At 43.6% G+C, this 288358-nt stretch overlaps 1 protein-coding gene, 1 long non-coding RNA gene and 2 other non-coding genes across 10 annotated transcripts; 3 read left to right on the top strand and 1 right to left on the bottom strand.

The window, feature by feature from the left end:
- Nucleotides 1–88060: 88060 nt before the first annotated feature.
- On the bottom strand, nt 88061–126225 carry GLRX5 (glutaredoxin 5). The gene is made up of 2 exons (XM_078660116.1): nt 125817–126225; nt 88061–90130 (listed from the first exon to the last, which is right to left on the bottom strand). Exons 1-2 carry the CDS (start codon nt 126097–126099, stop codon nt 89952–89954), a joined length of 462 nt encoding a protein of 153 aa, XP_078516242.1. The 5' UTR covers nt 126100–126225; the 3' UTR covers nt 88061–89951.
- Nucleotides 126226–146253: 20028 nt separating this feature from the next.
- LOC144781337 (uncharacterized) lies at nt 146254–249818 on the top strand. Of its 7 annotated transcripts, none has more exons than XR_013600952.1 (8): nt 146254–146401; nt 194806–194939; nt 232196–232341; nt 234549–234624; nt 235690–235742; nt 245667–245722; nt 245818–248258; nt 248850–249818. It is a non-coding gene; the product is annotated as an uncharacterized LOC144781337 (long non-coding RNA). The 7 variants fall into 7 exon arrangements; XR_013600955.1 differs by lacking the exons at nt 146254–146401; nt 194806–194939 and adding an exon at nt 219579–219835 and having other exon boundaries at nt 232196–233733; nt 234166–234624; nt 245818–245921; nt 248169–248258; XR_013600953.1 differs by lacking the exons at nt 146254–146401; nt 194806–194939 and adding an exon at nt 219582–219835 and having other exon boundaries at nt 245818–245921; nt 248169–248258.
- LOC144783547 (small Cajal body-specific RNA 13) lies at nt 245415–245593 on the top strand. The gene has a single exon (XR_013601504.1).
- Nucleotides 248394–248668, top strand: LOC144783546 (small Cajal body-specific RNA 13). The gene has a single exon (XR_013601503.1).
- Nucleotides 249819–288358: the final 38540 nt, after the last annotated feature.

The raw sequence follows: 288358 nt of genomic DNA, 5'->3' as shown, positions 1-288358 counted from the left end.
AGTACAGAAAAGTTTGACCAGGAAATTACCAGGTTTAAGGTGAAATCAAGTGAAAGGCCTAATTTTACTTGTGTGTGTTGTCGACGAACTCATTATAAGCATCAAACTAGATTAGTTGATTTATACGTAAAAAGTGAAAAGATAAATAATTATGAGTGGAAGGATTTTGCAACTTATTTGTGGGTGGAGAATTCTTTTGATTTGAGTTCTGATCAGCGTATTTGTAAATATTGTTATAATAAATTAAATCCAAATAGAATGCCTGCTAGAGCTGTTCATAATAATCTTGAGTTGGTAGACATTCCTCCTGAATTGATGGATTTAAATAAATATGAGTCTATTTTGATTCAATGTGTCCATCCTTTTCAGGCAATTGTTCGCATGGAGCCTAAGATAGGGAAATTGCCTCCTTCAGATTTACAGAGAGGATTAAAGGGGAGAGTTGTTTATTTGCCTCTAGATTTCAAGAAAAATATTGATACAATTGGTGTAGAGAAAGTGGAAGAGGAACCTCTGGTTATTCTAGTTAATGGGGTTCCGACAAAGAGTAAGAAAATCTGGCAAGATTTAGTGGATGTTAGGAAAGTCAAAAAGGCAACGTTGTATTTGGTCAAAAACAATGAGTACTACAAACATGTATGTGTTGGACCAGAGGAAACAGCTGCAGGTGAAGACAGTGATTGTTCAGCTGGCCAAATTGAAAAAGTTGATGTGTCTAGAAGTGAAGAAATATATGAACATTATACTGTTCATCCTTTGCATTCCAAAGAAGTAATGGGGAATGCAATTGACTTGTTTCAAATGAAAGCAGCAAAAGGAAGTCCCATTAGTGTATGGGAAGAAAGTTTGGAAGCTCGTTGTTTTCCACATTTATTTCCAACAGGTCGAGGTGGACGATATGACGATCGACCACTTCAAATTCGAACTTTAAGATTATATGCTGAAGATCCAAGGTTTCGTCAATGCATTCCATATTTGTTTCATCTACTGTATGAAAGTGACTTGTCTGGGCTTTCTTATGCAGTAAACCATATACTGAAAAGTGGCCTGTCCAGAGTACACAGATGAGGTAAGGCTTGTCCAAGGGTCAGAGGAGGTCAGTCCTCTCCACTGCACTCATGGACACAGGCCTCACCTCCTTTGCACCCCTGGACAGGCCTCGCCTCATCTGCACAATCTGCTTACTAATCTGAGGAAACACAGGTAACATGATTGTGAAATGTGCTAATATATTTTTTTTAATCATGCAGATACTATCTAAACCTTGTCAATAATGTAAAACCAATTTGTGTGCCTGAAATCTTTTTTTAAATAACATTTACAAAACAGAGCATAGGTCATATGTATAAGCAATTGATTACACTACTGAAACCTCACTCATTTAGAAAATACAATTCCTTTATGCACTAACATTTCTTTACCAAGGATTATTAACAATGTATTAGTCTCTATTATATTCTCTTCCTGACTTACTCTATTTTTCCACCTGCCCCCTTCTAACACCCTCTCTCTGACGTATTCCTTTTTACATCCTGACTTTGTGTTACACTCTGTTACACTCTTTCTTTGACTTACATTCTCTTACACCCTGTCTCTAATTTATTCCCTCTCTCTCTTTTTTACAGCAATATGTAAGTCATACTTTCTCTTACATCCTCTTCCTGATTTACTAGTGTTTATATCGTTTGCTTATTGTTATTGCTTTGTTGTTTGGTAATAGTGGTCTATAATGTGTTATTTTTTTCTTTACCACAGATTGAAATCAAGATTTCAATAGTAAGGAAATAGGCCCTCAAGGCAAAGGAGAAGAAAAGATGCCAAGCGGAAAAAATCAAAAACAGCAACGGAATTACAGTACTCCTCTACAACAAATACTTCAAAAAACAGGAAAAAAGCTCCTGGTAAGACAACTAAGTCTTTCTTACGGAACATATGTAGATAAAAAAAAATGTTGGTCAGAATGTGGATAAAGAGAAGGAGAGAGCAAATTTGAAAAGGAAGGAGAGGCCCCCCAAAAATGTTACTACTGGAGCAGGAGAGAATAATATGTATAGGAATAGAAGGCAGAATCAATTTTGGCACTGGCAGCAGGTTATGGTAGGCATGATTAGCTACCAGCCTTTTAAATACAGCACACATTCACCGCCCTATGAATAAAATTGGGTAAGGGACTGGTGTGTGTGTTTTTATGCACTCAGTTAGTATTATCTGTATGTGGGTTTGTCACTAGCAGAAATTTCTGCAATTCACTATTTGTCACTTTATATGTTGTTTGTTTTGGACACTACTTTCCTTTCTCCTTATTTTTCTTTGAGAAGCAAGTGATCACCGATGATGAGACAGGGGCCTGTCTGGAAATTGTATACCAGTTACCCCGATGGTGGTGTTTCCGTGAGGGGTCACTTGCTTCTCGCACATTTTTTGGCTCTATGATGAGCGGTGTCCAATGTTGGGAGTGGACGAGTGCGTGACTAAGTACATTTTGGTGCACCCTGTTTTGGTGTTCTTGTGTGTTGCTTGGGAGAACAGGTTCTTAAATTAGGCGGAGAACAGTGCAGTGGTCTCCTTAGAAAGTGGATAAGAGACTAGTAGGGAGTTAGAGTTTCCTGGCACCCCCTTGCAGTCACTGATTCAGAAGTTCGCCATTGGATTGGGTCATATTTTGTATTGTAGAATCAATTTAGGGACATTCATAAATGAATGTTTCGCAATAGGGTGGTTTTAAATTTGTTAAAAAACATTAGGAAAGGTAAACAGAGAGCTGCTTTTTATAAGAAAAAGAAAAGTGTAGAGAAGATTGTTGATCAGGCTTTTGAAGTTAAGAAAAAATTATTTATTTTAATAATCAATAGAATTAGGACACTTAACAAGACAATTGATGTTTTCAAATCAAACAGTAGATGCAAAAGAGTAATTAATCGGACTCATTTTTGTAAAGTTTTTTCTGGAGAATGGATGCATAGTTCAAGTTGTGAGCCATTTTTTAATGAGGAGCGTTACTTCCAGGAGAATGATTTAGTGCATGCAGTTGACACCAGTGGTCGAGCATATGAGGTGAAAGACGGTTGTCCGATTGAAAAAGAGAAACTTGTGCCTAGAGAAGCAGAAGAGGTGTTAACTGATGAAGTTTTAGGGAGACGTACTAAGGGTCCAGTGTACACTTGGAAGTTTAGTAGTATTTGTAGTGTGCGACAGGATTCAATTGATTTGTTTCGTAATTTCTTACGTACATATAGTAAGAAAAGTCTAAAACAGAAAATGAAGATGTTGCAAGACTTAGATCCTTGCAGAGTGAGATAAAACACAGGTTTGCAAGGGCATTCACTGGCTTGTCTTTCTAGAAAAGTCTGTCAGAGTGTTTTTCATCATTTTAGGATGTTAGCAGTGCATCATAACAAAATGAGGAAATTAGTGAGAAGGTTGTATTATGCAAAAAGTCCAGCACTTAATCTTAAACAATTAAACAGTGCTCTTTTGCATGGAACTGAATTAGATGTGAAGAAGATTTGTGAAGAAATTGAGATTTGTTATTTTGGTGAAAAAAGGACAGTGTAGAAATTGACACAGAAATTCAAGGTAATGTGGAAGACAATGTACAGATTTCAAGTACAGAAAAGTTTGACCAGGAAATTACCAGGTTTAAGGTGAAATCAAGTGAAAGGCCTAATTTTACTTGTGTGTGTTGTCGACGAACTCATTATAAGCATCAAACTAGATTAGTTGATTTATACGTAAAAAGTGAAAAGATAAATAATTATGAGTGGAAGGATTTTGCAACTTATTTGTGGGTGGAGAATTCTTTTGATTTGAGTTCTGATCAGCGTATTTGTAAATATTGTTATAATAAATTAAATCCAAATAGAATGCCTGCTAGAGCTGTTCATAATAATCTTGAGTTGGTAGACATTCCTCCTGAATTGATGGATTTAAATAAATATGAGTCTTTTTTGATTCAATGTGTCCATCCTTTTCAGGCAATTGTTTGCATGGAGCCTAAGATAGGGAAATTGCCTCCTTCAGATTTACAGAGAGGATTAAAGGGGAGAGTTGTTTATTTGCCTCTAGATTTCAAGAAAAATATTGATACAATTGGTGTAGAGAAAGTGGAAGAGGAACCTCTGGTTATTCTAGTTAATGGGGTTCCGACAAAGAGTAAGAAAATCTGGCAAGATTTAGTGGATGTTAGAAAAGTCAAAAAGGCAACGTTGTATTTGGTCAAAAACAATGAGTACTACAAACATGTATGTGTTGGACCAGAGGAAACAGCTGCAGATGAAGACAGTGATTGTTCAGCTGGCCAAATTGAAAAACTTGATGTGTCTAGAAGTGAAGAAATATATGAACATTATACTGTTCATACTTTGCATTCCAAAGAAGTAATGGGGAATGCAATTGACTTGTTTCAAATGAAAGCAGCAAAAGGAAGTCCCATTAGTGTATGGGAAGAAAGTTTGGAAGCTCGTTGTTTTCCACATTTATTTCCAACAGGTCGAGGTGGACGATATGACGATCGACCACTTCAAATTCAAACTTTAAGATTATATGCTGAAGATCCAAGGTTTCGTCAATGCATTCCATATTTGTTTCATCTACTGTATGAAAGTGACTTGTCTGGGCTTTCTTATGCAGTAAACCATATACTGAAAAGTGGAGCACATCTGCAAAATGTTTCGGCGAGGGACTTTATGCAGAAAGTCAATCTGCAAGATAATATTTTGGAATCTCATCTAATCAATCTCATGGCATGTCAGCGTGGTACAAACAAGTATTGGTACCGTCGTCATGGGGAATTGAAATGTATGCTAAGAAACTTAGGAACTCCTACATGGTTCCTCACTCTTAGCTGTGCTGAGTATGCATGGGACGACTTACTTCAATTTCTACGAGAGGCAAATGCAAATATACAAAATATATAGAATTCAAAACTCCTGGAGAACTGTGTTCTTTGGATCCAGTGAATGTATGCAGATATTTCAATCATAGATTTGAAGCTATGATGTCTTTTATTACCAACAAAAAAAATCCTCCCCTTGGAGAGGTTTTGGATTTCTTTTGGAGAAAGGAGTATCAAGCGAGAGGTGCTCCTCACATACATATGTTGTTGTGGATTAAAGATGCACCCAAATTTGGAACAGATTCGGATGAGACAGTGATGAGCTTCATTGAAGAGTATTCAACATGTGCTGTTCCGAAAACTACCGAAGAAAACAGTTTAAGGCAACAAGTTTTACGCTTTCAATCCCATCATTGTGGAAAGTACTGTCGTCAAAAATTCAGAAACAAGGACAAGTTCTACACAAAATGTCGTTTCGGTTTTCCACGACTAGTGATTTCTAAAGGAAGAGTAAATAATTTAATGTCTTCTCTGCGACATACTGTGACGAGGAAATCTCCAAAAAATACATACAATTTAAAAAGAAACGAAGAGTCCAAGTACATCAACGACTACAACCCAGTGATTTTGTCCATGTGGAATGCTAACATGGATATTCAGTTCGTTGCTGACAACTCTATTGCTGTGGCTTGATATGTGACGTCTTACATCACAAAAAAAGAAAAGACAGAACTGAAGGAAATGTGGGAGGACATTTCACATGAAAAGAGTATAAGTAAAAAATTATACAGTTTCAGTCTGAAGATGTTGTTGCATCGCGAAATTGGAGCATATGAATGTTCTGATCGGTTATCATCAGCAAGTCTCTACGCCAAGTCTAGAACAATTATTTGGGCAAGTCTAGGTCTTGCTACAACACGAAACCGAGTTTTGAAATCTGTACAAGAAATTGAGTATTTGGCGGAGAAAGAACCAAACAGTACAGATATTTTGAAGACAAACATGTTGGATACATACTATCCAAATAGAAGTAGTCATCTTGAGAACAGTTGTTTGTATGAAGTTCCGCAAAACTATATTTATAAGAGGAACATCAGAGAAGATATCAATAATGGAATATATGCTGTCATTGGGTGTGAAGGATGTCTAGTGAAGCAGAGAAAAGGCCAATTGATTAATCATCGAAAATTGAGTTGCAAAAATCCAGAGAAAAGGGAATTTTACTATTTAGCTCTTTTGCAACTCTTTAAGCCATGGCGTACAGAAGAGGAACTACTTGGAGATTTTCTCTGTTACGAAGATTCTTTTAATGCAAGGAAGGATACCATAGAATGTCCTGTTTTTCCAAATTATCTGCAAATGTTGAACGAAGAAATAGAGCAAGAAGCCACAATTGCTGTAGAGATTGCTAGAGACAGTTCTCAAGACAGTCAGAGATCTACTTCATTGAGTCAGGATCCACTTGGAGGACCAATTATCCAAAATGAATCTGCCACTGCCATGGATGAGGTGGAAAGAGCTATGGAACAAGCTCAAGATGATGTAGTTAACTTAGAAGATTTGGTGAAACAACTAAACCTTGAGCAGAAACAGATATATGACGAAGTCACAGAACAGATAGAACATGGATTCAGTCATGAGAAAAAAGAGTGCTCATGTACATCATTTAAGCCTGTCCGACTGAACGTGAGTGGAGAAGCGGGAACTGGAAAAAGTTTTCTGATTAAAGCAATTGCAACTTATCTGCAGAAAAGGACTGAATCACCGCTGTCTTGTGTTGTTACCGTTCCAACTGGGCTGGCAGCTCATAACATTAAAGGGATTACTTTACATCGTTTACTGATGCTACCAGTCTAGCATGATAACAAATTGCAATACCACAAGCTATCTGGAGATGCGTGTTCCGAAGTTTGCAGAGTCCTGAAGAAAATGAAACTTCTTATCATTGATGAAGTAAGCATGGTCTCAAATCTAATGCTTGCTTTTGTGCATTTGAGAATGCAAGAAATTCTTTGAACAGAGTATGATGTGTTATTTGGAGGGAAACACATTATTGTTTTTGGAGATCTACTGCAGTTGACTCCAGTGAAAGGACAACCAGTGTTTAAAATGGTCACGCATGAAGATACCAGGAAGTGCCTATGAAGCATTGGAAACGTTAATATATGGTTAAATTTCAAATATGCAGAACTACTTCAAAATATGCGACAGGCAAAGGATGAAGATTATAAAAATATTCTACAAGATGTAAGAATCGGAAAAGTAAGTGAGCATGGGAAAGAAGCTTTACATGCACGATTAATTTCAAATTTGTATCCAAATGAAAACATTCTTCTAGAGAATATTTTTAAGAACATTAACGAGAACAAATCTGGGATATGTTTGATGCCAACTCTGAAAGAATGCTCCATCTTCAACAACAAAATTTTAAAGTTAGAAAATGAAGAGATAGTGAAACTGGAAGCTATAGATAAAATAGAGCATATGGGAGCAACAATTATTTTGTCTGAAAATTTGAAATCAAAATTGGATTCATTAGAGAAGACTATATCTAAAACTGCTGGTTTTGAAAAAACTCTGAATGTGTGTTTAAATTGTCGTATCATTTTGAGAAGGAATTTAAATGTTGAAAGAGGTCTGGTAAATGGAGCAATGGGTCATGTTGTTGATTTTGTGAATTACAAAAATAGAGATGGAATTGAAATTTTAAAAATTAAATTTGATGGCATTGACGAAATAGAACAAATTTGTCGTTGTTCAGCTAGATTTTTGCTTGTGAAAGACTTATATGTTCGCCGAAAACAGTTTCCTGTTTGTCAGGGGGCGGAGCTAGCAGCCGAGGTAAATGGCCGCTTAGTCCCAGGGCTCCGTCGGCGCCACTCTCTCTATCCTGAATTATCCTGCACTAACCTTGCCCTCTCACCACCCCCTGCACCCCTCTGGATAGCGGAACACGTTGGGACCCGGAGGACCCGTCCTGAGAGAGATCCTGCCTGCCCTGACGGTGCCGGCGGGCCGGATCACTGGAGCGCCGGGAGGGCCTGTAGACCGCGACCTCCGGTAGCGCAGGTGCCGCGCTGCGTGAAGGGACGTGCGGCCACGGCCGGGCAGACAAGTCGGCGATTGTCGGTTCTCCTGAAGGGGGCGGAGCCAGGTCGGAGAAGGCGAAGCGGCGATAGCGGCTGGCGGCCGGCCGGTCTGCGGTGCCAGGCCGAGAAGTGACCTACAGTGAGCCTGTGAGGTAACGGTGGGGGAGTGCACGGGTGCGCCAGAGGTCTGTGGGAGAAGGAGGCACAAGGATCGCTTCCCCCGAGCAGAGCGCCTCGTCGGACAGCGGGTAGGGGGCGCAGACGGACTTGGGGACCCCCTTCCCTGCCTCTTAAGCGGAATACCGACTGGCTACCCGATTCGGGGACGGGCTACCTCTGGGGCCCGGGAAGCACGGACACACGAGATTGCTCGGCACCCCCACTCCCCACCCACAGGCGGACTGCTGCGGAGTCTCCCCACGTGGCCCAGGCCTATAAACATTGTTGGAGGACATCCTGAATTTTGTTGGGGACAGAAGTGCAGCTCTCTCATCCCATCTGAGGCACGGGTGGCGCCAAAACGCCTACCTGACGGCGGACCATCATAAAAGTGTGCCTGGTGCGGCGCTTCAGTGGCCGGGCGGCGGCACTTGCAGCTTTGTGGCTCCTGGGGCCCAGACACGCAGAAGCGCGAGTAACACAGTACATAGGAGACCATGGGGAAGGGAGACAGGACCCAGAGTAAGCTCCCATTCTCACAAAGACGATTGCCGGTGCAGAGTCCTCAGACACACCAGGAGGAAGAGCAGACGGCGAAAGAACCGCAAGAAGAGAATTCGGAGATAAAGTCGATGCTCAGGTCAATGGAACTTAACATCCAAACGAATATAACGGCGCTGGGGGCCAAGATGGACGCCATGTCATATAGAATGGACCGTATGGCGGAAAGACTCGACAAACACTCGGAAAGACAAGACATGGCGGAACGGCGCATTACGGAGGTGGAGGAGGCACAATCAGAATTGGACACAGCGAGACGCCGGGCGGAGACGCTGATCAGAACACTGCAAGACAAAACGGAGGACTTGGAAGCACGGTCCCGTCGCTGTAACCTCCGCATTCTTGGCCTGCCGGAGACAACCCAGACCGGGAAAATGGAACTATTCGTCGAAAACCTGCTCACCAAACTGCTGGGGGACAATGTGTTCTCGACGATGTTTGTAGTCGAACGCGCGCATCGTTCGCTGGGCCCGAGGCCTAACCCGGGTCTCCCTCCTCGACCGCTGATAGCGAAGTTGTTGAATTACAGGGACAGGGACACGGCGCTTCGGCTGGCTCGGTCCAAGGGCGACCTGAACTTCGAGGGATCAGCGATCTCCATTTTTCCAGACTTCACGGCTCGAGTGCAGGAGGCGCGCAAACACTTTGCGCCACACAAGAAACGGCTCAGAGACATGGGTCTCGATTACGCAATGTTGTACCCGGCCAAGCTGCGGGTCAACAGGAGGGGGCATTCGCATATCTTCACGGATCCCGCTGAGCTGCAAAAAGCCATGAAGAAGTGGGCCAGAGACAAGCCGGAAGACCAGGCGGAAGGTCAGGAAGAGGCTGAGCAGCACCACGCAAGCGATCAGGAGTGACTCTGTGAGAAGGGCCTGGGGGGACGATGGTCTCCAACTCTTCACTCAGGGACTTGGCAGTTCGAGAGACCTGGTGCCGGAGAAGATCCCCGCAGATGCGGTGTTACAGATAAGAGGGGATGGGGATTTGGCACGGGCTTTGTCTACTCTTTGCTTTGGTCTACACCCACAATAGTTGTTTTGTCCTATGGTAGAATTGATAATGGGTGGTCTAAGGGGGCTGCATTTGGGGTGGCAGGAGTGGGAGGGTGATATTCCTGGCAGTGCTGGGGTAAATGGCCATTCAGTTGCATAGGTTGGTGTGATGATGCATTTCTGGTGGTGCACGACGGAGGGTGGGGGCTCTGGGCGCCAGAGCAGTGACTTGCCAATTGGGACTGAATTGGCTAGCTACCTTTGCCCACGTGCTTTTTGCTAATGGGACATCCGGACTTGTGGTTGGGGAGGGGTGGGTGGGATGGGGACCTGCATGGCCGATTTGGGGTGGGTCAGCTGTGGGTGGGGGGTGGATTGTTGGGGTGTGTTCTTGAATTTGAGTTATCTTTACGGTTGATTGATAATGTGCTTTGCCGAGTTATATGGAAATCTCCTATTGTAAACGCTACTGTTGCTGCCTCGCCGAACCGATTACTAGCATGTGCTCCCAAAGTTCACCTGTGCCTATCACATTATGACCTTACCACTCAGCATGGCAGACAGGAATGAGACAGTTGCTCACGCGTCTTTGAAGAGACCGGAGCCGGCTCAATTGAGGGTCCTGACTTGGAATGTGAGGGGCTTAAATGACTTCAGGAAGCTACGTAAGGTACTTAGCTATTTGCGTAGACATCATATAGACCTTGCCCTCTTACAGGAAACCCACCTGCCATTGACCAGCAAAATGCTTACACACAGAGGTTTGGCAGCCTGCAGTATAGCGTCAGGCTTCACCACGCACTCAAGGGGGACGCTCACTTGGGTTAATCCCGGCTCCAAACTCTCATTAACGCCCTTGGAGATCGACGCTGAGGGTAGATATGTACTCTGCAGATGCAAGGGTAGGGGGCTCGATTTCATGGTGGTGAATGTGTATGGCCCTAACTTTGACTCCCCGGAATTTTACTCGACACTAGCCCAGAGGTGCAAGATGTATGAATGTTCTGGAATGCTCTGGGGTGGAGATTTCAATCTGGTCCTAGACCCGACCTTGGACAGATCAGCGGGACCTCACAGGAGCCTGTCGGGTGCAGCCACAGTGCTTCAGACTGAAATGGTGCGCTTGGGTTTAATAGACGTTTGGCGCAGCAGACACCAATCCAGAGGTGGGTACACGCACTATTCCGCCTATCACGAGATTCACACAAGAATAGATTATTGGCTCACAACACAGCTCGTATCAAATAGGGTGAGGGATTGCCGTATTCTGCCACGCACGCTGTCTGATCATTCGCCTCTCCTCCTGATCCTTGAGTTGCCAGCGCTCAGGCTACCCCCTTTCACGTGGCAATTTCCCCCGTACTCCTTACTTGACGAGGTGTTCAGGGGCGAACTCGCAGACGAGATTGAAAAATTTTTTGACACCAACGAGGGCTCTGTGGAAAGCTTCCAAACATTGTGGGAGACGTTCAAGGTGTATGTGCGCGGGGTGGCGATGGCCAAACACTCCAGTGTTCTTAAGTCTATCAGACAGAGGCTTCAATACCTAGAAACACAGCTGTCAGAGCTTGAGAAGCAGCAACAGGCTGACCCTGGGGGGGGTACACTAGATCGGATTAAACAACTTGTGTCAGAATATAATACGGAAGCGGACAGGGAGGTCCAGCACATGGGTAAATATGCCACAGCACGTACTTACGGTGAGGGAGAGAGGCCTGGCTCCTTACTGGCTAATCTAGTTCGCAGCGAACGACGCCCGCTCATAGTCGGGGAATTGGTTTCCAGCACGGGAGAGGTCCTCACAGACGACGAGCAGATACTCGAAGAGTTTCGACACTACTACTCCACTCTTTACGAATCCGAGTCTTCAGGGATGGAAGGGGCGATCGATGACTATTTAGGCTTTATCAAAATGCCACAGCTGTCAAATGCGCAGAGAGAATTCCTGATGATGCCTATTCAGAACGAAAAAATAGTGGAAGCCCTAGATAGCATGAGATCTGGAAGCGCCCCGGGGGCAGATGGGCTGACTGTTGGTTTCTACAAGGCCTTCAAAGACCAGTTGATACCACTCCTCTCGACACTGTTTGACGACATATGCCTGGAAGGTAGTATGCCCCCATCCATGCGGGAGGCTCTCATTGTCACTCTCCTGAAACCAGGGAAACCCTCGAATGAACGGGGATCATACAGGCCCCTTTCATTGATAAATGTCGATGCGAAACTATATGCAAAGGTGCTGGCGACGCGTCTCGCTCTCCTGGCCCCGGAACTGGTTGCGCCAGAACAGGCCGGCTTCATTCCCACTAGGAATCTCACATATAACATACGTACGGTGCTAGGGACAATGCAGCATGTGAAGCCTGAGAATAAGGCGTTGGCAGTATTTTTAGACATGGAGAAGGCGTTCGATTCTGTCGAGTGGCCCTTCATGTCGAGAGTGCTGCGGAAGCTAGGCTTGGGTGAACCCTTCTTACAAATGATAGGTGCATTGTACTATAAACCGTCGGCCAGAATTCGACTGGGCAACAGAGTAACAGATGCGTTTGCAATCCGCAGAGGCACCAGACAGGGCTGCCCCCTCTCTCCATTGCTGTATGCGCTAGTAGCGGAACCTCTGGCGTGTGCTCTGCGAGAATACCATAGCCACGAGGGCATCAGCTTCCCTACTTACAAAATCTGCATCTCCACGTATGCAGACGACACCCTATTGTACATCAGAGACCCGGAACTCAATCTTTCCTCGGTACTAAGGGAAGTGGTACAGTTTGGAGCGTTGTCGGGACTAAAAGTGAATTGGAAGAAATCAGTGGCTTTCCCGCTGACCCCAGTGACGAGCAGGTTCCCGATGGATTATCCACTACAGTGGTCGGAGGACCCGGTTCGATACTTGGGTATACAATTGCATCCTGACCCGGACATTCTGGTCAGGGAAAATTATGGAGTGGCATGTTCTAGATTGTCTGATGATGTGGACAGATGGTGCAAGCTACCGTTGTCCCTGTCGGGCCGCATAGCCCTGATAAAAATGATAGTCCTTCCGCGGTTTCTATTCTTATTTAATAACATCCCGGTGACCCTCTCGAAGGTATTCTTCAAGACGCTGACACAGGTTCTCACGCGGTTGGCGTGGGGGGGCAAGCAACCGAGAGTGCAGTGGCAGGTGCTTATGCTCCCGTATGAACAAGGAGGTTTGGGGGCCCCAGACCTAGAAAGATACTATAGAGTCGCCCAGGCAGCACATTTGCATACTTGGACGCACGGGGATCGCAATATCCCGCACGTGATTCTGGAGACCCTTTTCACTGACCCCCTCCCTCCGCCGGCTACAGTGTTTGCACCGGCTTCGCGCCGGATAGGCGCGTTGGATTCCATCACTGCGACAAACCACGCCTGGCACTCACTGGCCAGGGGACATGGACATGACACGCTGTACTCCCCGCTTGTCCCGATAGACTGGGCAATTTGGCTCTCGCCACTGAGAGAGAAGGGGGTCATACGCGCGCTTCGTCAATTAGGCCTATTCAAGTTGGGAGATCTGTTCAAGGACGGGACGGCAATTACCTGGACGCAGTTGGTCCCTCCCCAGACGCCAGCCTCGATGCTGCAACGTTTCCACTTTCACAGGGTGCGTGCGGCGTTGCAGGCCCTGCTGGGCTCGGCCATGCAGGAGCCCCCTGAACTGCCAGAATTGACATATGTTATTAAAACCCAGTCCTCCAGCCATCTCATCTCCCGAATGTATAGGGCGGGCCAACTCGGCGGGGTACGACCTTCCTCTAAAGCCCGATCGGCATGGCAGCGAGACCTGCAAGCGGAAATAAGCGACTCAATGTGGGAGTACTGCTGTCACAACACTAAAAAAGTGTCACTTAATGCTCGGCATAGACTCATCCACTTCAAATTTTTGCAAAGGGTGTATTACACTCCTGAACGTCTGCATAGATATGGCCTCCGACAGTCATCGGAATGCGAGCGCTGTCATGCCCTGGTGGCGGACTTCATGCACCTGGCGTGGTCCTGCCCGGGCATCAACAAATTTTGGGCAGACGTTTTTGAGGAGCTAGGTCGCATACTGGAGACTGAGCTCCCAGTTGATCCTGCGTTGGCTTTGCTGGGATATTCCAGAATTCTCCCGCCGGCGATGCGTCGCCTGGCGGATATGGGGCTAATTGTGGCCCGACGTGCAGTGGCACGTTGCTGGATGCGGGGACCACTCCCGACAAAAGGAGGTTGGTCCAGAGACATGCTGTACGGTTGCACCCAGACACAGCTCTATAGCGAGCTCCTGCCCCCTGTCAGTAGACCGAAAAATTTCTGGGACTTATATCTGACTTATGTTACCAATGCCAATACCGCGGAACCAGTGCGGGAGGAGACGGAGGAGAGGCAGGAAGGGGAAGAGAGCGCTGAGGATTAGGGGTACAACACGGTCGGATTGAGTGAATTGTGAGGGCCTGAGTGGGATGGGTGGTAAGTCCCCGAGGGCTTTAAGGGTACTAGTGGCCACACGACATTCGAGAACACTTACAAATAGACCATATGCAGGGCGGGGTGAACAGGTAGGGGTTGGAAACAGTGGAGTGGGGCGGGTGGTAGGGGTGGTGTTCAATGGGTGGCCGGGGAGGTGAGGCGCTACGGCAATGGGTGTGAGGTTGAGGCAAGCACAGGGGTGGTTGAAGGGGGAGGGGTGGGGTTGTGGGGGGTGTTTGTAGGAGTGGTTATAGGACTGGGTATCGTTCGCGGACAGGCACACTACACTACAACCCCTGTCCACATAGTGAGGTTGAGAGCGCAAGTTCTGAGGAAAGAGGTGACGGGGCTGGAAGGCTACGATACCTTTGGAGCGTTGGTTAAGTAGTGTCACAGCAAGACTGCTGCTACCGAACTTTGAGATAAAGATGTACTGCTTGATTAACTGGTCCAATGTGTTAGGTATTGATGTGCACTTACATTGCTGCCGGCCACAGGGTTGTAGGCGTAGAGCTGTGTGTGTGTACTGAAGGCGAATAAAAGTTTATAACCCAAAAAAAAAAAAAAAAAAAAAAACAGTTTCCTGTTTGTTTGGCATATGCGGTGACAATTCATAAATCTCAAGGTTTAAGTGTAGATAGTGCTTTGGTGAATATTGGAAATTCTGTGTTTAAAGAGGGTATGGCATATGTGGCATTATCACGAGTCAGAACTTTATCAGGATTGTACATGATTGAGTGTGATGAAACAAAGATTTGTGCAGATCTAGATTGTGTTAAAGAATACAATAGGTTAAGAAGAGAGTATGCTCCACATTTGCCTCAATATCCTCTGTTTGAAAAACGTGTGGTAGGCTGAATAAGAAGAAATGAGAATAATTGCAGTGAGGTAGTAGCAAAAAGACAAAAAGTAGATGAAACTGTAATTGTAAGCAGAAAGAACAAGGATTCTTTTGAAGATGTTGTTGGATTTCAGTTTGAAAACAGTTCTGGTGTCAACTGCTATGCTAATGTAGTGGTTAATGTTGTTTTTTTTCTTCAAACTTTACAAGAACAGATTGTTGAAAATCGGGATCAAAGATTCTGTTGTTTATTGAATTCTGTGTTTGAGAAATGTAGCAGTGATAGAGCAAAAATAGAAAGTGTTTCAGAAATTCGAAATCTTTTAGACATATGTTCTGGTCAAAAACAATTTTCACAGAATATTCAGCAAGATTGTCAGGAATTTTTAATGTATATGTTTGATGTATTGGAAGATGAAGGTGTAGGTATAAAAAATCGTTTTAGCCTTTCTTATCAATGGCAGCATGACTGCGACAACTGTAGTTTATCAAGTAGTACTACAATAGACACCGAAAGATTTATATATTTGACTTTACCAGACTGCAAATCAGTACCTTTTAATAATCTAGTTAAAGCAGCTGATCACAATATGGTATGTACCCAATGTAAGTCTGCAATGCCGTCCACATTATTTATACAAAATTATGGTCAGTATGTCATTTTAATGTTCCAACGATGTAGACCTGATGGAGGTGAGGCCTGTGTTCAATACTGTAGTGGGAGAGAGGCCTTTCCTGGGGAATATAGGTGGTGAGGCCTGTGTCTAAGAGTGCAGTGGACTAGACTTCATGAAGGCTATCCCCCACTGCACTCTTAGACACAGGCCTCACCTCCTTTGTACCCCTGGACAGACCTCTCTTCCACTACACTCTTCAATACAGGCCTCACCTCCTCTGCACCCCTGGACAATCCTCACCTCATCTGCAACCCTGAATAGACCTTAACTCATCTGCATCCTTAGACAGGCCTCAGCTTATTTACACCCCTGGACACGCGTCACCTCATCTGCACCCAGTTACCATCAAATATACCCAATACATTGAGGCCTGTCCAGAGAACACAGATGAGGTAAGGCTTGTCCAAGGTTCAGAGGAGGTCAGTCCTCTGCACTGCACTCATGGACACTGAATGCTTGTACATTGGGCCTGTGCTCTGTGTCTAAAATGTTATTTAAAAAACGATTTTGGGGCAAATCAATGACTTTTACATTTTTGAGAAGGAATAAATAGTGTCTGCATGATTAAATAAATATATTTGAACCTTTCACAATGATGTCACCTGTGTTATGTCAGATTAGGAAGTAGATTGTGCAGATGAGGTGAGGCATGTCCAGAGGTACAGAGGAGGTGAGGCCTGTGTTCAAGACTGTAGTGGGAGAGAGGCCTTTCCTGGGAAGCATAGGTGGTGAGGCCTGTGTCTAAGAGTGCAGTGGACTAGACTTCATGAAGCCTATCCCCCACTGCACTCTAAGACACAGGCCTCACCTCCTTTGTACCCCTAGACAGACCTCTCTTCCACTACACTCTTCAATACAGACCTCACCTCCTCTGCACCCCTAGACAATCCTCACCTCATCTGCAACCCTGAATAGACCTCAACTCATCTGCATCCTTAGACAGGCCTCAGCTTATCTACACCCCTGGACACGCCTCATCTCATCTGCACCCAGTTACCATCACTTATACCCAATACATTGAGGCCTGTCCAGAGTACACAGATGAGGTAAGGCTTGTCCAAGGGTCAGAGGAGGTCAGTCCTCTCCACTGCACTCATGGACACAGGCCTCACCTCCTTTGCACCCCTGGACAGGCCTCACCTCATCTGCACAATCTGCATACTAATCTGAGGAAACACAGGTAACATGATTGTGAAAAGTGCTAATATATTTTTTTAATCATGCAGATACTATCTAATCCTTGTCAATAATGTAAAACCAATGCATGTGCCTGAAATCTTTTTTCAAATAACATTTACAAAACAGAGCATAGGTCATATGTATAAGCATTTGATTACACTACTGAAACCTCACTCATTTAGAAAATACAATTCCTTTATGCACTAACATTTCTTTACCAAGGATTATTAACAATGTATTAGTCTCTATTATATTCTCTTCCTGACTTACTCTATTTTTCCACCTGTCCCCTTCTAACACCCTCTCTCTGATGTATCCCTTTTTACATCCTGACTCTGTGTTACACTCTGTTACACTCTTTCTTTGACTTACATTCTCTTACACCCTGTCTCTAATTTATTCCCTCTCTCTCTTTTTTACAGCAATTTGTAAGTCATACTTTCTCTTACATCCTCTTTCTGATTTACTAGTGTTTATATCGTTTGCTTATTGTCATTGCTTTGTTGTTTGGTAATAGTGGTCTATAATGTGTTATTTTTTTCTTTACCACAGATTGAAATCAAGATTTCAATAGTAAGGACATATGCCCTCAAGGCAGAGGAGAAGAAAAGATGCCAAGCGGAAAAAATCAAAAACAGCAACGGAATTACAGTACTCCTCTACAACAAATACTTCAAAAAACAGGAAAAAAGCTCCTGGTAAGACAACTAAGTCTTTCTTACGGAACATATGTAGATAAAAAAAGAATGTTGGTCAGAATGTGGATAAAGAGAAGGAGAGAGCAAATTTGAAAAGGAAGGAGAGGCCCCCCAAAAATGTTACTACTGGAGCAGGAGAGAATAATATGTATAGGAATAGAAGGCAGAATCAATTTAGGGACATTCATAAATGAATGTTTCGCAATAGGGTGGTTTTACATTTGTTAAAAAACATTAGGAAAGGTAAACAGAGAGCTGCTTTTTATAAGAAAAAGAAAAGTGTAGAGAAGATTGTTGATCAGGCTTTTGAAGTTAAGAAAAAATTATTTATTTTAATAATCAATAGGGAATTAGGACACTTAACAAGACAATTGATGTTTTCAAATCAAACAGTAGATGCAAAAGAGTAATTAATCGGACTAATTTTTGTAAAGTTTTTTCTGGAGAATGGATGCATAGTTCAAGTTGTGAGCCATTTTTTAATGAGGAGAGTTACTTCCAGGAGAATGATTTAGTGCATGCAGTTGACACCAGTGGTCGAGCATATGAGGTGAAAGACGGTTGTCCGATTGAAAAAGAGAAACTTGTGCCTAGAGAAGCAGAAGAGGTGTTAACTGATGAAGTTTTAGGGAGACGTACTAAGGGTCCAGTGTACACTTGGAAGTGTAGTAGTATTTGTTGTGTGCGACAGGATTCAATCGATTTGTTTCGTAATTTCTTACGTACATATAGTAAGAAAAGTCTAAAACAGAAAGTGAAGATGTTGCAAGACTTAGATCCTTGCAGAGTGAGAGAAAACACAGGTTTGCAAGGGCATTCACTGGCTTGTCTTTCTAGAAAAGTCTGTCAGAGTGTTTTTCATCATTTTAGGATGTTAGCAGTGCATCATGACAAAATGAGGAAATTAGTGAGAAGGTTGTATTATGCAAAAAGTCCAGCACTTAAGCTTAAACAATTGAACAGTGCTCTTTTGCATGGAACTGAATTAGATGTGAAAAAGATTTGTGAAGAAATTGAGATTTGTTATTTTGGTGAAAAAGAGGACAGTGTAGAAATTGACACAGAAATTCAAGGTAAGGTGGAAGACAATGTACAGATTTCAAGTACAGAAAAGTAATTTTACTTGTGTGTGTTGTCGACGAACTCATTATAAGCATCAAACTAGATTAGTTGATTTATACGTAAAAAGTGAAAAGATAAATAATTATGAGTGGAAGGATTTTGCAACTTATTTGTGGGTGGAGAATTATTTTGATTTGAGTTCTGATCAGCGTATTTGTAAATATTGTTATATTAAATTAAATCAAAACAGAATGCCTGCTAGAGCTGGTCTTAATAATCTTGAGTTGGTAGACATTCCTCCTGAATTGATGGATTTAAATACATATGAGTCTATTTTGATTCAATGTGTCCATCCTTTTCAGGCAATTGTTCGCATGGAGCCTAAGATAAGGAAATTGCCTCCTTCAGATTTACAGAGAGGATTAAAGGGGAGAGTTGTTTATTTGCCTCTAGATTTCAAGAAAAATATTGATACAATTGGTGTAGAGAAAGTGGAAGAGGAACCTCTGGTTATTCTAGTTAATGGGGTTCCGACAAAGAGTAAGAAAATCTGGCAAGATTTAGTGGATGTTAGGAAAGTCAAAAAGGCAACGTTGTATTTGGTCAAAAACAATGAGTACTACAAACATGTATGTGTTGGAGCAGAGGAAACAGCTGCAGATGAAGACAGTGATTGTTCAGCTGGCCAAATTGAAAAAGTTGATGTGTCTAGAAGTGAAGAAATATATGAACATTATACTGTTCTTCCTTTGCATTCCAAAGAAGTAATGGGGAATGCAATTGACTTGTTTCAAATGAATTTACAACAAGGGGTGGTTTCTGAATCGTTGTTTCAAATGAAAGCAGCAAAAGGAAGTCCCATTAGTGTATGGCAAGAAAGTTTGGAAGCTCGTTGTTTTCCACATTTATTTCCAACAGGTCGAGGTGGACGATATGACGATCGACCACTTCAAATTCGAACTTTAAGATTATATGCTGAAGATCCAAGGTTTCGTCAATGCATTCCATATTTGTTTCATCTACTGTATGAAAGTGACTTGTCTGGGCTTTCTTATGCAGTAAACCATATACTGAAAAGTGGAGCACATCTGCAAAATGTTTCGGCGAGGGACTTTATGGAGAAAGTCAATCTGCAAGATAATATTTTGGAATCTCATCTAATCAATCTCATGGCATGTCAGCGTGGTACAAACGAATATTGGTACCGTCGTCATGGGGAATTGAAATGTATGCTAAGAAACTTAGGAACTCCTACATGGTTCCTCACTCTTAGCTGTGCTGAGTATGCATGGGACGACTTACTTCAATTTCTACGAGAGGCAAATGCAAATATACAAAATATAGAATTCAAAACTCCTGGAGAACTGTATTCTTTGGATCCAGTGAATGTATGCAGATATTTCAATCATAGATTTGAAGCTATGATGTCTTTTATTACCAACAAAAAAAACCTCCCCTTGGAGAGGTTTTGGATTTCTTTTGGGGAAAGGAGTATCAAGCGAGAGGTGCTCCTCACATACATATGTTGTTGTGGATTAAAGATGCACCCAAATTTGGAACAGATTCGGATGAGACAGTGATGAGCTTCATTGAAGAGTATTCAACATGTGCTGCTCCGAAAACTACCGAAGAAAACAGTTTAAGGCAACAAGTTTTACGCTTTCAATCCCATCGTTGTGGAAAGTACTGTCGTCGAAAATTCAGAAACAAGGACAAGTTCTACACAAAATGTCGTTTCGGTTTTCCACGACTAGTGATTTCTAAAGGAAGAGTAAATAATTTAATGTCTTCTCTGTGACATACTATGACGAGGAAATCTCCAAAAAATACATACAATTTAAAAAGAAACGAAGAGTCCAAGTACATCAACGACTACAACCCAGTGATTTTGTCCATGTGGAATGCTAACATGGATATTCAGTTCGTTGCTCACAACTCTATTGCTGTGGCTCGATATGTGATGTCTTACATCACAAAAAAAGAAAAGACAGAACTGAAGGAAATGTGGGAGGACATTTCACATGAAAAGAGTATAAGTAAAAAATTATACAGTTTCAGTCTGAAGATGTTGTCGCATCGAGAAATTGGAGCATATGAATGTTCTGATCGGTTATCATCAGCAAGTCTCTACGCCAAGTCTAGAACAAATATTTGGGCAAGTCTAGGTCTTGCTACAACACGAAACCGAGTTTTGAAATCTGTACAAGAATTTGAGTATTTGGCGGAGAAAGAACCAAACAGTACAGATATTTTGAAGACAAACATGTTGGATACATACTATCCAAATAGAAGTAGTCATCTTGAGAACAGTTGTTTGTATGAAGTTCTGCAAAACTATATTTATAAGAGGAACATCAGAGAAGATATCAATAATGGAATATATGCTGTCATTGGGTGTGAAGGATGTCTAGTGAAGCAGAGAAAAGGCCATTTGATTAATCATCGAAAATTGAGTTGCGAAAATACAGAGAAAAGGGAATTTTACTATTTAGCTCTTTTGCAACTCTTTAAGCCATGGCGTACAGAAGAGGAACTACTTGGAGATTTTCTCTGTTACGAAGATTCTTTTAATGCAAGGAAGGATACCATAGAATGTCCTGTTTTTCCAAATTATCTGCAAATGTTGAACGAAGAAATAGAGCAAGAAGCCACAATTGCTGTAGAGATTGCTAGAGACAGTTCTCAAGACAGTCAGAGTTCTACTTCATTGAGTCAGGATCCACTTGGAGGACCAATTATCCAAAATGAAGCTGCCACTGCCATGGATGAGGTGGAAAGAGCTATGGAACAAGTTCAAGATGATGTAGTTAACTTAGAAGATTTGGTGAAACAACTAAACCTTGAGCAGAAACAGATATATGACGAAGTCACAGTACAGATGGAACATGGATTCAGTCATGAGAAAAAAGAGTGCTCATGTACATCATTTAAGCCTGTCCGACTGTACGTGAGTGGAGAAGCGGCAACTGGAAAAAGTTTTCTGATTAAAGCAATTGCAACTTATCTGCAGAAAAGGACTGAATCACCGCTGTCTTGTGTTGTTACCGCTCCAACTGGGCTGGCAGCTCATAACATTAAAGGGATTACTTTACATTGTTTACTGATGCTACCAGTCGAGCATGATAACAAATTGCAATACCACAAGCTATCTGGAGATGCGTGTTCCGAAGTTTCCAGAGTCCTGAAGAAAATGAAACTTCTTATCATTGATGAAGTAAGCATGGTCTTAAATCTAATGCTTGCTTTTGTGCATTTGAGAATGCAAGAAATTCTTAGAACAGAGTATGATGTGTTATTTGGAGGGAAACACATTATTGTTTTTGGAGATCTACTGCAGTTGACTCCAGTGAAAGGACAACCAGTGTTTAAAATGGTCACGCATGAAGATACCAGGAAGTGCCTAGGAAGCATTGGAAACGTTAATATATGGTTAAATTTCAAATATGCAGAACTACTTCAAAATATGCGACAGGTAAAGGATGAAGATTATAAAAATATTCTACAAGATGTAAGAATCGGAAAAGTAAGTGAGCATGGGAAAGAAGCTTTACATGCACAAATAATTTCAAATTTGTATCCAAATGAAAACATTCTTCCAGAGAATATTTTTAAGAAAATTAACGAGAACAAACCTGGGATATGTTTGATGCCAACTCTGAAAGAATGTTCCATCTTCAACAACAAAATGTTAAAGTTAGAAAATGAAGAGATAGTGAAACTGGAAGCTATAGATAAAATAGAGCATATGGGAGCAACAATTATTTTGTCTGAAAATTTGAAATCAAAATTGGATTCATTAGAGAAGACTATATCTAAAACTGCTGGTTTTGAAAAAACTCTGAATGTGTGTTTAAATTGTCGTATCATTTTGAGAAGGAATTTAAATGTTGAAAGAGGTCTGGTAAATGGAGCAATAGGTCATGTTGTTGATTTTGTGAATTACAAAAATAGAGATGGAATTGAAATTTTAAAAATTAAATTTGATGGCATTGACGAAATAGAACAAATTTGTCGTTGTTCAGCTAGATTTTTGCTTGTGAAAGACTTATATGTTTCCTGTTTGTTTGGCATATGCGGTGACAATTCATAAATCTCAAGGTTTAAGTGTAGATAGTGCTTTGGTGAATATTGGAAATTCTGTGTTTAAAGAGGGTATGGCATATGTGGCATTATCACGAGTCAGAACTTTATCAGGATTGTACTTGATTGAGTGTGATGAAACAAAGATATGTGCAGATCTAGATTGTGTTAAAGAATACAATAGGTTAAGAAGAGAGTATGCTCCACATTTGCATCAATATCCTCTGTTTGAAAAACGTGTGGTAGGCCGAAAAAGAAGAAATGAGAATAATTGCAGTGAGGTAGTAACAAAAAGTAGATGAAACTGTAATTGTAAGCAGAAAGGAAAAGGATTCTTTTGAAGATGTTGTTGGATTTCAGTTTGAAAACAGTTCTGGTGTCAACTGCTACGCTAATGTAGTGGTTAATGTTTTTTTTTTTCTTCAAACTTTACAAGAACAGATTGTTGAACATCGGGATCAAAGATTCTGTTGTTTATTGAATTCTGTGTTTGAGAAATGTAGCAGTGATAGAGCAAAAATAGAAAGTGTTTCAGAAATTTGAAATCTTTTAGACATATGTTCTGGTCAAAAACAATTTTCACAGAATATTCAGCAAGATTGTCAGGAATTTTTAATGTATATGTTTGATGTATAGGAAGATGAAGGTGTAGATATAAAAAATCTTTTTAGCCTTTCTTATCAATGGCAGCATGACTGCGACAACTGTAGTTTATCAAGTAGTACTACAATAGACACCGAAAGATTTATATATTTGACTTTACCAGACTGCAAATCAGTGCCTTTTAATAATCTAGTTAAAGCAGCTGATCACAATATGGTATGTACCCAATGTAAGTCTGCAATGCTGTCCACATTATTTATACAAAATGATGGTCAGTATGTCATTTTAATGTTCCAACGATGTAGACCTGATGGAAGTAAATTGACAACTTCTATTAAAAATGTTGTGGCTTCTCAGTTATCAATTTCAGGAAGAACTTTTGCAACTGTAGCTATTATTTATCATGACGGTCCTTCAACAACATCAGGGCATTATACAATTTATTTAAAATGTCAAAGAGGTTGGACTAACTGCAATGATACTCATTTGACTTTCAAACAACGTTTACCTTTTGACTTAAAAAATTCATACCTAGTGTTTTTACAACCAAAATTTAAGTAAAGGTAATTGGCCTATGAAGACAGGAGCAGTTAATAAAAGTTAGTCTGCTGTTTAAAATTATATTGTGAGTAAAAGTGTTCAAGATAATATAAAAATTGTAGTTGTCATATAGGTACTGAAAATGGATCTCATAGTAAGTGATATCAGTATTATAGGAAATGTTGAATATCAGTGAGGCAGAGATGGAAATATGAATTTTTAAATATTGTGAAAATGATGTAGGAGCTTTTCTTTCAGAACGTTGGGAAAACGGTAATTTCAGAGTTTATTTTCATTAATTTAAAACATACTAATACATCTGACACTATTTGACCTTATGGAAAAGTGAAGGAATAAGGAAAGAGTCATGACTGAACACAAGAAGGAAAAGAAAACATTGAGAAATATTTCACATGTCCTTGGAGCTTTTCCTATAGAAAGTCGATGAAATGGAAGTTTTACAGAACAGCAGAGTATTTTCCAAAGAAAATGACCTTCATGATGTACTATTTGGCTTAAAAGAAAAGTACGTGAATCAAAGATTAGTGTACATATGTGATTTGTAAGTTTATATGGGTTTTTTCAAACACAATCTTTTAGATTGTGGGGTTTTTTCCCGCTGTCATATGATGAGTAGTTTGAACTCACTATTTTTAGTGAAATTCAATATATTCTGACAACAGCAAAAATAAACTATGTAACATGTTGTACAAGTTATTCTATAGTTTGTATTGTGTAATTTAAATTGTATTCCCATTGTCTCACACTCACTTTCTTTTTTCCACCCTCTTTCAGCTCTCTTTACTCACTCACACTGTCTTTCTCTCACTCTGTTTCACCCCCGTTCCTTTACTCCACTTCTTTCACAACTACTCATTCCCATTTCAACTGTCTGCATCCCCTCTCTCCCTTGCACCATTTTTCAGCTTTCAGTCTCTCTGCTTTACTTCCCTTTTCCGTCTTTTGCTCTTTTAGTAATTCCTCTTTACTCACTCACCTCTTTTGTCGTAGTCTGTAACTATTTCTCACCCACTCTCCCTGACTTATCTTTCTTTGCTCCTTTCCTTTGTACTCTTCTCTCTGTTTTTCGTTCACTACCTCTATGTCCTCAATTCCTCACTCTCCTTGTGTTATGCTCACTTGTGTTTATCTACCTTCTATCATTTATCTTACAACAACTTCACTGCTCCTCTCTCATCGTTCTTCATCCCCTTTACTTTTACTCCGGTTCCATTACTACCTCTCATTTCCTATTTTTCAGTGTCCTTCTCTTTAGTTTCATCACCGAATCACATTCTCTCTGTTCCACTGCTTTAGTCCTCTTCCCCTCTCTTTCCTTCTTTTGCTCCCTTAGTCATTTTCCTTTCCTCACTCATTGTATTCCACTTCACTCAGTCCTTCCCTTAGTCCCTCTGTCTACTAACTTCCTCACTCCTTTTCCCTCAATCCTTCTATATTATCATCTCTCCCTTCATCCCTTCACTCTATGACTCCCCTTCACTCACTCTCAGTCATCTTCCATTCCTTATTCTTGTAAATGCATCCTCAATCAGACTCCTTTCCCTCTCAGTCATTCCCTTTTTACTTACTCTCTCTTCTTCTCTTCCTCTCTGTCACTGAATGTATCTGCCTTACTCTTAGTAATTTGCTCTCCTTCTATTTCTTTTTCCCTCTTTTTGTCCTTCTACATTACTTTATTTCCCTTTCTGTGTCCTTCACTCTTACTTTATTTCTTAGTATACTTTTATGATTTTTAACCTCTTAACTTGTCTCTTCTATTTTAAAATATATATTTTACTAATTATAACTTATTTTTTTCTCTCTTTCACAGATACAAAGTGTAGTAAAAACATGTAATTAAATATACATTAATTATATGGTAAGTGTGACTAAAAAAATGTAGTTTGTCATCACCCTTTGTTTTAACCTCACTACTATTCTCTCACCCTACCTCACTCCTGTTTCCTTACTCTGCTTCCCTCACTTATTCTTATCCTCCATGTTTACTCCTCTTTCCCTTACTCTCCTACGGCATTCAACTTCTTTCAGTCCCCCTGCTTTACTTCCCTTACCCTCTGTTCCCTTCCGTCGCTCCCTCACTCATTCCCTTACTCATTTACTTCACTCCTCTCACTCCTTCTCTCAGTCCGTCTGTCCTCACAGTTCCTCACTTCCGTTCCCTCACTCTGTCTCTCTTACCGTCGCTGTCTCTGTCCCCTAACTCTGTCACTACTCTTTCGTCATGCTCGCTCCCTACAACTCACCCACACTCCCTTACTTACCTTCCTTTGCTGCTTCACTCAGACCTTTACTCCTTCCTTTACTCTCTCTGTCCTTTCTCTCTGTCACTCCCCATGTCTTACCCTTATTCACTTTTATCCACCCTCTTTCACCCCTCTTTACTTACACTCACTGCTCTTTTCTCACCCTCCCTCACCGTTGTTCATTTACTCCAGTTCCGTCACAACCCCTCATTCCCCATCCTTTACTGTCCTTCCTTTTACTTTCAACACCCACTCACATTCTCCCAGTTCCTCTGTTTTAGTCTTCTTTCTCTCTCTTTCCTTTTTTCGCTCCCTTATTCATTTTCCTTTTCTTACTTACACCCTATTACACCTTCTCTATGTCTTACTATCTAATACACAGTCCCTCTGTGTTGCTCCCTCTAGCTCTCTTTCTCTTAACATCACTCTCTCTGTGTCTTTCCCTCATGCTCACTCCTTTATTTTTTTTTATTTTTTTTTTGGGTGCGCTCCCCGGTACGCGTACCGGGGAGCGTACCGATACGCGTACCCTGGAGAAAAAAGAATGACAGAGTTTCCCAAAAATGTAGCATTTTTTTATAAATTAGAGGTAGTTCTAAAAAGAACTGTTTTTTTTATTCTTTGTGTTGTTTTATATTTTTTTATTGTTTTTTTGAACATTTTTTACTTTTTTTGGCTTTTCTGAACAGTTTTATATTTTTTTTGTATTTTTTATGGGGAGAAACAAAAAACAGGGAATTGTAAATGGCTCAACTGGAGCAAAAAAAAAACAGGAAAAAATTAATGTTTCTTCGGGCACTTGTGGTGATCCCAAGCACGGGTGATAAGTGTAATGCTTTGCTCACCATAGCATATTGTCGCTCCACAAAATATACAAACGATTTTAAAATTGGAAAACTTGGTTTGAATAGTTGTGCTCATCTCCCTCGCTTCTGGACCCGATGGGGTGGGTTGATTACTTTGGGAGGTGCTGGCAGAAGATTGGGCAGGGTTTCTGGCAAGTTCCCTGACCTCTGCCCTAGCATAGTTATTAGGGTGCCGGCGTTGCATGTGCCGATTCATGGTGTTGTTGCCAAAAGAGTATTTTTTGTTAGGGTTCCCCCTTGAAAGTTGAAAACCACAGATTAAACAAGTCGCCTTTGGCGCATTAACTTTCTTCTTGTCCTTTGGGATGGAAAAAAACTGCCAGATAAAGTGCTCCTTAGGCTTATATGGGGTATAATCTTCTGGTAGGAACCCCCCCTCCTCTTGCTCCTCCTCGTCCTCCTCTTCTTGGTCTCCACCACTGTGGTGTTGGGGTGGTCCTTGTGGTGGTGGTGGTGGTGGTGGTGGTGGAGGTGGAGCAGATGTTCCTGCAGCTGCTGCTACTGTAGCCATTTTTCAGACAAATAGGTACAGAGAGGTCTTTCAACAGGTCTTCCTCACTCAAAGTACAAAGTGAGAATGAGGAAAATAGGTGGGGACTTTCATCATTTGGAAAACAAAACTGTCCAGAACCAATGAAAAGTGTTACTTTCAGGTCACATGACTCGGGCCTTCATCATTTGGAAACCAAAACTGATCTCAACCAATGATAAGTGTTATTTTCAGGTCACATGACCCGACGCGCTTACGCTACGCGCCCCGGGGCGCGCCCGGGGGCGCGTAGCGTAAGCGCGTCAGGACGTTGCGCGATCGTATACGTCCGGGCGCTTCCGGGTGCGTTTACGCCGTGCGTCATAAGACGCATCACGCGGCTACGGGAAACGTCACGATGTTGTTTTCGTTCGCGGCAATAGCGAAGCGAATAGTGGAGAAGTGTGGCTCACTGGTTAGAGGAGGCAGACCCTGAAGCAGAGGTCAGACCCGGGACCAGGGTTCAATTCCCGACGCGGTAGGGTCTTGAGCCCAATTATCCACGGACTCGACAATTCTCGCTTCGGTGCCTACTTGAATCACGGGTTCACACTCTGCAGCTCTGGGCATTAGCCTGCTTAATCTCCACTACGGCCCCCCTGCGGCGGGATGCCTGGCTTTCACCTTGGGGATGCCCAGTACGGGTATCTCACAGGGAAAAGCCAGGACGGGTTCCCAAGGCAAGCGCCGAGATGCCTACGGGTAATCGAGCGCTATATAAGAACTCATAATAATAATAATAGCGATAACGGGACGCTCAGCGGTACGCACCCCGGGGGGCGCCGTAACACTGCGCTCACCGGTGAGCGCATTGGTACGCGCCCCGGGAGCGCTCCGGGGCAAAAAAAAAATTTTATAAAAAAAATACTATTACATAATTATACAATATAAAATTCATTATAAAAAAATATTACATTTCATACCTATAGAGATTTGCTATTAAAAAAGCTTTGAAATTCACTGAAAAAAACATAGGTTTCACACCAGTTATAGTTAGGAATTAGCATTTAAAAAACCTATTAAATTCACTGAAAAAACCATAGGTTTCACACCAGTTATGAGTGATGTCACTGACCATGTCATGAGTGATGTAATATGTGACGTCATCAGCAGTGCATTGCACGCGCAAGTTATAGTGAGTCCAACTAACTATAAAGTGGGAATTTCAATGGTTTTATGCGAGTAAAATTTCCAGCTAACTATAACTGGTGTGAAACCTATGGTTTTTTCAGTGAATTTAATAGGTTTTTTAAATGCTAATTCCTAACTATAACTGGTGTGAAACCTATGGTTTTTTCAGTGAATATATATATATATATATATATATATAAATATATATATATATATATATATATATATCGATGCTCCAGCAACCCCTCTCCCAGCCGAGAGAGAGGTAGAAAAGCAGCACTCGCGGGGTGGGTTTCAGAGTTTCTTTATTTTCAGTGCAGACGCGTTTCGGGCGAAGCCCTTTGTCAATGTGTTTACAAAACGCTAGCAGGAAGACATTTTATGCAGCGCGTTATTACTGATGGAAACTGAAAATGGACTACCCGACTCAGAACTGCGGGCGCCATATTGGAATGTGCAAAGTAACGCAGTTACAGTGATCAGGGGGCAACGTAAAAACTTTTCTCAACATGATTCATTCAGTTATTAAGCTGTGGATCAGCATACAATTAGAATTCAGTTAATAATTATTGTGACAAAAACTATGAGCAAAAACAGGTACATTTTAGATATGCTAAATATTGCATGCAAATTCCATCCGTCCTTTTACTTATTTACTGTACACGGTTACTCATTTCGTCACAGGAAAGTGAATATAAGTGCCCACTCGATCAAACATTCCATTCTTATCTTGCCGTGGATCGGCTTAGGCGGTTCCTATTGCTAGAAACCGCAAATCATAACCCAGGGCACCCCCCAGGTCAAAACAGATTCCATCAGATTTGAGTGAGACAGCGGGCTGTTGACTGATGCAGTTTATTTGCCCAGATGGATGGCTAATTCCTCGCCACTGTTCAGACCGTTTGGAATTTTGGTCTGTAGATCAATGATATAACGAGACTCCAAACGTCTCAGCTTCAAAAGTCTGTTCCCACCCCTTTCATTTTCCGGAACTTGGTCCACCCCGAAGTATTGTAGCAAATCTCTGTTGCTCCGATGTTTAATGGCAAAGTGTTTGGCAACAGGAGAAGTCAGATCCTTGTTGGCTATCGCCCTCATATGTTCGAGGATTCTTAACTTCACGCTTTTTATAGTGCTCCCTATATACTTAAGGTTGCAGGGACATACTAGGCAATACACCACGTACGGTGTTTGACATGTAATGAAGGACCCTATGTTTTTCTTCCTTGTGACCCCAGGGATTTCATAACCCAAGACCCTTTTGCTATAAGCACAGGCCTTGCATTTGCCACAAGGATAGAATCCTTTCATTTCAGCCAAAGTATTCGTCCTAGCAACTGGAGTCTCTAGGTGGCTATGTACCAGTAAGTCCTTAATGGACTTCGTTTTTCTGAAAGTTACAAGTGGGTTATTAGGGATATCAACCCCAATTATGGGATCAGTCTTTAGGATGTGCCAGCTGTGGCGTAAGATTCCTTTGAGTTGGTTGGAATTGTTGCTATAAGATGTTATTAAGCGGAATTTGCCCTCATCAGTTTTGTTGGAGGTTATTTTATCTTTCAACAATTCAGCTCTGTCTGTCCCGGACACTCTTTTCAGAGTTTCGGTCAAGAGAGCCTGGTTGTAACCTCTTTGTTTGAACCTGGCCAAACTGTCTTTTGCTGCTTCCTGGAAGTCCTCCTCACGTGAGCAATTCCGTTTAAGACGTAAGAGCTCCCCGTACGGAATACTTCGTTTCAGGTTCGTCGGGTGTGCGCTCTCAGCGTGCAAGACGCTGTTGCCAGCAGTCGGCTTGCGGTATAGGGATGTTGTTACTTGGTTGTCAATGATAGTTACACAGAGGTCGAGGTAGCTCACTGCCACTGAGCTAACCTCGCCTGTGAATTTCAGATTGACATTGTTGGTGTTCAAATGTGAGATATATTCTCTGGCACTCTGTTCTGACCCCCTCCACACCAGGAAGAGGTCATCGATGTACCTGTGCCACTTAACCACATTGTTGGTCCAAGTAATGTTCCCCTCTGACCAGGCCACCTGCTCCTCCCACCAGCCTACAAATAAATTTGCATAGCTGGGGGCGAAGCAGGTTCCCATAGCGGTCCCGGAGATTTGCTTAAAGAGTTCACCCTGAAAAAGAAAAATGTTATTTAACAGGCAAAATTCTGTTAGCTCTAGCAACATAGTACTGTGTCCCGCATATTTCAGTGGTCTCTTTTTCATAAAATATTCCACTGCTTTCAAGCCTTGCGCATGATCAATACATGTATATAAACTCGTGATATCCATCACAATCAGGACATACAAGGGATCCCACACTAGGTCCTGTAGTTGTACAATGAACTCTTTTGTGTCCCTAATGTATGAAGATAATTGGAGCACTGATTGAAACAGGAAATGGTCAATAAACACCGAAAGATTCTCTGTAAGGCTGCCCATTGATGAAACTATTGGGCGGCCAGGCGGTGTTTTAAGATCCTTATGAACTTTGGGCAGATGGTAGAAAGTAGGGATTACAGGATGGCTAGATCGTAAGAAAAGATATTCCTCAGTGCTTAACATATCTTTATTGTGCCATTTCTGTATTAACTTGTCATATTCTTGGATGCTCTCCTGATATTTCCTCATAGTGGTGGGTTCATAATGTTCTTGATTCGAAAGTTGTCGTTTCGCTTCCCCCACATACATGTCCTTAGTCATTATTACTACATTCCCTCCTTTGTCGGAGGGCTTGTAGATCACAGAGGTGTCATCCTGAAGGCTTTTTAGGGCTTTCCTTTGTCCCATAGTTAGCGGGTTTGTGGCATTCTCTTTCATGTTCTTTTTGGACATGCGTAGTTTAATCAGATCTTTTATCACAGTCTCTGAGAAGATATCAATCGCATCTTGGGCCATTTGTGGTAGGAAATGCGAAATGGGTTTGAAAGGACTCTGTGGAGCTTCCTGATCTACGCCCACCTTCCTACTCCTTTGGGTCAGACTTGATTCATCAGAATTGCTCACTGTTGTTTCCGATCTTATCTCTTCCAAGATTTCTAAAGTTTCCAGATCACCCAGTTGGATGGTATCAGTCTCCAAAATTCTATTTTGTCGTCTTTCATGTGTTGTTGGCTTAGTTTTATAATATTTATGCAACTTTAGTTTCCTGGTGAATCTGAAGAGATCGATCCTTGTTTGAGTAAATTCCAGATCTTTTTGTGTGCAGAACGAGAGGCCCAATTGTAGCACGGTTTCTTCATCCTTGGTCAGTTGTTTAGGACTAAGGTTCACAATGGTTAAAGATTCAGAAGTGTCTAGCGGGTTCCCCCTTTCTTGGCTTTCCCGCGTGCCGGATTGTTGCCTCTGCCTCTTCCGCGTCCTCTTCCGGCCGCCCCTCCTTGTTTTTCTGCGTCTGGTTCCGGGGGCTTTACTTTCCCCCCCCTGAGCCAAGCATGACGGATTACATCGAATTCCTCGTGAAAAGGAGTTTTTGTTGGCCTGGATGGTCCTGCCACTCCTTCCTCATCAGATCCAGTGACTTCGGATTCTGAGGTTTCGATTCTCTCGGGGGGCTGTGCAGAGTTCTGCTTTTGTTTAAATAGATCTTTCCTTGGGCCATCAAATTTCTTGGCGAAAGTGATTACTCTCCCCATTGAGTAATCCCGTTCGTCCCTGACGAATTTTTCTTCCTTTCGCAATCTGATTTTAGTTTCATATCTAGTCAACCGTTTCTTCATTTCCACCATCATTTCTTGATGTTTTATATTTTCGGGTGATTTTTCCAATTCATCCTCGAGTAGTTTGATCTCATTAATGGCCTTCTCCCTGTCACTCCACGCGAATTTGACAAGTAATGTCAAGCTACCTTTGCAAAATTCCGCGGTATGTACGTGCCACTCCTCCAAAAGTTGGGGATCTGGATTTTCGTATGCTGGTATAGTATACACACGCAGACCCCGTGGGACCCTCCCCACCTTGATGTAGTTTTCAAGCGAGGTGGCCTCCCACCACTTCCGAGTCTCTCTCTCGAAAAGTCTCTCGAGCTTTATATACTTTTGAGCCAAAGGGTCTATGCTTTTAGCGCCAATGGCTACCATGGTGCGTGTTTGCCCGCCAGATTTTTTATTGAACATGCCAGCTGCTGCCTCCTCTCGCGCTGCATTACTAAACATCAGTTCCTAAATTTTTAGGGAGAACCGGTCCCGGTCTCCGTCTCAAACGTTTACTGAAGAGTCCTCTGAAACTCCACCCCTCACCAACGCCGCGGCGTTCCACAACACACTGTCCAATTCCAATTGTTATGGTGTGGGTACAGACTTACCCCAGACTGCCATATTCGCGGTCTCCTCTTGTTCAAATCCGATTACGCCGGTAGTTGTTTGAATACTTCCAGTGCCAGCCTAGTGTCCTCGGAAAAACGACCTCAAAGGTAGTCCTTGTGCCCAGGCGGTGCCTCCGTCAAAGTAAATGAATGCTCCGATTTCGCCGAAAAACGGGGCTCAGGCGGTGGGTGCCGCTGCACGGTCGACGCACCGTGTAATATCGATGCTCCAGCAACCCCTCTCCCAGCCGAGAGAGAGGTAGAAAAGCAGCACTCGCGGGGTGGGTTTCAGAGTTTCTTTATTTTCAGTGCAGACGCGTTTCAGGCGAAGCCCTTTGCAGTTACAGTGATCAGGGGGCAACGTAAAAACTTTTCTCAACCTGATCACTGTAACTGCGTTACTTTGCACATTCCAATATGGCGCCCGCAGTTCTGAGTCGGGTAGTCCATTTTCAGTTTCCATCAGTAATAACGCGTTGCATAAAATGTCTTCCTGCTAGCGTTTTGTAAACACATTGACAAAGGGCTTCGCCCGAAACGCGTCTGCACTGAAAATAAAGAAACTCTGAAACCCACCCCGCGAGTGCTGCTTTTCTACCTCTCTCTCGGCTGGGAGAGGGGTTGCTGGAGCATCGATATTACACGGTGCGTCGACCGTGCAGCGGCACCCACCGCCTGAGCCCCGTTTTTCGGCGAAATCGGAGCATTCATATATATATATATATATATATATATATATATATATATATATATATATATTATATAGTTAGGACCTAGTTTCCATAGGAAATCCCCAACATTCTATTGGGAATAACTTTGGCGCCGTTTGATGAATTTCTCAAAGAAGATGGCCCGCTCCGCTCCTTTTCTGAAAGTTTTGGGGGGATTCGTCAAGTGGGGACTGAGAAAAAAGGGGGGTCCCAAAACCTGTTTTGCCCATGTTATTTTCCATAGGACGATTAGACACCGCTACAGCCCGAACGGCTGAACGGAATTACTAGAAATTTGGCAAAATGGTAAAGTCTGATTCGCAGATCACGCTTTTGCTTAAATAGTGTAAATCCCTCCAGTAGTTCCTGAGAAAATTAAAAGGAAAAAAATGTATTTATCTGGGCGGAGCCTAACCACACATCTCATCGTGAGATCTGATTGGCTGTCAGCACTTCATCCAAGAAGTGTTGGCAGCCATCTTGGGACCAATATACATGATAGCACCTTATTAAAAAGCATTGCAGTTAATAGAAGGTTTTAGGACTTTAGTTACATTATAAACTATTTGTTGATGGTACCATACTCATTTTAGGAATCGTGGTGTGTTCTAAGGTGATTTTACCATGTGAAAAAGCCTTCTGCTGGGATATCATGAATCATGTTTGAAAGAAAACTATTATCTCATGCTTTTCCCACAGTGGTTTGGAAGGGGATCTATGAGCTAAACTGAAAGCATATTTTCTGTAAATTCACATTATTTTTCTCAGTCATGTGAGAATGAAGTCTGACATTCTCAGTAAAACATGTACATCCAACAAGGACAGAGACTGTCAGTTGATTCCTTTGTGTTCTACTGCAGCCTCCTAGAGTGTTCTAAAGAACAACTAGAGCGCTAACAGTCCTACTTATTACAAAGGTATGGCACACCTGAAGACATCTTGATTGGAATAAAGTGGTAACTCTTAAAACATTTAATTTAAAAAGGAACAAAATGAGGGGGTATATTTTACCATAGAAAGTATGATAAGTGCTGCAGAAAGAAAAATTAGGGCACATTTTGAGTGATTTCTCAAATCCTCTTCTATTTCATTAAAAAATTCTGACATGCAGTCTCCCAAGATGGCCACCAGAGACAAAAGAGCCCAAATGTAGCCCAAATATCACCCAGATGTAGCCCAAGTATAGCCCAATGACAGAATGTCCCAGAGTGTTCTAAAGAACAACTAGAGCGCTAACAGTCTTTCTTATGACAAAAGTATGGCACACCAGAAGCCATCTTGATTGGAATGAAGTGGTAAGTCTGAAAACATTTAATTTAAAAAGGAACAAAATGAGGGGGTTCATTTTGCCATAGAAATTATGATTAGTGCTTCAGAAAGAAAAATTAGGGAACATTTTGAGTGACTTCTCAAATCCTCTACCATACCAGCAGCAGACTTCCCTGGTGAGCAGTAGCTTTACTACAGTGATCTAATGAGCGACTAGAGTGCTAACATTCAGAATTTATGGCAAATGTGTGACACATCTGAATGCCTTCTTGATGGAACCAAAGTAAACAAGCATTGAAAATGCAATAGATCTCGCCCTCATTTAAGTTAAAGCCATTCTGTTTGTAATGAGGTGGCTTTTTAGCTTTGCTTTTATTAGTATTTTTCAAACTTTCATGTAAATAACATGCATATGTATGCATATATGTGTATGTATGCATGCATTTATATTTGTATTTATATAGATATGCAGATTATATATGTTTATATATCTATGTATACATATATATACACATACATATATATAAATGCATATGCATATATATGCATATATATATGTGTATATGTGTGCGTGTAGAGAGAGGTAGAGAGGTAGAGGTAGAGAGGTTGAGAGGTAGAGGTAGAGAGGTAGAGGTAGAGAGGTAGAGACTAGTAGAGAGAGAAGTAGAGAGAGGTAGAGAAGTAGAGAGTGAGTAATAGAGAGTAGAGAGTGAGTAGTAGAGAGTAGTAGGGAGCAGTAGAGAGAGTAGCAGAGAGTGAGTAGTAGAGAGTAGTAGAGTGAATAGTAGAGTGAGTAGTAGAGAGTAGTAGAGAGTACGTAGTAGAGTGAGTAGTAGAGAGCAGTAGGGAGTGAGTAGTAGAGAGTAGTAAAGAGTGAGTAGTAGGGAGTAGTAGAGAGTGAGTAGTAGAGAGTGAGTAGTAGAGAGTAGTAGAGAGTGAGTAGTAGAGTGTGAGTAGCAGAGAGAGAGAATAGTAGAGAGTAGTAGAGAGTGAGTAGTAGAGTGAGTAGTAGAGAGAGAGTAGTAGAGAGTGAGTAGTAGAGAGTAGTAGAGAGTGAGTAGTAGAGTGAGTAGTAGAGAGTAGTAAAGAGAGAGTAGTAGAGAGTGAGTAGTAGAGAGTAGTAGAGAGTGAGAAGTAGAGAGTGAGTAGTAGAGAGTGAGTAGTAAAGAGTGAGTAGTAGAGAGAGAGTAGTAGAGAGTGAGTAGTAGAGAGTAGAGAGTAGTAGAGAGTGAGTAGTAGAGAGTAGTAGATAGTGAGTAGTAGGGAGTGAGTAGTAGAGAGAGAGTCGTAGAGAGTAGTAGAGTAGTAGAGAATGAGTAGTAGAGAGTGAGTATTAGAGAGTAGTGGAGTAGTAGAGAGTGAGTAGTAGAGAGTAGTGGAGAATATTCCAAAGTTTGGCACAGCACCACTTGCACAACAAGTCCAATCAAATCATATCACTTAGAGTCCTTATTGAAGCGCTGAATCTTGGTGTATATTCAAATGCTTTTATTTTCCTTAAGTTTATGTACCACAGCCAGCCGACGTGTTTCGTTCTGTACAACAGAACTTCTTTAGCACGTTCTTATTTCCTACAAGTTATGTCGGTATCCTGTTGTCATATAACTAGATATTTCTTCCAAATGTTAGACGAGACGTAAGTACATTCTTATTCAAAGTGACTAGGTATCAATTTTACCCACACAATTCGGGCAGACTTGAGTAATTTATAGCATCCTCAAAGTCAGTCTTTCAAAAATTCCATAGTATAGGACATGATAATCCAAATCCAAATGTTTCTCAAGAAAAGTCATTTTCAATCGTTCGGAATATCGGCATTTGGGCAGATATGACCCACGGACACGGTTTATGACTTTTCTTGAGAAACATTTGGATTTGAATTATCATGTCCTATACTTTGGAATTTTTGAAAGACTGACTTTGAGGATACTATAAATTACTCAAGTCCATGGATGCTGCTGAGAACGCCCCCAGCAACACCCATTGCACACCCCTTTAACGCAGGACACTGTGCTAAAGGGACTGATATTAATCAGGCAGGATTACGCCACAAAAAGTGGCTTAGTCCTGCCTGATAAATATCACTCAGTCTTCTGCGCCACCGGAACGTCACAAAAAGTCCATCATTCATGACATGGTCAGTGACATCACTGATGACATCACTGATGACATCTCAAATGACATCACTGATGACATCATCCATGTGACAATCAAATACACCTCATCACACACTAGTATAATCTTTCATCACTCACTGTAAAATAGAAAGTGCCATATTTGAAACCATTGACACACCAATAGAAATTTCTAAACTCCCACTCAGTTATTCATAGAACTATACACACATCTAAACTATTACCTATAGATTCAGTGTTATATGCAGTGAATAATCAACAGAACACTATCAAATATACTTATACGCCTATTTCAACATTACACACCAGCACACATTGTATTCACTTAAAGACATACTTCTGACTTATGCAAACAATTGATTATACTTACATTTACTCACCTACACACTTATACAAACACCACTTCATCTATTTATATAGATAGTAACTCACACTTAGTGTGTTATAAAATCACTATTACAAGTATACAGTTATCCATATAGTGACTCATACAATCATTAAGTCTTAGACACACTTAATTAGATATAACTGTCACATACACTGCCTTTTTTCAAGTTTAATGGAGATGTACCATTGAGAGAAATATTTCATCACCACCACACCCATAAACATATACACTCACTGAAACAACTGTTATAACATGTAGTCTTAACCTCATATACCTACTGAATGAACTATTCGCACATTTTTGGCAATCACACACCCCCCACCAAACCACATAGACATTCATTTACCCATACAAATACTCAGTTAAGAAACCAATAACAAATATAGTATTTAACATAGCAATTAAGACAAAGCAATAAAGACTTTCACACAGTTTAGTAACCACACATTATATATAGTGAGACTCTACAAATTAGTCAAAGAAACAATCAATGACACTGTTACTAAATCCACCATCCACACATTTATATTTATATATCCACTCATTCTTCAATGCAAAGTAGTGTATTTATAATACATATTTAAATATCAAAGCAAACCACATTCACTGGGTGATGTCATCAGTGATGTCATCAGTGATGTCATTTGTGATGTCATCAGTGATGTCATCAGTGATGTCACTGACCATGTCATGAATGATGTAATATGTGACATCATCAGCAGTGGATTGCGGGCGCGCGAGTTATAGTGAGTACATGACTATAACGGGGGAAATTCAATGGTTTCGTATGAGTCAAAGGTCCAACTAACTATAATATATATATATTTATATATACGTGCGCGGACGTGCGCGGACCTTCGCGGGCGCAAGCTGTATGCTGATTGGCTGCTAATGACTGTCAACGCTCCAAAACAGAAATTGTTGGCAGCCATCTTGTGCCTCGGTAGACTAAGGCAAAAGAAAGCAGAAAAACAAATGTGTAGAACACAAAAAGGGGGCAGGGTAGAAATACCCTGACCCCCTAGGCCTGCTAAGCTGGTCCCACAAGGACCCCCAAGGTCAAATATATTTTTTTTTAAACCCGGTATGTTTTTTTAAAAATTACCCCCCAGGGGGACCAAATCGCGGGGGCATAGTGATAAAGAAGTGTGGGGGGTGCCCAATCCCCCCCACACTGCCCCGGGGACTGCCGCCCTCCGGGGCAAAGCAACATAGTCCCCTGGCGCATACTGGAGGCTCCTAGTGGGCTAGTTGGCCCCCAGGGACCTCCAGTATGCAAGGGGAATTAGTTCCCCCACTGCAAACGTGCCAGTGGGCTGCGTTGCAGAGAGGTGTAAAAAGGGGCATAGCCTCATTACACCTCTGTGCAATGCTCCTGGTGGGCTAGTTGGCCCCCAAGCACCTCCAGTATGCAAGGGGAATTAGTTCCCCCTCTGCAAACGTGCCAGTGGGCTGCGTTGCAGAGAGGTGTAAAAATGGGCATAGCCTCATTACACCTCTCTGCAATGCAGCCCCCTGGCGCATACTGGAGGATCCTGGTGGACTAGTTGGCCCCCAGGGACCCCCAGTATGCAAGGGGGATTAGTTCCCCCTCTGCAAACACGCCAGGGGGCTGCGTTGCAGAGAGGTGTAAAAAGGGGAGTGGCTTCATTACACCTCTCTGCAATGCAGTCCCCTGGCGCATACTGGAGATTCCTGGTGGGCTTTTAGGTCTTATATAGTTAGGAATTAGCATTAAAAAACCTTTGAAATTCACTGAAAAAACCATAGGTTTCAGGCATTATATAGTTAGGAATTAGCATTTAAAAAACCTTGCAAATTCACTGAAAAAACCATAGGTTTTAGGCCTTATATAGTTAGGAATTAGCATTTAAAAAACCTTTAAAATTCACTGAAAAAATATAAGTTTTAGGGGTGTTATAGTTAGCTGGACATTTCACTCATACAAAACCATTGAAATTGCTCCTATATAGTTAGTCGTACTAACTATATTTCGCGCACCCGCAATCCACTGCTGATGATGTCACATATTACATCATTTATGACATGGTCAGTGACATCACTGATGACATCTCAAATGACATCAATGATGTCATTTGAGATGTCCTCAACTTCTGCCCCCTCTGGTATTTTGAGGATCCTCAGATTATTCCGTCGGCTTTGCATTTCCAACCTCTCCACATCCATGGAGAGAGTACGGTTTTGTGCCTTAAGAGTGTCAATGTCTTTGGAATTCCCCATCGATGTCTCCGCAAGCGAAGTAACTTTGCTTTCCAACAGGTCAGTTCGAGTTGCTAATCCATCCAGTTTAGCCTCCAAAGCGACAAACCTATCGTGCAAACCCCTCTGATTACTCTCAGAAATCTCAAACTTATCGAGTAAGTCTCCCCTCAGGGACTGGAATAAGAGACCAAGTCTATCCCCCTCAATCTCAGCCACAACAGGCAAGTTTATGTTTTGTGAGACCGGGTTATGCATAACAGCGAAAGAGGCAGTAGAGGTAGTGGAAACAGTGGAGGAAGGAAGGGGCTGGGGAGGCAGTGCGGCTAGGGCTCCAGGGGGGGTTAGTGAGGTAGAGTAAGTCGCTGGACATAAAGAGTACTGGTCTACTGGTAGACCCAGATTTGGGCTCTCCGAGGTTATAGGAGCATTTGAAACCTGAACGTCTAATGATAGAGAGCTAGAAATAGGATTTTGCCCAAGATTTTGCCCGAGATCCGATTGTAATGTAGCCTCTACAGCCTCATCTTCGGGGGGTGGCTCAAGCACTGCATATCTGTTCTTCAGGAGTAAGGTGGGGGGACTTATCACGCTATCAGTTTGGTAAGAGCTCCCTGCTTCAGCTTCAACTTCAGCTTCTATGGCCTCTGCCAGTACCACCACCTCTTCCGACCCCTTCCCCTTCCCTCCTTTCTCTGCATCTTCAGTGCTTACAACTTTTACTCCAGGCATAGCTACTAATTGGCCTCCTATATCCTCCTTAGACCTTACTGCTTGCTCCATTATTTTAAAGTAGCTTTTAAGTGAGGGAGTATTTTTATACACCTGGGAGTGTTTAACTGCCCTAACTGTGACCTCCTTTCTCTCTCCCCCCTTCTTCTTCTTCTGCTTGCGGGGAGATAGGGGGGTTGGTCCTCCCTTCTCAGCTAGATCCCAGACTCCCTGCCTGGACCTAAGTTGGTATCTATTCCTTGTCTCTCAAACCTTCTCTTTGTTTCCACGGGGCTCGGATCGACAAGGATCAGCAATGAAAATACCTTGATTAAATTGCTCTCCCTCCCCTCCACTAATATCCTTTGTAACGCAGGTCGGTTTTTTAACAGCAACACTCTGACAGGATATAGTTAGAGCTGCCCTCGACGTATCTGCCTCCATGCAGACCACCCCACCTGGAACCTCCTTACCGCAGTCTTTTATGGCCCAAACTAGGAGGGGACACTGACACACCGGTCCTCTGGTACGTAGGATGAGTGCTCCCCTTGAGCGATGCCACCGGCTCTGGACACTTTTCCGGTTAACCAGACTCTCCACGGGGCGATGTCTGACGTCCTTGACTCCTGCAGCGGCTTCCCGCAGCCCACAGCTTGGATTGCTTGAGCCGTGACTCGGCACCTGCGTCTTCCACTTCCTGACAGCGCTCCGCTCGGGCTCGAGCATACCGCTCGGTCCTAATGCTCGCCGCTTGCCGCTCAGTTTTCCGAAACACCGAAAGGGAAGAAACAAGAGGGGAAGAGTTCAAAAGATCGAAAGTAGCAACGTGAGAAAAAGGGCTTCAAATCCTCACCGCTTAGTTTTGAGAGTAGGGTCTGGAAAAAAAAAGGGAAAAATCATCCGGTTTGATGTTAGTGGCGTTTCAGAGCACGGAGCTCCGCAGCAGCCGTCAGCCTGCCGCCGCCATGTTCCTCCCATCCCCTGTCCAAGTAGTAGTAGGATAGTTTAGAATTGTGTTGTGATTTACCACAACAAGGACTGTGGTCACTTCCCTGTCCAAGGAGTGACCACAGTCCTCGTTGTGGTAAGTCACAACACAATCCTAAACTTTCCTGTGCTCACCCTCTGGTAGCTTGGCACAGAGCAGGCGTGCTTACCTTAGAAGGCAATGTGTAAAGTATTTGTACAATAACTCATACAACAACACAGGAAGTACACCACAAAAAGACTTCACATCAAGTTAGACAAATACAGAATATGTATCTGAGCAAGGTAAGAACAAAACACTAAAAATCCAATCAATAGAAGTAGAGATATGAATTTTTTAAGATTAAATGCAAATAGAGTGCTTATAATTCATTAGTGGTCAAAATGTTACTTGGGTCTAGAGGGACCTCAACAAATCCAAAGTTCAGGCCAACCATGAGGGAGGGAAGGTCCGCTACAGAACCCACACAGGGAAAGCTGATAAAGTATCTTAGATGGAGAAAAGCATTAATGCTGAGGGTGCGATGCGCCGATCTTTTCGACACAGTTGGGTCACTGCATTGTTGTCGAGCTTCGTTGAAGTGAATGCAATGCATCATCATTGAGCGGGGCAGAGCGTTGGCATGGAACCACACAGGCTGTGGTACCTCTGTTGTCAGGCAGACTCTGCGTCAGCGTCAAAGGGCAATGCAGCAGAATTTCTCACTTCGTTGATGCAATACATCAGTTTTATTATTAAGACAGGAACAGAACCCACTTCTGAGGGGCAGAGCTTGGAGGGGGTACCTCAGGGTAGGACTCACAGAATGCAGATTCCTGCACCACCAGCAGAACTGTAGGAAATCTTTTGTTTCCCAGAGACTTCAGAGAACAGGGGGCAAGCCAGGAAGACCTTGGAGATCACTTGGAGGGAAAGCAGAGTCCAGATCTCTTTCAGCAGGGTAAGAGAGGAGCAGGTAGCAGGGCAACAAGCGGAAAAGCAGTCCTTCCAGAAAAGAAGTCCAGTTCAGTAATTTGAGCATCACAGCAGTTCTTTTGACAGAGGTTCAGTTCAAGATCGAGAAGTGTCTGCTTTAATGGGGTCAGAGACCCAGTACGTATACCCAAATATGCCTCTGAAGTGGGGCAAACTTCAAAGAGTGGGTTTGAAGTACACAAGTATCCCTTTCAAACCAGTCCTATCTGCCAGGCTATCTGTGGGGTGTAATCAGCCCTTTGTGTGGGATCAGTTCACTACCCTCTGAAGTGTGAGCCCCTTACTCCTTTCTACCCAGGAAGGGCCATCAGGATGCAGATGTATGTAGGTGGGTCCTGTTTTTTGTGGCTGTCTGGAGGGAATGCACTAAGGGGAACTGTCACCTATCCCAGGTGTATATTGGAGACAGGGTGTATGGCACACAGAGCAGTACCAATGTAGCAAAGGCAGTACACCGTCGAGACTGCACCTGACCCGTTGTTCCAAGTATTATCATTCAGTATGAATGTATATCAACGTGTGCACGTAATACAGACACCTGTTTCCAAGGTGCATAAACCAAAGGATGGTTATAAATGACAATGTAAGATGTAGTAATGCACCACAACAATAACCAAAAAAGAACAAGGTCGTAATTCTTGTCTTTGTTTTTTTTCTCTCTCTCTCTCTTTTTTATAAAGTTTCACATATATATAGTGAAGGCAGCCAACGCAATACATATATAGAACGGACTTCTTCAGGGCTGCAATACAATGGATATGAACAATGTATATAAGACATAGAGTTTGTGAACAACATAACGGAAAAAGAAGAATTGAAAAATACAACATCTAAAAACGACAAGTGACTCAGTGCTCAAAACATGACAAATTACACAGTGCTAATGATGGTAGCTATATGGTATATGTAAAAAATGTGAATGCATAAAATATCAAAAGTACATTTTCAAACACAGTTCCCTTTGGGCATAGCAAATGCCTAATGAGAGGGCATCTACTTTGTTACAAGGACGAACAGTGTTGCATAGCAACCACAGTACTGTGCTGAAAAATGGAAGAGAAGGAAACGAATGGAGGAACATACCCTATGACATTTAACAAAAGGTTCTTCTTTTTCTGTTATTTTGTTCACAAAGTGTGTGTCTTATCTATTGTGCATATCCATTGTATTGCAGCCCTGAAGAATTCCATTCTCGTTGGCTGCCTTCACTATATATGAGTGAAACTTTTTGAAAAAAAGAGAGAAAAAAGAAAATAAAGACAAGAATCACAAACTTGTTCTTTTTTGGTTATTGTTGGGGTGCATCTCTGTGTCTTACATAGGCACACAGAGCACTAAAAGGAAAGAAATGTTCCGTTTCTAAAAGGGACAGTCTGAATGTTATCTTATGAGAAAAGTAAGCCTCGCAACAAATGTAGCTGTTTGTCAGTATCAGGACATGTATAACTTAAAAGTCCATGTCCTACCTTTTACTTACACAGGACCTGGTCCTACGGTTTACCTAGGCCCTACCTTCGGGATCATTTACGTGTAATAAAAGGGGAGTTAAAGGCTTGGCAAGTAGTTTTAAATGCCAAGTCAAAGTGGCAATAAACTGCACACTTAGGCCCTGCAGTGGCAGGCCTGACACATGGGTATGGGGCTACTTATATGGGTGGCACAATCAGTGCTACAGGCCCATTAGTAGCAATTAATGAACAGACCCTGGGCACATGTAGTGCACTTTACTAGGGACGTATAAGTTAAATGAAATGTGCTAATTGGATATGAGCCAATGTTAATCAAAAAAGTATGTGCAGTTCCTGACAGTGGGCGGAGAGAGAATAGATCTCTTATGGTTTGCCCTCACACACCCAGAAGGGTGTCATGCTTCATCATTGTGTGAGTGGTGGATTAAAATAGGTTTAGTACTGCCCTAAGGGAACACATTTTATTTATGGGGTGTGCTAAAATAACTAAAATGTGTGAACCCTGTTTAGAATAACAATGATCCCACAGGGACTTGTGTGTAAGTGTGGTCGACATGTTTCTTGCCTACTGCCGATATTGGGTCACTCAGCAATTCTTCAGGACCAAAAGTCTATCAGAGTAAATACTCTAGAACTCTAACACTACTACAAGGCTAGTGCTAATTATTGTGAACGTCACCAGCCTTGTTCAAGCGATCCAGGGGAGACCCAGACAGTAGAGACCTGTAAAAATATCAAAAGTTAAAATCCAGAACTGGACTGGAAGACAGTAATGTCCACCCATAGTGCAGTGACTTTCATACTTAGTCAATTGAGATGGTTCAGGTGTATAGTGTAGTTCCTATAGTCCCAATAGGCTCTGCGCATTGGAATAATATCTTCAGTAGTGTAGACGTAGGACTGAGGATAACTAGGTCTCTACTGACTATATTAGACTTAAGTGTTTGCCAGCTAGCTCAGAGTTCACTAGAAACACTCTCGAATAAGCGAGGAGGAGTTTAACCTCCCTGGATAGACAAGAAGGGATTTAGTTTCTGACAACCATAAAACATGACAACTTTGCTCTCCCTGAATAAGAGTGTATCTCTAGAGTCGTGTGAAAACAAAAGACAGCTATTTCACTCAGTCAATAAGTGCATACTTTGTTTCACCAGATTGCAGAGAAAAAGAGAGACGGGCGTTTTCAATAAAAGGTGTTATTTATTGAGCAGTCTCTTTCCTCATACAAGAGAAATGAATTGCTACAATTGCAATACTTGTAGTAAAGTAAAGTTCATACAGTAAAAGCAGGAGTATGAAATAATACTGTAAAAGCATTGATATGGTTTCTTAGCCATATGATACTTTAAAATGGATAAAATAGATACATACATATATACATTGACTAATCGTACTCAACTGGTGCTTCTAACTACGCCTACCCCTGTGGATCTGACCTAAGCCTAATACGTGGGACGGAGTAAGTAAGTAGCAGTTTAAGTTAAGTTTGTTTTGCCAAGAATCTGACTCAAGAATTCTCTGTAAGGGTTTAGTCAGTTCAGTGCCTGGGTATCAGAAGGCAGGAGGGCTGGTATCTCTCTCTCAGGACTCGATATCCCAGTCACCCGCAAGGGTAGGCTGGAAACGCCGGAGGCTGGATTTCCCGGCAAGAGAAAAGACAGCGTCTTTCTCAGCGCGTCAAAAGGGAGGGGCAGCGTCCGTGGGCTCTCGCATCAGCTGGGCTCTTCGGAAGTAGATAGCTGCTCTGCTCCAGGATTACCACCGTGTGTTTGCTTAAGGCAGCATTGGTATATTTATACCTGAAAGGTGCCGGGTTTGACGTAAGGATGGACATAAGACGTCAATAAAGATGTCACTAAGAACTGGTCGTTCTTACAGTGCTTTACAGGAGTTCTTGGACGAAATCAAAACAAAGCAGCGGGGATTTCCCAGGTTGCTGGAGGCTTGGGTTTGTTTAAGAACTTGGTGTGCTTTCTAGGGGGCTGGAGGAATAGGCTTGCTTAATGTGACAGCATGCGCTATGACTGAATTATGAAAAGGGTTTATATACCGTTGTAGGGATATTATTGATTTATAACCGGACAAGGGCAAAGAATAGGAATATTGATTCAGGTACCTAGATAAACACACTACACCCACTCCACAAATTCATGTCCATAATTACTAAACTAAGCAATAGTAAACATAAGTAACGGTGCATGTGTATACCGATCCACCCCAAAATACATTATTTTGCATCTGAAATGGCATATGCGAAATACACAAAAAATGAGTATAGGTACTGTACGCTTTCAAGCAGTGTAATCATTCATTAAAAGGATGCACATATATATCAGCATGAATGATTTGCGAAAATTACACATGAAATGGCTCTTAATACAGAAAAGAAAAGTGTGAGACCATTCCATCACATATAAATACAGTTATTTGTAAATATGCTAGAGGCTGAGGTAATATATTGTCTCTAGACTTCCTAAAAATAGAAGCTCTGTTCTCTAAGAATAGTTCTACTTTAAGCAGAGGATGAGTGCCAAAAAAAGGTAAATATTTTTGGAATCGGGGAAAAAAACAATTTCGTTCTTCAGGGGAAGAAAGTCAAAACAGTTCCAAATATTTTCAGAAGCTTTTGTTTTTCAAAGCTGAAGGCCAAATTCAGAGTTCAGGGAACGCTGTGTGCTCGTATGCTTAAAGTTATTGTTTTTGTTCGAGGGAAAACATCATTTCAGACAGACTTTCAAAAAAGCAGTTTACCGCTTCAGGTGAAAGTTCGACCAAGTTGGAAAATGCCGCAACTGTGCAGTCGTGAGAATGATTGCTATCATCGATGACAGGATCAGCAGTGCTCACAGAAGGTCGTACCTGGTTGATGCTGCTCTCATCTTGTACTTCACTACCCTTTAATCGCAGTGGTGAAGTTTCCACGAATGCCGTCATCAGGATAGGTAACCGCTGGGGACAACACGATGCATGAGCCTTTACGGGACTTAGCAAAGTATCCGTATCCAATGGTACTTCTGATTGTAGTGTAAGACAGACGTCCAACACGCATTCTTCTCCGCACAGCATACATCTTAACACAGGTAAGATACAATTCTGCCAGATGGGTCTGAATGAAAGAAACCAGGTCATATTTAGATCTCTTAGCCGGGCTAATCCAAGGACTTTAGTTATGCGGTCCCGATAGCGTATAGCTAGGATAGTTTCTTCCATTGTTGCTGGAGTCTTGTCTGTGACATGGCTTGCCATAACGAAGCAGGAGTATCAAAAATAAAATGCCTGCTACGAGTCCCAACAGGAGTGGAAGGCCGCCAAAGAGTGAATGGACAAAATTAGGAAAGATGCCCAGGACTGCTTTGAAAGGTGTCAACAGTCCCGAAAAGATTGTCTTAAATACACTCGCGATACCATTCGTATCAGAAATGTTTAAGATTTCGTTTAGCATTTCTGCGAAGTGTAGGGGGCAATTTGTTGATAATAATGCATGTATCTCTGTTGTTGTCCTTGCAACTTGGAGATCACACGTTTCTTTCGATTACGTCAAGGGCACAGGCGTCTGTAGAAGAACAGACTTCATTCTGCTTAAAGTATCAATTCGAATAGAAGAGATTTTCAGACTGGGCCAAATTCTTCCCTCCCTGTCTGGAGTGTCGTTCGGATACAATACTTGCATACAACAAGTGACCATGGACGAAACGCTTACGAGATAAGCTTTCCCTGGCTCCAAGCCACAACATCTGTGGTCCACAATTAGAATGTAGCTCCCGTTCGAAAGCCATCTAAAGAATGGCTCTATTCGAGTTGCAGGTGTGCCAAGCTGGTGACATGAAAGGTTATTTAAAGTCCCCTCACAGGCCCCATGTAGATTTATACCCTGACACAGAAGTATACCACTTAGTGATTTTTCACAATTATCCCCACTAAGAAATACATTCTGTCCTTTTTCACTATAACATGTGTGTGTGTAAGGTAATTTCCATGATGACTTAATGTATCCTTTACCCAACCTTTCATACTGGCCTGCCTGTATATACTTTTGGCAGTATCTAAATTGGAAAGTTGTTATCGGAATAGTTATGATTCCGTGTATTATCCATTCAATGACAGGTCGTTCTGACATTGTCAATGGTAATCTCTCAAGTTTTTCAATGCTCAGAATTGTATACTCTGCTCCTTTTTGTGCCAAGCTGATTTGTATATCAGTAAGGTTGAAGATAGAGAACAGTGACGTGGTGTTGATTAAACGCCAAGGCACGTAGCCTGAACGCAGATTTTGTAACGTCCAACCAAGCTGTACAATAGAACGCAATTGGGACTGACCATGTTGTAACATTAGTAAGTCCTGCTCTATTATATCGATTGCAGATGATACAATACTGTCCAGTGAATATATTCTGGAAGACAGAGTCATTAACCCATTGTCCACAACAGAAAGCGATTTTTTCCAAATTAATACGGTCAATTTCCCGTATTTTCTCTGCTGTTTCAATTTGAGTTACTTTCCAAGCTTCGTTATAAGCTGCATATATAGCGGCCGCTATGAAACGTTTTTGACGCTGTTTGCGTGGTCCCATAATGAAATCACGCAAGTCAGCACCTTCTTTAAGTAAAGTTAAGTGTTGCTTAATTTCTGCCAGTGTGGATGTCTGTAGCCATTCGAGGCAGAGTTTTCCTACACTGTATGTTGTTACTATCCCTGGATGTTGTCTCTGGGAGTATCTAGGGTCTGGCCTGGTCCATTTGAACCCCTGTATTTTGTTCAGGAATCTATCTTGACAGTTATTTGTGTCTGTGGGCCAGATCAACCATTTTTTCCAATCAGGATGTGTTCTGTTTTGGTTTAAAATATGGGATACGTCTACCTCAACATCTGTAGTGCTATTACTGTCAGGTGTTGGCTTTGGAATAGACGGTTTGTTTAAGTCTTTAATTTTGGCTAGGCCAAGACAGGTTGTTTGTTGAATTGTGTCATTCAAAAATATAATTAGTTCTGGGATCATGCAGGCTCTGAATAATGATTCTATACCTTGGACTTGCCAGTCTCTGGTACCCCAGATCGTTTTCGTTTCAATTTTTTTATTCCAAAAATCAAAACCAAATGTGTTCATGTTTTCAAAACATGTTTCTGAATAGATTAATTTTGTATTTGTCAGCATGGTTTTCATTCCTGTCTTATTTAACAGTTTGAAATAAAATGTTTCTGCGTCACTTGAGTTAAACCCTGAGAAGTATGGGAATGTCTCATAGAATGTTTTTGAACCACCTTTTGGTGGTGTTGCACAATGTTCCCATTGATTGTAATTTAAAACATTTCTAGGTTGAGCAGATTTATGCAAATAATGGTTACCGTAGTGGTTGTAGCAGTACATCTGATCATAATTCGAGGAACCTTGTAAATAATCATGTTCTTTAAATTTTGCTGACATAACTAAGTCTGACATCATATCATTAATACTTTCAAAATCCCAATCATCAGAAATGTACTCGGTTTTACAAAGTCACTTAATGAAACCTTAAATTGATGAGGATACTTCAAGAGCTCGACCGGGCCATATATATCGTAATCTGTTTTGTCCCATGCTACCCCACCGGGTATCGGATTGGCTGTGAAGTTTACTGAAGAAAGTTCTCTTTTCTCGATGTGTGAAGACTTGTGTGGCTTTAGGACCAGGTTGATATTCTGGCTTGCTGTGTCCATGGTAACATATTTTCCTTCAATGAAGTGTCCCAAGCATAGCACCATGATGAGCCAAAGCAGGAGGAAAAGTACACCTACCACCACCCAAAATTCAATCCATGGGGAAATCAGATAGGTTTCTTGTAGTTGATGAAAGAGTTCTTTAGCTTTGTCTTTAAAAGTTTTTGTTTTTGGCTGTTCTTCAGGTTCGCTCGGATCCTCAGAAAAGTCATCGAAATTGATGAAGTAGCCTGATGCAGTTCTGTCAATTATTGGAATTGCTTCTGGATTTTTCTTTGTTTTATTAGCATAGTCTGTGGCTACATCGGTGTAGACAGGTGTTTCTTGACGAATTGTTGTAATTTGGGTTTCAAGAGGCATAAGTTCCATGGCTTTGTTGCATAGTCCTTGTTGATTCACTGTAGGTTTATCAAATGTGATTAGTCTCTCAGTTTGAACCTCTTGATTTGTAGCAAACTTTGGTGTTCTGCTATTTCTAGGGAGTCCACTTGGCCTACTACTTATTATTGGCCACATGATTGTGGTTTAACCAGGTCGATGGATACAACTCGGTTCTCCTTTTTACCAGGAAGGGGCGGTAGTACAACTGATCTTGTTCCGTTGACAGCTAAGACAGGTACTGCTTTTCTGTAAGAAGGCCCAAATTCCTTCTTCACCGCGATTTTCTCTCTGACCAGATCCCCAATCTTTGGAATCCAGACAGGCCTTGCTGGGACAGGTGGTTTCTCTTCAGTGGCTGTTGGCTGTTGTTTCAACTTTATGTTGCTCAGGTCTTTTCTTGTTTCATTTAAGTCGTGTAAAATACCCAAACGATCTTTGATATCAAAGCATTTTCCTTCTACCACTGAAGTTTGACTATCGAGATCCTGGATATGCATTCTAGTCCCGAACAATAGTTCGTACGGACTGAAACCTTTTAGAGAATTTCTTGGCAGATTGTTAAGACTACGTTGGACACTTATTAAATGTTTGACCCACCCAACACCCGAACCTAATACCTTAGCCGTTATAGATTGCTTTATGTCTCGTTTTTTTCTTTCCACAAGCCCGTTTCTCTCAGGATGGAAGGGACAAGAATACCGCAATGCTATGCCCATGCTGGTCATGGCCTCCTTATAAGCTCGAGAGCTAAAAGCAGGACCCTGGTCAGAGTGTAGCATGCCAATTGCGTCTATGCCGCTATAGACTCGCAAATCTTTTTATAACAGTTCAGACGTCAGCCGAGAGCTGGGGTCTACATTTTAAGTGAAACTAGTCTCTTAATTAATATTAATAGGGCGCATTTTTTCTGGGTATTTCTTATTGATATTCTTGTGATATCTAAAAAAAAGGGCATGGGTAATACTCCGGGCAGTTCGGCACTGCGATCTCTGTTGCAGTTTTGGCAGTAAAATGCAAATTTGTAGTTTTGCAGGCTCATTCCCGGCCACCAGTATATTGATTGTAATTCTCTCAGAGATTTCAAGATCCCTCGATGCCCTAGACCTTCCCCAATGTGTGCGTCTGCTATTAACAAGTTTCTCCTGTTCGTGTTTGGAATTACCCTATCCCCCACTCCAGGGATTTGAGCAAAAGGAACGGAGTTTGCATCGATTATGTATGTATAATTGAGTGGATAGTTGACGGGTAGCGCTGCACAGTCGCCTTTTGATGACGTTTTTACCGCCAGCATCGTTTCCCCGTCTATGTATCTTTCTGAACGCTTTTTTGTAGCTACGGAAGCCGGTTTAGTTGCTACCGCTGTGGCTGTCTCAGCCAATGAATTCCCTGTAACGTGAACGCCATCACGTTCATGACTCAGTGAATGTATCACGTGAGTCTTTTGTAGTTCTTTCTTTAAAAGAACTACTTGTTCCCAAAGCGATTTATGCTTTATTGTGGCACCTGTGTTATCTTTGTAACCGTTTTGAACCCATTTCTGCAAGTCGTTATTGTATAATTAAACGCAGTAATATGAATCGCACACTATTAGTGTCGGGAATTCGCGATCGGCATTATCTAGCGCCATTTTTAACGCTATTACTTCAGTTTGTTGTTCTGAATTATTTTCTACAGAGTGTGATATTGTTACCAGAGGTCTCAATTTACCTCCGCGCCACACGTATTTAACAATCTTGCATGTGGCGTTATAGGCTTGTTTTCCCCAAACCAAGGGTTGTGCATTTCCGTCTGTATATATTACACAGGCATACTGTCGTATGGGCAGAATGTCGATTGGCAGAGGATATTCTCTTTCATATTCTAGATTTTTTAATCTTTTCAAGTTTGGACCAAAATAGTATTTCACTTTGTCTGTAGCAAGAGAATTTTCCCATTGTATCCATTTTGGATTTAATGCCACGGTAGGTAAATCACATGGGCTTGTTAATGCCTCAAAGGCTGATTCTGCTGTTATAACAGTAATCTGTCTGCCATCAGCTTGGTCTCTTTCTTTTGCTACAGCTGTTTGAACCGCATGAACAATGTTTTCTTTAATACTGAATGTTTTTTCAGCTTCCGTGTACAAATGTGATTTGTATGCTATTGGTACCGTTTCTCCCTCATTAGAGGTTAGGTATGTGAATCCGCATCTTCCTGGGATGACCCGGATCACAAGGTTGCGTGTGTTATCGCGTGTTTGCAATTTTGTTTTAGCTAACATGTCTGTTTGCAATGATCTCAAAATCTCTGTGTGTTTTTGAGTCCAATTGATTGTTTTAAAATCTGGTTTTATTAATTCATAGAGAGGTTTAACCCTCTCTGCATAATTTAGAATGTAAGTTCTTCCGAAATTCAGGAAACCTAGAATTGATTGTAAGTTTTTCAGCGTTCTTGGTGCTTGATTACAGCACATTTCTCTAAGAAATTGTCTGCCAGGCTTTTACCTTCACTTGATAATTCATATCCTAAAAACAGGACAGTTAGATGGGCAATTCGTGACTTTTTAAAGTTGAATTTGTAACCCTCTGCTGCGAACCCAAGTATTATGGTGTTCACTCTTTTCAAGTGAGTGTCCAAGTCATCATCTGTTAGATAGATGTCATCAACATAAGATAATGCCTCATCATCATACATTTGTAGTAACTCTGTTACTCTCGCTGAGAATAATCCTGGGCTGTTCTTGAACCCCTGGGGGAGTCGACAGAATTTTTTCTGCGAGCCCATTATTGAGAAAGCGGTCAAATACCTGCTTTCAGGTGCTATGTTTTGACAAAAGAATCCATTAGAGATGTCTAATGTTGTTTTGTATTTTTTGCGCACGATGTTATTCATTAGTGCTGCACTATGTGAGTTTTGTACTGCAAAAGTTTTGCAACATGAGTTAAGGTGTCTGTACTCCAAAACTAGATGATACAAATCGTCTGGCTTGGAGACAGGAAACAAAGGATTGTTCATTTGTGAGGTGCATGTTTCAATCACCCCCTGGTATTCAAGTTGATCTAAGATCTCCCTGACCTGTTTTTTAGCTTCTTGCTTAATTGGGTACTGCCTTTGTGCAGTTGGTTGACTTTTTAACTGGATTTTGTGAGGAGAGTCCTCATCCCATCCAACATGGTTTTTATATAATGCAGGAGCTTGGGCTACTGCCCACTTTCTTGCAAGTGTATATTTTTTATGAATTGGAATGTGATTTGAGAAGGCAGGCATAATCATTTTTCCGCCATGAGGGCACTCCCTGAAAAACTCCGGTGGCCAATCTTTTTCAGCTAAAAGGATGTCATAGCCTTTGGAAAGGTTATCCCTAAATAGACCCCTTATTTTCCTAGTCTTATCTCCCTCTATACGTAATGTTATTTCGTATATTTTATGAGGTTTGCTAACTCTGGTATCTGCAGTTTCCACCTGAATGTATTCATTCGTGTCCACTGTCTCCAGATGATTCATCAGGATCTTGCGAGCTATGCTCACTTCTGCTGCGCTGTCTAGCATTGTCTGAGCCCACTCTCCGTTTTTCAGCTGTGTCCTCAGGATCCTCAGCATGTTTGATTATTTTTATACTGGCTACCTTCTTTTTTGGAAATTGTAATTTTTTTACTTTGATGAGCAGGTTCCTTGTCTTTGGACTTGACGTGCTCTTCCCTGTGTTCTGACCGTCCTCTTCTTTCCGATTTCTGCGAGGAAGTCTGAAAAGATCGAGAGGAACGTGTATCAATATCTTGATATCTATCAGGTTTCTTTAGATTATCCCTATTTCTAAGGTTGTATCTTTTCTCAGAGGGCTCCCTCTGGGGAGACTTGTGTCCTTGGTCCGGAGATCTTTCTCTCCGCCGAGGAGACCTACCTCTGGACTGGAATCTTTTTTCTTTGGGAGTGGATTGTTTATTTCCATCCCAGCTCTTTTTTGGAGTGTTTAAATTATTTTTAATAAATATTTTCTCAGGATTTTCAGTTAGTTCGGGTTTTACTGGTTTCCCACCCAAACTATCTCTTCCTAGCTCTTCATAGGATTTTTCTATGATTCTGGCAAGTTCAAATGGTTGTTCTGCTATATCTGTTTCTTTCAATTTCTGGCGGATCGCCACAGATGCTGCTTCTCCTTTTATGTGGGATAATAATAAAGCTGAAACCTGCTTGAAGTCTTTCAGTAATTTCATACCAAGAGTTAAAGCAGGTTCTGGACCGTATTCATTTTGAATTTGTCTTAGCACATCGGGTATTACCGCCATGGACGGAACACCATGTGTTTTTGTGTAAATGGAAGCAAAGACTGTGCCCCAAGTGTCACAGTCCTCCACATGTGGTGCGATCCCCATCGGAAGACAGATAGTCAGAATTCTGTGTTTCTCAACAGGGGTAGTATCTGGAAATACTGCCTCTATTTGAGTGATTTTTTGTGCTAACCAGAATGGAATTTGTTCCCGTTTCATGGGTACTTTACCCAGACATGACTGTATGTTCTGTGGTGTAATTTTATTTGTGTTCCCCTGATGAGGGGTGAGCTGTGGAATGTTAATAGCTGGTTGAACTGTTGAAGTCCGCATTACATATTGGACTAATTGTCTATGAATTTTAATCAGTTGTTTTAGCTGTGCTAAAAGTTCTGGTATTGACATTTTTTCGATGTCGGGATGTGGTGTGTAGCTGGCTAGAACCGGCCACGTTGCTCCTGGTCTACCTTGTGGACCGAGCCTGGTGATATGATTATTATGTTTCAGGGTGCCCTTAAACCAGAGCAGGTGCTCTTGGTATTTTAATGGTATTTCCACCTCCTCGAAAGGAGTGCAGTCATCCGGTGGTTCCTCTATTTTGTAATAGTGGAATTCATGTGTGACAGCGTTTGCTGCTGGAAAGTTTAGCCATGAATAGAATACCTCTGTCTGCCGATATTCATGTGCCTCAATTACGAATATGACTGTACCACCTCTCGATGGTAGTCCATTTTCTATAAGTTTAAGAGTTATAGTTTTTCTTATGTTGACCGGGATGAGTATTGCATCCGGGTCGGTCTGCAGGAGACTTGTGTCATCCGCTAGGAGTTGAGCTGCTATTCTAGCTGCCTCCCTTTCTTCTTCACTTTCTGACATTTTACTGGCAAAAAGGTTTATGTTTGCAGATCAAGTTTCAAGGAAACAAAGATTAGTTGCACAATATTTTGGAACACTGTATCCTTCAACTTTGAATAAACCAAAAACTATACATAGAAATCTCTTCCTACTAAGTTTCGGCGGATTTTAACCTTTGACCCACTCCAGACGTCTTTGGAGTATTTACGGGAGAAAGGGTCTGTGTGAAAAAGCACGAATGAGTTACTCTAACGTCTTGCGTTAGATTTATCGCCTTACCAAACGTTGGGCGCCATGTAGTGTAGTTCCTATAGTCCCAATAGGCTCTGCGCATTGGAATAATATCTTCAGTAGTGTAGACGTAGGACTGAGGTTAACTAGGTCTCTACTGACTATATTAGACTTAAGTGTTTGCCAGCTAGCTCAGAGTTCACTAGAAACTTTCTCGAATAAGCGAGGAGGAGTTTAACCTCCCTGGATAGACAAGAAGGGATTTAGTTTCTGACAACCATAAAACATGACAACTTTGCTCTCCCTGAATAAGAGTGTATCTCTAGGGTCGTGTGAAAACAAAAGACAGCTATTTCACTCAGTCAATAAGTGCGTACTTAGTTTCACCAGATTGCAGAGAAAAAGAGAGACGGGCGTTTTCAATAAAAGGTGTTATTTATTGAGCAGTCTCTTTCCTCATACAAAAGAAATGATTTGCTACAATTGCAATACTTGTAGTAAAGTAAAGTGCATACAGTAAAAGCAGGAGTATGAAATAATACTGTAAACGCATTGATATGGTTTCTTAGCCATATGATACTTTAAAATTGATAAAATAGATACATACATATATACATTGACTAATCGTACTTAACTGGTGCTTCTAACTACGCCTACCCCTGTGTACCTGACCTAAGCCTAATACGTGGGAAGGAGTAAGTAAGTAGCAGTTTAAGTTAAGTTTGTTTTGCCAAGAATCTGACTCAAGAATTCTCTGTAAGGGTTTAGTCAGTTCAGTACCTGGGTATTAGATGGCAGGAGGGCTGGTATCTCTCTCTCAGGACTCGATATCCCAGTCACTCGCAAGGGTAGGCTGGAAACGCCGGAGGCTGGTTTTCTCGGCAAGAGAAAAGACAGCGTCTTTCTCAGCGCGTCAAAAGGGAGGGGCAGCGTCCGTGGGCTCTCGCATCAGCTGGGCTCTTCGGAAGTAGATAGCTGCTCTGCTCCAGGATTACCACTGTGTGTTTGCTTAAGGCAGCGTTGGTATATTTATACCTGAAAGGTGCCGGGTTTGACATAAAGATGGACATAAGACGTCAATAAAGATGTCACTAAGAACTGGTCGTTCTTACAGTGCTTTACAGGAGTTCTTGGACGAAATCAAAACAAAGCAGAGGGGATTTCCCAGGTTGCTGGAGGCTTGGATTTGTTTAAGAACTCGGTGTGCTTTCTAGGGGGCTGGAGGAATAGGCTTGCTTAATGTGACAGCATGCGCTATGACTGAATTATGAAAAGGGTTTCTATGCCGTTGTAGGGATATTATTGATTTATAACCGGACAAGGGCAAAGAATAGGAATATTGCACTCAGTCTGTCAGACCTCTGAACAGGCTAGTAGCATTTAGAAACTACAAGCGTGCAACTTTACTTTAATTTTAATCGTCGCTTTTAAAACTGTTGTTTTTCACATTGATTGCACTCAGCATACCTGGCATACTCTTGCACTCATTTTCACCGTACTTAGACGGCCACAGCCGATCTCAGGGCTGATTGACCGAGCATTCAGGGACAACATCGGCGGCCATATTGAGTGAGGGGCTAGAGCGGTGAGAGCGCTCTAGTGGCCGGTACTTAAGGAGCCCAGGTACAACAAGCGCGAGATCCTAGCGCTACTGCACTCAGTCTGTCAGACCTCTGAACACGCTAGTAGCATTTAGAAACTACAAGCGTGCAACTTTACTTGAATTTTAATCGTCGCTTTTAAAACTGTTGTTTTTCACATTGATTGCACTCAGCATACCTGGCATACTCTTGCACTCATTTTCGCCGTACTTAGACGGCCACAGCCGATCTCAGGGCTGATTGACCGAGCATTCAGGGACAACATCGGCGGCCATATTGAGTGAGGGGCTAGAGCGGTGAGAGCGCTCTAGTGGCCGGTACTTAAGGAAACGTCCGCCCTCCGCGCTAGCGTTTGCGGACGCGCCTCATCAGCGCCGGAGTCACGCCTGAGTCAGCCCGTCTGCGCCCGTCCGCGCCTCGGACGTGTATTAGGGCCATGGCAGCACCTTGTGTTCCAGTGACCGACACAACACAGCTATTTCCCACAACCAATACCATAGCCCCCATTTATATTAAGTACACATCTACCTTTATGAAGGCATTACAACCGCCAAGATTACCCTCCTGCAGGACGCTTACACTGGGATGGGAGTCAGACACTTGTCAAAATTGTCAACTACACATCGATCCAGCAGGAATAAAAGCCACCTTGCTAAATCCCTCCAAAAAACTTGCGTTACCAAAATTAAAACCCTTTTTATTCTTTAGTCTTAACAGTCGCTCCCTACCGATGCACAAAACTGAAATATTCAATTTACTAATGGATGAAACACCGGACGCACTATTTTTAACAGAGACCTGGCTTAAGGAAAGCTCAGAGCCAGATATAGCCATGGCACTTCCAAACACATATGCCAATATAAGATGTGATCGCGATAAAAAACCTGGGGGTGGAATCGCCATTATCTTTAAAAAAACATACAGCTGCGAATTGATACCACTCAGTTGGGATGGCTGTGAAGCTGCAATTTTTAAACTCTCACTGGCCCCCAATTTTACTTTCTCAGGAGCCCTAATTTATCGAACCCCAGTGTCAGCGTCCAAATGGCTGACTAACCTTCTAGACCTCATTGGATCACTTGTTATGAAAACTGCGAATTTCACAATCCTGGGGGACATTAATTTACATCTTGAGGATGAGGACTGTTCTCTGGCAAAAAACCTGATTGGTGACCTAGCATCTCTAAACCTGATTCTTAGAAACTCAGGACCAACACATCATGCAGGCCACCTGTTAGATCCCATATTTTCTTCCCTTAACAACATCACTATATACCCTGCTCTGCCCCTGCCCTGGACAGACCATTACTTGGTTAAATTTACATTTCAAGGTGATATAACTAATAAAGATAACATGCATACACCTTTCGAGTACATAAGGAAATGGAAGCAATTAGACCCGGACAGTCTCAATGCTCTCCTAGAAGAACACAGTCCCTGCACCAAGTCTTCAGTTCAACAGCTTTCTTCTACAGTTCAGAAATGGCTCTTAGAAGATATTGACCTTATCTTACCTAAAACAAAGTTAAAACAAAACTCACATCGTTGCCCTGCCCCCTGGTTTAATGAAACCTTAAAACAAGAAAAAACCAGATGTAAGAATCTAGAGAGACAATGGAGAAGGACCTACTCTCCTGAAGATAAGGATAAATATAAAACACAGCTAACAAAATATCAAAAGATGTGTAGCACAGCCAGAGCAGATTTCGTCAATACTAAAATCACGAATGCCTTTGACCAATCTAGAACACTTTTTAAATTGGTGAAGGAGTTGGCGGGCTCCAACACGTCACAACCCCCACCGGAACTTAATAAAACACAATGTGACCTTTTGGCCACCTTCTTTATTAATAAAGTTGACCTAATTCATCAAGACATCAACCAAGATCCCAATAACTACTTTCCAGCCACTTCAGCCATAACTAATAATGCACTTTCCAAACCCATCAATGACATATATATGTCAGATTGCTCCACTTCATCAAATGCATCGATCGCTATTCTTGCAGAATGGCCTCTCTTGAACCCTGACATGGTTCAGAATTTGCTGAAGACAATTAAATCAGGCTCACCTAAAGATCCGCTGCCATGCACTGTTTTAAGGTTGCTCAGTGGCAATGTTTTTGAAACCATCACTGATCTTCTGAACTCATCGCTGACTGAAGCAACTGTACCCAGTGAATGGAAACACGCTATGATCCATCCTCTTTTAAAGAAAGCCGGAGCTGACCCTAATCTGCCATCCAATTTTCGCCCTATTTCATTGCCCCCCACCTTTGCCAAAATATTAGAAAAGCACGTCCACCGTTGCCTCAATGATTTTATCACCACTCACGACCTACTCCCTTCCCATCAGTCGGGATTCCGTTCAGGATTCTCCACCGAGACCACCCTGTTGGGCGTCACCGAAAACATCCGCCGTTTGGTTGATCAGGGCGAAACAGTAGCACTTGTGCTGCTTGACCTCAGCGTGGCGTTCGACACCGTGTCGCACGTGGTCCTCGCCCAGACACTTCATTCCATAGGCATCAGGGGTGCGGCTCTCAAATGGATAAAATCATTACTGAAAGACTGCACATTTCAAATTTTTTCACAAACCGCCTGTTCTGATATCATGTCATTCAAACATGGAGTACCACAGGGCTCTATTCTTAGCCCGTTACTCTTTAATGTTTACATGAGCCCCTTAGCAAAAATAGTGGAGGAAACAGGATTGCTTATGTTTTCGTATGCAGACGACTCCCAGCTGCTTTTCTCTCTTACATCAGCTGACCCGAACACTTCCTCCTCGCTACAGCTCGGACTCAGTAAAATCTCAGAATGGATGAACAAATTTTTTTTTAAATTGAACAGCGGTAAAACGGAACTAATTTTGCTGGGAAAGAACAAAGGGCTATGGGGCCCTCAACATTGGCCATCTGAAATGGGTACCCCCCCCCCCACCCCTGTTACACATGCTCGCAATTTGGGCGTCATCATTGATGACTCGCTCAATTTACACAAACAAGCAGTGAAAACTTCGGCTACCTGTTTCACCATACTTAAATGGCTAAAGAAGATCTGCTGGATGCTACCCGAAAACACCAAAAAGACTGTTGTCAATGCTCTAGTAACATCAAGGCTTGACTACGGAAATGTTCTGTATCTGGGGGCAAATAAGATCACAGCCCGTAGATTACAGACAATTCAGAACGCTGCAGCAAGATTATTATGCAAAATTCCCTTTGCGAAGCCCACTACAAAATACATAAGAAAGCTCCACTGGTTAAAGGTCGAGAACCAAGTTAAATTTAAATCTCTATGCTTCATGCACCGAATTTTCACCAATAACGCCCCCAAATACCTGCAAAACCTAGTGCGTCCCTATCGTCCCACTAGATCTCTTCGATCCTCTATGGCTAATCTTTTCGAAATTCCAAAGTTTAGATTGTCACGCATGGGTGGCAGGTCCTTTTCATTCCTTGGACCATCACTTTGGAATTCAATGCCGCTGACATTATGATCGGAGCTGAGCTATGTCAAGTTTAGGAAAGCCTTAAAGACCTGGCTATTTGACATCTAGCAGGCTATAGCCCACTATTATTGGATCTGTTGCGCCGGGAAACCCTTTGTTGGGTAGCTGTGCGCCCTATAAATGTAATAAATAAATAAATAAAATACCTAGATAAACACACTACAGGTGGACATACTGTGGGTGAGTATTCGATAAAAAGAGACCTCAATGTACATCACATGGAGTAGTGAAAATATCGATGGCACATCATTGCTGGTAAAAAGGGTTGCATGGCACTTGTGACAACGATATAGTGGGGACAACGTTATGGCCGATACCAAGTGTGCATCTGGCAATTCATGCACTAAAGTACAAGAGCAAAATGAGGCACCGGAGAGTGGGAAAGCATAGCACCAAGTTTATGTACAAACACTTCATTTCCATGTGTTCTGGTAAACGTTGCGTATTCAGAATTGATTTTAAATGCACTAAAGTACGAGCGCAAAATCACCTAAAATCAAGCCTCTGGTGCATCAGAAAGTGTAGCGGCATCTCTTAGTACAGGCAAAATGTGATAATACGATAATCACCCCATTTCCATGCGTTCCAATAAACGTGGCGTGATCATGGCATGTAGCAACTCACCCCCGGTAATGAAGTCTCCGAGGTACGGGGTTGCCTTGCGAGCACTACGTTGCTCACTCTAAAAACAATAGAAAACAATCCCAAAATCCAGCCGGGGCTTCTTTAGTCTTACCAGTAAGTTGTTGTGAGGTTCAGGCTCTGTAGTGCGGTAAAGAAGTTGATATTCACATAGATGGGGCACGCAACTAGTGTTGCTCCTACCCTGGCTCAGGCTCCCGTAGCTGGTCCTTCCGCTTAGGCGTATAAGTAGCTTACATCAATGCGCAATACCGTGAGCACTAGACCAGCATGGCGGACGGCCATATTGATAGTGAAATTCGCGGAATGCAAATTTATTGGGACAATGCAGTGAAAGACACTGGAGGCGTGAATTTAATGTGGCTAAGGTGTATGTGACCAACAATCATGGGCATTATTTCCTTCCGTATTAATCTACAAATTGCCAGGATGGCTGGGTAGTACATGATTCTTCACAAAATGGAAGAGGGTAGTTCAAGTGTATAATGCATGGGGCAGTAAACTTGCGCTGGGAGCTACAGTGTCTTATGTGTTGTAGGTTATGGCCAAGGAATTTTATTAAATATAGGGCAGTAGTGATATCAGTAGCAATATTATGTTCAGTGGACCTCAAGATAGACAGGACAGGGGGTTAAGTGTTGTTTAAAACCACCCACTGGATGTCATCATTGAGGCCCCTGGTATTGCTGGAAATTTTAAAAATTAATTTTTGCTCCTTTCTAAAAAGCGCTACTTTACTGATCACTGGGTGTGATTCCAAGATGGTCCAACAGATGTCGCTGGAAGTGTGGTTGGCCTCAGAGTAATTGAGCACATCTTCGTATTATTTCTCCTACACCTCATGTTGCTGCGGAGTTCGGAGATTCTAATCCTTACGAGACGAGTCGTCATGCCCACATACATCAGTTTTAATGGACATGTGATCAAGTATTCACAATTGTGGGTGTTGCAATTAGTGTGTGCCTTTTGAACCCAGGACATGTTGTCGGTTAAAGTAACAAATTTGCTGGCTTTTGTCAGGGGGTAGACTATACATTGGCCACATAGATAGTGACCCACAACTGGTGGTAGGTTCCAGAGTTGGTTAGTCTGCGGGGGTTCTTTCTTGGGTCTTGTCTTGATTAATAGGTTTTTTAGGTTATTTGTTCTTTTATAGGCGAATATGGGTGGTTCTACTGCCGAGTCGGCTATATTAAGAAGCTTCCAGTACTTGTTTATGATCTTCTTGATCATATTTGGTTCTGGAGTGTAGGTGGTGACAAAGGTTATTAGTCTTTTTAGGATATGCCCGTCTAGCCAGATGGGTAATTAGCTCAGAAGCCTGTGTGTTGAAATCTTCCACCTTGCTGCAGTTACGTCTGAGCCTTAAGTATTGCCCTTAGGGTAGATTATCTCATAATGCTTTGGGGTGAAAGCTACAAAAAAGTAGGGGACTGTGACTGTCAGTGGGTTTTTTGTAGGTCCTAGAAACTAACCCTGTGGTGGTGCAGCTAATAAGCAGATCCAGAAAGGGTATTTCTTGCTCTGATGCAGTGGCAGTAAAGCGAAGGTAGGGGTTCAAACTGGTGACCCATGTTACGAACAGTGGTATAACCTCCAAGTCTCCTTTCCAGAAGACTAGGACATCATTAATGTACCGACGCCAAAGGACGATGTGGTCCTTGTATATATTGATTGTCGTCAGGATGTGTTTCGCTTCAAAGTCCGACATGTAGAGACATGCCAGACTTGGAGCGAACATGCTCCCCATGGAAATCCCTTGGGTTTGCTGGTATATTTGTTCTTCAAATTGAAAAAGGTTTTCAGTCAGTGCGACATGTGCACACTCCATAATGAATGAGATGGGTGTAGGAGCTACCCATTCAGAAGAGTGTAGTATTTCCTCTACTACCTCTAGTGTGGCCAGTTGTGGAATGTTGGTGTAGTAGGCCTCCACATCTAGGGTTATTAAAGCGTCCAGATGGGGGCCCTCATTATTTTGAAGTTCTATGATATTCAGAACATCCCTTGTGTCTTGTAGAAACATAGGGGTTGCTTTCACTAGAGGTCTAAAGAAGTGGTCACAAAATTTCGACAAGGGTTCTAGAACTGACCCAATACCGGACACAATGGGCCTCCCAGGTGGTGGTATATATACTTGTGAATTTTTTGTCAGGGTGCAGAGGTAAGGGATACGGGGTTGTTATTCATAAGGAATTCTGACTCATTTTTTTATATCCATCCTTGCGTGATGGCTTCTGTCACCAGAGACCTTTGGTGGTGAGTCTTGCGGTCGGGTCTTCTCTCAGGGGAGTGTAGTACCTCGTGTAATTTAGCTGCCGAAGGCATTCCGTTCTGTAGTGCACATGATGACGATGCCACCCCCTATGTCTGCCTCCTTTATGGTAATAGATTTGTCATTAGCCAGATTTTTAATGGCTTCATTTTCCAGGCGCGAGGTATTGTAGAAAGCTTCCTTTATTTGCAGTTTTAAAATAAAAGTCCAGGGTCTGTGTTTTAGAAAGTGCCCCTTGGGCACCCACTTTGCATGCCCCCGGGGCACTTTGGTATTTCAGAAAGGGCCGCAGATGCTTGTGCGCCCCTTTCTGTAATACAGATAGCGCCGGTTGCAGCCTGCCCAGGGACGCACCGAGCATCTGCTTCAAAGCTGCTCTGTTTTTCACTTGAATGCGCTGCCCTCAGGGCAGCACCACTTCATAAATGCCCTGCAGGTAGCGCGTAATATGGCACACTTTCCCTGTTTGCACCTCCAACTACAAAGAGTGGGCGCAGAGGAGTATTGGGCCTAAAAGACCACCCAGCCTCCTGCTAAATCTTAAGGAAATGTTAAGATCATGGTGAGATACTTCCACACGTAATCAGAAATGTTCTGGTCATGTTTACTTTTAATTAATCTAATTTCATCTTAAAGTACACATTGAACCAATACTTAATGCAGACACAGGATGTTTTGGAAGTAAACACAGGTAGCATACTGAGTGCTTTGCGGTTCACCCTGGGCAGTAGCAGCTATACATTAAACGATTTTAAAAAAAGAGGCCTAGACTCTAAAAAAACGCACCTATCAAATTGTGGGGTATATTACAGATGAATGGTGCTTAGATCAAGGGAGAACAGCCTCCTGGGTTCCCATAAGTGGATAATATCCACAAACCTATTCACCAAATAGATCAGCACCCACTATTCATTGTTTTACCAAATATTGTTGCTTTCTAATCAGAGCAAAGTTAATAAATTGCAACTTGGAGTTTTGTGGCAATTTCCGGGTGTAGCAGCAATACATTACTGGAGCAGAGCTGAATGGCCATCACTAATGGGAAAAGGAGAAGGAGAACACTTTTCAAGTTTATATTTCTACCTACACAGAATATAATACTTTTCACCAGGAATACCTACCTGCAAGAGAGCTTGGTTAGTTAAGAGCTTACTGCTAACATCTGTGGACAATTGTAGTTTTGGTTCTGTCAGGGCCCACAAAACCTTTCATCCTTCTATGGTTCATAAAAAGAGGACTACTGAGTTGGGTACTGTTGGACGTGGCCCTTTCTGCAGTGTCATCCCCAACCTTTTTTGCTGAATTTGTTTTTATTAGCCTTAGACCCTTGCATATTAGCACTGCTAACGAGTGCCAAAGTGCTTCTACTCTCTCCTTAAGACATGGTAGAATTGGGTTACATCCAGTTGTCCTATTTAATATACTTGTAAGTACCTAGTAGAGTGGCACTACATTTCCCAGGGCCTGTAATTAAAATGCTGCTAGTGGGCCTGCAGCACTGATTGTGCCTCCCACTTAAGTAGCCCTTTAAACAAGTCTTAGGCCTGCCATTGCAGCTTGCATGTGCAATGTTAAACTGCTATTTCGATGTGACAAAATTAAAGTTTTGCCAGCCCCAAATCTTTGTTTTAATACATATGCCAGCCCAAGTGTAGGATCTAGACAGCCCAAAGTGCAGGGTGCAATATATTTAAAAAGTTGGACACGTAATTTTAAGTGTTACATGTCCTGGTAATGAAAAGCTCTTAGTTTGTCACGAATTAAATGCCTACCTCTCCCATAGGATAGCATTGGAGCTACCTGATTACATTTAATAAGCTGTAATTTCCAAATGGTAATAGGTTACCAGTTTCGTGTTTGGTATCTTTGGAATTGTAATGAAAAATCCTAACTTACGGTGAAGTGGTATTTTAAATTACAACTTATAAAATATCATAAAGTTGGCATTTTCTTGGCTTAGCCATTTAGGGCCTGCAGCCTTTCTCTGAGTCATATGACTGGCTGTATTTGACAGTTGTTCTTTATGCATTACTCTTTGACAGTCACACACAATAGGGAGCTTAGGTGTGCCAGGATGGGCCATCACTTGCAGGAAGGGGGCCGAAACTGGGCACAGTCCTACTTATGAAATGAAACAAAAAACATTTATATAGCGCAATAGCTACCCTGAGGCATCCCAGCACTGTAGACGGACGCAGACAGAAGGAGGGATCAGCGTTTCGAGGTATTAGTTAAAAAGTGATGTTTTTAGAAGTTTGCGGAAGGGTAGGAGATTGGGCTCCGTTTGCAAGAGGAGGGGGAGAGCATTCCAAAGCTTGGTAGAGTTGTAGGGAAAAGAGCGACCACCACATCTGGCTCTCTTTATTCTGGGCAGTCGGGCAAGGGAAGAGGATGCTGAATGGAGGAGCCTGTTGGGCTGGTGGGGGATCATCAAAGGCTGGCTGATTAGAGAGCCGGTCTTCCAAAAAGCCTTGTGCGCAATGCACATGGCCTTAAATTGGATTCTCTCCTTGACCGGAAGCCAGTGAAGACCCCTTAACCCTGGGGCTGCAGATTGTCGGTGTGGGAATCTGGAGGAGCGTGCCGGCTGGACAGTTTGGGATGATTTGAAGTTTGCCTATGGTGGCTTGCGGGGCCCCTAGATACAGGGCATTCCCATAATCCAAACAGGAGAGGACAAGAGCCTGCACCATGATTTTCTTTGCTTGGAATGGGAGGTGGGGGAGGATCTTACATAGCATCCTCAGCAGTCCGTAGCAGGTGGCAGAGAGTTTTGTCGCTTGGTGGTTAAAGTTGAAGGAGCAGTCCAGCCATATGCCAAGGATTTTGATCTGGTCTTTGGGTACTGGGGCGGGGCCAAGACATTTCGACCAAAGTTGCTTGGAGCTGAGAGAGGGGGAGTTTCTGAGAAGCATAAGCTCGGTTTGTCCCCATTGAGTTTTAGGCAAGAGAGTGCCATCCAATTGGCCACCTCCGTGAGACAGCTTTCAAGATTACTAGGTGTTTTTTTCAGGGTGGTTTAATGCCACCACAAGCTGAGTGTCATCAGCGTAGGTGATCATTTTTATGCCAAATGGAAAGACAATCACTGCTAAGGGCCTCATGTAAATATGAAATAGTGTGGGGGCTTCGGGAAGAGCCCTGGGTCACCCCACAACTGACACTTGAATAGGCGTTGTCCTCCCTCCACTCAAAGGGCTGCATATCCCCTGTGGTTAGTCTTGGGCCAAGACAGGGAAGGCAGGATGTCTGGGGACTTCAAAGTGAATTCTAGAAGCTTCTCCCCACTTCAAAGGCACAACTGGGTATAATAACTGGACCTTGGACACCAGATATGTAGTACACTTCTGGACCTGGGGATACTCTGCCAAAAAGAAGGACTGCCACTCTGCTGGATTGCTACTCTAAAGGACTGCTGCCTTGCTGTGCTAACCTGCTGCCCTCTTGCCAGACCTGCAGCTCTGAACCCAGGACCCCAGAGTGACTCCAAGGGCTAGTTAACTGGATGCTGATCGGAAGCCTCAGGGACATAACAGGTTTACAACATGCTTGAACCCAGCACATGTACTCTGCAATCTGTGAGTCCGTCCCAGTCCTAGACCCTTGGAAGTGGGCCTGAAGGTGCTCTGACAAGCCCAACTGTGGTCCCCACTGGAACCCATAAGAAGTGACGCAGAGGTCCGCTAAGCCTTGCCACACAGCTGGCAGCCTCATTGGAATCAAAGTCGATCAACGCAAAACCCTACACAGCCTCACCGCCTAGCTGCCTGCTCCATTGGAAGTAATGCCTAGCCGTACAGCTTCCTTGGAACTGAAGCCAGATGACACCAAGCCTCATGAAGCAATGCCGTGCACACCATGCATCAGGATTTAAGGTACTTTGTTCAGAAGGCCTAACTTAGTACTTGTAGCTGCGCGAGTGCTCCATCACAGTGACCTGAACTTGTGACTTTGCCATGGTCCGGCAAGGCATTTTTGCTTTTTGGTGCTATTTTTTACTAAAATCTTTAATATTGCATATCTCCCATTCTACTGATTGGATTTTTTTTATCGTTTTGTTGTTATTTTATTTCTAGAAAAAAAAGTTATATTTTTCCAACTCGGTGCAGGATCCTTTTTGAGAGGTGTTTTCCCTTTCTTACTGTTTGAAATGTTGAACAAATACTTTACACATTGCCTCTAAGTTAAGGCTGACTGCTCTATGTCCAGCTGCAACAGGGTTGCCCATAGGTTCATTTAGGGTTGACCTGTGTGTCACCCTAACAAGTATTGTGGTTCCTGCTAGAGTAGGGTTTAACTTCCCTCCACCATTAACCCGATTTATAACAGGTAATAACACGTCTTTTATTTCATATGCTAAGAAACTACAAATCTCCGGCAGCAATACTGTATAAAACTGACGCATTATTAAACTTCATTGCTTGATATACATTAGTGTGTATAATACTGTATGTTCTTTGTACAGTGCATACGCTGCCAAAAAGCTGCTCAGAGGGGCTGATAGCCATTATGTGCACCAACTCCCAATGGTGGGCACTTATACAAAATATAAGTGCTCAATTAAACGCTGACTCCACTCCCTCCTTATTTGGCAAGATAACTACCCCCAAACTTCATAAATATGCGCCGAATGAGACTGAATAGATAGTTTCTGATTGCACCTATGTGTAACTAGAAAACAATTAACATTCGCTAATACTTCATGATTCCTAAACTGGATGATACCTGTATCACTTACTATTCATCAGTTGTGCCTTAAATGCACAATTCATACACAAATAAAACATGTTGTGATTTCACATTAGCATCGTTTATGTTCCTTTACAAATTAATTCAAGTTTAAAAGACTGCAATTAGTCTCCAAAGTATTTGACAAAACAATCAAATTCCTAAAAAGTTCAAAGTTCAATTTCCTACACAAACGTGACTTCAAGAATTCTCCTCTATAAATATGTATGTCTGATTAGCAACTCTTTAATATTTTTACTGCAAGGGCTTATAGGCATTCCTGTGCCTTTCATTACATAGTAAGTGCAGGCACTTTGAATGTGTGTCTCCAAAACGGTGGCTGGCTTTCTTTACATGCAATGCTAGTAGGTCTGTTGTTAATAAGATAAACATGAAATACAGACAAATGCTGATTGAATGCGTTGGCAAAATAAATCCAGATCTTCTGGCTTTGCCAGTGCTTGTTTTTGTAAATGCAGCCTTTTTAAGTTTAAACTCAAAATGTTGATGAGATGGTTGAAATTTTACAAAACGCCTACATGTCACAATAGAGTAGTATTCCCCGATAGAAATAAATCGAGTGAGTGGAATTGCCAAGTCTCTGGTAGACGATCATTACTTTGAAATTCTGAGGATTTGGATGACATGAATTCTACTCAAAATGTTGGGACTCAAATGAGAAAGAATTATGGCTACGAGGAGCGCCGTGCAGCCAGCCTCTTTGCTTATTTGCCTAACTATTACAATCCAGATACACTCTGTAGTTAAGCAAGAGAGAAAAATATGCCGGTGTCGATCAATGGTTAAGTAGCAACTAAATTAAACAAAATTGCCAAATATCAATTAAATGAAACAAATATCTTGGAATTTAAATTAATTGCTATGAGAATGTGTAACTGCTGCATACTATTTAAACCGATGGAATAAAGCCAACTCTGTTCACTGTATATTACATCTAATTTCCTCTTATATGTTCTCAACAGTCCCGCACTGAAAATGAGTGCAGAACTAATCTTTATAATCCATCACGCCACTTCAGAAAAGCAGTGCTTAACCACTTGATACTACACATGACAACAAGCTAGACTCTAAAAATAGTCTCTTAAACCTAAACATAAAGCATAGAGGATGCCAAGCCAAGAGATCCAGTTGCAGGGAGTCAGATATTTTGATCTTGATCTAAAATCCCAACTGTGTCTCTGTGCTTTGTGACCTTGCCAGTCAGTGCCACAGAGTGTGTGCTTTGCCCCCAAACCTGTGCAGAAAAATTAACTTCCAAAAATGTATCCTGTGTTGCCCGAGAGCTAACTACATAAAAACGTTTGCCTGGTGGATCCATTCCAGAGACATGAATGAAACAAAACTGTATAGTGTTAATGACTGTCTGCCTGGAAGACAATGGAGCTTGCGATGGGAGCAGAATGCCTGAAGGAGCCAATAGCTGCCACTTAGAAGGGGTGAGTGATCTGGTAGGGAGAAAGAAACAGATGACAAAAACATAACTGCCCCAAAAGCTCTTCCTTCAAGTAGTGTCAGTAATTACTAACCTTCTACTCTTGATCCAGAGAGATTGGTGCACTCTTCCACACTTCACCCCACAATTACTGACCACAAACAGTATCTATCCTATGTGAGATAAATGGTGGAAGCGTGGCAATGAGAGTACAGTAAGAAAGAAAACAGACTCAGGATATCATTTCCTGTCTTCTTGCTCTGATGGCATAGACAGCTGTAGACTGGAATGAATATCAAAAGGAAAATAAAGAAGCTTTTAGTAATCTGTCATAAACATCCTGCATCTAACGTCGACAGTGATACAATTAGAATACATCTATGTAACAAACTTTCTGTGCCCTTTTATAAAGCCCCTTTTCACAAAACTGAAATACAACATGTAAGTGGCTAATTAAAAGCTGACTCCACTCGCCCCTTATTTGGTAAGATAATTACCAATAACTTCATTCTTCATATATATCTATACTACTATTATAAAGGAAGAACTTTGCACCTTTGAGGCGGGTAAACTCGGGAACCACAGCGCCAATCCACACACCCGATACACCGTTGGAGTCGTCAGGGTGTTTAGATGGTTATAGGCTATATACATTTTTAAAAAACGTTATTTAAAAAATTAACATAACAAAAAAATAGTCCCTTCGAAGTAGCGCCGGCCACGACCTGCGTGCTGACGTCAGGAGCGCAGGGAGGAGCGGCGTCCAGGAACGCGAGGAGGAGCGGCGGACATGGCGCGGGGGAGGAGCGGTGACGACCGGCGGGAGGAGCGGTAAGTGGCAAGGAGCGGCGGATCGGTGAAATGAGGAGCGCGGGGGAAGGAGCTGCGGCAAGGCTCCGGGCAGGCGCAGGTCGGTGCAGGCGGGGGATGGAGCGGGCGGGGGCCTGGGCTGCTTGACAATGTCGGGGCGTGTGGGGGGCCGGGCTGCTGCACAATGTGCGGTGAAATGAGAGCGCGGGGGAGGAGCAGCGGCTGAGGTAAGGCTCCGGCCAGGCGGGGGTCGGGGCAGGCGGGGGCCCGGGCTGCTTGACAATGTCGGGGCGGGCGGGGGGCCGGGCTGCTGCACAATGTCGGGGCGGGCGGGGAAGCCTGATTGCTCCCGGACAAGGTCGGGACGGGCTGCTAGTATATATATATATATATATATATATATATATATGTACGCTAACTGAGCCTGAATAGCTGGTTTCTAATTTCACCTGGATGTAACTTAAAAGTAATTAACATTTGTTAATACTTCATGATTCATAAACTGGATGACACCTGTGCCAATTAATCAATATAAATCTTTATTCGGGAAGTAAAAACACTATAAAAGAATAAAGATCAAAAACAATATCAAATTCATAGTTAATAAATACAAACAGTATAATTAATTACTCATAAAACTATGTACATTAAAACAGTTAATTAGGTTGGGTGCTCCTAGACACCCAGACAGCTCATAAAAAAGTGAGACACCTGTATCAGCTACTAAGCATAAGTTGTACTTAAAATGCACGATATTTAGACAAAGGATAATCATCAAGAGTTGGCAATACAAATGATTTAAAGTCTGAAAGACTGTAATTAGTCCTCCAAGTATTTTCTTTATTTCTCTTGATCCTACAGCAAGTGCTGAGTGTCAATCTTTCCTGAAACATCCAAGTCTGCCAGCTCTTAGCCACATCCATGCTCCGGAAGGCTCCCGGCCGTCATGAGTAATAATAATAATAATAATCCACATTTGTAAAGCGCACATTCACCCGTAAGGGTCTCTAGGCGCCGTCGGGAAGATTAAGCAAGCTATTGCCCAGAGTCACATGGTGCTGGGCTAACCTGCCGCCGGAGCCAGGGATCGAACCCTGATCCCCAGATTCCAGCGTCAGTCGCCCTGGCCACGGCGCCACACCTCTCCCAGTAGACGTGTGCTCATGACGGCCGGGAGCCATCCGAACGTTGCCGCTCTGCCCACGCGCGGTTAATTCCCTGCCTGGGCAGAGTTCGGACAGCTCCCAGCACCATGAGCACACGCATACTGTGACTTATGACGATCGGGAGCCATCCTGGGTACCCGAGCACCACGCCCAGCCCCACCCCTCCTCGCACCGCGGCGGAATTTGCCACGTGGCGAATGGGTTAAGAAGGGTTCCAAGAAAGCACTGTAGAAGCTGCCCAAGAAGAACGGGAAGAAGCACAAGAAGAACAGGAAGGACAGTGATGCCATCTATATTTACAAAGTGATGAAGCAAGTGTAGCTGGACACAGGAATTTCCTCCAAGGACGTGGGCATCATGAACTCCTTCGTGAATTTAGCAGTACAGTCAAATGCCAAAGCAGTTAAAATTTCAATTTCCTAAACAAAATTGAATTCCAGAATTCTGCTCTGTAAATGTGTATACCTTTTTAGGAACTCTTTAACCTTTCCACTCCCAGGGCTTGCAGGCATTCCTGCCTATTCCTATTAATAAATATGTATGGGTGATAGGGGCAGTGACGGAAGACATTGTTCCTTCAACACAAATCACACAGGGCAAGGGTCCTTGCGGCAACAACATAGCAACTTGATTGGTTAGCAAGGTTGCCATGAAACACAAGAAAAATTATACCCAAATTATACCCAGCAGTCAAAGGTGGCCATTGCAGTCTCCAAACATATTGAGAGTTTTGGCACTCCTAGGAACTGTAGTGCAGTGCAGCCTCCATGAGTGTGAACCTTTTAGTCATGACACTCAAACACACCACGAGCCACGTCACCTTTGGAAGATATTCTGCCCAGGCAGGTCCGCAGAATAGCATCTCCATGTTCTCCCAAAGCCCAATAGTAAACCCTGTCTCCTGACAAGTAGACATTCCAAACTGGGGTCTTATCAACTAAAACCATTCATTACCAAAGTGTCCGGCAGGGTGGAAAACTGATTGTAGCACAGTAACAGAGGAAGTTTCCTCATTTCAAGACCTGGATTTCAAAAGGAATTCCAGGCTTTTGCAGGTGGAAGAAGTATACGAGAATCTTGAACGGGGACTGACATGGTCTGCAGTAAACTGGAAAAGTGTGCTGAAGAAGGTGGTGGTGATTCTGTGAGGGGAATCCTCCAATCACAGGTTAGTGATCAATATAAGACCACACCTCACCAGCAACTACCTAGAATATCCCTAGAGTTGGATAGACCATCAAAAAGAAGATTTTGCCTCACTGCTGGGGAAGGGAGATTGAAAGCATGCCCTGAGGTACTGTAGGAAAGACCAATGGTGACCTTCATCAAAAAGCTCTTGGGACGTAATCATTTTTTGATCACTCAATCACTTCATCATCCTGGCTTATCCAGTTGGATAAACCTTTGACTAATGTTATCCATTAGGCATACCAGACCCCTGAATAACCGTTGTCAGCCTTAAATCACACCCAGGACATAGTCTCTCACAGAAGGTGGGCAAGGTGATAGACTGCCCGATATGGAAGGCCGTGACAACCTTGGGCAGGAAAGATGGCTTAGTACGCAACACAACCTTGTCCGGATGGACAGAAAGAAAAGGGGGTTGTACATGAAAGCGCCTGGAGCTCACTCACTCTCCTGGCAGAGGTGATGGCAACCAGGAAAGCAGTCTTCAAAGTAAGAAGACGGAGAGGACAGTTGTGAAGTGGCTCAAAGGGAGCGCACATCAGAAATGTAAGAACCAGGTTCAAGTCCCACTGAGGCATCACAAACGGAACAGGAGGGAACATGTGTGTGATGCCCTTTAGAAAACGAGTTACAATAGGGGACTTGAACAAAGAAGGTTGATCAGGCAGCCTTAGGAAGGCTGAAAGGGCAGAAAGGTAGCCCTTGATAGTGCCCAGAGCAGAGCCCTGCTGGGCAAGAGAAAGAAGGAAGAGAAGAACCTCAGAAAGAGGGGCAGCAAGAGGATCCACAGCCTTTGCTGTGCACCATGCCACAAATTTGTTCCACCTGCAGGCGTATACCGACTTTGTGGAGGGACGCCTGGCTACCAGAATGACATTACAGACTTCAGGAGGCAAGTCAAATGGCCTCAACTGTCACCGCTCAATCTCCAAGCTTGGAGGTGGAGACTGGACAGGTTCGGTGGAGGACCGTCCCCTGCTGCTGCGACAGAAGGTCCTCCTGAAGAGGCAGACGAACCGGGGGATCGACTGACATACTGAGTAGCTCTGGATACCAGCACCTTCGTGCCCAGTCCGGAGCCACAAGGATAACCTGGGCCCGGTCGCGCTTGATCTTCTTCAGCACTCCGGGCAGAAGTGGTATAAGCGGAAAGGCGTACAATAGACCGCAACTCCACTCGCGACGAAAAGCGCCTCCGAGCGAGTGCCGCCTTGGAAATTCCAACGCGCAGAACTGATGACATTGCGCGTTCACTTCGGTGGCGAATAGATCTAACCAAGGCTCTCCCCACTGCTGAAAGAGGCCTTGCGCCACGTCCAAGTTCAGACGCCATTTGTGATCCATCATGCACCGACGGCTGAGTTTGTCCGCCCTGGCATTCAGAGAACCTGCCAGGTGTTGAACCATCAGGGTCACGCCCTGATGTTCCAGCCACTGCCAGAGGCGCAGAGCCTCCTGGCAAAGGGTCCACGACCCCCCCGCCCTGTTTGTTGCAGTACCACATGGCGGTGGTGTTGTCCGTGAACACCTGCACTACACTCCCCCGAACAGAGGGGAGGAATGCCTTCAGTGCTAGACGAATCGCCCGCAGCTCCAAAAGGTTGATATGGAGCCGGGACTCCGCCGGAGACCAGAGGCCTCTGATCTCCGCCTCTCCCATGTGGCCTCCCCAGCCCTGGAGGAACGCGTCAGTCACAACTACGTGCTCCGGTTGGGGAAGGGAGAGGGATCTGCCGCTGACCCAATCGCGGTCCGTGAGCCACCACTGCAGCTGTCTCGCAGTGCCCTCCGAGATCAGGACATGGTCGGATAGGTTGCCCTGATGCTGGGCCCATTGAAACTTCAGGTCCCACTGCAGAGCCCGCATCTGCCACCTGGCGTGATGCACCAGAAGGATGCAGGAGGCCATCAGCCCCAGAGTCAACCTGACCGAAACTCGGGACAAGGGCCAAAAGAGTGGAATCATAGCCTGAACGTCCCGAACCCGCTGCTCGGGAGGATAAACCCGAAACTGCGCCGAGTCGAGAACCGCTCCGATGAAGAGGAGCTTCTGAGAAAGGCACAGGTGCGACTTTGGCACATTGATGGAAAACCCCAGCAAGTGCAGGAGGTTTGCCATCGTCTGGAGGTGGTTGACGACTGTTTGGGGCGAGCCCGCCTTCAACAACCAGTCGTCGAGGTAGGGGAAGACTGAAACCCCTAACCTGCGCAGATGAGCTGCGACCACCGCCATCCCCTTCGTTAACACCCGTGGGGCGCTGGTAAGGCCGAAGGGGAGGACGGTAAACTGAAAGTGCTCGTGGCCTACTGTGAACCGCAGGTAACCCCGGTGGGCCTGCAGGACAGGGATGTGGAAATAAGCATCCTGCAAGTCCAACGCTACCATCCAGTCTCCTGGGTCCAGGGCAGCTAAGACCTGAGCCAGTGTCAGCATTTTGAACTTCTCCTTCCGGAGGAAGCCGTTGACGTTCCGGAGATCCAAGATAGGGCATAGGCCCCCTTTGCCCTTCTTGGGTACCAGAAAGTAGTGGGAGTAGCAACCACACCCTACTTCTGGCCCAGGAACGCGCTCGATGGCCCCCTTGGAAAAGAGGGCCGTAACTTCCTCCTGCAGAAGTCGCAAATGATCCCCCGATACACGGTGGTTCTGCGGTGGCATGGCTGGAGGGGTCACCTCGAAGGGCAGGGAGTAGCCCCTTCGGACGATTTGCAGCACCCACCTTTCAGACGTGACAGTGCGCCAGTGGAGGAGGTGATGGCGAACCCTGCTCCCCACTGGCGACACATGGGCCTGAAAGCACGGACTAGGAGGGTTTTGAGGCGGATGCTGCGTGGGAAGGTGTGGACTGTCCTCGGCGTTGTCCCCAACCGCCGCCACGGCGGTTTCCACGGCCGCCACCGCGTTGGGTATTACCCTGCGGCGCGTGGCTAGCAGCACGTGTGGGTACACCCCTTCCTTGGCCACGAAAGGGGCGAAAAGCAGCAGTTTGCTGACGCGGGGCCGAGAGCCCCAAGGACTTGGCCGTAGCCTTGGAGTCCTTAAAACGCTCAAGCGCATGGTCTGCCTTGTCGCCAAAAAGGCGACGGCCATCAAAAGGCATGTCCATGAGTGTATTCTGGACATCAGCCGAGAAGTTGGCGGACCTCAACCAGGCGTGGCGACGAATCGCCACCGTCGTTGCCATCGCTCTACCTAGTGAGTCGGTGGTATCCAGTCCACACCGGATAGAATAACATTCCGCATCTCGGCCCTCCACAAGGGCTTGGCCGAGTTTAGCCCGTACCTCCAACGGGCATTCTGGCAGCACATCCGCGACCGTATCCCACAGGGAGTGGGTGTAGCGGCCCAAGAGGCATGCGGTGTTGGAAGAACGCAGTCCCAGACTTAGGGAGGAGAATACCTTCTTGCCGTATTGCTCAAACCTCTTGGATTCCCAGTCAGGCGGAGCCGACGGGAATGTGGACTGGGAATTTGAGGCCTGGATCACCAGGCTCTCAGGGGTGAGTTGGGTGGACAGGAAACAAGGGTCGCCCGGGGCCGGGCGGTGGCGTCTGGCCACGTTCCTATCTACAGGCGAACCTGTAGCGGGCCTGGACCAAGTGCCCACAAGAACGTCAGTCAAGGCCTCATTAAACGGCAGCAGAGGCTCAGCCGAGCTGGACTGCGGTTTAAGGACCTCAGCGAGGAGGTTAGTCCTCACGGCCGCGACGGGGAGTTCAAGGCCCAAGGCCTTGGCCGCCCGCATCAGCACCACACTGTAGGTAGCCCCCTCCTCCGTAGCCACGGTAGGAGGGGAGACAAAACCAGTGACAGGCGAAGTGTCCAGATCACTGGCATCCCCAAGTCCACCTGTCCAGTCCTCCTGGGACTGACACTCCCGTGTCAGAGGGTCCACAGACCCCTCCCAATACTCCTCATCACCCATCTCCTGGTATTCAGGGGGATCAAATGATGGGGCCGGTTCATGGAAAGTGAACTCTCCGAACGGCGTCGAAAGCGGCACCGTTCCGGCGCCGGAACCGGATTGAGGGAGGCATCGGGTACGGCGCCGCCCGAGGACGGCGCCGGGGGTGACACCTGAGGGACCGGCGCCGGGGAGATCGTTAAGCCACCGGCGACGACCCGGATCCGGATCCAGTGGGGGCCTGCGGCGCCGGGCCCGAAGGCGATGACGTCTCTTCGACTTCTTGAGCTTACCTGACGACTTCGACCCTGAGGAGTGATGTCGACTCCCGGAGCTCAGATGGCTCCGCTCCCATGACTGGTCCCTCGACCTCTGTCCGGACCGGGACCTTTCCTGGCGCGGGGCCGACTGCCGGAGTTCGAGTCACTTGCGGGACCGCTCCCGCCTAGCTTTCGAAGTCAGGGCCCAGCAGTCGGAACAGGTCTTGTCGTCGTGGTCGACGCCGAGACAGTGAAGACACCGACGGTGAGGGTTGGTGACCGACATCAGTCGGTCGCAGGCCTCACAGGGTTTAAAACCTGACATCCCTATAGGCACCGTCCGGAGTCGAAGACTCAAAAAGAAACTATCAAAAAGGATCAAAAAGGTTTAGTCAAAAAATACTAAGGTACCACTTTTTCCGGATCTGCGCTGCTGGCGCGGAAAAAAGAAGAACTGACGTCAGCATGCGGAGGCGGCGTCTAAGTAATCCGACGACATCATCACGGCGCCCATGACGCCGACGACGGATGCGGAGCCGCAGACAACGCCTACCGACGCGCAAGGGTACTGCTACGCAAACAAAATTCCGGATCCAGTCAGACGCCTGGGGATATTCTAAGATAAGGAATCTATCACTAACGTGTCTCTTTCAGATACTTCTCATAGCCCCCTTCACTCAGCAGTAACTACGCCCAAATGAACATGGCTACAGCAAGTTCATCTTTAGAAGTGTGAAATTACACATCAAAGCATTAGAAATTAATATTTGGAAGAGGCAAGATGGCGTCCGCGGGGTGGACGCGAGTGTGAGTGGCTTCTGAGTAGCTCACCTTTCTCGTTGATCTAACAGTGGCGACAGGACAGCATAATAGCAACGACGAATGACAAACTTCTTATGGCTTTTTGAACTTTTCGTAAAGCCATTTCCAAAAATCATGCAGGACTCTGTACTCCGGTAAAAACCCCGCTGAGAGAGTCGCGCTGAGTAGAGGCAAACAGCAGTGAACAGCAACAGCGGCAGTAAGCGGTGCTTAATTGTGGCACACCTGAGCTGGATCTGTGTTCGTGCTACAGTGCTCGCGGCAGGCTCCGGAGACACACTATGAGAGGAATTATTTCCAGTGGTCAGCGGGTGAGGCAGATGCCACAGAACTGACTGCTCCTGGATTTGTTCTCCCTTTTCTTTTTGGAGATTATACTGGCACTGCAATACAAACAATGAGGACAGGATAAGATTCCGGTGAGTGCGTGGGGCTGCCAAACTGCAAAAGAGATACTACGCTGTTCGCTGCAAGGTGCACTGTTTGCTTAAAGACTGGTGTAAGAAAGAGCGATCGCAGGCGACGATTCTTTACTCTCTCTCTGTATTCCCTCACTTTGAGAGAATAGGACGTATTTAGAACCGTGAGTCTGTGAGCAATTACCTGGGTGTAGGGGAGCGGCGTAAAATATTGGCAGTTGTGTGGTGTGCAGTAATTGAGCATGCCGCCAAAAACGGCTTGTGGTGGCAAGACAAGGGGCAATGTGGAAGCGCCAGCAGGTACCCGGGCAGCGCTCGCTGGGTAAGGCCCAAAGGGTCACATAGGGGAAATGCAGCAGGAGATCATTATACAAGGGAAGGGCTCTACCCAAGGGCCCCCTCAGGTCCAATTGATTTTTCAAGTGGCAGTTGGCAAGAAATTGGAGAAGTGGAGAAGTGTGGCTCAATGGTTAGAGCGGCAGACCCTGATGCAGAGGTCTGGTCCGGGACCAGGGTTCAATTCCCCGCCTCGGCGGGTCTTGGGCTCAAAAATTCCATGGACCTGATAATTCTCGCCTCGGTGCCTATTACAATCATGGAGTCCCACTCTGCAACTCTGGGCAATAGCTTGCTTAATCTCCACAACGGCCCCCACAACGCTAAGGATGCCTGGCCTCCACCTTGGGGGTGCCTAGGAGTGGACACCTCACAGGGAAAGCCAGGATGGGTTCCACAGCGGTATTCGTACAAGCGCCTTGAGACTCTTGTGGGTGAGTAGTGCGCTATACAAGTATCAATTTACATTTACATTACATTTACAAATTAGCAGTATCATCATCAGCTCTCCTGAAAACGCCCCCAGCTTCTGCAGTTGAAAGCGGCGGTGCTGGCGGAGTCAGTTGCCGTGACTTCTGGAGAAATCCATTTGGTGTCCGAAGCTATTGAGCAGGTTCAGATTAATGCTACAGTTTCTAGCGAACCCTCTTTAACAGAGGGAGACGTTGCAATAACTGATGAAGGGAACGAAGCAACTAGTAGCAAGGAAAGTGAATTTTATTCTATGTCTGAACCCTCAGATGTGTTGGAAGGCGAAGATGACAATATTAAATTACAGGGTGATGGGTCTCCTAGCAGATCCCCCATAAATATGGGCAATGTCTTAGAGAAAATTCCTCAGGGCTGGAACAATGGAAACTCTTACAGTACGGAAGGCGGCCAAGACGAGGGGGGGGGGGTGCTATTGAAATAGTGGAGGCACCGGAATGGGACCTCTCCATAGGAGAAATGACGCCTGAGGAACTGGATCTTTTTGATGAGGCAACTGGGGGCTTGCCGGAGGAAATACAAGGCCAAATATCACTTGAAGCAATTTATAAATGCATTTCTCACCACAGGAAGGAAACACGGGCAGGGAAATCTAAGACACACACCGCCTGCAGGAAGTTAGAGAATACTGTAAGAAGACTTGCAAAAATGTGTAACGACTTCACTGAGCGAATGGCTGAGGCTGAGACCCGTATTACATTATTAGAAGACCAGATGGTAGTACAAAAGGACCTAGTCGTAGATATGAAGGCTAACAAAGAGGATGTGCATAATAAGCTGGTCGACATGGAAAATAGACTGCGTCGTAATAATTTTCGTGTACTGGGCGTACCGGAAGGACTGGAGGGGCAAGATGTCCGGCAATTTGTTATTGAAGTGTTTGAGGAAGCGCTCCCTGAAAATGAAAATTGACTCCGGAAATACAACGTGAGCACAGATTCCCCTTTCGGCAACGGGTGGCAAGAAATGGGACAGTCGGCGCAGCAACCACAAACAATTTTGATTTCTTTAAATAACTTCCGCGTCAGGCAGGCAATATACGATCTGGCGCGACCTATGAAGAACTGGGAAAGGGACAATTCTTTGTTAGACCGGATTATTGCCACTCTACAGTGGAAAAAAAGATGGCAGATGCGCCAATTGATAAATCCATTCCAAGCAAACGCGTACAAGTGTTTCTATTACAGCCAGCTACTTTAAAGGTTGTTAATAATGGCCAGGCTCGCTTTTTTACCTCTGAGGTTATTACTAGAGAATATTTACAATCTTTGGGGTGACTAAGAATGACGCTTAGAATATATATGTTTGACATTACTGGAGTTGTAAAATGGGATGGAAGATGGAATATATTATGGTGTGATAGTGTGACAGTTAATCTGCATATATAATGATATTTCGGGAAGGGTGAGCACCATGTGGGCTATTCACCGAGCATCACAAGGGCGATTGGCCCCAAGGCCTCAATCATGGGGGAGGGTCACGGGAGGTGGGGGCTCTTTGGGGTAGGTGGTGGGGAAGTGTAGGGGGTCACTTGGGAGTAAGCGGAAGGGGGTGGCAGGTAAAGGGGGAAAACTCAGTTCATAGCATGTGTTGGTATGAAGCAACTTATGTAGACAGATTCATGTCAGTGAGATATGACGGCACTAATGACAGATAGGAGGTGTGATAGGTGGCTGCGAATATGCACATTTAATGTATGTGCACTAAATAACGTTCTTAAAAGGAAGCGTGTTGCTGCTGATTTAAAGTTAATAAATCCAGATATTTTGTGTTTGCAAGAGACATGTTCCTTGGTCTAATAGGAGGATACTATCTGAGTTGGGGTATACGGTAATTACAGCATTCAGACAGTCTATCATGAACAGGGGAGTGGCGATTTTAGCACAACGTGGAATCTCTGGTACGGGGAAGGAGAAGGTTGACAATCTGGGGAGGTGGGCCATTACGGAGTGCGTTTATAGGGGATACGAAGTTAGTTTTTTGCACAGTATACGGCTCTAATCTGGATGAGGCCGAGACCATGGAATTTTTGAATGTTGAATTGGCACTATGGGGAACCCCATTGATACGGTCTGGGGATATCAATATACATGGGGAAGGCCAGATGTGGGCCCCGAACATGTGACGTATAGTAGGCGTAAACCTAAAGTATATAGGGCCCTACAACTATGGCAGAATCATGGGCTTGTAGATGGGTGGGCTGTTGTGAATCAGGGGGATCCAGGGTATACGTTTTATTCATACCCATATAATAAATTTGTTCGACTAGACTGTGTTTGCCCCGGCCACTTACGGTCGGTGCAAGGATGGCCACGAATTACGTCAGATCATGGATCAGTGTTAGTAGATCTTACTGGCCTCAGCCTTGCAAGGGAATATAGATCTTTTACTTTTAACAAGAAGTTACTATGGGATGTTGATTACATTAGCCATATTAAGACCTGGGATAAATTATTTCTTGAGAGTAACAGAGGCACGGCTACTCAACCTATGGTCAGGGATGCACTGAAAGCTGGGTTGAGGGGGGAAACATTTGGCTATGGGTGGGCTAAGTAAAGGCAACAGAAGGAGCTAATGCTGCATCTATTAGAAGAGCTAAAGGTAGCAGAGCGGGAACTCATACAAGTGGTTAAAGACCATGCAGATCCCAAGGAAGCACAAACTAAGACAGCATGCTGTAAGGCTAGGATTAATGGGATATGGTGTCAGGAAATAGCGGCTCAATTTGAAATGTATAAATAGGAAAGGTATGAATATGGGGAAACAACTGGTCGCTGCTTAGCTAAAAGGCTGCGGGGTAGGCAAGCTGTCCAGAGAATTGCAATATTAGAAGATGGGAAAGGGGGCACAGCAGAAACTATGGAAGGGATATTGGGGGTGCTCCACTCTTATTACAAAGAGCTCTATACCCAAGACATAGTGCACCAGGCCAATATAGCGCAGTTTTTGCAGACATTAGAATTGATTGGACTCAGGCAAGAAGAACGAGAGGAGTTGGAAACCCCAATAACAATGTTAGAACTGGAGGAGGCATTGGGTTTACTATCTTTGGGGAAAGCGGCAGGACCAGATAAACTCCCGTTGTAGATATACAAGACACTCTTTTCTATTATAAAAGACGACATGTTGGCTACATTTTTAGAGGCTCAGGTGGGGAATCCACCCGCCTCTTGGGATGATGCCAAAATTGTGGTCTTCAAAAAAAAAAAGATAAATCTGAGAGGCTCCCTGGGTCGTACAGACCCATATCTTTAATAAATGCAGACGGCAAGCTCTATTCAAAAATTCTAGCAAATAGAATGCCTCAAGTTATATCTCGGTTAGTCTCCAGGTATCAATCATATACATAGGGTGATTGCAACTATAGATGCCAGTGTACAGCAAAGCAAATGGGCATAATTCTATTAGACGCCGAAAAAGCGTTTGATCGCGTATCATGGCCGTTTCTCTGGGCCGTTATGCGCAAGATGGGGTTTGGACCCCGCTATATAACATCTATACAAACTATGTATAAAAGAACACGGGCTAAAATATGCACTATGGGCAGAGAGTCCTCCTTTGTAAATATCACCTGGGGTTCAAGGCAGGGGTGTCCGTGCTCACCACTACTTTTTGCTATTTACATTAATCCACTGTTAATACTGCTGGAGACAACCAATGAAATACTGACACTTGGGCAATATCAAGTGCGTGTCCTTGCTTACACTGACGATATAGTGGTAGTGACGTCTGACCCAGAGCAAGCGGTAAGAGAAATCGAGTACCTAACTCAGAGATATAGTGAAGTTGCCGGGTATAGGTTGAATGTATCTAAAACCCAGATTGTTTGTACTGAAGGACTTTGTCCCGGAGAAGCACGGGTCACGCAAGAAGATAGATATTTGGGCATAACAATTAGGATGTCCCTTCAAGAGGTTGTGGATGTAAATTGGGCAGATATAGTATCTTCGGCACGGCGACAATTGGAGCAAGTTGAGTGCTTGCATTTGTCAATGGTAGGGAGATGCAATGTGCTTAAAATGTGTATACTCCCTAAGGCAATGTACTATTTTAGGACTGTCCCACTTGAGTTCACACACCTTCAACTGTTACAGCTGCAATCCCTTGCTGATAGGTTTATTCGGGGTCAGAAGAATCCTCATCGGGCTTCGAAGTATATGACGTTACCATTAGAGCGTGGGGGATGGGCAGTACCGAATTTTACTTTTTATTATTTAGTGTGCCCCCTGCAAAACATGCAGTATCTTGTGACCAGAGCGGAAGTACAACATGCAGAAGCGCCAAATATTTACCAATTGCTTATGGGGACTCAGGTCAGTGAGGCTTTAAAGTTCTCTGAACCTAGTTACTTTAAGAGGACGCGGTTTAAAATCTTTAGTATAGCATATAAAGCCTGGAAGAAAATCGGGAAATTGGTAACGATTGGTCGTATAAATTACTATACACCTTTAAACGGTATAGAATTATTCCCTGCTGTATTCTGGGATGCAAGGATGGGTAGATGGCATGACAAGGGTATTCGGCATTTAGGAGATCAGTATAGCGGTGGGATAATAGTCTCTTTTACATAATTAGTTGAGCAGTATAATTTATTTAAGCAGGACTTCTTTACATTTTTACAAATTCGTGACTACATAAATAAACATTGTAAACACCTAGCAGTAACATTCAATATGTTAATAGAGGCGGTGAAGAAAAGAGCTGGGATCGGGACGTTATATGGAATATTGACAGACTTTATGTGATGATATTGAGAGACATGAGAGACATGATGCCATGTGGAGTGGAAGATTTGTGACTACGGGGAAATATGTGCAACAATCAATTGACACCGCAGCTAAAGTTAGAATGACAGCTAATTTGCGCACTCAACATTATAAAACTTTGTATAATTTATACCACACCCCTGTTAAAATGAAGAAGTGGGGGGACCACATGATGGGAAATGATTATAGATGTCAGATGGAGAATGCTGATATTGTACATATTTGTTTTGATTGTATAGGGTTAAATCAGTTTCTAGAGGATATATCGCAGTTTGTGACTCATATTACTGGGGTCAATGTGTCTAGCTCTAGAGAGGTGATGTTAACGGGAGTGGGTGAAGGTATTCAGCCTGCTCAGGCATGTTATCCATTCAGATATCTTATCTTTATGGCAGCTGCAGTTGCTCGACTGTGCGTTGCTTCTGTGTGGCTTCAACCTGAAGCACTATCGTTTGAAATGTGGCGTGCAAAGTTTCATAATGTATTTATTTTGGAATATAGGTTGTATAGCATTAAATCTGTGAAGAAATAAATGGCTGCCACCAACTGTTACCAGAATCTTGCACTCGTCAAGCAGCACGCTGCAATGTGCGCATCCCTTACTTGTGTGGCTGTGTAGAAGCAGGTTGATACATGCGTCATTGGCCATCATTTTCTTTCTTCTATAATCCAATAAGAAATGAAAAGGTTGAAACAACAACTTCGAGGAAAGGAAGTGTGTGTGTGTGTGGGGGGGTGGGGGGGGGGGGGGGGGGGTCGAGCAAAATTAACAGCAGCACAGGACAACATGGGAGAGGCTTCTTTCTGTGTGCCCTTGAACTGTTCCGAGAGGTTGGGTGGCACGCTGTAGGCGTGAAGTGGTGCCTGCAAACAGGTACAAGAAACTCGTCCTGGCTCTGATCACCATATTCATTAGGTATTTCCAGGCGTTTTTCTCGCAATCTATATTTTTCCTGGGATTGTCTGTGGGCCAGCCAACTTCAAACGAGTTGGGAAGAATGGAAAACTGAACATGAGTATTTAGTTTAAGGCTTTTCTCACCGATTCGGTTTGTTCATAGGTGAATGAGTGATGCGTGATATGTAGGGGTGTGAGGATGAAGGGCAGAAATTCAATAAATAGGTGGGGTTAAAGAAGAAGGATGAGAGGAGGAATGGATGGATAAACAAAGAAGCAGGAATATGAGCTAGGGAGGTAGATATTTAAACGGGCGGGGGGCGGGTGTGTTACGATGAATGGACAGAAGAAAGAAGGATTAGTCAAAAACATCTTTGAGTTTTGGGTTTTTGAATTAATTCTCACATGCAGATCTGTCTTTATGTGACTGACATTTGACGTGTCCAAAACATATTGGTCTAGGATAATAAATATGTTCTTTCCATGTTCACATAAAGCGTTGCACAAAGGTTCAGACATGGAGGGGGGTGGGGGAGACAGACTCTTTACTGCCGGGAGACTACTACCTGCACATTCGACAACAGGTCCTTGCAGGTACATGATTAACCTGTATGTATTTAAAGAACTGCCATTGTGGAAGGTCAAATTCACCAGTCAAGTCTACAAATGACTTGAGGCTGCTTGACCCAGCTAGATCTCAAAAACGTCAATATTCCTAAAGTATCCCACTTTTCAAACTCGTTTATTTGGGTGGAGTAAAAAGGAGTCCCTTAATAGCCTTTTTGAAGGCTAGGGCGTTCCCGCACCCAATTCAATAAGAGACCACATTCCAAACCTTCACCACAGTTCACATTTGGTCCAGCACAAAACCCCTCCTCTGTATAAAATCACAGACTTCCTCTCTGAAGCGGATGGGCGTTGCAACGCTCAGTCAGTAACTACCACCAGCTGGGAAGCCCAGTAGTATTTATGTACATCCAGCAGTGCAATCAATCGTTTCAAACTGAAGGCTTGATACGAAATCATCGGGGGGGGGGGGGGGGCAAGGGTGTGTGTGTGTGGGAGGGGGGGTGGAGGAGTGATAATTTTATAGGCGGTCCTTCCCATGAGTGAGATTGTGAGTTCTCCAGCAAGACGCATCCTCAAATACATTTTTTGAAGACTTTTGATAGCTTTAATTCCAGAAAACTCTCTCCATCAGGGGTTACACAAATATCCAGATATTGAAAGGCTTCCATGTCCATTTTAAAGGGGGAGAGCCAATTGAGAGGAAACATTATTGATTTGGCCCAGTTTATTCAGAGGCCAGAGTAAACTGCTGTACGCACTTACTAGGTCTAGGATGCTGCTGATTGATGCCACAGGATCTGCCAGTTACAGGAGTGAATCATAAGCATATGTAATGAACCAACATCCTCCCCGTTATGATTCCATATCAACCAACTTACCAACGCATCCCACCTGATCAATCATGCCAAAAGATTTATGACTAGACCAGGGCGAGGAGGAGTTGGGACGGGGGGCATACATGTTTGGTTAACTTTTGCCCAGTACAAATAGCCCTGGCATCACACCCTTCACCCTGGGGAGAGTATAAAGCAATGATACCTATGATATAAATGCGGATCCAAAGACTTTTATTTTTTACAATGATGAGCAGAACTGAATCAAATGTGTTTTTTGGAGTCCAACTATAGAAAAGCCAGCTTCGGTAAAGTTGTGGCACAGAACATGAATCTGTAGTGTCAAAGATTATTTCTTGTTGACCTACCCAGCATAAATACTGACTAGTCTGGCTAGATCACAGAGTGTACCACCGGATATAGCCGATTAGCTAGAGCTTTTGCAAGCATCGTAATCTCCCTATTTAAAAAGGATATGTGCCCGATTGATGTACATTCTTCAGGCTGTTTTCCAGATTCACATCTCGTCACTACAGGGCCCCGGTTCAGTAAGCTACCCTCCCTCCCTTCTACAACATTTTATGTATGTGTGTGCCCTCATTATAGAACGTTTGATCACATCGGCCGGGAGCCCATTAGGTCCCAAGGTTTACCCTCAATTCAGTTTTAGTGTCTGTTACTTCTTCGATCATCAAATTTTCATGAAGCAACTAAAGCTCCACTTCTAAAGGGTCCCAAAAGAAAGATACTGCACATGGCTAGTCTTATCTTGCATGTTCTGGACCCAGTTTCAGCCCTCCTCTCTGCTAACGAGCCATGCAAAAATATGTCCGCCTTATTGCTAGCCTTGTACTGTCAATGAGGTCTGTTTAAGTATTAAACTTTGGCTCCTCTCTCCACTAGTGTCCTGTATTCTTCTTTTCTAGTCTGTATCAGACATACAAACGACTGTCATTTCACTTAGATATCTTTTTTTCCAGGTCCCCTAGTTCTTCCTCTATTGATACAATCTCTCATTTTTACTTTTTTCACTTTAAGTGGTCACCCTGCCCACTACCAACTCCAGAACTGTCTTACATGACTCCCAACCAGACCTGGCCTACTGGACCCAATCCACATTTTCCTTAAAGTAATAGCCAGTTTCAGAGGTTCAGTAGTGTAGTCTTCACATTTCTAGTCTCCATTTAATTTACATACTTAACATTCTGGATTGAAAATTGGATATTAACGGGTAAGGGTCAAATATTCCCACTGCGAGATGGAAACGTCCTTGAGCCTTATGCACTGTATGGCTTGTGCAAAATAGATAACCCAGTCTTTAGAAGATATTATGAGCAGGTACCAACCGGGTGAGTTACCTCACTTATCAGTCAATTTAATATGCATAGCTATCCCCCGGCAAAGTGCTCTGCCTGCTACATTCGAACATTGCATTTCACCATCTTTTATCATGGTCCGTGGCATTATCACACTAAGCCTCTCTTTGGAACCTGGCTGAATCTTCAAATTGCTTGGTTCCAGAGTGTCTGCTGCTTATCAACGTGGTGCCTCGTTTCTTCCTGGCATTTCCAGAACAGTGAGCTCCTGACTTGCGTGGCAATCTCAACCTTTTACAAAAGTGACTGCTACTGGTCTGCGATTCTTAGCAGTTCAAGCTTGCCTGAAGACAATTGTCCTGAGGATAAGGCATCTATATTTCACCTGGCTTACACTCCAGCACCTCCCACCTCCAACTTACTGGAAAGTGCAGTAAACAGTAGCGGGTTGGTGGTTTCGGTGTTATACCGACCAACTGTATGAGTCAGGAAATCCAACCACCATCCTTCCCTTCCGCAAACCTTTGAGGTAAAAACGTCAGGTATTGTGCTAGTTCTTCTACAATATGGAATTATTCTAACATCAAACTACCACTATGCACAGGAGAGGAGGCACAAGAGGAAATTTCAATAACTGAAGGTAACTTTTAATACCTTTCAGTGCTTACATTCCACAGAGCTTATATGGTAAGCAGAGTGGTTTTCACAGACCAATTGATTACGCTAGCTTTAGCAGCCACAATTACTTGCAGCAAGGCCATTACAAAATGTGCTTTTCGAAAGATGCTTGTGGTCTTACTCAATAAGCTTAGAAAACAGAAGTTCACATTAAAGTAAGTACAAACCAAATAAGCTATAACTTCCACAGCAAAAAACAACGAATTTTGTTGAAGTCTATAAATCAAATTGAAATAAGAGTGAATTAAAGATGTATTTTATTATAGAATAGACCAATGTGGTTAGTCTCTATTTATACTTGGGGCTCTTAACAACAATACATTTATTTGACAAATCACCGAATATAAACCATCATCTTATCTACATTCATTGTGTCAAATGAATCAAGTGTTCAATAAGTTACTCACCCCACAATCACAAAACACCCCCACATATTCTCACAAAGACTGCTATGGAGCGCTGTCAGAGGTGCATTATATCGTAACGCATCCTATTTTGAGCTGTAGTATTTAATGTGAAAAGAATTACTTTGAAATTAAAGCGAAGGACGGTACACAATAACAGTGTCAGACGGGTTCAACTAGGCAAGTAAGATTTGCCACAAGTAGACTGCTGCAAGATTGTTTTCCTATTACAAGCGCAATTGAACAAAGACATATGTAATTGACGTCACACTTAAATACCACCCTCCTTCTTCTGGTAGAATGTTCTATGGTAGAACACCAAGATGTTAAATATAGACTGCTATTTAAGTGCAACATTATGGTAATGCAACTCAATTTGGATAATAAACCTCTCAGTGGCCAATCTGTCTCGGATTAAAATCTTAGGACAGTCACACGAGACTACGAAAGGTGCTACGATGCTGCACTTATGGAACACTGGGATCCAAAGGACAATAAAATGCTCTATTAGACGTATTAAGAGTGAACAACCAAACCACCAAGAAGCAGCTTTGTTTATAAAAAAAAAAGCCAGCAACATCAACAGATACAGATGTGAATGGACATCACATACAAGCATTTGGATCATGAACTAGGGTACTACATTTATTTTCTGTGGGTTCTTTTAAGAAGCAGAGACAAACGAGTGCAGTGAAGTTAGTGCTATATGTTACCTCAATTTTTTTCATTTGGGAAGGAAGGTAGACATATGGCGATCATAGGCATTCACTAGTCCATGGGTGTGTGATATACGTGTAGGACTGCCAGATCCGTGTCAGAACCAAAAAGTAAAGCCTTCCGTTCACATTTATTGTACTCAAGTGTATTCTATGGAAATGATTTTTAATGTCTGGCCCTCCTGTCTGTGCAACTTCACAGATGTGTCCCAGTCAGAGCGCTGCCCTTACTAGTTTGTACATTATTCAGGCACAACACAAAGCACAGTCCAACTGAGTCTATAATTCCAGTATTTGCTAGTGCCTATTCGAGATTCTTTCAGCTACAATGTCCTGATTAAAATGTAATTCTCTACTTAAAACATTTTAAAAAAACACACCTCATTGTGCACCATTATGTGAATGATTATGGACAAGTCCAGGTCACAGAGGATAGTCGATCTGCGGTGCTCATTCCAGTAACCACCTTTTCAGAGAATCTATTGGATCACGTGCTCTAAACGTCCTTAGAAATACTAAAGGCCAGATCATTGCAAAATGATGGTTACCAAAACAAAGAACAAAAAAATAGGATGCAGAGAAACAGAAATGCAATTAAAAATAAAACATTAGTTTAAATATCCAAGACTCTTTGGGACCCTACTAACCTAATCTGTGTTTTAGTGGAAGGGATAAACAGACCAGAAAGAAAAGTAGTAGTGACAAATAGTCTATCATGTTCAATGTGATAGGCAAAAATGCTGTTCATTAAAAAAAAAAAAATGAAAATAAGCCTTTGGTTAATTAGTGAAACATTATATTGTCAGGGTTTAACTAGACAGCTGTAGTCTACAAAGTAAAGCCAACAATGGAATTGTCCATTGATTACCCACTGCAAACTGCACATCTTAGTGTCTATTGAATACTTTCTTTTAAGTGGGTAAAACACTGGTAAGGCTTTGCTGGCAATAGGGTTCTTCAATAGGATTTATCACAAACTAAGTACAGTCCATGTTCTGAATCATCTGGTTTTCACTTTTCTTCTTGGCTCTGTTTCGCATCTTCAAGAACAGAGCGTAGTCCTAATTTCTTTAGTTCTTCCACCAGGTCTCCGTTCTGATGCATCTGGAGAAGTATGTCACAACCACCAACAAATTCACCATTCATATATACTTGAGGGATGGTGGGCCAATTAGAATAGTCTTTAATTCCTGCAGGAAAAGGAAACACCAGTTAGATAATATAACTTTCAATTCTAAGATGAAGCAAACATATTTTGCCTTCACTGATTAAATGTTAGTAGTCAAAGACAGGGGTTAACTTATTTTAAAATGATAGATTTAAACTCATGTACAAAAAGGTCTCTAGATTTCTTCACAGAGGCTGGATCCAGCACTTTACATAAAGACTAAAAATAAAATTATATTTGCGTGGCCACGAAGTAATAAGTCAACAAACTCACTCCAGCAATTGACATTTGGGAGAACAAAAAAATATTTTACACATCAACATGTATTTGTTAATAAAACTGAATTCCAAAACATTTAGCTGACAAGTAGTGAAATTTTAACCACCAGTTAAACGAATCGCCTCATCAACTATATAAAGGCGTTGCTAAAGGAAGATCACTACTGTAGCATTATGAATAAAACCTGCGGTTCCGAACACGTTTCGGAGCCCTTATAAAAGATTTCATTCTGGAATCTAGCACCAAAGTGGAATTTGGCAAAAAGAGGGAAATGACGAGGGAAATGACGAGGACTTACCAACTGTTGGCTCATTCCATTCCATTCCATTCCATTCCATATTTTACACACAGATTAACATGCAATTCACTACCAAACCTCAAAATTGTTTAAGGGAAACAAGTGATAAGAACGGAAGATGTTAAAGTAACTTGGCTTTACCACTCGTTATAAAAATCTTTGTTGTTCAAAAGGTGCACATTTCATAATAGCGAGTTCACTACACTCATGGAAAACGCAGAATTCATATCAATATCGACAGACTAGTCTGGTGTGTAGGTAACCCAGCAAGTCAATGTTCCATAACATATTCAGATCTCCACAGCGCTAATAACCACCAAGACCACATTTATGGAGCCTTCACCTCTATTAACCCAACATGAAAGATCACCAGATTACCTTGCAGCTGTACTGCAAAGGGACCAGTGGTATTACATCTCACCATTCATTTGGTTACCAAAAGCTTTATCCGGTAGGATGCTCTCACACATTATAAAAAAAATTGCCTGGACAATGTTATCACTGTCTCGAAAGAAGTCTTCTTGGAAACAACAAAAACAGCTGAATGCCTACTGTGCAATAAACATACGTTTAAGACCAGTTTAGTGCCATCTACTAATTGTTCAACACGTATTCAACCTCTTTGTGGGTGAAATCACTTTAATGTTATGCTTTAAGTTTCATACTGAACCATATTAAGTGCTGAATTTGTGGCATTCCGGCTACTTTATTGTGAACTTGCGTTCAGTGCTGATGATGCAAGAGTGAAGCTGCTACCAGAGTCCATAAAACAGCATACCTGCAATTCAATCATATCTAGGGTTTTGTCAATTAAAAATGTGTCTTCCTTAACTAAGTGCAACGAAAGCCCTGTTCACAGAAGTGAATTTAGTTCTACAACTTCACCTATGTCCCATTAAGAATAGATTTTTACTAACTTCAAAACTCGTCATTTTAGTATGAGGAAGTAAACCCTCTTCACGGTCTTCTTTTGAGCAGGAGAGGCGTCCTGATTAAAATAAACCTTTTGCTTGCAGGTGAAAATGTACAAAGTCCAAAACTTCACAACTCGAAGATGACACCTCAGTTGCAAAAATGCTAAGGTAACGTTAATGTTACAGGTAAAACTGGAAGAAAGGAATCAGACTGAACAGTGAACTAGTAACACATATGTATGTTGTCATGGGGTGATCAACCCTGTGGTAGAACATGCAGCTTAGGATAATCTAAATTTGCGAGTGGTGTATTTATGTTTTCAATGTAGTATTCAGTTATTTTCCCTTGCTAACACCAGCTGTGGGTTGCTAACTCTGAAACATCTTGTAAATCTTGGAGAGGAGGAGGCAGGTATGAATGGAGATAGTGGAAAAGAAAGGACATCTGCCAGGATGGACTGCTTTTTAGTTATTCCTTAACGGAGTAGGTGGTGTTAGGATTGATAAAGGACAAGACCGAGATCAGGGACAGCAATTAGGAACATAATATGGCCCATTCGATGACGCAGATCTCTTAATTAGTGAATTGTTTATCAATATTTTGGCAATGGGTTGTTAGTTACGCTAGCTTAATACTAGTATTTATTATGCAGTGACTTGACCAAAAGCAGTCTGAACCACACAATGCAATGATTTTTTTTTGCCTATTGAAAAAAGCAATGGCAAAGCCAATAAGCCTGGCTTTAATTTGCTACCGCATGCAAATATAGGCACCCCGAACGGCTATTTACATGAATTCCATGCACACAGTTGTTTACAGAAGAAAGCAAGAATCGCTGATGTTGCAAATAGAGGAAACAAGTAGCTTTCTGGCAAAATGCATATAGGAGCTTAATAGCGGATTGTGACCGTGTGATGGTTAGGTGGATTTTTCAGTTGCACCCAGCAGCAAACACCATGATGCCAGAGATAAATACTTCTCTGAACAGAGCTCAAGTCCACTCTATGTACAGTTTAAACAACGAAGACAAATATTTCCGGATAGGTGTGCTGTCAAGCGGGACTGCAACAGGTAAAATGACACTAGGGAGGGGGAATCACCGAGGACGCCAGAGGAAGTTGGCAGGAAAAGGCAATATAGATAAATTGCCTAAAATGATCACGTCATAGAAGATCTAAGTTACGTGGCTGACATCATGCCAAGCCCAAAATCCGCCATAGGAGGAAAAGGCAAAAAAGATATTTGCCTAAAATTATCACGTCATAGAAGATCTAAGTTCTGTGGCTGACATCATGCCAAGCCCAAACCCCGCCATAGGAAAAAAAGTGGTTTTCACACACAAAAAGGATCCTAAAATTCATGTCGGTATTTTAAATTTAAAAAACAATAATTGCTTTCATTTTATAGCGTTTCTTGCGTAAGAGAAAAGGTTTATATGGAAAAACATGGGCAACATTAGGAGCCACAAACAATTAAAGCTGAAAATAGAAGTTTGAAACTTAATAAAGAACTAAAATTACGTCACAATTATGCTTACTTTGATAAAGAACAGTCAGTAATTGCAGAACGCACAGCAGTTTACAATCAAAATAACCATTTTCGTCCAGCCTTGCAGTAGTTTTCTTCGATGCACAGGAAATCGCGATATCAGCTTTAAAGGAGGAACATCTGTGCAATACTTATCTCCTCTGCACAGACCAAGCCATTCCTAGAAAAAACTACGTTGCCAGTGTGCTGAACTAAACCTTCTGATGTCAAAAAGCAAGGATGAGTGTACTCGCCAACCCAGAAGTCATCCATTACAGGCTGTTCTTTCCTTTTTACATACATTGTTTACACAGAAAAAATGTTGGAGAAAAGAAACCGATATCGACACAGCAGCTCCCTTTACTCATGACCAATGTGACCAAGTTACAATAGTTTCATACGGACAAAGTTGGTGTGTTTTTATTTAGTAACGAACGTTTTAACTATGAGATTAGTGTTACCAATGTTAACTAAGATACAGTCTTACCAGTGCCGAGCGAAACAGAACTGGGCTCTAGCTCTCACACACACACAAACAAGCATTGGCATAGCCAATAGGGCTCGCCTTTGGGACCTTATAAGTGTTTAGCCATGCAACAGTTGATTATGTTGCACCAAGGATATTGTGCTGGATAACTAAACACTTATAAGGTCCCAAAGGCGAGACCTATTGGCTATGCCAATGCTTGTTCTGGGGATCCCATGATTCAAAGGTTCAGGTTCTTCACCTGGATGCTGATCTTAGCTGAGCATCTACCAAAATGATATATTACCTTCTACTGAAGACAGTATGACTTCCATTGTGAAAACCTGGGTGGACCAGTCTTTTTGTGAATTTCTTCTGTGTTGTTCAGATGTGGGAGAAGTTGAGTACTGAACCTCTTTCCCAAACAGGAGATTTGTTAAGTGAGAAAAATATTGGTGCACTGGTGGTGCTCAGAAAACCATTACCAGTGTGCTCAGGCCGAGACCACGATACCAAGAGTACGAACGTGGGGGCGTCTTTGTCTGTCGAGATTCCGGAAACTTTCATAGGAGGAGGATAAGGCATATAGATGCCACTGCCATCAGCTGTTTATGAAGGCATCATATTGGTATCCAGGTTCTTGTCCATGCCAATGTGGAAAGAAGGCCATGTATCGGTGATGGCACGACACATGTAATTTACTGTTTTTTGCTGTGTTCTTTTTCCAAAGTAGCCCATGATACGCCAAAAGTAAGAAATTCTCAGTAACTGGCAAAAGAAACAATCAGAAAGCAGGAATTCTATGGGACTTAAAAAAAAAAAACTACCATTAAACTTTCACATCAAGAAAAACTGCAGGTGCAGACCCAAAATGATCCCCCCAGCTATTGGGCACTACAGTCCAGGGGCAGAGAAGCAAATGGAAAAGCCATAATTCACAAATACTAAAAAAATAGTAAAAATAATAATAAAGCATCAGAAAATACGGCACCCAGATGTAAACCCCGTGAAGTACATATGAAAAATAAACTTTCAGCACATTCACACGTGTACCATCATGTGCCTTTAATTTTAGTAGTTGTTAAAAAGGTCCTCTGCTCTTTTGGGTTGCAGGCCAATTACACTAATATCCCAAGAAAAGAAACAAACCCTGAAAGCACAGAGAGAAATTCAAGTGCACTCTGACACAGATCTTGCCGGGTCTGGCCAAGTGCGGGGATCTGCGTACGGTTAAGGTCGTGGAAGGCCAGGCCCCACAGGCATAATCACAATCCCGGAAACTGATTCATACCAGACTCAAACCCTGATGCAGGGCCTCTGCACACAACTTATTCTTGTGCTCACCTTGTGTTGTAATAAAGGCTTTCAGTATGCCGTTTTTGTTGAATTTTACATGTAGAACAAATGGAAGCGTTCTGCTAACCAACTCTACACGCTGTCAGTCATGACTTAAAGGCCAATTCGTGCACATAGCAGAATCATTATAAAACAAGCGAGCAGCCAGGCAGTAATGTGTTCGAATAGCAGCAGCATGCATTGTAAAGACGCTGAACGAGCTACGGAAATGTGGAGTTCAAAGAACGCCGACCAAAGATTGGCTACAAGTAAAACTAAAACCGCAGTATGCAGTGGAACAAGCTGCGAGGCAAATAAGCCCAAGGAAATAAATAACGAGACAAAGAAAAAATAAAAACACAGAAGCACAAAGCGTTTTCCTTGTAGGATCGTGCAGGGGCACCATCTGTTTGAAAGTTAATTACAAACAGATGTCGCCAAAGCTCGCTCCCGCAAGGGAATTGCCAAACGTGCATGCGTTGCCATTGAAAGCAATGCAAAGCGTGCACGTTTGTGGGCGAAAAAGCGAATCGATTCCAAGAGGTCTCCTCCTATGCAGCGAGACCTAAAAACCTGTTTGGACTTAGGATGAAAGATCCTAATAAAAATGCGTGCCAACAACAAAACAAACAATAGCCCGCACAGATCATTATAAAAAGATTTAATTCACAACTCTGAAATGCTGCCTAAAAAACTATTAACTCGTGCTCAATGAACAAGGCCAAGAGTAGTTTTTCCAAAACACACACGTTTTAAATGTGAATAAAGCGCAGAGTCGAAAAACCACCACTTTCAGAGCAGAGTTAACAGGAAATAATGTAACCAGTTGTCATCTTCAGTATCAATTCAACTTTGGGATTGGGCCTTTTTACTACCATCACAACATTGGCACACTTTTAAAGAATGTGTGAAAGCAATCTAAGGCGGAACTTCAAAGTAACATGATAATACTTCCTTTGGGAGAAATAGTAACTTTTTTGTGAGGATTAACGGTGAGGGAAACCCACATTTCCACCTCATGGATATGCTTAGGATTTAATTTTGAGACTATAGAATTGTATCGGTTAAAATCGGTCAGCCTGCGGTTGGTCTTACCATAACCTTTTTTCCTCCACGTTTTGCTGAATCTATTGTTGGTCTTAAGACTCTGAGCACTTTACCACTGCTTATCAGTGTAAAGTGCATCTGTTTCTTCCCTAAACATGAGTGTAATTGGTGTATAACTGACTGCCATTTAGTTTACTTGCAAGTCCCTTGTAGGATGGTATACTATATACCCAGGGCCTGTGAATTTAATGCTACTTATGGGCCTGCAGCACCGATTGTGCCACCCGCAGAAGTAGCCTTTTAACCTATCCCAGGCCTGCCACTGCAGTGCTTGTGTGTGCAGATCACTGTCACTTCTTTTTTAGAAAAGACAGAATGAGCACCGGGTTATGTGCATATTATTATCATAAAACTGACAGTTGACCCATATTAAATGATTCACCTAATAGTGTTTCATGTAAAAAATATGAATTTTTATTAATTTGTTTTTTTTGGATGTGTAGTCAATACTCGTTCTTATTATACGGTTTTCAAAACTATGAGAAATTGTACATCTAGTTGGATTTAAACAATGAATTCATTAATATGGACATTCAACATGATAATATTTGTACAATTTTCTTTACATGAGCCTATCTATTTAACACCCAAAATGAGATACAGTCTACAAAAATAATAAATGGACATGATTATATACAGAACCAAAGATTTCCAGATCACTGTCACTTCGACATGATATTTAAAACTGCTTGACATGCCTTAAAAACTCTTCTTACATACAAGTAACCGCTAAAAAAGGCCCTAGGGCGCCATAAGGGCACGGTACTATGCAAGTAAAAGGTAAGACATGTACTTTATGTTTTACATGTCATGATAGTGACAAACAGCCAATTTCGTTTTTCACTGCCATGAGGCCTACTCCTCTCATAGGTTCGCATTGAGCATTCCTTAATACACTATTAAACTGTGTTTCATATATTTGGAATGATATTGATAAATTCTACTTACTGGTGAAGTTGTATTTAACATTACTATTTTAGAAATGCCACTTTTAGAACGTGGACATCTCTCTGCACCTACTGCTCTGTGTGCCTCAGCCTCTCTTCAATACACATCCGGAGAGAATGACACCTACGCTTTGTGCATTCCCTCTAGACAGCCACAACACGGGAAGGGTAGGTGTGTCTGAGTACCCATCTACACACAGCTTCATTCTGATGGCCTTGCCTGAGCAGGAAGGAAGGAAGGGGCTAACATTTCACTTGAATAGGTAGTGTCCTGTCCCTACACAAAGCACTGTTATACCCCCATAGATAGCCTGGAAGACATGACTGGGCTGAAAGGGGAACCTGTGTACTTCAGAGAGCTGCTTTGAAGAAGTCACCCCCCACATCAAAGGCACTTTTGGGTACAAGTACTGGGTCTCTGCACCCCCCCCTTAAAACCAGACATGTCTGAATCTTGAACTAAACCCCTGTCAGAAGGACTGCTGTGCTGCTTAACTGACTTATCATTGGACTGCAGACTTGGAAAGCCTGCTTTACTCTTGTGTTGTCATGCTGCTCTCCGACTCTGCTGGAGGAGAGCTGGACTCTGCTTTACACTGTAAGTGATCTCCAAGGGCTTGTTGGCCTGCCTCGTATTGCTTGAGACTCCAGGAAATCAAAGTCTCTACTCCTGCTCCTGTGCCTGGCTCAATGAAAGTGGTCCATATACTTGCTACACAGATTCAGACAAATCTCCTGTCTGGGTGTAACAGAACTGGTGCATCGACCCGGTTGCAGGAGTAAAATCTGTACATTGCTTGATGCCTCCGGACTCCGGTTCCCAACTTCAGAACTGGTGCATCACCTTCACTGCGTGGAGAAGATAGATGCATCTCGCTGTCTGCGACCAAGAAAGATACTTTGTTCACTGGGCCCTGCGTGGGTCCGATAGCTGTCCTGCGCTTCCACAAGGTCTGCCCAAACGTTGACTTTGTCCCGGTCCAGCGTGACCTAAAGAAACCTTTTTAGCACTGCTTAATTCCAAGTGCGTTACTGCATTTATTCTTTTAAAATTCAATATCTCAACATCTACACATTGGATTTTTGTTGTTTTGGTCTGGTTTTGTTTATAATATAATAACCTACTTTTATAAACCGGTGTGGAGTCTCTTTTGTGGTATATTCATTGTGTTACTGTGTGTGTGTTGCACAAACACATTGGCATAGATCAGTCAGGCTTATCTAAAGAGGCAAACTAAAAGAGGGTGAGCACAGGTTATGTTTTAGTGTGAATCTAGTTTACCCTGAATAAGATTGTGGCTTCTGCTTGGACTGGGTGCACACCTTTGCCAGCCAAAAACACGATTTTTAACAGTATCCAATTAGGCTCCTGTGTAACCGTAGTGCATGCCGCCACCAAGGTCCTGCCACTTCACAAGGGAATGCCAATTACAAATTGAGCTAGATTCAGCATTTCAAGTAGTGGGAATTCCACCAAGTTCCTGTCATTTTAGATAATGGGAAAGCGGCTAGGAAGTTGCCATTGAAAAGGTCTTCTGAATAGGGGTGGGAGGAAGGTTTCATTCCACCTCCGGATTAGGCACAATTTGGCAACTCTGCATTACTCTTGTAAGGTGGAGCTCCTGCCAAATTCTGCCAATCGCTGGATTTGTTCCCCTGCGAGGCTCCAGAAATGTGAGCAAGGTTTGGTGTCCACAAACACCATATTCTTATGCGGATGTCTCTGTCAGAGGGCTGCTTCACAAGTAGATCTGATGCTGCTCAAGTAGACTTTCTACTCAAGCAGCAGCCAAAGCAACTCGAATGAAAACAAAATCTGCAGCACACTTATATGAAAGTTCAAGCCAAAACGATGTCTCAATGGACATAAAGTTCAAATTTCATGGGCGAAGAAGTGGACCACCAGTGTTTCGGTTCCTCTTTTATTGTTCATAGAAAGCCAGCCGACACGTGTTTTGTCGCAGGAAAACACACTGTTTCCGCGACTCCTCAGGGCTGTAGGTAGTCGGTATGTAACCACAGGTCGCGGTGCCGGTGATAATTCCGACCCGGCTCCGCTCGAGACCGGGTATCAAAGTCAGTCAGAATGCGATTTCACAAATATCGACAGTAGTCTTCTCCAGCGGTCATGTGGAGATTCTTTATTGAATAAACTTGCTACATATAATGGTCATCGGAGCAAAAAATTCGAGAGTGTCTCTTGGTCCGCATATTAGAAGCACGGAAAGTGTAGAGACTTATACAGCAGTAAGTCCCCGTAGTGCGGTCACCGCACCCGGAACCAAAACGCGAACTCTAGCGAGTCGCCGCTGAATCAACCCCGCACTACGGGGACTTACTGCTGTATAAGTCTCTACACTTTCCGTGCTTCTAATACGCGGACCAAGAGACACTCTCGAATTTTTTGCTCCGATGACCATTAAATGTAGCAAGTTTATTCAATAAAGAATCTCCACATGACCGCTGGAGAAGAGTACTGTCGATATTTGTGAAATCGCATTCTGACTGACTATGATACCCGGTCTCGAGCAGAGCCGGGTCGGAATTATCACCGGCACCGCGACCTGTGGTTACATACCGACTACCTACAGCCCTGAGGAGTCGCGGAAACAGTGTGTTTTCTTGCGACGAAACACGTGTCGGCTGGCTTTCTATGAACAATAAAAGAGGAACCGAAACACTGGTGGTCCACTTCTTCGCCCATGAAATTTGAACTTTATGTCCATTGAGACATCGTTTTGGCTTGAACTTTCATATAAGTGTGCTGCAGATTTTGTTTTCATTGTATTTAATGTGTCCTCAAAACACATTTGGAGGGGTTACAGGGATTTGCCCCTTACCTGCATGCACCTTCTGCCTTACAGTATCTTCCTGTGCGTCAACCTGAGCAGTGCGCCCAGCATTTCCCTCACACCTGAAACCCTGTCCTTTGTCGTTATATAAAGCAACTCGAATGGCCGGGCACTTCTGGGCACCGCATGGTGCTGGTCGCACTACTGGCGCTAAATTGAGGCACAATATGCATCATTTTTGGCTGTCGGCAGAACTCCATGAAATGGCGCCAAGTTTTTTTGTAACTGCAGAATTCTGTGGAATGAAACTCCGCAGGCTCTACCCACCCTGAACAGAAGTGGCCTGTTAGCCTACCATACTTTATTCCAGATTTTAGGAAATGTCAGTGTTTCCTACTGACCCAGTCTCCCACCAAGTGGCAAGCAATCAGGATAAGTAATTCAATCCACGCAGACATAGATACAGGTACAGGTACAGTCTGCCACACACCCTGCAGCATGTCAGTACTGTACAGAGGACTTGCAGTAACCCCCTCCCCCTTTGGCCCTTCCCAGAGAAAGAAATGTTAGTGATAACCACAGGTTCCATGGTGGTGAAGGTGGACCTGAAGTCATGTGCACCAGTGCAGTGATCCACCAGAAAAGTGACAAGAGCATACCAGTGCATGCAACACCTGTGTGCCCCAATTCCTCAACCATTCTAAGAGAAGGACTAATTAAAATTACTTGAACACATCTTAATCTGGGAATTACATGAGTGGGATACACACCTCATGTGTCCCTATTACCTCAAGGTTTTTCAGAAATGTAATACTTGGTCGCACATCATATTTTCTGGGCATCCCTCTCACCGTCCAGATATCATAGACATTGTTTTAATGAGAAATATAAAACGAAATCTTCTGAATTCTTGACAAACTGATAGAGAGGCCTGGCAGGCTCCACAATGTGAGGTACCTGCTGCAAAAGTGAGCTAAAGGTATGGGCAGGTGGATTTTGAACAAGTGATCGAACACAAAGTGCCTCTGAAGCAGCATAGCCAAACCCTTGGATGATGAAGTGGCTAATTTCAAGAAAGATTACAAGTTATATGAACCTGGAAATGTAACCATCCACAATTAATCATGTCCAACAATTAACTGGTATGGAGTTCGGACAGTTCTCCAGGGCCATGGAACTGAACTGCAACTAGGAAGTGCAGGCAGCAAGTATGGTCTACTGCTCGTTGGACCATAGGAATCGGATGCTAATGCGAGCTCAGTGAATTGCCAAGTTCCTCATTTTTAGGCTTTTACTTTCTTAGCTAGGTCAAACTTTAAGGGTGGTGGTGGCTAGAACACTAGATAGAGCTAGTAGCACAGAGGTAAACACAATATAACTGTATTGTCCAGTGACTATTATTTCTTGTAGCAAAGAGTTAAGACCTGTCCTTAAGTTGAATTGTGTATTAATAATGCTATATAATCTTACATTTATTGGGCCAAATTTAAAAATAGAACAAGGTACATGAAACACCCTCAAGACTCCACACATTAATGTAGGGGTAGCAGCTTCATGTATGTGTCGCAGCTTAAGTGTATGGTCTGGCTTGCGTAGCAGGGCAGACCATTCAGTGTAATGTTCGGTCACTGAGTTGTTGTTCAAGAAGACAATAGTAGTTACAACAGTGTGTTTTTCAGGCAGAATATCCTTCAGCAAGCACAGACACACAAGTTGATCAGCGCCACAATAAAGGTTGACTCATCAGGCAAGTATCATCATGGATTAGAAGCAGCAGACACCACAAGGGAGAGAAAGCACGTAAAGACCTGTGCTCCTTGAGCGCAACACAAGAGAGAAAAGTCAGTCACAGAGGAGCGGAGAAGAGAAGTACCTTAGGAAGCACACGTTTTCATCAGAGTACCATCCCAAAGGCTATAGGGTTCTTACTAGGTCACCTGGCAGCTGGGTTGCACAATTATCCTCCCTTGAGGAGAATGTGATGTTTGGGAAAGCTCTGCTCAATCACGATCTAGAGGGTCAGTCTCCTTCTTGGTTAGCTTCAAAAAGGCAGATATTTTTCATACTAGCAAGTGAAGCACCAGGTCCTGCAATACTGGCTTTAAATAAAGGGGTTTTCATCAGACAAAGCATACCAAGCCTTTCTAATTCAAGTCTCAATAAGAACCGGTCTTTGCCTTCGGAGGAAGACAACTAAGAACCATGCCTTCCATTTGTTCTGGTACACAGACCTTTTTAAGTTAACAGCTGAACTTGCACACCTGGATGACTAGATAGGTTTTGTGTAGACACATTTGCAGTTGGGGTTCCTGCAAACTGGCCACTAAAATTCAAAGTTGCACTCACACATTTGTGAAGGAGAGATTCAACCAGTACCAAGTGCATGTCACTAAGTGTTAATTCTAGTCAGGTAGCAAAATGTGCAGTCACTGGTTTTCCTGGTTGTGCCTCACATTTTAGTATCCATCGGATATTTTATCCTTCCCTGAAAGCATCCAGCTATTTGGAGGCTGTTAACGAAGAAGCACTAATGTTTTCTGCTTCAGTTTAATCACTGTGATATGGAAATTTATTTTCAAATTAAACAAAATGGTAGAGACTTAACACTTTTTCACTGGAGCCAACAGTCTGATGGCGGACACAGCATTTTTTTTGCTGTCGACATCAAGTGAAAGATAAGCTCACTAAATGTCACTGAAAAGCACTGGCAGTGAAAAGAAGAGGGCTTACAGCAAACGTGATGAGTTACTTATTCCCTCCAAGCTGTACGTCATAAAGCATGCATGACCTTAAAAGCATGCAAGCACATGTACAGAAGCAGCAATGTCCTAGGAACCAAGCCAAGAATAAAATACTGAAAAACACTGGCAAAGACAACCGGCCTCGCTTTAAGACAGATTGGCTTTGCCAACGGTTTCACAATGTGTTACTGTATATACACTTCATATTTTGCACAACTAAAGCCTTTGAACTGGAATTCACTTTACTAAGTATTGGCAAATCCAAGAGGTGTTGGCTGAGCTATTTGGTATTTCAATGCCTGAATAGTACATTTGAGTTGCGTCACATTTAGGTGTCCAGCTGAGAAGGTTGATAATGGGGCACAATCGAGAGCTATGAAGCCGAGGCTGAATGCAGTGTGTGTCATGGGGCCATAACAGTGTTCAGATTACATGCTCATCCAATCTCTGGAATATCTGCAGTGTGCACATTGTGATGGTCACATATGTACCATTTACTAATTACTAATTACCTGTAACAGTGATAGATTAATACAAATGAGCAACAACTATCAGCAACTCACAGGCCTTCCCCACCACCCTTACTTAGCGGAGGCGGCAGAGAAGGTTCTTCTCTCACTGGCTGACCCATTCCATGACAAGGAAGCCAATGAGAGGAGGTAGCAGAATCTTACGGCAGTCCCCTCCTTCCCAGATCCTCCAGGAACCACAAAGGCCTTTCTGTTTCTCTCACCCAGCACTCTATGTCGCCGCCACATCCGGCAAGGCCTTGATTAATGTTGGATGCATCAACAGCACTGAAATGAAGAAGAGGGGGGGAGAAATCTAGCCGGATTGGTTACTCGGCCAGATTGGGAACCCATCTGGCCCCAGTGAAATATGCCGAAATTATCCTGGAGTAATATGCAGACAATAGGACACAATTCAGCAGCGGCCATGTTATCTGCTTTCTGTTGTGAGCCACAATGTGGCTTCCTTATTATAGATTCCAGGCAAGCCCAAAAACAACGGGCCAGGAGCCCTCCTTTTGTTTAAGTTTTTTTTTTCATTTTATTTATTAATTTAGTTGCAAAACAAACATAAGACACAGAGATGAATTTTCGTGCAAAGTCACAATACACAACATTCAGGTGCAGTCCAAAACAGGCAAAGGAGTACAATGAGGAGTTTTTTGGTGACATGAAGATCCAGGAGTGATAAAATAGCAGCACCAGAAAACCACAGGGTCACGTCCACCCCAAAGAGCGCGCGTAGATGAACAATAACCCAGAGGGACAGAAGGTCGCAGGGGAGTCAATGGGAAAGACAGTTAGGGGCCCGGCGCGGGCCAGCACTGGCGGACGCCGCTGACCAAGGGCCGGCGGGGAGCGCGGGAGAGGCCACGCTGCTGGGGAGGGAGCAGGGAAGAACGGGTAGGAGACTAGGGGCTAATCGGACAACAAGGCGGGAGTGACACAATCTCAGCACTGTGAACCCGGAGTCGGTACCCTCCCCCGCGGAACGCTCATTGAAAAACAACAACACGAAGGCACATGAAACTGGCAGAGGCGCTGGGGAGATAAGGTAATGGGGACAGTCACTGACCAACATAGTTGGCCGCCGCGGGCACAGGACTGGCAGGGAGCGTGGGAGAGGCAGCGCCGCTGGAGTGAGAGCGGGAGAGGAGATAGGCAACCAAGGGGCCCCATATGTCGACAGGGCGGGACCTGGCGGGCATCAAATCCCAAAATTCAGATAAAAGCGTCCGACAACGGGAGGCATCTTCCAGCCAACTCGCAACCTTAGGAGCTGGCCGCTGACCCCAACACATGGCCGCTCTCCGCCTGGCCAGCACCGAAAGCATCGCAATCAACCGGCGAGAGGCATCAGGGCAAAACCTAACAAAGCCGAGGAGACACAGGAGAGGATCAGGGCACACAGCCGCGCTGGTGATTTAAAAGATAGTGGATCAAACCGCCTGCCAGAACTCTAGAACCTTAGGGCAAAGCCATGCCAAATGAGCAAAATCCGCGGCTGGGGCGGTACATCGCATACAAGAGTCCTCAGGGATAAGCCCGAGCCGATGGAGATGCACGGGAGTGCGGTAAAACCGACGCAAGAACTTGAAGTGAATCAAGCAGAGCCGATAGTTCGGGGAGAGCTTTTTAGTTTGACTACAGCAATAAAGTTAGTTGGCTGCCGGGATATCAATACCAAGGTCCACACCCCATGCTTCGCACGCCCGGGTCGATGAGATGGGGGAGGATAACAGGGCAAAGGCGTATAGTTTGGTGACTAACTTGTGTGGCGACGCAGAAGTATATACAAAATCCAGGGCCAGGAAAGTAAGGGGGGGGGGGTTGTGGGAAGGCAGGGTGCAGATTTCCTTAGGTGGCCCGCAAGTGATAGAACAGGAGCATGTCCTGCAGCGATGGGGATTCCGGAAGTGAGTAAAAGGAATTCTCCGGATAGAGATCTGCTAAAGTCCTCGGGCCGAGCAGCGCCGCATGACGCGACATGCTAGAGGACTGAAGGGGCGGGAAATCCGGGTGATCTATAATGGGCATAGCATTGGTAGATAGGAAAGAAAGACCAGAAAGCCGGCGTAGGAAGGACCATGCCCAGTGCAGCGTCTCGACCATATCGACTTCCATCCAGGAGCGAACAGCGCAGTGGTCAGTGGCCAGGGGGAAGCGACGTCAGTGTCCACCGCTACGTGGGGCTGATAGGGGGTAGGGTGAAGCCAAAAATGCAAGAAGCTGGCCTGAGCGCACAGGACGTAAAGGTGCAAGTGAGGCGCACCCAAACCGCGGGCAGACATGGGCAAAGTCAGGATATCATAGGCAACCCTGGGTTGCCGCCCCGCCCACACCAGCGAGATGACCAGAGAGTGTAGCCTGCGAAAGAAATGAGAAGTTAGGGGGATAGGTATGTTGGAGAAGAGGTAGAGGAATTTAGGGAGGACCACCATCTTGGCTACAGCGATGCTACCGGCCAGGGACAGCAGCAGGCGGCCCCATAAAGGGATCTTAGATTCGTGCCAGTCCACCGGGCGCCCAAAGTTCGACCTCCAAAGTTCGTCCAAGTCTCTACTCAGCCAAATGCCCAAGTAGTGTGTGGAACCAGATGCCCACTCAAACGGGAAAACAGGCGCGAAGGGGAGGGTGGCATCCGTCAAAGGGAAGAGAACGGACTTACTCCAGTTTACCTGGATGCCCGAGAGCCCGCCAAATCGAATAACCTCCCGCACTAAGGGACTGAGGTTGTCCTGGGGATGACGGACATAAGTAATATCGTCCGCATACATGGAAACTAGGAGGGAGCGGGACGAAAAGCCAATGCCCCTGCGAGTGTGGTGCTGCCCAACCGAGCTGCCAGGGGCTCCATCGCGATAGCAAAAAGCATGGGCGATAACAGGCACCCCTGACGGGTACCTCAAGTAATGTTGATGGGGTCGGACACCTGGCCATTAATGCAAAGACGGGCGGGGGGGCTGGTATAAAGGAGCTTTATATTAAGCAAACAATGGGCGCTGAATCCCATACGCGGCAGGATATAAAAAAGGAAGGGCCACTCCAGTGTATCAAACGCCTTCGTGGTGTCAAGCAGGGCAGCCACCGCGTGAAGATTAGGATTAATTTGATGTGAGACGAAAAAAAGATAGTGCGGAGATTGTGGGAGGTAGCTCTACCCGGGATGAAACGAGATTGAGCGGGGAATGCAATGGTGGGCGTTAGTAAAAAGGAGACGAGAAGCAATCAATTTGGCAAAGATTTTGTTATCGATATTAATAAGGGAGAGGAGCCGGTAGGAGTCGCGGCGGTCGGCGGGCTTGTCGGGTTTAAGGAGCAGGGTTAGTGAAGCCTCACGAAGGGACAACGGAAAGATGCTTGTGTCAAAAGACTCATTGTACATAGCCGCCAAGTGCGGTTCCAAAACGGTGGCGAACGATTTATAAAACGAGGCAGGCAGGCCGTCAAGGCCCGGTGCCTTGTCACTGGGAAGGCTGCTGATGACTGCCAAAATTTCCTCCCTTGAGAAAGGCTCGTCAAGGAATTTACGATGGTGGTCTTCGAGCCAAACAAGGGCAATGGACTCGAAATATTGATCAAACTCCTCTGGGAACGGCGGGGCCAGCAGAGTAGAGCTGGGAGTAAAAAGCAAGGAAACAGGACTTAATTTCTTCTGGAGAGGTGGTTCGGCCCGGACCGCCATCACTGAGGGCTGTGATATAGGAAGATGCGCGCGGGGGTGCAGAAGGTTGGCAGGGGTGCGCCCAGGGCGGTCCCCCTCTCCAAAGCGACAGGCCCGACCCTCCCTGACAAAGAAGGACAGCTCATGGTCGGCCTCATCCGAAAAGTCAGAGTGTTTTTGATGCAGTAGCGCCAACGTCTCGGGGCTGGGGCACGCCGACTGGGTGGCATCCAAGCCCCAAATCTCCCCCTCCAGTTTAGCCAGGGTGGAGCGAATGGAGCGGAGAATGCCCGCCTGTTTGGAAATACATTCTGCCCGGAATAAAGTCTTGAAACCCTCCCATAGGGTGGAAGCAGAATCGATGGAACCCACGTTAAGCTCAAAATAGTTAGTAATTGCGGTCTGGATTTCATCACCGAACACAGAGTCCTTAAGGGCAATGGGAGAAAGACGCCAGGTGAAGGCCAGAGGCTGAGGCTGAGAATTAGGAGGCCGGATGAGGAGCTGGACTGGGGTGTGATCGGAAAGGGTGCAAGCCATGTCTTGGACCCCAGCGGCCCAGGACAAGATGTCCGGTGATGTGAGCCAAAGGTCGATTCTCGACCAACAACCCCTCGCACCGGTAACGCAAGTGCCTTCACGAGCGTCGGGCGGAAATGACGCCAAACATCATAAAGTGAGTTATCAGTTAGGATAGACGTGAGAGCAGTGGGGCGCGCGGGTGGGACGTGTAAGAGCCAGAGCGATCCAAGGTCGCAGAGAGGGTAACATTAAAATCCACGCCCCAGATGATGGCCGCGGGAACGCAGGAGGAGATAAAATGCCAGATGTGATGAAAGAACTCCGGATCGTCAGAGTTCGGCCCATAAACCGCGGCAATTGTAACAGGTTCAGCCAGTAGTAAACCATGTAAAACAACATACCTTCCCTCAGAGTCAACGAGGGCTCGGGAGGTCTGCCAAGGGAGGCCGCGACGGAGCAGAATGGAGACTCCCTTACCATAGGATGAGTAGGTGGAAGAGTGGGATCCCCCCAGTGGCGAGATTGAAGTCTGGAGACCGAGCCGGGAAGCAGGTGCGTCTCCTGTAAAAGGCAAATGTCTACCCTGTGGCGCTGTAGATGTGCATGCATCAGGCGAGCCTTACGATGATCATTCAGGCCACGGACATTCCATGTCCAACAAGTTAATTCAGCCATAGGGAGAGTGGTGGGAAGCAGCATTATGCAGAGCGGGATGTATGACGTTACAACGCATGCTTTTACCCCGCATGCTGTTACAACGCGGTTTTTACAACGCATACCATTACAACGCATAGCGCTTTGGGGTGCTGGATAGTGAATAGTTTATTTACTATTCCAACTCCAGTCCCCATGTACACTAGGGAAGGTGTTGGATAGTAAATTAAATCTATTCCCTATCCTAGAGCGCCCCCCAGCGCAATGCGTTGTAATGGTTTTCGTTGTAAAACCTGCGTTGTACTAGCACTGCGTGGTAAAAGTTGCGTTGTAAAGGATGTTTCCCTGCAGAGCGCACAGCAAGCGGCGCAGTCTTACACAGCACATATGTGATAGCGGGGAAAGTGAATAACAGCTGGGGGAGTGCATATAAGGGAGCGGCGCAGGGGAGTAGAAACCACCCTCGGGCGGTTTCCAGTGACCAAGTGGCATCAAAGGGCAGCATAGGCTACTAATGGGCCAGCATGAGTCGGAGGAAGTGACACAAGAGAAAAGGTCCTCAGCAATCAGCAAGCTGTCCAGCGGGGAGACGTGACCCATAAGACAGTAGGAGCACCTATGAGGAATCGAGTGGAGCTGCAAGGCGTAGCTGGGAGGCACCAACTAGAAAAGACAAAGAACAATAGCACCATTGAAGAGTCGGATCCATACCAAATACATGGCGATAGTGACCTGCAACGATGTTGCGCAGATAGCACAATACAACAATAGAACAAATTATGAATGCAAATAGACAATGGCAACGAAGTGGTGCAGCGAGCTTCGTATCGTGTCAGAAACCAAACCAGAAAGAACCCATCCACCAAACCCCTTCCCTCCCACACCACCCCCAACAACCTATACAAAAAGAAACCCAACCACCCCACACCCACACCAACCCCCCAATCAGGCTGAGGATACCACCCACACCACCCCGGGAACCCACAACTTAGAGGGGCAACACATTGCAAAAAAAAGGGAATCATCCCGTTGAGGGCATGGCAGGACTCAGCGAACACCCCTGCATAATAGCAGGGTGGCCAAGCAAGAATGGAATGGTGACATGAGCAGATCACGTGTGGGACAAAAAGACAACCAAACAGTGCCCACACTTTCAGTCATTATTACTCAATCGACCAGCTGCTTCATGTGGGGACTTCGGAGGAGAGGATCAGGATTCCTTATCAAGTCTTTTGGCAAAAGCAAGGGCCTCACGTGGGTCAGGAAAAACCAGTGTCTTGGAGCCCTGTCGGACCCGCAACTTCGCCGGGTAGGCCAGAGAGTATGAGACCTCATGCTTGTGAAGGATACCCTTGGCCGGCAAGAACTCTCTTCTGGCAGATTGAACAGACAGGGTGTAGTCTAGGTAGAAAGACAAGGTATTGCCCTGGTGCGTGATGGTACCCTTGTCTCGAGCAGCACGAAGAATGGCATTACGATCACAGAAGTTCAGAATCTTTGCCACAATAGGGCGGGGAGGCAGACCAGGGCGCGGGCCAAGGGAGCGGTGAGCACGTTCTACGACAAAGGAGGAAAGGACATCCCCGAAGATCTCCCCAAGGAGTTTTTCTATAAAGTCTTCCATCTTGGAGATATTGGTAGACTCGGGAAGGCCTGTGATGCGAAGGTTACTCTGACGGGAGGGGGCCTCCAAATCCTCATTCTTCTCACGGATTACAGCCAGGACTTTATCCAACTGGAGTATCCTCTGCCTTATTAAAGTCCCTCGTTTTCGGCTAAGGCCTTTACCGCTGCAGCAGGCCTTTAATCGCTGGTATAGCCTGCAATAAATGCAATAAAAAGTGAAAGTGAAAAAGTGCTATAGCCTTATAGCCCGCCGTAGCGGGCTATACTGGCTGTCAAAGGCCCGCTGCAGCGTTAATGGCCCGAGCCGAAGGTGAGGGACTTTAACAAAGCAGCAGGACTTTAATTGCCGGTATAGCCCTGCTACAAAGGGCTTTAAGGCTATTAGACCATTCTGCCACGAGTCGTCAGAAAGTTCTAACAAATAAAACAGAATCATTAATTACACTATGGCAACAATGTATTTGAGGAATGGGAGTCCGTGGGACAGGGTAAACACATGTTAAACATTTTTACTACTCACCAAGTGTGTTAAAACACTTGCCAAGTACAGTGCCACAGCTCACAATAATTGCCATGTGTATTTAGCAAGTGAAGGTATACGGGTGGTGTCAGACTCCGAAATCTAATGGGTAGTGTAAGCCTTCTTTTTGGAACCCTAATGAGTAAACGTGAGCATTAATTTCAGAAACCGAATGAGTAAAAGTGAGCCAGCAATTTGATTAGAATGTTTTGGTCATACGTTATTTTGCTCAAATTTTTGAGAATTCATTTGAAACTAATTAGGAAAGAGCAGTTGGAAACAGGCTACCGACAAAAGCCTGTAGTGGTGAGAGACAGACTGAGGTGATGAAGCTATGAGCCATTGCTGCGTTTTACAGATCTGCTAGTCAGCGTGGTATAGCGACTGTTGCAGCAAACTATGTGGTGATAAATAGTCTCACACTTGGTTTTAGTGGAAGAGTGAAAGAAAGATTAGAGTCAGATACTCCTGACAGGTACTAGGGTGTTGACAGAGCTTGGAGCTGGTTGACTTCTGAGTTCTGTGGCAACCAGGATCTCGACCTGTTGTAAAAGAATAGCAACAGGAGAGAACTGTCATTGTATCAATTATGCTGCTCTCCAAGGCTGGATGCAACTAGCACAGTAAATCAAATATTCAATCACTTATGCTCTTAAAATGGCAATTGGAAATGATTAACCAACTGCTCAAATTAACGACTTTGGTGATTTGTTATTAATTTGCATCTGCAGAGCACATACTCTCACATTAGGATGACACTGAATCGTGTTTGTATGGTCCAGGGCTTTCCAAAGGTTTCCACTGCAGACCAGAGTCAGATTTACCATGGAGGTAGCCACCAGTTGATTGACTATGGCCATTGGAACCAGAGAGTTGTACCATATTGCTTACCTATTTACTCTGTTAGAATAGCTGCCCAATGTTTGGTAAATATATGCATAGCTAGCAGCCAACAGTAAAATATGCTTTTAGATGCCCTAAGAGCAAATTAATTGCATAACTGGGCTGTATACCAGATATATTTAGAGTTCTGCCTTAAAGTGTACAGCTGTAAGATGCGAGTGTGCCATTTCTTGGTGGGCAATGATGTTATAAACATGGCCATACACTACTAAAAGGCATAACTTTGCTGTGTTGTATAGGATTATTGCCTACCTAAAGCATACAGTTGTGCTTATGCATGGGGTATCTGATCTGCAAAACATACTGCAAAAATCTTTTAAAAAATAAAAACCGCCACCACCTGCATAACATGTTTATACTGATATTTAGAAAGTAATTTGCAGAACACATACCTTTGGGTCAGTGCTCATCTTGCATCACTGGGAGCAGGCCAATAGCTAGAGTCTGTGAGCCAAGAAACTGAATGGGGTATAAAGGTTAGTAGGGAGAGCAATCTCCTCAATTTCTACCCAAATGCCCGTTCCATATGCACCATGCTTCAGGATTTACTGTCCCAAAAGAGAAAACCTTTATATAGGAGAGGTAAAGATTAGGCCTGGGCGGTAAATTCCGTTCCGCTCGCGGAATTTAAGTAATTTCGCGTTCCACCTAGAACGCGAAATTGCCCAAAATTCTGCATTCCGCGACTTCGCAAAATGTTTTGCTTGTTCGCGTTCTCAAATGCGTGTTCGCGAGAAATTTTCCCCAAGCACGCAAACAGCGATTGTGAACAGTAAAATAGCATCGCGAACAAGCAATACTGCGTTTTTGCGGAATTTCTGCACGTACGGAGATGTTTTACCGTTCCGTGGAGATTTGCGCAATGCGATTACGCAAATTCCGCCCATCCCTAGTTAAGATAAGACATCTGCTTGGCTGCTGGTAGATAACCAAATAAGAATATCTAAGATGATAATCAAAGGAGATGCTCCGTAGGAGCTCTTTGGCCTGGATATCAATCAGTGGAGTCAGTATAAATCCATCCAGAAAATGAATGCAAAATTTGAACTTTTCCAGTAATTTCACAAGATGAATATCTTTCTACTGACACTCGAATAGCCCCTAAAGACCATCAGTGGGGAAAAAATATAGACCCCGTAAACTCCATTAACCTACATCTCATCTATCATACACTTGGTGGCATATTACTTTTGTGGTACCATTAGGTTAAGTAACTGAACAAAAGTTGGGATAACAATATCTCCCTAGAAGAAATCAAATTTACATTAGAGAAATAGGGAGGAGCCAGCAATATTGCAGATTGTCTTTTCCCTACAAAAGAACCCATTTATGACCCTCCACATTCTAGACATCATCATCAGCCCTAAAGCAGGGTTCTCCAAAATCTGTCCTGGATGTCGAATCCATGCCACATTTTCAGCATATCCCCATTTAGATAAAAGTAGTTAACTTAAAAATCTGGCATGGATCCAACCTTTCAGGGCAGACATTGGAGAACCCTGCTCTAAAGTAATGAGTACAGGTCAACTTAAAGACCCAAAAAATGGATCAGTGACGTGAGAAACATCTACCTCCCCTAGCAGAGAAAGTAGCTTGTTCCTTCCAACACACCCCACTGATCCAAGAAGTTAAGAAACTTGCAAAGCGATATTCTATAAGACCATGACAGGAATTGTGAATAAGAAATACTAAAAGATAGCCAATTTCACATACCTGATGAGAAAGTCGCTGACTGTGACAGAACGATTCTGGTGCATAAATTCCTGACCTACATCATTACAAAACCAAAGACTGAGTGAACGAAATACAAAAACAGCGTGTTATCGGATTCAGAACCACTTTCACTAGAACTAAGACACTTTTAATAAATAAAATTCCTTAAAAGTATTTATAAATGGTAAAAACATCTGCCCAAACCCCTAAATAGCTTATACAAGGGGGTTGGTGGGGAGGCGAGGGGGGGGGGCTCGTCGTCCCAAATCGCATTCTATAATTTTGGGCAGTTAAACACAAACACTAAACAAAAGTAACTCTAGAGGGATGGCCTACATATATTGGTCTACAATAATACCCAAATTATCGGACTCATATCATCATTTATCAATACCTGCATGAAACGTATGTATCCATACACTTCTTTAAATGTTGCTACACATCAATGTTTTATTTACGAATGTTTCTATTGAATCAAATTACACAACCTTACATCCAAGACACTGTATACACACACACACACACACACACACACACACACCCCCCCCCCCCCAAACCCCCCTCCCCAAATTGCCAGAGCTCCTTCCGAACCTCGTAGGACCCATGAAGTGTGGCGTGAACGCCAGCAGAGCACACTGCAAAAAATCCAATAAAGAGTCCCAGACAGTAAACGCGCTCTCAGGAGACAAGTTAGACAGCAAACAATCAAGGTGGAAAAGTTGTTTAATTCTCGTGATCAAGCGTTTCACCACACAAGAGAGCGCGTTTACTGTCTGGGACTGTAAAAAAACAATACATTGATAGCCCAAAACATAATTCCTAGTTGGGTCTGCCATGCGAAAGTCCACTTTCTTTCCCAAATCGCTGATCCCGTAAAGGTCTTTTCTTTGAACCAGGCTCTTTGAGCCACGTGTAATTTGACTTTCGGGTTTTCCCCTGGTAATAGAGCCACAAGTTTGCTTATTAGTATCTCGCCCAAGAGGATATTCGATCCAGTAAGCAGACTATATATACACACACACGTACACAAGAGATCCGACTATAAGCAATTTGGCGACGCATTAGGAAATTATTTTAAGGTTTTCACCGAACTGCTGGCAGCGTGCACATTGAACGGAGATGGGGTACACGCCCACATGAACAGCCACTTTGTCAGGATTGTTTTTAGTGGAGCAGGCACAGTTCCTCACGTCTTGGGGCTACTTTTGCTTGTTTATTCTTCCCATTTGCATGAGTGTCTCATTTAGGACAAAAGAAGAACTACGTGGGAGCATGGGAAGAAAGGACACCAGATAAATGTGTGGAGGAGTGTGGCTCGATGGTTAGAGCGGCAGACCCTGATGCAGAGTTCTGGCCAGGGACCAGGGTTCGATTCCCGCCACGGCAGGGTCTCGGGCTCAATTTCCTCAGACCTGTTAATTCTTGCCTCGGTGCCTATTCTAATCACGGGCCCCACGCTGCAACTCTGGGCAATAGCTTGCTTAGCCTCCACACCGGCCCCAACAGCGCTAAGGATGCCTGGCTTCACCCTGGGGGTGACCAGGAGTGGACACTTCACAGGGAAAGCCAGGAGGGGTTCCACAGCGGTATGAGTATCAGCGCCAGGAAACCGCATAGGCGACACCGCAAAGTGACCGTCTGGTGACAGTGCGCTCTATAAGTACCATGACATTTACATATAGATAAATATAGGGTTTCCAACTGCGTCTCTTGTGTAACCATTGGTTTATTCCCAGAGTGATATACATGAGCACAAGGTATCTAGTTGCTATGTCTGTGCTATGTTACCTTTAAACAGGCACAGTGTGCATGCTTGGTGTCTATTGTTCTACAGAGACATTATACACCCCTCATCGCTGTAATATTCTATGTTAGAAGAGGTTTGTTTATATGTAAATTCATCTGTATGATGCTTAGGATAATGACCAATACTGACTTGGGGTTATCCATTTTACGATTCTTTTAAATAAGCATGCCACACTCCCTTGTATAATCCTGAAGGGCCAGAAATTGATAGGCCGAAATGGCTATACTATTACTCAAGAGGAGTCCACATCACGGACAAAAAAGGAAGATTGATGCAAGGAATACCAGCCTAATCATAATAGATTTTCAGTGACGGACCAAGCTAGGAATTAAAAAAAAAACTCTAGCCGACGCGTCAAGAATTTTCAATTCTATTAAGGACACTGAGGCTTCGAATTATGCTTCTCTCTCTTTACCAAATAATAGCAGCCAATAAACTTTAAACAGCATATCCCCGGAAGGACAAACCCCTCCATCGTATGCATCAATCACAAAGGACCCACAGGTATAAATGTTTCTTCACATCATACAACTTCCTCTTTCTTTGCGAAAACCTTTAAACACAGTCTTTAAACTTGACCATTAAACCTTGCCGATTCTTTCCTCAACCTAATCTCAACTTTAACCACAGGAACATCCTCTCTTGATCCAATTTGGATACCCTCTTGATTCCTCAAGCCGGTTTATCTCTGCTCTCCTGAAAAGAGTACATAGGTCGTAACATACCACTCACTGAATGTATTTCCAACAATATTACTGGCGGGAAGAAACCCAATATTATTATGCATAACTTTCTATAAAATCAACATTGTCAATATGAACAATTCAAACATCATATTATATAATGCAGTTTCTAGGGTGGGATAATCCTCGCCTCTGTGTCCTTAACAGAATTGAAAATTCTTGACACGTCAGCTAGAATTTTTTTTATTCTATGGCAGTCCATGGAGGCTTCGGATTATGCTAGTTTAAAGATGATCCACCACCGTAGATGCCACATCCACAATTGGCTTATGATAAAACGTTTTAAAAGTAGAATCCGAAGACCAATCCGCCGACGTCAATGTCTTCTAATCTAGAACCTGTAGAAAAAGCTTTGAAGCCATACCTCGTCTCACAAAATGGGCTCCAAAAGCCGAAGTATCAATACCTGCCAGACTGAACAACCAAGTGACCCATCTGGCTAAAGTTTCAGCAGTGACTGGGCGAAAAGGTCTCTGTAAGGAAATCAACAACTGTCCTGCAGCGTAATTTGTAAATTCTTTGGTACAATCTTCATAAAAATTCAAACATTGTACAACACACAGTTTGCTATGATGTGGAAATGCAGGATAAGAAACATTTCCACTTTTTTTTAGTTCTTTTCTAAATATTAAAATGATACCCCTGACAGAGTGAATACCCTACCTGCTAAATCCAATGCTCGCATATCATACACCAGTCTACATGAAATCAAACATTAAAAAAAGTGTCAGCTATGCCGGTAGCTGTATATCCACATCCCACAATTGTGAATATCGTGGTTTTGGAGGATTCACCAACCTGATGACTCACCACTTTGCACACCAGTGGATGTTCCTCCACCGGTTTTCCATCCATGTGAGGATGACCCACCGAAATTGCAGAGCGAAAAACTGTCCGATAGGCCAAACCTTTACTTGCCATGTCGGACAGGAAATTAAATATCTTATGGATTCCGGATCCCACAGGATCCCCCTGTCGTTCAGCACACCAACTAACCCACTTACGCCAAGCCGACTCATATCGGTTATGCGTAGCGGGGCCCAGGATTGAGAAAAGAAAAATATTGCGCCTCAAACTCCCGGCAATTGCCAGCATCTCCTAAAAGTCTCCATACCATGAGGGACAACTGCTCCTAAGGTACTAACGGAGGAGGTTGACCCAGAGGGTCCGTCAAAATCTGTGGGAACGATAGCAGGCGTATTGGAGGCGTACACGACAGGACCAGTGCTGCTGGGAACAACGCTTGTGCTCTCCAACACAGGAATATCAACATCACCTGATCCCTCTGCCTGCGGATCTGCGCCAAAACTCTCTGAATCATGACGAACTGTGGAAATGCACACAGCATACCCTTTGTCCATGATTGAAGGAATGCGTTCGAGTTGATCGCCAGAGGGTCAGGTCACCGACTGTAAAACAGAGGCAGTTGCGTATTCAGCCTGATGCAAACAGATCTATCGAACAAGGACCCCACTTTTCATTCAGTTGTTGGAATATTCTGGGGTGAAGTTGCCAATCGCTGGAATCTCGAAGGAAACGTGAGTTCCAATCCGCCACCACATTGGCGCTGCCTGGAATGTACTCCGCCGTCACCGAGATGTGGTGTAGGAGGCAATAATGCCAGAAATACTTTGCCATTTCCACTAAAAGCCGGGATCTCGTGCCACCCATATGGTGGATATATCTCACTGCCGAGACATTGTCCATCCGCAGGAGTATACAACAACTCGCCTTCTGGGCAGAAAGCGTCCTGATCGCAAATGAGCCCACCAACAGTTCCAGACAATTTATGTGGAGTTCCAATTCCTCCGCAGACTATCCGTCCCCAGTCTCCACACAGCTGCAACGGGCTCCCCCAGCCCCGTCTGCTGGCATCCGACTCGATCACGACTTCTGGGACTGACGTGAATATGGCCTTGCCATTCCATGCGTCCATGTGTTCCAACTACCAATTTCTGTTCTGGCTTCCGCATTTAACAAAATAAGTTCCGTGTAGCTCAGGCCTTTGCATAAACGCATCATTTTCAACTTCTGGAGTGCCCTATAATGAAGGGACCCGGGAAGATGGCCTAAATCGAGGAGGCTAGAAGGCCAACTAACCTGGCCATTGTCCGTAAGGATATCGTCTGAGAGGCAAGCGCTCTCTCTCAATTCCTTCTTGATCGCAATTCTTTTCTTCAGTGGAAGCAAGAAATGTGCCACTATCGAGTTCACGTGGAACCCTAAAAACTCTATCGACTGTGCTGGAGTCAGTATAGATTTGTTTGAATTGATGACAAACCCCAACTCCAGTGAGAGTTGAGTCGTACACACTAGATGTCGAAGGACTCTACTCCCACTCTGTGCCAGGATATATCACTCTCTCTCGAAAAATAGGTACCGCCAGATAGGCATCTTTTAAATTGAGATGCACCATCCAATCCTTTTTAATAAGCAAATCTTAAAGTAAATGTATGCCCTCCATCTTGAAATGGCTATACACTACCCAAGAGTTGAACTCACTGAGAGTTAACAATAGTCGAAAGCCTTGATACTTTTTTTGGAACTGGAAACACAGTGCTGATAAAACCGTGATTGTGAGGCTCTGTCTCTACAATTGCTCCTTTTTGCAACAGTCATGCCACTTCGTTGTCTATAAAAGACCTCTCTACATGAGAAAAATGTAGTGGATGTGGTCTGGAAGACTGTTTTGGAGTTGCATAAAAATCTATCGGAAAACCTAGTACTGTCTTAAGTACCCAAGGGTCGCGTGTCAGGTTCTCCCACTTGTGTATAAACCAGGCACTCCGACAACCCCCTCCACACACCCCCTTTTGACATCTCCACACTGAATCAGGTTTACCTGAATAGGAGGCGTCTCTATCATTATTCTGTCCTCGATAGCCTCCCTTCTGATGTCTGCCTCTACCACCTCTGTTTTTGGTGGGCTAGAAATAGAACTGCTGGGCTCCCCCACATCCTCTCTGGTCAAAGCCTCTGGAGGTCTGATTAAATACACAGCCAGTCGCTCGATCCCGGAAGCGTCCGGCCCTGGTACAAAGGCCAGTGCGGAAACACTTTTTGAAATTACTTTGAGACTTGTGCAGTGCCGAGAACGTAGCCACATATTTACCCAACTCCTTTACACATTTATCATCCAACAATAACCCGCTCGCCAGGGTTCCCGCTTCTGTCGTGGCCATGTCCGCAAGTTGCGGATCAATCCTCATTAGGAATGATAGTCTCCTCTCTGTTGATAGTGAGCAAATTTTGCATTGCCCAGAAAACTGAGTGCCCTCTGCGCCCATTCCAATATCTCTGTCGCGTCTAAAGGGGTGTTGGAATCTTTGGCTTGCACGGCTGCATCGAGGATTTTTGTGAGAGGTCCCGAGGCATCTAGTAATTTGACTTGGCACCCTCTCCATGCCCTGTCTACCCCCTTTTTTGGGTCATTGGAACACTTTCAGAAACTTGCCCATATTAGGTTCCAACTCTGGCGTGTCAGCCACTTTGCCCAATAAGTCTGATCTAGAGCATTCAGACTGCAACGTAGCATGAACCTCGCGCTCAAAGCTTTGCCGGAGATTCTCCTGTACATAGTGTGCAACCTCAACACATGGCACCTATTCAGTGGACTTCGAGTGTACGATATTTCTGGAGTCAAAGAGCAGTTTTTTATTAGTTGAGACACTACTTACATTATGCGTATTGCGCTTCCTTTTAGGCTCTTCTGTATCCTGCTCAGAATCGGACGTGTCCGTAGAAGACTCCTCTTCCTAACCCTGGAATCAAAAAGGGATGAATTTCCAGAAAGGAGGGAACCGCCATAACCATGGTCCCTAATTACATTGGACGCCACCTTTGAAAGGACTTCCGCTGAGCAGTGTAGAGAGGACTCACCCAGTGATGCCCTAAATTTGCACTTTCCATAATTTTGCAGGGGCTTTGTAAATGGCTATAGAGCCTTGATCAGCACCCTGTTCACAGAACCCTGGATGTGGGTATCCAGGGCTTCCACCTGTTGCTCCTCCATCTGGTGCTCAAAGGGCACGTCTTCAAATTCTGCATAATCATCGTAATCTGCCCACTGGTCAACCTCCTCAGCGTAATACGCCATTGTGTTAATGGAGGTGCGGAGGAGATACGGGGAGGGGGGTGGGACCCAGGGGTGTCACTGAGACCAACTGAATAACACCAGTTTATGATGATTAATATGCAACAAATTGCCCTAACTAGTCCGTTCTGAACTTCAACAAATCAGTCACTCACCCCATTACTTACTTGAGAAATTGCCCAAAGTAGGAAAAAATGCCAAATTCAGGTCTTATTTATTGTGGAGGGAGCCACCCCTTACTCTCCCCTGAGGCAGTGCCTTGGAACATTTATTCGCCCCGCCGGGCGTTCAAAAGGGATAGAGGATCTGGCAGGATGTATGCGTGGGGAACCGATCTGAATGAAAAACCCAAACCGGCTGCTCGCACATGTGCGAACCTCACGGCAACATAAATAGGACTGCTCTTCGAGCAGCTGTCCCGCTGCACACGCTAACAATGCCACAGTGAGCGCCGATAAATAAACACTAACGTGTATTAACACAAAAATATCACCATCAATAAATGCAATTACGGCTTAATCTAACGATAAATCACAGTTGGATTGCTAGTGTGTGTGGTGTGTGCAAACTGAGCGGTCCTGAGGCGGAAAGCTGGGACAGTGAGTGAAAACTGCTAATTTGTCTTTTAAAAAAATTGCTAAGCTGACGTTTTTAACTTACAATAGGAATTTTATGGAACATCACTTACCCAGTTTGTTATTTACTTTGGAGATTCTTTAGTCACCATTTCGCAATAGCGGGTTATTTTCCCTCATCTATGGGCACTAACCGGAGCTAAATCGGCCCACTTGGCCTTCATTCCCGCCCCTACCGCAGCCGAGTAGATGCTGCCTGGGGTCCCGCCATCTTGAGTGAGGAGCAGGAGCAGGGCGAGCAGACTAGTGCTAGGCCCCTCCCGCCCTCGCCAGTATAAAATAGTACCCCCTCCAAGGATGCGCAGCAGACGGGCGCGCCAAAGTCAAGCCCGTCTGCGCCCGTCCGCAACGGGCCGGGACCAGGAGCCATAACCCCTGCCCCATCACCCAGCGATACATCTAATAGACCAAGAATCTCAGTCACATATTCCAGCAGCGACCTAAAAAAACTCAACACTATAGCCGTAACAAATTCAGCGTCCTGTGCACAAGTAGGACCCTTAAACACTATGGGCCCCTTCTGCTGCCAGAATTGCAGATTGGATAGTAACCCCTGGTACTGCCCCACGCCAATAAACACCTCAAATCTGGACATCAACTGTGTTTATTTTAATGCGAGATCCCTATCCAAACACGCGATCGAAATATGGGACACCTTGAATGAAAACAAACCTGATCTAGCCTTCATTACCGAGACCTGGCTGGACAATCATAGTACCCCAGACATTGCGACAGCACTCCCCGCAGAGTACATAATACTGAAACTGAATAGAGTAAAAAAGAGAGGAGGGGGTAGCCATTCTAGTGAAAGAATCTCTCACCTGTAGGCAGGAGGCCATCACACAGGTCGGCAACCATGAAGCCATGGCATTTTCAGTGTCCATAAACACGAATATATTATTCGGCGGTGTGGTCATTTACAATCCACCGGGGAGCACGTCAGAGTTTAGCACCCAACTCCTTGCACAAATCATGCCGGTCTGTCTCAAAAACAAAAACGTTTTGATCCTAGGAGATTTTAACATACATTATGACAATAGCAACAATCCACTAGCCAAACACCTAGCAGACGACATGGAAATATTACAATTGACCCAGAAAATTGAACAACCGACACAGAGAGAAGGACATATGTTGGACCTTATGTTTTCCAACATAGGATCCATCCTCGTTAACGATATAAAACCACTGACATGGACAGATCATTATATGATGAGTTTACCATCAATCTGCCCGTCAAAAACACCAGACCACTGGCTCAGGCTGCGGCAAAAACCAGGAGCTGGAAGAAGTTCTCGGTAGAGAAATTCCAACAACATTTCGACCACACAAACACTGCAGGAACCTCTATCGACCATGAAATAGGCCAACTGCAGAACAACATCATGAATGCACTGGAACACTGCTCAGTGCTATGCTCCAACCACAAACCCAGACGAGCATTGTCAGAAAAATGGTACGGGCCTGAATTAAAGTTACAAAAGAGGAAATGCACAACACTCGAACATAAATAGAGACTAATGAAAACCCAAGATGCCCGAATTGTGTATAAAAGGGAACTCATGATTTACAATAAAGCCATCAGGAAAGCGAAAAAAGAATATTTTACACGTAGAATAACTGACAATAAAAATTCATCCAAAGAATTGTTTAAAATAGTTAAAGAACTTTGCAGCCCTACAAATCTCTTGTCTAACCTGACCCCATCACAAGAAGGATGTGATAAAATAAGCGACTTTTTTTGCGAGAAAATAGACAAAATCTATACCTCTTTCTCCAACAATGACCTGGAACACGCCGAGCAATATGGGCTCCCCACCCCGCAGGCAGGTTGTTCCAGTTTTGGCCCCTTCTCGGAGGAAGAAGTGAGTAAGGTCATGTTAGAAATCAAATCAGGCTCCCCGCTGGATCCCTGCCCGTATCACATTTTCTCGCAACTAATCCCGATAATTTGTCCAGCAGTGACACGTGTACTCAACCTCAACATAGCTGAATTCCCAACAATTTGGAAAAACGCAGTAGTCACCCCACTGATAAAAAAAGCTGGCGCAGACATTAACAACCCCGCCAACTATCGGCCCATATCGCAACTACCCTATTTATCGAAAGTTTCAGAAAAACTGGTAAATAGACAGCTCTCTAACTTCCTTGAAATTAACAACTTATTGGATGTCTCCCAGACGGGTTTTAGGGCAAATAACAGCACCGAGACAACACTCTTGGCCGTGCTGGACAATATCAGAACACAGGTGGATCGGGGGAAAACAGTCGCCCTGATAATATTAGACCTTTCAGCGGCGTTTGATACCGCACCACACAACCTGCTTCTAGGAACCCTTGCGGCAAAAGGAATTCGGGCAAAAGCATTAAGTTGGCTCGAATCCTTTTTGTCTAACAGAACACAATCCGTGCGTCTGGGCAACTTTTCATCTCCCCTCCGGAACATCAAATATGGGGTCCCACAGGGGGCCTCACTAAGTCCAACATTATTCAACGTATATGTATCATCTCTGGCAGACATAGGGAGAAAGTGGGGTATCGATATTTGCTCATATGCGGATGATACCCAACTAATGGTAACCCTAGACGGAGAAGAGGACCCGAAAAATAGGTTGCTAAACTGTCTCACTGAACTATCAAGCTGGATGTACAGTCATTGTCTAAAGCTTAATGCAGACAAGTCAGAAGTCCTCCTGTTCGGTGGATCACAACAGCTATGGGACAACAGCTGGTGGCCCGTTGCCCTGGGTACCCCTCCCAACCCAACACTGACAGCAAGGAACCTAGGAGTCCTCATTGATAACACCCTGTCCATGAAAAACCACGTGTCAACAATCTGCGGCAAGGGCTTTGCACTGTTAAAAATGCTCAGAAGAGTCTTTCCATGGATCCCCATTGAGTGCAGAAAGATTCTAGTCCAGTCACTGCTAATGAGCAGGCTGGACTATGGAAACTCCCTGTTTGTGGGCATGGCAAATTACCTGTTCACAAAATAACAATTAGTGCAGAATGCAGCAGCAAAGGCAATCTGCAACAGGAAAAAGTATGACCCAGCCAAGAGCTGCTTGAGAGACCTTCATTGGCTTCCAATGAGGCAAAGAGCCTCCTTTAAAATGCTATGCATAACACATAGGGTACTGTACAACACCGGCCCCCACATCCTAAAAAACAGGATTAAGTTTTATGCACCCACCAGGAATCTTCGCTCTCAATCAACAGCAAGAGCGACAACTACTAGAGTTAAAAGAGCCAGGATGGGAGGGCGGGTCTTCTCCCATCTGGCCGCAACCAGATGGAACGATCTGCCCATGGATCTTAGACTCACGGACTGCCACGTGACCTTCAGAAAAAAATTAAAAAACATTCTTTTCCCTAAACCCGACTAACTCTGTATGACTTATGTTCTAGCCCATCACTTACTGCAGAAATCATAGCGCCGTGATATCCTATCTAGGATGAATGATTGCGCTTTAGAAGTTAAAAAAACCAACAAAAAAAACAGTTAATGAAATATAAAAAAGGACCTAACTCGCTGCTGCTGCTGCAGCAAAGACAGAGGAAGTTGTATGACGTGAAGAGACATTTATACCTGTGGGTCCTATGTGATTGGAGGGGGTTGTCCTTCCAGGGTTATGCAGTTTAAAGTTTATTGGCTGCTGTTATTATTCAGTAAAGAGAGAGAAGCATAATCCGAAGCCTCCGGACTGCCATCGAATTGTTTTTTGGATATATATATTATAATACACATACATAGTGAGTCTTGGATTTAAGGTTGTGTAATTTGATTCAATACAAACATTCACAAATAAAGTTGATGTATAGCAACATTTAAGGAAGTGTTTGGATGGATTAATAAGTTTGATACAGGTGCTAATAAATGATGATATGATTGCGATAATTCAGGTATTATTGTAGACAAATATATGTACATCCATCCCTCTAGAGTTCCGTTCGTTTTGTGAACCCCTTAAGAGAACATCTACTTTGCCAAAGAAAATCGTGGGACGCCTGCAATCTTTTCAAGGATAAATTGAAAAAAAAATGTAAGCCTCCTGCTGCACAATATGTAATCGAAGACCAAATTACACAAAGAATTATTTAGCACAATTACCAAAATCAGGCCTCTCATTTTCTACAACCTTTACCATCCTCACTCAAGAAGACTAGCCATTCTGTAAAACCTTACTTGCTGAACCCAAGCAATACCACCACATTAAAAAGGTACAGTTAAGGACTGTTTAAAACTAGAGCAGGTCATACCCCTATGATGTGAACACGTTCTGTACAGTCTTGAACTTTCCCTTTACTGAAAAGTCAAGGAGAGCTGCGTGGGGGGCTCAATTCTGATGTTTCGTATATGATACAGGACCTTTTTGACAACCTAAAACTTTAGCCTCACGGCCAGAAGTAGCAGGGGACCTGCAACTCTCAACATAGTCTATGATATCCTGCATTCTGCCTCTTCAAGCTCATAAATCTAGCATGAACATTTTCAAAGTAAAAATCACACCCCTCTACTGAGAATATTTTAGGGTAGAATGGGATTAAACAACGCAGTGCTAAGCTGGTTGGCCAGGGTTCGAGTCGGGGTACCACGTGGGAGGACGGCGTCCCCCACTTATTTTACCGGGTGGACGCCGTCCCCCTGCCAAACAGCTGGACTTCACTCTTTGGCCTCTCTGGGACGAGATCGGAGCTCACAGGCAGCAAGCTGCTCATGCGCTGACTTCTCAGATGCAATCGCATCTAAGAGGTGAGCGAGGGGAGGCAATGAGCCTGATGGCGCAAGCCACCTTTCGTGACGTCACTTCCTGTCGTAACGGTGATAGCGTCCCCCCCCCCACTTCTTTTTTTAGGACTTGTGCCCTGGGTTGGGCCATACGTTGAAAGCAGTGTTAGTAAATAATAGGGGCAAACTCCCTCACAATTCCCTCTGTGCTCCAGTAAGGCACTGCTCAAGGATGGATGCTAACTTCCACTGGTGTCATTCTTATTAGAAGAAGTGGAACACACAAGATTAGATTCTATGTAAAACACTCTGCCACCCACTGAGCCTCGTCCATGCTATATAACACCACTAATGAATAAACAACTACAAATACACCCATAATCATAAACGTATAGAGCATGTCCATGTGAAGTTATGAAGGAAGACATGGCAGCATGTCCAAGAAATGGCAGAAAACCTTTCGATCATGAGCGAACATATCAACGTCAGTTACTTAGTGGGTATTTTTAAATCGGGCGGGCGACAGCCACAAGGTCAGCAGAGCGTTTATGGAAAGCCCCAAATATCTAATGTAACATAGAAGGAAAATAAACAATGGCTCTTTGTAAAATTAAACACCAAGTGTGCCTGCAAAGAGTAATACACAGTGTTTTTCTGCGAAAATTGCTTGCTTTCTCTCAATGAGGATTACAGAGCAAAAACTGAGAAGGACTGAAGTGAGATGAGGCAGACTAAACCGGCCTAGCCCAGCCTGTGTTGTTTAAGTTTTGGCGAACGCACAAGAAGCACAAAAGGAGGAGCTAATCCTCTCCCCCTCCCAGGGCCTCTTAAAGGCTGAACTGTTAGTGTACTGTCAGCCAGTAACACGGGAGGTTGACTTCGCGTCAACATTACCAGTCACATGCCATCTGGTTGGCAGTGATGAGATATGGGAGAGGGAGAGAGAGAGAGGCGGGGCAATGGCATGAGCGGAGGACTGCAAAAAAAAAAAAAAATACGAAGGGGCAGTGACATGGAATTGACATACATAGTGATGGAAAGTCCATGGGCTGTGGCAGTAACGATAAGGGGGAGGTATGGCATGGCAGAATAGACTGCGAATGGACAATAGGCCATAAGCCCACAGAGCAACAGCTCTACTAGCACACTCTGCAATAACATTGTACCCACGTCCAACACTCACCCTGTCGCAGGTCCTGATTCTCCAGAACATTGTGAGCGCCATACTCCTGTACACCGTGCATGCGCAGGATCTGTACAACGGCATTACTGAATCCACACATGGGCTGGGCAGGTGTGCCCTTGATGAACACCACCACCTTGTGCTGCTTCACCAGTGACTCCAGTTCCTCCCGAGGCATAGTGGAGCCTCCGCTGCCCAGCCACCGGCGGTGGAGACCACCAAAGTTCCACGGTCTTAGTGGCACGCTGCGAGACAAGAGGGTACGGAATACGGGGGCACTCATGGCAGCCAGAGGCGTTGGAGGGGAAGAGATATCGGCAACAGTCCTCAAGGGTCACCACGCCGCTAGTAACTCACACTGAACCCAAACTTCGTCTGAACCTTAGCTCTTCCTTTACAACGCATCTATTGGTTGACTCCACAGCAGACCGTATTTCTATTGGAGAGAAGAAGCTGTCAATCAGCACTCGGAGCCACTTAAAACCTTTCAAACAGACACCTTGCCTACGTCAACTAAGAAACACGGCCATGCAAGGCTCCAATGAGAAATTGAATGGTTCAGAGGACCTCTCCGAAGATTAAACCAATCAGAACTCTGTATACAACGGCAATTCCATTCTGACACTTGAATTGACAGGGCGTACACTAGAGAGTGTAATGATTAGAAGACACTCACGCCAATCTTCATAGGTAGAAATGAAAAGCGATGGTTAGACATCGAATTGTTTTGATGTAGTTTCTCGTGATCGATGTTATTCGTCTAGCCTATGTGTGTCTGTCAAGGGTGCCCTGGCACGTTTTCATTGACTAGAACCACTTTGATTATTTGTGACGTTTCATATTTTCAGTGTTTGTATGTGTGATATATCACTGCCTTGTGTGTGACACTGCGTAACCCTTTATTACGTATACAACAAAGCTTTTATGTCCACGTAATGAGATAAACTTCATAATTTAACCCCAGCTGTACAGGTAATGCATATGAAATGCTTATACATCTGTTATGAGACATGTAGCTTACTACTTTGCATTGCACGGACTTCTACCTTGTAACGATAACGACCCAAGGAACAGGTTAAACTGTGAGAAACGGCTCCAACTGCCAATTAAAGCCCCAGTCTTCGTCATTAAAAATAAAATGTGATACTTTCAGCCAATACTGATTTTAGGCAATATCACATTGAATCCTGCGATTTGTGGTTTTCCCTTTCATATAGGTTTTGGGAAACGGCCTCTACAACGAAGCCGTTTCCACGAAATCCTTAACCACGCATGCAGTACCACGCATGCGTGGTTAACACGAAAGCCTTTACCACGCATACTTTTACTACGAGGTTTGTAGTAAAGGCATATGTGGTAAAGGTAAAAAGTAAAAAAGGGGGGCTTGGGGGGGTCTCCCCCCCCCCCAAAAAAAAATCTCACCTGAAGTCACGTCGGGTTATGTATTTAATCAGCGTCGTTTAAGAGAAATCGGAAAATAAACTTCCGCTTTCTCTTAACAACGTGTGACGTCACCACGCAAGCATCCGAGGTAAAGGTTATGCGTGGAAAACGAATTCCGTTGTAACGCATGCGTGGTAAAGGCATGCGTTGCAACGGAATTCGTTGTAACGTCATACATTCATAGGTTTTAGCAGGGCTTTACGTGGGATGAAAAAACTGGTGGGGGGGTCCCTCAAAGGGGCGTGGCCAATGTAATTAAGGGTGTGGCTTAAAAACATGTAAACTAAAAATCTGTGGTTAGCATAGTGGGCCACCCGACTAGCATTTTGCTGTTTCTGTCATTGTGCATCCAGATATATGATACAACAGTAACATCATACCTACAACAAGTGAGGACTCTATTGGCTTTGTCAATGATTTTTAGTGGCATAAGATAAATAAGCAGCAACCATGGCTTGCATATAATATTGAAAAAGCTTTGTCTTAAAGCCCTGGTGACAACATGACAATGTTGCTGCACCTGAGTTTCAAAAAGAGAAGGGAAATCCAGAGCGGAAATGACTCTTTAAAGGATTTCCCTTCCCCTACAACACTCACCTGCATAATGTCATGCATAATGAATCCTCTAGTGAGAATTGAGCAGTGTGAGCACGCGCACATGATGATGTTCCTACTGTCTCGAAGTGGGACTCTATTGGACTTGGTTTTGTGCCCTGGCGCAGGCGGTCCGTTTTTTTCTGGACTGCAGTGACAGAAGTCTGCTGCCACTGCAGTCCGGAAAAAAGTGCTAGGGGATAAAACAGAGCCCGATAGAGGCCCGTTTCAAGGCCCCCTTTAAAAAAACAGCCTGTGCTCAGTGTTGTGTTTATGTCCTCGCTGCCACATGATCTTATTGGATTCCACTCTAAGTGTTCTGTAACCTTGGAATCCAGTGAGAACAGTCTGAAGCAGATCGAGGCTGGAAGAGGAGTGTTCAGGCTGTCCTCCTCAACTTACGGCTGGGTTCTTGAATTAAACCTATTCTACTTCCACTTTTCGTGGAGTATTTACTTTGCAACATTGGCGACGGGACGGTCTTGAATCCAGCAAGTATGAACCCACATTAATTTCTTACGGATGTCGTCTACAGATCAGAAGCCTAATCTACATGTTCACCACTTGACTTTGACAACTAAACAACTAAGTTATTCAACAACTGTAAGTAATTGGAGTGCTTTGAGTACTTGGATTACCTTGTTATTGTCGGTGTGTTGACTGCGTATTGACTGTCAGTTGCACGGCGGTTGGATCAGATGCATTGTTTGAATGCACCCGCATTCTGTGTCTCGCTGCCATTCTGGATTTGTTCGCCATTCCAGGAGATTATGTAAACACACAGCGTTTAATGAAGCGTCCACTATATGCGGGGAATGCGTATACACGTTCTCTAGCGTTGTGATGCCACACGCCTTGCCGAGAACCAAGAAGCATCTATTGTAACCTGCAACGGTTACTGACGACAGCGCACTTGTGGTGAGACACTACAAAGACGTTCTCTAACGTTGTGACGTCACACGCACTGCAGTGAAACAGGAAGCTTCTACCGTAGCCTAGCAACAGTTACCGAAGACAGCGCTAATTGCTTGTACCGAAGACAGCGCTAACCACACCGAAACGCCTCATCTTGCTTCAGCTGTTCTTCACTCATCAGAAATCGGCTACATTAGAAATCGGCTTCTACCACGTTTCAGTCTACGGTGGTACACACAGTGTATCATTTTATGGTGACAATAATTATTTTATCTTACATCAATTGTGCTTCTTTATTGAAAAACTGATATCATACTTCAGTCTACGGTGATTCACACACCGTGTATCATTCAGTCTACGGTGATACACAGTGGAGAAGTGTGGCTCAATGGTTAGAGCGGCAGACCCTGATGCAGAGGTCTGGCCTGGGACCAGGGTTCAATTCCCGCCTCGGCGGGTCTTGGGCTCAATTTCCTTGGACCTGATCATTCTCGCCTTGGTGCCTATTCTAATCATGGGTCCCACTCTGTGACTCTGGGCAATAGCTTGCTTAATCTCCACAACGGCCCCAACAGCGCTGGGATGCCTGGCTTCACCTTGGGGGTGCCCAGGAGTGGACATTTCACAGGGAAGAGCCAGGAAGGGTTCCACAGCGGTATGCGTTACAGCGCCAGGACACCCATGGGTATTAGTGCGCTTTACAAGTACAAATTACATTACATTACAGTGTATCATTTTATAGTGACAGTAAATATTTTATTTTACTTTTCTTTCTCTTTATTTTCCCATTACATTTTACCACACTTGATAAATCTTTTAACTCTCATTATGGCTACAATAAATTTACCAGCTCCTCAAGCATTTATGGTACAAGAAGGTGAAGTATCAAGTTTACAATGGGAAGAGTGGAAAGATCATTTGATTTTGATAGTGAAGAATTGTCACCAGAAAGGAAAAATAAAATACTGTTACATTGTTTAGGTAAAGGTTGTTTACGTATTTACAACCGTATGGAAAAGAAACCCAAGAGTGGTGATGAAGGAGATTTTTTTTGCATGCGTTAGCAGACCTTGACTCTTACTTTGCCCCTACAGTGTGCAAAGCTGTACACCGCTACAATTTCTATCTTTGCAAACATGGAACCAATGAAAAAGTGGAAGATTACATTGCAGCATTGAAAACTTTAGCTTTACCATCTAAATTTGGTGCAATAGAAGAACTGATCAGTTAGTTATGCATTGTAATAATATTCATTTGCAAGATAAGTTATGGATGAATGTTGACTCCAGCCTAAGAGAAATCACTTCTATAATTTCTAAGGCTGAACTCACTTCCAGATGTGCGAAGACTGTAATTTCTTCCAATAATAGTTCTCAAAATGATGAAGTTATTAAAATTGTGAGAACTCGTTCTCGTCCTGAAGATCATACAAAAAAAAAATGATAGAGATGTTGTAGGCAAAGAAAAAAAATGTCGAACGTTTTCAGAGTGAAGGTATAGTAGATTTAAGAGGTAAATGTTATAGATGTGGAAGTTCATTCCATCTTGCTCATGATAAGAAATGTCCTGCGCTAGGACAAAGGTGCACTAATTGTAAGGTTTTGGGGCACTATTCCTGTGTCTATCAAAAGAAAACAAGGTCTGTTAAATGTCTTGTTGATGAATATGCATGTGAAAATGTATGTTCAGATCCAGAGGAAGTTATTTGTGTCATAGAAGAGCCTAATAGAGATGGAAGTACCATTAGGAAGAAACCTGTGTGCAAAATCGTTTTTGGGGGAGTTACAGTCACACCAATGGCTGATTCTGTCTCACCGTATATGATTGTTAATCAGAACACTTGGAAGGAATCTTTAGAAGAAAATCTTGGCAGTGTCTTAGAAATCCATGACGTTCATCCTGTTAGTTATACAGGTGAACCTATCGACTTAATTGGATTAAAAAAATTACTTATTGAATTCAAGGGTAGAAGTGCTGAATGCAAACTTTATGTTTCTAAATCTGGGCCTTGCGTCCTAGGATGGTGGGACCAGGGTGAGTTAGGAATAATGTTAGATCCCTACAGTGCTGATCCAGTGTTAAGTGTTGCAGAAACTAACAGCAAACAGTGCAATATGATTATTTCTAAGTTTCCTAAGGTATTTTCGGGTAAAGTTGGAGAACTGAAAGGTTTTTCACACGAAATTATTCTCAAAAAAGATGCCCGTCCTTGCATTCATAAAGTCAGGAACATTCCCATGGGCATTAGGGAGGAAGTTATTAAGTAGTTAAATAAACTTGTTCAGAATGATTTAATTGAACAAATAGAATCATCTGATTGGGTCGCTTCATTAGTGGTCGCACTCAAGGCCAATGGCCGTATCCTTCTATGTATAGACTTGAGAGAACTGAACAAGAACATTTTTATAGACATTTTTCCACTTCCCAGGATTTCAGAATTACTCTCTACCACCAGGAACAAACAATTGTTCTCCACTATCGACTTAACCTCCGCTTACCATCAGGTTCTTCTTCATGTGGAGAGCAGATACCTAACAGCTTTTATTACCCCTATTGGCCTTTTTCAATTCAAGCGAGAACCTTTCGGTTTGGCATCTGCTGCTGCAATGTTTCAGTGATTAATGCATCGGATTTTTATTGACACTAAGAATATAGTATTTTTTCAAGATGACATACTTGTCATGGGTTCTGACAAAAGCGAGCATGACAATACCCTGATTAAAGTTCTTGAAATTTTAGAACTTAAAGGGCTTACAGCAGAAGAATCTAAATGCAAACTGGCTAGAAGTTGTGTTACTTATTTAGGGCATGAAATTAACTCTAAAGGAATCTTTCCGAAATCTGAACTTGTTGACGCTATTAAAAATGCTCCAACACCCCAGAATAAGGACAAAGTCAGATCCTTTTTAGGATTAGCAGACTGTTATTTGAAATTCATACATAATTTCTCTGGAAAAATGGATAGTATCAGACAGCTTCTAAAGAAAGGTTGTGTTTTTTTTGGTCTCAAGAGTGTCAATCCAGTTTTGAATGCATCAAAAAAGATATTTGTTCTGCTCCTGCACTCAAGGGTTTCTCTCCTAACCTCAAGAGCATCATCACCAGTGATGCTAGTGGGAAGGGCCTGGGTGCGGTATTATCTCAAATTCAAGAAAATGGCAATGAATGTGTTGTGGCATTCGCTTCTAGAGCACTCACTAGCACTGTGGAAAAATACTCAGTGATTGAACGTGAGGCTCTAGGTTGCGTATGCGCTCTTAGAAAACTTTAGGCAGTATATTTGGAGTACATGTGTAACTGTCAGGACAGACCATAAACCCTTGACCAAGGTACTTACTTCGAAAGGTCTTAGCAATGTCTCACCTAGGATTTCACGTATGTCTATCCAGTTACTTGATTACGTTTATAATGTAATTTATGTTCCTGGTGTTCAAAATAGGATTGCTGACTTTCTCAGCAGATGTCCTCTTCGCAATACCATAGAAGAAGAAAAATGAATGGGACGATTAAATGGTTGCTTCTGTTTTTGGGAACGAGCTGAAAAGCATTTCTCATGATGAATGGTCACAAACCCTAGCTAATGATTCAACCTTGGTTGCCGTTATTAAACATGTCCAGAAAGGTTGGCCTGCAAAAGCAATGTTAGAGAAGAATCTCCTTGCTTTTTGGGAAGTTAGGAATGATTTATCAGTTGAAGATGACCTGTTGATTAAAAATGGAAGACTTGTTCCTCCTATAGGCTTTTGGAATAAAATTATTGGCTTATGCCATGAAGGTCATTTAGGGATTGTTAAATGCAAGACTAGAATCAAACAATCATATTGGTTGCCTGGCCTTGATAAAGATATTGAGAGAGAAATTAGGAATTGTGTTCAGTGCATCAATTCTGATAAGAGTTTGACTACTCACAAAGCTCCCTTACACCCTATTATTGTTCCTCACATGTCTTGGGAGAGAATTGGCATCGATATTTTTGGCCCTGTTAGGAATGTCGATAATTTTTCAAGGTACATAATTGTTGCTGTGGACCACTTTTCAAAGTGGCCTGAATACAAAATAGTTGACAACCCTGATACTGAATCTGTACTCATGTTTATGGCTTAAGTATTTGGCCGTGAAGGTCTTCCCAAATACATCATTTCAGATAATGGTGGATGTTAGAAATGGCGAATTCCGGTTGGCTAAGGCTTGCGCCAAAGCCAGGCAGAAACCACCACTCCAGTCAGGGCAAGGGAGTTACAGGCCAAATATAACCCCTGCTCACCCTCTAGGTAACGTGACACGAGCAGCAAGGCTAATCCCGGAGGCAATATATGTTAAGTATTTGCGCTGGTACCCACCAGCAACAACATCCCAGGCCCCCCACAAAAGGAACTCCACACAAGGTTATATATAAAAATAGCCTTTGTATTATACCAAACACATTAGATAATAAACACACACTTTAATATGTGCCATAGGCATGGGCAGAATTTACAAGGGATTATGTACATGGGACAGGGCCACATGGGCCACTGTCAGGAATAAGCACTTTTAGAACTAGCACTTGGCAGAAATAGCACTTGGTAGGAATAATGCTTAGCACATATAATAACTGTAGCACCAAATAACAAATGTAGCACACAACCAGTAACCACTGGTAACAGGTAAGTACCTCCTACGCAATCCTAACCACCTTAGGCATATATCACGCAGGGAACCATGAACACACTAGTATAACCCATACTAGATAAAACAACCTCCTAAGCATAAACATATGTCTTGAGTTATCAGAACACAGGGTGCGCCAAACTTACTACACACAGTACATTTCCTAACACCCAAAAAGCAATAGCACATGAATCATAACAGCACATAAATCACATTAGGGTCCAGGTTGCACCACTGCGCCAAAACTTAAACGTAGCAGCTGCCCACTACTTGTTGGGCAGCTGAGGACAAGAACAAGGGGCCTAAAGGCTGCAGATGGCACTAAGTGCTGCGCAGCTGTGGAAGGCCAAGTAGGGGCGAAGGAGTGCGACTCACTCCTGAGTCCAAAGAACAAGTCCATAGAAAGAAAAGAACCTAAACGTAGCAGCTGCCCACTACTTGCTGGGCAGCTGAGGGACAAACTGCGGCCTGGGCTCTCACTAGCCCTCCAGAATATTGCGCCAAACCGTTGGAGCCCTCTGGCTCTAGAAATACATATGGCGCATTTTGGAGCCCTCTAGGCTCTGGAAGAAACAGTTCTGCCCCAGGGACGAGCACTGGGGATAGAAATCAATTTGCCCCCATGGCGCACACTGGCTGTGGAAAGAAAACATGCACCCATGGTGGAGCCTCCGGGGGCCCTAAACACACCAATGCCCCTGGGAGCCTCGTGGGCTCTGTAAATAAACATTGCCATCACTGTTGGAGCCCGCAGGTTCAGAACGAACATACGGCACACGTGTGAGCCCTCAAAATAATGGGGGGGGCGTCTCTGGAGCCATCTGGCTCCTAAAATAAATAAATGCCCCATCATTGAGCAGCCCCACTATCAAGCGGGGGCTGCTTAAAAACTCAGGGACTCCAGCGCGTGGGGCTTCAATTTGGTGCTCTCTCCTCCCCCGCCCTCCTCCCAGGCAGCTCTACTCACCGGCTGCTTCTCCGGGGGCGGCGGGGGTGTGCACCACGCTTCACCCGGTCCCCCATCTCGGGACCGGGACTTTGGGAGGTGGAGCCCTCATGGCTCCGGGCTGACTCCTCGGCCGGGGCTCCCTCCACCGTATGGGAGCCCAGCAACACTGGTGCTGCGCTCTGCTGGCGGCCCCGGGGCTCTCCCTAGTTCACAGGAGCCCCGGGCCACTGGAGGCCATGACTCGGCCAGCTTCTCTTCCAAGTCTCGGCGGCGGAGCGGGCAGCCAATCGCGGCGCGGCGGCGGGCGGGACTTCCTGGAAGCAAGCAGAAGTCCCGCCCCGCTCAAGGCGCCTGGCCGCCTGACTTCCTGTCTTCGGCCCGGCCACGGCGGTGACTTAACGGGGGCAAAATGAGGGGTGGGCAACCTCGGTTTTAAAAATAAACGTAGAAGCGGGGTGGGCACCCGCTAGGGTGCATATAAACGGGGTGGCACCCGTAAGTAAAGAATTAAATAGGCGGAGTGGCACCCGGGCAATTTAAGGCACGATACACATGGGGAATCCCTCTCCAGGGATTCCCCCTTAAAGGGGCCACCAGGAAAAGAAGCACAGCGCTCCCAGGCGCCAGGGGGGCATAGAAACCCCAGTTCACCACAAAAGGTTTGCAAAAGTCCTGGGGGCAAGGAAGATACAGCCCAAGGGTCCCAGAAGTCTTTCCAGGTATAAAGGGCAATGCAGAAGGGTCCTCAAGGAGTCCATCAGCAATCCAGGGGCTGGCCAGGCCCAGGGAGGCAAGCCTTTCCTTGGGCCCCAGCAGCAGCACGCCCCTGGTAGATTCAAGTCAGGAAACAAGAACATTTAACATGAGGTCACAGCCTCTTTTTATACACCAAATCCCTTTGTCTCTAGGGTGCAGGGTGGGGGAAAACCAGACGCAGCTGGTTCTGGAGCACTTTGTTTTGCTCAGCCCCTCTCCCTATTCACAGGCTAGGGTCATCAGTCGCACCACAGGTGGCGGAGCCAGCATTGTGGAGGGAAAGCCCAGCCCTATTCAGGTCCCAGGTGCAGCCCCTCCCTGCCATTCACCGCCGGGGCAGACCCATCCTGACCTCTGGAGCCAGGCACACCAGCCAGCTCCAGTCAATCACAAGACAGACAGTCAATTCACATTTACTGCACAGACAGGCCAACTTCTAGAAGTGGCACTTCCACACTAGACACATTAAAGCCGCACACATCATCGCGCTGCATTTGATCACACGAGTCCGCACATACCAAACTCAACCTTGCACTCCCCACGCATCAGGAATTACCATGGACACACACATTCCCCATGCATTCCTATGGGAGGGCAGGCCAATCTCACACACACACTCAGAGAGCGCACGCACTTTACACTGCGTCACACTGCTAAAGTGCGCAAAGACCAGAAATTACTATAATGATGTAACATTAAAAGGCAAAAAGTTCAAGGGTGAACCAGCCAGAAGGGCCAAGTCCAACAGTGGACAGTTTATTAGTGAGCCATTTAAGAAATTCATTAGAGAAGCTGGCATAAACCATAGAACCACTTCTGTGTACCACCCAGAAGGACATGGTTGTGTAGAACGCTTTAATAGAGTAATCAAGGGTGTCATCGAATTGACTCTTAGCAATTGCTTAGATTGGGAAGATGAACTAAGAAAAACCGTCAATGCATACAGAATAACTCGCTGTGAATCTTCAGGGTATGCCCCGTTTGAACTTATGAGGGAAAGACTTCCTTGTACCAAAGACAATATGGATTGGTTAAAATGTACTAATTCTGTAACTTGGTCTGCTACAAAAGTAAGGAAGTCTTTGGAAGATACTCAACACAAACAAAAAGAGACTTTTGACCACACTCATAATGTAAAAAAAGTACATCTCTGTATTGGTGATGTAGTGAAAGTGAAAAAAGGAAGATTGACACATAAAGGAGAAAGCAAATTCTCTGCTCCTTTAAAAGTTATCGAAGTAATGTGTAATTCTCCTAGCAGTTACAATGATCTTCCTAGTTCTGGTGTATGTGGCACGAGCGTTGCCTCCAAGGATTGCTTCATTCCTGAAAGAGATTCTGAAGTAACTAGGGCTGGGAGGGTTTATTTAAAAGACTACATCAAACATGTTTGTCCTTCTTAATTTATGCTAGCAAGGTTGTATATTATTCTTTTAGGATTCATGTTATCTAAGTCATGCTAGCATATAGCTAAAAAAAAGAATATATATTTTTCTTATATTGTTGTACTACTTTGTTATCTTGTTAGTTTTTTTTATTCTTTTGTGGGAAAGGGGAAGTGTTGTGTTTATGTCCTCGCTGCCACATGACCTCATTGGATTCCAGTCTAAGTGTTCTCTAACCTTGGAATCCAGTGAGAACAGTCTGAGGCCGATCGAGGCTGGAAGAGGAGTGTTCAGACTGTGTCCTCCTCAATTTACGGCTGGGTTCTTGAATTAAACCTATTCTACTTCAACATTTCGTGGAGTATTTACTTTGCAACACTCAGCACCAGTGAGACCCAGCCCACTTAAAGCCCTGGGTTTTAGATACAAAGCCAGGACCGCTGAATTTATTAAGTGCCAATAGTTTCAATGTACCATGGAGTCTAGGTAAAAAAAATTCTAGTGCTGGGCAGAAAGTCCAACAAAAGGTTTTCAAAGGTTAAAACAAGTGCTAGCTGTTATGATTTGGGGAGTTTTGGAGGGATACTAAATGAAAACAAATGAATTTATTGTGGAGAAGGGGACACTTGTTAGTTCAACATATTTTGCAGGGACTGGGACGTGTGGCATGTTTTAGAGACTTTTATAAACAAATAAGGCTTGAAGTTTGCACTAAAAAACGTCTCCTGCGATCCAGATTTTGCATATGGCAACTGCAAACTCTCAGAAAGTTTACAACTACACTACTGTGACTTTGATCTGCATACTTGGAGAACCAGGACGGATTAACGACTGGACATCACTCTAGTGTGACAAGACAGAGCTAGCGTTGTCGGAGGACAACGTAAGGGGCAGGTCCTTCACAGTCCCAGGTGATCTCTGATGTAATGTGTGAAGCTGTCGTGAGGGGCCAGAGTTTAATAGACAAACTCCTAAGTAGTACTTGCAGTGGGCTGGGACTGATTTGCTCTGTTCAGCAACGATTGTCAAGTCTCTCATGGGAGTTCCTCCAGATGCCATCTTTGAGATGACAGGAGGATGCTCCATCCCTCTGTCCAGCGTGTTTCCATGCTTGGACTTTGCCTTCATGGCTGCTTTCTTGTGGTGTTATCAACAGTTTAGGCAGGCAGGTCGCATTGGTTGCATATAGTCTCACATTTACCTAATCAGTGCAGCAGCAATATTGGAGGGGTGCCCAAATACACTACAGTCTGGCTAATCATCAGCATGATGAGCTCCATTTGTATGCTAAATGAGTTTTCCTAGTCTGGGAACAAAAAGGCTAGATTTTATTGAAGACACAAAGGGTAGTTTAACAAAACCAAGCAAGAGAAACAACTACATTACCCAGGAGACCTGGTGAAAGAACTACAAACAATGACATCATAATACCACAACCAATAAGAAGTCGAACAACACAATAATTATCTTGTCTGAGAGCAACAAACTCTCTTTTCGTGTAGCGAGTTAATCAGGGTGAGGCAAGGTAAGAAACAGCAACACAGAACAAAGTAATCAGACAGTCAATAGATCTGTAAGGCAGTCCAAAAAGAGGTGAGGAACTATCTTCCAAATGGAAGGAGGAGGACGGAGCAGTAGCCAAGAGGGTTTAAACTCAGAGGAGAATCCAACGGGGTTAGGTTGAAGCAGCAGTATTGTAGGATGGTACTAGAACTGCAGAAAAACAGACCACGGAGGGTTAATGAAACAGTGGTAGGATAATACTCGCCTCCGTGTCTTTAATAAAATCTACTCTTTCTGACACCAAGGCTAGGAAAATCTCAATTTTAGTACAAGACCGGAGGCTTATATTATGCTTGTTCAAAGCATTGCAATAGCAGAATCAGATACATGGGTAATTGGTTTACAATAAAAAAGTTCTGAATGTATTAACGTTTAACCAATCTGTAGATTTGAGAATGTTTTGCAGACTTACACCCACCCAAAAAGCTTTAAAAGCTAAAGACCCTCTGGCAGAATGGGAAATGAATCAGTATTAATACCAGTTAGAGAGACAATCCATTTCACCCAGCGGGCTAAAGTGGGAGCTGAGAAAAGTTTAGGAGGTTTATGGAAAGAAATAAGCAATTGGGAAGAAGAGGTTGATCTCAGATCTGCAGTTCATGAAACGTACGCTTTTAAACAATTTCCCACACATAACTTTGTTGAGAAGGGAAAAAAAGACAATGGATTGACATTACATTGGTTTTGGTGTGCCTATGAACCAGAAAACAGAGAGGGGTGAATAATAAAAAGAAGACACATCTAGAGCTTTGACTTTGGAAACAAGTTTCAAAGAAATTAAATATAGAAGCATTATTAACTTTGCTGAAAGCTCCTAGAGAGAAAGATTTGAATGCTCCTGCCATGAAATAAACATTTTCAACACCAAATCAACACCCCACATGGTATTATATTTGGGAAAAGGAGGGTTAACATATCTTACTTCCTTTAACAGACGACATACCAAGGAGTGTTCTCTAATGGGTCTTGCATCCACTTTGAGAGGTTCAGCTCAGATAGCTGATCTGAAGGTATCAATTGTATGCTAGGCTTTCCCTTGAGGAGCCAGAGAGGCTAAGAAGTTAACCATTAAAGCTACATCTGCTTAAATAGGATCTGAATTCCTGTCCTTACACCAGCTACACCAGGTCAACCAGGCTGACTTGTAGAGCTTCAATGTGGCAGGAGATGCATAGAGGAGAGACTGTGGCTACGTTTGAAGAAGCACATCCATGGTCAGTGCCAGGAGGTCTGTTCTCCCACTGAAAAAGGAAGAGAGTAGGGCATTGAGTCCAGAGGCAAAAAGGTTGATTAACATGTCGCCAAAGATGGAAGAAAGATAACTGAACACTGAAGGATGCAGATGTCAGGTGCTTGAGTCCTGTATACGCTGGAAATACCAATCTGCTACGACATTCAAATTTCTCTAAAGTTTTGTTGAAGACAGAATGCCCAAAGACTTTTAGCGAAATGTGCAAGAGGTTTGGATCTTGTACCCCCAAGATAATTAATATATCTGACCACTAACAGATTGCCCATCCGTAAGAGAATAGTGCATTTTGCCCTGTCTTTTGCAAAGGTCTGGATGGCGAAATAACCTGCAAGCATCTCTAAACAATTTATGTGGAAGAAATACTCCAGAAGAGATCATGCACCTCCAGTCAAGAATCAACCACATCTTGCTTCCAGTCTGTCTGACTTGCATCGGACTCTCAGACAAGAGAGAAAATCGTTCTCCTGTTCCAAGCATCTAAGTGAGTCAGTCACCTAGTGGAGTTCTTCCCTGGACCCTAGATCTAAACAGGATCTGAATAGGCTAGGCCTTTGAAGAGATGTCGTATTTTCAGTCTTTGAAGGGCACGATAATGAAGCGGGCAGGAAATATTTCTTGAATTGAAGAAGCCAGAAGACCCACGAGGCAAGTTAGAGATCTTAGGGAGGAATGAGAAAGGGTTAAGGAATGCCAAATCTCCTTTTTTATTAGGAAAACTGTGTGTTGAGGGAGTTGGAGGACAGACCGAGAGGTATCTAAGAGGATCCCTAGAAACTATAGACTTTCAGAAGGAATGAGTGAAGATTTTGGGATATTGATAAGGAATCCTAGGTGTAGCAGTAGGTCCTGGCAAAGATGCAAGTTAGAGAGAAGAAGATTTTTGTCCTGGGCTATGATCAGAAAGTTGTCGAGCTACACGATTAGTCCAATCCACTGGGTTCTTAGGAGGGCTACCTCTGCTACACCAAGTAGCAGAGGTGAGGCCGAAAGGCAGAGATATGAATGCGGAAGAAAGAAGGACCCCATTGAAACTGAAGGCATTTTCTGTGCGAGGAGTGAACCAGAATCATCAGGTAAGCGTCCTGAAGTTCCATTCTTACCAGCCAATCGTCCTGAAGCAGGATGTCTCTGAGGTGGAGAATAGTTTCCATCTTGAAGTGATGATACACTATAAAGCTGTTGAAAAGTTTTGAGTGGATTACAGGGGAAACGTTTTGTTCTTTTTCTGCACCAGAGAGATGCTACTGAGGAAGCCTGTGGGCTCAAACTCAGTTCATTCAATAACTTGTTTTGTAAGAAGTGACTGGATTTTGTCCTGACCAAAGAAAACTGATCTTGAGAAAAGTTTCCCTGGTCACACTAAATTCAAGCTATCAATTTTAGTAAATGCTTGTCAATGCAGTGATATAATCTGAAATAATATGGTGAAACATGTCTACATTTTAACAAAATAGCCTTTTTTTAATTGTGAAGTGACTTTGCATATTTTGTTGCATGAATTACTTGCCAGTTTCATGTCTCAAGTAATGCATGGGCTCTCCCAGTTAATTTGTGATCTCGCCCATTCCAAAAGAAGTGAGCATTTGAAAGCGAGACTAAGGCCATGTTGATCATAATGGTACCCTGGGGCATAGCCTAGGAGTCGGAAACAATTCCTTGAATGTGGACTGCATGCAAGCAGATGCAGCATCACAGGAGCAGCATTGGGCCCAACGGAAAGATGCAGTATTTCTTTTGCAGTAGGATGGGGTGAATTCTGGCTGGGGTAGTAGAACTTCACTAGAGCTGGAAAGAAGTCCTGGATACAGCTGACTTCTCTCTGCCAGCAATCTCCATCTGGCTTCTTTTTTCCTCTTTCTGTCCATGTGCAGCATGTGCTCCAGCTCCAATAGAAGGCAAGGCCATAGTGGTTAAGGCATATGTATGGGCTCAGAAGCAAAAAGACCAACATTCTGGCTGCTCACCTCTTTAAATTGTGTGCGACTCGAGGTGGGCGAGCCACTGAAAGCTCGAGCAAGGTGGGTGGCTCTGGCTCACTTGAGGTCTGTAATGAGGTACAGGACACTGGATATACAGGAAGATATTTATTAGGAGAGAGAGAGCCACCGAAGTTGGCACAGCTCAGGCATCCAGGGAATAACTGCCTTCTTCAGAACATCAGTCAAAGGACATTCTAAGTGACATCAGTATAACATATCACCACACCTCCCCCTTCAACAACAGAAACAAAAAAAACTAATAGATCATAGATGCTAGTAGAGAGAAACAGAAATATATGCATACAAATACGGACACTCAGAAGAAAAAAAAACTTTAAATTAAACATAGTCCTTTAAATATAGTGGTCTGTTACATTTTCTACTGCTCAATCTAGTGTTACTACTACTTCCCATACTTTTGTTGTCATTTTAACAATTTCAGAATAAAAGCTTGGGGTAGATGAAAAAACAGGAACAGATGAAACACTGGGATCTCTGGCAACACGGGAAGTACTCCACCAATTTCCATTGGATAATCTGACAGCATTTTTACAAATATCAATAATTTGTTGAGAAGACAACCCTTTTTTAACAGACACAGGATTCTTGATCTTGACCCAATCTCCAAATAGAAAGTTCTTGGGATAGCTTTACAGGAATAGATTGACAATGTTTTGAAGACATCTCAGTTGACTTTAGATTGGCAGAGTCCCACGTGTGTTTCATGTCAAAGTCATGCTGAAATGACTTCACCATCCAGAAAGGGTAAACTTGAGATGGAGCTTTTCTTCCCCTCATGAGTTCAAAAGGGCTAAACTTGGTACAAACGTGAGGAGAGGTGCGATATGACCAAATCAAATCTTTCACTGCTTGAAACACACAGCATTTTGATCTATAAGCTGCTTGCACACACTCAACTACAACTCTATTGAACCTTTCTGTTTTACCATTACTCTGTGGGTGATAAAGAGGAGTTCTAGTGTGCTTGATGCCACAGGTACGCAAAAAAGAATTCATTTCTTCAGAAACAAATTGTACACCGTTGTCGGTAAGAATTTCTTCAGGATAGCCCTCCCTGAGAAAAATCGAATTTAAACAGTTAATGACACTTTTAGAATTAGGAATGTTAATAGGTTCAACCTCAACCCATCTAGATAGATGATCAATTAGGACAAGAAAATACTTCGAGTTCGAAGGTAAAACATGAAAGGGTCCTAAGAAATCCATTCCTAATTTTTGCCATGCCCTTTCAGGAGGAGAGACAGGAGAACTCGTACCTTCAAGTACTAGTACTTTATCACTAGTGTTACATCGTGAACATTGTTTTACCAAATCATCAATCTGAGAATCCATTTTTGGCCACCAAAAATCAGTTCTAACTTTCCTCTTAGTAATGGTAGAACCGAGCTGACCAGAATGTGCGGCCAACATAATCTTTTCACGATAACACGAGGGAGGTACCAGTTTGTTGCCTCTGACAATTTTACAGCCTTCTACCGAAAGTTCATCATTCACTTTCCAAAACATCTGTAAATCTGGTGAAAGACATTTTTCTCTTGGCCATCCTTTTTTAATTAACCCAATAACTTCTTTAAGAATGGGATCTTTATCAACTTCAAGTGCCCAACAATCTTCCTTAAAGGACAAATTATCTTGACTAATATGAGCTACAAAACATTCTTCAATTTCACACTCCCACTCCTGCTCATCAGTGTCCTCAATAGGTAATCTAGATAAACAGTCGGCTCTGGAATTTCTTCCACCAGGAATATATTCTATGCTAAACGAGTATTCTAAAAGTTTTGTAGAAAGTCTAGCTAAACGTGCTGTAGTGTGTTTCACATTTTTACCAGACAGAATATCAACAAGGGGTCGATGATCTGTTTTAAGAATGAATGACCTGCCCCATAGATAAGATTTAAATTTTTCAACACTCCAAACACAGGCTAATAGTTCCTTTTCTATGACAGAATATTTCCGCTCAACAGGTCGGAGTGTTCTAGATGCAAACCCAATAGTAAGTTCTTTCTGTTCATAATATTGTGATAAAACAGCACCCAGTCCATACTCACAGGCATCGACAGTAACCACAGTTTGTCTGCCCTCAACAAAAGCTTGAAGTGCAGGAGCCTTGAGAATATGCTCCTTGATGAATCGAAAACCTTCCTCACATTTTTCTGACCAAATGTACGCATTACCCTTTTTAAGTAGTTCTCTAAAGCACTCTGTGGTTTTTGAAAAAATTTTCATAAATTTCGCATAAAATTCGCAGAGGCCAAGAAAAGACAAAAGTTGTTCTTTGTTTTGTGGAGGAGGCGCTTCAACAATGCTTTTAATTAAACCAGGTCTGGGTTTAATGCCCTCTTTAGAGATAACATGACCGAGGTATTCGATCTCTTTTACTTTAAGAATGCATTTGCTCTTCTGTAAGGTAACCCCTCTAGTTTCTAAAGTGCTAAAGACTTGGTCAATGGCGAAGTCATGATCATTTTCAGTTTTGGTAAAGATAAGGATGTCGTCTTGAAAAACTACGACATTGGGATTGTCACAAAACATTTCAGTCATGAGTCTCTGAAAAACGGCAGCTGCTGAAGCTAGCCCAAAGGGAAGTCTACAAAACTGAAAAACTCCATCAGGAGTGATAAATGCAGTCAGATGTCTAGACTGGGGATGTAGTTCAACCTGATGGTAGGCTGCTTTGAGATCTAATTTAGAAAACCACGACGATGATCCAACTCTGGCAATAAGTTCTTCAATGCGAGGAAGGGGAAAACCATCAACCCAGATATTTTCATTGAGGCTTCTTAGGTCCACACACATCCTTAAATCCCCTGACCTTTTTTTAGCTAAAACAATGGGACTAAGCCAGAGGGTAGATTCAACTTTCTCAATGATTCCTTGGTCACACATGCTTTGTAAATGTTTAGAAAGATCACTCCTGATGCTTAAAGGGACGTTGCTTAATTTATGTTTTACGGGACATGCATTTTCCTTAACTTTTATAAAATGTTGAAAGTTTGTGATTTTACCCAAGCGATCCTCAAAAATGTTGCTATATTTACGCTCCCATACGCTAGAGATATGCGATACTGAAATGTTCTTGTTCAGATCAATTGAAACTGGATTGGTTCTACCAGGTCTAATAGTTAAACCAAATTCAGCTTGGTGTAAAAGACCTAATACATTTATGCCCCTTTTTGCTACGTAAACTTTCCCTTTGATAGTTACTCCAAAAACTGTAATGCTTTCCCAAAAATAACCTAGTAATTCAATTTTGCTTCCTTCAAAAGCTACAGTAAGGATATCTGGTGGTAGAAGACACTTGTCCTTCCAAAAATTAAGAAACTTATCATGTGAGACAATAGTTATACGAGCCCCAGTATCAACTAATAGCTGGATGTGACTATGACCAATGTAAACATCAACTTCAGGATCAGGCACATGAAGTATCTCTTCTTTCTTACACTGTTGTTTAACTACGACAACATAATTTTGACAGGTAACATCATTTTGAGTGTCAACATGCTGTAAATCAATTTGCATATTATTAACAAGATCTTCTTCACTGTCTTCAATGACACACCTAACATTACTTTTCTTACCGCTCATACAAATCTTAGCAAAATGACCCATTATGCCACATTGACCACATTGTTGATTGGATGCGGGACAATTTTTGAAAGAGGAAACATGTTGGTTTGAGCCACATCTATAACAAAACATTCTTGAATTGAATTGTTGTCTGTGTTGTACAAACTTCCTACCTCCTCTAAACCCGTATGGTCTTCTGACATAACCTCTAGTGGTATTCTGGTTTAGAGGAGTAGGAAGCTTGTCAGTGGGTGGAAGTTGTTTAGAGGAAACTGCACCGGAAACAGTGGAATTGGATAGAGCAGTTTCAAGCTGTTTAATATCATCAATAGAAGTCTCTATGCTCTTAGCAATGTCTACAGCCTAATCTAACGAAGGATCTTTACAAGTAAGAAGCCTTTGCTGCGTTTTCTTACAATAACAACGAGCAACAAGTTGATCTCTTATCAATTGAGATGTGAAGTTTTCAAACTCACATTTAGCAGCTAGAACTTTTAAAGCAGTTATGAAACTGTCGATATTCTCATCAGATTTTTGAGTCCTAGTGAAAAATTTGTATCTGTGAACTACCAAATTCTTAGTTTTAGTAAAGTATTTGTCTAATTGTGCAACAGCTTGTTCAAATTCATCCAGATTTCCACCTTCGGGTTGTATAAAGGGAGGTAAATGATCGAAGACATTTTGTCCTTCTACTCCTAAATGATAGTACATAAGGTTCTTCTTCCTCTCAGCTCTATACCTAAGACCATCAATAGCTCCTAAATAAGCATTGAAAGACCTGTACCACAGTTTCCATTCTAAGGGCGGATCACCAGGATCTTGTAGAAAAGGCGCTGGAGGTATAACATTCTGCATGATTGATTAACAGAGAAAAATGGGCTGAGAATTGTGAGAAGGTTGAAAGAAGAAAGAAAAAAAATTATTAATTTGAGTGTAAAAACAACTTTGGCCACAAGATGGTGCTAATGAATAGCTGATAAGCTTCCAAAATTAATAAAATTCCGAAGTGGTAAAGAGATTGCTGTGTGTGTCAGCGTAGTTTCACTAGAGTTTTCTTTTTTTGAATAAGCTGGACAAACACTGTAAATTGCTGTGTGTGTGTCAGCGCGACTCGACAAACACTGGAATAGCTGTGTGTGTCAGCGTGAAAGAAACAGAATTCTCTGAGTGTAGAATTCTCAAACGACGTAGAAATGCTGAATCATGGAGTGGAACACTGCGCAGGAGAATGACAATGACTCAATACGTCAGGAGAGCGACGTGTGGAATGTGAGGGCAGAGACGTGAAGGCTTCGCCAGGAGAAGCGGAAAATTCCAATGCGTCATCACTTGAGTCAAGGAGTCATAGAGGAAACATCGCGCAGCAGCCACAATGAGGGGAGAAAGAAACGGTTTAGCGCTGTCTGGGATGACAGGAACTTCGAAATACTTTCAGTGGTACAGTCGGAAAGTTCGTCATGACAGCCAAAAGCAGGATTCCTAGTTTGAAAATAATTGCAAGATAGGCGGTGAGTCCGAAAGAGAAAAAGTACTGTGTTTGAGTTGTTGGTAAATTAAATAATGTAAAGCTGTGCGGTGGAAATTAAAGTCCTTGAGTAATTAAAAGTAAATGTACTCACATAGAAGTCGAGGTGGAAGGAGGGTGTGAGAAATGTCGAACAACAGCGTAGCGCAGTGTCACGGAGATAGCCAAGCCTTAAGGTTTCAGAATGTCATCGTGAAGATTTTTCACCCGTCCTCTGTCGCCAGTGTAATGAGGTACAGGACACTGGATATACAGGAAGATATTTATTAGGAGAGAGAGAGCCACCGAAGCTGGCACAGCTCAGGCATCCAGGGAATAACTGCCTTCTTCAGAACATCAGTCAAAGGACATTCTAAGTGACATCAGTATAACATATCACCACAAGGTCTTTGTGGGCTCTTGAGCCAAGCTTCCATGTGGCTTCTGCCAGCCACCATGCTCTAACCTCATGCAACGAGAATTGAAGATAAAGCATTAACAGTTAGCAAAGAAATGTATCCATCTAGTGTCTGAAGTGCTCAAAGTGCAACAAACAAAATACTGATTAATACGAGTTACAAGGCTTGCCAATTATGTGATCCTAGGCAAGTATTTTATTTCACTGAGCCTTCTTTTTTCTTTTTCACTACATATGAGAGTACGTTCAAATAACTGAGTTTTGAATGTGCAGTGCTTAAAAACCACTTGTTTTTGTTTTAATAAATTACAAAGTTGCTCTCTTTATATTAAGAATCTGGGCTATTTTTAAGATATACACGACAACAGACTAGCTTCTTAATTTAATAATAACGTTGCAGTGGGGGCAGGGGTGGGCAGGAATGCTTACAAGTTAATTTTTAAAAACCATCACTTTTAATGAATCCTTCTCAATGCATTGATATATTCTGATGTATTAAGGTGAAAAACTCCTGAGTGCTAAATAAATACACTTCTTTGAATTTTGAAGACACTTTACCATATTGTAATATGTTTTTTTTTGCACGATTTACTTGGCAAACAATGCTAGGGCTCGGCGTGCACAGGCTCATAAAGCCAAGCCAGACCCCTGGCTCTGCTCTCCTGGCTCGCTCATCTATTTATGCAGCAAATGTTGATCTTCCAGTTTCTTGGCATACTGCGCAATGGGAGAATTGCAGGTTGGACATTCTTTATGTTCTTCCTGCTGATTTCTTCTGGGCTTCTGGTGCTCTGCATACTGGGGGGAAATCACAGGGCAGATGGGTGGCAAACTTTAAACAGTTGTGTTACTGCCCTGTGTGATACTTACGACAATGCTGGAATTGGATAAACTTTACTCTGGGAACCCATAAATTGAAACTCAAAGTGTGGTAACGAAAAGTGGGACGGGTCATGAGGAGTGGGGTGATGAAAAGCAGTCTGACAATCACCTTATACATTTTTTTAACTGCCTCAAAGAAATTGGCAATAAGAAGAAATGTGATAGCAAATCTGTTCTGGCTTAACTGGTTGAGAAGGCTGCATTTTAAAATATCTCATGGGACAAAGGCACCTGCCGCAGAGATCTTTGGGTGCCCAGTAAATATCAGGGAATAGTAATATTGGTAAAGTAACTATGGTGATTAATGCATGTGCTGGCTATATCTATGCTTTGTCTAGTTACAGTTTTGACTTAAAGTAGCATAGAGTGTTAATGTGTCTCCTGCATAGTGCATCCTGCAATATGCAGATGACAAATTTGTATTTTATGTACATAGGTAGGTAGGTAGGTTACTGCTTTTAACACAGAGCTACTTTTGTTATTTGCAATACTTAAATAAAATCTTTATAATCTAGGACAATGAGATATGAAGGACGTTGTATGGATCCTACACTGTAATCCAGCCAGTGGATTTATCCGATTTAGCTGCCACTGCATTTAACCGCATAATTATGGATTTGCCGCATAATCCATCATCTGCTGCAGATTTCAACAAAAAAAAAATTCCAACTCAAATAAGATAAAAAATTACTAAAAGTGCAGTGTTGCTGCGCAGTGGAAGGCCCTTTGCAAAGGTTGACTGGTCTTAAATCTTTTGCTTAGTTCTGTATTTGGTTGTCAAAGTGGTACTAATGAGGTAAAACCTTTGTCCATATAGCGTTAATATGTGTAAACATGACAATATAACGAGGTAATACTAGATCTAAATGTGCAGCATTTTGCAGCATAATTTGCCTTCTCTTGCTACATAATTTATTCAACCCTGTGCATTAATTTGGCCCCCCCTGCTCTATAACTCCAGTGGCCCTGCCCCCATTGTCTTACATAAAACATCCTGTACATTGATTTGCACATTTGTATGATTTATTGTCAATGTATAATTTGTGTATGTGCTGTAAACCATCATGACACCCTACATTAAGATGGGTAGCACTATCAAAGAATTACATTCAAATAATTATGGAATAATTTAAATTCTTATTCATGTAAATATTTGTGCAGGTGGATTGTAGAAGACTGAACAGTCTTAATAATTCCAAGAAATCCAGTGTAGATAAAATAGGAAGTTTATTCCAAGGTTTCAACCACAGGAGGAGCGCCTCTTCAGTCCGGAGTCCGACAGACAACTGACCAAGCCCATCGAACCCCTGACTTCAGAAGGCTCCCAACAATCAAAGCAATACATTCTGTGCATGCGATATAAGTACATTCTAAACAACACAGATTACATCATCACTACATTACCTTCCCCCTTTTACAGAAACAAACAAAGAAAACATAAAATTCAATAAGAAATAAATTCATTGTATCTTGCCGGAGCTTTCCTGATCCGGCCACTACGACTGCAAGAAGGTATGGCAGCCCTCTCAGCAATGCACAAAGAAGAAGAAGAAGAAACTCCATTTGTCGAAGTGTGAGGATCCAACCTCACATCCTGTTGTAACCAATGCATCCAATCACACCCATCCTGAGTTAACAAACTTTTCTTCTTACAGATAAGGGCAGCTTGATCCACAGTCAATTTCACCAACTGCCTGACATTCCACCAACCTCTCTCTCCCAAGAAAACAGCATTTTTACTAACTTTAACAACCTGAACAGGGCTGGTAAAAACTTAATTCCCATTAGCAACCCTGAAGGGTTTTTTAATCGTAACCCAGTCTCCCACAGCCATTTGAACATCCTTCACATTTTTGACTCTATCAAAATTTTCCTTCATCACCGTCTGCTTTTGCCTCACAGTAGCACTAAGATCATCATGACCCGCTTTACTCAGATTAGAATCCTTCTTACAAAGCCAAGAAGGAAATAAAGAAGAATGTAACTTCCTTCCCCTCAACAATTCAAAGGGAGATACCTGAGTTGTGCAATGTGGCGAGGTGTTATAATTCCAAATTTTCCTTTCAAGAAGCTTAAACACATCTAACCCTGAGGCTAACGCAGTTTGGATGCCTTCTTTCAAAATCTTGTTCCCACGTTCTACCAAACCATTGGAAGATGGGGAATAAAGCGCCACTTTAAACTGTTTGATATCATGCACATCCAAAAACCTGTGCATTTTGTCCGACACAAAATGTGTTCCATTATCTGTTACCAAAACCTGAGGCGCGCCTTCCAGCAAAAACACCCTTTCCAAAAAAGAAATAGTATTATCTGAATTCGGAGCCTCCACGAATCTGTAATACATCCACTTTGAAAAGTAGTCTATGGCCAAAATAAGATATCTTTTCCCTTCAGGCAGCACATTATATGGACCTGAAAAATCCAGACCAACTTTCTCCCAAGCAACCCCAGGAAATTGAGTAGGTTGTAACGGAGACTCATGCGTTTTCCAATGTTTATCAGACATTAAACACTCCTCACAGCTGTTCACTAAAGCCCTCACCTGAGCATCAATGCCAGGCCACCAGTAATGAGACTTAATTCTCATGCACGTTTTCATCACACCCAAGTGACCCCTGTGAGCCAGCCTAACAATTACGTTTCTCAAACCGCTTGGAGGAACACATTTATCTCCTCTCAACAACACGCCATCCTTCACAGAAAGTTCCTCCGCTACTTGTGCAAAATTCTTCAAATCACCCGATAAATTCCTCATATCAGGTCATACCTTAGAAGAAAACTCCAAAGCTTGAGACAAAATGACATCCTTCAAACAAGCTTCCTTCCAGTCCACTTCTGAAATAGCAGAACTCCATTCCTCAATGGCATCCACCACGGACACACATTCTACATCCTCCTCCACCAAATCATCCTCATCGTCTTTATCCATCAACATCCTGGACAAACAATCTGCCCTGAAATTTTTACCACCGGCGATATGTCTCAAATCAAAATTAAAGTCTTGAAGTTTAGACACTAGTCTGGTCAACCTTGGAGACATGCTATTGGACCCAGTCACCTTGCAAAAAATAAAAAAAAGAGGTTTATGGTCCGATAACATTACAAACCTACGACCCCAGATGTACATTTTAAATTTCTGAGCAGCCCACACGCAGGCCAATGCCTCTCTCTCGATTGTACTATAGTGCTTCTCAAATTCTTTCAAAGACCTTGAAGCAAAAGCTACAGTTTGTTCCTTACCATCAACTTGCTGACTCAACACCGCACCCAAACCTTTCATACTCGCATCCACCGAGATAAAACAAGTACAGTCGTCTCTAAACGCCTGTAGAGCCCGAGCCGAAACAATCAATTCCTTAACCTTAACAAAGGATTCATCTAAATCCTTAGTCCAAATGAATCTCTGTCCTTTTTTAAGCAGTAAACGAAGAGGTTCCACAACTTGGGCATAATTTTCCACAAACCTAGCATAGTATTCTGCCAGCCCTAAAAAAGAGAGCAAAGAATCTTTATCCCCTGGAGGTTTGGCTTCTTTAAGGGCTCTAACCACCGAAAACTTTGGTTTAATACCAGACTCAGAAATCATATGGCCCAAGTACTCCAATTCTGACACCCCAAACTTACACTTGTCCTCCCTCACAGTCATTCCTCTTCCTCCTAGAATGGACAAAACTTTCCTCAATAAAATGTTATGTTCATCCATTGTCTTAGCAAAAATTAAAATATCGTCCAAATACGCTTGGACCCCCACCAGATCTTTAAATAAGGAATCCATCAATCTTTGAAAGACGCTGGCTGCCGAGGCTAACCCAAACGGAAGCCTCAAAAATTTAAAAGCGCCGAATGGGGTAACGAAGGTAGTCAGTTCTTGCGATTCCTTAGACAAAGGGACCTGATGATAAGCGGACTTTAGATCCAAAAGTGAAAACCATTTGCCCCCACCTAGATTCGCCAACAATTCATGGATCTTTGGAAGGGGATGACAGTCCACCTTTATATTTTTATTAAGACCCCTGAGGTCCGCACATAATCTGATCTCATTATTCTTTTTTCGTGCTACGACGATGGGGGCGACCCATTGGGAGGACTCAGAGGGCTCAATAATCTTATCATTACATAAATCATCAAGCATTTTTTTAAGTTCTGCCCTGACACTCAAAGGAACTGGGCGTACCTTATGAAAAACTGGAGTTGCCCCTGTAATTAATCTAATTTTGTGTTCAGCCCCTTTTACCAGACCAATTCTATTGCTAAAAACATTCTTAAATTCATTTAATAGATCCAAACGATCTATTTTCGCATCTTCAACAAAACAAACAGGAAACTCACGCACCTTAATGGGATTCTCATCACCTGGAACAAGATACAAACCCATCTTAGCCAGATCTTTCCATCCCACAATATCTTTCCCTTTTATTGATACGTAGATCTTAGTAACAATTGACCTTCCAAGAACTTGTAAATTTCCCATGAAAAAGCCCAACATATCGATATCTTTCTCCCCGAAAGCTTTTGGGATCACATCCGTTTGTTTTAATTTCATGTTTCTTCCCCACTTGTCATAAAAGGTAGTATCCCAAAGGATTGTGATAGGCGACCCAGAATCCGCCATTATATGCACAACAATGTCATCAATAGAAGCTTCGCATAAAGGACCCTTAATAAAAACTGCACCTTCATCAGCTTCCACCATTAACATAAGGTTGTCAAAATTTTCACAGCAATCCTCCATGTCAACATAGTTAACCTTAACTGGTTTCTTTTGAAACCTACAGACCTTTTGAAAATGGCCAACTTTCTTACAAATGGTGCAGCGTTTATTAATGGCTGGACAACCTTTAAAATTCCCAATGTGAAATTTAGATCCACATCTAAAACAAAAATTTTGTTTGGTTTGATTAACATTAGGTTTACTCAGCCATTTTTCTTTACCAGCAACAGCATACAGACCCTCCTCCCCCATTTCTTCAGAAACAAAATTCACTTTAGGAGAGGAGTCAACCATCATTGCCTTTGTAGAAATTATAGATCTCTCAATACTAAGACTTAGATCAATAACTTCAGACAAAGACGGATTCTTACAACTGAGAATCCTCTCCTTTTTAACCTTAGGGGAAGCACAATTAAAAACAAATTGATCGCGTATATAGTTATGAAGCAGGGGACCAAAATCACAAGTAATTGCTAAAACTCTTAAAGCAGAAATATACTCATCAATGTTTTCATCTTCCTTTTGTTTCCTTTTGTAAAACTTATGTCTCTCCAACATAATATTAGGTGACTCCTCAAACTGCTTTTTAAGTCTCGCAATAGCTTCCACATATACATTCCATTGTCTATCCTCAGATTGTCCTGAAGGAGGAGAAATAGGCACTAAACTGTTAAAAATACGTTGGGCAGCCAAACCTAAACTGCCAAATAACAAAGCAAACTTCCTAGGAGGAGAATAGTCATCAGCATCTATAGCTATAATATGGTTTTCAAACAAACCAAACCACTCAGACAATAACAAAGAAGGCTTTCCCGGTTTCTCCAGAAAAGGAGGAGGTTGAGTGACTTCCCTGACCGATGACATATTAACTTAAACAATACAATATTCAGTAAACACAAAAAAAAATAAAAGAATATTTCTTTAGAGAACTCCAAAAGATCTACAAACGTAAAAATAAAGAAAAAGGTGTGCGAATCACCGATAAAATGATCGCACCAACAGTACCAAAGATGTAGAAATGTTCCTGGGTTTCGTAAATCCCCAACTCCTCCAGAACTTGTAAAACTTCCAATGAAAGTAATTTATGAGAGGGAAAGGCGTGTGAATCGCCGTAAAACGAATCACACGAAAGCTCTTTGCATGCTGACGAACTTCACTACTTCATCAAAATGGCCGCTGAAGGACGTAACGCCATACGTGATACGTTGTGCGTTCCCACGATGCAGTGCGGGACCTTCCAGCCAACAATCCCCGAAGAACAGTGAAGAGAAGATGCCAAGCCTGTGCAGCAAAGTTCCAAGGTGGAATATCCGGAAAATGTTTACTTGCGAAAAACAGGAGCGAGCTGACAGCGGAGGTTGAGGCAACGATATTACAGCTGAGTGAGGTAGGAAATAACCAAACAAGCTTAAAACGAAAATGTGCCTCTTAAAATTCGCCACACCTCCGGGTCTCAGTTCAAAGTTAAAACACTTCCGAGATAAATAAAAATAACTTGTTTCTTCACAGGATCCTCCAATCCAAAGAAGAAGAAACAAACCATAAATCAAATCCAGATCTCGGCAAATGTAATTTCCTTGCACGGCAAACCAAATACCGCAAAGAGACAGGCAGACACCGATAAAAAGTGTCGCTCACTGAGCTCACAGAAATCACAATAAATCAACAAAAATAATTCATTTCTGTTGTGTGGGTCGGTGGTTGAAACGAATCCCGATCGTCGCCAATATGTAGAAGACTGAACAGTCTTAATAATTCCAAGAAATCCAGTGTAGATAAAATAGGAAGTTTATTCCAAGGTTTCAACCACAGGAGGAGCGCCTCTTCAGTCTGGAGTCCGACAGGCAACTGACCAAGCCCATCGAACCCCTGACTTCAGAAGGCTCCCAACAATCAAAGCAATACATTCTTTGCACGCAATATAAGTACATTCTAAACAACACAGATTACATCATCACTACATGGATACATCTGACATTCCAGTGCAGTCATATCTCTTTTATATAGGATTGAACAAAGTCAAAAGCTTGCTTCCATATCATAGTGTGTCTTTGTTTATCCCCCACTGCTCTGGCATCTAGGTGATAGCTTGAGATAGCTCCCAGCCAGGATGCTACCTGAACAAAAGGAGGGCTGATGGACATTTAAATCAGTACTTTGTGTGTGGACCCAACTGGAGCTGAAATAATAAAGCCCCCTGCTGCCTGCACTTTGCTGCTCGGAATGGAAAGCAGAAAACATGAGGGCCTCTTGAATGTGTCCCAGTGTCGTAAAAGTACACTGGGACATGTTTAACACATATTTCACTGAGGCCCAACTTCTTGACAGGGGGCGGTGTCCACCTTGTGAAAATAGTGGGTGGATGCCGTCCACACACATGTTCCCCCAGCTTGTGTCCTGAAGCAGAGGCAATTTCATTTGGGAGCCAGCTTTAATAAAGCCATTTTTGGTCTTCAAATATTGATAGTCTATTCTCATCCAAATTGGGTCTGGTTACGTGTGTGCAGCATGTGCTGCCAAAAATATTGTATCTTCTGGGGAAACATTGGATGGCACATGGGCTGAAATGTCGCTTAACTGACTTGGACTATTGCTGTCACACAAGTCCGAAAAACATATTTACTAAACTTTTAATGTGGCGACGCACAGCCATGTTTGTGAAAAGCAAGTGTAAGAGTGTTCCAAACTGTGGAAAAGAAGGTATGACATGGGTAAAATCGTAACTTCCTTTGATCCTGTCTGGTGTATCCTGTTGTCTTCTAGTTCCTGGCTGCTCAGCCTGTGTGAATGTGATGTAATAGAATGTTCATGAGGCCATTGTTTGTATGAGTGGTCAGTTGGAAAGAGTGGGGTTGAGCAGCAGGATGCTGCTCCCGGTGGGGCAATACTTACCATCTTGCTTGTAACTAAATAAATCTACTTATATAATCTACACTACTGGCTACTGGACGGATTACCTAGAAGGGCCTTATCTCATTTACAAAAATGTTATGTTTAGTTACAGTGATGAAGCAGGTGGGTGCTTCTTTCACTGTTACTGAAGCCTCAATCCATAGCAACAGATGCCTGCAGTGCAGAAGTGCCCTGATAGAATACTCAGGAGCGCGAAAGGATGATGTGCTGTCGGAGCCTCAAATATACATGTTCGCCAACACCTTGTAATAATGGATCATTTCAGCAATCCCCGTTTTTAACCAAGAGCAAAATGTATCCTGGCCCTCCTAGCTTCATTATTCCCATTTGAACACAAGCTCGCTAAAACAACAGCAGAGGCTGAAATTCGTCACCATATCACGAAGTCAGTTGACTGATTTGCTGAATGGAGGGAGTGCTGCATGGCCATGGGTTTAGGGAGTAGGTCAGGAGCCAGAGGGAGGCTACATCACGATGGATGGACAGAGTGCTGCTTTATCATGGATGGAGTTCTGCAGGAGGCCAAAAAAGGGAGGTGCGAGGGCAGCCTGAATAGAGAGATTTATGCAAGATTCTGAAGAAAGGGGGTGTCGTGGAGACAGAATCAGTGGTGGCTGGCATATATTTAGGGTGGTGGGGCGGGCAACATACGGGTGGCATTAAGATAATTTTTTAAAAAGGCACTTACCTTGCAGACCTGCCACACGACGTCCTCTTCACTCGGGTGTCTTCGCTCCTGGAAGCGCTGGACCAGGAAACTGCACTCTCCAGTCCAGGCACATCTCTCAGCATGAGAGAGGGGTCTGGATTGGAGTGAGCAGCTCCTTGCAGGGCCCCTAAGAGCACTGATGCTCTGCCGTTTCTCTAACCTAGCTGCCTAAGACGGCTATGTTAGAGAAGTTTATAATGCGTATGTCTGGCTGGCTCTTGCAAGTCAGCCGGCCAAAGAGACATGCGCACTTTAAACATAAGTGCACAGTTCCCTCCTGCTACTCAGCAGGTCCCATCCTGACACTCGATTCAGGATGGGTTGCTTCAAAATAAAATGGTAATAAATAAACATCATTACCATTGTATTTTTTAACTGGTATGGGGCATTTGTTTGGGTGGGGGGCATGCTCCTCCACTCTCAAAGAGGAGCTGCTCCTGGACACAAAGGTAGAGTAGTAGCATGGAGTTCAGGAGGCGATACAAGTGTAAAGTAAAACACAACACGTCAGGAGGCCAACAGGCTAACATAGGTGTTAGACCTGGCACCATTGGCGTGGGTTTCCCTAGTATTTTTGCCTTTCCCTCCTGTGTTTTTGCTGTGTGTTGGACTTTGTTTTGCTGGTCCAGATGCTTTGGGCACTTTGCCACTGCTGTTCAGTGCCAAAGTGCAGGTGCTCCCTTTGTAAATTATTGTTATGGATTAGTGATTCCATGATTGGCATATTTGATTTACTAGTCAGTCCCTAGTACAGTGCGCTGTATGTGCCCAGGGCATGTAAATCAAATGCTGCTAAGTGGGCCTGCAGCACTGATTGTGCCACCCACATCAGCAGTCTGTAAATGTGGCTCAGATCTGCCACTGCAGTATCTGTATGCAGTCTAGTACTGACATGTCGACTTGGCAAGTGCACCTACTTGACAGGCCCTACCCTTCCTTTTTCTTACATATGAGTCACCCCTAAGGTAGGCCCAAGGTACCCCTGTGTGCAGGGTGCAGTGTATGCAAAAGGTAGGACATGGCCTGGTGTGTGTGGCATGCCCTGATAGTGAAATATTGCCAATTTAGTTTTTCACTATTGCAAGGCTACCTGTTCCCATAGGGTGGAATGGGGAGTTTGCTTGTAACTTCTTATAAACACAACTACCCCTGGGAACAAGGTAGAAAAATAAAGTTTAGAATGCCTGAACTCAGAATGTTAAAATACATCTTTTAGTGAAGGTGATTTTTATCATTTCTGTGTTTGAAAATACCACTTTTAGAAAGTAGGTATTTTCTTGCTTTGCCATCCAGTGTGCCTCTGCTAGGATGTGTATTGACTGTCTGGCTTTGGAGTGACAGGGGCTGGGGATGAGCAGTGGCTCTAGAGAGTCTGGATGAGTCAGGGCTGGACTGAATAGACCTGGGCTGAATTTAGATTAGGGGGAGGGATTTTCCTTTCACCTGAATGGGGCTGGTCTACCTGACATAATGCTGTATCCACCTCCTGCCAGGAAGAAGCACCAGAGAGGACATAACTGGTTTTGACTGGGCACAGGGCTTCTCTGCCACCAGAGAACAAATGATGTTGCTGTATAAATATTGGGGCCCAGACCCTAGAATTGTAGATCACTTTTGGACTTCAAGAGAAACCTCTGCCAAGTAGAAGAGCTGGAGGAACTGGAGGAGGAGTACTGCCCCTTTGCTGTGTGATGTCTTGGGATGGCCTATAGTGGCTGGTTCTGCCAAGGAGAGGAGCTATGTGTGAATCCTGCTTGAGAAAGTATCTCCAAGGGCTTGAAGTGGAGCTTGCCTCCTGTTCAAGAGGTCTGAGGAACAGCAAAGACCTCACCAAACATCTGGGCACCGTCTCTGGATCCGACTCTGTCACCGAGTCCGTCGCAGGATTCCGTGTCCTGAAGGTCTCACAGTCTCAATCAACTAGCCGCTGCTTGCACCTCATCCTATGGGCACCGCACTCCGCACCGCTTTGCTACACGCTGCACAGACGTCACCGACTCCCTTGCTGCCCGACTCGAACATCAACCGACTCCGTCGCCGCACCGTGACCTGCCAGCACCGCATGGAGCGCCGTCTACCCTGCAACCCAAGCCTTGGTCTCACCGACTCCGTTTACGAGCCGCTGCCTGCACCAAGCCATGAGAACACCGCACGCTGCAATGCTTCCACCTCTCTTCGCAACCGCAATGGTTGCCCCGACCAACTCGCATCGGCGTGTTGGCCGCAACCAGAAAGGTACTGTCTCCGAGTCTGTTGACGCTTTAGCTAACCCATATTGACATGGTTGGCTGCAGTTGTTAGACTCTGTCATATTCATTATCGCGGTAGCCCCGGACGGAGCTACAGAGTCAGAGGAACTGCATTTTCACGTATTTCCTGCATTTTAAAGGTTATTTTGCACAGTAACTATTCTTTTACAGTATTATATGTTGGATTTGTGTCATATTTGGTCTTGTTTGGTTTAGATAAAGAAGACTAGTGTTTTCACTTTGTTACTGTATGCATGCACAAATGCTTTACACACTGCCTCTGAGATAAGCCTGTCTGCTCGTGCGAAGCTACCAAGGGGGTGAGCAGGGGTTATTTCTGAAGTGTATCCCCCTTACAATGACTAGAAAGAAAGGTCCCTACTTGGACAAAGGTGCAAACCCTTGCCAACTAGGGACCCCCATTTCTAACAATAGATTTAATCCAAAAATAGCAAGCATACAAGCAAAAAAACAGGCGGCAATTGTGTAGTGGTCTGTTCTTCATGCTATGCTTATTGGAATGTTCACGCTATGATGTTCTGGTTGTGAGTATTCCACTTAGAATATAGGAGCTTGGGTTTTGAAATGTTTTGCCAGTTGCTGCTTGATGGTTTCCTGAGCCGGCAGCACCTGATGATAAATAAACTCAACTTGACCAACTGCATTTCATTCGGTGTCTTACCTACTACATTGTTGATGGCGACGATCTTCAGGTGACTTCAGAACCCACGGCATTCATCTGACATTTCTTTCCAGTCGCGTTCTCCTTCAATGGCCGTAGGAAACCTTGTAAGGCTATTTTCTTCATGAGCAGTGAGAGTCTATTGCATGTTACAAGCGAAAGTTAAGGTACTGTTTATTTTTCTTTACGAAGATTGCGGCAGCAGCATAGTCAGTGAATAGTCAGTGAATACACGACATGGACGTGACATCAACGAGGAAACATTTACAGGATGATCAGCGTTCTAGTTGTACAACGTGCGAAGCAAGTACTTTAAAGCAGCGTTTATCTGGTACTTCATCCGCACGCCGAATCACGTAACGTGGCTGCCATTTTGGGATTAGCAAAATTGTCTACACGCTTCATCCTCGAGTAGAGATACAAAGTTGTGAGGATTCTGTTTTAAAAAAAAAACAGTAGGATACAAAGAGGAATTCTGGGAGAAGGTTTTCCAAGTTTGTTACAATTTGCTTTCACGGTGACACACACACCTGGCATGTCAACGAGAAGTTTAACCGGGAGAAAGTTTTCCTAGTTTATTACAATTTGCTTTCACGGTGACACCCACACCTGGCGTGTCAACGGAAACATCAAGGATACGCATTCCAAAAAGGATTTTAAACGCATAATTTTCAAATAAAAAACACACACCAAGCGTGTCAACCAGTCATATGACGCATACAAGAGCATTACCTTTTAACATAGATCTGTTAAATACATGCATTCTGCACTACATGTCAACAAGTTATTTAAACACACATCGTTCATTACGGTGACACACACACCAGGTGTGTCAACTAGTCATGTTTCACTTGTAGGAGCATTACCTCTTAATATAGTTTTGGCCTTCATCTATTTCCAGTCTGATGAAGTGAAGTTTAAAAGCTGAAGTTTAATCCTTAATTGCACAATTTTAATTCCCTAATGCATGTTCTTTAGATTGCTTCATTTTTGATTCACCCTCTGCAAATCTGTTTTTCATTGCCAAACTGTTATATTTAGGATAATTCTAGGGAAAAGCTCTACCTTTTGTATATTGGTACATTTGGTTGTAAGAAACAATGAAGTCTGTGTCTCCACCGCCACCTTTTCTCGAACTTCCAGGTAATCCACCTATTTCATGGAAGAATTGGTATGACGCTTTTGTTACTTATCTAGGTGCCTTTGGTGCTTCATGTTCTAGGGTAGAAAGAAAAAAATGTCTCCTTCTTCACTCGTTAGTTTTCGAAGGAAGGTCTGTTTTCAAACATTTGTCTGCTTTGGTATGTGCACAAGATGAAGAAGACATAGATGAATTTGTAGAAGCAGTCTAGAAGTTGGAGTTACGTTTTGATGTTCAACATAGCTTAGTAGTGATCAGACACAAGTTCTTCAAACGTGAACAATGACATGGTGAGGATGTTGATGCATTTATCTCTGCTTTGTGAAAACTGACGGCAGACTGTCAATTTGAAGTCTTTACGGAACAGTTAATTAGAGACTAGTACATTTGTAAATGTTCAGATAAGAATATTCAGCAAAAATTGCTGTCCATGGGTAATCCTTCACTTGAGGAAACCATACGTACTGCAAAAAGTATTGAACTGTCTAAAGTTTCTGTTAAGGAGTTAGATGAAAAAGTCACAACAAATGATACAGTGACAGTTGTTAGATCAAAGGATGTAAAGAACACTGTAGCGCAACGTTCTGATAACAATTTTTTCAAACAAACAAACGTTTGTTTCCATTGAGGTAATTTTTTTCACTTCATGTCAGGTAGAGGGTGTCCCCATATAAATGTTGTGTGCAGAGTGTGCGGGAAATTAGGGCTTTTCGCGAAAGTTTGCCAAAGTGGAAAGCATGGTAATACATCCTCTCAAAAAGGAAAGCTAGTTTATTTTGCCTCCTTCCGATACGCTGTGTACGTGGTGGAGTGTACTGATGACAGTTACAATAACATTCAGGATGACCTGCGAGACATGGTTGTGGTTGTTGGTGAGGTGAAAGTTACCCAGGGTGACATCTCTGAATGTGTGGATCCTTACATTGATATTGACATTGGAGGAAAGAGGGTGTGTTTGTTAGTCGACTCGGGGGTAAGGATAACAATGAACACCATGGAATTGTTTAGTGAGGTTTGGGGCTCACAACCTTTCGAACCTCCTGATAGGTCCCCAGTTTCATATGAAGGGAGGAGGATTGAACTAGCTGGATACTTTGAAGACATCCTTGTATTCATGGGCAGAAAAAGTCATGGGAAAGTGTATGTGGCGGTTAAAGGTTTGTCCATTCTTGGATGGTTTCACCAAGGGTTGTTCAAAATAGTGCTCAGACCTGGTACCAAGGATCAGGTATGTATCGTTCTTTCTGATTACTTTAATTTAAATTTGTTTGAACTCTAGCCTTTGGTTTTCTGGTACCAAGAATCAGGTATCTATCGTTCTTTCTGATGACTTAAATTTAAATTTGTTTGAACTCTAGCCTTTGGTTTTTGGTGTGGGTCTAGGTCGGATAAAGGGCTTCACGCATCTCATTAGAGTGAAAGATGATGCCATACCAATCAAGCACAGCCTTAGAAATGTCCCTTTTAGTGTTAGGAATCAATTGGAACAGGAACTTCATGATATGTGTCAGAAAGGGATTTTAAACCGATTGAATCTTCTCTTTGGCTTTCTCCTCTGGTGGTGGCAAAGAAAAAGAATGGTGAACTTTGCGTTTGCATTGATTTGTGCAGCCTCAATAATAAGAACATTTGGATAGATTCTTATCACCTCCCTAAAATCTCTGACATGTTGTCTACAATCAGTGGTTCAAAGTGGTTCAGCAAGCTGGATTTAGCATCAGCTTACCACCAGGTGGTTTTAGATCCTGCTTCTATGTACCTTACTGCATTTGTGTCGCCCATTGGTTTTTTCCAATACTGCCGTATTCCATTTGGGCTGGCCTCTGCGGCCGCAGAGTTTCACAAGAGTATGTCTTCTATGCTCAAGGAAATAAAAGGTGTTGTAGTCTTCCAATATGTTGTTTTGCTTTATGGTGAGTCAAGTGAATCCCATGATGATTCCCTCTATTGTGTCCCGGACGTCTTGCAAGAATGGGGTGTTGTTTTAAAGAAGGAAAAGTATGTATTTAAGGTACAGAAGGTGGAATATTTAGGCCATGTGCTTTCGGAGCATGGTGTAGAACCCATGCCCGGTTATTTAAAGCCATTGTCGACAGTCCTTCTCCTAAGGATAAGGTTGGCTGGAAGTCATTTGTAGGCTCTGTTGATTTTACTCACAGTTTGTGCCTGATTATGCTGCAAGAGTACAACCTTTAACAAACATGTTGAAAAGAGTGTGGCTTTTGTTCGGGATGACCATTGTCAAGAGATGTTTGAATGGAGAAAAGCACAATTAGTCAGTCCCAAGAATCTTAAACTCTTTTATCCTAATGCAATGTGCACTATCACTGTAGAAGCTAGTGGTTTCGGTCTTGGTGCTTTTCTTACCCAGTGTATTAACGGGACTGAACACACATTGGGTTATGCATCCAGATGTGTTCCGTGGGCCCGAGATGAACTTTGCTGTGATTGAGAGGGAACTTTTAGCGTGCTGATGGGCGATCAAGAAGTTCAATCCCTACATTTGGGACAAACATTTCCAATTACGTACGGATCACAGTCCCCTTGTTTCTATTCTCTCTGTGGATAAACCCAAAGAACATACCCCAAGGATTGCTTGTTTCTCCACCAAGTTACTTCAGTATCATTTTGAAGTTTCGTATATTCCTGGTAACAAAAATGGAAAGGCCGATTACTGAGGAAGTTGGCGATGTTGATGATGACGGCGAAGACGATGGTTTCGTCGCCAGCTTGGTTTTGAATGACATGTATTCTGTGAATGAAGGGAAATGGAGAGATGAACTGTCTAAAGATGTTTTGCTCTGTCAGGTTGTTAACTGTGTCAAGAATGGTTGGCCAAGACAGAAAAATGCGACTTACTCTTTACAAAAATTTGAGAAGGTCTCGATGGAGCTTTCTGTGGAGGATGGTTTGTTGGTGTGTGGCGACAGATTAGTTCCCCCAGAAGTGTGGAGAGCAAGATTGGTCAAGGGTGCTCATGAAGGACATTTGGGCAAAACACTCACCAAAAGAAGGTTACGTGAATATTTTTGGTGGCCTCAAATGGACAAGGATGTTGACTTGTATGTATGTCCCAATGCTAAGAAAAGTTTTAATTTAAGAGCTCCCCCTTTTTAACCTATTGAGCTACCTGCAAGACCTTGGGAGAAGATTGGCATTGATCTTGTTGGTCAATGTGCTCCCAGACTCCTCAAGGTTTGCGATTGTTGCCATTGAATATTATTCAAAATGGCCGTAGGTACCTTTCATTGGTGAACCTAACTCGAAAAATGTTATTGATTTTCTAAAAAAAAAATTCTACGTGATGGGTTTAACTCCACCATTGTATCTATGGTGTGCAATTTGTCAGTCAAGAATTTGAAAGTTTTTGCGGGAAGGGGGGATATCACATCCCAGAAGTTCACTCTGTCACCCACAAACAAACGGTCTTGTGGAACGCATAAATAGGGTTCTGAACAACTGTGTGCAGTGGGCGTTGGCTGGGAAGTGCAATGTTCAGAATGCTGTTCGATCCATGTTATGGTTCTACCATACCACACCTCACTCGTCTACCAAAAGTGTCTCCCTATGACCTTTTGCAAGGAAGAAAACCGTGTTCCAAAGTATGTCCAGGATAGATGTCCAAGTGTGTGAAAATGGACTCTGTGATTGATATGGATGGTCTTGTAAGGGATAATGTTTCTCAAGTGCAATCTTGCCAAAAATCATATTTTGATGCCAGGAAAAGATCCATTCCCCACTAGTTGGTTGTTAGTTATGTAGTACTGTCACGAGGTGCCAGATACCAACACTACGAGGGAAGAAGAAGGTAATGATTTTCCGCGCTATATCTCACCTCTCCTTTCTTTGCAGTCTGAAACGCCCTCCGAGGTCCTCCGGGCCTTTAAAGATCTGAATGTGCAGGATCCTGGCCCTGCCCCCCTTCCCGGAACTCTACACCCTTTTGGTCCTGATGAACAAGCCTATAGATTGAAAATGAGGCCAGAGGAGGAAGATGATGTGCAAGTCGACCGGCAGGAAAGGAACCCAAAGCCACCAGCCAGCCTTTCCGCTACACTCCTTGGAACCACAGAGTATGTCGAGAGTAGAGCTGAGGACGCGACCCGCGAGAGGGAACCAGGACCGCTCAAGAAGGCGGCGGACCTGACCCGGCTCTGTAAAGAAGCGAGCCACGCTCCCGGAGGAGCGTGGCTGCGGCAGGTACGTGCCTGCCTCGGGAGTGTATTCAACAGAGGTCCCCCGGGCAGAAGTCGGCAAAACAGGTGGAGGGAGGCCCATAAAACAGCAGAAAACTCTTTAGTGCCCTTCTATCTTACACAGGTGATGGACGGTGGTGTGTTTTACTCCCTCACTACCCCTCTCAGCTCTCATTAGGTCAGTTCGGACTATTTTCCTAACGAAGGTCTTTTTTTTCCTTTTTCTTTATTTTTTTCTTTTGAATGCTGTACGGGTCCCTCCGCTACACTCCAGGTGATATTGAGTGAAACGACAAGACAAAAGACAAGCTGAATTACTCACTGACGGAAGTGGAAATCAGTATCTTGTTCTACATGCGACTGGATAAATAGTGAACCACCTACAGTGACTGGCTGTTTAAGACTTATGTGCAGCATTGATCAATAATACCATTTAGACCATCAGTCATCGTACTCTTATTGGCCCACAAGTGCTTCTTCTTAGCCCACAAGTACGTGTAAAGATCCCTGTGCACAGCAAGAAAGGGGACTTAAAGTTCTCCGATCCCTTGGTTGTGTATAAAGTTTGTGGTAATGCTGTCAGGGTGAACAACAATCATTGGTGGAATGTGGCCAGAATTTATTTTTATTTTTTTTAATCTTTTTATTGAATTCAAATAACAAGAAACATAGAAATAAAACAAAAGCAAGGCAAAACAGTACAAATGTGTCACTTCGTTGCTGGGGGGGTACATATGTAAATCAGATGTCAGAAGAATACGATGATTGAGGGGGGGGGGAGGAGACAAGAAGCAAACAAGACATCTAAACTCCTATGGAGGGAATGTCAGGTTGGGAGGATGACAGGTCAGTATCCAGTTCCAGACGGGGAGGAGTACATATATCACCACGGTATGTGTTCCATTGAGTCCAAATTTTCCCCCATTTGCGGGGCGTGCCACGGGAAACATAAACAGTCTTCTCTCTAAACATGCACCAGTCCATGTTCTGTTGCCACACCAGAACTGTCGGCGGCCTCTGGGCTCCCCATAACTGGGCAATGTCTCTCTTGGCAATCATATTACCCAAGGTCACCCATCGAAGCTGCGCCTGGTCATAATCATTCGGCTCCCAGACATTCAACAGACATCTCCGCGCTTCAGGCAATGATTGCACACCCGTGACCTCACTCATAACTTCATGCACGCGAGTCCAATAGCGTAGCACAGCAGGACATTCCCAAATAATATGGAGAAACGTGCCCACCATACCACAGCCGCGCCTGCACAATCCATCCGCCGAGAATCCCATACGTACCAGACGGGGACCAGTCACATACACCCTGTGAAGAATTTCGAGCTGGACAAACCGGAGGCGTGCCGTGGCCAGAATTTTTAAACTGTCTGGGTAGTATAATAGCAAAGGTTTGCATTGTGGACGGTCTGAAGTAGCTGAAGATTTGTCCTCCAATATTCCTCCGCTGGTCTGTTTACGCAGGAGCAGTAGACAACGTTTTGTTCCTAGCAGATACCGTTAATCTCTTTTATTTTCACTCTCTATTTCTCTTATATTCCATATTCTTTTGTTTTTTTTCTTTTCTTCTTTTGTTCTTCTCCTATTCTTGGTTGTTCTTTTCTTTCATTTTGTTTGTTGATGAGGAGGAGGATAATGTAGTGGTCTGTTCTTCATGCTATGCTTATTGGAATGTTCACGCCATGATGTTCTGGTTGTGAGTATTCCACGTAAAATATAGAAGCTTGGGTTTTGAAATGTTTTGCCAGTTGCTGCCTGATGGTTTCCTGTGCCGGCTGCTGCGCAGCATCTGATGATAAATAGACTCAACTTGACCAACTGCACTTTGTTTGGTGTCTTACCTACTAAAAATTGTCATTTCAATGAATCACATCAGCTCAAAATCCAGGTTGGTGCAGATAATGCTAATAGCTATTGAATTTAGGCAAGTTTTAAACACGTTAGTGAACTGGAACATGAGCATGTGATAGAAGCTGTTACTTCAATTAAACAAAAAAAAGAACAGGAGGCAGGATCTATTCACAGAGAGAATGTGAGGAGTCCTTGAGGTGCAGATAAAGATACATACACATAATGTTGAATTCAATACTTTCTGAAAATCAGGGTCGAGATGCAGAAAATGTGCAAATTTACAACACTAAATACACTGGTTTCTTAGCATAAGAAAACCTTTAAACTTGGCATGTATGTTAAGGCTACTGAACACTTCAGATTAATACAAGATCAACATTAATACTCAGTTATGTAGCATTTCAGTAAATTTAAAGCATACATGTGTAAAGAAGCATTGGTATTAAGGCAGCGAGTATACACATTTCTGCTTTCAAAGCCAACTTCTTTTGCCAGTACAGAAAATCTTTTATAACAATTCAATTGCAAATAAGCACATTACTTCAGCATTCACATCTCAATTATCGCTATATTCATCATTCTCAAAAGTAGCAAGAGGAAAAGTTTGGACGATGCCTTTATTTGCACATGTCCATAGGAAGATGCACATCATCAACTTTACTAATAAACACAAAGAAACCACAATCAGAATGATAGCAATGAATATTTAAAATATGTTTGTAGCCTAATTCTCGAAGATTATGGCTAGGAATGTCCAAATGACACTGTCATTTAAATCTAGCCAATTGTGAAGCTCGTGCAGTTTCTTAACACTGTCCTTGATTTGATCTATTTGTTTGTGTATTTTGCGTGCGGGGTATGGCAAAAATATCCAACACTGCGTCCCAATGTTAGTGCAGACACCACTTTTGGTCGCAAGGAAGTAATCTAGAGCCATTATATTCTGTGAGAGCATTCTTTAGTGAGCATTTAATTGATCAATGATTAGTCCCAGGCTAATTGCGTTTGCAACTTCTTCCATTATTTCAACATTTTATCTAATCTCTCAATTGGCTTGACCCACTCCATAAAATGGAAATAAAATGGAAAAGAATCTGTTGGTCTTGGAAACCTCAGGACAGCCTCATCAACTCTGAGGGGGTGAAGACTGGAATATCTGACAGCAGGCACAATATGGCTGGATTAACAATGCTCATATTCTTCTTGATGACTGCTTTCGTAAAAAACTAGACCGGTGGTCAGTTGATATTCCCAGGGAGGAGAATCAAAGTCTTTGGCTTTCACAACAGCGCCACTCTCACTTTGACACATAACCAAACTAACATTGTCCGGATTACGGTGCTCACAGACCATTCCCTACTGAGACATAGTGAGGTGGGTGACATTGGGTTGGTAACGGCCATATGGATTGTTACACTTTTCAAGGCCTTGATAAGACTTGGGAGAAATACCGGCACACTCTGACAGCCTGAGCCCACGGTACAACAGGCCAAGACAAGTTGCATTCTTTTTGATGGACACCAGGATCAGAGGCACATTTCCCACACTTCCGCAGGCATGTGAGTGCAAATCCAGCTACAGAAAACATTAATTGTTTCCTAGCAATAGCACATAGGATTTGTTCACATATACAGGGTGATGATTCCAATCAAGGACACGTTCAGTGTAACTAGGCCTTTGAATAACTCCCAATTCCACAGCGACAAAGTATCCTGCCATCATCAACCAGATGATGAAGATAGTGGCAGAGATAGCAGGAGGGCACAAAAAAGGATCCAGTATCTGCGAAAGAACCACTTACCTCGGACATTTGTGGTAACAATGAGAGGCTTTGAGCGCAGTATTGCACTGCTGTGGAAGGGCAAGCAGGAAAAATGAGCATGGATGACTTGTTCCACTGTGTTGGGAAGTTGGTCATTGGTAGGTTTAAGTATGCACCTATCATTAGTAATAAGTCCACCGTCATGTTTTACAGTCAAGTAAAGGTCTCAGTAAATTAGCCCCTTGCTCAACCTTTGGTAGCTGACAAACGAGCAGTGAGGCCTAATTTAGGAGACAGGAGTGTAAAGCATTTAAACAGAAAAACATCAAATAAGTAAGACACATCACACAATAAAAATCCCACACCAATTTATAAAAATAGGAAATATTTTATGAACAAATAGACACCAAAACAACAAAAATCTAATGTAGGGAAATGAAGATATGAATTTTTAAAGATTAACACCTTTATAGTGCTGAAAAGCCTATAGAGCTACTCTGGGACATCTGTTCGCGCTTGAAAGGGACAACGTCAAAGTTTCAGGCTGACTGCGATGGAGCTTAAAACTTTTCTGGAGCTTTTTCTTCCTACGGCATTCAACCCTCCTCAGCAGGTCAGATTTGGAGAGGGTTCGCCGGCTTGACTTTCCACGAGGGACCGGTCAAATCCTGGAAGTCCGGAGCATTGAGCATTAAGAACCTGAAATCCTACCCGGGTCACACTTGAAGGTTTCCGTCTTGGCTCTCGCGACCGGGTCAGGCACCTTATGGAGCTTTATCGCTAAACTTCTCCAAAGGTCGCCAAACTTCAGGAGGTGCTTCCATAAGGTCTCCTTGTAGGTTCAAAGTGTCCAAACCACCAAACCCAAGACCTGGAATCTCCTAGATGGTCTCTGGCGTGTCTGGACCACAATTCTCACAATGCACCTGTCCAAATCCTTAAAAGTTCACTGGACACACTCCACGATGAGGACTCTTGGTTGAGTTGATGCAGGTGGGATCTGTTAACCTGTATCTTGCAGGGAGTCTACTTCTTAATCCTTCTTGAAGCAAAACACAGTCCCTAGGGCTGTAGTACCAGATTGTGCATCAGGCGCAATCATTCAGAGTGCAGGCCTTTGGTTGCAGATCCAGATTCAAGCAGGGCAGTCCTCTTTGTCCTTGTAGTTTCAGGCAGGAGAGCTGAGAGACTATGCAGCTCTCAGATATTTATTCGGTGTTCTGTGGTGACAAGCAAAGGGCAATGGGTCCAATGAGATGCTGGGTACCACCCAAAACCATGTCAACTTCCTCCAAAGTGTGGCATATTCTTGCCCCACAAAGCACCACACTTCCTAAATCCAACATGGATGAGTTCTCTCCAGAGGAGTAAGAGCTAGCTAACCAACCCACAGTGTGGCTTATTTCCATTAGCTCTCCTCTCCCTGACCTCTGCAAATTCCTGTTCTAAATCTGCCATCAGTGTGGGGGGAGGCATGCCTGGCATTCCTTACTGACCTGCTCTCTCTTTGATCTCAGTTTGATTTACCAAGCCCCATCTGCAGGACCCATACTCGCCAGCTGCAGAGCTCTCTCCATCAGATAACCTCTGCTCCTGCCAAGCCGCTTATCACCTAATCAAATCAGCCTGGCTAAGTATGTTAAAGCTGACCAACCAGCAGATACCATTAGAAAGCTAGATTTTGGCTTACAGAAGAGAAAGTTCTATAACTTCTCTTCTGCACTAGTTATTATAAATTCAACAGTGGCAAGTTGTTGGATTTATCGATACCAATCTTTCAAGGCCTTAAATGATATTTCCCCTTTTCTAGCAATATTTATAACTAAACTAAATATTGCAATGTTAGCCTAAGGAGCTAAGTATCTACAATGGGGGGATATGAAATGGCCAGTTTTTACCTCACCAGGGCATATAGAACATATTTTATAAGGCCCTTGCTTGTAGTTACATGACCCCCACCCCTGGGACACCCAATATATAAAGAATAAGGTAGATTATAACTTTTAAAGTGCCCATACCACCAAGGTCGAGTTTACTCACAATTTTACTTTTAAAGATAGTCTGCAAGGCCAGGCTGCATTTAAAATGATAGCAGGCATTCAGCAGTGCCCATGTGCAAGTGCAGGAAATCTGCTGGCCTCTAAACGTACATGCCCTATTACATACTGTGGACTTATAGGTAGTTCGACCCCACTAGCCTATTACATACTAGGGACTTATAGGGTCTGTCAATACCAATTGTCAGAATTTACGTTTAAAGACAGACTGCCTTTAAAAGGACAGCAGACACAAAGCAGTACACATATGCAAGTACAGGATATCTTCTGGACCTCTAAACCTCCAGGCCCCATTATATACTTATGACTTATAGGTAGATTGCACCCACTGGACCTATTATCTACTAGGGACTGATATGGTATGTCATTACCAATTGCCGACACACTGGCAGACAGCAAAGCAGGAGTGGGAATACCAACATGGGGTCCAGGTCTGAAAGTGAGATGAGTAGATCCATGTCGTCACACTACAACATTTAACAGCTGTGTTGGTGATGAGCGGAACCTAGTAAGGCCCACACCAGGGAGGTTGTAAGGTTGTCTCCCTCTACTGCACATGCATGTACACTCAGACTCCAAACTGGAGGGAGTGGCAAGCCTCAGTTGAGTACTCAGTTAAGTTTGCTTGGATTTGAAAAGGGAAACTGTAGAGACAGCATTTGATCTTTCTGCACTATTGTTAGACTGCTATATTGCACCGTTCCATTAAAAATCTAACTTTGCAACTGAGAGTGATGAGTTTGAGGGCAGTATCATGGGTTGGCCCATGACTATTTTATAAGGGCTTAACTTTGTTTTCGGGAGGTAATTTCTCAGCAGGACCATGGTGCTAACAGCAGAGTATCAGGTTATTTTATTTACGTTTCTGAACATATCTTGGTTATCTTATTTTTGAGACTCCCATTGTTACTCTTGACCTTGCTTGCTTATGCGGGGTGTTAGGCACACTGGAAATGTTTATTTACCACTAAGGCTTTGCAGACTTCTTGTGCTACGGAGCAAATGAATTGTGTTCCTTGGTCACTTGAAATTTAATTTGGTATTCCGAATGCAGGGATGAAATCTGTACGTAATGGCTTTGCTAATGTAATTATATCTGCATAGTTACAGGGGTACACTTCCATCCAACCTGAAAATATACACACTATCAATAAGATATATGAGTAAGTAGCACACATTGGTATGGGGATAAAATCCATCTGAAAGTACACAAAGGGATCCCAAGCGGATGGGTGAGCAGCAGGAGAAATCTTAATACCTTGTCCATCATTGAGATAGACAGGTGGCACAGGAATAGCAATCATTTTAGGCTATGGAGGAAAAGAAGGGTGCATAGCAATTGGTTGCTGCAGCATATCACATGCAATCACTACTGACAAAGGGTGCTTTATTAAACAGACAAGAGAAGTTGGAGAGTAGAAATCTCAGTGCAACAAGACACCAAATGCTGTCTCTCCACACACCCTCAGGGCCTTTTTCACATTTCTGCTTGATCCAATATTGTTTTTCACTTCCAAAGTCAAACCTTTTAGTGATGGCAAGCAAAATAGATCAGTCTCACGATATACATAGCAACATCATCACTTTCAGACAAGGCAGTATTTTGACAGCTGAATCCACCCGAGTGTTACTCCTGGAGACTTCATCATGGGAATGTTGGTGCACAGCATGGTTTACCACAGACACATTCTTGGGTAACTATAATGCATTTAGGGAAGTTTTTAATATAGTGTTCATTCTTGATGGGGGTTCCTGAAGAAGTTAAGAGCCCCCTTTGCATCCAAAGGAATCTAAAGTCGTGCATCACTCCAAATGTACATTTGAGTGTACACGGTTTCAACTTTTTATTTGGCTAACATACAGGCTCTGGTGAGGGTCACAACCTCTGCCACTTAAGGAGATCTCACATTTGGTAGACATCAACTTTCGTCAATTTGATCAACCTTGCATACTGCACAATTGGCAACTAGGACACCAACATTATTTCTGAGACATGATCTGTTAACAAATGTAATCAATTCACAGTAAGGAATGGGTATATCGGTTAAATCAACAGGGAGCTTGGTCACATGAGCAGTAGTGAGAAAGCAATCATAGGGTTCCTCCTACTCAAGTGCAGGCTCAAAGAAGCAGGGTTTTAGAGCAGGATACCGGGCAAGGGTGAAATGTGAAGCAGGCGACAGTAACATTTCATACCAATATAATTGGGCTGCAGAGAGGTGCTGGGTTTTTGTAGCGAGGAGGAGTGCAACAAACGAATGAGGCATGGCAACAATCAGAGGAGAGCTTAACACATTATTCTCAGAAGCGGCAACAAGAATGCAGCAGCCATAAACATGGTGGGGGCCCAGCCACCACTGAGACTGCAGTTGAGGAATAGTAAGCTCTGGGCATTTCTGATCTCTATGATTCTGTACTAAAACAGCAAGTGTGAATCCATTACACTCCTGACAATACAAAGTGAAAGGCTTGGTATGATCACGGAGTCTTAGACCAGGCATGGACGTGATCGCTTGCTAAGTTTTCACAAATAATTTTTTAGCTTCTCTAGTCCCCTGCAAGAGTTCAGTGGTGTCCTTTCTATGTAAACGTGCATGGGTTTTGCTATTTTGGCAAAGTCCAAAATTCACTGTCTATAACACCCAGTCATACCCACAAAAGTACATACCTGGTAAACAGTGATGGGTCAGGGCAACATGCCAATAGCTTCAACTCGATAAGAGGATAGGTGGCGCTTACTAGTGGAGATTTCATGACCAATGTATTGTACTCGGAGAAAGCATAAATTCAATTTAAACTTTGAAGCCTTATGCCCTCTACTAGCCAATTCAAGGAGGAGGTAGATGGAGTCCCCTTGCAGTGATCTAGAGTCACAGTTGTCAAGAGGAGGTTGTCAACATATTGAAGTAACATGAAACCCCGGGAGAAGGCCAGTGTGTCCAGATCTTTCGTTGGGACTTGGGAAAACATTGAGGGTGACTCTGTAAATCCTGAAGGTATCCGTCTCCACCCAAGTTAAAACCCTCAAATGAGAATGTGAAGAGATATCAATTTTCTTTTTTTTGCACAGTGGTAGAAAAGAAGGTAGAACAGAGGTCTACCACTGTATATCATTGGGTGTTCATGAGGAAACAAGACAGGAAGGTGACAGGGTTGAAAACTGCAGGGAAGCTTGCGATAACTACATTATTATTTGCTCTAAGGTCTTGAACAAACCTGTTCCAGTTGCTCTTACCTGCCTTGCATATCTGCAAATTTGCAGTGTTACATTGGCTAACAATAGACACTAAAACCACATGCTTGATCAAATCTGCTATAACAGGGCAGATCCTTTCTTCTGTTGTTGTGTAGTTCCTATATTACCCATGCAGGATCTGCACGTTTGGATAACATAAACGGTAGGGATCACTGAAATAATATCGACTGACAAAATATCGACTAGCAAAAATATCAAGGAAAAAATATCTACAGACAAAATATCGAGTTTGTATCTACAAACAGGTAAGTACAAAAAAATTGAGTACAAAATATCGTTAACAAAAATATAGTTTTAAAAAATATCGACTTTATTAAAAACAGTGTTAAATTAAATTAAAATTAAAAATTAATTACAAAAATATACTTAATAATACTTAAATTAACTTATAATCATTAAATAATTAATGAAAGTTATAAAAAAAATTACAATCATATTTGTTAAAACATATATATATATTTGCATAATATAATTAAATAATATCCAATATTATTACCGTACGATAGCATAAGTGTAAAAAATACTATTCCCAATCCACAGAGTGCAACTGTAGGGAAAGCGTTGGATAGCGTAGGGGTAAAAATTACTATGGTGCAACAGTGAGAAAAGCATTGGATAGCGGAGGGGTAAAAATTACTATTCCTACTCCAGTGGGTGCAAAAGTAGGGAAAGCGTTGGATAGCGTAGGGGTTAAAATTACTATTCCCACTCCAGTGAGTGCAACAGTAGGTAAAGCGTTGGATAGCGTAGGGGTAAAAATTACTATTCCCACTCCAGTGGGTGCAACAGTAGGGAAAGTGTTGGATAGCGTAGGGGTAAAAAATACTATTCACACTCCAGTGGGTACAACAGTAGGGAAAGCATTGGATAGCGTAGGGGTAAAAATGACTATTCCCCCTCCAAAGAGTGCAACAGTAGGGAAAGCATTGGATAGCGTAGGGGTTTAAATTACTATTCCCACTCCAGTGGGTGCAACAGTAGGGAAAGCGTTGGATAGCGTAGGGGTAAAAATTACTATTCCCACTCCAAAGAGTGCAACAGTAGGGAAAGCGTTGGATAGCGTAGGGGTTTAAATTACTATTCCCACTCCAGTGGGTGCAACAGTAGGGAAAGTGTTGGATAGCGTAGGGGTAAAAAATACTATTCCCACTCCAGTGGGTGCAACAGTAGGGAAAGCATTGGATAGCGTAGGGGTTTAAATTACTATTCCCACTCCAAAGAGTGCAACAGTAGTGAAAGCGTTGGATAGCGTAGAGGTAAAAATTACTATTCCCACTCCAGTGGGTGCACCAGTAGGGAAAGCGTTGGATAGCGTAGGGGTTAAAATTACTATTTCCACTCCAAAGAGTGCAACAGTAGGGAAAGCGTTGGATAGCGTAGAGGTAAAAATTACTAGTCCCACTCCAGTGGGTGCAACAGTAGGGAAAGCGTTGGATAGCGTAGGGGTAAAAATTACTATTCCCACTCCAGTAGGTGCAACAGTAGGGAAATTAAATACTTCATATATTATTTCAATAAATATAAATTAATATCTATCAAAAAATATTTAAAAGTAATCACGAATTTAATATAATATAATAATTAATCAATTAAAATCACAAATTAAAATGAATTATTACAATTATTTAACTATTAATACAAAATATTTACAAATTAACAATTAATAATTTCACATTTAAAAATTAATTTACAATAAATTCTAATTAAATACAATTAATAAAAGTTGTTTTATTTAATTAATTATAAATAAATTACTTGCCACCCAATTCCCCTATAAACCCACAACCCGCTACAGAAAATAATTTAGTAAAATTAACATAATTAGCAATTAATCAATTAATTAAAATTAATTGCCAATTAAAAGTTAATTAATTACCAAATATAAATTAATTGACAAATAATTAAAAATGAATAACAATAAATAAATTTACATATTTAATTAATTATAATTAAATTACTTCCCACCCTATTCCCCTATAAACCCACATCCCGCTACAGAATTAAATTACGCAAAAATTAAAATAAAAAATGTCATTAATTAAAAATATTTATAACATAAATACACACTTTTAACACACATAATAACATAAATATCACTATAAAAAACTTCAATATTATCAAAAATTCGATAATTTTATTAAACTATATTATATACTTCGATATTTTAAATGTCTATATTTTTTACAATCGATATTACATTACTTACCTTAATACCGATATTTTTGATGTCTATATTCTGTCCAGTCGATATTTTGTCCATTCGATATTTAAAACTCGATATTGTGTCCAGTCGATATTTTGTAGTCGATATTTTGACTGTGCACCAAACGGTAGGATTGGTGGCAGACTAACTCTGAGCACCCCCACCGCGTATGTTAGCCTATTAGCTAGCTCACAGTGCCACTAGAATCTCCTCTTACGTGGAGAGAATGGTTTCTGGCAACCATACAACATGACAACCTCGATCCCCCGGGATCGGGGAAACAAATTACAACCTTTCACTCAGTCACTCATGCTCACTTACTTCGTCTCAGAGAGTTACACAGAAGAAACAGTCAGGCATGTTACAATAAGTATTTATTGCACAGTTGTTCTTCTAGTCTATAATATATGTGCTGCGATAACCGTTAGACAGTAGCAGAGATATATGATCAGCAGTACAGTGACAATAAAAGGACAGTACAGTTCTACCATTTTTCAATAGTCAAAAATACATACATGGATATAAAATGCATGATAAAAGAAAGCGCATACTCCTACGATGCCTATCTAGATGTACCTAAGTGCACCTAGCATATGAGTAGGTGTGAAGCCAAGAATCCCACTAGGTTTAGTCTAACCCCATTACCTGAAGCAAGAGAGTGGGGGACCCTGTCCTGTTCTCGAGTTGAACACCCCACAAGGGATGTTTAGACCACTGTCAGCTGGAGCGTCTGCATGCAGGAGCCTCAGCGTCTCTGGTCAGTTTGTCGGCCTGGAAGTCTCAGTTCCCTCTAACCAATACTTGCAAGAGATGCTGTATATACAGAAAAGTATCTAGGGTTCCTTTGTCCCTTGTTTCTTGTATTAGCCATTGTTTGGTTTGAGGATGACGTACGGGATGAACCTTGTATGTAGATATAAGGCAGGTGGATGTAGCCCCAGCCTGGTTTCCAAGAACCCTTATGAATATTCATTCATACTGTGTCTGTCTAATGATGAAGTCATAGAACGCTATTGTTCAGGTAAACCCTCCATCTGCGCCCATCACTAAATCTAGGTAAAGGTTCAATCCTAAAAGGCTTGTTACAGTGTAGTGTAGGGTAGGTGATGTAGGTGAAAGGGTATGATGTTACCCGGGCCTATACATGGGTACCTATATGAAACATAACACCCACTCCTCTTCCGAATAGTCAACAATAATAAAATGCTAGTGAACTACTCTTCGTACCAGGTAGTAGCGCATAAAACTGTCAATGAGCCATGTAAAAACATTTTTACAACATTAAAATATATTAAAAACAGTTTAAGGGGGAAAAATCCTCTGAAAATTAGTTTTGGAATTGTTAATTTAAGCAAAAGTCCTAGATGAGTTTGTTTATATAAGTCGAACTATAAGCGTCAGAAGGCCATGCTTTTCTAGCAAAAGTGTCAATTTTAGGAAATGTTCCAATTTTTGTCAAGTTTGATGAGCCAATTATAGATTAAGTGTCCTGGCTGGGAGACGCAACATCGTTGTTGCTTGTCGCTGCAGGGGACGGTCCTTGTAACACCTCGCAGAGTACGTCAATGGAGCATAGATGATTCTCAGAGCTGCCAATAGCTGGTGCAGAGGCAGTTGGTGCTGTATTCAATACCTGGGTGCTAGTGGTGCTAGACAAATTCGCTACCGAACCATAACATGCTCTGTGCAGTCAAATGAACTAGCACATGAGAGAACCTCTTAAAGCGTTCTTGCAGTTTGTACCACTTAAAAACACTTCTCGATCCTCACTCCAACATCTATATGGTAATTCCCAGGATTCCTTAATGTATTCCTTACCCTTTTTTCATATTTGCCCACCTGCCTTTGCTCAAGGCAATATTGAAACTGAAAAGTAGTGAACGGTAGAGTTATGTGGCCATGGATTAGCCATTCTGTTGATGGTGACTCCGCCACTGTAAATGGTAGTCTATCCAGTTTTTCAATACGCAGCATTGTATATTTAAATCCCCTTTGCGCTATTTCAACCTGTTTATCTGTTAGATTATTTTCAGAAAACAGAGACGTACTGTTGATAAAACGCCAAGGCACATAGCCTGTACGCAAAGATTGCAGCGTCCAGTTTAATAACATAATAGAACGTAACTGAGATTGCACGTGTTGTAATATGGCCAAATCTTGTTCTAGTATGTCTATCGCAGAAGACACAATTTTGCCTAAAGAATATATCCTGGAGGTCAAAGTTGTTAACCCATTGTCTACAATAGCTAATGATTTTTCTAAGTTAATACGGTCTATTTCCAGTATTCTCTCTGCGGCCTCTTGATGGGATATTTTCCCAATTTCATTATGGGCAGCATAAATACCAGCATATATAAAATGTTTCTTATGGGGTTTTCTGGGACCTTGTAAAAAATCCCTAAAATCCATGTCTTGTGTGAGTAAGGATAAGTGCTGTTTCACTTCTGTGAGTGTTGGTATTTCTAGCCAATCAAGGCACAACTTACCAACACTGTCGGATGTCACTACCCCTGGGTGTTCTCTTTGTACATAGTGTGGGTCTGGTCTGTGGATACCAAACCCTTCGGTGATACCCAAGAATCTTTTATGACAGCTGTTCGTGTCAAGGATCAATCCAACCATTCTTTCCAATTAGGGGCTGATCTATTGTACTGTAAAAAGTCACCTACTCTTGCCCCTTCCTATGAGGTTGAATTTTGCCACACCTCTATCTGTGATGGTGTTGGAGACCGAGGTGTGCCCAGATCCTTAATCCTGGCTAGTCCAAGACAGGATATCTGTTGCTCTGTGTCATTTAGAAATATCATCTGCTGTGGAATGAGGCATGCTCTAAATGGTCTGTTCCTTGGAATTGTCAGTCCCTAGAACCCCAGACTGATTTCAAGTCTATTGTGTCCTTCCATAGGTCAAAACCCTGTTCAGACAATTGGGCAATAAAGGAAGCAGAGTAAATCTCTTTGGTGTTTGTCAATATAATTTTCAGTGCTGTTGTCGGTGTAACCTTATAATAATTAAAAAACACGCTGATTAAACCCCTGCTAAAAAAGCCTGGTCTAGATAAAAGTGAATTAAAAAACTATCGCCCTATCGCGAGTCTCCCTTTTCTAGCAAAAGTCACCGAAAAGGCCATGAACCACCAAATCTCAGAATTTATTGAGAGTCATAACCTGCTGGATGATACACAGTTTGGTTTCCGTAAACACCATGGAACGGAAACCGCTCTCATTAAGGCAGCGGATGACATAAGACTCATCCGTGATCAGGGAGGAACAGCACTGCTCGTCCTCCTGGATCTCTCAGCGGCCTTCGACACGGTCGACCACAAGATCTTGGTCGACCGTGTCGAAAGGATGGGTATTCAGCTTACAGCTAAGGATCTCCTTGCCTCTTTCCTGGCCAACAGAACCCAGGCTGTCACCATGGGTCCTTTTCAATCAGCAGATCTGTCGTTGCCGTGTGGGGTTCCTCAAGGCTCATCCCTTAGTCCGACACTATTTAATATCTATGTGTCGGACCTTGCTAGTGTCATCAAAGCACACGGGATGGGCCTCACCTCATACGCTGACGACACCCAGCTGGTCTTGGCCATAAAGGGCGATGGACAGGAGGTGGCAGAAAGATTCCAAAGGGGGATGGTTGCTATCTGTGAGTGGATGGCAAGAAATTGCCTGAAGCTCAATTCCGATAAAACTGAGGTGGTGATCTTTGGCAACCTTTTGCCAGCCTGGTCGGCAGCTTGGTGGCCATCGGCTCTTGGTGTCCCTCCTACCCCCACCGCTAAGGTCAGAAACCTAGGAGTCACTTTTGATGACAAGCTTAGTTTCATGGCCCATGCAAATAAGGTGGCAGCTAACGCCCATTTTAAGCTCAAAATAATAAAAAAGATTATCCTTTATTTACCAGACTCAGCAGCCAAGACATTAGTGACCTCTCTGGTCCTGACATCGTTGGATTACTGCAACGGTCTATTGCTCAATGCACAAAGCAGAGTCATGAAAAAACTTCAGACTGTGCAGAATGCAGCAGCACGCGTGCTATCCAAGAAACCCAAGTTTGCCCCCATCTCGGATACCTTGAAAGATTACCACTGGCTATCCATCCAAAATAGGGCTAAATTCAAAGCACTATGCATAGTCTACAAGACCCTGCAGGATCAAGGACCGGGCTTTCTCAAAAAGCTATTAACTCCCTACAACCCGTCCAGAACACTCCGCTCCTCCTCGCTTAACCAACTGGTGGTTCAACGAAGCAGAACAGTCTCATGGGGTGACCGCCGCTTTTCTATCGCAGCTCCCAAAATCTGGAACGCCTTACCGAACCACATTAAAATAAGTTCCACACTCCTCCAGTTCAGAAGGAAACTGAAGACGTGGTTATTCAACCAGTAAACCCAGTCACCAACTTTCTGATCAGGGATAGACAGCATTGCATATCAGCGCCGAGACGCCTACGGGTAATTGCATGCGCTCTACAAATGCCATTAAATAAATAAATAAATAATATGAGGTCGAGTCAGTGGTGTTAAACCTTGAAAAATATACAAATTGCTGTGCAAATGTTTGCAAACTACTTTTTGGTGGTATAGGGCAATGCTCCCACTGGTGGTACTCAAAAACATTTCTAGGTATTATAGATTTGTGCAAGAAATGATGACCATAATGTTGGTAACAGAAAAGTGTTATAGTCCGAAGTACTTTCTAACACAGTGTTCAGAAATGCGGAAGTTTTCTCTAAATTAGACAACATGTTATTAACAGTTTCAGTGTCCCAATCATCCTAAAATGTAAAAAAGGTAATGATATCACTTAATGAAATTTTAAATAGATGAGAAATTTTTCAAAGTTCGGTCGGGCCGAATATATTGAAATAAACCTTGTCCCAAACTATACCATCCGGTATAGGAACTGCTATGATGTTGACTGATAACAAGTCTCTTTGTTCACAATGTGATGACTTTTGTGGCTTCAGAATCAAATGAACCTTTTGGACTGTAGAGCTTTGCTAAAGGTATCTTCCATTAATAAGCATGCTAAAAGTTATAACTAAGCCTAGCCAGAAAAGAAAAAAACAGTATCCCAGTAATTACCCAGAGTTCTACCCAAGGCGATACCAGGTATGTCTTTTTAAGAAAGTACAGAAAGTTTTTGATTTATTGCTTGCGTGTTTGTTGGGCTGGCGTAGTGTCCGGTTCACTTGGATCCAAAGAAAACATATCAAATTTCATGAAGTAGCCAGAAGCTGTTCCATCAATTGTTAGAATTGCATCGGGATTTGTTGAAATCGCATTTTGCTCTCGTCGAGGCATGTTGACGTAGATGTAGATCTAATTGCAACCTGATTTGTTATTTTGAGTTTGATTTTGAAGTTGAACTTCAGGTTCAAGAGGAATGAGTTCCATAGCATTGTTGCATAGTCCTTCATTCCGTACAGGAGGCTCTTCAAACGTGATGAGTCGTTCTGTTTGAACTTCTTGGATTGTAGCGAGAGGAGGGCGTCTGCTACTGTGGAGTCCAGAAGGCCTACTGTTTAGTATCAGCAACATAGTGTGGATTGATTAAGTCAATTGAGACAAATCTTTTCTCCTTTTTCCCGGCAAGAGGCGGCAAAAGTACAGTTCTTGTTCCTTGAATGATGGTCCAAATTCTTTTTTGTCAGCTATTTTCTCTCTGACCAGATCCCTGACTTTTGGGATCCAGACAGGTCTTGCTGTGACTGCCTTGACTTCCCCAGTGGTGGTCTGTTTCATTTGGACGTTACTTTGTTGTGTCCTGAAATCAGTTAGAACCTGTAAAACAGCCAAACGATCATGAATATCAAATGGTTTCTTATCCGCCACTGCGCCTTCACAATCAAGATCAGGTACCCACATTCTCGTCCCAAATAGGACCTTGTTAGAAGTGACACCACCAGAGAACTTCTGGGCTGATTTTTGAGGGCTCTCTGTACCCCATATAAGTGATTGACCCAACTACCGCCCTTGCCTAATACCCTAGTTGTTAGATTGCTTAAAGGTCCGTTTTTCCTCTCCACAACCAAATTTCCCTCAGGATGGTATAGAGAGGAGTACCGCATTGCTACGCCCATACTTTCCATGGCCTTTTTGTAAGCCCGAGAGCCAAACGCTGGGACACAGTCAGAATATACCATGCCAACTGCGTATGTCCCTATAAAGACTCACAAAGCTTTGATAACAGTTCGAGCGTCAGCCGAGCGTTGAGGCCAAACCCATAGGAATCTTGAGCATGAATCCACGCCACCGAGATATACTTGTAAGCCCCATCAGATTATACAGAGCCCAAGTGGTCCAGATACACACAAGCAAGAGGTTTGTCTGATTTTAATAATGGTGTCTGAGCCGGGCGTGTTATGGTGGAGCCTTTCATCTGCTAACAGATGTCACATTTCAAGACATAGTCTTTAGTTTGTTTCGTTAGACCTGGCCACCAATAGCGCTGTTTCCATAATTAAATAGTCGCAGTAACACCTGTGTGCCCAGAGCCTAAACCCTTGTATGCTGCAACATCAAACCTTGTCTACCATCCATATTTGGTATTACTCTATCCCCCACTTCAGGAATCTGAGCATATGGAATGCTGTTTGCATCTAACTTGTAGGAGTACTTGAGTGGAAATGTATTTCGTACTGCTGTGCTGCCTTTGCATGAAGCGATGACAGCAACCATAATCTCACCGTCTATCCTTGTTTTTGAGCGAGTGATTGCAGCTACGGAAGCTGTGAGTACAGCCTCCTTGGCAGCTTCATCAGCCAATGAATTCCCTTCAATTTAAACATCATCACTTTGATGACTTAGTGTATGAATCACGTGAGCCCTGGTAGTTTGTTTTTCAACTCTACTACCTGTTCCCAAGGCATTTTAGGCTTAATTGTGCCACCTTTTGCATCTTTGAACCTGTGTTGCTCCCAATGTTATAAATATTCATTGTACGATTTCACACAGTAAAAAGAATCACATACGATTAGTGTGAGGAATTCGTGATCCATATTCACCAGTGCCAATATTAATGTTTTTAACTCTGCCAACTGAGCCGTGCAGTCTCCTAGAGATTGCTTTTTGGTGTAACTTGGATGGAACTTTCCATCCCCCATGCATCCTTTAACTATAGCGCATGCTACGCTGTATTGTTACTTACTCCCTATGGCCGATTGTGCAGATCCGTCAGTGTCAATGATATATTCATACTGATTGAGAGGCAAGATTTCATTTGGTAGAGGATATTCGTGTGCGTATTGCAGGAATGCTTGTTTTTTTAGACTTGGATAAAATCTGTATTCAACACCCACAGAAGTAGAGAATTAGCCCATTGCATCCATCTCGGATGTAAGGCATTTGCATTTGGAATGCTAGCCTTTGTAACAGCTTCTAAAGCCGGTACCAGGGTTACGACAATTATGCGTTTCCCATGAGCCAGTGCTCTTTCTCTTGCTACAGCGGTCTGAACTGCTGTCAGAATTTTCTCCGTTGAAGTGAAACACATTTCTGCGTTTGTGTACAGGTGTGATTTGTATGCGATTGGTACTGCTACATCTTCATTAAAGGTTAAGTAGGTGTACCGGCATTGACCCGCTATTACACGGATCACCGAGTGGTCTACGTTTACGAGTGTATGTAAGTGTTTTGAAGCTATCATGTCCTCTTGTAGGGAACGTACAATATTTTGTGTGCTCCTGTGTCCATTGCCTAACTGAAAAGTCAGGTTTTATTAAGTCGTAGAAACGTTTTACTCTTTCTGCGTAATCCGAAATGTATGTTCTGCCGAAATTTAGGAATCCCAGGATTGATTGTAAATTTTTTTATGATTTTGGAGTTTGGAGCAGCCCACACTTTTCTAAAAAGTTACCTGCCAGTTTTTTCCCTTCACTTGACAGCTCATATCCTAAAAACAGGACATTGAGGTGGGCAATTTTTGATTTTTTAAAGTTACATTTGTAGACCTCTAAGGTGAATCTCATAATTATGGTGTTCACCCTGGTCAAGTGCCTTTTTAAGTCATCGTCCGTCAAATAAATATCATCCATATAGGACAATGCTTCCTCATCAAAATTTTAGAGTAACTCTGTTACCCTTGCTGAAAATACCCCGGGCTGTTCTTATACCCCTGAGGGAGACAACAAAGTTGTCTCTGGGACCCTAACGCTGAGAATGCGGTCAAATACCTGCTTTCAGGCGCTATATTTTGGTAGAAAAATCCATTTGAGATATCAACTGTTGTTTTGTATTTTTTTATCGCAACGTTATTAATTAATGAGGCATTGTGTGCATTTTGGACAGCGAATGTCTTTGTGCATGTGTTTAAATGTGTGTAATCTAAAGCTAGACGATACGAGTTGTCCGGTTTTGATACGGGAAATAAAGGATTGTTTATTGGTGAGGTGCATGTTTCAATGACCCCTTGACATTCAAGTTGATCTAAGATCTCCTTGACCTGTTTTTTAGCTTCTTGCTTTATTGGATATTGCCTTTGTGCATTTGGTGACACTTTTAACAAGATCACTTGGTGGGTTAAATTCTCATCCCATCCGGCATGATTTTTGTATAATGCTGGAGCTTGGGCTACTCACTGCCCACTCCTGTGCATATGTGTGTTTAAGATGAATGGGAATGAGGTCGGAGAAGGCTGGAAAATGTATATTTTCTGCCCTAGAGCACTCCATAACAAATGCTGGCGGCCAATCTTGTTCAGCTAACGGGATGTCATAACCAGATGACAGGTTCTTCCAAAAGAGACCTTTTACTTTTCTGGGCTTGTCCCCCTCCATCCAGAGTGGTATTTCATGTAACATATGTACAACGCTCACCCTTTTATCTGGTGTTTCCACCGTGATGTAATCATTCAAGTCCGCTGTCACCAGAAATTGCTTCAGGTTCTGGTGAGCTATTGTTACTTCTGCCGCACTGTCGAGCATCGTCTGAGCCCATTCCCCGTTCTGATGTTGTGTCCTCAGAATTCTGGGCATGTCTGATCTTCAGGCATGCAACGTTCTTCTTTTTAAAATGAGGGTTTGTTTTAGGCTTTTCTTCTTTTCTTCTTTTTGGAACTATAGTCTTGAGCGTGTTGCTTGTCTCTGGACTTAGTACGCTCTTCTTTGTGTTCTGACCGTCCTTCTCTCTCTGAGTTTTTCGTTGAGCCCTGAAAGGAACGAGAGGAACGTGTATCAGTATCCTGATACCTGTCAGGTTTCCCAATATTATCCCTATTCCTAAGGTTGTACCTCTTTTCAGAGTGCTCCTGTGGAGGAGATCTACCTCGGGATTGAGATCTCTTTCTGTAAAGTTTTGTTGTTTTTTATTATCCCACTTCTTTTTAGAAGAAGAAGGTGTCTGCTTAGAATTGTCTTTTTCAGGACTGCCCATCAGTTGTGGTTTTAAAGCTTTCCCACCCATACTGTCTCTGCCTAATTAGGCATACGCAATTTCAATTATTTTGGGTCGTTCGTGTGGCTGGTCTAAAGGACTAAACTCCCTTAGGCGTTGGTGGATTGCCACTGTCGCTGCTTCCCCTTTAATATTAGCTGGTATTATGGTTGATTCCTGGTCATAGTTATTTAGTAACTTCATCCCTAAGTTCAGAGCAGGCTCTGCTCCGTACTCATTCTATATTTGCCTTAATACATCCGGTATCACTGCTAATGGAGGAATACCATGAGTCCTGGTATAAATGGCAGCAAAGACTGGCGCCGGGAAACCCTTTGTGGGTAGCTGTTGCACAATATAAATGCAATAATAATAATAATAATAATGTTGTGTAGCTCCGAAATTACCCATGCATGACCTACTCGTTTGGATAACATAAACTGTAGGATTTGTGGCAAACTAACTCTGAGCACCCCAGCTGTGTATGTTAGCCTATTTGCATTAGCTAGCTCACAGTGCCACTAGAACCTCCTCTTATCGGGGAGAGAATAGTTTCTGTCAACGTTAGAACATGACAATCCTGATCCCCCAGGATCGTGGAAACAATGTACTACCTTTCGCTCAGTCACTCGTGCTCACTTACTTCGTCTCAGAGAGTTACACAGAAGAAACAGTTGGGCATGTTACAATAAGTATTTATTGCACAGTTGTTCTTCTAGTGTATAATATATGTGCTGCGACAACCGTTATACAGTAGCAGAGATATATTTATTTATTGTAAGCATTTATAAAGCGCGGCTGTCACCATTGCAGGCATCCTGGCGCTAACAGAACCCAAAGAGAAACGAGAAAGCAGAAATACCGGGGGAGAAGGCTAGGCAGGGAAAAGCCAGGTTTTCACCTTTTTCCTAAAGTGCAAGAGTTCATTAGTGGCCCTAATCTCGATGGGAAGAGTGTTCCAGAGTCTGGCGGCAGTCACCTCGAAGGATCTACCACCAGATCTGACCTTCCTAAATCTGGGAACAACTACCAGTTTAGCATCAGATGAGCGAAGCTGTCTGGTAGGGGCATACCAAACAAACTTGGATCTTAGAGGGGCTGGACCGCACCCGTGGAGAGCCCTAAAAACTATACAGAGGGCCTTAAATTGGATCCTCTGTCTAAGAGGAAGCTAATGTAGTTTTGCCAGGGCAGATGGTCCATGAGATCTTCTCGGCAGCCCCAAGGCCAATTTAGCAGCCGCAGATTGAACCCCTTGGAGTCTATCCAGTAGATACTCAGGGGACCCGAGCAGGAGGGCATTACAGTATGATATATGATATATGATATATATGATATATGATCAGCAGTACAGTGAATATAAAAGGTTAGTACAGTTCTACCATTTTGCAATAGTCATGAACACATGTATGGATATAAAATGCATGATAAAAGAAAGTCCATACTCCTACGTTGACTATCTGGATGTACCTAAGTGTACCTAGCATGTGAGTAGGTGTGAAGCCAAGAATCCCTCTAGGTTTAGTCTAACCCCATTACATGAAGCAAGAGAGTGTGGGACCCTGTCCTGGTCTCGAGTTGGGCACCCGACAAGAGATGTTTCGACCACTGTCAGCTGGAGCGTCTGCATGCAGGAGCGTCTCTGGTCAGTGTATCAGCCTGGAAGTCTTGAATCCCTCTGACCAATACTAGCAAGAGGTGCGGTATTTATACAGAAAAGTATCTAGAGTTCCTTTGTCCCTTTTTTCTTGTATTAGTCATTGTTTGGTTTGAGGATGACGTATGGGATGAACCTTTTATGTAGATATTATGCAGTTGGATGTAGCCCCAGCCTGGTTTCCAAGAACCCTTATGATTATTCAGTCATACCGTGTCAGTCTAATGATGAAGTCATAGAATGCTATTGTTCAGGGAAACCCTCCTTCAGCGCCCAGGACTAGACTAGGTAAAGTTTCAATCCTAAGAGTCTTGTTACAGTAGTGTGTAGGGGAGGTAATGTAGATGAAAGGGTATGATTTTACCGGGGGCCTATATTTGGGTACCTATATGAAACATAATACTATCTCAGGTTTCAGCATGGACTGGGGTATCCTGGGTAGCTTTATCTAAGTCTTAACCTTAATGTTCACTTGTTCCATCAATGATACGAGTCCCACATCATTGGCTTTTTTGGATCACAATGTGGATGTTGCTTAAAAATGCAATTTGGTTAAATTGGGAGACATGGAAGTTATAATCTCATTAGGCTAATATTTTCAGTTTTAACATAAAAGTGAAAGCACCTCATTTTCTTGCTATTGGGGTATATTTAGAAACACACCAACAGGTGTACAAAACACAGTGCATTTGTAACTTGCACAACATATCTCTGCCTAGCAGATTGGCTGGGGAGGTTGGGCTAAGCAAAAAATGATGCTTATTGTTGATAGGTCCCAGCAAGATAGAAATGGATCGGAAATAAGGGGGGCAACTCATTGGTTAGAAATACTGACTGTGTCTATGGATATTACAGAGAGAGGTAAATTGGGAAATTCAGATGTTTTCAGTGTTGGGCGAGTGGCATCTGTGTCAATGAGGTACATTTAGCGTTAATAAAACAATCTACATGGGGCCCTTCTGATCTAAAGGAATTAAGGCGTGAGTGGCACAGTTGAAACCTCTCAGCCTGACCTAATCTGATGAAACTCAGGCGGATCAGGAAAACATTGTGCAAGGAAAATAAGAACCTCCTGCTCCTAAGGCCACCCACCTGCCCGTTCCATTGCCTCTCATGGCTCCTCCACCACCCTCTCCTCCCTTTCCTGCTGCCTTAGTTCCCTCTTCTCTTGGGCTCCCTGACCCATTACCTTGTTTGTCTGCTGCATTTTCTGCAATTCTAATAACTTAAGCTTCATTCAACAGTCTCTTTTTTTCCTTCCCTTGAGACCGCACAATGGTTAGGAACTGTTACCATTGTCATCAGTTGACTCATAACTTTCTGTAGCAATCCCTGTACACAAGCTGCATTTATAGCTCCCTTAGCCAATCTCATTCTGACAGTCTATGCCCAAGTATCTTTCAAAAACATTCTTGAGTCAGTCCAAGTAAGCTGAGCAACTTAATACGAAATAGGATAATGTTTGTATATGATTTAAGTTTGCATATAAAAATGCCAATAAAGAGCTACTTAAAAAAAAGAAGCTGTCCACGTGTTAGATGTGTTAGCCCTCGGGTGGTCTTCCTCCAAATGTTTTGCCTTCTTCCCTCCTATGTTGCTGAATTTTTTTTTTTTACCTTAGGACTTTGTACACTTTACCACTGCTAACCAGGGCTAAAGTGATTATGCTCACTCCCTAGCACATGGTAAAATTTACTTACACCTGATTGCCATACTTATTTTACTTATAAGTGCCTTGAAAAGTGGTATAACATATACATAGGACGGGTAAATTAAATGCTAAACATTGGGCCTGCAGCACAAATTGTGCCACCTTCTTTAGAGACTTAAAACAAGTACCAGGCCTGCCATTTCCATGTGTGAGTATGCTATCCAGGCTAGAGAATTTCTTTTGATCATAGGACTTTTTCTCCTTGTTTAATGACCTAAATTGGACTACAAATCCCAGCATCCAATAGCAAAAACTTGGAGGGAATGATAACTTACTCAAGGAAATAGGTATCTTCAGGTTTCTTAAAATATTATAGTTGGACCTGCTCTCTTTGGCAGTGCTTGCAGCTATTCAAGGTTAGAACCCCATTTTTAAAGGTTTCACCTGCAGGCACTGCTCATGCACTGCTATATGGGGATGACCTCTTCTATCTTAAAAAACAAACTCTAAAAGGGGCTTTTAGCCCACCCATTACTTACCATCTCCTTGGTTCACTGTCACTCTCATGTTTGTGCTTCTCATTGGTCAACATGCCTGTTTTCCCTTTCTTTCTTGTGTGTGCTTGTCCCTTCAGTGGAGCAGGGACCAAGTACTGATTGATTGCTTTATTAATTTATCAGATGGTGGTGCTCGGACTGCAGTACTTATTTCTCTATTGCTTTCCTTGTCATGTCTTTGTCATAGCTTGTGTTTGAGTGTGTGCTTTGTGTGACTGCTGCTGACTGCAATTAATACTGGCTAAGCCAACAGGTCTCACCTATGCAAGATCTATTGACTTTGTATTTTTTTAAAGTATTGTATGGCCTGTCATTGTATGGTATGTGATGTATGGCTCGTCATTTTATAGTCTGTTATGTTATGGTATGGTCCGTCATGTATAGTATGGGCTATCATTGTACAGTATTTATGATGCGGTATGGCCTGTCATTAGATAGGGTATTAGGTATGGCATAACCTATTGCATTGTATTGAATGGTGTGGCTTATTGTATAGTATTGCCTGTCATTCTATAGTATAGCATGGTCTAACACTGTAGTATGGTATGGCTACCATATGATATGGTATGGCTTGTCTAGGCTTGGATTGGCAAGGTGGGCAATTGGCCATGGGCCGATGGGCCAGTGGCAGAGCCAGTTAATGAGTTGTTTTTTTTGGTGGACTAAGCAGTCTAATTATCCAGTGCCTAAAAAATAATGGAAACATTATTTTGATATTGTGCAGTGTAATCTGATGTTACTGTAAAGCTCTCTAAATCCCTTAGGTCAAGACTGTGCTAGGTAAAACTGCAAAAAAAATATTAAAAAACATTCACATCTGTCTTCCCTGCTCCTCTCAATGAAAGGCAAACTGCCCACTGAGTGACAAATTCTGTCGCTCACCCGTCCACTTTTCCAAATGCCATACAGCCCTCTGGAGGCCCCTGTGTCTACAGATGTGATGGCATGCCTCAGAGATTTGAGATGCTTAGCCTGTGGTATTTCATGTTCTACGTTTTCTACACTCCCATTTTTTAGGTCTCGGCCTGGAGAAAGCAGCGCATGCGCTGCCCTCACCATGCAGAGGGCTTCTTGAAATCAATATGGATTCCAAAGCCATGTCCCAGCTCCGTCTTCAGTTTTCATTCGTGCGTGTCGTTTGGCATCACACATTATGCAAAAGGCAGTGCAATGATTGCACTGGAGGCATTTCAATCCCTCCTTGTTGCCACCCTGTCCCATTTTGGCCCCGCCCACCGGGATTGGATCTTTTACCGGCGGCGTTAGACTATGGCCTTTAATTACTGGGGAAGCACTATTTGTTTCCCCTTCCCTCTGTCTCTCTCCCGAGCAGATCTTTCCCTCTGTCTCTCTCAGAGACACAGCTGCTTGTTTCATTTTGCTGCTGTTACTCCCGCTTAGTGAAGTATCCAACTTACATAGACATAGCTGGCAGGTATGAAAGGAACAAGTACTAATCAGTAACCGAATACCGTGTGATGTCAGTGCGAGCAGAGTTTTATGGAAGGGCCAATTAAACAGGAAAAGTGAGTCTCGGCAGCTCCGTGCTGCAGACTAGAGAGCGATTAGAGCTGCGCCAAAACAATACGTGTCAGAGGAGCCGGAGGAGCGACGGGGAGATGAATTATTCAGCAGCATCGGGAGTTCCAGTCCAACATGCCGGCCGTGAACAGACTGCTTCTGGAAGAGGCTTTACAGGACAGCCCGCAGGTACCCGAATCCCTTTTTTTCCACCCCTATACATGTGTAACAGGTTCTGTAGTGTGCAGTACTGCCCAAATGGCCCTGCCAGGAGGGACCCTGACAGCCCTCCTCCCTCACTGGAGCCTCGGCAGGACATTTCAAAGATACAGCCGGCCCCCAAGAGCCCACTTCTATTAACAAACATGCATTGTAACTAGTCTTTCAGACTGCAGATAAACAAGCAAGCCATTCTCCTGGCAGCGAGGGAGGTTGCTGTCTGTGCAGAGTCCCCAACAGCCCCCCCTCTCCCAGACCCCGCAGAACTCCTGAGCGCGTCAGCTCGGACCAGCCAGAGGAGCTCCAGGGCTTCACGTTGGGGTGAAGAGGTGGACAGCTGCGGTTCGTTTGAAAAGTATATGTAAATATGCAAGTCTGTTTTGCTCTCTCGGCATCTCCACAGTGCGGTTGGCAGGGAGACAAAGCGAGACCTTGTTAGGGAGTGCCTAGGGAGGGGGCATTGAGGGCAAGTGGGGGTGTACTCTTCCCCCTCCACTGAGAGTCTCCTTCAGAACACACTGAATACAAAACTCTCTGTAGCTCCAGCCAGAGTGGGAGAACACGCAGACTATAGAGAGACAAACATAGTTACTAGCTTGTTGGGGTGAGTGGTTGCAAAGACCCCTGGCACGCATTTCCACAGAACTACTGCATAGTTGTCCCACACATTAAAAACTTGATTAAGTTAAAGCTATTTGCTTTGCTAATGGTATTGTATAGCAAAGCAAATGGCTTTAACTTAATGAAAGGTGAGACCTATTGCATTTTTAATGCTTGTTTTTATTACTGCAGCAATCTAGTTGTCTTCTTCCTGTACTTCATTTTGCACAGAGTGCTCATATCGATGACACACACAGCAGCCTCTTGCACTGCAAAACAGAAAAAATGGTGTTGTGTTTTTAGATCTTGGCTCTAGATGGCAAGCATATGCAGTCTCGAACCAAAACATGGTGTATCTTCTTTGTGTGCTTCAGCCTCATTTGCTGGCACCATCGTCGCTCTCACAGTCTCTCCTCATTTGACCATGGCATGCATTTGTCATGCCTCTTCCTGCGTTTTCCCCTCCCCAAGCGCATCAACCAAGTACACTATTCCTCCACTATCCCTCATTTTATGGTCACTTTGTAATCTCCTTTTAGCTACATTTACCAGACCTCCTCAGTAGCGCTGCTCTTCTCATTAGTGCAGAGCGCTGTTTTTTCTCATCTCCCTTGCCCATGCGTCTTTTCCCTCCGTATTTCACGCAGCTGATGTCCCGCAATTCTTTGTAATCAGTGGCCTTGGATGTCCTACAGTCCCACTATTCGTGTTGACAGTGCTGGTTAAGTCTCGCATAGCGACGCAGCGCATGCGCTCCTCGCCTAGGCAAGATCTATTGTATTGAAAGGGGGCCAGGGGATGTGCACACGTGTGGAGGACAGGACATGTGCACGCGAACGTCTAATGGGATACAGGAAAGGGGTGTGTAAGGTTGACAGGAGATGTGCACGCGTACGGCTCTGCTCGGTTGCTCCCTCTCTTTCCGTGTCTGCGCGCGCATTGTTAAACTTCTATTTACTTTCGCTTTTCATCAGTCGTGTCTTACTTTTTTTTCTCCCTCCATCAGGCCCCTTCTGCTTTTGTGATAAACCACCCTACCGCGCCAATACATGCCCCCACATATGCTTTTTAACCTGTCTTTACCAAGTCCCTCGTGCTGTATTTACAACCGTTGGTATTTACTTCCGCTTTTCAGCAGTCGCGTCTTACGTTATTTTTCTCCCTCTATCAGGCCACTTCTGCTTTTGTGATAAACAGTAAAAAAATCTCTGGCAGGTAACAATAAATGAAATATATATGTGTCTAGCGCCAAAGCACTCTTAGGCCATAAGTGCACTACACAAGTGACTTTCTTTCCGATATAAAACCACACGCGGAAATGCACAGCTCCACAAACAATAGTGCCTTAAACCCACTGCACTGAAGTTGTAATCTCGGTCCTTGTCTCCAGCTGGTCCCCTGGCCCTGCGCCTCCTCTACAGCAGTAAACCCAAGCCCCAGCAGACAGGGATATTTAACACCCTCCCCAGCCCAGCCCCCCCTTTACTGGTGGCTAATGAGACCCAGACTGGAAGAACAGGTTCTCTTTGAAGATGCCCAACAAACCAGAGGCCGGCAGAGCCCAGTCCCGGACCAGAGCAGCAGACTGGAAACACGTGGGGTGGCATTGCATGCCCTGCAACTATGGGAATTGGCATTGCACCCCCTGCAGCCACGGGCACAGCACTCCTACCACGCTCACAGCACTGCATACCCCGCAGTCACGGTAAGTGGCACAGCAATGGTATAGTATTTATTTATATTTATAACAGTTTTATGTAGCATGAACGTGCCCAAAGCATTTACAATGCAATATGGCATTGTAAATGACAATACATTATATGTATGTGTTAAGAAAACCTACAAAGTGTGTGTTTACGTGCACCACTTGCAGGTTTTTAAAAGACATAATTAAAAGGCAGTGTCATTTACAATGTCAATAGCACAAACTCTCGCAAATGCGAGACCTATTGCATTGCACATGCTTGTTTTTTAATCTTTCGAAGCATGCTAGGCTGCTTGCCCAAGGTTGGATCATTAAAGGAGAGGCCCAACGGGTTCCCACTCTCTCCCTTTCACTGTGAGTGCATGCGGGACTGCTCATTGTTTGTTTGGGAGTACGGGCTAAAAATGTATATATCAAATTTAGAAATCTCCACAGTAATTTAAAGATAGCGCTTAACTATTTTAATCTGGTTGTTTTAATTGGAACGCGTGTTTCAGTTACATGGAGGGACATTTCTGTATTCCACTGGGTACCAAGAAATGTTATCAGCCAGACAGAATCCCCTAACCAAACTAACCCCCAACCGACTCACATACCGCTCACTATGGCATAATTTTATTTTACGTGATTTTTCATTCTGTCATTTTCTGGTAAATTTCACTTTGTTTTCAGCTCCTTCAGTTGCTTGTTGATTCTGTAGCCCTCCAAGAGGATAACATGCAAACATACGTTTCTTTGCGGATCATCGCATGTGATTCTGATTCCCTCCCTAAGTCGGAAATCGCTTTTTATGACTATTTTCAGCATATGCTCCTGAGCGCACTTAAAATAACCCATCTGTTCAAGGTAACAGGAAGTGCCCTAGGACGACCTCTGCTATCCAAGGGTCAGCTGAAAAGCCCTCACCCTTGAGGTTTCTGTACAGTATAATGTCAGGGCCAGCGGGCAAAGGGCATGCATTGTATAGCAAGCATTAACAAAGCTGATAGGTCTTGGCAATCTGAGAGCTTTAGGCGTTGGCAATATAAATGCAGTTGTGGACGGCTCCGTGCTTTTTCTGTTCATATACATAAACACAATAATAATGCCATTGCCTAAAACTTTTGGATTGCTGAGACCCATTGGCTTTGCCAGTGCTTGTAGCATTCTTGCACTCTGTGCCTTGTTTATTGTGCCCTTTTTGCTAACACTAACAATTGGTGTTTTAACTGTGCACACAGTAGTACTAAATTGGTGAGGGGCTTTGTCCACTTGGGGGAGCTGCTGAAATCGTATTCTTTTTCAACATACCTGAGTTAATAAGATTGCTTGTAAAGGGTACCCTGTCCTCTTTGGCCACTTCTAGCAAGCGTTCTTGTTCCCTAAATCAGTGACTCCCATGTTGTTGACCTTGGAATGGCTGGTGCTGTAGACGTGGAACTGGGGAACCAGGTTGGAGCCCAACGTCAGGTCAACATCGATCCTCTGATCCTGAGCAAAAAATGTCAATCTAACACTGCCTAAAAAATGAATCTGACTTAACTAGTTCTCATGTAAAGCACTGCAATGCCTCTGAGCAGTTAGTGCTATATAAAATTACATGCATGTGGGAACGTATTTTTTTATGCACTACTCTAGAATCATTTTCTTTTCTTGGAACTTACAAGTAATGCTGGCAGCAAACAAAACAACCAAGCATTGGCAAAGCCAATGGGTCTCACCTGTGCAGGAGCTATTGGCTTTCCCAGTGGGTTTTATACCAGTGTGACTGCTGTTCAACATGGCTAAAAGTTAGTGGCGTAGAGGAGAGTGGAGTGGTGCAGAGTGGAGTAGAGTGTCAGAGTGGAGTGGCGTAGAGTGGAGTGGCGTAGTGAGAAGTATTCAAAGGTACTTTCATATGCAATGGTGAAGAAAAAGGAGGATCTGTTATATAAAATATTTGACTACAATCACACTATTTGTTTTAGCAGGGAAACTGCAATTGATCCAGGTTTTCTGGTTTTACTTTGTACAAATCATCCACTAATTTGGTATCTATTTGTCTCACTGATTTCCCTAAAATATCAATGTTTTGTTTTTACCTCTTTTTGCCCAAGAGTAGAGTGAGGTTGGCAGGCAAAAGCCATGTGAAAGCTCGGCTCGCTAAAGGTTCGAAGATCTAATGGGACTCATTGCTGATCCAGAGCCAGGCTTCAGGCTCGAGCTTTCAGCGGCTCGCCCATCTCTAGAATAAAGGTATATATTTAATTACTTTTTTGGAATGAAATAAGTGGTCTGCACAGCTATACAATGAACCAAAGTGTAAAGTGAAGAGCAAATACTTACTGAAAGATACATCTGAAAAAATCCTTAGGGATGAGGGACGCTGAGACACAGCAATATATACTTGTGCCTCTCCCATTTGCACCATATTTTCATACACACCATTTCACCAAATGTTTTCACAATCAATATATTAGGGCCCAAGGTAGCCAAGCGCCTAAGCACACGTAGCGGCCTAATGCTCTGGTTTTCCAGGGCCCCCAAAGCCACTGAAGTTCAAAGAGCGGGCAGAGGATGCGCTCCCTGATGTGTGCTAGAAGATTCCACCTCATGAGGTTTTTCTCCCTCCCCCCAGGACTCCTTAGCCCTAGTGGCGAGAATGCTGTGCCAAAGTGACTACAGGAGATGGCCTCCATTTTGGCCCTGCTGATTAAGGAGGGACAGGCAGTATACTGGAACCGCACACCAACACCTCCCAGTGGCTGCAGGGTGCTGTGGTGCAGGTCTGGAGGAGTGAGAGTGGCCCAGAGTTAGCATCATCCCATGGAAGTGTATATGAATGCCGCTGCATGATAGCTGATCCTGGAGGCCTTGGCAAGACAAGCAAACTAAACCCTGCACTTAGAGAGGCCTGTGGCACTGAAGTTACCATACCTCCCAAAGAAATAAAAATAAAGCATGAAAGCCATTTGACTTTTTGTCTCCCACGGTCCTCTGAGTGCAGAGCGTGAAAGGGAGATGATGGACACAGCAATTGAAACTTATGCTGGGAAGTTTAGAAGGGTATCTAATCCTTTCAACCATAAGGGACCTGTGTTGAACCACTCAGATATCAAGAAGGCAACCACTTTAAAAACAACAATAGCCTCATTGACCAGCAGCTGAGCTAAAGAGAGGGAACCGTACAGGACAACAAAGTAAGGACTAACAACCTAGATGCCTCGATGACAGTGCTGCAGGGTGATAACAAGAATCTCAGGGGATTTAAGAACTGTGCCTTTACAGTTCTTGTTCACATGGTGTCACTAAGTGAATGCCTGGAAGAGAAGATCTCTGCAGTCAAATTCCACCTTCTGGGCGTTCCAAGAAATCTGGTGTGGAAACCATAGTGACTGGAATAGGGAGGATTTTGAATTCTGAGGACCTTTCTGAAGAGGATGGCTATCACAATACAGTAAGGAAAAGCATTCAGACTCTCCACAAAGAAAACAGGAGATACCTAAGGAATCCAGTGGAACTGTCATAGTGGAAATTTGAACCCCACTACAATGAACATTTTCAGAAGGGCAGGCTGTTGCAAGATAACCACCATGAATGGTGACCCAGTTTTAATTTTTCCAGTTTACAGCCAACAGAGCAGGAGACAGATTGCAGATTATGAAGAAGGAGCTGCTTAATTTAGGCCTGGAGACAAATTGCCAAGATAAACGTCACCGTTGAGGCTAAATGCCATGTTTGCATATAAGGAAGCAGCAGAGACCTTCCTACAAGCAAAGAAAATGGAGTGCCAATACCTCTGTCAGGATATGAGCTAGGTAATTGAACTAGACCCCAACTGCTGCTGGGATTAGCATGATATGCCATCCCTGTGGAACGGAGATTGAGGGAACTCTTCAATTTGAGACTGGATGTGATCCCTGGTTGTGATGGGGGTCTGCTTTCTTTTTCCTGTCCCACCTCTCCCCTGCGCTCACACCACCGCTCTATCTCAATTGCTATGGGAGGTGGGTCAGAGTGGGAATATTGTGGGAGAACCCTGAGATAACTCATATTGTAATACTTGACATGGGTTATGTTCATCTCACCATGCCTTTCAGGAGCCCTTAGATAAGTAAACAGGGTGTTACAATTAAAAGAAAATCATCCTAAAGTAAATGTATTTTTTAACTGTTTATAACTAAACTATAGCCCTTCTTCATGACATGTGAAGACAGTGGTATGCTGTGCCAAACTGATCACCCTACCCAGTCACTTCGATTTTGGCAGGTTCTGGCAAGACTACTTGTGATCATCTTAGGTGATAACTTTGATTATGAGGCACCAAGACAAAGTTAGCAGGGTTGTTTGCCAATTACCAATATTTGGGAATTAATATCATGTCCTGTTTCGAGGTTTTTCTTACATAATTAGCTTTCATTGATGGTTTTGAGCAAATGCTATTTACAAATGACAGTATTGGCACTACTAATAAAAACATGTACAAATGACCTGCAGCTAGATCCAACATGCACCCCCAGCTTGGCCAGTGCACTTCAGAGGTGACATGCACCACCCTTGTGCACATACAGCTCTGCTAAACTACCTCATCTATGCCCAGCTCGTATCCTGGTACACACAGTTATGTCTGTGTACATCAACATGGACCGGCACATTCCATATTCACCCTGCTCTGACTTTGCACCTTAACCTTGATATTTATGTACAACATGCGCACACACAGTCCTACCAATGGGCATCAATTGTGATCTCCAAATAGCTTGTGCACACAAAGTTCTATTGCTTCACTTCAAACGTGATCTGTATGTAAGCACAGCTCTACCAGCACACCTCAATCCTGACCTGTTCATACACTTTGTATTTTCAAATCTGTCAGTGTACCTCATTCCTGACATGTATATCTCACTCAAGCAGTGCACCTCACTCTTAACCTGCAAATACACCGTTCTTACACAAATTAACCAGTGCACCTCAGTCATCAAGTGCATTTCAGATGTAGAAACAGCTTTACCATTGCTATTTAGTCTTAATACAGATGTTCACAAAAGAGGATCGGTGGTAGTGTTCCCCTACCAAAAGGGAAAACGTCCGCACATAAAATTAATACTTCTCACATAAATAATTATAAACGTGAAGTATATTACATAATAAGTATTAGTCAGCCTCAAAGAGGTGCTCTTGTGGCCTGGTGCACATCCACCACCAGGGGTGTCAAACAGCACGAAGTGCCTTATATAAAAAAGAAAATGAGAGCAGGCCACACAGCACTCCCGCTAATGTCCAATTACTGATTGATCTAGGAAAGCCTAGATTAGTGTTCAGAATGTATCGAAACCAAGTAATATATCTTATGCTCATCCACAATCAACAATATATAATGTCCAATATTTCACACAAACTCCAAATTCAGAGATCCAAGCCAATTCGTATTCTTCCAAATCTTTATTGTGTATCCATAGGCATATAAAAACTGCACAGCTCACACCGCCGACACGTGTTTCGTCTCATAGAGACGTTTTCAAGGCAAGGAATGTAAATACGTAGATGGATATTTGATTCATATTCCGCCTTTATAAGTCGACCTGTGTCCATCTAATTGTGACTCCTCAGTGCCGGTCGTGAAGTAGACCACCTAACCAGAATTCTTCTCCTCAGGGTTCAATCTGTGTGGAGAGTCTTCAACTAATCGTTGCACTTAATGGACAGCGGTTACAATATGTCAGAGATTGTAGAGTATACTGAAGCCAGGTCAAACTACAAAATATCCTGTGATAAGTATCAGCACCGCAAATAATAAGAATGATCAGTAGTAAGAATTCGAGGCTAAATTCGCCATGTCAGACTATTAGACTACCGCTCCTCTGCGTTCTGAAAGGGAATAAGCACCCGCTTTAGTCTGTTAAACGCTATTGCTGAGTGGAGGTCCCTCTTCAGTATTTATACGCACACAACCAGAGACATTGATAAGTCTTTCCAAATGTAGATAGCACGCCAACCTCCAATGCCGATATCAACCATATAGAGCTCTGTCCTGGTACAAGTATGAGCCCTGAGGACCAAAGAATGAATAGGCAAGACAGGATACCGAGGTTCAGCGGGAGTCTCGAAGAATTAGATTTGAACAGCAGTCTCAAGGACTTCAATTGAGCATGTATCTTGCAGGGGGCCTAGTGAGTGAGAAGGAGTCCTTGTTCTTGGAGGTCACCAGGATCTTTGAAGTTCTGGTGGTGAGTGGGTGCCTTATGGCATTTCATTGACCAGAGCACCGGAGGAGCCTAGGGTAAATAGAAGACTTGTGTAGCTACATGGCCCTAAATGTTCAGGTCAGATTGAGCAAGCACTACAAGGCCAAAGATAAAGAGGGCTAAGAGGGGACCTTAGGGTGAGAAGTATTTTACGAGCACCTGGGAGAGCAGTGAATTCTGGAGACCTCTTTGTAGGAAGGAGCCTCACGGATCTGAGTGTACGAGCCAAATTTAGACTCACCAGTGGAAATGAGCTTAAGGGTTTTGAGAGTAACTGGGTTTTTAGGAACTGACTGATGATGAGCTAGAGCCTTGAGGTGTTAGCGAGTCACAGAATTTATATTTCAGCCTCTACCTCAAAGGGTCTCTTGGTGCTGATTTAGTACAAGCAGTGGCCAAGGGTTCCTGAGGGTGCAGAGAAGTCTCAGGAACTAAGAGTGACTGTGATCCTCTGGAGACCTGCTGGTCACTGGGAAGGATCCTTAAGGAGTAGCAGAAACTTTAAAACATCATGGCAGACAGGACACTCAGGAATCTGAGATTGACCATCGACTACGGGACCTAAAGTTGAGAATCAAATTGAGGGACCTCAGGTTGAGAACGAGATTTATAGTCCTGAAGATGAGCACTGGGACACTTTTGGGTGTGCTACAGTGGAATACTTTTGTTTCTTGTCTTGACAAAAGTTACAGGCCCTATAAACTTTAAAATACTATTATTGTTGCAAATGTTTACCAACATTAGCTCCATGATCCTAGCCATGCAGTGTTTTGTGAAAGGTTGTGATTTGCAAATATGAGCCACTTTATTTGGCTGATCGGCCCTAATTATGGTCCCAATCCAACCATGGCCCTGTCATAGTACAGCATGGGATGGTATGGACTTTCATTGTATATTATGGTATGGTATATTATTGAATAGTATGGTATGGTCTGGTATGGCCTGTTATTGTATAGTATGGTATAGTATATTATTGAATAGTCTGGTATTGCCTGTCATGGTATGGTTGTGGTGTTGCAGAGTGCTCTGCAGGTATGGTATGGTATGCTATGGCCTGTCATTGTATAGAATGGTAAGAGCTTCCTCTAAGGAGCTTCAGGCATTTATTACCATGTTTCTGTGTCAGACAGGCTTAAAGGTTTGAGCCCTTGTGCAAAAGTAGATGTTAGCATACTCCCCTCTACCAATTCCTAGCACACTACGGGGCACAATCAGCACCCTGATATGGTATGGCTTGTCATTGTGTACTCGACGGTCATGTGCTTTGTGTGTCCTTCTATTCCACAGAGGAGAAAGGGCCATTTCCAAGCTCACGACATTGTTTGAAGACGCACACCTGAAGGCCACAGTAAGTGCAGCCCAACAAATTGAGGTGCTAATCAACATAGACCCACCTTCACACAAACTAACCCAATATGGCCATGCATTATTAAGAAACACATACCCAGGTCCAGGGATGGCTGCTGTTAGCTCACCCTGCTTACATGGGAGATATATATTATAGGGATGAGGCGGGGAGGTAGTGGCCGAGGCCGACTGACAACAGTAATGATACAGAGTGACACCTGTCTCAGAGTTTTCCTTCTCCCCAGTCTTCTGTCCCTTTCATGCTTTCAGTGGACCAGAGCCTGTGTGCGTTCTTTTGTTGGAAGAGCAATGTGCACCCAACTGTGAACAAAAGGGAAATACCTAATGCGTTATCCCTAGAAGAAAATGCCTTACAAAAATGATGTTGCTTATTTGTAGGACATCATTGAAGAATTCGCAAATAACATTAAACACAGTGTTTTAGGCCAAATATGCTTGGGTAGCTCCGCGGGTTCTGCTCAAATCTTGGGAAGGGCCAATGAAGCATTATTTTTTTATTAACTTGATGAAAGCACAGTATCATAACTATTGCTCTATTTTCCAAGGCCCTACACAGAGTTCCTTCAGTGGAGTATAAATGGGTAGCACTCTGATGACATAGTTTCTTACATGCAGAAATTATACCGATGACCAATGTAATATACAGTTATCTTCTGACGTAGGCTACTAAACTAATCCCCTGCTTTTCCAATCGTGCTCTGAAGTAAACTTTGCGTTCTGCCACACAGTATAAGAAAAGGTATATACTCTTTTGATCTTCAGCATGTATTCTTTTCCATATTTTTTTTATTGCGTAAACTCAGTTTGGGGACATTAGAGTGCTTTACCAGAGAGATAAACCTTACATATTTGCAGGCATAAAACAAGACTGACAGTTGCCCTATCATCCTGGAGAGAAATCAAATAGGGAAGCACAGCAGATGAGAAGGGTAAATAAAGACATGTGTTGCGTAGATGCCGCGCTCACTGCAAGAGAAGGGAGCCTCAGGTGATTTGGTCTTAGAGTCTGGGGATGGGCTAAGCTGCATCCTTCTCCATGCCACCGGAGTCAAGCTAGCCTGGCTGGTGAGTGGTGATACCCCGAAGCCGGTCCTAGGATGCTTGTTTCCAGTCCAGGGAGGGCCTGGCAGTTCGGGCTGGACTGTTCCTATGGGGAACAGGGTCAGGACTGATTTGCATATGGCTGGGTCTAAACGGAATGGCATGGGGAGCAAAAAACGATGGATTTAGGCCCAGATCTCAGTACTGGGATGAACGTATGACATTGTTCAGCATTCTGTCCATTAATTGTTCTTTTTGCATCCATCACCACCCAAGGCTTATAGTTAATAGACTCATTGGGACTTTTAATGTCACATTGTAGGGTCCCGTTTAACAATGTACTCTTTTCATAGGCCACAGGGAGCCTACTTGAACCTTCATTAGGTGTCAAACGTATCCCTCAACTGGAACTTGTTAAAATGCAAGAGCCACGCCCCTGCCACCCCTTCCCCTCCTAGAAATGGAAGGCATTCTAACTTCTTTAATAAAAAAGTACTCCCATTTAAATGTATGCCTTGAAGTTAAAGCAACAAATGCATTTGCAAGAACTTTTTTTGAAGTTGTGAATTTTTTGAAGTTCAAAACTTCTAATAAAGTACGCTGCATTGTAAAGAATGTTTCTAATATACCCACAATTAAAGTGTAATGCGTTTAGTTGATGTACGTTTTTTTTGCAGTTTTATATTACACAGACTGGACCTGAAAGGTTTTAAAGGGTTTCACATAAGCACCACTTACATTACACAAGGTCATGTTCATGTTTTTAAGGCACAGATAGAGCCAACTCCGAGGCTCGAGCCAGGTTCCCCAATTCCAAAATTGGTAGCTTTGACCTCTCCTTCTTGTAAATATCTTACTCATTGCTGATTGTAAAGTAAATGACAGTGCCCACTGTAACAGGGAAATGGCCCTTGTCACACAGAACACCTTAAGAAGAGAGTTCTGGTTGTTAACCAATTGTAGATTGCATCATGGATCTTGTAGATTTGATTTAAGATTTCTAAATACAGGATGAACATCAGAGCTCTCAGGTTTCCGATTTCTAAGTCTGAGTAGCTCATCAACTTAGGGTGTTTGCTTTGCATTCTGGGACTTGTGGTCCTTTCTATGCCATTATAAAATCAGGACTAAATCCCAGAATGCAAAGCAATAACCTGGACTGGATATGCTACTCAGGCATTTACACGGGAGACTTAAGAGCGCTGGAAAATCTCAACATACAAAGCACTAAGGCAAAATAAAACATGATGTGTTGCTCTTAAAATACACAGCTGTTCTAAAAAGCACTTTTCCTTTTAAAGAGTCTCTGTATATATAACATATTGTATAATGTATACTACATAACTTTTGTGATACACAAATACTTTGTTGAATACACTCACTGACAAGAAGCAGGTCACTGATCAGAGCTGGACTGTATGGAGGAGTGGAAGAGGGTTTGGGGAAGAAGATCGAAGTGCTACTCATGGGAAATCTGCAGCAGCGGCTACACACCTTAGACAGCATTGTTCGGTTAAGGGATGGGCTGTGCTTTACTCATTTCGATGACGGCGCTGGACCGGCGCACCTCTGCGGTCGATGGTTCATGGCTTCTGGGTCAGTGGTATAGCTGCGGGGGGGGGGGGATGCTGTCAACATATTGTGGAACATTACTGATTTGTGGCTAATTAGTACCGTTGGCACGGAATGTGCACTCAAGGACTTGCAGGACGTCTTAAGCTAAAGCTGAAGGGGGCAGTCAAAACCCCCAAAAAATTAAAGAGGAAACAGAAGGGGAAGAAGGGGTGAGACAGAAAAGAAGCAACAAGGATGGGACGGGAAAAGAAATAATACGGGTGGAAGGGAAAGGAAGGTCTGAAAATAGGAGCACTCATATGGAGTGCCTAAAACCAATTTAAAAAGTAGCTCCAACAAGCATTGAAAATGCAATAGGTCTCGCCTTTGATTAAGTTAAAGCTATTTGCTTAGCTAATAGTATTGTATAGCAAAGCAATTGGCTTTAACTTTATAAAAGGTGAGACCTATTGCATTTGTAATACTTGTTTTTTTTTTACTTCAAATAAGATTGCACGTGATTTTGCACCAATTTTGGACAATATTCGGTCAGAAAGTACTGACATAATGCAACACAGTGGGTGCCGGGGTTACATGCTACAATGTGTGCAAAACCCAAAACCTATTTGTTACTGGTGCATGCAGATTTATCATATTTTTATTATAATTGTAAACTGTATTTATATATAACGCTAACAACCACTGTTGAGGAGTCGAAGCGCTTTGGTAATGGATTTTAAAGGGGAAGTAGTAAGTTGTCATTGTATGTAGTGGCCATGTGTGCCTGTTAGTTGGGTAACATGGCTAAAAAAGTAGAGGGAAGTTAGAGAAGAATGCTTAGGGTGTCAACCCAGCTAGAATAGAATTAGAAATAGTGTTTAGGGCCGATTCCGTTCCTCTTTCAGAACGGAATCCAGTTTTGGAGTTGGGAAGTATGGAATTGTCTTTAATGAATTGAATGTCTGAGCAGAACCTGCTCTTTCTATAAGTTTGCCCAGGAATGTTTTGCTTGCTATTGGTCTGTAGCTGTTGGGGTCTTGATTGTCCACATTAGGTTTATTAATAACTGGAGTATGTGTGTAAGTCTGCTGCGGTTAAAGAGTGGTTGGAATTGTATTTATATACCACTTATGAGGCACTTAAGGGCTTTACAGAAAGTAGCACGCTCCTCCAGAATCCAAGGTTGGTGGTTCATCCAGTGGTAAAATGTTGCTTACTGCGATTCGTCATGTGCTGTCATGAACACATTTGCATGCATTTACTCCAATTACTTCGTGATACCTTACATTAATACCAGTTAGCTGTGATCATTAGTGGGGTTGGGGTATGTGGATTCAGATGAATGGTTGATTGTTAATGAGTGTTCTGACAGAGAAGACCAAGTTGATAGTAGAATTTTGTTGAAGAAAAAATAAACCTCAAGATCAATTAGACAAAAGTACCCAAGAAAGTGGGTCTAGGAACCTGGGTCACTCTGCCTCTTTCGTTTGGATTCAAAAGTCACGGGCTTTTGCAACTGTGCAGAGACAAGAGCTCTACAATCACATCTCACTACACTAAACTGGGAACTAAATCAATCTTTGTAGCTTCATGTTAAGTAGCTCCATTTAATTACCAGGCGTTCCTTCTTCCTCCTACGTGTGGCTCGGCCAAGGGCAAGAAAAGTCAAGATCCTTGCATCCTGGAAAGTCAAGTATTAACTCCTGGCTTCTGTGTGAACGAGAGCGTCTAGAACTTAGGGTCCCGAAATGTACAAATATACTGTCAACACCTAAGGATTACAACCCTGGTTCTCTCATCAGGTGTATGAGAACTTTATGAATCTCCTGTAGGATCACAGGATCACCTGCCATAATTGCAGATTTCAGGGGTTGGAGCCTCAAAACCTAACATTTACTTTCTCTGGTGCAAAGAAAGGGAAGCCTCTGAAGGAGGTACCACGTTACGCCAATGAGGAAAATCTACACCATGCCTCATATTGAAAACAAACATAAAAGGCAATGGGGGGAAGAAATCTTTCTCCACAGGCGTACAATCACAACAACTGGGCAACTAAATTGGACAGTGGGACGATCCAAGCCTGGCCAGATTAACCTAGGGTGAGTACCTGTTCTCAAACATGAGAAATTGCATTAATTAATATATTTCAGCTGCAGAAAGCCAAATTGAAAAGGTACCTTAATAAAGCTGAATAAACAGAAGTATATGTACTCAATCAGAAGGTGGATAATGAGGAAACGTATAGAAGATAGAGGATGAAGAAATTCGAAAGCATGGCACATCTAAGGACAGAGCGATTATGCCGACAACCTTGAAAATGATGTGGACAACTTGAAAATTCAGCAAAGCCAACAAGAATTAAAATACTTGGTGTTTCATGTGCCCAACGTATGGCAGTTTCTAAAGGGTGTTGGTTGGGAATTCAGACTCTGAGGCCACAGAAGACTTTGTGGCGATCAGCCATGAGTGGAAATGGTGGATGTGCAGCACAGACGTGGTTGGTACACTTAGGCCTCGTCTGCAATTTGAATGGTAATGTTTAGGTTACAAAGTTATTTTACCTCGGGTTTCCTTGTGGAAGGAGTAACAAGGGAGCCAGACATGCGAAGTAAATCGAACAGAATAAATCATGCAAAGAGAGTAATCATCTACATGTAAACCTATGCATGCACGTTTGTGCCTAGAAAGCTTTTGTGATAGCTACATATTTTCTAGAGCCTTTGTGTGGAAGGAGAGGTTTAGGATGAGTCGTCTGGAGTATGCAAGTTCCTTTATATTAAGTGCAACCTTTAGACGGACCCAATTTTAATTCATCTGTGCGATTATCTTGGACTTGGGTGATCTCTTAATGGAGGAACTGCTTCAGTTTCAAAATGCTGTGTTTTAGAAAGGAACAGCAAGGGAGTGCACAGTTTGCCTCGCCAGAATTTCCTATACTAGTCAGTAGCTACACAGTTATATTAGCACTCCTCTCGTGAAGATCGTTAAATATAGAGGTATTATCATACATTCTTAATGTGGCAATGGTTTTATAGATTTGGAGCAATTGTCCCACGCTACACTCCAGTGTCTGCCTGAGGGTTTGAGTGTCAAGGATCTGACAGCATGCTCAGATTTTAAGCTATATTTTCATAATGGCTACTTAAAACACCTCTACCATTTTGTATTCCATAAACCAGCCAACTGACATGAACGTTAAGAATATCTATTCATGGCACAGTTGCATCATACAGACGCAGAGGTAATGTCACCATATATTTCAAATAAAAATCACACCTCATAACTGTCCATGTAGACACTGGTATAAAGAAATCAGATCCCAGCACTGTTCTGTTGAGTCATGTCCATTCACACTTCATGCTCGGATAACTCTAAAGATCTGCTGCCTACAATGCCTTGTACCTCAAACGGCTATATTACCTTAGGGAAAATCCCGCCATCTCTGGGTAAGCCGCCAATATAAGGAGCAAGTGTTGACTGGCCCTGGAAATTCCACACACCATCAGGACCATCATTCTCAAACCGATCTTCACAGGCTACATCCAGAGAACATGGGATCTCATTCCTGAGCAAATCCACCTGGTTCCCAAGCTGTAAGATTTAACTGTCTTCTACCTATTTAATGATCCCTTCACCTTCTATCCTGCCCAACTTATATCATTCCTCTTCTTACTGGACCTGCAGAACAGGCACCTGTCCTATTGTGCAGTTACAGGTTTTCACATTGAGGCCCATATTTATTTGAATGTGGGACATGGCGGAAGTCCCATCCCTGTACTAAGCGTGCATCAATGTCAATAGCACTCTTAAAGCAGCCGACAGGACATGTGCCATTTCCCAAATCCACCAACTCTAAATAAGCCCTTAATTTGATCAGATGTGAAATTGTGCCCTGGTGATGACACACTTGCCGACACATATTGTTAATAAATTAGCATAACACCCTGCCAAAGCTAGTCACCTCTTCACTACTTTCCCTTACTCACAAACGCTCACATATAGGCACTGAGATGGGGCCGAGTAATCCCTAGTGACTAAGATTAATTTAAGCATTCCATCCATCACTTTTTTTGTATACCTCAGTGTGACACCCTAAGTGGGATGAGTATGCCTAGACTTGGGTCACATGCACACTGTGCCACTGGAATTAAGCTATACCTTGCTGATGAGCCATAAAAAGGGCAAAACCGGTCCCGGGTTTGCATATGTTTCAGTTCAGCAAGGGCTTGGCTGCCAGTTCAGATGAACTGTTCCCATAGAGGCAGGTTCAAAACTAGGGGTGGGCGGAAGTCGCGGAAGGGACTATCGCGGAGAGGCACGGAGATTGAACAAATCTCCGTGCCTCTCCCCGATATTTCCATTATGCGAGCCCGCCCGCTTCCCGCCCGCCTCATTAAATTATATTTAAAGGCTAAAATGAAACTTAAATAAAACTTACCTTATTGCGCCAAAAACTTCCCCATCGCGGCTTCATCTTGGAAACTGCGCATGCGCGGGAGCCTGCGCATGCGCATTTCTCGCCAGGACTGCGCAAGATAAAGCCGCGATGGGGAAGTTTGTGGCGCAATAAGGTAAGTTTTATTTAAGTTTCATTTTAGCCTTTAAATATAATTTAATAAGGCGGGCGGGAGGCGGGTGGGTGGCCAACTTCCGTTCCGCCCCCGAATGTGCGGAAATTTGCCCCGTTTTTCCACCTTCTTTGAGGAAGGTGCAAATTTCCGCACATTCCGTGGGCAGAACGGAAATGTCCGCCCACCCCTAGTCAAAACTGATTTGCTCATGGCTGGGTCCAAACTGGGGTGTCATGGTAGTCTTAGTCATTAACAGCCTCATCATGAATAAAACGCCTTGCTACAAAAATCTGATTTTGCATCAGAAGTGTGGAGCCTGGAAGAGCACAAGGCTGGTGAAAAATGCTCCCTGTATGCTCCCCATACCTGCTTATGTGCTCTAATGTGAGGTGTCTCAAACCTAATGGTAAGGACTGGAGTGTGGTTAGCAGAAGTCTATAGTGGGGTCGGTGTGATATCCTGTATTTGATCTGTCTTTATCTTAGTCTCTATGGTTCTTCTTTAAAACATTCTAGCCTTCTTATGTTTCTATGCTTAGAATGTGGGTAGGTCATAGCATCCTTTGAAATGTGAAAAGGACTGGAAGAACAGTTGGTGTACTGGTGGATGCCTTGATGATCTGTGGCTGGGATCTTCTTTGAAAAATAAAACTATTTCTTATTCTTTCAATACCTGTGCCTGTTTACTTGGATTTTACATGGGGCTACCTGTAGTGCGAAGTCAATTATTTATAAACCATGATGAGTGTTACGATATCGAGGTCACTGAAGGCAAACTAAGTCAGTCAGTCAATATATTTATTCAGCCAATACATATGACCATAAAAGCACAAAGTAAAGCCATTCTGCATATATGTAGTTCATGCAATAAAACAAAAACATTTCAAATGAATAAGTTATGTCAGACCTTTAAAAACAAACCAGCATCACCATGAACCAATCCAATAAAATTAAAAAGGCATAAAAGCTTTTAAAATAACTGTAGTTAACTAGCGTCAGTAATACTTGAATGAATAGCTATTGTCTATGCAGAGGTTAAAGTGCATAGTTTCTTCTTAATTTGATTGCAGGAACAATATAATTAAGGACAGCGGTACAAATTTCTGCAGAAGATACATTTTGCAAATAAAATAGCCCCTACCTATGAGATACAAGGTACTTTTTTTTAAAGAATCAGACACAAAAAAAGAGATTTACACAAAGTGCTGAAGGCAAACTAAGTCATTCTTTTGGGAAGTTTGAGAAACCTCACTCCAGGATGGTCTCTGTGTTTCACACGGAGCTACACAGTATAACGTGCAATAAATCATGGGATGGGCGACCCTCACAAAGTGTCCTACTCCATTGAGAACAGATCCCTATCTCTGAGGACAAAGGATACGTCTTAAATATTGCCATTTGCATGGAATTAATCCCATATTACTTACTTTCAGAAGACCGATCCTGCTGTCACTGCTCGGAGCTGTAAAATGTTCATTATCATGGATGTGACCAGGCGTGTGCAAACTCCTGTCCGGAGCCATCGAAGGAGCGCGTGCAGCCCAAGTGGCGACCTGAGAGAGGAAAGACAAGGTAGCGCAGTCAAACATGGTGAACACTACCCATCTTCACTCTCTATTTCACAATGAAGAGAAGCATTGTCATTCTTATCCATCCAAGATCTATTCTAATACAGAAAAATCGTTATTTGTTATTGGACTCTGTCAGCGGCATTAACCATTGTTAATGGCCTGCCCTGCACTTATAGTTCTGAGAGAATGCTAATAGGAAAGGGTCATGAAGAGCTTCTGATGCCCAACAGCATGTTTGCAATAAGGCTTTTAGGAACCTCCTCCTTAATGTTATCTACCACAGACAGACGTCTGCTGACTGTCAGCTGCGTGTCTCTCATTCACACTTTCACCGCACTTAGAATGCAAGAAAAGGGCAGCAGTTAATGCCAGTATTCTGAGGACTGACGCTGGCTGAGCTAACAATAGTACTCCTTCCATGGTGTGGCAAAGCGTGGGAAACAAGTTATGCCTGCTGGATAAAAGCATTCACTCAATCCAACCTGATAAAGGGGTCGGGGAATCTACTATTATTATTTTAAACAGAGCAAAATGGAGAAAAGAGAATACAGTCACTAGCAGCGCGCCTATGTCACTAGCCTTAGGGTCTTCAGTCATACTGCTTTGTCCGGTATTCTTGGAGCATGAGTTTAGAGCGTTGGTGGCACCGGAAGCCACACAGAAGATCGGCTTGCTTTTGGCTCGAAGTTTCAAAATGCGCTGAGCCAGAGCCAGGCACCTGGCGCAAGCCTTCGGTGTCTTTCCCGCCTCTACGCGATGCCCCATTTTTCAGGCAATAATCGTCTTTTGGGTGCTATTATCACACCCGATAAATGTCGAACCCTGCGGTGTCAGAATATATTGGTCGCGAGAAATATCCTAATCAACCATAATCGGAATCTAAAGCGCTGCTTAGTTTTCATATTTTTTTAATGACTGCACAATGCTTGCCTTATTTTATCAAGTACGAATTTACTTCCTGAATGTGTGGACTTTCTGTGGGAGAAAGTTATCTAGAGCACCCATGTATGTATTCTGAAATTTCCCTTTTTAAGATCTTGTTCGGGTGTGGAAAATTGTGTAAGTAGTAGGGCGGTGTATTGCTGTCAATAATTTCATGTGTGAGAATAGGTTTCAGCCAATCCTTATCTTTAAGACAGAAGAACCCATGAGCATGCTGGGACCTGGAGGTGGAGGTCCATGTTTACAAGGGAAAGGAAAAATACAAGTCCCCGATAGTTAATGCTGCTGGTTGAAACAAGCTTTACAAGCCTCGCCTTCAGGGAGCTGTCAAAAGAAAAAGTAAACGGAGGCCATAGAAACACAAGCGCGGGCCCATCATTGGACGGACAGAAGATGTGCATGCGTGGACTGCCTTTAAAGGCGGTGAAAAAAAAAGTCCCCGCGCGCACATCTTTTGTCTTGTTTGTCTCCCTGCGTGCCCGCTGGAACCGTATTGCATGGCAGATAAGTGCATGCGCTGTTTTTCGCCAGGCCGACACCTAAAAATGAGAGCAGTGGATACACTCAAGTCCTTCCCCATGTTCTAGGGGAGGGCCAAACACAAGACGAGACACGAGGCATGCATGCCTTGAAAAATGAAAACAAAGTATATGAGAGTGACTTTAGCGAACACATGATAAGCCTATGGGCGGGCTTTAGCCCAACTGTAAACAACATGAGGAGACAGCCCTAAAACTACATGTCTCGAAGAGACAATGCATAAGCTGTCTAGCTGAGACCTAAAAATGTGGATACATGCTATCCTCCACTAGCACTCATTGCCACTGAAATTATGTTTTTCAGCAGGACAGCTATGGCACATCCAAGCAATGTAGTGCATACATAAGCACCATGCTAAGCTGTCGTTCTATTGCAAAGATTTTCTTTTGTTTTAGTAATTGTATTTCATTAGGCAGACAATGTGGCATTACTGCCAGAGCTGCCAACTTTGGAGCTTCATGTCTTCCAAGTTGCTGTTGCTTTGCACTACTACCGACAATGCTGCAACTCTTTCATGCTCCCAGAGTGTTGTTAGTTTATGCTACTTCCAGGATGCTGCTAAGGTAAGCTGCTTCTAGAGAGCTGCAACTTCATGCAGTGCCATAGGGCTGCTAGCTTTCACTACACCTAGGGTGCTGCTACTTTAGTTTAGGCTGTTCCATGGTGCTTCTCCTGCTTTACGCTGTCCCCACGGTGCTGCCAATGAACATTAATCTCAGGCTGCTGCAAATCTTCTCTGCCCCCGGGTAACACTTGCTCAAGCTGTTGCCAGAGAGCTGCAACTGTCGGGGGCTTCTATGATAGGCTGCAGTCCTATGCTGCAACTTTACTCTAACCCCTAGGGAGGTGGTACTGTATATGGTCCTACAACATGTTGCTTTATGCTGCTCCCCGCTCTTCTTTTCTGTTGCTAAGATTCCCATCTGGACAGGAATGCAACATTTAAAAAATGGCATTTCTTTAATGTCATTGACAGTGTAATGTGAGCTTCTCAAATGTGCCCGTTTAAAGGCACTAAACAAACACACTAAAACAAAGAATGGGATTTGAAGGTACAGTACTCAAATGTTTTTAATCATACCTCATGGTTAGATCCCAGATGATAAAAATTGCAAACTATTTCTCCTCATCAAAGGCTGTGGATAAAGGCGTCCCACAAGACTCGAGCCTTGCGCCCACCCTATTCAATCTTTACATGGAATTGCCAGCATCAAATTGGTAACGTGGGCACTCAGGCAATCCTCGAGAGGCCGGTATCCGAATTCCAACTGTGGGCTGCTTTTTTGAGAAGCCTGGGGGGGCGGGCGATTTGGGTGGTTTCTGCATTGTTCAATGCTGCCAGTGGCCTAGTGGGTGCCTGAATGGACTTTCTGGAGGCAGATGGGCATCCATTACCTCCCGTTTATCAACGGCAGAGGTGTCTCTCCCTTTCTCTTGCTGGGCCAGCCAGCCACTGCCACCTCTACCAGCACCTGCGCACACTCCACTGGCTCCCTATCGAAGCTAGCGTCACCTTCAAGATGCTCACCCACGCACACAAGGCCCTCCACAACACTGGACCACATACCTGAACTGCTGACTCAAATTCCACGCACCCCAGAGGACCCTACGATCAGCCCAGCTCTCCTACGCTGTGGTTCCCTGCACCAGAAAGACCAGATCGGGAAGCCACTGCTTCTCCTTCCTTGCGCCCGAGCCTGGAACGTCCTTCCGCTCCACCTCAGACAGACAACATCGCTCCCCATCTTCGCAAGAAACCTCAAAACCTGGCTCTTTGACAGACCCCCGCCCCCTTGATGGACTGGAGCCTGCTAACCCCCCCCCCCCCTCCATACCCCTCCCCCAGCACCTTGAGACCCTTACGGGTGAGTAGTTGTGCTTAATAAACAAAGGCATGGATGCATATTGAGCGGAGCAGGGGGCCTGAGCAAAAGTGGCCTCACTTGTTTTCAGGTGTGTTTCACCAGTGTAAATTAATTTGTGCATTTTTTTAAACCCCCCCTTTTTTTAATAAAATTTCGCTGAAGCAGTGTTTTGCAGAAAAGCAATATGCAAATGTGGGCCACTTATTTTAGCGTGCCCCGGCCGATTTATAATCCCAATCCAACCCTGGGAACTGCTTGGAAGCTTACTAAAAGGTCTGGGATCCATTATCACCTCCATACTGATGACACCCAACTCTTTCTAAAGGTGTCCTCCACACTCGACATTTCAATCCTTGCCACCACCCTAAACTCTATCCAAGAATGGATGACGTCTCATCATCTAATTCTGAATCCCTCCAAAACCGAATTCCTTCTTTTCTCAACCTCTAACTCTCCACCGCCTGTTCAGTCATGGATGGATAATCTGAACATTCTTAACATCAAACCTGCTATTGTTGTCAGTGCTAAATCTCTAGGTGTCATCCTGGCCAAAAGACTCAAACTCCATTCCCAAATCAACACCATGGCCAAGAATGCACACTTCCAACTGTGCCTTCTTTGGGGGATTCGGAGTTTCATTCCTGAAAAAGACCTGAACACTTTGGTTCAATCCAGTGGCATAGAGAGGCCTCTGGCCAACCGTGGTGGTCCCTGCATTTGCCACCCCGTGGCGGTGAAGAGCGGGGGGGTGCTGGCAAGAGTTTTGTCTGTTTGCTGCCCTCCTGCACGGCAAATACATTAAGGAGCGGGGGCTGGGGGGAATTGCTATTGCCACCCGAGACGGCAGGCAAGAGCGGGAGAGGCCGCCGCCCCCAAAACTCGTGCCGCCCAGGGAAGCCCGCACCCCTCGGCCCCCCTAGCTACGCCACTGGTTCAATCCTTGGTACTCTCCAGACTGGACTACAGTCATTCTCTCCTTACAGGCCTCCCCAAAACCCACCTGCCTCCTGTAAAATCCATGCTCCATTCAGCTGGGCGTTTCCTCTATGGGGCCAAAAGAAACAAACATATTACACTCATATTGATTTTTCTTAGCTGGCTTCCCATTGTAGCTAGGCAATTTATAAGACTGCTTGCATCACGCATAAAGCCATACACACTTCCACCCCTCGCCACCTGACCAATAAACTCAAATTATCAGGCGGCTCTAGACCGGCATGCAATGCTGAAAATCTACTGCTCGAACCTCCAACTTTCGAAAGGGAAAGACTTATGGCGCAATGCTTCTCAGGTAATGTGACTAGAATTTTGAACTCGCTATCTCCATACCTTTGCACTACTTCCTCTTTCCGGATTTTCAAAACAGATCTGAAACTCTTCTCTTCCAAAGACACTTTGATCAATAATTCTCCTCCCCCTGCAGGCACACGTCCCCTCATCCTAGGTCATGACCCTGATTGTTACCACGATTGTCTCAATTTTGTAATTATGTATTATTTATGAGATAACCCTATTCACTCCACCTTTTTGTAAAATGTAATCTTGAGTGAATATGTAACTTGTTAATCTATCTGTAACTTACACTACGAGTAACAGTTGTACATGTAAGTAGTGATGACCACTACCAAGTTATTCTTTTTCCTTATGTAAATTACTTTGTTCTATTGTAAAACACTAGCCAATTACACCTCTGGGTAAAGTATGCCCTGTACAAAAATGCATGGATAAATAAATAGGGCTATTTAAATGCCAGTATTTGGCCCCATACTGTGAACAATCTTGACAAAAGCCTTTAACCTCTAAAACCTCTCCAAAAAAATCTTTAAAAGGATTGCATCGGAAGCGGTTAGATTACCATGCCATACAACTAAAAAACAAAAACATTGCCAAACCCAGTGCACAGGCCTGCCAAGTATCACACATCAGACGTGACACTAATGCATTTCAGTGTGGTCTTCCCCAACACCGCACTGGAATGCATTGTCACGCATTTTAATGCCACTGTCAAAGTCTATTAGCGCCCATGCAGGCACCTGTGACATCTGTGCTCCGGCTGTGCTGCTCCCTGCAGACTTGCTCACCCGGGTGCTGCCACTAGCACAGGCTCAGTAACGGTTAATACTCACTGCTGCAGCCTGTTACAATGTATCTTAATAGCCCTGCTCTGGCTGCATTGAAATTTCCGCCCGCTGGTCGTGCTGACATCACCCGGCCCAGGCAGTGCTAGGCCCTATACCGAGACACCCGGGCGGGGCCTGACCTCAGCAGTGGTTAAGTACTGGCTGGCTCGGCCGGGGGGATGTGACGTCACGTGAGGAAGTCAAGGCTGGATAGGAATCAGGAATCTGCGGCGACTCATGCTGGGCAGTCACTCTGTGTGCTGTCCGCGTCGGAATTATTTATAACTCTAATAGTGCCCTAGGCTGTGCAGCGCTTTATTACCGGCGTTGGAAGGCCTGGCATCTCACTCAGCATGGCGCCTGAGAGCTCGCAACACTGCCTGCTGCTTCTTCACACCTTGGCCAGGCCGCCATCTAGTACAGTACAGTAGTGAATTCAATTATTAATTGCCGAGGCGCTCACACGGAGCGTGTGACCGGCGGTTGCAGAGGCTGCCCAGGACAGTGTCTGTCACTGGACAACAGCAGACAGCCCTGGACTAAGGAGGCGGGTCAGGTAAAGACTCGAAGTTCCAGCCACCCATCCAAGTTTTGATTAACATCATGGGCTGCTGCAGCGCTAAAAAATCTTTTAAACTGTTTCAGTTACAGTTTGCCCGGTATTCAATGCGTATGGGAATAAGCAGTAGTTTACAGTTTCCGTGTTTTGAGAACACTTAATATCTCTGATATTCTGTGTTGTCCATTCTTGCACTTTTATAGAGTCCGCGCCTGAACCAAAGAAACACTTTAGAACTAGTTTTTAGGCCTGGGCAGATGGAGTAAATAAATGTTGTGCAGGTACAATTACGTCATAGTCGGCCGTGCACGCATTGTTGACATACTGATGTGTTATGCTAAGGCCTAAAGATGTGGGAAGCATATCAGCTTAAGGTGCTGAGGCCTCATGGACACAGAGTCGAGCCCGAGGAGAGAGGTCGAGTCACGGCAGAGGGAGTGTAAGTAAGGGAGGGGCTGCCGATTACATGCCCCGCTGCCTTTCCTAAACCGATACAAAAGGGGATGATGGACGGAGCGATTGAGCAAATCAAACACTCACCCCCAGTCAAATGATCTGGGTTTAATCCATCACCATTCTTTAGCCCACTTAGCCACCCCAGTTCAGACATGGTCATATGCAAATCAGTCTGACCCTGTGCCTCATGGGAACAGTCCAGCCCGAACTGCCAAGCCATGTCTTCCCTGGACCGGAAACAAGCATCCTGGGACCGGTTTCGGATTCATAATCCTTATCAGCCAGGCTATCTTGAATCCACTGGCCAAGTGAGCAAGGGACTCACGTCTGAGCATACCCTGCCACACTTAGGGCGAACTAAGCGATACAAAAGGGGATGATGGACGGAGCGTTTGAGCAAATCAAACACTCACCCCCAGTCAACTGATCTGGGTTTAATCCATCACCATTCTTTAGCCCACTTAGCCACCCCAGTTCAGACATGGCCATATGCAAATCAGTCTGACCCTATGCCTCATGGGAACAGTCCAGCCCGAACTGCCAATCCATGTCTTCCCTGGACCGGAAACAAGCATCCTGGGACCGGTTTCGGATTCATAATCCTCATCAGCCAGGCTATCTTTAATCCAGTGGCCAAGTGAGCAAGGGATTCACGTCTGAGCATACCCTGCCACACTTAGGGCGAACAAAGCGATACAAAAGGGGATGATGGACGGAGCGTTTGAGCAAATCAAACACTCACCCCCAGTCAACTGATCTGGGTTTAATCCATCACCATTCTTTAGCCCACTTAGCCAACCCAGTTCAGACATGGCCATATGCAAATCAGTCTGACCCTGTGCCTCATGGGAACAGTCCAGCCCGAACTGCCAAGCCATGTCTTCCCTGGACCGGAAACAAGCATCCTGGGACCGGTTTCGGATTCATAATCCTCATCAGCCAGGCTATCTTGAATCCAGTGGCCAAGTGAGCAAGGGACTCACGTCTGAGCATACCCTGCCACACTTAGGGCGAACAAAGCGATACAAAAGGGGATGATGGACGGAGCGTTTGAGCAAATCAAACACTCACCCCCAGTCAACTGATCTGGGTTTAATCCATCACCATTCTTTAGCCTACTTAGCCACCCCAGTTCAGACATGGCCATATGCAAATCAGTCTGACCCTGTGCCTCATGGGAACAGTCCAGCCCGAACTGCCAAGCCATGTCTTCCCTGGACCGGAAACAAGCATCCTGGGACCGGTTTCGGATTCATAATCCTCATCAGCCAGGCTATCTTGATTGAATCCAGTGGCCAAGTGAGCAAGGGACTCACGTCTGAGCATACCCTGCCACACTTAGGGCGAACAAAGCAATACAAAAGGGGATGATGGACGGAGCGTTTGAGCAAATCAAACACTCACCCCCAGTCAACTGATCTGGGTTTAATCCATCACCATTCTTTAGCCCACTTAGCCACCCAGTTCAGACATGGCCATATGCAAATCAGTCTGACCCTGTGCCTCATGGGAACAGTCCAGCCCGAACTGCCAAGCCATGTCTTCCCTGGACCGGAAACAAGCATCCTGGGACCGGTTTCGGATTCATAATCCTCATCAGCCAGGTTATCTTGAATCCAGTGGCCAAGTGAGCAAGGGACTCACGTCTGAGCATACCCTGCCACACTTAGGGCGAACAAAGCGATACAAAAGGGGATGATGGACGGAGCGTTTGAGCAAATCAAACACTCACACCCAGTCAACTGATCTGGGTTTAATCCATCACATTCTTTAGCCCACTTAGCCACCCCAGTATGCCCAGACGTGGGTACTTTGCTCACGTTGCCACTGGATTCAAGCTAGCCTGGCTGATGACGGCTGATTAGCCAGAAACCGGCTCCAGGATGCTTGTTTCCGGTCCAGGGAAGACATGGCTTGGCAGTTCGGGCTGGACTGTTCCCATGAGGCACAGGGTCAGACTGATTTGCATATAGCCATGTCTGAACTGGGGTGGCAGAGTGGGCTAAAGAACGGTGATGGATCAAACCCAGATCTTTTGACTGGGTGTGAATGTTTGATTGGTTCAGATGCTCCGTCCATCACCACCCCCTTTTGTACCGCTTTGGCCGCCATAAGTGTGGTAGGGTATGCTCAGACGTGAGTCCCTTGCTCACTTTGCCACTGGATTCAAGCAAGCCGGGCTGAAGACGGCTGTAATGCCAGAAACCGGTCCTCGGAAGCTTGTTTCCGGTCCAGGGAAGGCATGGCTTGGCAGTTCGGGCTGGACTGTTCCCATGAGGTACAGGGTCAGACTGACTTGCATATAGCCATGTCTGAACTGGGGTGGCAGAGTGGGCTAAAGAACGGTGATGGATCAAACCCAGATCTTTTGACTGGGTGTGAGTGTTTGATTGGTTCAGATGCTCCATCCATCACCACCCCCTTTTGTACCCCTTTCCTAAACCAGCAGCTGCAGTGTTATCGGCAGTTGGAACTCCGCTTTCCAGCCAGGTAAGAGATGAATTTGACTGCTTTAAGACATGCTATTCTCTGACTTTTTGTAGCATAATTGACTGGTGACTTTGGGTAAACATTAGCCTAGGAAGAAGTACTGCCTTGTGATGATTAAAAAACGGCTCGTGTTACTGGGTCCGGGCAAGCCATAGTCATGCAGTTGATTTTGGCATCATGTCCTCACTTTTCACTACCCCCTCAAGGCCACATTCATTTATTAAGCCTTTTACCCCGTTTTTGGTCTCTTTCAGTTTCTCTAAGTTTGTTTCTATCTTTCTGCATTGTGTTTGTAATTGTCAGTGCCAATTTACCTATACCTTTGAGCCCCACTAACACGACCCTACCTTTTGGAGTGAGTTCCCTGTACCTTTCCACCCTGTGTCTGCATTAAATTGTAGTGACAGTCTGCCCATGTCTTTATGCCCCCATGTCTATCTCCCTAAATCCCAGTGTCTGTAAATATGCGTCTGTTACCGTATCTATGTCCTAGTGTGTCTCAATCCATGTATTTCCGCCTCTTTGTCTCTCTTTTCGAGTGTGCACATTAGCGCTTCCTAACGCTAGGCCTTTCACAGCCTTCAGATGCTCCCATTCAAACTTCACTGATGTCCACCTCACTCAGTGCAGTAATGCCTACTAGACATTTCACCCCCTGCAACAGAGGGCAGCAGGGGTTTACTGAGGAGCTAGTATAGTATCTCATTGCACAAATGGTTGTAATTTGTGATATTTATATGTTTCCCTCGTCTTCATTGCTTAATTTTGCTCACGAGAAAGTGTCACTCATATAGCGCAGACTTTACCCACAGGCGTCAGAGCGCTTCACAATAGGAACAGAAAATGACAAATGAACAAAATTACAAATGCCGACGATAAGTTACATAAGGTAAAAGTGACAATTGTGAGCAAACAAAATACATGAGGTAGCAAACAGTGCCATACAGGAGGAAAGAGTGACAAGTGTGCTGTGCAGGTTCACTCTTAATAACATTGAAATTCTGGAAATGTCACACATGGCAATCTGAGACCTTGGCAGGGCCGGACTGGCGGTACCAGGCATCAGGCATTTCCCCGGGAGGCTGGTAGGGTGGAGGCCTGTTTTATTGGTGGCTGGTTTTACAGTGCTGCTGCAAAAGCAGCTGCAGCACCCAGTAACCGAAGCAGCAGACAAGCATTTGCAGCCTCCGGGGGCCAGGCATTCCTTCTTCAGGGGCTGGTCCGAAAATATTGCCTGGGCTGCTTGGGTTCCCAGTCCGGCCCTGGACCTTGGCAGCTATGAGTGCATCCCACATACGCAGACCTGTTGGCTTTGCCAACGTTTGCTACCATTCTCCGAGTGTTCAGTCTTGGCTTTCACTGCAAGAAGGGGCGGATCTGTGCTTTCTCTGCCTGTCTGTGTCTGGTCGAACGAGCTGTCCCATCCTTTAATCTTATTGGTTGACGGAAGTACCGCCTACTTCCCGAATTTAACAAGTAAAGGACATAAATGGCTCCATGTGCAGAATGATGGCCTCCCTCTTCCAATTGTAATGTCGAGTAGTGTAAAACAACCAATAGGAGTATCGCGGACCTGCGCATGCCCAGAGTAGCCGCGTTTTTCGTTACGTGCTGAGTCGAAGAAAACGAAGGTTGCGATTTGAACAAAATCTCCTGCAGACATGCTTTCCCTTTTCGTCCTCGCTCCCGAGCGGCAGCGCGTTTTCACTGGTTCCCGCAGGCGATCCATGGTAGACTTCCTCCATGTCTCTGGAGCAGCTCAAGGCGCCGGTGTGGGTTCAGTAACTCTGTGGAGCATAAAGTCTGTTGGAGATCCCGGACCTGCAACATGGTGAGTGTTGTAACGGTTAGTCTAGAAATGTGCTGGTGGACCAAGGGCCGACAGGAGGGTCTGGTTTGGGTTATTAAAGAAATCCGAGCAGAGCTCGGTGTTTTCTGTGTGCAGTGCGGTATTGCTTCTCGCTAAGTAGAAATTGGAAGAAGTTGACCTTCGTTGGAGAGTAGACCTGAACTGTGACGTAGTACCGCGGAATGGAACGTGGTAAACGGATTGGCTGCGAGTGTGCTCGGTGACCAGGAAATTTAGCAAATTGGAATATTACTCTGGAAAGGTGAAGCCTCAATGTGAGTGGCAGAGAGGATGCGGCGTAACGGCTAGAGTTGCCGATCTTGGAGCTGGGGAACCAGGTTTGAGTCTCGGCGTCTGCTTAACATCCTGTGATACTGGGCAAATCATTTATTCTCCCGTGCCAATCAAAAGTGGACGTGTCCTTGTGTAACGTAATTGGCGCTCATGAAAAGCGCTCCAGTACTTTCGGGTCAAGTTTGCGATATATATATATGTGTGTTTATATATATATATATATGTGTGTGTTTATATGTGTATATATATATATATATATATATATATATATATATATATCAGGAATTATCTAAAAAGAGTAACAGAAGCATGACCATGAGTTCTATTTAAATTTATGGTCTGATGTAAACCACTACAATGCTGGAATGGAATAAAAATAAATAGGGATCCTTAAATTAGGAGTCTACTCGAAATCCGCCAGTGAACTGTAGTTAGTGTATAGCCTCTTCAGCGCGAGGATGCTTCCTGGTTTTGTATCCTTTGAGCAGGGTTCCACGATCGGGCCGTGAACGATGCATGCCAGGATTCTGCGAACTTAATTCAGTTGGCAGATATCCTGGTTTGCAGCTGGAGCGCTCGGTCGTGGGTGCTGCCTCATTTGACAATTTTTTTTTCTACTTACCGATCTGCCTGTCATCTCCTCCTTACTACAATTGGCGACGATCGGTGAAGTCCATGCGTCCAGCACCCACCGGCAGGGTTGGATTGGGATTAAAAATCGGCCCACATTTGCATCTTGCCTTGCAAAACACTACTTCAGCGGAATGTTATTAAAACAAGCATTTACAATGCAATGGTTTTGCCTTTGTTAAAGTTAGAGCTATTGGCATTGCTCTTGACATTGCTATTTTTTTTTTAACATAAATAAATGGCATTGTCATTTACAATGCCAATAGCTTAATCTCTCGCAAATGCCACACACAAACACCCACGTAGAGCCCCCTCCACACACACACACACACACACACAGAGCCCTCCACACACACACCCACACAGAGCCCCCCCCCCACACACCCACACAGAGCCCCCCACACACACACCCACACAGAGCCCCCCCACACAGAGCCCACCCACACAGAGCCCCCCACACACTGCGAGCCCCCCCCCCACACACTGCGAGCCCCCCCACACACACACTGCATCATTTTAGCTCTCATTGAGGTGCTATTGGCACCTTGCATAAACTGAATAACTTGGACTTACACATTTGTTTTTTTTCACTTAAGCCCCACAAACACTACTGACAAGCCTGGACTAAAGGCACCTTCACACATGAGGTTTTATGCATTTTCCGACCCAGGTATAATTAAAGTAGTTTTTCGCCATACAAGGACACAAGGGCAGAGACTGCTGGTAACTGTTTCAATGGGGCACAGCCTTCCGTCTCACAAGCATCATGTATATGTTTCTCTGGGAAACACCAGCTAGACTTCAGAAAACACCCCCAGCCTTCAGACAGCACCCCCAGCCAGCACCTCCCAGCCTCAGACATCCCCTCCCAGCCTTCAGAAAGCACCCCCTCGGACTTAAGACCAATTACTTAAAATTAGAATGAATAACGCAAGTCGGCTAATATTCAGGCCCTGGTGTGGTACTCTGAGATGAAATCATTATGTGCCAACGGCCACAACGATACTCGCCCATCCAAAAGACCAGCGCGAGTGAATTAAGGCGCCAACACGGTCCCGTCGCTCACTCCAAAATCGCCACCCTCCAAAACCTCAATCACCGCACCATCCCCCATAAAAACACAGTTCATGATTTCATTAATTGCCAGAATGCACAGTAGAGCATCAGCGTGCTATCCCTGTATGACTTCTCACGGACTGCAGGGTACTGTACAACACAATTTCCTATTCTCGCAAGACCCCCGCGTGCCTCTGCATCCTAACATTCACCCGCCCGGACTGCATCGTATCACCCCATCGCCGACTGTAAACTCACCAGCCGCTGAAACCACACGGGAACGAAAGCAACAGCACCCGACGCCAGACAAGCCCCTGACGGGGCAAACTGACCCCTGCACTCACCGCAAAGTCGCTGTCCGGAACACAACAAGCAGGGAAACCGACAGGTGCCAGACATGGAAAGACCGCACTCTAAAATCAGCGGCCGGGCAGTGCAGCGAGGCAGGCAAGCGTTAAGCCTCGCCGAATTTGAATGCGCCTCTTGCCAGCATTCTGGGAGCCCGGTTTCACATTTTAAAAAGGGGGGGGGGAGGGCCGCGACCTTTACGTGAGTAAAGGTCGCGGCCCTCCCCCCCCCCCCCCCCCCTCGCAAAACGGCGCTTCGTTCACCGTGCCCCTCAGCAGTGGCACACGCGCCAACCGGCTCCCCTTAGACCACGATCGGCTTCCCCTAGGCAGTGTTGCCAGATTTTTTCCCAACTTTCAAGCCCAAAAGCAACGAAACGGTAGCCCAAAGTAGCGAAAAGTAGCCCAATTTTGCCACTCCATTAACTTACGTGTAGCCTGACTAGAACATTCACAAATACACTTCTATTTCATGGATTATATGTTTACCTCCCACATTAATCAGATAACTTACATTTTGTACACTGAAATCAAAGTTGGTCTGTCAGGAAAACTGTCACTCACTTGATATCGCATGGTGTGGACAAATGGATGAGAGGGAGTGAGCGGCTGAGCAGCACAGACTATGTCGGAAAATGATAGTGTTCAGCCTGGATAGGTCAGTGGGTTGTGCGCCTACTGCAGAGACTGCCCTTTAGCCTCCAGGCAGTGGTTCCAATCCCAGCTGGGCTAACCTGGCCCTTCATCCTTCTGAAGTCAGCACAGTAGGCAGCATAGCAGTGTATGTCTGTCACGTGCTCAGGAGAGACAGTGCAGGTTCTGCCGAGTGGTCTGTGAGTTAGGGTGACCAACTGGCATTGGTGCAAATTCAGGACGGTGAGTGTAAAAATTCAGGACAAAGGGTCAAAATTCAGGACACAAATTCAGGACAGGAGGTCAAAATTCAGGACAAAATGCAAGTTTTACAGATACAACAGAGGTCGCGCAATAGTATATAAGTAAGCACAGCCATTTCCAAACATATTCAACCATTCCATCTATCATTTCACTCATCCATCCCTTCATCTATCCTTTCACTCATCCTCCATTATCCATCCATCCATTTATCCACCCTTTCACCCTATCCATCTGTACACTTATCCATCCACTCTTCATCCCATCCATCCATTCACTCATCCATCCAGCCATTTACCCTTTCACCAATCCGGCCGTACTTTCACTTACTAATCCTTCCACCCATCCACTCTTTTAGCCATCCATCCTCCCTTTCTCTCTCTCCATCGACCCTTTCACTTAGCCATCCTTCCATCCATAAATCCATCTACTAATCCACTCATGAATCCATCCATTGACCCTATCACTCATCCATCTATCTATCATTTCACTCCTTCACACATCTATTCATCCTTTTGTCCATCTACCCTCCCTTTCACTCACTCATCCATCCTTACACCCACCCTTTCACTCATACGTCCATTCATTCACCCATGCCCTTATCAATCCATCATTTCACTCATCCACCCACCCATTATCCACCCAACCATCCACCCACCCACCCATCCATCCATCCTTTCACCCACCCATCATCCATCCATCCTTTCACCCACCCACTCATCATCCAACCATCCATCCATCACCCACCCACTCTCCATCCATCCATCCTTTCACCCACCATCCATCCATCCGTCCTTCCCCTCATCATCCATCCATCCATCTGTGCGTGCTTACCCTCATCATCCATGCACAGGAGCCCTCACAGATGGGGGGGGGGGGGGGGCTGGACTGGAGCCACCACATGGGGTGGCAGGAGCCATCACTGAGGGGAGGGCAAGAGAGGGAACAGGATCCACCAGGGTGGGCATAGGGGTGGCATGCAGTATTCTAGTATCATCTTGGGCTCCTCGCCCCCTCCTGCACAAGACAACGAGAAGACAGGCTCTCTGTCCAATGTGCCACCCCCCACTGTGATGTACAGTACTTACAGGAGATACTCTAAGAGAACTGATTGAACTGATTGTCCTCCATACTTTGTTAATCAGTGTGGGTGCGATTGTGCTATTTCTTTATTTTATCACATTATAGACTACATGTTTGAAGAACCGAGGTTTGCTTACAATTTAGTGACAGTAATTAAGCTCGGTGAAGGGTAATATGGTGAGGAAATGAGGTAGAGTTCAGCAGATAGTGACGCCGGGGGTACAGGAACTTCCTGAAAGATGGAGAGGAGAGTGTCGAAGCCGGAGGGGATGTGGTGTCTTGGGGGCGTGGCATGGTTCCTCACTGCGCTAATGATTTGGGTCACAGTCTATGGCTGCCGAGGGGACCGCGCAACCCTTCACTCCAACTTGTACACAGCAACACACATTAGTTGCCGAAATGTGGATATGAGCATCCAACGCACAGATGTGCAATGCTCTTCACATACAAGGACATCTATCGACATAAAGATTGGTGATGCCATAGTGGCCTAATGCAAAAATACACACGGACAGCATCATTGCAATAACTGACACTGAGGAGTCATTTTCACTCAATAGCTACAGTCAGAATTCAAGCCCCCCACACTCTTACTGAATGTGGGACATATGGGATATAACCACGAACGTTTCAAAAAGCAAGACAAGCGCCCAGGGTGTCTACTGAAATCAGGACTAATGTTCGGAAACACACTCTTGTGCTCAAATGATAAATTGAAAGGGGCAGTATGCCTGGGTGGGATATTATTAACTTCCACCCAATTATAACCTTCACCCGGGTTTCCCAGGTGTGAGAACAACGGAACTGATTTTACTTGCCGTTAAAATCACACCAGGGTTAGGCTGCAAGCACAATCTGGCCTTGGCTCCTGGTCCCCGCCCGCCTGTCCCTCCCCCACCCTCTTTTCATGTCACAGGGTACCAAGGAACGCTCACCACTGCCAGCATACAGGCCCTGTTGTGTCCTTACACCATCCCCACCTCAGCTTCTCGGAGCAGTTGTTTAAAGTAAGCACATTTGTCCCCTGCCCATCTCCCCCCCCCCCCCCCCCCCCCCCCAATCCTGTGTGTCAGCCCGGGCTGAGACAGGTTCGGGGCTGGCTGGCGACGTCTAATTGCAGCCGCACCCAAGTACTTCACAGGTCTTTAAAAGACTGAGTACTTGTAAATGAGGCTTTTGTTGTATTTTCATTCACTTTTTTAACGTTTTGTTGTGTGGGGAACAAAGAGAGCGGGTGGGGGCAACTACCAGCCGCAGGAGAACTTAACACTGTCCTGGTCTTCTACGGGCACGGAGGAAAAGACAGAGCCATTTCCTTCTCTGCCTTTTCCGCCCTTTCCCAAAAGCCGAGCGTTAACTATCGGCATTGGCATTTCTGCAGCTCGGGACGCATGTTTAAAAGAAGAAAGTATGGGAACGGAATCTATAAAATTCAAGAAGTAGGGGCACGCCGTGCCCTCCCGACCCCGTCCACTTCCACCGCTGAGTGAAATCGCCCATTGGGCGTGGCGCTTGCAATACAAAATAGGCGCTTGCTCTTCTTCTGAGGAGGGAAGAGGGGCATGTGGGCCCTGGAGCGAGAAACCTTAATGCACGGGAGAGGGCTTACCTCGAGCTCTGAACTCGCACTCGACTGCTGCCCTGACTCCTTCACAACGATAGTGTGATCTTGGGCACCGGCACAAATTAAGCACTCACCTTTAAACTTGCTGGGGACGGCCGCTGGTGCAATCTGAAGAGTTCACGGGAGAGGAGGGGCTGGGGCCGGGAGGAGCAGCTGACTGCAGGGAGGGCACAGAGCAGGCTGAGGCTGCTACAAGTCGAAGGCCAAAGACGAGGAGCCACGCAGAGGCCTCGCAGTCCGTACTCGCAGCGCAGCTCGGAAGTTGAAAAGGAGGAAGTGGGGGGGGGGGATCCCAAAGATAAAAGGCAAAGATATGGGGCGGGGCAGTACCCTACCTGACGCGCGCACCACTGAGTAAATAATCTGACCCACGATTGGGTCACAGGAACCCCAGGGCAGGTCAGCACACTTTTGGGGGCAGGTCGGGAAGTCGCTTCTGGTATAGCAGGACCCTCATTGGAAGCAGCTTCCCGCCTGCAAAGATATACAGCCCTGCATGTGTTACTTGTGGGCAGGGGCCGCAGGGCACAGACACTTAAGGTCAAAAAGGGGTGTGACGAAGAAGGCAACCATCGGCTGCAGCGTGGGCGGGGCGGCGCCGCACAAAGCTTTGAATCCGCCCCACACTCGACGGAATCTAGCCCAAATTTCAGCAGCCCGCCCAACAAGGTTTTTTCTCGCGCAATCAGGCAAAATATCGCCCAATTGTGCGAGATATAGCCCAATCTGGCAACCCTGCCCCTAGGATCAAAATCCCACCAATAGGCAGGAAGGCAGGAACACCGGCAATGCCGGACCAGATTCGGGGGCATTCTCGGCTTTTGGCTGACGTAGCGTGACGTCGCCAAAAGCCAAAGAATCTCGGGAACGCCCCCGAATCTGGTCCGGCATTGACGGACAGGCCCCTCGTCCAATGGCTAGCCTCCATTTATGGAGCTAGCCAATCGGAGGAGGGGGCGTATCCCGACCCACACACACAACTCAAGAGGTTTTTTTGGCACATGCGCAAAGCGCATGGCCAGTCAAAACCTAAAAAAGGGGGTGAGGGGTTTACAGAAAATGCACGGATCAGTTTACACTGATGAAACACCTGAAAACAAGTGAGGCCACTTTTGCTCAGGCCCCCTGCCCCGCTCAGTATACATATATTAATGAGCCGGCCCAGCCAGAGAAAGGGACTGACACCTCTGTCTTGATAAGAGGGAGGTAATGGACGCCCATTTACCTCCAGAAAGGCCTCTCAGGCACCCGCTGGCGGCATTGAACAAAGCAGAAAACTCCCAAATAGGCCCCCCAGGCTGCTCAAAAAAGCAGCCCACAGCTGGAACTGGACGCCGGCCCCTCGGGCATTGCCTCAGTGCCCTCGTTACCAATCCCACGCTGCCCACCGGCCAATTCCTCCTCATCTGCCGTTCCTGCCTCTCTCCATGTATTTGCTGCTCTCGGCCTCCCAGCTTGAAGTCGGCCTTCTCCGCGCCTCCTGCATCATTTTCCACAGGCACGCTGCACGCTTCACACAGAAGTATTCCCCAATCGGAGTTTCTTCATTGCGCCGGATCATCTGCTGACGTCAGCACGTCATCGCGCCTACAACCAAGCGGCCAGCTTGAATTGGGCAGCTCTTCACTGTTCTGCTGCGTCATCATGGGCACACCGGTTCACAACTATTTTTTTCTAATAACTTCTTATATATAATTGGACCCTTCAGTGATCGGCTCACCTGATCTACTGTTCAACTATAATTCAACATTGCTGACTTGTCTTTCAATTTCAGTGTCTTATTCTCAGTGACAGCCTTACTTATTTACCAACATTTACTGTACGTGCCATTTAATGCAAGTTTATTTATTTTATTGTCCACAATATTAACGTGCATTGTTCATTTACTTTTTCTTTTTTAATTTTTTCTTTTCATTTTAATTTACTGCTTGTAAATACACTTGAGGTCCAGTTAATTTGTATTTCATTGTCATTATTCTCATGGCTTCTTCACAACAATGTGCACAACCGCCTCCTTTCTTACAGTATCTGGGTAAACCTAACATTCCCTGGAGGCAATGGGTCAAGGCATTTGAGAATCACATAGTGGCAATGGACGCTGTCAAGTTTATACCTGCACGTAAAGTTGCAATCCTTTATGGTTGTTTAGGTCTCTCTGTTCAATATGTTTTTAAAAATTTACCTCAGTTTCCTACACCCCTTGGTGAGGCTAGTGGTGCGGATCACTGGAATTCCTACAGTGAGGCTTTGGCTCGTTTAGCGAGACACTATGATCAAGACCCTAGCCTAATGTTAGAGATACACACTTTTTTCAGTAGAAAACAACGTCCGAATGAAACTGTTGATGAATATATTGCGGATCTACAAATTTTGACTTCCACTTATGAGTTTGAAGCCAATCTCTATCTATCTACACCTGGGACCAATTTGTTTTTTCTTGCTCTTCAGGGAAAATTCAAGAACGTCATCTTAGTTGCAAGAAACCCTCACTTCTCGACAGTATTGATATTGCAAAGAGCATTCAGAGGTCCATCGTCACAGATAGCTCTTCAAAGCGATCAATCATTGAGTTCAGTCAAGACCCTTACACATGAATCTTCAGACTGTCAACGCTGTGTACATTAACAAGCCTGTTAAGCAATTTGTCAAACGGGCAATACACTGTGTTATAGGTGTGGCTCAAGATCACATCTCAGTAACTTTCCTATGTGTCCATCTCTTGGGAAGAGACGTGTATTATGTAAAAAGATAGGCCATTTTCAAGGAGTTTGTAGATCTGGCAGAAGAACCACTAGAGTTAACGCTGTGGAATTATCTGAGGCTTTTGATTGCGTAGAGTATTTACATGATGTTGTGTAACCGTTGAATGCAATTCTATTTTCAATGACCATTATGTCAAAGGTCCTTTGGGTGTTGCACTCTTTGAGAAAATAGAGATCCCAATTATGGCTGACTCTGGTTCGCCTATTACCAAATTGTCAGATGTAATGTTTTATGACAAGTGGCAAGATTCTATTACTCCTAACTCAGACAGACATTAACCCCAAAGCATTTGGCGAGTTTGACATAGAAATGTTGGGTTACTTTAATTCAAGGTTGGAATGCTTAGGTAGATCCATTTTTACAAAAGTTTATGTAGCTCTCAAGGGACGCAACATGATTGGATGGCAGGATCTTGCATAAATGGGCTTGTACCTCATTCCAGGCTCTGAAAATCCCATTGCTCTTGGTGATGTTCCTCAAGGTTATACCAGGGCTGGTTTGTTAGAAGGTGAACATGCGAAGGTGGATTGTCTGGGTCTTCAGGATCACACTACAGATATTATAAAGGTGATGTTCCTCAAGGTTATACCAGGGCTGGTTTGTTAGAAGGTGAACATGCGAAGGTGGATTGTCTGGGTCTTCAGGATCACACTACAGATATTATAAAGGTTTTTAGATCGTTTTTCCAAATAGTTTTCAAACAAATTCGGCACTGTTAAGGCTTCAGCATCAAATTCGACTTAAGCCTGATGCTCAAACCATGGTTCACAAAGTACGCCGATTGCCCCTAAGTGCCAGGGATGAGCTCAAGACTGTACTCAAGTCATTATGTGACAAAGGTGTCATTGCGTCATGTGACTCTTCACAATGGTTTTCTCCCATTGTTATTGTCAGGAAAAAATCTGGGGAGGTTAGGTTGTGTGCAGACTTGCGCATCTTGAATAAAAACATCTTGGTTGACTGCCACCCCCTCCCTAAGATTCATGAACTGCTTGTCAGTTTGGGTGGTGCAAAGTTTTTTTCAATCTTTGATCTTCGTTCAGCGTACAACCAACTAAAATCCTTCGACAGAGGATTCCCAAGAATTTACGACATTTGTCACACCCTTCAGTGTTTATAAATACCTCAGACTTCTATTTGGCCTGGCCTCTGCGGCCATTGTTTCTCAAAAGATAATAGATAATCTTTTTAGAGACATGCCGGGAGTCCAGGCCTACCAAGATGAAATCCTGGTCTTTGCAGATAGTTGGGAAGCACTTTTGAACAATTTGTCTAGAGTTTTAGGAAAATTAGAAGAAGCAGGTATGACCATTAGAACCGACCAATGTCAGTTTGGTACTCAACAGTTAGACTATATAGGTCACACCTTGTCTCATGAGGATTTCAACCCAAAGTTATCCCTCATTAAGGCCATCAGCCATTCTGCTCCTCCAAGGATAAAGATACTCTTCGATCATTTTTGGGATTAGCAGAATATTACACTTGTTTAGTTAAGGGTTATGCTGAAACTGTTGAACCTTTGCAGGCCCTTCTTCATAAGGGGTCAACATTTATCTGGTCTGAAGAAGCTTCATCTTCTTTTGTTGAGGTTAAAACATGTTATCATTGAAGCACCTGCCTTACATGCTGTTCAAAATGTTTCATCACAGTGGATGCCAGTCTTACTGGCTTAGGTGCAGTTCTTGGTCAATGGGTATCTGGGAAGGAACACACAATAGCTTTTTCTTCCAGAATGCCAAAGCCGTCTGAGACTCACTATAGCACCATTGAACGCGAGGCACTCGCATGCGTTTTGACGATTGACAGATTCAAGAATTATATTTGGGGTTTTGAATTTGAATTGTTTACTGATCACAAACCTCTTACACACTTACTTAATGGGTCCGGTCTTGGTAAGGCTTCATCTAGACTGGTTAGATTGCTGTCTAAATTACAAGGGTTTAATTTTTCTATTAAACATATCCCAGGTGGTAAGAGTTTCAGGGCAAATTGTTTGTCGCGCATGGCGGTTCCGGAGGACCCTGAACTTGAACATTTTGAAGACACAGAATGTGTGGGGCAGCTTTAGATGATATAAAAGTGTACCTGTATCACTGAGCAGTTGTGGATGGAGGCATACAGTAAGGATAAAACTCTTGAAATAGTCATGGACTACATTGTTATAGGATGGCCTGAGCACAGGAGAGACTCTGGTGAGTTAAGAGGTTTTTCCATTGTATCATCTGATTTGTCCATCGTCCATGGCAAGGTTATGCGACATGATTCCTTTGTCGTCGTCCCCCCCCCCCGCCCACACACACACACAAGTCTCAGGTAAGAAGATATAATTAAATCTGCACACCATGGTCATTTGGGTGTCGCTGAAACCTCCCAATTGATCAAGCTGTATTATTGGTTGCCATCTTTGGAGTCTCAGGTCAAATTCTGCATTGATATTTGCACAGAATGCTTGTTGTTTGATAAAAAAAATGGAAGTTGATGAACACGCCCCTGCACCCTGTTCCCTTTTCTGACAAACCTTGGAACAAAGTTGGTTTGGATTTTTCTGGGCCCTATGATATTTTACTTTTTGGTCTCAGGTTCACCATTTTAATGGTGACTATCATTCCAAGTGGATTGCTGATATGTTTTGTGATTCAGCGAGTACTGATAATGCTATCAAGTTTTTAAAGATGGTCTTTGCTGTTGAAGGTTCGCCCTCTGTCATTGTTACCGACAACGGTACACATTTTGTATCTCACAAAATGTGAATGTTTTTAGAAGATAAAAGATGTCTGTCATTTCAAGGTCGCGTTGCATTCCCCTGCCTCCAATGGCTTGGTTGAAAGGGCTAACTGGTTGGTTAAGGATGCCATTCAGGTAGCTGTTTCTTCTCACCAAGAAGTTCAAGATTTTGTGGATGCCAAATTGTGGGCGTAGAATATTTAACCTCATTGTATCGCCTTTCCCTCTTTTGAGGGGGAGAAATGCACACACCAAATTGTGTCCCATATGGTTGCAAAACAAACATGACAAGCATAACCATCCTGACAAAGGTATTGCTTCTCACGTCTTACAAAGGGAGAACCTCATGAAGTCTATACATGATTCTGGGAAAAGTTTTGACAATATGTATCTGAAAGTCAATGATTGGGTCCTTATCAAAAATCCTAAGAAGGTTGCAAATGGTTTGTCTACATTTTCTGCTCCTGTTCAGGTTATTGGGGTGAGCAAGGCCTCGGCGCTTCTTGACTCAAGAGGATGGTGGAATAAAAGATCACTTGTGCTTCTTTCTGATGCACAGGTTGCCTCTTTGCTCAAGTTGTAAAAAAACAGGAAGCAGAAAATTGTGACTGGACCAACTGGTTACATGATCTCACTTCTGGTGTTCCATTTCCGGGTGGTGAAAGCAGTGCTAGTGAAGCTGCTGCTTCTCGTTGTTTAACCTCACAGGTCAGTCAGCAAGACTGTCCTGGTCCTAAGGATGTTTAGACAGATGTCGGTTCTTCTTCTCAGCCTGGTATTCCTGCTACCCGGCAAAGGAAGTTACCTTCCAAACTCAATGATTGTTTTGTCATGAATTGTTGTTTATGCATGATGTTTTCATTTACTGTTTACTGACTTTTGTTTTCACATTTATTTTGCTTTCCTTCCTCTATCTTCTTTGTGCAGATGGAGAAGTTGTAGTGTACAGCCCCTTCCTTGCGCTGTGCACAGCGTGAAGATTCCTCGTGGTTTTGTATCTTTTGAGCAGGGTTCCACGATCGGGGCATGAACGATGGGTGCCAGGATTCTGCGAACGTTATTCAGACATCCTGGTACGCAGTGGGAGCACTCGGTTGTGGGTGCTGTAACATTTGAATAAATCTTCTTCTACTTACCGATCTGTCTGTTGTGAGCCACATTGTAGTGTATCAAGGCATTGATGGTCTAGGAGCCTGCCCACTGCTTAACTTTGGCTGGCTTTCCTATTTCGGGATTATGGCTCCTGCTGCACACATCCTTGTTTACCCATCAAGTTATAGGGTACTATTAAATTGAGTAACTAGTTGTTAGTGCACTTGATGGAGAGATGTGTGCACTTGATGGAGAGATGTGTGCACAGTCTACTCACTGTAACCCACGAGGAAATTTCAAGCAAAAAAATATTTTATTCGAGCTACAAAAATTGTGTGTGATGAGAAGTCTTTGTAGTTGTAAACAAGGCACAATGTAAAAAACAAACCATCTTTTTGTATATCAAAACATGTCTTCATAAAGTTTTTTATCCTCTTATTAAATTAGATCAGAGAAGACTACATTTAGTTGACGTTTATATACCAAGGTGCAATTTACAAAGGTTCTTCATTGAGACAAACTCTATATCATTTAAAAGTAGCACCCTGTGTCATTTGGTTCGAAGCAAATTAAATCCTTAAGGACCAGTCTGAACTGCAGGCTATATGAGTAAGGAACAGTATAAGGTGTCAATGATTGCGTGCAAAGATGAATCACTAAGTTGCTCTGCACCACAGCTGCAGACGAGCGCAGTCAGCGGATTAGCCTTATTTTTTTATATTTATGGTATTGAATGAATGAAGCAGGTTTTATAACGCGCAACTTAGCCCCAGAGGGCGTCAAGGTCAGTTTATTTATTGGTCCTCCTATTTGTAAATTTGTGTAAAATAACAATGCAGAAACCATTTTTTTCTACAGTTGAATATTTTAGGCATATTTATGTCAACCCACTAGAACCTTTTTTACCCAGCAGTCTCCCTCCTACATCCTATGTGCTTCTCTTCCTTTAGGTCTGACGTTAGTCCGTTATCCCCCAGTGCTCATGCCACATTCAGCAATTGTAATCCAATACAGTCAGAAAAAACAGCAGTGATGACTTTGGGACAACCTGTCTGAGCAGTTGACATTCTTGTGTTTTTCATTGTCACCACTGCTTGGGCTGACCCTCAGGCACTCGCAGCCCAAACCAGCAAGATCGGATGACCGGGCATACAAGGGATGAAACGGGTATTGAGTTGGGACCTAACTCCGGGGGAGGTTACCCCACCCCCACCCAGCATGAAAACCAACAGAACAATTTGACTCCCTAAACCGGGAAGGAATGATTTTTGAAGACAAAGGCAGCAAAGTAACTAACTGTCTGAGGATGATTTATGGACCTGTAAGATGAGCAAAATGATGTATGGCATCAATTGGTGATAGTCCGTGATTGAGTTAAAAACGATGGATTTGGGCCCAGATCTTTTGACTGGGGGAGTGTGTGACATTGATCCACATTCAGTCCATCACTTGTTGTTTTTTGCAATTGCCGCCCTAAGTGCGCTGGGGATGCCCAGACGTGGGTCCCAGGCACTCCACACCACTTGGAGTCAAGCTAGCCGGGCTGAAGAGAGGTGTTACCTCGAAACCGGTCCGGTCCTCAGATGCTTGATTCCGGTCTGGGAAAGATATGGCTGTTGTAGTTCGGACTGGACTGTTCCCATGGGGCAACAGGGTCAGAGCTGATTTGCATAAAGCCATTATCTGACCCAGGGTGGTGTGGAGTGCAAAAAAACGATGGATTTGGGCCCAGATCTTTTGACTGGGGGAGTGTGTGACATTGATCCACATTCAGTCCATCACTTGTTGTTTTTTTCGTGATTGAGTTATGGCCTGGGTCATAACGTAAAGACAAGGGTACTGTACTGTAAGATATTTTATACATGTCATGCATATAAAACTGCAGCCAACAACGACCACAATATAACAGACAATGCGTGTTTGCAATTCATTGTATGTAAGTAATGGGGCATGTCAGTTTTGGAGTGGGCACAGTGCAGGGGTTATCATGATCACCACTACTTGGGCTGACTCTCAAGCCATGCCATTCATGGATGTTTACCTTGCTGGCAGATTTTAGTTGCTGATTTTATTGCTTTTCTTGTGTATGATGTGCATGCCTTTTGCCTGCCATAAAGAGACAGGGCTGTTCAGCTTGTGTGACTATTTATTTTACTTAAACATCATGAGACCATGTTGATTTTTACAGTCTCCCTAGGTAAAAACATGCACACACACTGTCTTGAAGATGCCCTGGAAATACTGACCTTTGGCGGCAGGATGAGGTGAGAAGAGACCGTCATACTATTTAAAAATACTTCAAATTCTCTAGAGCAGATATATAAAAATGTGCAAAGGGACTGAAAGCAAAACTTCGCTCGCAACAGTTACAGGTCTGTCTTGGTTTGTAGAGCTTCATTTGTTTGACATAAGTCTCATCTTTTTGGTAAGAGTTTCTCACCACAAAAAGGAGCATAGAGGAAAAGGAGGAGCCCTCCACTCATAGAAACAAAAAATCAAGTCTCCTTTCACCATAAGAATAACTCCCCATTTAGAAAACACATCATAAGGCGACTGATTAGTTAAAAGATCTGGTTGAAAAGAACAATAGGGGTGTGTTTAAATAAAAAAAAAATAACTTTTGTTCTAGGCGCTTAGCCATTCTTTCTTAAACATAAGAGACGCCTCATGTAAGCCACCACCACAAGCCCATTCTGTTACAATCCCACTAGTTATTGCTTCTCATCAGAGGAGCTCCTCATTGCAAGGGGTAAAAAGAATTGAGATTAGAACCAGGAAAACCATACCCTGTAGACACCACTTTCTTGAACACAGGAATAGGGCACACACCATCTATACACACCCCTTCAATAGCACACTGCAAACAAGAGTATCAAAAGATACAAGTACCAGGTTCTGAACTATTGGAATAGTTTCGGCACAGTTCCCTGTTCACATTTCAAATTGGGAGTGTACTTGAGTGCTTTTCGAACCAGATTATAGAACTGGTTTGTCTCCCCCCTTCCCTTGGAGAGTGTTTCTAAATGGGGATCTAATCTGTGTTGTTTTTTTTGGGTGCAGGAAAGGGGATTTGTTATTGTGCTTCTAAGAATTTGTCACGAAGATCGTCCTGCACAGCTTCTATGTTCCTACTGTTACCACCGATTCTGGCTTTGTTTGGGATTTGTGATTTGAAAGTTATATTGAAGGCTGTAATTAATTAAGTGTAATTTTGCTTCTATGCAAACCTGAGTTATGGCAGATGCCAATATGCTGAACGCTTTCCAATTGATCTGTCTGTAACCAACACTTTGACTGATTGTACTCAACCATTGAAATGTATTTTTCAGATTCTTTGACTTCTGCCACAAGCTGTGGTCAGATCTACATCACCGCCTGCTATGTAAGTGTTTTTAGTATTTATAACTAGCAGCTGTATTGTAACAATAACTGATTTGATTAACACTGTTTTAAATCTTAACAACATTTTTAAATTTGCTTCTGTTGTGCAAGAATTAGATTGAAACAAATTTAAACTTTGTATGGTAAAATGCATGTGAATCCTCTTCATTTTTCCATTCCTGTTCTCAGTTGGTGGTTATCCTTGCCATCGAGCAGCAGAACATGAAAATGCTTCTAAAACCTTTAAAACAGGGTTGCCCGTTGTAACCAAAAATCCACTAGCTTCTTAAATGAAGCATGTCTCTGCCCCATACATACCTTTACTGCTTTTTTCCGGTTTCCAAGCACAATTCTTAGTTCCATGCTCACGGTGTGCTACCAGTTGGGTTCTAGCAGACAATGTGGGCACTTGAGGACACTGCTCTCTAGGTGTCACAATTAGATGGTGTGGGTCCCTCATAGGAGATCTTTGAAAGAACAGGGAGCAAGTCAACAGCCCGTGGAGAGAACAATTCAGGGTGCCATACAGCAGCAAGTAGTCAGCCCAGGCCAGCCACTATTAAAGAAGGGAAAGCTGTCTCTTTCAATGGCAGTAATCCTCTGTCTGCACAACAGGTTCCTCTTGCAGTGTGTACCACACAGTTCCAGGTTCTCTGGTTCCACGTCCCCACAAGCATATCTCTCCCCTGCTGAAGTATGACACCAGTAGTTACACTGTTGTGTGCATTTGAGGTTGAGGGCTGTTTTAATGGTCTCCCTTTGAATCCCAGATGTCTCCTGTAAATTTAAGACCTGTCTGTCACTAAGCAGTGGAATGCAGAGCTTAATCCTTAGTGGTACCATGATCTCGAAGAGCCAAAACCTCTTCCTCAATCTGTCCATCTAGCCCACAAATTGCAGAGGTCTGTTCCAGTTACATGCCCCATATTTTATAACTGTCGCTGGGTAATGTCCAGATGTTCTCCTTCAACCTCCAGTGTAGACTGGAGCCAAGCACAATGAGTTTTAAAGAGGAGAAATGCCCAATTTCTAGGACTGGCATTTCTACGTGAATCATGACAAAGCCACCTTTACCACTGAAAAGGGGTTTTCACTGCAAATCCAGTGATGGGAAACAATATGAGGCTGCTCCACTGTTGCAGCCTGAAGGAATTTAAACCATTCCCCACGTTAGCCTATAGGAGTAACAAGACTGGGACAAAGTCGCAAGTTCAAGCCGACCGCAATGAAGCGCAGACTGGCTACATGGACTCAACTAGGTCCACTGAACACTGTACCTTAAATCCTGGTGCATTGTCTGCATTGCTTTGTGAAACCTTACATTGTTGTGCGGCAAGGGTTTGCAGGGCTTAGCGTTGCTTATTTATTTATTAGGCTTATTGAGCGCGACAGCTACCCAAAAAGGGTTTCCCGGCGCTAAAAAGATACTGAACCAGAAGGGCAGGAAAAAGTCACAGGAGGAAAACCAGAACAGGTCACTGGTTAAACAGCCAGGTCTTAATGGCTTTGCGGAAATAGGTGTAACGAGTTTCCAGACGGAGGGATTGCGGAAGAGAGTTCCAAAGCTTAGGGCCTAGGAGAGAAAAATCTTCCTCCCATCCTCGCACGGTGTGTTTTAGGGATACAAAAAAGGCCTTGAGTGGCAGATCTCAGGCAACGGGCAGGCGTGTAGGTATGCACAAGGGTTTGAATGTATCTGGGTGCATTTCCCCATTTTATTCTATGCATGAGGCTGAGAGTTTTAAATTTGACCCTATTGTCGATTCTTAGCCAGTGGAGCGCTTTTAGGTGACTGGACATACGATCTCTCCTGTTGCATTTACAAAGCAATTTGGTTCCGAAGATGCTGGCAGCTGTGCAGGGAGGCCTTTGCGGGGCTTCGCTTCTGTTCCTATGAGGACAACAGCTGGGCTTGAGCACCTTCAGGCCCACTTCCAAAGGACCAGACTGGGCTGACACCACTAGGGAGGGCTGGACTCACAGATGGCAGAGTTCTGGTGCTGGGTTCAAGGTAGTTGGAACCCCTTTATGTCCCTGAGGCGTCTGATCCGAAGGCCAGCCAATTAGCCCTTGGAATCGTTCAAGAGATGCAGGTCCAGTCCTTCTCACCCAGTCAAGAGGACAGCCGGTCAGGGCTGCAGTTTCTTCAGAGCAGCAGTCCAGCAGAGTTGCAGTCCTTGCAGCAGCACAGCAGTACTTCTGCTATGTTAGCAGTTTATAGAGCGCATGATCCAGTACGGAGTGTCCCCACGCTGAATTCCGATAGACCAAGAGGGTAACTGGGCTGCCTCTACTGGTTGTTTGAACTTCTCCTAAACAGCCAGATTTTTAGGTGTTTTCGGAAGAACGCTTCTGAAGGCTCTAGTCTGAGATGCAAAGGAAGTAGGTTCCACTGTTTGGCTGCCAGGAACCTAAAAGAGCTACGACCAAGCCGCTTTCCATTGAATTTGGGAACATTGACAAATCCTGTACAAGCTGATCTTAAACAGTGTTTTGGGTGTTATGGTAAGATAGGAAGAAGATAACTCGGACCTTTGCACTGCTGAAATTTGTGAAGATAGCATAGGGCATTAAAGGATATCCTTTCCTCAATAGGGAGCCAGTGAAGTGTGTCCAGAGCTTTCCCTGTTGGAAATGTTGAGCAGCATATGCATTGCTGTCTTTTGCACTCTCTGAAGCATATAAATGCTCCTCTTGGAGGCCCCTAGATGGAGGATGCTGCAGTAGTCTAGTCTTGATACCACAGGAACCTGGACTGCTATTTTTTTCGCTCAGACCGGAATAAGCCCTAGAATCTTCCTAATCATTTTCAGGACCTCAAAACGGGTACCTTTAACAGTGGAGATGTGGTCCGAGAAGGTTAGGGTGTAGTCAAACCAAACTTCGACATTTTTGACTTTGCAAGAAAATGCCTACTTTCTAAAACTTTTTTTTTGTCTAGTAAAAGTGCCTACAAGGAATTTCATTTCAATATGGTAATAGTATGTTTAACATAATTATTTGAGTGCCCAAATAGGTGGCCTCAAACATATGACTTTTCTCAATCAATTTATGTAATTAAAAAGGTGAATACATCAAGAGAATAAATAAGCAAAGGGTGTACTCTTTTTTCATATAGATTTATAATCAAATAAGATATATTGGAGGGTACATAAAGATATTCACATACACAGTAGTGACAGAGATTGAAAGTTACCATAGTATATAAAATTATACCTGCCAGTCAAATCAAACCAAAAAGAGCTTTATCCGATATCAGTCAGGAATTCTTTAAAATACAAATATTCACAATTAATCCAAACATATTATATTGGGGGGTAGACATTGCAAATAGAGCAGTCCTACAGTATTTGATAAATTCGAATCTACTTTCTAAGAAAGTCAGACAATGATACTTTTCCTTGCTCTCAGTATACTTTTTAAAAAGCCAGCAACCACTCCAATACAATAATCACTATCCAATCGCTGTAAATATAAAAAGGCAGGTCGACATTGCCTCCATCCCTCCAACCTTAAGAGAGGCAAGATCCATCTAGATCTTTCCTTCGCATACAATTTGCAAAATAAAATCACATGAATAGTTTTTTGTGGGGAGAGATCATCGCAAGGACAATGACCTGGTTCTCTGGACCAGTCATTCATCTCTGGATGGCCAATTAGTCGGTGAAAGGTCCCAAACCTAAAACGAGTTAAAACATACCTATCGTTGTCCCCTAAAAAGCATGAAAGATATGGCTGGATATCATATGTTATTACAGTCAATTGGTGTTAGACAACCACAGATGTATTCATCTCTGTTGCAAGTCTGATTTTCTCAACGTGGGTCATGCAGATTACTTTAAACTCCTTATGACAAAGAGTTCAATGTATCTGGGGAAGTATAATAATCTGGATGCCCAAGATCATGCATCATTTTTTACATATTTTACCCAAGTAATCTTAGTGGAATGATCCAACTTAATTGAATCCTTTATTATTTCTTTATTTAGGCCTGTGCTACCGGAGGTCCAAATTCTGTGCCAGAGTAACACTGGTTGTACCTTAATAAAATCTGAAATATATGGAATCCCAAGCTCACTATGGCAATTAAAAACAGGGGAATTAGCAGGTACAGCTAGAACAAATCTTAAACAGGCATTTTCAACATATTGAATGGGGGAGGAATCCTAAACTCCTGCCCCAAAGGTAGCTATACTTAAACATTTTGTCTGGTAAATTTTAAGAAGAATTTCCGGGGCCTTTTACCAATTTTTTTTTTTGAGAAATTGACGACAGTCACGGTCGACTTCATGAAGAGAAGATTCCTACTCTTGACCGCCTGACCCCAAGAACCAGTGCGATTAAATAAAACACTCAAATATGTACACGTATAAGTGGAGTCTACTTACCCCATCTGGAAGGCTCCTGCATTTGTGTCTCCCCCACCCGCAGGTCATAAAACAAGTTTTCTTGGCATTCAGTTTTAGACCTTATTCATCCATAACACCAGTATAAAATGCAAGAGCTTTTTGTAGACCTAACTGCGTGCGTGCCATGAGCACTGCGTCATCTTCGTGAAGGGAGACTATCGGGCGTTTGTTGACATAAGGTGGGTCCCTCGCCTTAGCCACCAACTCCTGTTCCAAAGCATTGGTATTAAGGGTGAACAGGAATGGTACCAAGACTCATCCTTGTCTTACCCCCTCTCTACTTCAAACAACGCAGTACACTCCCCTTTGGTTCCGTATCGAACCTTGGCAGTTGCCCCCGTATAAAATTGTCGTAAAAACTGTGCCAGGACCGGATCGTCCTTTAAATCAATCATGATGTTCCACAATTTACTGTGTATAACAGTCAAAAGCGGCTGTGTGGTCGACGAATGCCAAATAAAATCTCACTGCTTAAGCTTGAGTGTATTTTCCAATTAAAATACTAAGATTAGAACCTGCTCCTTTATTCCTAGGCCCGGTCTAAAACAGCTTGGTACATCACTTAAAGTGTTATTTTCTTCTACCCATGTTTGCATCTGGTCTAAAACAATCCTTCCTGCTACCTTCATCAGGGAGTCTAATAAAGATATCGGGCAGTAGCGTGCAGGGTTTTACCGTTCCCCTTTTTGTAAAAATCGGTACAATCATCGACTCCGACCAGGTATTAATGAAACCTTTGACACAGCAGGTTTGTAGGACCTGTGTTATCAACGGGGACCATAATGCTGGAATTGATTTAAACAAATCAATTCGCACCCCGTCTGGGCCTGGGGCCTTACCACTCTTACTTGCATTTATCGCCCCTATAACATCTTTGTGATTTTAAAGTCAATAGGTAAGAAGACAAGGGGACCTCCCCCCTGCTGGCTTGTGCAGTCTTTTACACTTTCTGTAACCCCTTGCGAATTATCGACATTTGCCAAGAAATCTACCCATATCTTCTCCTCTTATTGCACCTATTGATGGGACATCGGGCTTAATAAAAAACTGCGCATTCACCGCCCGCCAGAATAAAGAGCTATACTTGCTCAGAGGCTTCATGGAGGGCAACCCAAGCTTTTACTTTTAACTCTTTCTTTTGTGACCTTCTAACTTGATTATAAAACTTCCTGCATTCTCTAATTCCCCCCTTATCTCTTTCATATGAAGTGCCGCTTTTAACTTTGTTTTAGTACAATTTGAGTCAAATCACCCTTCCTTTGAAGCTAGTTTTTAACAGTTGATGTCATTTGGGAGAATGCTATCAATATATTTTCATAAGAAGTAGATTCCTCCAGACACATTAAAATTGAGTTATAAGCCTTTGTTATAATTTGATTGTTGAACTCTGATGGATCATGGCTAGACCAACGCAGAGTATAGCCATTCTGTATACCATTTGTACATTCTGGGTCCAAAGTTCTTGATTGTTATATTGTCGCTCTAAAACAGTTGGGAAGATAATGTTAATGCTTAAAGGGAAGTGATCACTCATTACATTTTTGTGGGTTTTGTAACTTGTAATATAATTTGGGTAATGGTTGGGGGCAATTATAAAATCTATTATGGACTCTAATCCCCTGCCTATAAAGGTATGCCCAAAATCCATTCTAGGGGAGCACGGTCAATTGGCAAAACCGAGGTCCTACGAGAATAAAATCTCATTAAACAACTCGCCCCCCCCCCCCATCAGAGTGCACAAAATGAATCCGGGGATCATCCTCCTCTATTGTTAGGCTGCATTTTCGAAGCCCCGCTAACAGACCTAAACCAATATTGAAATCACCTCCCCAAATGGTAATCATTTCAGTGTCTCTGATTGCCTTATAATTTATTAGGATCATAACTAAGCATCTTCAATATGACCCCCAGCTGTTCCTTTTTCAACATTATTATAAAAATTGATTACAATTGATATACATTTACAGTCTATACGAATCAGTACTATTTGATACGTTTCAAATTTTATCATTTCAATCTTTAATGCCCCAACCAAATTCGAAACATAAACACAAATTCCCCCCTTGGGTCTCCCGTGTGTTGAATGAATTGCTGGAGTATGAAATGTCTTGAAACCATTTATATGCACTTCACCGATCACCCAGGTCTCTAGTACACACAAAATGTCAAAGTCAATCCAAACTGTATTATTCCAAAAAAGAACACTAACACTTTTGGGGGATATTTAGTCCAAGGGCAGAAGCAATCTGACATATGGGTTCGATCCCAGGTTGCACGGCTCGGCTGGAACTCTGGTTTCGCCCAATTCAAATACATCACTAATTATTGGGGCTAACTCAAAAGCTTCTTCACCATTTAAATGGATTTCCCGCAAATCAGTTCTCGAGACAAAATTTTGTTTAGTCAAACGGGCTTCACAGGCAGTTTGAATATCGGAACCCTTAATAATCACACTCTGGTCTTGTCTGATGAATAGTCATTCATTCTCCACTAGTGATTTGAGAGGCCCGAATCGATTTGACCCCTCGAGATTGTAGAATGGAAAATAAACAGGCTGTATGGATGATTTCCATTTTAAAGAATATTTGGGCTGGTAAAAAAAAGAAAAAAGCAGAGGGAGAACATTAATACTAGTATGGGTGATGTTTGTATAAGATTTCCTTTACCAGGGATGGTGTTCCAAGTGAGAGGACAACACAGTCGCCTTGAAAAAGTTTCCTACTGTTTCCAACCCAGCGTATCCTCACCATTTTAAAATCCCTAAACATAGCACTGGTCAATCCTGTTCTACCCCCTAAGCAATGCATGGCTTTAATTCTCCGTGAGATCCATGTTTCCCTGAGGGGGGGGGGGGGGGGGGGGAGCTGAAACATTGGCCAGAACTACAGTAAACGGAGTGGCGGCCGGGGGTAACATTTTAAAATCTGTGTACTAAAACTTTGTAATGGACAAAAATGTGTTGGGCGTGTTCTTGATGTTAAATCACACACCTCTCTTACCCATATGATTTTCCGACCTTCCTGTCACTTTTTCACGAGTCACTTCTCCCCTATTATGCGTATTTACTATTGATTTTAGTTGTGTCTCCGTCCCCTTGCCCTTATCCCTCTCACCATTTTGCCTTTTTGGTACTAGTGGTGTATCGTTCATATTCTCACTCTGGATCTTTGGGAGTGTACAAGATGACCCCGTATTATGCATACTCCCCTTTTGTGAAACCAAGCTCTGGTTTTCAAAAACTTTCTCCATTCCGACTTCAAGTTTATCCAACCTAGCTGTCAGGGTGCTAATAAACTGTTTAACAAACTCGGTTCATTATTTTACTAAGCTAGACAAATTCTCAATCTCAATGGAGGGTACATTATATTTATTTTTTAAGCAAAATACATTATCTGTACTTTTTTTTTTTTTTTTTTTTGTCTGGATTTTGCCTTTTATCACCTGCTGTTTTTTTGGGTTAATCTTAGACGTAACTTTAAATGGGATTGAGTGCGTTCCACTCAGGGAAATATCGGGACTTTCTAATCTTAATGTGTTGCACGTTATTTTTTTTAGAGGGAGGTAAAGTGTCAATATTCAGAACACTAGTGGAGATGTCATCTGAAATAATCTGGATGCAGCCATTTTTTGCTTTCCCAGCATTCGAATTACCAAAAATGTGTCTTTCATCTACCCCCCTATCAGCCAATGAAATGACTTTATCATTAGATATGGACCCCAAAGAGTCCATATTTAATGTTTCTTCTACTGAAGAAATCTGTTTTTCGATAACACCTACAGCCCCAGTGAGATAATTTAGCAAAGTGATATTCGTATTTTTAGGCTTACTAGGTGGTTTCAATGTGTCACTTGCTTTTGTCTTTCTTTTCTCCATCTTATTCACCCGGCCTCAATTCATGTAAAGTGTTAGTTATCTTACTGGTAACTCCAATTTCCAGGGGATGTAGTACTCTTCTTTAAATCCAAGAGCAGTACCCTTATGTTTCACTCTTGCCTGGGAGAACAAGTTCAAGATAGGGGGCCCAGCCCAGCCTCCTTCGGTCTCACACGGGCCCGCCCTGTGTCCGAGCTTTGCCCGCGCAGCTGGGTCCTGAGGTCGCTTTATGTGCCGTCTGGCGCGCGTTTTGTGACTCCTGTGGTTCCTGCCTCAACAAGCTGTGGGGCTTTGAGTCCTCAGGAAGGTGCGGTGCGCTTTTCAGTTGCTTCCCAGCTCTGGAAGTAAAGTGCGGCGTGCTGATTGTCCGGTGGCGGGAGCAAAATGCCAAATAAAGTGCAGCGTGCCAAATGCAGTTCAAAGTTTCCCCTGCTATTCACTAATGTAAATCACCCATTTTCTTGAAACTACATTAGGATTCCAGAGTCACCAAATATTAACTGGGCATCTCTTCCCATTTGGATATTACAATTACAAAATGTAACAAGGCAACTCCAATGTTATCCTATGGGAGAGATAGGCCATGCAGTAGTGAAAAACGAATTGAAGAGTTTTACACTACCAGGACATGTTAAACTAAAGGACATATGTCCTACTTTTAAATACACTGCACCCTGTCTTTTGGCTGTCCAGGGCTACCTTAGGGGTGACCTATATGTATTAAAAAGGAAGGTAATGGTCCGGGATGCGGTTTAATTTGCTCAGTTGAAATGCAAATTTAAACATCACACACATCCTCTGCAGTGGCAAGCCTCGGAGATGTTTAAAGGGCTACGCAAGTGCTTGGCACAATCAGTGCTTCGGGCCCACTAGTTGCATTTAATGTACAGGGTTTGAGCACATGTTCAACTTTACTAGTGACTTACAAGTACATTAAATGTGCCAATTGGTCATAAGCTAGTGTTACCATGTTTTAGGGAAAGAGCACAAGCACTTTAGCACTGGTTAGTGGCAGTAAAGTGCAGAGCCTCAAATGAAACAAAAGACTTTCAGCAAAAAGTAGGAGGAGGAGGAAGGCTAAAGGTCTGTGGGTGACCCTGCAAAAAGGGCAAGGTCCAACAGCTGTAAACATGATCTGCAATCAAAATGCTCTCTAATGTGTAATGACTTGAAATCTCTGTACCATGTAACATTGTATTGCCCATTGTTTCATGGTGCAATCACGAAATGTTTTGAATATTTTATTCCATATTATGATGAATGATTTTTTGTTTTGTGTAGCATCTATTTTGAAATGTCTCAAATGTTTTTATGCATTCATAATTATAGTTGTTTTTAGATATTAAAAGTAAATTAACTTTTATAATTAAATATCACATTGATCAACTCCCACCTGCAGTCTTCCATTTGCCCTTTGTTTGCTGTTCATTGGGCGTCAAAGACAGCAGAAAAAGTATATTCTGGATGGAGCCGAGACAGGACTGTGCAAGTAGCAGCAGTTCATGTGCAATATTCTTCCAACACTGTTCTGCTATTGTGAAAGTTGTAACTTTAAGTTATCGTACATAAACCGACCGAATGTGTGAAAACCAGACAGAGTAATAAACCAAAAACTAACGCATCTTATCTTTGTATTTTGCAGACTCCAGTTAAAATTTTACACAGTTCTTCTCCTAACCGGTTTCTGGTTATAAAGAAGTATGCAATTTTGCTTTAAAATAATATAAAGCCCACTGCTTTTGCCCACAGATAATGGAGTATTATTTCTGTTTCTCATGTGTTCTTCCTTTCAGATACTGAGACGTTTGACTTGTGGACTAGCAGCAGATAGACTTCTACGTCACGTATTTGCCTCAAAATTGGGTTGCAAAGCAGAAGAGAAACGTTTGTAGGCATGGTACTGAAAAACAGCTTTATTTTCTCTGCATTTACACTACTTTCTCCGATTTTGATTTGAAATTCAGCCAATGCTATCCTAGTACAAAAACATATTGCTAATCATCATTTTTAAAACTTCTCCATTCATCTTTGCGACGGGGATGGGGGCGTGGCAGGCGGGCAGTGCCATATACTGATTTGGTGAGTCAATTCCTTTCTAGCCTTGCTTGATATGATTGTAATATATCATGTCATATGATAAGTATGTTCTTAAAAATTTGGTGACCTAGGGCTAGTTTTATCGTTCTGTGAAAGTTAACTGGTGACTAACGTCACATTCCAATAAAAGCCCCAAGAGTCCAAGTTTTTCATTGGCTTGGTCAAGTGCACTAGCTTGTTTGAGTAAATAGAGGGACCGTTTTTTTGGTGCAGGTGGGCGAAGATAATGTTCTACATGCAAGTCAGTTTTTAGTCCGAGCATCAACTAAAGAAAACCTAAAATATAAAGTTTTAGTTAATATCTACAGGTAAGACAGAAATAATATTTTTGTTGCCATTTGGAGGCAAGTCGTGTATAATCTCGCAACAAATTTTCAGTGTTAAGATTCTCCCCGGGTCTAGCCAGCGCTATATAAAACTTTTTAAATAAAATAAACATTACTGTGTGGTGGTGAAAGCAGTGAAGTGACATATAAACTATGTAACCAAATACTGCTGCATAATAGATCTGATATGCAGCACCCTGGGCAGATTTCAAGGTTTTTATTCTCCTCTTGTAACTTTACCATATATGCTGCATCCTCGGAATGTGTACAGTTTTATTTTCTTTTTTTCCAAGCTATTGAATAGATATACAAGGTACTTCCCTAACTGCCTTCAACAACGTTTTTTTTCTTTGGGGGAGTTTTTGTTAAATTTTAAATGTCTTTTACGCCCTCCCTCCTCATCCCACAATGAAGTTCCTACAATAATCTCTATGAATAATGTATTGTATTTACGGTAACTGGCTAGATTATAAAGACCTGATTTCTCCTCCGTCCCACCGTCTGTTTCAGCAGATCTAATCCCCAGTTGAGTTTACTCCATGACAACCACTGAAGTTAGGCCCTGAACCACTAAAAGGCAGGCTATAGGAGGCTCTTTTAAAAACAGCTTATACTTTTTTCTTTTTTCTACTAGATTTTTGAGCAGGTACTTTAAGAGCCTGGTTAGACTCTATATAACAGTGGAGTTGTGTAGTGATACTCCTGTTCATTAGCATCACTGCTTGACCTTTTCAGTTCTACAAGGTGAAAATTCTCTTGTCAATTTCTGTAAATTGGCAGTGAACGGCTCTTTACTTCCACTGCATTGTTTGAATAAATATTCTAAGGGGAGTTAGGCACTTGTTCCCTGTCTTTCTAGCCCCTCCAAAAAACTCCTCCCCACACTATCATCGATAGATAAATGAACCACCTACCCTGACTCATCCAGTTTTATCTTTTTTGTGAGTACACCTTTCTTGTGGGTACACAGACCTGGTGGTGTAGTTGAAGGCAGTGCAGGATAACATGCGCTTCTTTTTAGGTTGTTTCAGCCTAAATCGGGGCACTAAGTATCTGGTTTTTTTTTTTTTTTTTTTTTTGTTTTGTTCTGGAGTTCTCTAGGCTGTAATGAAACCGGTGATTGAGGGTTGTGGATGGTTTTGAATTAAATTTCACAGGTGTTGCATCCATTGTTTGTGTCATGGATGATTCTGGCATGGAAATGGTCATATGCCCATATTGCACAGTTTGCTGGTGTATTCAACAGAGTAATGACTGGAACAAGGAAATGGATGAGAAGGTAATGTTTCAGTTACTTACTGGAAATTCCTTTACTGTGCAGAGATGAATGAATAGGTAAGCTTGTGGGCCTTAGAAGATGTCGTCTTTGTAGGAAGTCTTTTATCCAACTGGTAGGGTGAAACAATTTCTTTAGGGAAAAAAAATTAAGGCAGCGGTGTTCCTGTGTAGTGTAGCATGCTCCCCTCGTAGAGTAATGACGAGAATGGGATAAAATGGAAATGGAGTGAAGTAATTACTTGTAAGTAATGTTAGCACTTTTGTTGTGTGCTGCGGTCATTAGCAGGTTCCTCTACCCTTACAGAATGTTACCTTCAGTGATATTTAATGTAGCCCATTTAAGAGTTGCCTGTGTAAGCATAGCCTTGGTCAAATGTGTGGTGGTGTTCTGATTTCTTTTGTTTTCAATTTTCCGTTTGTTTCTCTTCATTGGGTGCTAAAAGCTGTTGAATATATCCTTAAAGGAGCAGCAGCAGGACTATGCAGATATCAGTAGTTCAGCGTCCAATATTCCTCCAACACCGTCCTTATTTGTGAGTTTATTATTTAATCTTTTTTTTTCTTGTTTTCAAATTTCTGAAACGTATTGGGTAAAGTATTTCAAAATTATAACCTCTGGCCCTTAATATTTTGGTTTTTGCGCATGCTTGCTTTTATTGTTAATGTCATATCTGCAGTCTTGAATCTACCAGTTGTCTGCCCACTGCCCTGGCATTGGGTTCCCAAAACTGCAGATAGAGCAATCTGGAGGTATTTGGGGCAGTGCTGTTCAAGTATCACAGCTCTGTACAATATTACTTCCAACATTACCTCGATTCTGTTGGCACAGAGGTTATGGTCTTATTGTGTCATTATCAATCAGTCAACAGAAAGAAAATTAGCAGTAAGATATTGTTTTCAGAAAAAAGCAATTTTCTGCAGAACACTGAACGCTGCTACAATGTCTCCTACAGTTGTAGCTGAAGTTAACATTTTTAGTTTTTATTGACTAATATTTAGGTATATGGTATATTATGTTTAGGACTATGTAAGAGTGCAACAAAACTGTGGTAAAGAAATGATTGTAAATATGTTACCGCTTTGTCCTAAAAGTGGCAAAGTAATTATATTTTTTTGTTTTTCAGTTTTGCAAGAATCAAGGTGGCTCCGAACTACCAAAACTCACCTCCTAACACACCCTTCCATATGCGCTATAGAATGGTTGCCAGTCAAGAGTAAAAGAGAAAAAGATGTTGATGACCAAAAAGTTAATGGGAGGCGAGAAGCACCAGCTTGGCCCAAGACTTCCAGCTACTCGTCTCAATGTTGGGTTTCCATCAGTAATAAACATTTTGGCTGTCCGGGTACAAAAAAGTGTGAGGAGGTTACCTTGGTGAACTTCAAGCACATGTGACCAAGCAGGGTATCTTAGATGTATAGGAGTGGGTAGCACATTGCCTGTCAATACTGTTGCAGTAGTCCCCATTGCATGCTACCATGGGGATGATGTCGCAGGAAGGTTTTACTCGTAATAAAGCAGCAGTAGGTTGAAAGTTCAAACATGCTAATGGCTTGGTAACCCTTCATGCGTTTCATACTTTCAAATACATTAGAGTGTATAACAGATCTAATGTTTTAGATACTGATTGATCAACATTACTCTTGAAGCAAGGTATATTAACAGCTTCGAGTATTACAGGTAAATGCTTGTAGATTGAGCCAGGGGGGTACAAGGACCCTGGTGCTTCATGACCATTCTGTGGTCTTCGATGTAGTAGACCATAAGATCATGTTTCAACATTTGGTTTTGGTTGCCATAGTTACCAGACTTTCCACAAAATGGTGTTGATCATTCCTGACTAAAAGAGGTGAAATGGTACCGTTGGGTAATGGTTCTACTCAAGAAAATTGTCCATCTATTGTGGGTTACTTTTTGTCACATTAAAACCTTATGTTGATATTGTGTATATAATGTCATTACAAAAGCAAATGTGTAAATCCTGAATTCATTTACAACTCTATTGCTATCCTGATAAGTTTGCACTATAAAAATCTTCTAACAATGGATCGACTACTTAAGATATTTATTTTTAATAAACACAATGATCTAATCAGTCCTGCGCTCAAGTCACTAATGTGCAACGCAAACAAATGTGAGTTGATTAAGTCTCCTTTTAGACCACTTCATATTTTTGTTTCCATCTGAAGTGGTTTTGGAATTTAATCTCTCTTAAAGCTGAAAACATTTGAAGATTTGCTACCATTTTTTTTTTTGCTATACTGTGAACTTAAAGGTCAATTTCTAATATATATATAGATTTTGTAGATATTAGATCTTAATTGACAGTGCAGGCATGCTTGCAATGTATGGGGGACTATTTTACACCTCAATTTAAATTTATCATAGATGCATTGTATATACTTTTTTTTTGTCCTGCACCAGGTTTTTAACAAAAATGGTAAGGCTCAAAAAGCAAGCTAGACCTACTGGCTTTGTGAATGCATGTTTAGAAATGCTGCTTAATGTAGCTGTCTATTTTTTTTTTTTTTTCTTTTTTTTTTTTTTACAAATTGGTTATTTTTTTTTTTATTTTTATCAAAAAACTACTTGTCATTAGGTGGTTCGTCTCCTGAGGATTCTATGTAAAACTTTCTGATGTCACATCCTAGAGATTGTAAGCTTTTTGAAATGTAGAGTGAAATTGCAGTTTTCGATTGTCTCAGGATAGATATTGTTTTCATTTGCCAGGTCTGTGTCTAGTAGTCACTTCTTTTGATATGTTGGATCAGGAATATCCTGGGTAAAATGGAGCAAGAATAGGCCCAATAAAGGGTGTATAGGTTCAAATGCAATAGCCTCCAGACATGTCCCAAAGCCTTTTATCCTAATGCAGGACCAGAGAATATGGATCATATCAACTTGTTTGTGCCCAGCAGCTGCAGCAGAGCGTTGGTCTGTTGAGCTCCGTCATTTGTAGGATAACTAATGGCAATCATAAATAGGGCTCCCGGTTTTATGGTATTTATATTTTTGACATTTCCGTCTGTATTTATCCATATTTATTTTTTGGGCATTTTTTTCTGTATTCATCCACACTTATTTTTGCCACAAGTAAAACACGCTACAGCTAGTATTTTTCCACATTTATTAAAACTGACAATGCACACATGCGCTCACTTAAACTAGCGATTTGTTGTGGCTTTAGCAGTGCTTTAAATGGTTCGGTACTGAGTAATTTTAAAAGGAGTACCTGTGCTTCTCAGTTCTGCTATAAAAAACACTTTAGGATAGAGTACAAGCACTTATCAGGAGCAAACATGTGCCAGTGCTTCTGTATTTCCGTCTAAAGCCAGCTAGACATCTGCCTTTAAATGTCTATGGTTTTCACACAGAAAGGACATAAGGTTACCTATATTGGTGGTGGTGTGTTTGTGTGTAAATAGACAGGTAGATAGATCGAACCCAAGCTACACGCCACGTCCTTTTGATACATTATATATATATATATATATCAATTAAGGATGTGGCATGTAGCTTGGGAGCTCTCTGCTGCCAAAAGCTGTTTTCAGTACCCCGGGAGGGGAGCGTCTGCTCCTTCTCTGATCATAGCTGCCGAGCTTTCACATTGCTATGCGACATTTTCATTATTTCAGTGTAATTATGAGTGACATTTCAATGACTATGAGTGACACATTCTCACAAGCAATGAAGATTAGAGGAACATATAAATATCAGAAATTAACACCCATTTGAGCAACAAGAAACTCTAAGAAGAGTTTACAACTGCTACAAAGCACCAGATATGGAAGGGCACCAACCAGAGATACACTGGTGACTGCATTTTTCAGTAACCGAGGGCAGGCAGACACTGCTGCTGCTCAGAAAATCAAAACACACAAGATGATGGACGGAATGTTGCACAATGGCAAAACATTCACCCGCAGTCACAGATATGGGTTTAATCTATCATTATTTTGCTCACCAAGCCACCCCAGTTCAGACATGGCCATATGCAAATCAGTCTTGGTCCTGTGCCTCATGGAAACAGTCCAGACCGAACTGCCAAGCCATGTCTTCCCTGGACCGGAATCCAGCATCTTAGGACTTGTTTCTGGCTATCAGCCTTCATCAGCCAGGATAGCTTGACTCCTGTGGCCTAGTGAGCCTGGGACCCGCGTCTGGGCATACTCTTCCCACATAGGGTGAACAGCAAAACACACACAAGATGATGGCCGGAAATTCTGAGCTTCAGTTTTAAGAAAGGTGATATCATCTGGTGAAGAGAGCAATGAGCGGTCAAATGTCCAGCTTCTCGATGGGCTTTTAGGAACCCCCCCCCCCCCCCCCCCCCCCAATTCTATAAAAAAAAAAAAACAGCCGCATGATCAGATAAGTGAAATGGAAGGGGAAAGATGTTTTGCAGCAAGCTGACCAGTTTTTGACTAATCAGCATGTAATCAATTCTCGACTGATGATGATGATATTTATAATTGCAAAATGAAATACCTTGTTGACCTGATTTTACTCTCCAGATATCCACATAGCCTAGCTGCTTCATATTTTCAAGCAAAAAAGCCCTAGTTTTAGACTGGGTTAAAGGCCTGTTGGTCGGGGACTTATCCAGATAAGGATCTAAAACTATATTAAAGTTCCCTGCCAAGATAGTCGGCTCTGGAAAAGAGAGCAGGTGGGAAAAGATGGATTTCAGGACCGAAGGGTCATCCTGATTAGGACCATAATATCCCACTATAGTAATGAGGGACCCAGCTATAATTACTGATACAATAACCCATCTACCTCCTGGATCCACTAACTTGGAAACTAATCTCGCCTTTATAGATTTCTTAAAAATAATTGCAACTCCTCTAATGTTCGCAGATTGCGTTGTCGAAAGACATAGGTCAACCCACCTATTTTTTTTTGCCACAGAAAGCATCTCAAATTCAGTGAGATGAGTCTCTTGGAGCACAATAACCTGTGCATCCGAGTCACGAAGATACTGCATTATCTTATTCTTTCTAGGGCTGGTACGTAAGCCATTGATATTCCAATAGAGAATCTTTAACTTATTCATAAAATGCAAATTCTCCCACCACCACCAATCCAATGGGAACAACAAAGCCCCAAAGATACCTTCCAATAAACACATATCTTTCCAATAACAACAAACTAGGGTAAAACCGAAAATGAGGACATTTTTATGTTTTTTTCCCCTTGCAACCCCTCCCCGTGCCCTACCCTATCCCCCCCTTCCCCCACCCTATCCCCCCCTTCCCCCACCCTATCCCCCCCTTCCCCCATGGGAAACCCTTGCTCTATCTGGAGCGTTCCAGAAGATAGTGCCCCCTCTCTGAGTTCCTGTCCTACCTATAGCCAAGGAAGAAAGTCTGCACCAAAATCAGCAGGCCATCAACTTATTAACAAGTTCCTTTCACTATATAAGAGCATAGGTATATATAATTAAATGCATATTCATTTCCATTCTTCCTTAATTCTTTTTCCATTACTGGTATGTTCTTTTCATTATTCTCATACTTCCTACTATATCGGTCCTTCCTCACCCCATATTAATCTAGATGACCAAGAGTCCATGAGAGTTAAGGGTAAGCCCATACAAGCTCTCCCCTAACCCGACGCCCCCTTATCATTTCCCATGGTCATCAGTAGCTCGTCCACTGCTTGCACCGATCTAATGTTGTGCATTTTATTATTGTACATAATCTTCAATGCAGCAGGAAACATTAGCTGAGCTACAGCACCGTAACTCCTAAAAGCTTTGAGCCTCCTCCCGAACTCCCATTGTTTATCAAGAGTGGCCCTAGAAAGATCTGACCTAATCTGGAAATTAAAACCCTTCCCGCTCACAGATTTCTGCCTAAGGGCCAGATTAAGAATAGCCTCCTTAAGAGTATATGTGTGGAAATTCACCACGATTTTCCTTGGTTTAGTTCTTTGAGGGTTTTTCCTAAAAGGATCTCTGGGGATACGCTGGATATCTATGGCTAACTCTTCCCCTGATTGGTCTAGTCTTAAGGATTCTTTCAGCCGCAGGATAACATATTGCTTAATATCCGAGCCCTCACTACCCTCCGGAACATTCAGGATGCGGAGATTGTTATGTCGGGCATTGTTCTCTAATGACTCCATTCTCTCAGGTAGCATCAGATCTTCCTTTCTAAGCTTAGTGATGTCTGCCTTTGCTTCGTCTAAATACAGAGAGAGTACAGCTACAGTATCTTCTAGTACTTCTATTCTTGAAGTAAGTCTGCCAATTTTACTATCGAGACTCACAGAAGTTCCTTATTTCAGACTGGCTTGCTGCTGATGTCTCAAAGCCTTTTTTAATTATCCGCTGACAAAGACGTAAACATAGACTGCAAAGAGGTGACCAATAACATATTATCACAGCCCTCAGCCAAAGTGCTGCAAAGAGCAGACCCACAATCCTGTAAGTCTTCCACTTGTGGTGTAGTCACACTAAAAGACCCAGGCAAAGGGGTCGATGGGGGCAATAGAGTTGGTGATAGTAGGGTTGAAGAGGGAGGTGGGAGAAGATGCAAAGACTGAAACTACAGGGAGAGAAGCGGAGATCTCACATACTTTTGGGGGGCCAGCCACCATATCAACAGTTTTGTCAACAGTTTCGTCCTCCACAGTAGTTGCATTAACTTCCAGTACGGCCTCTTTATCCACTGTCGTATTCCTAGGTATAACCATAGGATCCACCTCTTTGGGATCTAACGATGCCATTGAAATCAGCGAACTTTCAGAGAGATTTTTAGGAGGGTGCTGCTCCGAAAAGTGTAGAACCTGCGGAATTACCTTAAAATAGGACCGAAGTGATGGAGTTATCTTTGACCCGGAGTTGTTAATGGGCTTAGAGCCTTTAGAAGTCCTAGCTGCTTTACAAGTATATGCTCGCTTGGCCTTAACCTGACCAGTCAGAAAGGAAGAAACTTTCTTAGTAGGTATGCTTTTAGGACTCAGTTCTAAAGAAGTCGGCTCAGTAGCACTGTTTAATCCAGGGTCAGTCCCGATTCCTGTGCTTTTACCTCTTCTAGTCCCCTTGCGATTCGCCCCGTGCTTACCTTTTTTATTTTGCACTGAAACTACCAATGTGTTGGTAGCCTCTGAAAAATCCAGAGCTCCGAGACCCACAGGCTCAAAGCAGACCTTACCTTGTTTACTGGAATCCCCGGGGTCTCCCGCAGTAGCAGCCGTGTTATTACTTCCTTTGTTACCTTTGTTGGCCCCTGTCTTCATCCCTTCTTCCTCCTCCACTCCGCTCAGATCACAGGCGCGGGAACCGGCAGCTACACCGCGAGGACCCAGGAGAAGGCTGCGGGTCTTTCGCCCCCGACGAAGCTCCAGGGCGGCATGGCTCCAGCGCCGCAAGCCTAGGACAGCCTGCAACGGTACTGTCAGTGGGTTCGGCAGACACAGGAGCGGGGCTGCCGGCGCTGGGAGGATGAGACACGCCCCGTCAACACACATGGGACGCGGTGCGAAACGGGCACCACTTACGGGAAATCACGGATTGGGAGAGCAACAAACAGTCCCTCAAGAACTACAGTGACCTAGAACTGCAAACTGGCCCTATTCAAACCTCTGGCGCCATCAAAACTCAAAAAATCGCAGGAGGACGAGAACCCAGGCACGGAGCACCGCGGCAGCTCAACTCGCTGCCGCCATGTTTCCCCCCTGAAACTCAGAATTTCATGGATAACAATATTGGGTCAGCTTCCCCGGGGTGTTTGGGACACATTTAAAGCCTTTTTAAGGGGCCTTATAACCAACAAGGCTACATATAGGAAAAAAGATCTATAGAGCGGCGGTGGCTTCTTTGGAAACTGAGATGGCTAGAGTGCAAGCTGAAATTGCCTAGCACCCTGATGTGCCTCCTGATACTCTACAGGAATGGCAGAATAAACTACTTAATCTAAAGGGGGAATTGGGCTCAACTTTGAATGCACGGGTTCTTGAGAGATGGGAAGCGAGCAAGCTAGCTCTCTTCCAATATGGAGAGGGGGCTGGGAAATTGTTAGCCTGGAAGGCAAATACCGCCCAGGTCAGAAATAATATAGACTCAATTATTACTGACGGTGTGGCGTATTCTGCTGATGAAGATATTAGAAGAGCCTTTCGGGAATCTTTTTGCAATATATACCATGAAGATAAACATATTGAGGCTGAGAAAGTGGAAGACTGGTTGAGGGGAGTGTCCCTCCCTTCATTGTCATTGGAACAGAGTGCCTCTTTGGACAAAACTATTACGCAGGAAGAGGTTAGACTTGCTATTTCTAGTAGCAAGAAGGGGAAGGCAACCGGCCCAGATGGCCTTCCGTCTGAAATCTATATGACCTTGGAGACAATAACTGTTCCCTTTCTTACTTCACTGTTTAATCAGATCCTCCAGGTAGGATTGTCTCCTCCTACTTCATGGAATTGTGCTTCCATAACTCTGATTTTAAAACCAGGTAAACCAGCAACTTGCTGTGGATCATATAGACCGATTTCCATCTTAAATGCTGATTATAAAATCTTCGCGGTTGTTCTGGCAAACAGACTGGGGGCGGTAGCAGCAGGCATTTTGCATCAAGATCAGAGCGGTTTTGTGAGGGGCCGTCAGTTGTACGAACTGACCTACGATCTAATAGGGGCCATTGATATGGGAAATATGGAGTCCCTCCCCCTGGCTGTACTCACGCGTGACGCCACCAAGGCCTTCGATAGGGTGAACTGGATGTACCTGTTGGGGTCTTTGGCAAGTTTAATATCGGGGATGGATTCCACCAAGCTGTGGGACTCTTGTATCAGAATCCTTCAGCTTCCTTGTTGGTAAACGGAGAACTGTAACACTCATTTAACATCACACAAGGTACTCTACAGGGCTGCCCTCTCTTCCCCCCTCTCCTATTTGATTTATATATTGAGCACTTCGCCCAACGGCTGAGGGATGAACGTAACGTCAAGCTTTTTATCTATAGGGGATGGGAGAAGAGGGTAGCCCTCTACTCTGATGATATTCTCATCTTTTCCTCAGAACTTCGTACGGCTCTTCCTCCAGTGATCGCTCTAGCTCATGACTTTTGTGAATGGTCCGGTTATGAGATCAATCCCTCTAAAACAGATTATGGTTTGGAATGATCCTGAGCCAGTGGCAGGGGCTCAGTTGAGCCTTACCTTATGTTATCTGGGCCTTAACATCGGTAAGGACATAAATAAAATTGCATCATTAAACTTCTCTACTGTGGCAAAGGAGTGTCAAAGACTCATGCGATCTTGGTCTTCACTTCCTTTGTCAATTCCAGAGTGATATTAGCTCTTTCATCGCCTGGAAAAAACTTAGGCGTCGTAGAGAAAAGGGGGGCCTGGCAGCTCCTGATTTACAACATATGCGTGGGCATTTCAATTCTCCCACGCTAGGATGTTGCTAAAAATGCCTACGAACTCGGGAATTGGATGTATGTTTGCAGCTTTACTTAGAGGAGAAGGTGTGGGTCAGCAGGGTTTTTTGTTTAAATTTGGTGACCCTAAATTCTTTAAAAAGGTGAAATAGAAGGTTTTGCAGGACATGGCAAAAACATGGGTTAAACTTAGGAGTTCTATAAAGGTGGGTTATTTTGCAAGTAGGTCACCACTATGGAATTCCCCTGGGAGCCCGGGTTGGCTTCTCGATAGTCTTGCAACGCCATTGAGAGAGGCGGGCTTGGAGGTCTGGGGGGACTTATTTGTAGAAGGCTGTTTGCTCCCATGGGATTCTTTGTTATCTAAAATGGGGTTGGGCCTTTCCAGGTTTAAATACTTACAGATTGTAAGTTGGGCTCACTCAGATTTCTGCTAGGGGCAGATTTTTATTAGGGGGAGATAGCAATATAGTGGCCCTCTTGCTGGATAAACCTCCAGCCAGAAGGGAGGTTTCATTATGGTATAATCTGCTACTAGAAGAGGTCGATGGCGATTTCCTACTGCCAGAGACATTGTGGGGTTCCTCCTTTACTGGCCATAACCTTGAGAATCTGTGGTTTACATCCTTTAAGGTTATGTGGGATATAGTGAAGCCTGCTTGGCTTCGTAGGAACCATCTTTTCACCCTACATAGGGCCTACTATTCACCACAGAGGCCATCAAAATTCTCAAAAGACTCTCCTGTGGCATGTCCCAAGTGTGGGCTGATAGCTGCCTCAGATATTCATATTTTTTGAGTGTCCCCTTCTGCTCCCCTACTGGGATGCGATAAGTGCTTCACTTACGACAGCTTTGGGTTTTGAAGTTGCGATAAGTTCCTCGCTCGCAATATTTGGGGTTTCACCCGGGGTCCAGCTAAAAACCTTCTCTTTTTCTGTATATTGCTGGCCAGAAAAGAAATCTGCAAGACATGACAGGACTCGTTACCACCTACTCTGTTGGACTGGCGGACTTCAGTTTTGCAAACTTCCAAAGTAGACCTAGCAAGATCTGGTAATCCTGACAAAAGAAGCTTTTGGCTCCTCTTGAACTGGGCATAATCGGTGTGTTGGACTGTGGGGTTACCCCCCCCCCCCCCGTCCCAATGATTAGGCTGCTTGGTAACTTTTTCTTGATATACCCAACAGGGTGGTCTCGGTACTAGTGATGGGTATTTGACTGCAGCAATATCTGGAGTATTGAGACAATACTGGGCGGCGACACCGCACAAATAGCTCTGCTGTCCCTACCAGTTTATCTGTGACAGTGTGTCTCTCTCCTTGTGCTTCTATGTGGTAAACCAAGGGCGAAAATGAGGACCAAAAAAAAAAAAAAAAAAGATGGACGGAATGTTGCACAATGGCAAAACATTCACCCCCAGTCACAGATCTGTGTTTAATCCATAGTTATTTTGCTCACCAAGCCACCCCAGTTCAGACATGGCCATATGCAAATCAGTCTTGACCCTGTGCCTCATGGGAACAGTCCAGACCGAACTGCCAAGCCATGTCTTCCCTCGACTGGAATCAAGCATCCTAGAACTGTTTTCTGGCTATCCGCCTTCATCAGCCAGGATAGCTTGACTCCAGTGGCCTAGTTAGCACGGGACCCATGTCTGGGCATACCCTATACGTGGGTCCCCTGCTCACTGCGCCACTGGAGTCGAGCTATCCTGGCTGAAGACGACTGATAGCCAGGAACTGGTCCTAGGATGCTTGATTCCGGTCCAGGAAATACAGCAGCTCTGATCTATCTTCCCTTGAGGAAGCAGGCACCAGTGGGATCATTGATAAGGGGCACAGCCAAGCAGCTCCCCAACTCTTAGAGGAAGTCGTAAGATACCGGATCGGGAACAAGCAGCAAAAGTTAACTGCGAGACCAGGAGAGGGGCAGTAGAAAAAACTGAAAGAAAGGAAGGAGTACTTACTCAGAATCAGAAAAGGAGGATGAACAAGTAGTGGCAGCTGACCTGGCACTTAATAGAACTTCTACCTTGTCCACAACTATGAGGAACAGTTTGGTTGTCAATCTATCTGACTTTTTTTTTTTAAATGAACACAAGATTTCTGTCCTGCATTAAAGGCTTGGATTTTGTCCACTGAATTATTTCTAAGAAAAGCAAAGCAGGTGTCATTTCCATGTACATGAGTACAAGAAACCACAATCTGACCCCAAACCAGTATTGTTAGACTTTTCTGTTGCACAGATATGGGGCAGCTCTGTTTTACTCTCGCTTGATAATTACAAAGGTTGTACTGCAGATGATGTGGTAAAAAATCTCGACATTAAGCAGGATTCTACCTGTGGTAGTGGTCTGTACTTGCGTAGTAAATTTACTCCATAAGGCATCCATTTGAATAGCATCAGCTACTGCTGCCTAGGGGGCCATTTGAACTTGTGTGCCAAAGCTGCTGGGGGTCTTGCTGCTTACCTTGTCTCCCTCCCGCCGCTGCAGTTACGAACGCGGCCGCAGAGCGGAGGGAGACTTCAACTCCCAGGTGCCCCAGAACCGGAAGTGCCGGAGGAGCGCACGGAGGCATCCATAAAATCACCGACAGCACCGGTGGAGCGGGTGCTACTGCTGCCTAGGGGGCCATTTGAACTTGTGTGCCAAAGCTGCTGGGGGTCTTGCCGCTTACCTTGTCTCCCTCCCGCCGCCGCAGTTATGAACGCGGCCGCCGAGCGGAGGGAGACTTCAACTCCCAGGTGCCCCAGAACCGGAAGTGCCGGAGGAGCGCACGGAGGCATCCATAAAATCACCGACAGCGCCGCGGGAGCGCCCGGGGCAAAGCCCGGGCAAAGGGCGGGCCCTCTGTGGCCATCCGAGGCTGGAGGAGGCTGGGACGGGGCAATTCCCTTTGGCTTCGATCTAAGAGAGGAAGGAAAAGTATTAAAGGTACTGATACCCTTTGCCTATCCCTGCTTCCTCATATGGCCTTCCCATTGCCATCATAGTGGATCTGTTGAACGGTTTTCCTTGGGCAGATGATGCTGATATGACCTGCAAGGGGGATACCAGAAATATCTCCCCCCCGAGTGACTTGTTCAGGGGAACGATGGATTATTATATTGTGATGTATTCCTATAGGTTCTGAATCGATCCCCCTATTCCTGACCCTATTCTGGTTAACAAACCAACAAGTTAACTAGCAGTCAGCCCATGAGGCAGCAAACCCCCATGATGCAGATACCGTTATCTGACGAAGCCACACTACGGCACAGGAACGTGTTATCTGATTAGGTCATAACGCTTGCGATCTAATTAGACAAGCGATATTCCTCCAGCCCCTGATAAGGCATACGGAGTTCTCATAACAAATCAAACCTATGACAACCTGGGAAAAACCCTGCGGCCATTGTTTTGATTTCACCAAGAACTTCAGCAAAAGAATGTGCTAACGACCTGGTCGTATGACATCCTTATTGACGTATCTATGTCCATCCTTACGTCAATCTCGGCACCTTAAAGGTATAAATATTACTGATATTGCCCTATGCAAACACACGCGGTGGTGACGAGACGGAGCAGCCATACTTGCCGAAGCCCAGAGCAGAGCAGACCCCGCTAGCGCAGCCCCGCCTTCCTGACGCGCTGAGAACGAGACGCGCTGCTTTCTCCAGCCGAGAAATCCGGCACCGGCTTTTCCGGGTAGCCCTCGCAGGCAGCCTGGAATATCGAGAGCAGAGACGAGAGATACCATCACTCATCCATCCTAGATTCCAGGTACAGAACTGAATAACCCCCCACAGAGATCTTTAGTCATTCACTTGGCAAAAACAAACTTAACTTAAACTGTAACTTTCTATTCCCGCCCACGTATTAGGCTTAGGTCAGGTACACGGGGTAGGCGTATCTAGAAACACCAGTTGAGTAAGTTTAGTCAAATGTATATGTGTATGTAATATATTTTATTCATTTTAAACCTTCATATGGCTTAGAAACCATATCAATGTTTTTACAGTATTATTTTATACTTCTGCTTTTAATGTATGCACTTTACTTAACGATAAGTATTGCAATAATATCGATCCATTTCTCTTGTATGAGAAAAGAGACTGATCAATAAATAACATCTTTTATTGAACACGCCCGTCTCTTCCTTTTCTCTACAATCTGATGAGACTAAGAATGCACGTACTGACTGAGTAAAATAAATTGCCTTTTGTTCACACGACTCTCGAGATACACTCTTGATTAGGGGAGAGCAAAGTTGTCATGTTCTATGGTTGTCAGAAACTAAATCCCTTCTTGTCTAATCAGGGAAGTTAATTCCTTCCTGAACATTCGAGAAAGTTTCTAGTGAACTCTGAGCTAGCTGGCAAACCCAAAACTTTAAGTCTAATATCGACAGTAGTAGACCTAGTTAACGTCTGGTCTAGGCCTATACTATTGAAGGTATTATTCCAATGCGCAGAGCCTATTGGGATAATAGGAACTACACTACATGGCGCCCAACGCGTTTGGAAAGGGCGATAAAACTAACGTAAGACATTTAAAGTAACTCAGTCGTGCTTTCTCACTCAGACCCCTTTTCCCATAATACTCCAAAGACGTCTGGAGTGGGTGAAAGGTAATATCCGCCAGACCTCGCAGGAGGGAACTCCTATGTATGGTTCTTGGTATAGTCAACGTTGAAGGATACACTGTTCCAGAATATTGTGCATCTAATCTTTGTTTCCATAAGAAACCTGATCTGCAAACAAACAAAGTAACCATCCTGTCAGTAAAATGGTAGACAGTGATGAAGAAAGAGAGACAGTTAGATTAGCAACTGAACTCGCAGCCGCTGATGCTGCTGTACAAGATGCAGACCAGGACATAATACTCATCCCGGTCATCAAAAGGAAATCTATAACCTTAAAACTTATAGAAAATGGACTGACACCTAGAGGTGGTACAGTCATATTCGTAATTGAGGCACACGAATATCGGCAGACAGAGGTATACTATTCATGGATACATTTTCCAGCAGAAAATGCTGTAACAAAGTACTTCCACTATTACAAAATAGAGGAACCTCCTGAAACATACACTCCTTGCGAGGAGGTGGAAGTACCACTCAAATTTCAAGAGCACCTGCTCTTATTTGATGGCGCCCTAAAACATAATAATCACATCACCAGGCTCGGTCCCTTAGGTAGACCAGGAGCAACGTGGCCGGTCCTAGCCGGATACACACCACATCCAGACATCGACGGGATGTCTGCAGCAAACCTTTTAACACAGCTAAAACAATTAATAAAAATACATAGACAATTAGTCCAGTATGTGATGCGGACTTCTACAATTCAGCCAGCAATTAAAATTCCACAGCTGACCCCTCACCAGGGGAACACAAATAAAATTACACCACAGAACATACAGTCCTGCCTAGGTAAAGTACCAGCTAAACGGGAACAAATACCATTCTGGTTGGCACAAAAAATAACCCAAATAGAGGCGGTGTTTCCTGACACCACCCCGTTAGAAAAACACAGGATTCTGACTATCTGTCTTCCAATGGGAATCGCACCACACATTGAGGACTGTGACACTTGGGGTACAGTCTTTGCTTCCATTTACACAAAAACGCACGGTGTTCCATCCATTTCGGTAATACCAGATGTGCTAAAACAAATTCAAGACGAATATGGTCCAGAACCCGCTTTAACTCTTGGTATGAAATTACTAAAAGACTTCAAGCAGGTCTCAGCTATATTATTAGCCAACATAAAGGGAGAAGCAGCAAACGTGGTGATCCGCCAGAGGTTAAAGGAGACAGATATAGCAGACCAACCAGCTGAAATTGCCAGAATCATAGAAAAATCCCATGAGGGGCTAGGTAGAGATAGTCTAGGTGGAATACCAGTAAAACCACAACTGATTGAAAGTCCTGAAAAAATATTTTTTAATAATAATTCAACATCACAGAAAAAGAGTTGGGATGGAAACAAACAATCCAATCCTAAAGAAAAGAAATTCCAGTCCAGAGGCAGGTCTCCAAGGCGAAGAGAAAAATCTCCGACCCAAAGACACAGGTCACCCCAGAGTGACCCCTCTGGGAAAAGATATAATCTTAGAAATAGGGATAATATAAAAAAGCCTGATAGATATCAAGACATTGATACACGTCCCTCTCAATCTTTTCAGACTTCCTCGCAGAAATCGGAAAGAAGAGGACGATCAGAACAAAGAGAAGAGCACGCCAAGTCCAAAGACAAGGAACCTGCTCAGCTAAAAAAGAAATTACAATTTCCAAAAAAGAAGGTAGCCAGTATCAAGGTAGTTAACAATGCCGAGAATACTGAGGACACAACTGAAAAACGGAGAATGGGCTCAGACAATGCTAGACAGCGCAGCAGAAGTGAGCATAGCTCGCAAAGTCCTTATGAATCATCTGGAGACAGTGGACACGAATGAATATCTTCAAGTGGAAACTGCAGACACCAGAGTTAGCAAACCTCACAAAATATACGAAATAACATTACGTATAGAGGGAGATAAGACTAGAAAAATAAGGGGACTATTTTGGGATAATCTCTCCAAGGGCTATGACATCCTTCTAGCTGAAAAAGACTGGCCACCAGAATTTGTCAGGGAGTGCCCTCATGGCGAAGAAGTAATTATGCCTGCCTTCTCAAATCACATCCCAATTCATAAAAAATACACACTTGCTAGAAAGTGGGCAGTAGCTCTAGCTCCTGCTTTATATAAAAATCACGTAGGATGGGATGAGGACTCTCCTCCTCACAAAATCCAGTTAAAATCACAACCTACTGCACAAAGGCAGTAACCAATTAAGCAAGAAGCTAAAAAACAGGTAAAAGAAATTCTAGATCAGCTAGAATACCAGGGGGTGATTGAAACTTGCACCTCACAAATGAACAACCCTTTGTTTCCGGTCTCCAAACCAGACAATTCATACCGACACCTTAACTCATGTTGCAAAACTTTTGCAGTGCAAAACTCACATAGTGCTGCACTAATGAATAACATAGTGCGCAAAAAATACAAAACAACCTTAGACATCTCTAATGGATTCTTTTGTCAAAACATAGCACCAGAGAGCAGATATTTGTCTGCGTTCTCAATAAATGGCACTCAAAAACAATTCTGTCGGTTAGCCCAGGGGTACAAGAACAGCCCGGGAGTATTCTCAGCGAGAGTAACAGAATTACTACAAATATATGACGACGAAGCATTATCATATGTCGACGACATATACTTAACAGATGATGACTTGGAGACTCACTTGAAGAGAGTGAACACCATAATACTTGGGTTCGCAGCAGAGGGTTACAAATTCAACTTTAAAAAATCCAGAATTGCCCATCTGACAGTCCTGTTCTTAGGATATGAATTATCAAGTGAAGGCAAAAGCCTGGCTGACAATTTTCTAGAAAAATGTGCCGTACTCCAAGCACCTAGAACACTAAAAAACCTACAGTCAATTCTAGGCTTCCTAAATTTCGGAAGAACATACATTGCAAATTACGCAGAAAGGGTCAAACCCCTTTATGATCTAATAAAACCAGATTTTAAAAGATCTAATTGGACTCAAATACACACAGAAATATTGAGATCCTTACAAACAGACATGCTAATTAAAACAAAATTAGAAACACGTGATAACACACGCAATCTTGTGATCCGAGTCATCCCAGGGAGATGCGGATTCACATACCTGACCTCTAATGAGGGAGAAAAGGTACCAATTGCATTCAAATCACACTTGTACACTAAGGCTGAAATGAAATTTAGCCCAACGGAAAAAATTCTTACCGCAACACAGACAGCTATAGCAAAAGAACGAGCCCTGGCACAAGGTAAACGAATAATAATCGTGACACCGATACCAGCCCTAGAGGCTGTAACAAAAGCAAGCATTCCAAATGCTAAAGCTCTCCATCCGAGATGGATACAATGGGCTAATTCTCTTGCTGCAACAGACGTGGCGTACAAATTTGATCCTTACTTAAAAACACAAGAATTTCTCCAATATGAATTTGAATGTCCTCCGCCGACCGAAATTCTGCCTCTAGAACACTACGGCTGTATAATATATACAGACGGATCAGCACAACCCGCAGTGGGGGGTAAGCAAGCTTACAGTGCTGCGTGCGCGATCGTTAAAGGTCGCTGGCACGAAGGAAAATTTAAACCAGCAATCACTAAAACACAATCTCTAGGAGATTGTACAGCTCAGCGAGCTGAACTACTGGCGTTCAAGATGGCGCTTGAAAATACCGATCGAGAATTCCCCACACTCATAGTGTGCGATTCGTATTATTGCGTTCAGTCTTACAATGAATACTTGCAGATCTGGCTTCAGAATGGTTTCAAGGATGCGAAAGGTGGCACAATCAAGCATAAAATGCTCTGGGAACAAGTAGTTCTTTTACAAAAAGAACTACCAAAGACTCACGTGATACATACACTGAGTCATCAACGTGATGGCGTTCACGTTGCAGGGAATTCATTGGCTGATGAGGCCGCGAAGGCAGCTGTGCAAACGGCTTCCGTAGCTGCCATCACCCGGTCAAAAACAAAAATAGACAGCGAAATATTACAAGCTGTCAGCGCTTCAGAAAAGGATTCGATAGAAACACTCCCGAAAGGCTTTCCAGTAAAATATTCATACATAACTGATGCAAACAATGTTCCTTTTGCTCGAATCCCTGGAGTGGGGGATAGGGCAATTCCAAACATGGAACATAGGTTAGGACTAATATTAGCGGCACACGAAGGGCTTGCTTCTATACATGCTGGCGTCTCAGCCACAGTATCATTATTAAAACAGAGATACTGGTGGCCACAAATGAGAAGACAAACAAGGAACTATGTTCTAGAATGTGAAATATGTCAAAGAATGAAAGTATCAACGGTGAGACGTCCAGCGCAGACGCCCCTTCTAATCTCGGATAAACCATTAGCCTGTGTTTACCTAGACCACTGTGGTCCCTTACAAAGGGATGGTAACTATAAATATATCTTGGTTGCAGTGGACTCATGTACGAGATTTATATGGATGTGGCCCCAGCGAACGGCTGACGCCAGAACTGTTATAAAAGATTTGCGAGTCTTTATCGGCACATACGCGATTGGCATGCTGCATTCGGACCACGGTCCTGCTTTTAGCTCTAGAGCTTATAAGGAGGCCATGGTCAGCATGGGCGTGACATTGCGGTACTCTTGTCCATTTCACCCTGAGGGGAACGGAATTGTTGAAAGAAAAAACCGTGACATAAAGCAATCTATAACGGCAAAGGTATTAGGTTCGGGAGCTGGGTGGGTCAAACATCTAATAAGTGTCCAACGTAGTCTAAATAACTTGCCAAGAAATTCTCTGAAGGGATTCAGTCCGTACGAATTATTATTTGGAACTAGGATGTTGATCTCTGACCTTGATAGTCAGACTTCAGTGGTGAAAGAAAAAAGCTTTGATATCAAAGACCGTTTGGCTATTTTGCAGGACTTAAACAAAACAAGAAAAGACCTGAGCAACATAAAGTTGAAACAACAGCCAACAACCACTGAAGAACCACCACCTGTCCCAGCAAGACCTGTCTGGATTCCAAAAGTCGGGGATCTGGTCAGAGAAAAGATCGCGGTAAAGAAGGAATTTGGGCCTTCTTACAGAAAAGCAGTTCCTGTCTTGTATGTCAACGGGACAAGATCAGTTGTACTACCGCCGCTTGCTGGTAAAAAGGAGAACCAAGTTGTATCCATCGACCTGGTAAAACCACAATCATGTGGCCGATAACAAATAGTAGGCCAAGTGGACTCCCAATAAGTAGCAGAACACCAAGGTTTGCTACCAATACAGAGGTCCTAACTAAGAGGCTCATTACATTCGAAACGCCTAGAGAAGAACAACAAGGACTATGCAACAATGCAATGGAACTTAGACCTCTGAAAACCCAAATAAAAACATTTAGCAGAGACACACCAATCTATAATGAAGTACCAAGTGCAAATGCAAGAAACAGTAATCCTGAACCAATTGGAACAATTGACAGAACTGCATCCGGCTACTTCATAAACTTCGATGATTCCTCTGAAGGCTTCAGTGAATCAAAGACACAGCCATCATCAAAAACCTTTAAAGATAAAGCTAAAGAACTTTTGAAACAACTGAAAGAAACATATCTGGTTTCTCCATGGCTTGAATTTTGGGTGGGTTTTGGTGCATTTATCCTCATACTTTGGCTCATCATGGTACTAAGTTTGGGATGCTTCATTGAGGGAAAATATGCTAAAATGGACACAGCAAGTCAGAAAATCAACTTGATCCTCAAACCACACACATCTTCACACGTCGAGAAAAGAGAACTTTCTTCAGCCAACTTCACAGCCAATCCTATACCGGGTGGGGTAGCATGGGATAACACTGACTATGAAATTTATGGTCCGGTCGAAATCCTGAAATATCCACACCAAATTAAGATCTCATTGAGTGACTTTGTAAAACCAAGCTCATTTGCTGATGATTGGGACTTCGAAAGCATGAATAATATGATGTCTGACTTAGTAATGTCTGCTAAATTTACCAAACATGATTATTTGCAGGGTTCTACAAATTATGATAGTATGTACTGTTATAACCACTATGGTAACCATTTTCTACATAGATCTGCACAACCTAGAAATGTTTTAAATTATAATCAATGGGAACATTGTGCAACCCCTCCAAAAGGAAGCTCAAGAACCGTTTACGACAAATATTCATATTTTTCAGGTTTTAACATAAGTAATGCTGAAACATTTTATTTCAAATTGTCAAATAAGACAGGGATGAAGACCATGATAACCAACACGAAATTGATATATTCAGACTCATTCTTTGAACAAATGAATACTTTTGGTTTTGATTATTGGGACAAAAATGTTGAATTGAAAAGTGTTTGGGGTACAAAAGAATGGCAGGTACAGGGTATAGAATCTTTGTTTAGAGCCTGCATGATCCCAGAACAAATTATATTTTTAAATGACACTGTTCAACAAACCACCTGTCTTGGCCTAGCCAAAATCAAAGACTTAAATAAACCGTCTATTCCAAAACCAACAATGAACAGCAATAGTTCTACAGAAGAAGAGATAGACGTAAATTATGTATTAAACCAAAACAGAACACATCCAGATTGGAAACAATGGTTGATCTGGCCCACAGATACTAATAACTGTCAAGACAGATTCCTGAACAAAACACAGGGGTTCAAAATGACCAGGCCAGACCCTAGATATCCTCAAAGACATCGCCCAGGGATAATAACCACCTACAGTGTGGGCAAATTATGCCTTCAATGGCTACAAACTTCCACACTGGCAGAAATTAAGCAACACCTAACTTTACTTACTGATGGTGCTGACTTGCGTGATTTCACTATGGGACCACGCAAACAGCGTCAAAAGCGTTTCATAGCAGCCTCTGTATATGCAGCATACAATGAGGCCTGGAAGGTTACTCAAATTGAGACAGCAGAAAGGATACGGGAAATTGACCGTATTAATTTGGAAAAATCACTTTCTGTAGTGGACAATGGGTTAATGACTCTGTCCTCCAGAATTTTTTCTTTGGACAGCATTGTGTCTTCAGCAATCGACATATTATCGCAAGACTTACTGTTATTACAACACGGTCAGTCCCAATTGCGTTCTATTGTACAGCTTGGCTGGATGTTACAAAATCTGCGTTCAGGCTATACGTCACTATTCTATATCTTTAACCTTACTGATAGACAAATCAGTATGGCCCAAAAGGGAGCTGATTATACAATCCTGAGCATTGAGAAACTTGAGAGATTACCAGTGACAATGTCAGAACGACCTGTCAGTGAATGGATAATACATGGGATAATAAATATTCCAATTTCAACCTTCAGGTTTCAATACTGCCAAAAATATATACAGGCTGGCATGTACGAGAAATTGGGAAAGGGGTACATTAAAACAACATGGGACCTGCCCTATTCACATGCATGTGTCAGTAATAAAGGACAGAAAGTATTTCTTAGTGGCAATAATTGTGCAATGTCACTAAGCGGTACACTTCTGTGTAACGGAATTAGTTTGCATGGAGCCTGTGAAGGGAACTCAAATAACCTTTCATGTCACCAGCTAGGCACACCTGCAACAGTTTAGAACCGTTTTTTCAAAGACTCTATAATGGGAGTTACATCCTAATTGTAGATCGCAGATGTTGTAGTCTTATGCCCGGGACTCCTTATCTCGTAACTACGACTGCGAAGGTCAAGTGCTGTGGACACTCATTGTTCCCCAGCTCCTTTCCAGACAGGGAGGCAAGGGCATGGCCCAACTTGAAAATTACTTCTATTCGAATAGATTCTTTAAGCAGAATGAAAACAGTGCTTCTTCAGACGCCGACCAGGCTGACGTCATCAAAAGAAACATATGATCTACAAGTCGCAAGGACGACTGCAGAGATACATTCATTGTTATCAACTAATTCCCCCATACATTTCGCAGAAATCCTGAATGAAATCTTAAATATTTCTGATACCAGTGGGGTCTCACAAGTATTTAAGACAGTATTTTCGATGGCATTAACACCATTCAAAGCCATTATTATTATTATTATTATTATGCGTTCTTATATAGCGCTCGATTACCCGTAGGCATCTCGGCGCTTGCCTTGGGAACCCGTCCTGGCTTTTTCCCTGTGAGATACCCGTAACTGGGCATCCCCAAGGTGAAAGCCAGGCATCCCACCGCGGGGGGGCCGTAGTGGAGATTAAGCAACTAATGCCCAGAGCTGCAGAGTGTGAACCCGTGATTCGAGTAGGCACCGAAACGAGAATTATTGAGTCTGTGGATATTTGGGCTCAAGACCCTGCCGCGTCGGGAATTGAACCCTGGTCCCGGGTCTGACCTCTGCTTCAGGGTCTGCCTCTTCTAACCAGTGAGCCACACTTTTCCACTAAGCCATACTGGGTATTTTTCCAGACTTCGTCCATTCGATTTTTGGCGGACTTCCCCTCATTTTAGGACTGATTGCAGGAATCCTATTCCTAGTCCTTATTTTTCGTTATGGCAAACCATGTCACAGACAAAACACCTGCGACAAGGGAAGAAACAATCCTAGCCATTGGATACCGGGACCGGATATCAAGAATCCTGGGACTATCCCGGCTTAGAGACCTGAACATGACTTGGTTTCTATCCTTTCGACCTATGTGGCAACGATGTGTTTTACCTGTATTAAGGTGCCTGCGATGCGGAGAAGAATGCGTGTTAGACACCTGTCTGACGCTACAATCGGATGCGCCAATGGATGCAGAAACATTGTTGAGTCCGATCAAGGCTCATGCTTTGTGCTGCCCTCAAAGGCTACCAATCCTGATGACGGCATTCGTGGAAGCTTCACCACTACGATTAAAGGGTAGTGAAGTACAAGATGAAAGCAGCATCGATCAGGTACGACCTTCTGTCAGCAATCCAAATCAGAATGTCAATGGAGACAATCATGCGCATGAATGCATGGTTACACCTATTTCCGAGTTAGTGGAACTCTCCCAGGAAGTTGTTGAAAACTTTTTCGAAAGCCTAAATGATATGATGTTCTCACCAGAACAGAAATAGGGACTTTTGAACAAACTCGTACACGGCGTTCCCTGAATTTGGCCTTCAACTTTAATAATAAAGTCACATGAACAATTTTCCCTCCAGTTCACGGACAGCAATTTTTTCAGCAGCCCCAAATTATTTTTTACAATTTTTCGGGACACTTATCTTCTGCTTAAAGTAAGAAACTATTCCTAGAGAACTAAGATTTCTATTTTTAGCCTGCTTATAGACATTAGCTGCCCGCTGGTATGTTCATTGTTATTATATTCTGTGATAAAGTGGTCTCGAACTTTTTTTCTGTATTAAGAGCCATTTCATGTGTAAATCTCATATACCAAATGGCAATAATGTATACAAATGCGTTATTACTTTAGCATTATTCTACAGCTTGAGCGCATAATATACATATGACTGCATTTCTTCCGTATATTTGAAAATTTCAAAATGCATTTATGTATTTTGGGGTGGTAAGGTATACACAATACTCTATAACATATTGTACTATGTTTTACTATGCATAGATTAGTAAATATGACCATAGTTAGCGTGGAGTGGGTGTGATGTATTCCTATAGGTTCTGAATCGATCCCCCTATTCCTGACCCTATTCTGGTTAACAAACCAACAAGTTAACTAGCAGTCAGCCCATGAGGCAGCAAACCCCCATGATGCAGATACCGTTATCTGACGAAGCCACACTACGGCACAGGAACGTGTTATCTGATTAGGTCATAACGCTTGCGATCTAATTAGACAAGCGATATTCCTCCAGCCCCTGATAAGTCATACGGAGTTCTCATAACAAATCAAACCTATGACAACCTGGGAAAAACCCTGCGGCCATTGTTTTGATTTCACCAAGAACTTCAGCAAAAGAATGTGCTAACGACCTGGTCGTATGACATCCTTATTGACGTATCTATGTCCATCCTTACGTCAATCTCGGCACCTTAAAGGTATAAATATTACCGATATTGCCCTATGCAAACACACGCGGTGGTGACGAGACGGAGCAGCCATACTTGCCGAAGCCCAGAGCAGAGCAGACCCCGCTGGCGCAGCCCCGCCTTCCTGACGCGCTGAGAACGAGACGCGCTGCTTTCTCCAGCCGAGAAATCCAGCACCGGCGTTTCCGGGTAGCCCTCGCAGGCAGCCTGGAATATCGAGAGCAGAGACGAGAGATACCATCACTCATCCATCCTAGATTCCAGGTACAGAACTGAATAACCCCTCACAGAGAATTCTTTAGTCATTCACTTGGCAAAAACAAACTTAACTTAAACTGTAACTTTCTATTCCCGCCCACGTATTAGGCTTAGGTCAGGTACACGGGGTAGGCGTATCTAGAAACACCAGTTGAGTAAGTTTAGTCAAATGTATATGTGTATGTAATATATTTTATTCATTTTAAACCTTCATATGGCTTAGAAACCATATCAATGTTTTTACAGTATTATTTTATACTTCTGCTTTTAATGTATGCACTTTACTTAACGATAAGTATTGCAATAATATCGATCCATTTCTCATGTATGAGAAAAGAGACTGATCAATAAATAACATCTTTTATTGAACACGCCCGTCTCTTCCTTTTCTCTACAATCTGATGAGACTAAGAATGCACGTACTGACTGAGTAAAATAAATTGCCTTTTGTTCACACGACTCTCGAGATACACTCTTGATTAGGGGAGAGCAAAGTTGTCATGTTCTATGGTTGTCAGAAACTAAATCCCTTCTTGTCTAATCAGGGAAGTTAATTCCTTCCTGAACATTCGAGAAAGTTTCTAGTGAACTCTGAGCTAGCTGGCAAACCCAAAACTTTAAGTCTAATATCGACAGTAGTAGACCTAGTTAACGTCTGGTCTAGGCCTATACTATTGAAGGTATTATTCCAATGCGCAGAGCCTATTGGGATAATAGGAACTACACTACAATATAAAGAGGGTAACGCTCCCCATTGTCAGAGAACTAGAGAGAATAGAGCGATCCCCAGCCATGCATAGTCCTCCCACTATGTGCTCTCCCTTACAGACCGCCAATGTAGCCCCAAATATATCATTACTGGAGGAACTAAATATAATGTGCAAATCCACGTATGCTCCTGTGGACTCAGACAATGTACAAATTAGTCCCCAATCTGCGTTACAGCAACGAGCAACAGTCAACTTCAACCAACCCATAGTACACAGGATACTTCATTTTTTCCACGACCGGAAGAAAAATCGCTAGTTGCAGTTACCCCTCAGGTCACTATTGCTAAAAGGAAGAGAGATGGGGCCAAACAATTGGGGTGTCAGGCCAAACATCTAAAACTAAACCCAAATCCCCCATCGCCCAACACGCCCAGCAATGCCATACCGATTGCCCCTACCCACGCTTCTTTAATGGCCTCGATTGAAAATATGATTAAATCTATAATATCCCCGTTGATCGATAAAATGGCTAGTTTAGGGGATAGGCTCTTGGGGGTTGAAGAAGCAATCTAGGCCAATTCATTGCTTGTAAAAACTATGGCAGTTCCCACTCAGCCACAGCGCCCAGCCTCCATAGAAATGTCTGAAACTTCTACACAAAGCAATACCACCCGCAACCAACGAGTAATACCACATGTGAAAACTTTTAATCCCCCTGCCACAATTGTACGGAGGTCTCATCCTAGAGAAGGGCCAAAAAATGAATTGACATTACGCAAAGGAACAGCGGTTAATCATGACAATATGCTATTTAAAACTGATCATCTACATCTGCCTCCAGAGGCCGCCCCTATTGTGTGCGTCCTTTCGGGAGTACCCAAACTTATACAGGGGAAACATGAAAGCCATCTGGACCTAAGAAACAAGGTTGTGTTTTGGCTAACCAAAAATAGACCCCTACCACCCAACATTGATGGCACCATACTAAATGTCAGAAGGGTGGGTTGGCTAGGACCTCTCCCTAAGGATATAGCGGGCGATTTGGTACTCGTCAAATTTAGGTCTAAACACGTTGTTCCATTTCTCCAATCCTGGCTGCCACAAATAGGAGATGGTCCTATATCTATTTGGAGCATAAGCGACTTTTACCCCAGATCATTATATACCCCGTGGAAATGTCAGAAAGCAGAGAGCAACCTCTTGACGGGCAGGAGTGGCCATGTATTGAGTGGCCGTATTATCTCCACGCCTAAACAATTTGATTTATTATCCCGCTCTAAAATGACGAGCTGATTTATCTTTACATTTGAATAATGTTTGCTCCCTTGATGAATTGATCCTAGCACTTGCTATGTTTGAATTATGTGCCCCTATTGAAGGCTTATGGGTATTTGGTCTAAAATAGTGTGAATATGGATTTTAGATTTGGTTTTTAGTGTTTTAATTTATAAATGTGTTCATAATGAATTTTAATGACTGTGATTGAACTGTATGCTTTTATGAATTGTTTTTACATTTCGAATAAAGCTTTTGAACCTTGAATAGCATCAATGTCTTTCATAAGCAGATGATGGAAGACCAATATCTTCTGAAGGATACATTTTTGAGATCACCACTCCATCACCATAAGGACCAAGCTCTGTCGGATCTAAGAAAGGACACTGGCAATCATACTTAAAGCTGACAAAGGGGGAAATGTTGTCCTAATTAATAGGAGTGACTATGAAAGGGAAGTCTACAGACCACTAGGAGTTAAGAGTTCTAAGAAACTGGAACAGAACCAGTACATCACTGCCAAACCATTGCTGAATAAAAAACTGGCTAACTGGAAAGAGGTAAACTTCATATCAGATACTGAATGCATACTTTTGAAAATTGACTGTCCAGGGTTCCCCTACTTGTACCTTTTGCCCAAAGTCCATAAGAAAGGGCAGTTCCCCCCCCCCTGGATTGCCTATTATCTAAGTGATTGGTTTCCTTACAGAACATTTGCCACAATATGTGGTCTTGTTCCTGAAAGCACTGGTAATGAACCTTTCTTCTTTCATAAGGGACACCAGTGATGTCCTTTGAAGATTTAGTATGGGATGACTACTTGTAGCTAGTAACTAGATATTGAGTCACTATATACCTGAATCAACAAGGAATATGGATGTATGGCTTTAGATTTGTCTTCTTCTTTCTAGCCACACGAAGGACCAACCACTATGAACACACCATGATGTTACAGGAGATGGTTGAACTGATTCTAACCAAGAACTATTTCCTTTCTGACAGCACATGGTTCCAGCAATTCCAGGGCACAGCCATGGGTTCTAAATTCTATCATATGCAAACCTTTATGGGCTGGGTGGAGCATATCCATGCCTGGGCCTCACCATCTGCAGAGTGGACCCTGCGCATGTTTTTATACATGTTGAGAATGCAATATTAGTCATTTGGGAACAAGGGACGTTTGATAAAACACCAAAAGGAGAGACACCATCTGACGTTTGATCAACTGCCAATCCTGTTTCGTTTTATGTCCTCTGTGAATGTAGGCAGCACTATGGGCCAACTAAGAACTCTTATCCAAAAACAATGTAGGGCTTGTGTCAACCATGACCCCTCCAACTCCTTGGTGTCACATTAATGCATTGCTGGGCTAGTAGAGCCAATTCTAAGTTCCATGCAATAGATCAAGCCCTTCCTTACAGAAGGGGAGGGAATAGAAAAGTGTACCTTTGACAGCTGAAAGCAAAGTGGAACTGTACATTAAGATTTGCGAGTAAGCTCTGATCAAGAACTACATAATTTTGTATTGTGGCTATTCTGTGCTTCCCTCAGTCTCTGCTTCACTAAACCTACTGCATAACTTTTCTGGTATTTGCTCCAATTGTTGGGGTTCTATAGGGTCCCTTTCATGGTTCTCCTGTCTGTTTCACCAAATATTACATGTATTTTCTAGTGGGTTTTTTTGAGGTCTCGGACTCCGATATGCTATGGTTGGGAACGTAATACAATTCACTATTGAACGTACACATATGGATAACTGACAAAAGGATCGGTGTTGAGAACAATATTCATCATTTAGCACATGATTGTAACAAGGGAAGGTAGACGTCCCAAATTGACTGACTGAAATAAAAAAAAAGGGGGCATACATTATACACAGGTAAAAGATTGGCGGTCGCCTATAGGGATTCCATAGGCATGTGTTTACTTACCCTGTCTTGACTGACATAGGGGTGTAAAAGAGAGAATTATTTAGTTCTGCAGATCTAGATCGGAGATCAGCTTTTTATCTTGGCAAGTGGATAAGTAGGGTCATCCTGTTGGCGGGCAATTAGAAGTTATCAGCTCTGAATCACCAAGTAAACACGCCTTACTACACAGGTGAATAAAATGATCCATTTGGATACGGTTCTGTAAGGCTTTGCCTGTTTAAATAGATCTGCAATCTAACTGAAATTCTCAGTGCTTGATTCACTTTATTGTTCATAAAATGTGTAAAGTGCACATATACCCTGAGGTGTCTTGGCACTGTGACTATATGTGAAAGGAACATCACGGACACGTAAACCAGTTTGGGGCTGCTAGGCATTGAGATATATACATACAAGATTGCATCTGTTCGAGAAATGTAATGAGAATAGTTTTTGAGCATTGGAATTGGACAGTGTTTGGTAGACAACAGATACCGATGCATGCACACTACGATTGATGGTGTGGTGGTTTATGGGGCAGTACTCTGATATTTAAGCCATCCCTTGCCTGTGCTTTGGTTGGTAAATGCTGAATGCTAGCGTTTGGAACACTCCTTGCCGAACACAGGTGAGCAAAAGTAGTATTACTTTCAGTATTTCTGATGGTGCAAACGCACTGTTTTTATATTGTAGTTTTTACCGCAAGCTAGTTTCCCTGATGGGACAGTATGGCGCGTAACCTTAGCAATGTGTTCTGGAATGTGCTATCTGATTGAGACTACTAGCTGCAGATTCCTTAACCTAGAATTATCCCCAGGCGTGAGACTGGATCCGGAAAACTTTTCTGCCTCAGCATTCCTGCGCGCCGGGGGGGGGGCGGCACCACGTGACTCCGCCCTGAAGTCGCCCGCGACGTCATCGAGGATACATAAGTTCCACCCCTGGCGCGCCTCTTTTCCGCATGGAACGCGGTTCCGGTTTGTGGCCTGGCCTGTTTTCAGTCCTCTTCGCGCTTGGCGTTATTGGAACAGTATGCGAATGCCTTTGGGCTTCAAGACGTGTATCTCCTGTGCACGTCCCATGTCGGCGACTGACCCTCACCTGATTAGCATGTGGGGCCTAGGTGAGCACCACGACTCTGAGAGCTGCGACACCTGCCAGCACCTTAAGCCAAAATCGTGGAGGTAGCGCCTGATGAAGTTGCTGTTGGCACACTTGTCCAGGTCATCCCAGCGTCCATCTCCTACCTCGGAGGCAAGGAGCCGCCGGTTTCGTCTGCGACATCATCTTTCTCCACTGCCCCAAAGGCGTGGCTCACTGGCTGGTAGGTCCTTCAGTTTGTCTCCGAGGCCGTGTCCTCCTTCCGCGGTGGACGCCGGCTTCCCCGGGGACATGCGCCCCCACCTGTCGCCTTCCTACCTTGCGTTTTCCAGCGCAGAAGTGACAAGGGCCCAAATGGCGGCCTACGCTGTGGCTCTGCAGGGCTCTTTGGCCCTTCCTCCACCTCCTGAGACGTCCACTGAGCCCTTGCCTTGCGCGGGGCCTTCCGTGGTGTTGCCGGCGCCGAAGGTTTTGGCTTCAGGTCTTAGGAGGGTGGTGTCTTAGAGGTGTGGTCCCCTCTTCGGCACCTGGCGTCCCTGCCTTGCTTTAAATCCCTACAGGGATCCCTGTGGCGTTGCAGGAGATCGCCGGGACTTCGGGCTTGCCCCGAGTCCCCCTCTGTCCTCTGAGCAGGCGGCCGCCTCGCCAGATGTCTAGCTGGTGCAGTTTTGGCACCGGGAGCCTTCCTCCCCGGCTCCGGTGGAGTCGCGGGTGGAGGCTGGGACCTAGGGCACTTTCCTGAGTCCCTCTCGGCCCTCAACGCGGGCGGCTGCTCTGTCTGAGGCCGTGTCGGCGCCTTTTCGGCGCCGCTCTTTCGCCGTTCTGGCGTCGACCCCTCCCCATTCTCCTGGAGAGCACGTGGGGGCAGAAGTAGACCCTGCGCCATGAATGCCCACTCCGGCGCCGGTCGACGTTGATCATGCGCCGATGCCGCACTCCACAGAGCCGCTTCGGGTTCTTGATTCATCTCCTGTGGTCCCTTCTCCAGAGGTCTGTCATCTGTTGGTGTGTTCCTCCCCGGAGACTGGGCGCCGTATTGTTGCCTTTTCACCGGCATCTTCCAGGAAGGGCTCCTCGCCAACCCCACGGCCTAAATCCTTGAACCCTTCTTTCCATGGCTCGCGGCTGCTTTTCCACCTGCCTCTCCACCTTCCCCTGAGGCCCCTCAGGTTCCCCATTCATCTGTGGATCCTCCACTTTTCCGGGGCTGGCCGACCCAACCCCCCCAGTTTTGGGGATAGACGGCTCAGTTTGCAGCCGTCTCCCACAGAGGGATTACTTCCCCTCAGCGGTGCCCTACTGAGGCCGGTATTGCCTTTGTACGGGCTATTTCCACAGCTGCTGGTATTCTGTTTCCCATGGACCATCTATTGGAAGTTCTCCACCAGGGCTCTGGTGGACGTGAGTTGTTCCTTCCTTTTGAAGCGTCACTCCACAATTCTCTTATAGGGGCTTGGGGGCATCCTGCCACGGGCGATCCGGTGCCTCTATCGCTCCTGCATCGCCACCGTCCCGCTCCGCACAACTCTGTCTGTTTTTCCTTCCACCCTTCTACTCAAGGCTCTCTTCTGTGGAATGCCTTTCCGTGTTTGCCTGTGGTGTTGTTTCCTCTGTCTCAGTGTTTGGATTCATGGGGGCTTAATGTCTTTGCTTCTTCCAGCGCTGCTTTGCGGGCGCTGAACACTTTGTGTGTGTTGACCAGGGCTACTGCCAGCCTGTGGGACTCTGTTGAGTTCCTTAATTTCTCATGTCTCCCATGAGGGTGCCCGTGCTGATCTGTGGGGCCATGTTTTGGATGGTAGGTATTTGGTCGTGTTTATTCTTCCTTGCGGCCTTGGATATTGCTGATGCTCTCAGCTGTGCTATGGCCACCTCTGTGGCTCTCTGTCGCCATGCTTGGCTACATGATGCTGTTTTTCCCCAAAATATTAGAGAGCGTTTGGTTGATCGGCCCTTTGATGGGGCCCTTCTGTTTAATACTAATGCAGACCCCGCCGTTCAGCGTCTTCTTGCGGGCCTCCATCCTCCTCCTCCGCCTCCTCCTAAGTAGGTTAGTATGTTGATCCTCTGGGTCTTGGCGGGAGGTGTTATCCCACTTGCTCCTGGAATCTCAGGTTGGAGTGACCGTTACACTTTCTATGTGGGTTACTGTGCCCTTGGGGTCCCTTGATTGGCCCGCTTCTTCAGTTGGCTGCTGGCTCAGCCCCCTCTTTTTTGGCAAGAGTATACTTTTTGGCAGATTACTAAGCCTTCTGTGGTTTCTGCCGCAGGTTTATAGTTTTGGTCTCTGATACGGGATCTCTTCCCTAAGAGTGGTTCCCATAATTTTCTTGGGACGTGTCATACCCCATGAGGGGTACTTGTAGCTATTGCATAGCTCTGTCTTTCGCTGGGAGGGTGTAGACTCTCCTTTGCGGGTTCTTGCCTTTCCTGGTGTCGTATTCCGCTGGTGCGGTTTCTTGATCTTTACCTGGGCATAGCTGGTGCTGCATCAGCTCTGTTTTTCTAAGTATCTGATGTATAGACTGACTGGCTTGGTATGCCATCTGCGGTGTTTCACCCTCCTGTCCGCCGTTTTGGCCTGGCCCTCTGTCAGTGTTCCAGAGGGGATGATTTCCTGTGTTGACAGCTGAGTCCGTCCGTCCTACTTGTTCCTCCTCTTATCTTTCGGCAGCTCCCACTTTTCGTGGGTGGGTTTCTGTCTGGACCCATCCCCTTCTTGGGGTCGTTCAGGGTTTCCCTGGCCCTTGCCTTTGTTTGGAGCTCGATGTGGTCTGGCGCTCTGCTCGGACGCTTGTCTGCGGTCAGCTGTACCGCTTGCTCTGCTGGTCTTCGGGGACCTTGATGTGGGTCCTTGTGCTCTTACCTTTTGTTTTCGCTGGGGCTTTTTGAGACTACGCCTTTCTTCTCACGTCTGCTTTATTGCCTGAGGTGTCATTCCTGCTTTGCCGTTAACTTCAGGCTGTGTCAGGTTCCTCTGTCCCTTTCACTGCGTGTGTGTTCCAGTGGAGGGCTTTGCCTCTGTTCTGCCTCTTCTCCTGGAGTCTTGGGGTGATTCTTCTTCTTCGGTATTCCTCTGCTGTTGTCTATTCCTCTGGGCTGCTGGCGGGAGTTCCTGGTGCCTTGACAGGGCCTGGGGTGTTCTGTCCTTGTCTTGTCTTGCTTTCTTTGCTTGGTGGGGGCTGGGCCGCCCCTCCATTCTCCTCTCCTTAACACATCCCCTGTGAGGCTCTGTGTTCTTGTGAGCTGGTGAGGTCCTCTTCTGCCTGGAGGGATACTGAGTGTCTCCCTTTCCCTATGACTCGTCCCCTGTGGGGCCCTGTATTCTTCCAGGCTGAGGGGGTCCTTTCGCAGACCCTCCTCCCCTTTGGGTATGGCTAGGGTATCTATTCTACATTAAGGAATCTGCGGCTAGTAGTCTCTATCAGATGTACGAGTTACTTACCTTCGGTAACGATGTATCTGGTAGAGCAGATTCTAGCCGCAGATTCCCTCACGACCCACCCTTCCTCCCCGTTTCTGCAAGGACCCTTCTTGGTCTTCTGCCCTCGCCTGCCTCAGGGCAGCTGTCCTCTGCAAGTGCCTTGTTCTTACTCCCTCCCTAGGTGGATGCTTGCCTTGTTGTTGCTCCATTCCTTCCTTTCTGGTGGTTGGGTGAGGAATTCTTGGGGACGTCTGCGTCCCTGCACCTTGGTCTCCAAGGGGGGTTCGCTCGTGCTCTGCTTCTTTCTGTGCCTTACACTTCTGACTATCGCAGTCCCTGGAGTTTCGGTCCCTTGGCTGGGTCTCGACCATCAGTTACTTTAGGAGATCCTTCCTGCTGGTGTTGTCTGGGGGTGAATTGCCTTTGCTCTTCTTTTCTGGCCCTGGAACCCTTCTTTGTTCCGGGCGGTGGTTGTGGACTTCTTCGTCTGTTGCACATTCTTTCCTATGCTTCCTGCCCTCGGGGAGGCTGTTGTATTTGTTTTCAGGCCTGCTTTGAGTAGCTGTGCTCTGTTCTTTTATTCTGATACTTGGTGCCTTAGTACCTGGCTCTATTCTGGACGGTGTTGTTCCTCACCATGTGTTTCTTTCCCTTCTGTTTAGCTGAGTTTTTGCACACTGTTCCAGTATTCTCACAGTTTTGTTTGCGATGGCTCTGCGTTGTGGCACGGTAAAGTTCTCAGAAGAAAACCGACGTAGGCGCGCCGGGTGGGACTTATGTATCCTCGCTGACGTCACAGACGTGGAAGATGTCAGGGAAAAGTCACGTGGTGCCGTCCCCCCGGCGCGCAGGGATGCTGTGGCAGAAAAGTTTTCCGGATCCAGTCTCACGCCTGGAGTTAATTCTACGTTAAGGAATCTGCGGCTAGAATTGTCTCTACCAGATACATCGTTACCGGAGGTAACTCGTACTATTAGCCCAAACAAACGTTAGGACCCATATGTTTTAGTGCATTGTATAACGTAACGCAATACCGAACTAATTTCAGTGTTAATAGTTCGGCTCTAATGTCCCCACCCTGCAGTGTATGCTGATAATAATGTATGCTGGTCATGCTGTTTCCTAAGGGCTTGACATGCTTTCAATATTGGTGTGCCAATACATATCCCCCCACTTTTTAAAATGACCACAGGTCCCTTATGTATTGCTTAGCGTGTGTATAAATTTCTAAATCTACCACAGGTCACACGCATTGCCTGACAAGCAGGTATCTGTTTTTCTGTTCAATTTCTGCTACCAATGCAGCATAGAATATTGTCGACATAGGATTTAAAGTGGATGTTTTGTCTGTGCTTTCTTTTTTACCTAGCTGTGTATGGTTAAATGTCATTTTCTGATGGAAATGGCATAAAATCCTGTCTTTTTGCCTACCAGTAGGTAGCTGATTTACCAAGTTTTCTGTTGATATAAGGTATCTTTATCTATGTGGTTACCTCCTGCGTCTTTCTTCCCATCTTTCCCCTCCCTTGGTGTCTATCCCAGGTTGGGGAACTCTATGGACATAATCATGAAGATTGAACACAAAGTGTTGGTGGATATGGTCTTATTGGTGTCTTGGATATTTGGACACAATGAGTGTATAGGAAAAGTTACAATTGTTTCTGACTAACGGCCTTTACTCTTACCCATGTCTTACCTTGCCTGCTAGAACCTTCGTGGAATACCCATGTCAGTTGCAAACTGTGTCTGCTCAAAACTGCGTGCTAGGCCTGACTCAGGATTTTGGTAAGCCCATGGTGCCTTCTATTGTTACTTATAAACCACTGTGCGTGCTACACAACATTACAACATATTTTGTTGAGAGGTGAAGGGATTAAAGGTGTATTGTCACTGGATATACACTTGCTCATTGATTGTAGAGCTCTAATACAATGGGTTTTTGTTTTTATTTGATTTTTTCTTCTCTTCCGCTATAAAACTTGACTCTCATGCACCCTGTTACTGACGAGTACTTTAAGGTTGGGATCTCTGTTTCGTAAATATACTTTTTCAACATGCTTTTGTGGCATGTCCTTTTACTCGTGTACGAAATTGGTTCACAGCGTGTTTTTATTTTTTATCTTTTGTCCTTGCACATGTTCTTTCCATTTCTTTGGACACGCATATGTATTGGAGAGTGTGCCTTTTCTCAAAGTGAAATATTTTTTTGCCGGCTCTACATGGTATGTTTGCATATATGTATAGTGATATATATTGCATTATTGTATTTTTGTATTGTATGATGAATGTTACAGAAAGTCTCTATCCCTAAAAATGCTTGTTCAAAAACAAGGTGGAATACTGTGGTTCATAAGATTCCTGCCGCTTATGGGCCAATTGGCAATCTGTGTTATGTTTATAGAGTTCTGTGCAATGGGTGTTCAGATATGTTGTTTCATGTTGTACATACAATTGTATGTTTTGTACATATGTTTTGTATATATGTAGACAACAGTTTTTATGCTGATGTGTTATTTATGTATGTTTGCAGCCCTGAGGAAGCCTGTAACCAATGCGAAACGCGTTGGCTGCACCTATCTATATATGGTGAAGAAGCAATGGATTAAAGAGTCACAGAATAAACAAAAGCTTCTCCTTATTTTATATCCTCTGGATGTTCTATGTACTAATTTTCATAATGATGATCTGTTTTGTGGCCTCTCATTTGTATTCTAATGCATTTAATTAATGGCCAATTGGTAGTTGGCCATCAGAGGTTGGCAACAGTGTTTAAAATTATAGTTAATAACACTTCTGGTAGTGTGGTAAACTGCTCCCCTCGCTGCCCATACTTGTTCAACTTCCAAAACTGAGTTAATTCTCCTCCCACGACCATCCATCCCAGTGGGGTCTAAAATTGTAAATGGTTCCTTTTATACTGGTGAATTTACCTAGGTGATTGTGATGCATCTTTGTGACTTGTAATGTGAACTATTTATGAAGGAAAATGGATGCCCCCTGGAGGCATTTATGTATCCAGAGTGATATATTCTAGAGTAGCCTCCACACGATGGAAAGGGACAGTAATGAGAATGAGGAGACGCAAGATGGCGCCAGTGTGAGAGGACGTGTCAGCAATTTCTCCGTGAGTCCTGGTCGCAGCCCCAGAAACCCTCCCAGCTATGTTCGGACAAAATTGCTAACTGTTGGCTACTGACTCTGGTGGCTATCGTACTGCTGATGGTGCTCCAAACAGTCAAAGGTTAAGGCTAAGGAACTAAGACTTCTGATGTTTGCAGCGGCCCGTGGGCACTGGCTCTGGCACTAGTACCGGCGTTGGGGAGCACTGGTATTGGGATCTGTTGCAACGGGCCAAAAACTCGAGCCATCTCGAGCTACACGGAGGAAAAGCACAGAAGCGCGGGAGCACGGATACACAGATACACGGATGCTTCACTTGGAGCTAGGGGGGCAACTCTGATAATGAGAAATAAACCCACATGACTCCGCACTTTTGACCGGGACTTGGAATTGGGAGGCCCGTGAGGACGTAATCTGGCATCTGGCAACCGTGAGTACGGCATCTGGTATCTGGCGCTTTGCACCCTGCTCTTTTTTCCCTGCCCGTAATCCCAGCGTGTATCCCACCAAGATCCATATTCATTTCCTGTCCATACCTTGTCTTTGCCCGGGGTGCCTCTCCTGCGCTTTCACCTATCAGGACTTCACCTTTGCTGCTTTCACTTCGGCATCACATCTCCTTACTGTATCACACACACCCCCGAGAACGATAGTTATCACTAACCTGCCAGACTGATGAGAAAGCTACATTGGTAATCGGCAACCGGCAGTAGCAGTAGCAGGAAAAGAAGAACTGCGGGCTAAAACAGCCGGGCAACCGCCGTATCACCGCTGAGGCACTGTTGATCTGTGGCTCATTCTCCGCGGCTCCGTATTGCCCTGCGCCGCTCCGACGCTCTAACGCTCCGATCAAGCACTCGGTCGGCCTGCCTCTATCCAGGCTAGTCCATCTCGTCATCTGCAAACTCGGTACTTGAGGATTAAAAGGGCCCATGACGTCTGGCATTACGGATTATAATCGCGGTTAAATCTTACCAGGAGTGCGCAGGAACAGTAGGCAGAGACTGCACAGACTGCATAAACTGACAGTAAAGATCTCGCTGTGGTGGTGTGATTACTGAATAATGCAAAATCAAGCCAAGGCCGGCTAAGACAAAGCTAAGATAAGTTGATAACAATCTGTGTTACAGAATTGTGCGGGACATTTGGTCTTGGTAAGCACCTGTGCCAGGCGAAGAGGGTCATCCTATAAAAAAAACGTGGGACAACTGCACCAACAGTGGGCTGTGACAATCAATTAAGCCCCGGGCAGTCTGGCCCAAAAAAAAAAGACACTGGTGAAAGGCTTGTGACGGGCAGGTTACGGTTTCATAGTGAAAGCTGGGGGGGGGGCCAGCAAGGGCACCAACAACGGGCACTCTGATGTCTGCCTCCGTGACGATTAAACCACGGGTGACCCGGACGAAAGCTTATGCCAAAGCCCGACCAATATCAAGCTACTTCTGCTGTTGGCGAGAGCCAAACGAAAGACTCGCCTTAAGAGGACGGGCTGTTCAAGATTCGCAAAGATACATAATAAATACCAGATCGGCATCAGCGGCAACAGTGGTATTAAGGCGCCCGAAACTCTCTAAACTCCCCATCATAACCGTAACAACAACTGCAACATTCTCGTCGACAAAACAAAGACTGACTCAGACACAGCTGAGTGGGCAAGCTCCAGTTCAAGTCTTGGTTCGGCTACAGATTCAGAGTCAGATATACGACATGGCTGATCTCGCTGGGGCTGGGGGACAAGCATTTGAGCAAATAACTGAACAAATAACCGAATCAACTATACATCGAATGGATCCGGAAGCGCCCGAAGAGTCTCTAAAAGTAGCTTCAGAGAAACAAAACTCTAACAATGTCCAGAAAGCAAAAGACTTACGGCGACGACCGGAAACTAGAGGGTCCAAGGCCAAAGAAAACCTCGAGGAAAAAAACAACGGCAGCGGCAGTAATATTGACAAATCTAAAGGCAAGGACAAGAATAAAAATAAAAACACGGTAAAAACACAGACAAGACCTGGGATAATAAGCCGGAAAAAGACATGGTTAAGGATAAAGACAAAGATAAAATGAAAAGCAAAGAGAAGGCAAATGAAAAAGACAGAGTAATGGCAACCGAAGAATACGATAATGACAACGACAACTTGGAGCTAATGGCCAAAAAGGCGAAGAGACTACAGACTATTAAAAACCTGAAAGCGGCTGCTAAAAGCACGGGACAACAGGCAAACTCTCAGCCCCGGATTTCTAACATATTTACCCCAATATCCAAAGAAGGGCAGAACAAACCGACAAAAATGTTTAAAGTAAAAGGGATTGAAAGCACAACCTCACCTACAATCACACACGAGGAGAGCGAATTCCTGCCTAAACTCCCAATTGAACCCCCGAGACCTGAACACTCTTCCTTCATGGCACAAACATCCTCTCCGGCTAGAAAACTACTTCTAGAGTCCAAAATACCCGCCGAAGATTCTGACTCGGACATATATGAGACAGGAGTATCTATCTCTAGCGTGACAAGTGACTCAAGTGAGGCAGGCGAGGAAGATGGTCCAAGTGAAAGAAGTTCTAGCCATAAACTAGCAGTAACAACCTTGGAGCTCTTTGACATCACACCCCCTGGGAAACCAGGGGCACCTTGACAAAACCCCACTCCAAAGAAAAGGCTGGAAAAAAAAAGGCACCGCAAAACGTCATACGATGAAACCACAGATCCTGGGAGCAATGTGGAGCAAGCCAAAGAAAAACCTAACCACACACAGAACAATTCAACCTCAAAAAATACCATAGAACCTTAATCACATTTGCGCACTATCGGGGATCCAGAAGAAAATATCTCACTGCCAAATGAAGAGTACGGTGGCGGACAGGGATATTTAGCTGAGCCATCACTGAGCGAAGTATTAAACTCCATCAAACTCTTTCACAAATATGTTAAAATGGACAGCAATAGGAATCATGCGGCCATTCAAAAACTTGAAGGCGCTGTTCAAAAAGTTGGCCAAACATGCTCTGAAATCTCTAATCGAATGGCTTCTGTCGAAACTCGCACAGAAAATCTCGAGTCCGATGTCACCAAGCTCCAAACTCAAGAAAAAGAGCACGAAGGAATTATTAAAGACCTAATGCAAAAGTTAGAAGATCTCGAGAACAGAGGCAGGAGAAACAACCTGCGCTTTCTTGGCATCCCCGAAGGCGTGGAGGGATCCGTTCCAAGGGGCTTCATGGCCAATCTCCTAAAAACAACCTTTCCCGAACTCCAAACCTGGGATATGAACAGTGAAATCCAACGTGCGCATCGCTTCCCCTTGGTACTCCCTAAATGCGCCCATAAAACCCCACAATACCCAAGAGCCATGTTGGTCAACTTCAGGAATTGCATCTTAAGGGGAGACAATCTACGACATTGCCAGACCTACAAATAAGAAAGAATTCAAAGGTTTTACCTTCTTCGCGCGCACAGACTTCACTCACGCCACAGTAGAACGGAGATGGAGAATGAGGCAATTGATCACCCCATTTGAGCAAATCGGAGCAACTGTGTTCTTACTAAACCCGGCCCGTCTCAAAGTCATTTACAAGGGAACAACTAAAAGCTTTACAAGCGAAATCCAGGCCGAATCCTACCTGAAAGAAATCACAGAGATAGCCAAGCAAAACACCGGAAAATAACATAAAGACTCAAAAGAACAGAAAAAAAATGATTGAAGGACCAAAGTATTAAAAAATAAATTTTAAAAAATGGACCATTCACGCCAGTAGCCTAGACACTGGGAGTATAACGATAAAAGACTAAACAGAGGGGGAAGGCACTTCATTTCTTAATATTTGGGTTGGTTTGATTACAAAGTGAAGTAACTCATCTTTATCCTATCTACCCAAGATGTACCTACTGCCGATCAGGCCACGGGGCAAGCTGGGACCTACTGTCTTCACTGACGCCTACACCTGGGTGCCCTATGACCCAGGACGTCTCATGGGGAGGGGGGGAGCGGGTAAACATTTCAAAACCAGAGCCAAGTCAGGAGCCACTTCCTATACTCTATCAATACTATTCTCAGAAAATAGTGTAATCAAAAAAGTCAGAACAAACATACTGTCGAACTCACTGCGAATTGAGGATACAGGCATAGTATGGGCTACGAAACACACGACTATGGGGAAGTTAACTATACGAACCTGGAACGTTTCAGGTCTCTTAGATAGAGATAAGCGCCAACGGTTGAGCGAGATAATATACCAAAACCCAGTAGATATTATCTGCCTCCAAGAGACGCACCTGCCCTGGCATAAGAGGGAGCTTCTTAAAATTAGGGGATATACTTTATTAGCATGTATTACACAAACGTCTAATGCTAGGGGGTAGCTGTGCTTGCCAAAACTTCCCTGGGACAAGCCACCTATAAACTAGTAGATACTCAGGGCAGATGGGTTATTATTAAATTGGGCCTCTGTATCACTATCTGCTCTATTTACGGATCTAATCAAGATGATCCTACTATATTTAAGACACTTGAGCTCGAACTTGCAGCTATACAGGGCCCACTTATACTATGTGGCGATCTAAACATCTCACCAGGCCCCCAATTCAACAGCCATGCACACCCACACTATACTGGCCGCAAGCCACGAGTTTTTAAAGCTATCAGTAGACTCCGCGACAGCTTTGGATTAAGCGACATATGAGAGCTTAAAAACTACCCTGACCCTGGCTACACGTATTATTCCTGCCCTCATAGTAAATATGTTAGGATTGATTATCTATTTACTACAAACGATCTGGCAAACAATGCCACAATTAATAAAGAACCTAAAATCATATCCGACCACAATGCACAAACCCTTACAGTCAATATTACAACCACTAAGAGAGAGCGCACAGGGGCGTGGCTTGGCGCCAGAAG

Source organism: Lissotriton helveticus, chromosome 9, assembly GCF_964261635.1.
Source record: "Lissotriton helveticus chromosome 9, aLisHel1.1, whole genome shotgun sequence".
In the NCBI taxonomy this organism is placed as follows: Eukaryota; Metazoa; Chordata; class Amphibia; order Caudata; family Salamandridae; genus Lissotriton; species Lissotriton helveticus.
Note: the sequence above shows the minus strand (reverse complement) of the source record. Positions and strands in the feature narration are given on the sequence as shown.

Excerpts from the sequence above, each read along its gene's own strand:
- GLRX5 (XM_078660116.1), bottom strand. The coding sequence starts at position 126,099 with ATGAGTGCCCCCGTATTCCGTACCCTCTTGTCTCGCAGCGTGCCACTA. Across the intron at positions 90,131-125,816 it reads GAATCAGGACCTGCGACAGG|GAATTAAAGACTATTCTAAT; the intron begins GTGAGTGTTGGA and ends CTTTTCCTGCAG.